Below are 255,421 nucleotides of genomic sequence, written 5' to 3'. Positions count from 1 at the left end.
TTAGTAGACGACTTATTATAAGTCGTCTGGAAGGTCTTCCAGCTGGACGACTTAGTAGACGACTTATTATAAGTCGTCTGAAGGTCTTCCAGCTGGACGACTTAGTAGACGACTTATTATAAGTCGTCTGGAAGGTCTTCCAGCTGGACGACTTAGTAGACGACTTATTATAAGTCGTCTGGAAGGTCGTCCAGCTGGACGACTTAGTAGAGCGACTTATAATAAGTCGTCTGGAAGGTCGTCCAGCTGGACGACTTATGTTGACGACTTATAATTAAGTCGTCTATTTAGTATTTGTTTCAAATATCTAACTCGATTCTTCTTCTATTTACTGCAGACCCGCGTGATCAACTTTGTTGAGAAGGACATTAGTGAAATGTGGCCAAAATGGGACTCTGAGGTTGATGACGTGCCCGCGGAGAACATCATTAAAGTGATGTATGATCGGAGACCGTGGAAGTGGACCATGGATTGCTGGGAAGTCACTGGTACAAAACCCAAGTTTGTGACTCCATCGAAAAGAGCCAAAGAGATGGTTGTGGAGGAGGTGGAGGAAGACAATCAGAGACCTCGGAAGAAAGCTCGTAAAGAGGCTCCTAAAGAGGCTCCTAAAGAGGCTAGAGAAGAGGCTCCTACAGAGGCTACAGAAGAGGCTACAGAAGAGGCTAGAGAAGAGGCTAGTTGGGTGACCAGAGAGGAGTTAGAAAACATGTTCAAGGACTTAGGTGACATGATGAAAGAGGGGTTTAAGAAGTGCATCAGGGAGATTAGGAAGATCTCCGATAGATTGGAAGCTGTGGAGAAGAAGGTTGGTGTCACCAATCAGGCTACCCCTCAAGCCCCAGAAACCGGGGTTAGTAAAAAACACCCTACCCCACAAGCCCCAGAAACCGGGGCTAGTAACAAACAGACTACTCCTCAAAAGGATCAGCCTCCACTTCAAACCAATCATCCTACTCCTCCCACCAGACAGCCTGCTCCTCAAAAGGCAAAGCCTACTCCTCAAACTAAACAGCCTGCTCCTCAAACTAAACAGCCTGCTCCTCAAACTAAACAGCCTGCTCCTCAAACGAAACAGCCTGCTCCTCAAACTAAACAGCCTGCTCCTCAGACGAAACAGCCTGCTCCTCAAACGAAAAAGCCTTCTCCACAAAAGAAACAGCCTTCTCCTCTGCCCAAAGAGGTTAATATCAAATCTTTAAGTCGTCTGGTCTTTGTATAGATTTGTAAATATATAAGTCGTCTGGAAGGTTTTCCAGCTGGACGACTTACAAATAAGTCGTCTGGAAGGTTTTCCAGCTGGAAACCTTCCAGACGACTTATTTGTAAGTCGTCCAGCTGGAAAACCTTCCAGAAGACTTACAAATAAGTCGTCTGAACTCCAGCTGGAACCAAATCCTCTCCCAACTTTTATTTAAGTCGTCCAGGGTTAACTTGTTCTCTTTTATTGCAGAGATTGTTGCCGGAGGATACAGCAGATGAGGCGATCTCGGTATATAAGATCTTGCCGGAGGATAAAGCAGATGGTGTCACCTCCAAAGAGATTGTTCCTCTCACTTCCACTGACCAACCGAGCTTCGCTTCCAACGATCAACAACCGAGCTTCGCTTCCACCGATCCAGCTTCAGCTTCAGAACCGAGCCTGGTTGTATTGGACCAAACAGCTCCCACTGCTTCTGTGCGTGCAAGGAGTGAACGAACGAAGAAACCTGCTCCCACGCAGATATCTCCTTATACGGCAGAGAGAAGGAAACTCCTTAGAGTGGGAAAGTATAATCCATTTCCCACACTAAACAGACCTAAGATGAAGGAGCTCGCTGATTGGTTGAAAACTGATCCGTAAGTGATTGCTTTACCCATAATAGCTTGATTTAGTCTACCAAAACTGATTGCTTTTTTGTTTGCAGTGATTATTTCACTAAGGAAGAGGACAAACCACGTACATCACCAACTTGGTGGTATCAAAAACTCCGGACATCCAAAGCATGGCTGGAAGACGTAGTAAGTCTTCTGCTTATCTTTAAGTCGTCTGGTAACTTGTCTTTGTATAGATTTGTAAATATATAAGTCGTCTGGAAGGTTTTCCAGCTGGACGACTTATTTGTAAGTCGTCCAGCTGGAAAACCTTCCAGAAGACTTACAAATAAGTCGTCTGGTAACTTGTCTTTGTATAGATTTGTAAATATATAAGTCGTCTGGAAGGTTTTCCAGCTGGACGACTTACAAATAAGTCGTCTGGAAGGTTTTCGAGCTGGAAAACCTTCCAGACGACTTATTTGTAAGTCGTCCAGCTGGAAAACCTTCCAGACGACTTATTTGTAAGTCGTCTGGAAGGTTCTAACTTGTATTATTTTATATGCAGCATATAGATGCTTGGATGAATGTGCTGAGGCAGAGGTATAAGGAGAACCCACAATGTTTCCGGAGCGAGCGAATGTGCTTCCTGGATCACAACTTTACCCAGTCTTGGAGAGAACAGTATCTGGTCTTCAAACATCGTCGTCTGATCACAATGGTTTAGGAAAAATGCTACCTAGTGGGGCGGCGAGTTTGTATGACGGATCAATGCCTTCATTTTGCCAATCAAACAAGAAGTGGGGGGAGGACATTGATGATATCTATGCGCCACTGAACTTGGACAACAAACATTGGGTGGCTATTTGGATATCGATCCCTAAGAGGCACATAGTCGTCTGGGACAGCATACCTTCAACTACCATACCAGAAAGATGGGATGAGATAATGGAGCCTTTTCTCGAGATGGTCCCTTATCTGATTGTGGAGTGCGGAGACCAGATGCATGGGTTGGAGCGATACACTTATGAGAGACTCCTCAAAGATGTACCCACGGCCAACAATGGTGATTGTGGCGTGTACGCTGCAAAGTACATTGAATGTCATGCTCTTGGGGTCCCCTTTAGCCCTAAAGACTTTGCTAGGTCCAATGCGAAGACTATGAGGGATACTATGGCTTTGGCTATATGGACGGAGCTTGTTGATCAGCATCTGAAAGATAATGAGGATGGTGGTATGTTTGTAGGCATGTATGATTAGATACACAAATCAATTTGTATAGATTTTTTAACTTGTATAGATTTTTTAACTTGTATAGATTTTTTAACTTGTATAGATACACAAATCAATTTGTATATTTGAACTATTTGTATACACAAATCTATTTGTATATTTGAACTATTTGTTTACACAAATCTATTTGTATGTTTGTGGGCATGTATGATTTATTTGATTTTCTAACTTGTATAGATTTTCTAACTTACAAATAAGTCGTCTGGAAGGTTTTCCAGCTGGACGACTTACAAATAAGTCGTCTGGAAGGTTTTCCAGCTGGACGACTTACAAATAAGTCGTCTGGAAGGTTTTCCAGCTGGACGACTTACAAATAAGTCGTCTGGAAGGTTTTCCAGCTGGACGACTTACAAATAAGTCGTCTGGAAGGTTTTCCAGCTGGACGACTTACAAATAAGTCGTCTGGAAGGTTTTCCAGCTGGACGACTTACAAAAATACACTTGAAGGGATAGTAGAAGGTAGTCTAAACACTGGACGACTTAAATACACTGGACGACTTAAATACACTGGACGACTTCGTAAAAGGTCGTCTAAAAAAATACACTTGAAGGGATAGTAGAAGGTAGTCTAATACACTGGACGACTTCGTAGAAGGTAGACGAAACACTGGACGACTTAGAAATTAGTCGTCTGGACGGGTAATCAAGACTGGACGACTTATATTTAGGTCGTCTGGACAACTAGTCAACTGGTTGTGTACATTGTGGTTTCGTATGGCCAGTTTCCTTGCAGTTTGAGCATCTCCGTGCCCTGTGTTTCTTCCTGGGTTTGTGTCCCCTCATCCTAGATAGCTCCAACCAAGATTGCCATCTTGATTTCTTCTGTCTCCCCGGACCACGCTTTACGTTTGGAGGAAAGCATTCTCGTTCCTCAATATGTTGTGACACGATAGGATATATATTCTCTGAGTATCCTGCATACAGATGATTCTTTGAGTAAAGTGGACATACAAGTGTGTCGATATGCACACCAGCATGTGTTCCAGCTGCTATAGCATGAGAGCAAGGTATTTTCTCCACTCCATAGACACCACAACCACACTTTACATGTTCCAAATCAACCGCACAGTCCATTTTGCCACCTTTGACAAAGAAACGCCATCCATCAATTGGTTCGACCGTCATCGTATCCGCTATCTCTGATCGAACAGCAAGCAAGTATTCAACACCCCGGCTATGTACAGTTGGGAGACTCAAAGCATCTTGTCTCCTTTTCCAATACCATTTTCCTAACTTCTGCCTTATGAACTCCAGCAGGAACGGAATCGGAAATCCTCTTGCTCGCTTCAGTGCGGAATTAATAGATTCAGCGATGTTGCTTGTTTTTATGTTGAACCTGTTCCCCTTACAATAAACCCTTGACCATAGCTTGGCGTCGGCCTTCTCCAAATACGTTGCAAGTTCCGGGTTTGCACTCCGTATCTCAGCCATGTACCGGTTAAAATCGTGAACCGTGTGCGCATAAGCAGCCCCTTTCACCAAGTACATGAGATGTTTCCCTTTAAACTTTTTGACAATGTTATCTTGAAGGTGATAATAACATATTCCTCGGGTTGCCCAAGGAAACACCTTCTCACACGCACTTTTAATGGCCGCGTGCCGGTCAGAGACTATCACCAGAGGCTTGTCATGAGATATACAACTAGCCAATTTTGTGAAAAACCATTCCCAAGAAGGTTCATCTTCAGCATCCACGATCCCAAAAGCCAATGGGAATATCTGAAAATTGCCATCTTGTGCGGCTGCAACTAACATAACACCTCCATACTTTCCACTTAGGTGAGTTCCATCCACCACAATGACCCTTCTCTGATACTTAAAACCTTTGATAGAAGCTCCAAAAGAGAGAAATAGATACTTAAATCTTTTCTCAGAATCAAGTTCTATAGCCGTGATAGAATCAGGATTTGCAATGGAGATTTGCTCGAGATATGAAGGCAGACGCGAATACCCTTCTTCTGCTGATCCTCTCACCAATTTCTGTGCATATAACAGTGCTCTGTATGAAGTGGTGTAATCAAGCGTCATGCCAAACATGTTCTTCATTGCATCAGTGATATGCTGTGGAGTTATCCCATCAATGATCCCAACACGATCAATGAAAAGACTACCAACATACTTTGGAGTACAGTGTCTCCGCTGAGCGATTCGGTCTCCAATTGAGCATAAATGTTTTTCCACATACTTTGTTACCCAAAACGTGTTTGACCCATGTTTCACACTCGCTCTGATCTTCCATCCACAACCGCTAACCCGACATATTGCCACAAGGAGAGTTTTTGTTGATTTGTATATTCTGAAAGAAAACCTACCCCTCACTGCTGTCAACCGCAGCTCTGAAAGCAGTGCATCCTTGCTAACAAAACTCTGGTTGACATAGATGCTGGTACAATCCGATTTTCCTCCTTCAATAGCATTTGTCTTAGCATATGTCTTTTCAATTTCTTCAAAACAAATATTATCATCATCTTCCTCGTCCTCATCTAGAACCTTTCCATAAAGACTGTAATCCCCACCATTCTGATCCGTTTCACCAACAATAGTGTTATCAGCATCCTCCTCCCCATTTTCCTCCTCCCCATTTTCCTCCTCCCCATCTTGATTTTCATCTTCAACAGACTCATTATCACCAACATCTTCAAAACATTCATCAGCCTCATCATTATCACCAACATCTTCTTCCCATTCACCAGCTTCATCATTATCACCAACATCTTCTTCCCATTCACCAGCTTCATCATTATCACCAGCTTCTTCTCTTTTCTCTGAAACCGTTTCCACCTTGCTGCGGCTTGATACACAAAGACATACTCTATGCGTTTTGAGTATCTCGAGCAAGTTTCGAACTTGTCTATCACTTGTAACATGAATGGGAGGACTGCTTGGAGTCATCATCATTTCTGCTGGTAATGAGTAGCTAATCTCCACAGTCACTGATCTCATGTCCAGGTTATAATCTTCTTGAGCCATTGCAACAAGTTCAGCATGTGTTGAATCTTCATTCAATAAAAACAATCTTGCTCCTTTGAGATCATCAACCACAAAATCCCAACGGAAATCTCTCAACAACCATTCTCCATACACTGCATGTAACTTAAAAATCATCTGCAAATATTCAAAATAAAACACATTAGTAAACATAGAGAAAATGAAGAAGTTCAACAAACATTATCGCAGACGACTTAGATTTAAGTCGTCCAGAAGACTTAAAGGTAAGTCGTCTAAAGAGGTCACTTTTGCAATTGAAAATTAAAAGGGACGACTTAATTCTAAGTCGTCCGGCTTTGTTTGTTAAAAAAAAAAATTCAGACGACTTATATATAAGTCGTCTACGAAAAACGGGCTAGTTTTGCATTTGACCGAATCGTGTCAGATCTTTGACTATTTCTGGACGACTTATAAATCAGTCGTCTCTGGAAAGTAAAAATTTCAATATTTTATTCAAACTAGACGACTTACACGTAAGTCGTCCCAGGTTAGTTTTGTAATTGAAAAATAAAACTTGAAATTTAACTTTCTCCAGACGACTTAACTAAAAGTCGTCCAGCTAGACGACTTAATTTAAGGTCGTCCGGGATAAGCAAGGTTTGGACGACTTAATTGGGAAAAATTCTGGACGACTTTGCTTTCCCCGGACGACTTTAAATTAAGTCTTCTGACGGGACGACTTTATATTATGTCGTCTGGTAAAAATTAAATTATGAAGTTTTATTTTTCAACTACAAAACTAACCTAAGACGACTTACACGTAAGTCGTCTAGTTTAATAAAATATTGAAATTTTAACTTTCCGAGAGACGACTGAATTATAAGTCGTCCAGAAATAGTCAAAGATCTGACACGATTCGGTCAAATGCAAAACTAGCCTGTTTCTCGTAGACGACTTATATATAAGTCGTCTGGACTGTTTTTTTTCACCAAACAAAGCTGGACGACTTAGTTTAAGTCGTCCGTTTGACCAGAAGACTCATCAGTAAGTCTTCTACATACAGATGACTTACTTGTAAGTCTTCTACGCGAACAGATTTTGAAAAAAATTCAAATTCGTACCTTCAACTAGGTGAGATGACTTTGTTTGCACACAGGGTCTTCTCCAACCACCCAGAACCTCAAACGAAAGCAACCGTAAGTCAAAACGAAAGAAATATGGCTCCAAACAATTTTGAATCAAAAGCTTCAGTTTTTTGGATGAATATGGAGAGAAAGTGAAAGAAATGTTGTTTTTAGTTCATAACAATTGAAACAGAGAGAGTGTAAAGAGATTTACGTGCATTAAAGGGCATTAAAAGCTCCAAACAGTTCGTACAAGGTTGTTCCCACTATTCATGGCAGTGGCAATATTGTAAATACTTGAAGAAAATGAGGTTGAGACAGTAAAGAAGCCATTTTCGAAAAAAAAAAAAAAAAGGGTTAATGGCATTTTCGTAGATAAAATGCAGATGTGGGGTTAAAAACTCAAAAAAAAAATGAGTCAAAAGAAAAGGTTAGTTTTCTGTTTGAATTCAAGTTTTGAGTCACTTTTGCAATAAGCCCTTTTTTTTTTCTTCTAAACTTTAATGAACATGGCCTCAAAATATGAAATGGAATAAGTATTGAACTCACCGTATCCTTCCATGGATATGATCTGCAAATCTCCACCAAAATAGCGAGCATATAAGCGACTAATAGGAAGACCATAACCATAACCAGCCATAGTTATGGGGACATCAGCTATTCCCAAGTCCACATCTTCTTCAAGCGGGTTTCTTGCTGTGCTGTAGAGGTAGGTGAATATTTTGGGGAGACCGCTTCTCGGTATACCTCCACCTTCATCTGAGACCTATAAGATCAACCCACAACAATGATTTGCTCAAGCAGGTGCCACAAAAAGCTGAAAGGCGTAGCAGAGAGGATAACAACAAACCTTAATTGTAACATCTTCGATTCCATCAGCAACTATGATACGGATTGGTGGTGCAACCCTATCGGAGTCAACAAACCTCTCTTGGACAGCACGTAGAGAGTTCTTGACTAGCTCATACACCATAAGATGCAAATGGGTCGGTACATACCTAAGAAAAGGAGTAGAGGAAAAAAAAAACATTGTTGGCTATGTGAGAGACAAAAGCTACAACAGAATGTATCAAAGAAGAGAACAAGAACTCACGGAAAGGTGAAACTTGGATCGCCATATATGTTTATCTCCGGAGCAGAACCATACTCTCTGAAACAAATTGACCTTGCATCTTCACTAGCATTCCTTGCCACCTCCATAGGAGACATCTTGGTGTGTATGTAACCCACGGTATGAAGCGGAGGGTTCGGATTATGCAACTCAACATGCTGCCCTGAAAATTTCATTTCATTACAACCTCAACAGTATCAACACAAAGATATATCAGTTGAATCATTTAAGAAAACAAAAAAACAAAGTCTTACCGATAAGCATACGGATCCCTATTCGAGACAAGTAGAAGCGATCAAGAAACTGATGAATCTCATCAAGATTCTCGTAGAGTCTCATCCCTTTCTTCAGCTGGTTAACACCCAGAGCCATCATGGGAACCACGTTGTTGTGCCTTACTTTAACAGCCTTAATCATCTGAGTGAACTCTTTCTCGTCAGCAGTATCCTTGATCTCAGGAAACGCTCTCATGTCCCTGAACGACTCCACATACCAATCCCTCACCTACCAAAACAAACTCATACAAAGCTGTTCTAAGGATCTCTTAGCTAGAATTACAATTCACAATAACTAAACCGGAATAAACCGGAACCTCGGAGCGTACCTTCAAAACGGCAGGTTTCTCAGAGAGACCATAAGGCAGCGTCTCGAGCTCGATCGCGCGCCTCGCGATCCGAATCGGGAGCTCCTTGTGGAGAAACTGCGCGGAGATCAGAAGGTTTCTCTCGGTGGGAGTGGAACCGAACTCCATCATGTACCTGAGGCTCACACCCGTCTGCTTCATGCATCCCCATCTGTGAACGTCCTCGATCAAGCTCTTCGAGAACATCTCGCTAGCCTTCTTCACCGCCATCAAACCCTAACGTCTTCGCTGTCGTTGTTGTCGCCGTCGTAGGACTCCACTGTTATCATCAAAGCATGGGAGATGATTGGATGGATATACAGAGAGAGAAGTGTGAGGATTGGGTTTGGGGGATGGGCATGTGCGAGAACAGATTAGATTTGTAATTTTAATTAATGATATTTACTCAAAAAAGGTTGTGTTGTTTTCCCGCTAATTCAATGGATTAGGATGTACTGTTTGCGAGGGATTGAGTAATCGTGTGGTTCTGGTTGTTCTGGAATATTATTTTAGATTATATAACTTTTTGAGGTCTTTGTTATATTATTATTTGGGTGAAAGATTAAAGTCTTTATTTATGTGCAAATGATGCTGTTAAGTTGAACTATTTTGGTTTTTTTTTTTGGCATCAAAAGGAGAAGACTATTTTGGTTAAATTGTCTGAATCATCATAATATATGATTAGTGAGATAAATTTCCTTGGAAAAAAAAGTTAAAAGCATAATACACATTTTTTTTATTGTATTATCTTATGTAGAGATTAGAAAAGAAGCACAGTCCAAAAGGCCTCTGGCCCGGTCTTCTCTTATATACCCAACACCTTATTCTTTTGTGCTCTCTTTTAATAGCATTGCACTATATATGGATTCAATCAAAGTAATCCATCGTTCGATGCAATTGACACAGTCACAATTCCATTGTCTGATTTTATTAAAATGGTAAAATGGTTTTGGTATCTATAAACAATTATCACCATATTACTGCTACAAAAAGAAAATGATAATTGTTGCCGTTAAAAAATAAAAAATAATAGTTAAAAATCTTTATCAAATTCACAATCTCATATTCAACCATGTTCATAACTTTATTTTAGTAACATGTAAAAGAAAGTGGTTTACTTAGAGAAGTCACTACTAACAATTAAAATTACGTTAAAAGTAAGCTTTGAGCAAAGTGTTCATCGAATTGTCAACAAAGACAAAGAGACTTCGAAACTCCCTAATGAGTTATGTGTAGACATAAGCCCCCGAAATTTTTTAAAAAAATTCTATAGACATAAGTTCTCAAAAAAAATTTTAGGCCTCCAATTTTTTTTTTTTCATAGACATGGCAATAGACTTTCAAATTCTCGAGGCTGACTCTGGTTATGTGACTGGCTCGAAAAGATCTTTCACTAATTTGATCGGTCTTTCACTACTTTGACCGGAGAACAATTCACTGATTGTTATTGTATAGTAATTCCAATAGAGTGTCACAAAAAAAAAGTAATTCCAATAGAAAAACAAGGCATTCATCTTCTTTTATTGATGTTTTCACACTTACTTTGCCATTGTTTCAAAAGTAATTTTACATTATTTTGTCAATAGCTATCAAATATAAGATGTCTTTTTAAAATAAAACTATATAATGAAAAATCTAAAAGAAGTAAAGCAATTTTAAGTGACATAAAATGGGTTAGCGAAAAATTGTCTTTGAAAAAACATTCAGAGATAAGATGAGAAAAATAATAAATACTATACAAAACATTATGAAGCTTCTTATAATCATATATAATACATTATGCAATTTGCCACCCTTGTATATATATTTACAGAATAATAAAACTGTCAAAAGTAGGCATTTGTCCTGGATGTTTCATTATATTATCAGATTCCTCAAACTTATTTTAATATTGTTTCACCATTGTGAGTTTTATCATCAAATCTGATCATTATTAGTTGTAAGTTTACGGTTTTTTCATATGTCATGGATACTGTTTAGTTTTGTGAATTCGCTGAACTCCTAATTATGTATTAATTGTGTCGCTAAACCAAAATGTTATTAGCAATAAAATGTAATGTAAAGCGACCGAATATGAAAGATATCTGATTTTTTTTTTAAAACAGCATATATTGTGTATTTCAAATAGCAACAATAAATGTAAAAAAAAGAAGACAAATAGTATTTGTTCAAAGTAAGTAATATAATTGTCAAAAGGAGTTGTTTATTTAGTCCACTTCAAATCAACTGATAATGGAATTCTACTTCCCTACATTTTCTTCAACACAATTATTTATTCCAAATCAAGGGTTAAAATTCTTATTTTTGGTCTTTATCCAACTGAGTCATATCCCGATTTTTATAAGCGTGAAGCTGAGAATTTTCATCTTTGTTCATCTAGGATTCTAGATTCATGGTCAATGTCTATTTTTTCTCTTAAGAGTCACTCTGAAAACTGTAGGATCAAACGTGTTTTCCATCTTAAAATATTTTCTTCTAATTTTTTTTTGTTAAATACATATTCTCATTCTTTTTTTCTCCATAATATGCAGTTTTATATGTTCTCATTAGTTTCGGTTTTGTTGAAATATTTGCGTCGTAGTTGTATAGAAAAAGCATTTTCCTTGCAATAATTCAACTTCTTGGACTTGTTTACGACATTCTTGACCATATAACTTGTTAAATTGCGGCGAAATTACAAAAAAAAGTATTTTTTTTAATAAGATTATTATACAAGATAATATGCATGAATACATGGATGTATGCGAGCGTCCTTGTGTGGTTCTAACTGGTTCCTTTGGATTTGTGCCTAGTAATGATGCCCACAGAAATTTGGCACGTTGTTTATTGTCTCACAATTTGGCCTAATCGCATTACTTACGAAAACCAAGTATACATTATTACCTCTTTATTTTAATTATTTTCATTAATCAGATAGTAATATCGACCAATCAATCATGATTAGACTTCAAGGCTTACAAGTCTTGCAAGAAAAGGATATATTTCCGTCTTTCAGGTGTACGTGGCCTCGTGCTGATATGCCCAATCGACCAATCCATTGGCTGCGATAATTGTCTTACAAAAAATATTATCTGGTATTTTTTTTTTTTGTCAAACATTATTATCTGGTATTTAAAAGGTTCTTTACAGTTTCCCGTTACTTACCCCGAATTGGAGACCGATGTAAAGACTATTGAGCTTTGCTGTACTTTTCCAAACCTATCTAGGAAATATTTTAGTTAATTTAGTTTTTTAATTAACTACAATATTTCCATAATTTTAGATACAACAATTAGAAAGAAAAGAGGAATATCATGTTCATGAGGTACCAGTGACTAACTTTTAAAGATGTGGTTTCCCTTAAAGAAAGACATGTGTGGAGCTAAGACAAATTATTTCTACATATATATATGTCTCAATTATGTTCTGTGTGTGTATCAAGTCATTTACACTTCACTCACTTTTGGGTAGTAACAACTAACAACACAGTGATGTACGTGCCACCTACAAAAGCTCTTTAGTTACCGTAAAGAATATCAGAATTTTCAAATACCATCAGCTAAGCGATCGTTATATATGTTCAATTTCGTATTAAATGGTTTCCACTTGGTCGAAGTTTACTGTAATGCAATCGTTTGAGAATTTTTTTTTTCCTAAACGATCGTGTGTATGAATAAACCGCTTGCTATATATATCTTAAACATTGGGGTTGATAAGCAAAACGATTTGATCAATTGCCAAGTTGACAAGCTGATGCATTAATAATTAGCTCGGCGTCGTACGCTGTATGAATGATATTTAATTAATCACAACTCACAACAATTAATATTTAATACAGTTGCTTTGAACGTGGCTGCGTAGGGTATCTTTAGAGAGTGGTCCCTTTTTAAAAAATAATTATCGTTAGTATTGTGCATTACGTCGTTATATACGTTTGTTGGAATAAGCCAGGCTACAGTAAAACTAATTTTGTTAAAGAATCATCAGCTCTGCAAAGCAAGCCAATAATCCGCCACTAAGTATATAAATTCTTATTACTTAACATGAGTTACAATCATTTCTATTACAAAATTAGAGGAATCAAAATTTATAAAATAAATTATAGGTATTCACTTTCATAATTTTCTCAAAATGTGAAATATCCCTCGTTAATATTTAGAATCGAACTTGAAACCTCACCTTGGCTAAGAGAATATTTTTTTTCAGCTAGTGGACTGTTCGTATTCGGTAGTTTCCCTTTATGCATCGTGAATATTAAAACGTAGAAAAGAATTTGAGTTTTATAAAGTTTATAAACAAAATAGGAAAGTATTTTAGATACTAATAACGAAACCGATAAATACAGAGTTCCTATATTACGGCTGTATAGTCTCTTCTTCGCACATGTTCCAAAAAATTATTTTTCAAAATTGAAAACTACCATCTTTTCTCTCTATAAAACCCACAACTCCTTATTTTCTTGTGCATTATCATAACTCATCCTTTTTCTATCTACACATAACTCCAAAAATATCAGTTTCTCTCTTCAAAAAACCACATAAAAAGGGTAGAAAATCTCAATCTTTTAGCTCAAAAATATCTTCTGTGAGTCTCTTCTGTTTGCATCAATGGATGAGAAAGGAAGAAGCTTCAAGAACAACAACAACATGGAAGACGAAATGGACCTGAAGAGAGGTCCGTGGACCGCTGAAGAAGATTTTAAGCTCGCAAATCACATTGCTACTCATGGAGAAGGTCGATGGAACTCTCTTTCTCGTTGTGCAGGCATGATTCCTTTTATGTATAATATTCATATGTTTATATGTATGTATGTTCTACTTCTATGTGCACCTTTTTGGCTAAAGTCTAAGGACAGCATAACATAATTGATGCGTTCACTTTATGTTCAATCCTTTCATGTTTCAGTCACGATGTGTGTTTTGTGTTTTTTTTTTTTAGATTTCCCATTTTCTATTTTTAAAGAGTTATGCATAGATGAAAAGACCATTCATAGGTAATCAGAAAGTGCATACCTCTCATGTTTTTTTTTTTGAAAAGTGCATACCTCTCATGTTTCTTTGTTTTTTTTTCTCTTCTTCTTATTTCTAAAATATAATTTCATTATAAATAAAGCTTTTGATGAATTTAGTGAGATCTTTTAGCGATGAATTCAATTATCAACCATTTTAATTTGAATAAAATATCCAAATTGGTTATTAAAAATGGTGAAAAGGAAAGAAACTAATGCAAATTAATGATACCATCTATACGGGAAAAGCACTAGCTCAATGGAAGAGAGCTTGCTGAAGAAAAAGACCCTTTAAGGACAATTTGCATTTTGCATCATAGTTATAGTACGGTCCATTTTTGTTTTGTTGGGAGTTTCTATATAACGTTACCAAATATGAGACGTTATTCCAAAGAGTTTCTTCCGTATGAAAATAATCATAATACGTATACATGACACGACGATAAGTTAATCATCATATATACTTTTGCCATTGAAACAGGACTCCAACGCACTGGTAAAAGCTGTAGACTACGGTGGTTAAACTATCTCCGCCCTGACGTCCGCCGTGGAAACATTACCCTAGAAGAGCAACTCTTGATCCTCGAACTTCATTCCCGTTGGGGCAATCGGTATGTCCTAAATTTTAATATTATTTTGTGTCGTTACATAAGCTATCTTTTCTTCTTTCTTTTTTTTGTGTGTGTGTCAAACTTCTCTTATATATCACAAAGATATCGTTTAAGTTCTTTCTTCCACACAAATAAAGTTGAAATTTCTTACATTTTTACCAAAAAATAAAATAAATAAAGTTGAAATATTTTACAAATTAACCATTTATTAATGTAACTTCGTTTTCCAAATAAAACTATATACTATTTTATACTTAAAAGAATAACAACATTATTTTCTTTAAACGGAGATATGACCAAACTTATGCGACGTTGTATACCTTGCTAGTCCGACATTTAAAAAAAATTATAATGTCATATATTCAAATAAAAGTTTAAACCATTATTTATGTGTATATATATATATATATATATGATATCACAACTAAAACTAAAAGTTCAGTTTAAAAAAAAAAATACAACTAAAAGTAAACGCATAAAATCTTGAACCTCTAACTTGTTGTTTTGTCTATACTTTAGACCGGATCTGGTTGTATATCAATGTTTATGGGTACAAAAGAACTACATATATGATATAACGTCATTGAGATTCCTAACGAATACTAACTAATAGCCATCACTAAGTAGTTTATTAATCAGTATATAATTTAATTTGTATGTGTGTGTTTTATAATGAATAGATGGTCAAAAATCGCACAATATCTACCGGGAAGAACAGACAATGAAATCAAGAACTACTGGAGAACGCGAGTGCAAAAACATGCAAAGCAGCTTAAATGCGACGTCAACAGCCAACAATTCAAAGACACAATGAAGTATATATGGATGCCTCGGCTTGTTGAGAGGATCCAATCCGCGTCGGTCTCAACCACCACGTCATCTTGCATCACAACCTCTAACAATCAATCCATGACATATGATCACAACAGCATGGGACAACAACTTGGTGTAGTGAACAGCAACGACTATATCACGCCGGAAAACTCCAGCTTGACAGTTTCTCCGGTGTCAGACTTGACGGAGTACCACAGCGCTCCAAAACCGAACCCGGAATACTATTCGGGTCAAGTGGGGGATAGTTATTATCCGGATCAGAATTTGGTGGGTCCAGAAATGTTGCCGGATAATTATTTCGATTATTCTGGACTACTAGGCGAAGATTTAACAGCTACGCATGAGAGTAACCTCGACTGGTTTGAAAATATTGATGGAGTTGGTTCTTCTTCTTCAGACAGTTTATGGAACATTGGAGAAAAAGATGAAGACTTCTGGTTTTTACAGCAGCAAGAACAGTTCAACAACTACGACAACTTCTGAATACAGATTAAAAACGAACTAGAGTCGTTAAGTGTGTGAAAGGCATTACAAGGGAGTAATTAATGATGAATTAATGATAAGGACTGCGTTTAAGGTATTTAATTATGATATATGATCACCTTTTTATTTGAAGCTTGATCATGTATCATGGTGTTTTAACAAATCGCTTAATTTGATTTGTTTTTTTTATTGGGATTGTAATGATATTTTGTGGATAACTCATAACTATGGGTGAAGATTATTTTATGATTTATTTTAAGATAACAAAGAACTCATCAGTGCTATATACTTTATACATTAAAAGTTGTTTTCACACAAAAAAATTGTTTCACACTATGGATTAAGTGATTTCCTCAATGGAAGCACACTATTTCTAAATCATTATTTATTTAATTATTAATATCTCAACTACGAAGCTCATAATTGGTTCCACCATGTTCTGTATTTAACCCCAAGATATATGACACAAACAAACAAAACATAATTTTTAAAAAAATATATAATAACGACTCTAGTACTATAAAATGGATAATCCAAAACTATTTTTGCTTTTCGGAAAAGTATGTCTATAGGGCATGTACATGGAAATAAAAAGAGTTAGTGTGTCGGAACGCATTTTTTTTTTCTTCTTTTTTTGAGCAAAGGAAAAGCCTTCTTTGGGTTCAAAAAAACATTTAAAACTGAATGTTTTATTCTCAACACCATGTGGTGAAAGTTCATTAGCTTTGATCTAGGCTGAGTTTAAGGTGGACACTATGAGGTATATTCATTGGAAATTTAATTGTTTGTTGAAATATATGCTAAAGTGATGATAACCCACCACTAAATAAGTCCAAAAGGCTTATTTAATTATTGGAAAATCGCATTATTGTACGGACCTTTACACCATTATCCAGACACAACCGTGTCCTTACTCTGCAACACATATTATTGCTTAAAGGATCAATGGTCTTGACCCACATGAATGTAGTTAATAGTTGTAAATAGTTACACCCCCTGCTGAATGTAGTTATTTACATTTTTGTGTTCAAAAATGAATCTGGTTAGACAACATCGATGAGCATCAAGATAACAGGATAATATACTTTGACAAGAAATCCAATTGACAATGTTTTATTGGATACGGTATCTACGTCTAGCTTTTTTTTTTTTTTTTTTTTTGAAACAAGCTACGTCTAGCTTAAATCTCCATTTTTTTCAGTCAAACATTAGTTGTGAGCCGTTAAAAAAAAAACTTTAGTTTAAGTCGTTTTCGTTCTATACACCAACTTGGTCCTTTAAGAAAATACTACACAGCTGTCCTCAATTTTTCTTATCGAGTATAATATTTTCTAAACTCCAATATTGATTTCACACACGTATTACATAAGATTTACATGCTGCACATCTTATGGAACTGGCACGTGATGGAATAGAAAAAAGGCATGTGATTAAAGTATAGCTAGTGAAGGTGAGGTAGACTTAAAAGGTGGTGGCGGCTGAGAGAATGAAATTTCGTAGGCGGTGTGGTATGGTCAGCAAACAAGCCGATGCCTAAAATCCAGGTCAAGAGCCAGAGTGGTCCCAAAATTAGAAGATCTCTATTCACCAGCAAAATCTTTATCAATCTTTATCCAAATGACTTATAGATTGGAAAATTGATGCTACTAAGACTTAGTTCTGATCGTTACATATCAATGAAAGTTGGACTAGTTGTTTGCACAACGTGCTTGGCTTCTCATAGCATAAGATTTTGGAATTCAAAATTTTCCATTCCTTTGTGTGGAGCATGATACATAAGTGGTTTCAGACTGAAAAAAGAAATTATTACTACTGTTGAGTGTTGACAAAGGCAAACTTTTCAACTTTCGTATGTGGCTGCGTTACGCCACACAATAAATATTCGATATTCCAATAATTGATGATTTAAGTTTTTTCCTACATATTATCTACATATACTTATAATTTCTTATTTTCACTTTTATTAATAAAGTTTTACTACTCATATTTTAACATGTTAATTTATGTTTTAGTTACAAAACAAATACATTAATTATACTGTAAAACATCAATTTCAAATACAAAACCCAAGTCTCAATCATTCAAATACGGAAAAGAGCTCACATGATAATAGCAGTTATTTAACCTAAAACTACCCAAGACAATTTTACCAAAAAAAGAGAGAAAAAAAACTACCCAAGACAATATAACTAACAAATAACATTCAAATTAAATTTGACAACTTAAAAAATAATTTTAGCAAAAAAAAAAAAACTTTAAAATAATCATGGGTTTCGAAAAGTCATCTCAAGTTCCCTAGCTTTCTATATTTCCAGCTACTTTTATATCTCGTTATAATTCTCGTGGATACTTTTCTTATGGTCGCTGTTGCAAACTTTATGGTAATTTGGTAAGTGTATTTTAAATGCTTGGCACTGAATAAAAGTAAAAACTAACATCTATATAAGCGCGCAAGAAATAGAGAACAAATAAACAAGGGTGTGAGATGGATCCTTCTTAACTCACACGTGGGTCGACAAAAAAAAAAAAAACTCACACGTGGAAACGTAATCTCCATCGTTGAAAAGATACATCATACATGGGATTGGCACTCGATGATTCGATAAGGTTGATAACATTCCACTGTTGGGGGGAAGGTGATGTGGGCATCAAATCAGTACCTGAACCGGAGGCCAATCAGTTGCACCATTCAGCAAACCAAAGGACCAACCAAGATATGTGTTCAGTTAAAACGGCGTATCTTACCGACTCGGAGGAATTTCACCATGAAACCAATTTTCATGGATTCTACACTCAAGTAGGGTCCAATCCCAATTGGAATCAGCCCAAAACCATTCCGGGCCAGAAAGATATGAATTTTATAAACCGGAGGTTTCTCAGCCCGTCCATCTGCGAGGGTCCGAGTTTAGAAGCAGTTTCAAGCCCAATGAAGAAGCATTCTGATCCAAACCAGTTCATGGACTTCAAGGTGGATCTCTTAGCTTTCCAACAACTCAAGAATGAGGAGAAAAGTCCATGGAATTATGGAGTTATGGCCCATTTCCCTAAACCGGTCAAACCAGTTCTGCACCTGCCTTATTTGGAGTCTCACCGGTTCAATCAATCCCAAACCAAGCTATGGCGACCAGGAGAGACATCTAACCATTCAGGAGACCAATACAAGCATCCAGGAGAGTCAGATACATTCTTACAATGCACCAGCATCCATCAGATTGTTCAGAATCAACCAAGACCATACTTGCCATTTTTGGAGTCAAAAGCCATCAATTCTCAACAGCTCTTTTCCCATCAAGAATGGCACGACTTCTACCAATATTTCTGCAGTAAAGATGTTCCTAAGAAGCTTACCTACAGCCTTAAACCGACCAGATACAAAGCCATCATCTCAGCCCTTGAATCAAGCCATTTAAACCAAGAAATCCTCCAACAGCTAGTTTTCTTTATGTTTGATTTTCTTTCCTTTGTTTTATTATTCTGAGCAATGGCCACGACCTATATAAGCTCATTCTATTGCTTTGTACAGATCACCTTTCAATCCTTAAGAAATAATATTCAGTTTGTCTTTTATCAAAGAGTTTCTTTGCATAAAAATCTGTTCTTTAGTTTCTAAGTGTGAGATACATTAGAAGGCTATTGAGCTCGTGGTTCTTAGGTTCTTTGTGAGATACAGGAGCCTTGAAACACAGATTGAGAGAGTCAATCAAGCACCCACGGATTGAGAGAGTCAATCACCATTTATCCACCATCTTCCATCTTCAAACATCTATCCATATTATCATTCCATCCCTTTATCTTTTAGTTTCTGTTCTTGTTTTCATTAATCATAAACTCATTGTTTTTCCTTTGTTTTCAGGATAGATTGGATCTAAAAGGCCAGCAAGTCGTGCATCTTCACCATCCTTTCATCCGGTCTTCATCTCCATCGATAAGATCGACCCATCGACCATCCCACCAACCGACCCAGCTTCCGTGCCCACAACATTTGGTATCAGAGCTCAAAGCTCCTATATCAGGTGATATCAATCCATCTCTATTCCTGTTCTTGTTTCATTCTTTGTTTGTTCTCATTTTATAAAACCAAAAAAAATCCATAAAATTGTTATTTGCTTCAAGTTTGCATTTTTTTCTGCATTTTGTGTTCTTAAAGAAAAAAAAAAAGGAGTTTAGGTGTTTTGATTCACGAAAATTCATTTGAAATATTTGTCTAGTTGGTTGCATTCATATTCATCAGCTCCCATTTCCATATTTAATTTTTTGCATTTAGTTTGATCATAGTTTCCTTTTTATGTTTATTGCACTTAAAAAAAAAATTGTCTTTGCATTTTCTCCTTAGTATTATTGTTCATATTTGATTGCATATTTTCATATCATTATAGTTTATTTCGTGCATTACATTGCTGCATAAAAAAAAAATCATCCTTGTTTGGATTTAATTGCATAGCTCCACTTTCCTTTCGGTTTTATTTGCATTAATCATAGAATCTGTTTTTAGTTCATGTTTTGTTTCTTTTAAATTGAAAACCAAAATAAAATTTTAATTTGCTTGTTTTAGTTTATAAATTTCGAGATTTAAAAAAAAAAAAAAGTTTAGTGAGTTTTTTCCAATTGTTTTCAAATTTTCAAAAAAAAAAAATACAAGTTCTCAATTTTTTTTCTCTTTATTCTTCTTTCCTTATTTTGTTAAGGCACGAATTGATTCTCTTTACTTTGTTTGTGAAAGGTACCAATAATAAAAATACAGAGGATAAGTTATGGGAGATTACTCTGAAGATGAAAGCTCCTATGATGCAAGCCAAGGCTCCGATCTTGATGAAACCGACCAAGCTTGGTCCAATGAAGAGGAGGGCTGTGATGGGTCCTGTTCTGATGATAACTACTCTATGTCAGAGTATGGAGACGACCCTGATGAAGCATATCCTGAACCAGAGCCCCCTGATTACTCATATGAAGATACCAGCCACCAAGGAGAGTATGAAGGAGAAACTGAACCAAATATCAGTTTCAATGAAGAAGATGAATTTCCTGGAGATAATACAGAACGTGATGATCAAGAAATTGAGCAGGAAGACTCATGGGAAGAGGAGTCTGGTACTGAAATCAGCTTAGAAGAAGCATGTGAGCATGAAGAAGAGTCTTATGCAGAAGAAAGACCATGGTGTGATTACTCTGATCGAGAAGATGAGCCAGATAGCTTTATTACTAACTCCGAAAATGAGGAGGACGCCATAAGTGAGGCTGGAAGAAATGTTAAAGAGTCTAAACTTGTCTTGGATGAAGAGGAAGAAGTTGAAAGTGAGGCCGGAAGAAATGTTGATGAATTTGAAGCACACTCCACATACTTCTCTGGTTTTGGCCAAAGAGACGAGACTTACCTCAAGTGGGAGGACGAAATGGAAACCTTGTTCCAGAGGCACCAGTTTCAAGAAGAAAAGAAGCTGCCATATGCCACTAAGACACTCACTGGACCTGCTCTTGCATGGTGGGAAAAAGAGCAATTTGCTCAATGGTACTACAAAGAACCGGATCTTACTTGGGAGAGTTTCAAATCAGTTTTTCTTGAAGATTTTGTAAAACAAGAACCAGATCCATCCCCTAAGTGTGCTACTCACGTGGTCTATGCTCCCAGCAACCCTAAGAACTTCAAGGCTGGAAGCAAGCAAGTTAATCATCATCACAGCCCACAAAAGATGAAACCGGCTGTAGAGAAGAAAACTTTCAAAAGACAAGTGGGTTTACAGCCAAGTTCACTCCAGTGTACAAAGGTGCCAGGCACATTCTCATATTCAAAAGGAAATTTAGGATCAGAGAGAAAGAAGGCCGGATTTGTTCTTGAGAGTAGGAAACCCCAAGATGAATCTAAGGCACAAAGTTTACAAAAGCCACCAGCTCCAACAAATCCAAGTAAGTCCTCTAATTCTAAAAATATCAAAATTCAGACATGTTATAGATGTCATAAGAGGGGACATTTTGCTGTAAATTGTCCATCTAGAAAATTATTAGGATGCACATTATTGGAGTTGAAACCAGGGCAAAGTAAAACAAGTGATAGTATTGTTCCTTTAGAACTTTCAAATTCTGGATTTATGCACTTGTCTTTGCCAAAGAGTTTTGATCCAGGTATAAGGCAAGAAGATGGACAGCCAAACAAGGCTGAAAGGTTGAAAGAAAGCCATGGGCAGCACCTGACTTGTCCACAAAACGTTGAAGAAGTTGCAAGAACCATCCAAAGCACACATGCTGCCAATGAGCAAATCATTCTTCAACTACCTGAAACTATTTGGGTAAATCTGAATTTAAATTCTCTTATTTATAATCTTTCAAACCCAGATATAATGCACTTGTTTCCTGGCAAAAGTTTTGAATTTATTTCAGGAATAGAAGTCACTGATCACATGGATGATCAACACAAGGAGATTACAAGGTGTTTAGATGCCAAAGTAAAACAAGAAGTTACCACCAACAACTTCTTGATTCCAGACGACCCTCAAGGTCTTGCACCACCCACCAAAAGGCCAGATCACAGCAGAGGAGTATTCTTGTCGTTCTTACTCAAAGGAGAGCCACAAGATGTGCCATCAAAGAGCAAACCGATCAGATACCAAGGTAAGGCCCTAGAATCTCAAAAGAGGATGAAACCTAACTTGCTCTATCTTGGTGACCTTGGTGCAGATTATCCAGTTTCGAGGTCGAAACTTTTTCAAGGGAGAGGGTATGATGTGGGCATCAAATCAGTACCTGAACCGGAGGCCAATCAGTTGCACCATTCAGCAAACCAAAGGACCAACCAAGATATGTGTTCAGTTAAAACGGCGTATCTTACCGACTCGGAGGAATTTCACCATGAAACCAATTTTCATGGATTCTACACTCAAGTAGGGTCCAATCCCAATTGGAATCAGCCCAAAACCATTACGGGCCAGAAAGATATGAATTTTATAAACCGGAGGTTTCTCAGCCCGTCCATCTGCGAGGGTCCGAGTTTAGAAGCAGTTTCAAGCCCAATGAAGAAGCATTCTGATCCAAACCAGTTCATGGACTTCAAGGTGGATCTCTTAGCTTTCCAACAACTCAAGAATGAGGAGAAAAGTCCATGGAATTATGGAGTTATGGCCCATTTCCCTAAACCGGTCAAACCAGTTCTGCACCTGCCTTATTTGGAGTCTCACCGGTTCAATCAATCCCAAACCAAGCTATGGCGACCAGGAGAGACATCTAACCATTCAGGAGACCAATACAAGCATCCAGGAGAGTCAGATACATTCTTACAATGCACCAGCATCCATCAGATTGTTCAGAATCAACCAAGACCATACTTGCCATTTTTGGAGTCAAAAGCCATCAATTCTCAACAGCTCTTTTCCCATCAAGAATGGCACGACTTCTACCAATATTTCTGCAGTAAAGATGTTCCTAAGAAGCTTACCTACAGCCTTAAACCGACCAGATACAAAGCCATCATCTCAGCCCTTGAATCAAGCCATTTAAACCAAGAAATCCTCCAACAGCTAGTTTTCTTTATGTTTGATTTTCTTTCCTTTGTTTTATTATTCTGAGCAATGGCCACGACCTATATAAGCTCATTCTATTGCTTTGTACAGATCACCTTTCAATCCTTAAGAAATAATATTCAGTTTGTCTTTTATCAAAGAGTTTCTTTGCATAAAAATCTGTTCTTTAGTTTCTAAGTGTGAGATACATTAGAAGGCTATTGAGCTCGTGGTTCTTAGGTTCTTTGTGAGATACAGGAGCCTTGAAACACAGATTGAGAGAGTCAATCAAGCACCCACGGATTGAGAGAGTCAATCACCATTTATCCACCATCTTCCATCTTCAAACATCTATCCATATTATCATTCCATCCCTTTATCTTTTAGTTTCTGTTCTTGTTTTCATTAATCATAAACTCATTGTTTTTCCTTTGTTTTCAGGATAGATTGGATCTAAAAGGCCAGCAAGTCGTGCATCTTCACCATCCTTTCATCCGGTCTTCATCTCCATCGATAAGATCGACCCATCGACCATCCCACCAACCGACCCAGCTTCCGTGCCCACAACAGAAGGCGAGCACAAAGAAGGACCGACTCAATAGTCTTTTGAATGGTCATGGTCAATGCGTTCAAAGACTTACACGTTGACGTCGACATGGCCTTTTCTAAGTCTCGCTTTTGCTTTACATACATTATAATCAATTACTATATCTAATCCGATACCAGTGAAATGCATTGTATTGGGTGAACTCACTTTTCATATTTTCCACACAGAGAAGATGCTTATGTAATATACGGTCTACACACTGAGACGTCAAAAAATCTGAAGCGTGTGGGAGAGTTTGAAGATGAGATGTATTGTTGTAGAGAACTTTATAACACAGCCATGCTTGAGAAAGCGTTTTTAGAATACGATACTAGTTTACTTCATGTAAATATCAGTTTATCTTATACGCATCAACATTCAATTGGAATTGTGACACAAATTTATTAGTAAAATTTCAAGTTCTTTTGTATTATTTTTCTCTTATAAAACTATTGATTAGGGCAACATTATCGATAAGTCCCCAAATGAAAGTCCCCAAATGAATAGTACAAGGATTTACAAGGACTCATCTTATTTGTCCCTTAATTAAGGGTTTTTCCTCTTCTTTTTACCTCGGTCCTGATGTTTTATGGCCCTCTTCCCTTCTTAGGGACCCTTAAGGGACTGACCGATAATGTTAACCTTACGGACTTGCGAGTTGCGATCAATATCACCCAAACTTGATAAAAGTAACACTCACCGTGTGGGCTTAATAGTTGAGTTATGGGCTTCATCAATGACTGTTCCATTGGTCATTGTTAATAAAACCCATAAAATTGACTTATGGGCTTCAGTTAGATACACTTTTTTTGGTATCTAGGGTTGTTTTTTACCCCTAAAAATAGATAATGGTTTTAAACGCGATTTCATTAAAACTCAGGGGTTCTCTATTAATTTTACCAACAAAATTTAAAAACAAATTACAAAAACTAGAAAAGAACAGTTAAACCCTAAACCCAGCCGCGCTCTTCTTCTTCTTCTTCAACCTTCCTCCAAAGAACACACAGTCTTCGCTCTATTAGCGAGAATGAGTTCCTCGTTATCCTCACAGTTACAAGCCATCAAGTCAATTGTACAAGCCGATACAGAGCCAACAAAGAGACCATACACACGCCCTTCGATCCTCTTCAGTCCCAAAGAAGCAGCAGATTTAGATATCGAGTCAATCCACGAACTCGGACTCAAAGGTCTGCTCCACCTTTTGATTATTATTATTATTTCTTTCTCTAATTGATGATTACAATCGTCATCCTTATCCTGCCATCTTCGTTAATTCTCAGGTCTCGAAGTGCTTGGAAACAAAGACGAGAGGTTTAAGAACTTCGCGAACGATCTGTTTAGTCATAAGAGTAGAGAGATCGATAGAGAGTTGCTTAGTAAAGAAGAAAATGCTAAGATTGATGCTTCGATTAGTTCGTATCTACGGTTGCTCTCTGGCTATCTTCAGTTTCGTGCTTCCTTGGAGACTCTTGAGTATCTCATACGAAGATACAAGTATGTGTTTCCTTGTTATTATATCTCCCTTGACTTGTGTTTGTATGTTTTTGTCTAACTACTGGATTGATTCTACAGGGTTCATATATACAATGTAGAAGATGTGGTGTTGTGTGCTTTTCCGTATCACGATACACATGCTTTTGTTCGTATTGTTCAGCTGATTACCACTGGGTGAGCAATGATTCTTTCATTCTTTCTTTTTTTTTTCTTTCTTTGAAGTGTAAAGCTTCTTGATTTATCAACCCTGCTCTCATTTGTGTTACAGAAACACCAAGTGGAAGTTTCTGGACGGTGTGAAGAATTCAGGTGCTCCACCTCCTAGATCTGTTATCGTTCAGCAGTGTATACGTGATATGAATGTCTTGGAGGCCTTGTGTGACTATGTAAGTAGCTGCTTTTTATTTTATTAAAGTGATTGTGTGAATCGTATTTTTTTTTAAATGAACATTCTTATCTTGTTGGTTGTTGTAGGGATCTCGGACTAAGAAGTATCAGCCTTCGAAACCGGTGGTCAGCTTCTCCACGGCTGTTGTCGTCGAGGTTTTAGGTTCCGTGGCCAAGGTTGATGGAGATGTTGTAAAGCAGATTTTACCATTTGTCGACTCTGGTGTTCAGTCCGCTGTGAAAGGATGTTTAGATCAGCAGGTTTGTAAAAGCGGAATCTGTCAATATTATTAATTTAAATTTGTTTCAGTCTGTGTGATTATTGTGACATGTTTATTTTTTTTTCTAGGCTGGTGCGTTAATGGTTGTTGGCATGTTGGCTACCAAAGCCACACTAAATGAGAACCTTATCAAACGCTTTATGAGGTCAATCATCGACATTGCTCGTGAACATGCCAAAGAATCCTCTGATCCTCATTGGCTTCGATTGTCATTTATGGCATTGATTAATTTGGTTCAGGTGCATGAACGTTCTGTTAATTCTCATGAACCTCTTAATTTTTATTTCACGAATTCTGCTCACAACTGGCCCGTGTTTGTCTTTTTGAACTCATTGATTTTTCTTGATTAACTACAGTTACAGTCTGTTGACTTGATCCCAAAGAAAGCTTTGGACCTTTTAAAGGAAATAAGGTAGTCACATATAGACTGTATTCCCTCTTGGCTATTTTAATTGTTACCACTTGTATTATTATTTTTTTCCAACGAGGGCTTCAATTTTGTATAGGGATATTTCTGGTGTTCTTCTAGGCTTGTCCAAAGAATTCAACATCAAGAGGTTCCTTGCAGTGTTACTGGATTCTCTTCTTCTTTACAGGTGCGTGTTTGACACTGTTTTGCAATTTTCCAGTGCATCTATATTGTTAGTGTTCAGTCTTGACTTACTGTCTTCTGTTTGCAGTTCGTCTGATGATCAATGTCTGGAAACGCTAGTTTCGATAATTGATAATGTTCCAGTAGACAACTTGGTTGATCATATGATCTCCAAGGTTTTCTCTACTTGTATGACACAATACCAGAAGAACAAAAGTGACCCTACATCTTCTACATCTGGTTAGTGAAATGTCAACTTCCGTGTTTTGAAGTTTACTCTTGTTCGCAGCCTCTTTTTATAACGGCCTTGGTTGCAACTTGCAATATAATTTTAGGGTGCTGGGCCAAGAAAATTCTTGCTGTTGTTAGTAAGAAGTATTCTGTTGAATTACGTGCGGCAGTACAGAAATTTATGGAGGTCTGTGGTCCAAAACTTAGTGACTTATTTTCTTCCTTTTGTTAGTTATGTACCTTCTGAATCATAAAATTATTGCTTCAGGATACTAAAGGTCAGTCGAAGAAAGATGATTTGAAGCTGGAGATGTTGTCTCGAATGCTGGACGGGAATTCAGACATGTCCCTGCCGTTCGTGGATTCAAAATTGTGGTTCCGGCTCCACCATCCCAAGGTACAAGTTACTAAAGACTCTGATCTCAGTTTTTGTGAATTTGTTTTCTATTTCCCTTTTGTTCATGACTGACGTCTTGATATGAATCGTAGGCTGCTGTACGTTGTGCTGCGCTTTCGAGTTTAAACGGTGATCTCAAGAGTGATAGATCTAAGGTAGAGGTATGTGTGTGGGAGTACTCATAGAAATATTACTGACTACGCACTTCTTGGCATCTGATTAATCTTTGAATTCTTTGCCACTCTCCGTCCAGAACCTCACCACTATTCAGGATGCTATAGTGCGCCAGCTTTGGGATGATGACCTGGCTGTTGTTCAAGCCGCCCTGTCTCTTGATCAGTTGCCCAGTATTGTAACCTCTTCTAGTCTCCTGGATGCTTTACTTCATGTGGTGAAACGGTGTGTTGGGATTCTCATAACAGGTGATTAAAGATGCTCTCTTCTTTTCTTAACTTGGCTCAGTGTTATCGTCTAGAGATTTATTCCGTAAAGTTTATCTTCAATCTGTTATCTGATAAATCATTTTCGCTAGCAGTAATACCTTGATCGAATTTTACTGTGCTAACATCAATCAGACATGTTTCTAGGCTGCACTGTCTTTCTGATTTTGACCCTGCTGGTCCACCGTTTCATTTATAGGAACTTATTATGCTCAGGCCATGTTCTTATTAGAGCCACATTTCTCTGTGTCGTGCATGTTTTTAACTTCTGAATGGGTTTTGGGAATACCTGAAAGAAAAAACCTGCCGTGTTGTCAATTTGTCATCCAATTTCTCTTAATATATTTTCTAGTGAAATATATATAATCACTTCAAGAGTGCAAATTTATGCGATGAGCAGTCAATTTATCTGGAATCAACCGTTTTTGTTGCAGGAGTTTCACAAAATGTTCAACTTGCAACAGATGTCGTTGCTCTGTCCTTTAAAATTGCTGTCTCAAGTTTCCGTAATCAAGCAGACTCTACCGAGAAAGTCGCCTCTGCAATGTTTCCATTTTTCTTAATTCATCCTAAGGTTCTTTCTCGTTCTCTTTATTTTCTACATGTATGGAAAATACTGTTTTGACTTATGCTAATTTTTGTAACCTTGTCTGTATATAGACTTGGAATTTAAACCTACATGTGCTGACATTGGTGAAGGATGTTAACTGGCCACTTTTCAAGAATCTTGTTGTTGATGACGAAATGGTAAATATTAGTTTACAATTTGCGTACTCTTCAGACACTAAAATCATAAATTATTTTGTGGTTGTTATCATGTCATCTAAGACTCTTTGTTTTTGGCAGAAGAAGCTCCCAGATATCATGTCTGGAAACATATCCTCTATAAGCATGGATATTATCAATAGTTTGGGGGAGGCACTTTCGGTGGAACCTGATGAGCGTAGGATTGAGCTAGTTGAGAGGGCTTGCAACTTCAAGCTCTCTGAAGTTTTGGAATCATGCAGCAATATCAAATTGACAGAACAGGAACGCAACAAGTTGCAGGTTCGTCGTTACTTTCTATTTTTCATTAAAAAACTTCCGGTCCTCATTGTTATTTTAACTATTACTCTTGTCTAGTGTTTGCGTATGTGAGGGGTACTTATATTTGAGATTCTATGGTTCTTTGTTTCTAAAATTTTATGAATGCTCTTAATAATTTGTGAAATTCTTATCTCATATCAGAAGGGACTGTTGATCCGCGAAAGTGTGTCCGCATTGAACATGAATATCGTTGACCAGCTGGCTGAAGCCTTTATGATGCACCCTGGTGAAGTTATTCAGTGGCTTACTGCCAGTTGCCAAGATGCACCGTTGTCAAAGACGCTGTTTTTTGTTTTGTTGATGCAGTCATTACACAAGATGAATTCTTCATCTGGTAAGGTTCTATCCATGGTTTATTAGCTATATATGTTGATGATAACGAGTTTTCTATTTCTACCTGACCGTAAAAGTTTTCTCATATGATAAGTTATCAAGAGTTCATACTGATGGTTGTGTTTTTTTTTTTAATAATTTAGATCCGAGTCAATTTTTGGATGTTTTCGACCTTTGCTTTCCTGTTTTGAAGACCGAGTGGGAAGAACTTGATTTTGCAGTTGATCTTTCTTTGAAAGAGGTATAGTTTTCTACTGGCTGATGCATACTGATTCTTTTATAATTTACAATTGTTGCTTATTTTACCTTTTTAGTTTTTGATGTACTTGTGTTTTACTTGCAGCTGTCCAAAAGCAGCTGCCGGGAAGTCTTATATCAACTTTGTGACACCTCTGATTTTACTGCACTGAATTCAAAGCTTCTGCTCTGCTTGTTTTGGAAGTTGGTCGAGTCATTCATTAAACTTGAACCGGCCCATGTCTCTTCGGTGGGTGATTCTCAACTATGTTTATTATTTGGTTATATTGAATATCTTGCTGGCCAACTACTATATGTGTCGGACTTCTCTTTGTTCAGGTTTTTAGCGGAAGGTTGTATAGCGGGCTTGAAGATTTGTTTTTCTTTTTTGCAACAACCCGATCACAGCATGTTTTCGAGAAACACCTCCACTACCGTGTGAGAGAAGCCCAAGTCTGTCCCGTTTTGTTTCTCACTAGACTCTTATCACGAGAAGGTTTGCATAGAAATCTATATCTCCTCTAGTTATAAACAACTTGAGCATCTCTGTTGTTTGTCGGATGAAATCGTTTTTGAACTCTTTTCTAGCATTCTTAGAGTTCTAGATTTTATTTTATCTGCCATCTTAATTGTCGTGGGTATTGTGGAATATAGATGATGATATCTCCTTGTGTTTGATTCCATCTTCTGTTTTCTTATGCTGTTATCTTCTTCTTGCAGATGCTCCTCCTATGGTCCAAATTGAAAGTCTAAAATGCTTCTCGTATCTTTGCTCCAGTGGGAATAGTGAATGGTTGATCCAGATATTCTCTAGTTTTCCAGTACTTTTGGTTGCCATGTCGAGTGATAATCAGGTGACACCTCAAGTTTTGTGTTTTCCTTATTGCGTTACTCTTTGCACTATCGTCTTTTTCTTAAACCCGTTTTGGTGCTTTAACTCTGTAGGATGTTAAAGTAGCTGCCATGAATTGCTTAGAGGCGCTCTTCAACCTATGGTGCCGTGTTGACTCTAGCAAGAAAAATGGTAAATCTTGGTTTCGCATTAGATTTTTATATCTTATCCTAACATTTGCTTAATCCTTCTTCTGTAATTTAAAACCAGGGAGTGCTGCAATCTATGGTAGTTCCTTTGATGAACTTTTGGAAATGATCATTCAACAAAGGAGGCTTATATTGTCGGACAAAAAGTTTCTCTCATCCTACTTAACATCGTTACTCAGTTCAACCCCTAAGGACTTGCTAGTGCCAGTTGACCTGCAAAAGAGGTACGTAGCTGATTTTAACAGCTGTCTAATGGCATATGGGTATGTTAATTAGATTACTCCATTCGCAAACTCCCTTAATGCAGTCTTCTCTTGATTTTCAACTTTAGGTTTGATCAATCTACAAAAGAAAGCATTCTTTCGTTCATCTTATTGTGTGCACAAGAACTTCCTGCTTATGGGAAGGTGTGTATGATCTATTTGTTTTCTGTTGCATTTCTTTCCTTTTAAAGTTTAAGTATCCCTATGATTGGTGACACTATTTTTAACAAGTATTAAGTCTTACCTTTTCCCTCTTGCAGCTAAGAGTTCTCTCACTGCTAAAAGGTCTGGGCATCTTGCTTATGCGTGATGAAAATGTTAAGTCATTATCTCAACTTCTAGATAAACGTAGTCAGTACTACGTTGAACTGGACAAAACTTCCCCACCAATATCAGACACTGAGGTTGACTTATTGTGCCTTCTCCTAGAGGTAAATTTACTAAATCTCCACTCCAATCGTAGGATAACTTACCTGTTACCTTGCACCGTAGTTTAATATTAACTTTACTTTTCTCACCCCGTGTCAGTGCTCCATGATGCGTTCATCGTCGTTTAAAGGGCAGTCTCTTGATGATCACATACTAAACGCATTGAAAGTAAGATTAGTTCATTGTTCCATATTTTCCTTGCTTGGCTGGGTACTTTCTTTTTGTTCCTGTCACTGATGTTTGCTTTTGCAGATGGATTGTGTGGATTCAGAACATCCTGCGATTATCTCTCCACTTATTACTATATTGGAGAAGTTAAACAATCAATATTATACTGAACTGAACACCGAGGTTCAGGTCAGTCTTAATGGCATAGTATAATATAAGTGCTCTATCCTTCTAAATTACTCTTCATGTGTACATGTACTTAATCAATACTTTTTCAATTCTTTTTTGATCAGATTCGTTTCGTCAACAAGCTAGTGTTTATGTTTCGAAGTACAAATGGCAGAATACAAAATGCTGCTAAAGAAGCTGTCTTACGCCTGAAGGTATGTTCAATTTACTTCTCGTATTCTTCATTTCTGTCCTTTTTTCACTGTCTTTTCTTATACAGTATGTAAACTATCTTCATCCCGTTTTACAAAACCTTGATAAGAAGAGTTTTGTTTTGCCAAACCGTTTCTGATGGTTGTATTTTACTTTAGTTACATGGTATCTTCAATATTTTACTTTAATTACATGGTATCTTCAATGCTGTTGCAGATTTCTTGTTCGACGGTGGTCCATACACTCGATCATATCACTAAGCAGGATAATCATGTTATTGATTCTTTGAGCAAGAAGAAGAAACAGAAGAAAAATTCACAGTCCTGCCTAGAAGAGGACGTAAATGGTGGGGAACTTCTAAGAGGAGAAAAGGCTCTCTTTTTCATTGCCTCGGTACTTGACATGCTGCTTCTAAAGAAAGATCTAGCCCACAGGTCTCTTGAATTTATATATGCTTATATTTGCCTGTCCAATGTAAATTTTGGCAATTGGAGACGATTCTGTTGCCCAACTAATTTTCTTATATCTTATTCTTGCTTAGGGAGTCCCTTGTAGGGCCTTTGTTCAAGCTCCTAGGACGATCTATGTCTAATGAATGGGTCAATATTGCTTCGTCAGCTGAAGAAACCTCAGTCCAACCTCTCCAGGATGTCCGTGAAATAACTCATGCATCTATTTCGTCCATCCAGCAGACAGTGCTCTTACTCCTGAAAGATATTTTTGATTCTCCGAATATGAATTCTTTGAAGGTATATATAGATTTTTTATGTGGTTGATTAACAACTTTTTTGCTTGTTTTCTCTCTCTAAATTTACTTCTTATAGCAGGCTGACACAACAATTGAAATCAATGTCAAAATGCTTGTTGAGTTTGCCCAGTCCTCAAATGATGGAGTCATACGGAATTATGTCTTCTCCCTATTCACTTCAATAGTTAATATTGTCCCAGATAGAGTTTTGGACCATATTATCAGCATACTTACGCTTGTTGGCGAATCAACAGTGACACAGGTTTGTTAGTCCATAAACTTCTTACTCTTGTATCAGTTTCATATTTCCCCTTAGACCCTTCAGATCACTTGATTTTTTTTGGTACTCCCCCGACGACTCTTCAGAACACCTGATTCTTTATTTTTATTTGTAGATTGATAGCCACTCGAAGTCGATCTTTGAGGAGTTTATTTCATCAGTTATTCCATTTTGGCTGTCTAAGACTAAGAGTGAGGAGAAGTTGCTGGAGGTAATCTTTTCGTGATGTTTCCTTTTTCCTTTAAAGTACATCGGTTGTGGATTAATATATCTTTACTAATTTGATTTTTCAGATTTTTGTTAAAGTGTTGCCTGATATTGTTGAGCATAGAAGGCGTTCCATTGTAGCTTACCTGCTGAGGTAATGTGTAGATAAATAAAATTGATCGAGGCTTCTGTGTGTTTTCTCTGAAAATACTGAATGACGATCCTGTATTTCTGCAGAGTTATTGGTGAACAAACTGGTTTGCCTTCTTTACTTGTCCTTTTGTTCCAGTCTCTGATTTCAAGGAAAGACCCAGCTTGGCTTAGTAATGTCCAGAACTCGGAAAGTTTTATATCCGATGTTAAGAGGGAGTGGGAGTATGCTTTTGCCGTGGAAATATGCGAACAATATACGTCTTCGACATGGCTCTCTTCCCTGGTCATGCTTCTTCAGACTATCAGCAAAGACAGTTCTAGTAAAGAATGTTTCTTTCAGATGCGGCTTGTCTTAGAATTTATATTCCAGAAATTGCAAGACCCAGAGTTTACGTTTGCAGTGTCACTTGAACCAAGAAATAATGTTTCAGTTGGCATTCAGGTAACACTCTTCCAATTTTGTTGTCATTCAAATTTTTATTTCTAAACTTCTGTTTATTACTTTGTTGCTCTGTTTGTGTGCTTTCTTAAATGTCCATTTTAGTTAACGCATTTGTGAAATTTTCAGCAAAAACTACAGGAGCTTATGGAGGGTTGTATACTTCTTCTGCAAGCTGTTGATTCCACAAAGGAGAAAGATGTGACTTCTGCGGTTAGAAAGGAAATAAGAATGCGTGTAAATGATGTCTTGATGACTGTCACGGGAGTTATGGACCTGTCTATATATTTCAGAGTTGTTACTAGCTTGCTTCAACAGCATTCAGATAGTAATGGAACTAGAAAGGTATACATTATAACCGCTTACAGTTTATTATTTCCGTACTAGAGCAATAAAATAGAAGTTCTTTTGTTTGCCCTGGTAAGTAGCATTGCTATCCGGATCCTTTGAGGCTTGATTACCTTAGTTTCGATCAGAGTTTTGGAGGCCTTGGCAAAATGGCGTTCTTTGATATGCTATTTTTTTTGGGGATGCAGGTACTTGGGCTTATAAGTACTAGAGCTAAGGACTCCTCTACATCTAAACTGAAACACAAGAGAAGGCTCCCCAATCAGAAAAGAGGAAATCCTTGGTTGAACCTGGATGAGGCTGCTGTTGAAGCTTTCGGGAAGATGTGTGAGGAAATCGTCAATGTAATTATTGAGACAGATGATGAGTCGGGTGTTCCAGCTAAACGAGCTGCCATTTCTACACTGGAAGTTTTGGCTAGCAGGCTTCCCTCTGGTCATCCGATCTTCAGCAAGTGTCTTGCATCTGTTGCAGAAGGCATCAGCTCAAAGAATCTGGGAGTTTCTTCAAGCTGCCTTCGTACAACTGGTGCATTGATCAATGTTCTTGGACCAAAGGCGCTCGTTGAACTTCCACGAATAATGAAAAATTTGGTACAACAATCTCGCGAAGTGTCATCTGCATCAACAACTGGAAACGCAGCAGCGGAGGAACAGTTGGTGATGCTGTCTGTTCTAGTCACTTTGGAAGCAGTGATTGATAAACTTGGAGGTTTCCTGAATCCTCATCTTGGGGATATCATTAGACTCATGGTTCTGCATCCTGAATATGTTTCTGACTTCGACAAGAATCTCAAGTCCAAAGCCAATGCCATTAGGAGACTCCTTACTGAAAAAATACCAGTGAGTTTTTCACATAGTTATATTAATCTGTTTTTTTCTTGCTTGTAGTAGCGATCTTAATAATAATTACCCTTCTTCCAGGTTCGCCTCACTCTGCAACCTCTTCTGCGAATATACGATGAGGCTGTTTCTTGTGGCGACGCAAGTTTGGTGATTGCTTTTGACATGCTAGAAAACCTGGTTGCAAAAATGGATAGAGCATCTATTGTTTGCAACCATGCAAAGATTTTCGACCAATGCTTAGTTGCCCTAGATATTAGACGCCAAAATCCAGCAACGATTCAGAATGTTGATGTTGCGGAGAAAAGTGTAATCAATGCGACGGTTACACTCACAAAGAAGCTAACTGAGTCTGAGTTTAAACCCCTCTTTATAAGAAGTATTGATTGGGCAGAGTCGGATATTGTAGATGGATCTGGGAATGAGAATAAGAGCGTCGACAGATCTATCTCTTTCTATGGTCTAGTGAATAGACTCTGTGAGAGTCACTTGTGAGTAAACAATCACGTCTAAGAGCTGTGATCCCATATTTGCATAACCTTCTTGAATATTGGGAAACTTACTTCAATTTTTCTTGTTGTGTAATGCAGGTCGATCTTTGTACCATATTTCAAGTTCATGCTTGACAGTATTGTATCGCATCTCACCAGTGCTGGAGCATCAGTATCAACAAGGAAGAAAAAGAAAGCCAAACTTCAAGAATCAGATGACGCTATACCACCAAAAAGCTGGCATCTTAGGGCGTTGGTGCTTTCTTCTTTGAAGAACTGCTTTTTGCATGATACTGGAAGTTTGAAGTTCCTCGACGCAAACAACTTCCAGGTCACTTTTCTTATGACTTTTCATGTCTGCTTGTATCTTTTTTTCTTGGAGGATTAGATTTTTGATACAAATTGTATTCTTCTCCACAGGTGCTACTGAAGCCTATAGTATCTCAGCTTGTTGTTGAACCGCCATCTGGTTTAAAGGAACATCCACATGTACCAACTGTAGAAGAGGTTGATGAGTTGTTGGTTTCATGCATTGGTCAATTGGCAGTAGCCTCTGGCTCTGATCTTCTCTGGAAACCGCTGAACCACGAGGTAAACCTTTGTCTCCGTTTACTTCATAATGGTTCACAACAATGAGTTTTTGGTTTAATCGTCTTAAAAATCTTACTTTTGGTTCAGGTGCTAATGCAAACAAGGAGTGAGAAGTTGCGTGCGAGGATGTTGAGTTTGAGGAGCGTGAAACAGATGATGGATAATCTGAAAGAAGAGTATCTAGTCTTGCTAGCTGAGACCATTCCATTCTTAGGTGAACTGCTGGAAGACGTTGATCTGTCTGTCAAGTCTCTGTCTCAAGATATCATCACTCAGTTGGAAAAGATGAGCGGTGAAGATCTGGCGCAACTCCTCTGAGTAACCTCTGTTTGCTACAAAACTTTAGATTCCCAATTTTGATGTCTCCTGTTTCTGTTAGTATTAAACTAATAACTGGTGTGAAATACGGTTTGATTCTGAGCAACAGTTTTGAGTTCTTTTGTTATGACTTGATAATAACTTGTTTCTGTGACTTGACTTTTATTTCGAGTATAATGAATTTGTTATTTGTGACTTGAAATGAATAATTGTAATATTCTCTTTTTGTGGAATATATAGGATATGTGAATCCATGAACTTTTGGTTTTGAATTTGAAAACTAGATCCTAAAATGTGATTTATTTTTAAGAGGATTAAGCTAAGATATTTAAATAAAGATGTATATATATATACAACCAAAAAGGGAAAAATATAAGGTTGATCGGTTGTTAAGCTATAAGATGTGTCAGATTTTGCAGTAGTTAGTTGAGATTATCGAAGATCTTGCACATGAACCAGTCTATATATATAATCCAACTCCCTGATACTTGATCGGAAACCCTACTTCCTCACATCCCTGTTAAGTCTCAAAAACCAAGAAATAGAATGATGGAGATAATGAGTAAAAGAGATGTGATGGTAAGCAGAGGAATATGGTACATGATGACTCTAGTCTCGCTCTTGGCCCTAGCCATATCAATCAATCTACTCTGGCCATTTGGAGACAATTGCGAATCATCAAAGTCTCGGTTCTTTAGAGACTGTGCCGTGAGTGCCATAACATTCTACGCAGTGATGCTACTCAGGTATTTCGTCTTCGCAGATCTTCTATCTCAGCCCTTCAGGGAGTTCATTGCAAGTGTAGACAGGGAGCTCCCTGCATCTATAAAGAGGATTCCTCAGTTTTTGATCTCGTTGTTGGCCTTTTATGTGGTAATCTGTTCGCCTTTAAAGTATAAAGAGTACATGCAAGAGTATGTTGTGTCTGTGTCGTTATTCACCGTCTCGTTGGTCACGGGAGGGATAGGACTCATACAGTTATCCGATAAGCTTAGGATGGAGACTAGACATACTTTGATCACACTCTTCTTCGTATGGTTGTTTTGTCTTTCTGGCATTTATTTGTGTTCTTCCTACGACCAAAAAGCATTGGGAATTGGTATGCTTTGTGAGTTGGCCGCAACTTTCCTCATCTTATTGTTTTTGGATGACTAAGTTAAGCGCTCTTTATCTGGTTTTGATGTTTACTTTTGTTTTTTGTTTTTGTTTTTAAGATATAATAAAATTACTCTGGATTTCTAAATCACAAAGCTTGATGATAACTATTTACTATTAGCTTTCAGAAAAAAACTATTTACTATTATTATCAACTTCTTTTTGGAAAAATGGCCATATTGATAAAAATAAATCCGTACTAGTTACTCATAAGCCAGCAGCCCCTTTAACCTCCATGCAGATCTCCTAGCTTCTCCATCAGTTCTTGGAATGTGGGTCTGAACTTTGAGCTTTGTATCTCTGCAGTGTTGGACAAAGAAACCAAAAAAAAGAAACACGGATTAATGTCAAGCATTAGCTGTCAGATACGTCGAACATCTAAATCAATGAGAACCGTAAATATAATTAAAAAGGTTATTTACTCTATATATTCTTATTATGAGGTAATCAATACGTTAAAAAGCTTACCTGTGCCAACAGCTCTGCATTAATGAGATCCAAAAAGGATCAATGTCCTTTGGAATTTCTAGCCTCTGGTTCATGAACCCCACAGCTCCGTCACCTGTAGATATTTCAAATTAAGCATCTTTGAGTATTTGATACGTGTGTGTATCTCTTCATGGAGACACTTTCTTTTCGTAGTTTGTATCTATAAAAACAATACCTGCATAGAGTTGAGAGTTTCCCATGGGATCTTCTCGGTGGCAAGCTCCCAGGGTACTACTCCCCTCTTGTCTAAAAGACTGAATAACTTCTTCAGGATAGCTAGTCTTCTTTGGAGAACAATTTTAGAGCTACAACCTGCAGTGATATTAACAACTCTCACAAGATCAGATAACTTGTGAATGAATCAACCCATGCATATCCAAAAAATGCGTACAGATCCAAACCAGAAACCGCGGTAAACAGTTCCACATGAACCTGTAAGAAAAACATTACTGGAGCATGTTAGCAGCACAGAGACAGGATAGTTAGTAAAATATATGCTGTTATAACGGATGTATTTGTACACAAACAAGTTACTATGTCTAAGAGAATAACTTACCTTGTCCTACTAGAAATGCTTCTGCTTTTCTGAAATTGGTGACCACAAACTACTTCCCTTATTACTGCTAGACTTCTTACTATCAGAGGAACATGGATTAATCTGGTGAGACATTTTTTTATTCTTCTCATCATATTTGAACACACCATAAGGAGAATATATAAAACCCCCTCTTTGTATGCTGGCACCACTTGCCGATGCATCGTCCCTTGGCTCAGAGAGAGCAGCACCAAAGACCCCCTCAGAGAGTGTTGCACCACCATTACTATCACCTGCTTGCATTTTTGGCATGACCTTGTTGCTCACCTTGAATGCATGTGAGTTTTAACACTAGTCATCAAAAATATACAAAATATCAAATAAAAAGGTGACAAGATTTCACAACCTAATTAAGAAAATTGTACTAACCATATCTGATATCTTTGATGCTATAACTGCTTGTACAGGCTGATGAGAGTCAGGGCCAGGTTTCGATAAAACAGCTCCTTTGGACGACTCCAAACCAAGTTTTGATACGAAACTACTTACAGGGCTAGAGTTTGTTTCACCTTGTTTTTTTGCCTTTAACTTAGCCAAAGAGATTATGGGGTGCAGATACGGCGCTGACTTACTCGTGAGAGAAATGATGCCAACAAGAGAACCAGCATCATCGTAAAAGGGTGAACACGTAGTGACAGCTGAAAATCTCTGCCCTGATTTGTTCCTGACAGGAAACTCACCGGTCCAGGTCTCTCCATTGAAACAACGTTGAGCAATGTTCATGGCAGAGGCAGCATCCCGATCATCTACCATAACATTAATTGGGTTCTGCCCAACTGCTTCTTCATGCTGCCTTTGCCATGAACATTGCTCAACGTTGTTTCAGTGGATGGCACCAGAAGTGCTTCGAAATGAGTCTGCTGATGAAAAGTATATTCTCGTGTTCTGTTTGGTTAAGTTCCCTTTGATTAATCGTTCTTCCAAGCCTTGTAAGCTAACTAGCTATTCTAAACCATTGATACAGGTCTGATATTTACAGCTTTGGAGTAGTACTCTGGGAGCTTGCCACGGAGAAGATCCCATGGGAAACTCTCAACTCTATGCAGGTGGTTGGAGCTGTGGGGTTCATGAACCAGAGGCTGGAAATTCCAAAGGACATTGGTCCTCTTTGGATCTCATTAATCCAGAGCTGTTGGCACAGGTAAGCTTTTTAACATATTGATTACACCACATAAACATAATCCTTGCTAGAATTATAATATAACCTTTAATTATTACGGTTCTATTTGATTTAGTTGTTCTACGTATTAGACGTCTAATGGTGAGACTTTATTCTATATATAAATGTTTGTTCTGCACGGCAGCGATGCAAAGCTGAGACCCACATTCCAAGAACTGACGGAGAGGCTAAGAGATCTGCAAAGGAAGTATACAATACAGTCGCAAGCTACTCGCGCCGACTTACTTGACAAACTCTCTTCTCAAAGGCTAAAAGATCTGCAAAAGAAGTATACAATTGTTCTTGAAGCAAACTGTTTCTCAAAATTAAGCTGTGACTAAATTATTGCAGGCACACATTCGAATAGAAGAGCGTTAAGTAATATAACTCACTGGAAGATGTCTTGTAAACCAAGTAATCAAGTCATTAATACACTTCTTGTCATCTTATTAAATCGTATCCCCCTCCTGCGGTTAGGCTTATACTTTTCTTTTTGGTATTTTATAGTTTTGTTTTCTTTGTAAACTCCCATACTCTGGTACATCTCATTATCTCAATTTTGTTGTATTTGACAACTTTCACAATTCCTCAGTAAAAAGTTACATTTCCATAAACGCATCTAACTTTGCATAATAAAATAATATAGAATCGTTGGAATGTGATGATGAGAATGTAGAAGAACCAGTGATGAGGCAGTGTGTAATCTTGCGTTTCTTTCCTTCCAAACCAAGTAGATAGAAGCTTGGGACACAAGTAATCCTTGCAAGAAGACTATAACCTTTAATTATTACGAATCTCCTTGATTTATTGTGCTTTCTTAACGCTACTTGTTTCTTGTCTTTGCCTATCCAGCTATCCTCTGTTTTTGATACAGAGTTGTTTGTTTCTTGTACTTGCCACTACTCCTCTGTTTTTGATGCAGAGTTTGTTTGATCAGGTGAGTCACTACCACTCAGTGGCGGAGATAGATGGGAAAGGGGTGGGGCAGTTGCCCACCATGGTTTTTCAAAATTTCAGTGTATTTTTTCAATTTTTATACAAATACCCCTGTTGATATATTGATAAATTATATGTAATGCCCCGGATCAAAGTAATTTCTAGATCCGCCACTGCTACCACTGCACCTAAAGTTATCTCTGTTTCTGCTTTATTAAATTCCATTTTGTCGAAACAGGCAGTCTCTATTATGGCTAAAACTGGATTTGCTAAGCTTACTGACTTCAACCCAGTAAGTGCAACTGATGTGAAACTCCCTGCTGGTGGGAGGTTTGTAGTTGCAAACTCTCTTGCAGAGTCTCAGAAGGCGGGTCATAGCTGCTAAGCATTTCAATAAAAGGGTCGTTGAATGTCGACTTGCTTCGGTTAAGTCATATATCATAAGTTATTATAACTTTGTTAACATGTGGAGTTCGTAGATCATACTTGGCATTAAGCTTGGAATGGAACCAAAAGAAGCTATATCAAAAGTTAAGACTCTTTCTGATGTGGAAGGATTATGTTTTGTCATTTGTTGGTGATCTTGGCTCCTCTGATCATGTTCTAGCTGTTAAGGTACACTCTTAACAATCATTCTCTTGCTAAAACTGACTACATTATGTTTATTTAGCTGTGACCTTTATGTATGTATATGATGCAAGAGTATCTGAAAGAAGAACCATATACGGCTGAGGAGATTGAGAAAATCGCCGAGGAGAAGTTACCATCAATCTTGAACAAATGATCCTACATCTTTTAGCTGTACTTAATGCTGCAACGCATTTCAAGTTGCATCAGGTGTATTAATGTACAAAACTTAACTTATTGATGATGTTGTGTTTTAACAAAGCTGCACATGTTTACTCTGAAGACCAGAGAGAGAGAGAGAGAGAGAGAGTTCATGGTTTCAAGGACATTGTCTATTCAAGTCAGTATCAAACTTCTGAATAAATCTTGTTGGAACCTACCTTAAGACCTTCTTAAGGCATCAACTGTGCAGTGAAAAGTTAAAAAAATTTGGGGATCTCATGAACGAAAGCAAGCCCTTAACAAAGATCCAACATCTTTAGGTCTAGTTAGTGTTGCAACGCATTTCAAGTTGCATCAGGAATATAAATGTACAAAACCTGTTGATGATGTTGTGTTTTCTTTCCCAAAGTCTTTAACACTGATCCAACCATCTAAAGTTATTATTATTATTATTATAATCACCAACACTGATCCCACCATCTAAAATTATTATAATTTATTACTACTAAATTTAACACAGGAACATTATCCTCTGGATTTATTACACGAAAGTTTTTAGTACAGATAAAAATAGACAGTGGAAAACAAACGAGAAACAACCATCTGGATAATAGCTTACTCGATCCCGTGAAACTCCTTTGCAGCAGCAGAAGTGCTGTTTTCGAGAAGCAGCATCTGCTCGGAGACCTCGAAGTGATACTCGTGGGACTCTTTACCTGGGATCTTCGGAACGTTGATATACATAACGCCTGGTTCGTACCAGACATGCGCACGCTTCACCATGTAAGAGTCTGAATCGAAAACGAGGGTGCCACCGTATCTTCTTCCCTCGAATGGCCCCAGGGGGGATTCGTCCGCAAAGAACAGGATGTTGTTGTCCTTCACCCACCAGCTGAGACCTGCTTCGGAGCATCCTGGAACGTCAACTTTCATGATGCACCCTGCGTTCGTCTCCTTCACTTCGTAAACAGCAAGGTTACCACTTTTTTGGAAACGATTGTTTGCTAGAACAAAAGACAAAAACGACAAAAGTATTAGTCGATGTATTAAAAAAAAAAACAATTTAGTCGACAAACGTAGGGAAAGAACAAAAAAAAAAGCAGATTTACGAATCGGTGGGAAGTTCTCGGGCCAGTCGCTGTCGGGAAATGCGAACCGAGGGAGTTTCTTTTCGAGAAGGCTGAATGCCCCACCCATTATTGCTGTCTTCTCGTTATGGGGTCGCTATGGAAAGTATAGAAAGAGAGAGAAATTAATGAGGGTGTTAGTGCCGTGTATTTATAGCGGCGCGGAGAACTAGGGTTATTTTGTGTTAATGGGTCTTAGGCCCATTTAATTATATGGCTCTAATAAATAAAAACTGAAGTCGTTTTGGATAACACAAAATTCAAAAATGATATGAAAAAACTAATTAACGTGTTGGCGGGGAAGTTGACGGTTAAACAGTATTTGAATAGTTTGCAGTCGATGACACAAGCTGTTCATGCCTTTGATCTCAATATGCGAATTATCTTTTGGTGAGTAATTCCATAGGTTTATACTAAGATTCACCTCTTAATTGCTGATGGATTTTTTGTTTTTTGTTTTTGTTTTTGTTTCGGATAGAGAATGTCTGTCTATACTAGATTCTGAATTTGATTCCTGTAAATTCCGGAACCCTCGTTTGTTGATTAGGGAGTAAGATGTGGTTTCATAGATATAACGTTTGCATTATAGTGTAAGAGATCAAGTATCTCTCGAGAATATATTCTATGATAGTACTTAAGGAATGTATAGTTATTGGTTACCCTAAGTACTTTGTATATATAATTCCTATTGTACATTGTAAAGAGATATGAGAAATACATTTCATAACATGGTATCAAGAGCCTAAGATTACCCTAAAATTTTTTTCTTTCTCTCGTACGCCGCCATCATCTTCTTCCCCCTACCTCTTCTTCTCACGTCTTCACCTCTCTTTTCCTAATCACCATGGCTGCTAATGCTAACTTCGATGAAGTTGATACCACCAAGCCTCTTCTCAACGTGAACATGGTTAACGTCAACAAACTCACATCCACCAACTACATGACTTGGAGTCTCCAAGTTCATGCCCTCCTTGACGGCTACGATCTCGCTGGATATGTTGACGGATCCAAACCAGCACCAGATCAAACACTCACAGTGGATGATCAAATCTCGGTGAACCCAGAATTCACCAAATGGAGGCGTCAGGATCGCTTAATCTATAGCGGTCTCATCGGCACCTTATCTCCAACGATTCAAGCGCTTGTCACCAACACAAAGACCTCTTATGAAGTCTGGAAGTCCCTCAGTTCCACCTATGCAACTCCGACCCGTGGTCACATCCAGCAGCTCCGTCTGCAACTCAAGAACTTCACCAAAGGAGACAAGAGCATTGATGAGTATATGAGAGGCTTAACTAGCCGTTTCGATCAACTTGCTCTCCTAGGCAAACCTCTGGATCACGAAGACATGATAGAGTATGTCATTGATGGCTTACCTGAGGAGTACAAGACTGTTGCAGAGCAGATTGAAGGCAGAGACACTACTCCATCCATCATTGAGATCCACGAGAAGCTGATCAACAAGGAAGCTAAGCTACTGGCGACCTCCACTCTGTCTGTCCCCTCTGTTCCAGTAACGGCGAACATGGCCACTACTCGCTCAAAGCCATATCAGCAACGTGGCAACCACGCCAACTGGAACAACACTAACAAACCGAGCCAGTCCTATCCTTCAAAGCCAGAGCACAAGCAATCAAAAGGCTACCAAGGTCGTTGCCAAATCTGCAGTGTATTTGGTCACAGTGCAAGGAGATGCCCCCAATTGCCTCAGATGCCTCAGCAACAATACTCTCAAGCCAGCTCCGGACCTTTTCGCCCATGGCAACCACGTGCAAACCTTGCTGTCTCGGCTCAACACCCATCTACCGCCTGGCTCATGGACTCCGGTGCAACACATCACCTTACAAGTGATCTCCACAATATGTCGATTCATCAACCATATCATGGAGATGACTCGGTGTTGATTGGTGATGGTACTGGTCTTGCAATAACACATACTGGTTCCATTTCTATGCCTTCAGCTACAAGAAATTTATCTCTGAATAATGTTCTTTGTGTGCCAAACATCAAAAAGAATCTCATTTCAGTTTATCGCCTTTGTAATGCTAACAAAGTTTCTGTTGAATTTTTCCCTGCTTCTTTTCAGGTGAAGGATCTCAACTCGGGGGTCCCGTTAATCCAAGGCAAGACCAAGGATGAGCTTTATGAGTGGCCAGCCAACCCTTCAACCCTTCAAGCATTTTTTACCTCTTCAGTACCCAAAAATAAACTGTCCGATTGGCATCACCGCCTAGGACACCCCTCTGCTTCTATTCTCAAAACCATTGTTTCAACTTTTTCTTTACCTTGCTCTCAATCTGTATCAGAATCTACTTTGTGCTCAGATTGTGCTATTAATAAAACTCACAAATTACCTTTCCATCAAAGTACTCTCCAATCCTCCCGACCCCTTCAAATTATTTTTACTGATTTATGGAGTTCTCCAGTTACTTCAGTTGATGGTTTCAAATACTATTTCCTCCTTGTCGACCACTACAACCGTTACACATGGCTATACCCTCTTAAGCTGAAGTCTCAAGTCCGGGAAACATATAGTTTCAGAAAAAAATATTCTCGAGAGATACTTGATCTCTTACATATAGTTTCGAGTACATTTGTAGAATGTTCGTGCTATGCTTTGTGACACAATTTGTTTCATGTGACTTGTGGAAGCTGATATTATCCATGACAGAAGCTGAAAGAGTAACCTCCATTGTTCCTGTTAGCGAGTTTTCTGAAGACCAGTATCTCCTGATGCTCTGCATCAAGAAAGTGCCTTCGAAGCTTTTCTCATGGATACGTTCAACTAGAATCATAGTGATTCAAGTGGTTTGTTCCCTTTTCCTTTCAAGGTACACTCTTCTTGACAACGGTTGTTCTAACATAATTGTTTATCTGCAGAATTCTGGTGATGAGCTGAAGTGGGTTCCTTTTTACTCAAGCGATGATCTTGTGGCCATGGCGTCCCAAAAACGGAATGGTTGTCCTGAGTTCATGTGATGGTGTAATCTGCTGTTCTTGATTCTTTTTCAGAGTAAACGTTGTATTACTTTAGCGAACTCTAATGGCCATTGTTTATTAGGTTCGAACACTGAGCATGGACATGATGACTGCCATGAGACTCAAGATGCCGAGCATGGACATCATACCTTCATCTCTGAGGAAAGATACGGAAGTGAAGTCAGAAGGAACTTCGGCCGAGTATGTGTTTATTTAGTTACATATTTGTTAACGTTTTGCTTTTTTTTTTTGCTGCTCTTTAAACTGTCTTTATCACCCTAGTTAATGTTTGCTGTCTTCTTAACTCTGTCCACTCACTCAATCCATTGTGCTCCATTATTACTATCTCATCTCTTGTTAGCTTTGTCTGTTCATTAATTGGTTTAATTAGACCTGCTACAAGTTATGATCTTGGATTATTACCTTCACTGGTCAGCTTTGTTTGCTCATTCTTCTTTGATCTCAATTTCTCAGTTCGCCGATGATGATCGTTTAGCTGGTAAAGAAGATCTCTTCTTCTGCAAATAAGGATTTAGGTGTTCTTTCTGTGATCTCACCAATGTTTTTGTCTCTTGGAGAGGATGGAGAAAGCGATGAACAAGTGGTTCTAGTGAGCCAAAGTGGAACAGTGAACCGGATCAAAGTCAGGGACATTTCGATTCAATCACGCCGTGCACGGTATATCTTTATCCCCTTCCCAAATTTGGCGGTCTTTCCTTCTGTTTATTTATATGTTCTCATTTGATTTTTGTTTTTCAGGGGAGTGATTCTCGTGCGGCTTGATCATGCTGGAAAGATTCAGTCTGCATCTCTAATCTCTGCAGCCGATGAAGAAGAAGGCGAAGGAAGTCAGAGCCTTGAAGAGTCTGCTGCTAGCATCCTCTTTGACTTTGCATTAGTCTTATTGTGATCTTTCTTTTCAACTCTATTATTTGACTCAGCAGACACCGTACATCTCATTCATCATAGTACATGATTGTTCACACAGGCTCCTCGTGGTATGAGTTATCTTCACTGTTGTAGTCCACCTACTGTCCATCGTTATCTTAAGTCGTCAAATCTGCTGGAAGACAGGAACTTGACCGTTAAGGTAACATGTTCATCTTAGTATTATTTTTATTTATATCTTCAAACTAATGATAGTACTAGAAACATCGTCAACTTACAGTTACATCTCTAACAGATCTTTGGTCTTTCACGTGGCAAGCATGAAACATACCTAACCACCAGGTCTGTGAAGGGGAACGGTATTTAAACCTATGCTCATTTCGGTTTGAGTCTTGATTTATAGGACAACCTCTCGCAGTGATTGTTGATCAGCCTCAATGGATGACACCAGAAGTTCTTAGAAATGCAGCCTCAATCCACTTCATCAGACTATATTTTGCCGTTTGACAACATCCCACAGGTATTAATCTCAAATTGTAAAATTTCGATGCTCACTGCTGGCACTATCTTTTCTACTGTTTAACTATACGATAAGCTATTATAAGGCACTATCTAACCTACCTTCTCTCATTCAAATAATGCTTCAACTAAAAATTTATGTCTTCATAATATAAAGCAGATTAAGATGGTGGTTGTACTTGGAGAGCTTGGTTGAAGAGATGAATATTCTCTAGTTGAAGCTTTGAAGCAGGGCAAGTCACCAAACCAGAGGTTACTGGGGCCAGCTGGACTTATGCACGTCTCTTCAAGTCCGAAGTACATTTTGGTCATGCAGTAAGTGCCACCCAAAACCTGATTTAAAGAAACTCGTGACACTAACCTTGCTCTGCTTGCTACGTAGATCATTCTTTCATATGATTTGAGTCAGGGTGGGAGGGGGGGGGGGGGGGGGGGGGTGGGGGGGGGGAGTGGTGGAGAGATGGAGAGATGGAATCCGTTACCAGGGCTCATTTCCATAATGGCTTAGAGAGGTTAATGAGATGTTTGAGTCATGTGTGCCATTTAACCTAAGACATTAGTATATAAGAAGAGGGGAGAAGGAGAGAGAACTTTTATCAAGATTGATCATTCATGTCATGCTCATGTGAGATAGAGTTCTTTGGTGGGATTTCTCTTTTGTAATCGGTCTCGTTGTGCACTTAACTTGCATTTCCTTTTGTTGTGATCTTATTCCTTTTTCATAGGTTGAAGAAGGAAAGGTGTCTCCTATTAAGGAAGCCACTCCTCCACAAATCCCCAAAGATGTCAGCTCTGCAACTAAGGGTGGGAAGGTCCGGGCTCCAACTCAATATCATCTCCACCAGCCCTGATGACATAGGATATGGCGTGGGAGATGTCATTTCTCTCCTATGGTTCAAACGCAGTCTTCCCCGTTACTGTACCAAATTCATTGAGGCTCCATATCTTTGCTCATATTTCTGTGTCTTTACACAAATATTGAGTACTATTAGCTAGTGACATTGACTCTACTTTCTGACACCTTGAGCATAGTATTGCGTGCTGACAATGGTCCATGCGTCTCCGGTGCTCACAACACCATAGTAACAGCAAGAGCAGGCAAAGACCTGATCTCAAGTCTTGTCTCAGGTAAGTTTAACATCTAGATTCACAATCTCTTTCCGCGTGAACTTTTGCTATACATTAATCAGGTCTTCTTACTGATAACCTTTCCAACAATCAGGTATATTAACAATTGGTCGTTGTCGTTGATTTGGTGGTGCCATTAATGACGCAGCACGACACTTCAAGGACGCTTGTGACAAGGTAAAAACCTGTTCCTCTCTCAACCATAAGTGCAGCATCAGTGCATTTGTTTGAATACAAAGTATAACTTGTTCCACATTGTGCGTTTTTTCCAGAGTCTCACGCCTTACGAATTTGTGGAAGGTATGAAAAAGAAGGGTATCCGTGTCCCTGGCATTGGTCACAGGTACCAACAAACCAATTCTAGCAACAGCAGAAACAGAACATTATCGTTTGGGGTTTATTTTCTTACGTGTTAAATGGGAATTTGTAGGATCAAAGAGTAGAGACAACAGAGACAAAATAGTAGAGCTGCTTCAGAAACTTGCACCGTCTAATTTTCCTGCAGTGAATTAAATATTATCCAGCTAGACTTGTTTTTTCTTCATTTATGTATGTATTTGTTCTCGAGATTACCTGATAACAACTCTCTAGTTACTAGTGCTACACCCCCAAGTTTCTTTGTTTAAAATTCACAAGAATCAATGGTACTTTGGTAATTTTTCTTGGAATCTCTTCGTTTTCCTCCCACGCTAAGTTTTTGAGTTCGTAGTATTCTAAGGAAACCAAAAACTTGAATTTGGTGTCATTCCAAAACTAAACGGAAAAATTTCCACCTTAACAAGTTTGCATTTATTAATGAAGAAAATTGATATCAGCCAGAAGAATGGTGATTTTTTCAAATTTTTTTAGAAAAGGTACGAGTTAGTTGCTGATATTTGTGGCCGAGATGACATGCATGAGTAGTAATGTCAAATGGGCAGGTTATTAATGGGTAGATCATGTCAAAATTGATATGGACCGTAATAAAGAAATCCATATTAGACCATAACTAAATTTTGTTCCGATGAATGAACCCAATTACATTATGAACAATGTTGGGCTTAACCACTTAGGCAATGATCGGTTCAATAAATTTAAATGTCTAGAGTTTAGAAAATTAAGGGAAAACACAAATCATTTTTTTTCTTCGTCGTCTGTGTGTCTCGTGTGTAATTTTCTTCAATTCTTTTAAGTTACTTTCATTTCCAAAATAAATAAGATACTCTTAAGTTGTCCAACATATTTAAAAATATATACAAATGGTCAAAAATAAATGTGCACTAAATTTAAGTATACTCAAAACACCAAAAATACTTACAATATCTATTTATTCGCTATCCAAATATTCAAACCAAACCAATATATATACTAAGTTTAGGTATTATGACATATGTTATTCATGAGTTTATATGTAATTTTATTTTTTTAATAGATTTTTAGAAATTTAATGTATAAAATAAATTTTAAATTTTTTAAAATAAGTTAAATAGGTTATCCGAACACGTATTGAATCTGCAAAGATCCGAACCAAATCTGAATCGAAATTTATAAATATTGAATGTGGATGAAATCTTTGATCCCGAAAATACGAAAACCGAATAGATCTGAATCAAAACCGTATGAAACCCGAAAACACGAAAACCGAACAACCATTCCTATATGTATGTAACATATTTTTATACTCCCTCTGTTCCATAATATAATTAGTTTAGACTAAAAGCACTAGTATTAAGAAAGTTGTTACTTTTTCTAAAATAATATTTAAATAATAAGTTCAACCAATTATAAAAAAGCTAACATTATTTGATTGGCTATACTATATACAATAAATGTAAAAGTTATCTAGATATGTGGAAACTACTTGTATTTTGAAACAGAAAAAAATTCCTTACACTACTTACAATAAGAAACGGAGGGAGTAAAATACTTCACCCCGCGCAAGGTGCGGATCGTCACCTAGTGGGCAGGTTATTAATGGGTGGATCGTGTCAAAATTTATATGGACGGTAATAAAGAGACCCACATTAGACCATAATTAAATTTTGTTCAGATGAGTGAACTCAATTACATCATGGGCAATGTTGGACTTAACCACTTAGAAAATGGTCGGTTAAATAAATTTAAATATCTAGAGTTTAAAAAATTAGGGAAAAACACAAATCATTTTTTTTCTTCGTCGTTTGTGTCTCGTGTGTGATTTTCTTCAATTCTTTTTTATAAAACAATTTTCTGCCAACACCGAAAAACGTAATTTCCGCTAAAACCGGAAAACATAATTTCTCGCCAAAATAGAAAAACATATTTTTCTTGTAGTTTTCGTGATCTCTATGTTTTTTTTTTTTTTTCATAATTGAATTTTGTTTAACTAATAGCTTATATGTGACACTTTTTGCTCTCTCTCTCTCAGGCCTCGCTCTACTCTTTTACTGCGTCGCTACTTTTCGCTCTCCATTTCATAATAAGACAAAGTGTTCCTCCAAGTCTCTGTGCGTACAAGGGTCAAAGCAAAAAAGCAAAACAGATTTTGATGCCTCTGATAGCTGTTTATCTAGTGAGTCAGCATTGACAGCTATTAGGAGCTAGATCCTTATCTCATCCTATAACAAACGTTGCAAATCATCAAAGAGAGTTCAAATTAAAGTAAAAAGTCATCATCTCTCCCTGAAACGCATACTTCTCTCTCTCTTCGCCGTCCTCATGGCTGATCAGGCCATAGCTGTTCCACGTATGGAGCCACTCTCACCAGGAGAAGCTTTCCTCCGGAATGTTGCAAGAGACCTTGCTGCTTTGTACAGAAGTGACGGTCTTCTCAAGGTTCAAGCGATCCTAAGCATCTTGGCTCTCATCGTTTTCTCTTTACTGACGCAAAACCCATCGTCGTTCTCTGTTTTGCCAATGACCGAGGGCACGATTACCTTAGGTCTTTACGCGGGTGTTCTTTTGGTGATCTTCTTCATGACTGAGCTGAACAAAGATCTGATCTGGGTTCTGCGCCGAGTCGTTCGTGTCCGATACCACATCATCCTCTTTTGTCTTCGCGCTGCAGGCATCATACTCGTTCTTCGTGCATTTGTCTATGTTGGAAACAACATCGAGAAGGTTTACGACATCAACGGGTTCGCCATCGCCGCCTTCTTATGTGGCTATCTGCACATCGTATCCATGTGCAAGCTGATGAATGTACCGGATGTGCTGTCTTTTGCCGACGCCCTATTAGCGGTCGCCGTTATGATATCTGCCAAGCTCGAGTTGGCGACAAAGTTCACGAACCCGGTTAGGATTTGCTCCACGTACCTGGCGATGGTTGTCCTGGTTATGTTCAGGAACGCGAAAGTCCCGTTTGAAAAGGTAAGTTTTGCAGAATCCAAAGGTCTCCCTCCTCCTACCTATAGGTTTGCGATGGTTAATGGTTGCACCCATGCGCTTGTTGTTGTTTCTACGAAAAGTCAGACTTTGCGCCTTCGTTAAATCTCGTTCATCAATTAGATAGTTTGTTTCGTTGTGGAATAATGTCTGGGTTTCTGTTAGCGTTATGGTTTGTATTAAAGCTTTGAGATAGTTTGTTTCGTTGTGGAATAATGTCTGGGTTTCTGTTAGTGTTATGGTTTGTATTAAAGCTTTAATCATGAGTATTTTGTTTCAAATAACGTTCTTTATTTCGTTTGTTTGAATAATGTGGTTTGGTTTGTTTACTAAGATCTGTGTTACCTTGGAACATCTTAAAACCAATTACTGGCGGCTAATCATCACAAGACGACTTAATAAATAATAATCATATAAAAGATTCCAAACAAGTAAAAGAGCCCATGAATAAAATACTAGATTCAGATACCCCTTCCGGTTTGATTTAAATTTGGTTATCCGGTTAAGCCGAATTGCAGTGGAGGCAAACTATAAAGATGGTTAAGTAGCTGAATTGGTTTCCGGTTCAGTTTTCGCATTGGTTTAGAGCCTTTAGGGGTTTCTCACGTTGGAGAATCAAATAAACACTCCTCACTCAAAGCCAGATAACGGTTTTATTAGATACCGTCCAAAAAGAAAATGGGTCCCAAACCGCCTTTGTCTTCCACATTATTGGGCTTTTACGTTGAGCCAAGCTTGTTTTCGAACTCCAATATCGGGCCCCATCTTGAGTGTTAACGCACGTTTGTTATTTTCTAAGACACATGGCGATTTCGGTGGCACCTACGGTTCATTCGGGTTTGGTGGTGGACATTGAAATGACTCAATGAGTCATCGTCTCAGCAGTCGAATGAAATTTCCGTATGAAGTGAATTTTTGCTGGATCGCCTTGTCGAATTGCGTGCACTTTAGTAGCTGGATTTTTGCTCAAAACCTTGAACTTTAATTTGAGCAATTTAAATCTTCAACTTTTTTAATATTGGCCAATTTAAACCCACATTTATGTTGGTTTACAACATGAGATCAAATGTGTTCTTCTCTTCTTAAATAAATCCAGTGTTTTTTACACACTGAAAATTCCAGTCTCTCAGAGAATCCAGGCATCTTGGGATGATGCATAGCTTCTGGAGTGCTGAGAGAGACTGCATCTCTGGCTTTTACGGAGCATAAGTTGTCCTGCATCTTTTAGTTGTTAATGTTTTTGGTTCTTTCTACAGTTTGGAGGATATCTGTCCTGCATCTTAATCTGCAGAAAACATGTACTAGAGTTGGTCTTGTCTTCTCTTCTACTACGTTGTATTGTCTGTGAGAAACTTCAAAAGTTGTTCATGTTTCTCGTTTCTCTTCTCTTTTGTCTTAGTTATGAAATAAAGATTGCTACTAAATACTCAAAGAATGCTAATCTCAGTATGTTTCATATTCATGTTCCACTTTCAAGAGCTAGACTGAGAATTGCAGATTTACTGGAGAAAAAAGTGTGAACAAGAGATGCAATGCAAGCATCAAGCGAAGTTAAATATATTGGGACGAAGACACTAATGAGAACTTTCAGATATGCTAATAAATATATACAGTGTATACTAATAATAATTCAGACGCTAATGACACATGCATATTGTCTAGTCAAATATATATACAATGTACTAATAATAATTCAGACAGAACAGGATAAAAAAAAAGGTTTCCGCCTTGAAGCAATAATAGACAATTTTATCATTAGCGTCTGAATTGTTATAAGCAATCTCAACCCGAACACGATAAATTTGATACCTCTGACTTTGCAGGAGAGCTCTTCAAAGCAGATCAAAGCCAGTCTAGGTCGAGGCGGAAAGTGAGTAAATCTTCTTCTTTTTTTACTCCTCCTCCTCCTCGCTACAAACACACACACAAACCAATATACCCAAATGCACAAAACGTAATCAGAGAAAGACAAAATGAAATAGGAACTTGCCTTCCGACAACGGAAGTTAAGGTTTTGAGATAAGCATTAATCATCTCACCTTCTGCAGGTGGAAAGTGATGATATGATAAGTTAACCAAAGCAGTAGATGCTAAATTTTAACTTCAACGAGTAGTAGTTATCTGACCTGGAGATGCCCAACTTCAGAAGAACGTACACGTTAGTCAATTTGATCATCTCGGTATCAAAAGCAACGAACATAGCCTCGTCGGTTTCTTCTGAAAAGAACAACTCCACACGGTACCTAACAAACATCACTGTGAGCATGGCAGAGCAAGAGTTAGAGTTTCCGTCTAGGCTGCTCTAAAGTATGGTCACATTTGGTTAAGCCATATGTTGGTTACCTGAGGACAACAACATTATTTGGGTCTCGTATATGATGATTCACCCCGCAGGAGCGTCTTGGAGCACTTCGAGCAAGCGATGTAACACCAGCCGTTGTCAGATTGAGTTCCAGTAACTTTGCCGTACAAAGTAAGTCGATTGCCTGGAACGCATGTGAAATAGTGGAATAGCATTAAGGGGCCAAATATGGTTTGTGATAAGTGAATTGATAGATTTGCATTCACCTGAGGTTGTGATGTGATGATGGCATATTAATTTATCGCCAATACGGTTAGATATTTGGTTCTGGTTGTTGACACAGCTGTGCCATCAGTGACCAATCCTACTTCGTGTACGAGTGTTTTTGTGAAATCAGTAATGAAAGCATTAACTATTTTATCACAGGTGAATTATTAATAATAGGGTGGAGATGACTAACCGCTCATGGTAACATTTCCCTACTGCTGTTTCTGAGTCAAAGTAATAATCCGAGTTCCAGGCATAGCGTTGACAAATTACCGGCCTGAAAAGGAAATCATCAAGGGCTGTAGGTGCTGTCCAAAGTACCATTTATTTCTAAAGCATCAAATTTACAGCAATCAAGTTTTAACGACTTTTTAAAGATCACAGCTCCGAAAATAATCTACAGCTTTCTAAAGCTAAATATTCAAATCAACTTTTTGAGCTTTCCTCAAAATCTACGGCAATAAAATCTAAAGCAAAAGTAAAAAGTTTACAGCTTTTTTTCTACAGCATAAATTTTAAAGCTACATCCATTATCATTCGGACCCCAAGACTATACTAAAAGGGTTTAATGCTCAAATTCATTCTAGCCATGCCACATCAGATAGAAAAATCAGCCAATTAGAAAATTTGTTTTTACCATGTCACTATTGTTGACTAAGAATGGGTATTTGGTGTGGGCTATGTAAAATTTATAATTCACCACATCCCCAGCCCAAAACCTTTTTCCGTTTAAAGCTTTGCATTATCTCGCCTTGACTTTTGCACTTCTTCTTCTCCTATCTCTGAGTTTTTGCATTATCTTAAACAATCAATGATGATCTTTAAAGTGTTCTTAAATTTTTCGTTTCACTTCCCCTTGATCCTCCCCCTCCTATATAAAAGCCTATGTCTAAACCTAAATCCACCAAAAAAGAAACCTATTATAAATAAGCTACATCCATGACCACAAAATCCACCGGAAAATCTTAGCTCTCCACCGTAAATTGCCGTTTATTTCAACGAAATCTCACCAGAACCAGCTAAGTCAGACCGATCATGTGAGTTTGGTCTTATCCACAGTCTCAATTTACTTTTGTTTATTCAGAGAAACTGATGTATTTTATTTCAGTTAATTTTCTCCGTTATATTGGTATGGTTTTAACTGGTTTTAATGTTGTAATTTTCTGTGAGCTCTGTTTTTCACGTTGTAATTTTCTGTATTCTGAGAAAGAAGAAGCAAAGTTTTTAAGCTGCTAGATTTTCAAGAACAGAGAATTAAGATGCTATCTTTGCTGCTATGGTTGGAAGACTTGCTAACCCCAAAGAGGAAAAAGCTGGTATTAGAGAGATTCACTTCTTCCAATTCAATCCCATCACCATATAACGATGGTAATGGAGACTGGCACCAAGCAAACAAAGGGAGCTCCAGAGCAGGTCTTTGTTTTACCCCACTTCAGATTTTAGAACTGTTTCTTCTATTCAATGGTTTAACCTTAAAAACCTTTTTGATGATATTCAGATTCTTAATCTTTGCAACACAAGAGCTTACCTGAGGAAGAGAGACCACTTGGCAATCGATAAGTACGCTCTGCCTGGACTGAGGTCATTAGCTGTTGTCGCAGCACAACGGATAGCTAAAAAAACAAAAAAATGCTCTGGTGGTCCATGGGAATTCGTTGGTGGGTTGCCTTTGTTTGATCCTCCACGACATGATAGTGCATACACCATTAGAAGAGCTTCATACCTCGGTGTCAACATCAGTGATCACTGGTTAATATCTATCTATATACTTTTATCTTTGACTTTAATCTTCCTTATGTTGTATTGGTTTTATTAAAGGTGGTCAATTTGCTATTACCAAAGAGACTCGACGTATGGGATCAAACATGTATCCATAGCATCAAAGCCATCCGAGGGAGTTTAGGCAACCAAGTGACATTTTATAATCTCTTGATTCCAAGTAAGTTGTAAGAACTTCTACAAATTCTCAAAATCAAAAACCATCTGAGAAAGTTATCCTAATCTTTTAGAATTGTTCACTGCAGACTCTGAGATATAACATTCATCAAGAATACAGAGAAGTTCTAGAGAGGCGTGTGTTTACAGGTTTTGAATAGGGAATCTGTCTAACTACTCAACTATTCCCAGTAATGATTTCTGATATATACTATTTGATATTTTTGGGTGTTGTTCTAGTTATTGACAATGGTAGTTACTGGTTAGCAAAGGTTATGGGAGGGGAGCATTGTATGTGTATCTCAAGTTAGGTTTTTTCTGCCTCTGTGCATGCAGATAATAAATATTGGACACACTAGCTGAAATTGAGGAATAGCATGGCACTGTCAGAGGCTTAGAGAAGAAACTCCTCCACATGTTAGGTTATAATAAAAATGACGAATCGGAAGGTGTCAAACAAGATACTGAACTAATGAATGCTTCTGAAATCGTTAAGAGGTTCCTCCCATTCCATATTTTCTCTCTGGCGCACAATTTTTTTTGGTAATTAACGCTTTTTAAGTGTGTTCAGTCCAGTTGCTACAAACCGGGAAGAGGTGGAAGAGTTTCAAAGCCAGACGAAATGTAACTCTGTCTATATATGTGTTCTTACAAACCTTGAACCGTTCGCATGGAGTGATATTGTTCAATGAACATTAGTATCTAAAGATTTCTTTTGGCACATTTATATATTAACCGTTTCCACGAACTAACATTTTATATCAAGCCAATTTCTTGCCAGAGTTTTTGCTACCAGCTTTACAGAATTAGCCATTCAAGTGACGATTTTTTGTTTCTGAAAGGAATGGTCTTTTACCTTTAGGAGCGACAAGGAAAATATCACAAGCGTGTTTCACCGAAATTCACAAGTACTGCATTGAGCCCTTTACCTTTTAATTTACAGGAAATTTTACCTGACTTCGCTTCACAAATTATGCTGCTACAGCCGAGCCAAACAGGCGCAGAAGATCAATTTGTGTGGTTGCCAACTGCTTCTGGTGTCTACTCAGCAAAATCAGGTTACCAGGCTCTGAAAAGGGCAGAAGATCAAGGTTCTCAGGCAACTACGAGTCTGGGATCGGACTTTGGCTGGATCAGGGATGTATGGGCAGCAGACTACTCTCCAAAACTGAAAGTGTTTATCTGGTCTATCCTACAAAACGCCCTGCCTATAGGAACCAACCTTAAGAACCGAGGCCTCCCTGCTGCAACAAACTGTATCCGCTGTGGCGAAGAAGAAACTGTGGCACACATATTCTTCAACTGCCCCTTCGCTCAAAATGTTTGGCAAGAGATTCCGCTTACTACTGCAGTTCACTTAGCTGCTCAAGTCGACTTCAAAGAAACACTTGTAGCCTCCAGATCAATGATTTGCCTCCCACCTACGGGAATAACCAGAAACATTCTCCAGTGGGTTTGTTGGGCTATTTGGAATGCAAGGAATCATCTCCTCTTCGAGAACAGGGTCTTCTCCAGTTCAGAAACTGCAATCAAAGGAATTCAATCAAGCAGGGAATGGATCACAGCACAGGATAATGCAAAGGCTAAACAAGCGCAACTACCTCACCTCCAGGCTGGAAACCGTCAACAACATCGAGTCCTACTGGCAAGCTACAGTCTCTGTAAGACAGACGCTTCCTGGGACAAATCATCGAAGAACGCGGGCCTTGCATGGATCTTCCCAGCCACAGAATCGACGCCTGAACGCAGAGGATCCCAACGAGTCGAATCGGTTAGCTCTCCGCTCATGGGTGAAGCACTGGCAGTGAAATTGGCTCTCCGATCGGCGGTTTCTCATGATCTCAGCACCATCAGAATCTGCTCCGACAACCAAACTCTTATCAGAGTATTGAATGGCAAACTCTTCGACAAAGAAATCTATGGAATTTCCCAGGATATTTCTTCGATTTCTTCTGCTCTGTTTGTCGATGTTTCTTTTTCGTATCTCCCAAGGGCTGAGAACTCAGAGGCCGATGCTCTAGCAAAGGCTTGTCTCAGATCCCCTGTAGTTGTAATGGGCCGCTAATGGACCCCCAAACTTTTTTTTTATTAATCAAGTAATGTTGTCCAAAAAAAAAAAAGGGTAAATATATCTGAAATAACCAGCCAAACAGACTAAAGCATAGTTGCAAGATTAATCACAATAGGAATATTTGTTAAAACATCCAGCTATAGCTGCCATGGTCCGTGCTACGTTTAGGACAAACATTAACACTGTGAATACAAGTTTCCTCAGTTAATTATTTGTTTACTTGGTAGAGCAGCAGTGCAACCACAACATATGGTGTGGCGCTGAAAAGATGTAGTATGACCCCAGAAGGAATAATGAGAACCATTTCGACATTAAAATTTACAAGTGACGAAATTGAGACCATTGAGCTCAGTATATAGTAAGCTTAATGTAAACCTACTGTACTTTTCTTGCAGTAGATTTAGAGGAATCTCACTTATATTGACGAGAGAGGACAAGGGGTAGCGAAAATAGAGGACATACTTTCTCACTTACACCACCAAGAAGTAAAGGTATCTTTCCAAGTCTGTAGAGATCTGGCTCCAAGCCCCCTTCAACTACGGATGATGTAGTATTATTGTTAAATTATCGTTTTTTGTTCGGAAAATACATATATGTTGCATTACTCATTTGTTAATTAATATTTTTATAAAATTTGATCAGTTTAAAGTATGCTCAATATACAGAAGAATACCCTATATCAAATTTTGAATAACAATTCGTCGATTTTTTTTTTTGAATAACAAAAAGAACCGTAAAAATACAACTATCAAACATCATCACATTCACCTTCACTTGAAGATACCCAAAACCACTTTCTAACCATTCCTTTAAGATAGTCAGTGAATCTTTATTAGCAAGTCTATATAAAGATTCAACATGTTTTCCTGATTGACCATAAGTTATATATTATGACATTTGACTTTATTATATGATTGTTTGTGTTACGTTTTCTTTGTTTATAGTTGCAGAAAGACTATTGGTAAAAGCTGAAACTATATGTATTCACGCCCAAATTTGTTGCCCTTAATGTCCCATAGTGGAAAAAAATAATGTTTACTCTTTTCGAATCATTTAATTAAAGTCTTCCAATGTCTTTAATTAAATTTTCGTGGTTTGTATGTCTAATGATTAATCCCACATCTGGGCTGCTTTTACACAAGTACATGCAAAACACAATATTTACATTATTGCAAAGCAATCTTCCTAGCTCATAAAATTATATTGTAGATCAGTGATAGTGAAGCTCACACTATAAGACAACCAAGCAACCATGTTCCGAGAGATGCAAAGCTTCAGTAATCGGATATATAAAATTATTGTGTTGACTAGCTTTACCCCTAAAAATGTATAAAGGTAAAAAAACAATCAACTTAAGTATGTAATACATACAAGTTAATTAGTCTTATTTATCGGGAAGTTATAACTTATTTTATCATCAGCTACACAGTTTTACTTTGACAAAAAAATAAGCATCATCAAACACTTTAAAAGAAGGATAAGAGTCAAGTTCAATACAATAATTAGATCGGAAAAACTCTCAACAACAAATAAAAAGATTATCATCAAGAAACACATAATTGAGGAGAACTTCCCATCCTCTTCCAACTTATATAATGTATTCTGAAGTCAATCTTGCTATTTTGCCAAACTAATAAAAAAAAATACAAAACAATATGAGCAGATTATACACTCTTAACAATTTTATAAAATATGTATATTCTATAACATTTTATATTCACACAACAAATTAATAGTAACATGTTAAACGTAATTTTCCGCCCGGAATAGTTCTAGTTTTAATAAGAACTAGATGATAACCCGCGCCATGCGCGGGGTGAGTTTTTTAAAATATGTTGTATTGAAATATTACAATTATAATGCATCTTGTTATTAAGATTTTTTTTACATTTGATTTGGGGTGGACATTCGGATACCATTTGGTTCAGTTTAGTTTGGTTCGGTTCAGTTATATTTCGATTTTTTGTGAGTTCGATCCGGTTCGGATCTGCGGATTCGGTTTGGATTTGGACTCAGATAACTCATTTTATTTTTAAAAAAATAAAATTCGTATATACTTTAAATTTCTCAAAATATAAAAATAAAAAAATTATTTATAACATATAAATGTGTATAATGCAAGCTAAAATACTTAAACTTAACATAAATTTGGTTAGCTTCAATATTCGGATAAGAAATCAATGGATATTTGAAGTATTAGTATTTTGAATATCATTTAACTATTTTAATCATGTATTTTTAACTATTTGTAAATATTTTCAAGTATTTTGGACAACTTAATAACATTTTATATATTTTTAATATTTTTTAGATATTAAATTCTAAAAAAATCAATATATTTAAGTATATAAATCTGGTTTCGATATATTCGATATCCGAAATATTTCGTTTCGGATCATGTTCTGTTCTAAAAAATATCATCTTAATAACATCTTACAATTTTTGGTAATTTATAGACGTTTTAAGAAATTCAAATATAACATATATGAAAAATCTATTTTTTAAAATATGTTTAAGTGATTTTTTTTTGATAATATTAATTAAAATAAAATGTAGAGGATACAAATTTTTTATCAAATATTTTTGATTTGTAATCATTAATTATCATATATACGTTAATCATATTAGGTAATTTCGTAGCTTTTATTTAAAGAAATAAACTTACGTAGCTTTTATTTAAGGAAATAATTTAAGACTATTAATTAATATGATAATTAGTTTAATAAAAAGTATAATATATATTTATATGGACCAACATATAAATATATAGGGGATTGTACCAACATATAAATATAAAGTAGAATCATCCTAGTGATGACACGTGACTACAAAACATGTTGTAATGTTTCAGGATTAATATATAGGGGATTGTACCAACTTAAACAATCCTAATGTTTAAACATAAAACACCCACCTCCTATGAAACTTAACTACCTTTGGTTCTGAACCAAAACCTGCCAGATTTTTTATACAACATGAATTAAGTTGTTTTCAAGGCCCAGAATAATAACGTGGCCCAAACAGACAACAAACAACAGTAAAGCGTTGAAAGAGATAGTCTACGTGTCAACCATAGAAACTGCCAATCTAATAAAACCGTTATCTGGCTTTGAGTGAGGAGTGTTTATTTGATTCTCCAACGTGAGAAACCCCTAAAGGCTCTAAACCAATGCGAAAACTGAACCGGAAACCAATTCAGCTACTTAACCATCTTTATAGTTTGCCTCCACTGCAATTCGGCTTAACCGGATAACCAAATTTAAATCAAACCGGAAGGGGTATCTGAATCTAGTATTTTATTCATGGGCTCTTTTACTTGTTTGGAATCTTTTATATGATTATTATTTATTAAGTCGTCTTGTGATGATTAGCCGCCAGTAATTGGTTTTAAGATGTTCCAAGGTAACACAGATCTTAGTAAACAAACCAAACCACATTATTCAAACAAACGAAATAAAGAACGTTATTTGAAACAAAATACTCATGATTAAAGCTTTAATACAAACCATAACACTAACAGAAACCCAGACATTATTCCACAACGAAACAAACTATCTCAAAGCTTTAATACAAACCATAACGCTAACAGAAACCCAGACATTATTCCACAACGAAACAAACTATCTAATTGATGAACGAGATTTAACGAAGGCGCAAAGTCTGACTTTTCGTAGAAACAACAACAAGCGCATGGGTGCAACCATTAACCATCGCAAACCTATAGGTAGGAGGAGGGAGACCTTTGGATTCTGCAAAACTTACCTTTTCAAACGGGACTTTCGCGTTCCTGAACATAACCAGGACAACCATCGCCAGGTACGTGGAGCAAATCCTAACCGGGTTCGTGAACTTTGTCGCCAACTCGAGCTTGGCAGATATCATAACGGCGACCGCTAATAGGGCGTCGGCAAAAGACAGCACATCCGGTACATTCATCAGCTTGCACATGGATACGATGTGCAGATAGCCACATAAGAAGGCGGCGATGGCGAACCCGTTGATGTCGTAAACCTTCTCGATGTTGTTTCCAACATAGACAAATGCACGAAGAACGAGTATGATGCCTGCAGCGCGAAGACAAAAGAGGATGATGTGGTATCGGACACGAACGACTCGGCGCAGAACCCAGATCAGATCTTTGTTCAGCTCAGTCATGAAGAAGATCACCAAAAGAACACCCGCGTAAAGACCTAAGGTAATCGTGCCCTCGGTCATTGGCAAAACAGAGAACGACGATGGGTTTTGCGTCAGTAAAGAGAAAACGATGAGAGCCAAGATGCTTAGGATCGCTTGAACCTTGAGAAGACCGTCACTTCTGTACAAAGCAGCAAGGTCTCTTGCAACATTCCGGAGGAAAGCTTCTCCTGGTGAGAGTGGCTCCATACGTGGAACAGCTATGGCCTGATCAGCCATGAGGACGGCGAAGAGAGAGAGAAGTATGCGTTTCAGGGAGAGATGATGACTTTTTACTTTAATTTGAACTCTCTTTGATGATTTGCAACGTTTGTTATAGGATGAGATAAGGATCTAGCTCCTAATAGCTGTCAATGCTGACTCACTAGATAAACAGCTATCAGAGGCATCAAAATCTGTTTTGCTTTTTTGCTTTGACCCTTGTACGCACAGAGACTTGGAGGAACACTTTGTCTTATTATGAAATGGAGAGCGAAAAGTAGCGACGCAGTAAAAGAGTAGAGCGAGGCCTGAGAGAGAGAGAGCAAAAAGTGTCACATATAAGCTATTAGTTAAACAAAATTCAATTATGAAAAAAAAAAAAAAACATAGAGATCACGAAAACTACAAGAAAAATATGTTTTTCTATTTTGGCGAGAAATTATGTTTTCCGGTTTTAGCGGAAATTACGTTTTTCGGTGTTGGCAGAAAATTGTTTTATAAAAAAGAATTGAAGAAAATCACACACGAGACACAAACGACGAAGAAAAAAAATGATTTGTGTTTTTCCCTAATTTTTTAAACTCTAGATATTTAAATTTATTTAACCGACCATTTTCTAAGTGGTTAAGTCCAACATTGCCCATGATGTAATTGAGTTCACTCATCTGAACAAAATTTAATTATGGTCTAATGTGGGTCTCTTTATTACCGTCCATATAAATTTTGACACGATCCACCCATTAATAACCTGCCCACTAGGTGACGATCCGCACCTTGCGCGGGGTGAAGTATTTTACTCCCTCCGTTTCTTATTGTAAGTAGTGTAAGGAATTTTTTTCTGTTTCAAAATACAAGTAGTTTCCACATATCTAGATAACTTTTACATTTATTGTATATAGTATAGCCAATCAAATAATGTTAGCTTTTTTATAATTGGTTGAACTTATTATTTAAATATTATTTTAGAAAAAGTAACAACTTTCTTAATACTAGTGCTTTTAGTCTAAACTAATTATATTATGGAACAGAGGGAGTATAAAAATATGTTACATACATATAGGAATGGTTGTTCGGTTTTCGTGTTTTCGGGTTTCATACGGTTTTGATTCAGATCTATTCGGTTTTCGTATTTTCGGGATCAAAGATTTCATCCACATTCAATATTTATAAATTTCGATTCAGATTTGGTTCGGATCTTTGCAGATTCAATACGTGTTCGGATAACCTATTTAACTTATTTTAAAAAATTTAAAATTTATTTTATACATTAAATTTCTAAAAATCTATTAAAAAAATAAAATTACATATAAACTCATGAATAACATATGTCATAATACCTAAACTTAGTATATATATTGGTTTGGTTTGAATATTTGGATAGCGAATAAATAGATATTGTAAGTATTTTTGGTGTTTTGAGTATACTTAAATTTAGTGCACATTTATTTTTGACCATTTGTATATATTTTTAAATATGTTGGACAACTTAAGAGTATCTTATTTATTTTGGAAATGAAAGTAACTTAAAAGAATTGAAGAAAATTACACACGAGACACAGACGACGAAGAAAAAAAATGATTTGTGTTTTCCCTTAATTTTCTAAACTCTAGACATTTAAATTTATTGAACCGATCATTGCCTAAGTGGTTAAGCCCAACATTGTTCATAATGTAATTGGGTTCATTCATCGGAACAAAATTTAGTTATGGTCTAATATGGATTTCTTTATTACGGTCCATATCAATTTTGACATGATCTACCCATTAATAACCTGCCCATTTGACATTACTACTCATGCATGTCATCTCGGCCACAAATATCAGCAACTAACTCGTACCTTTTCTAAAAAAATTTGAAAAAATCACCATTCTTCTGGCTGATATCAATTTTCTTCATTAATAAATGCAAACTTGTTAAGGTGGAAATTTTTCCGTTTAGTTTTGGAATGACACCAAATTCAAGTTTTTGGTTTCCTTAGAATACTACGAACTCAAAAACTTAGCGTGGGAGGAAAACGAAGAGATTCCAAGAAAAATTACCAAAGTACCATTGATTCTTGTGAATTTTAAACAAAGAAACTTGGGGATGTAGCACTAGTAACTAGAGAGTTGTTATCAGGTAATCTCGAGAACAAATACATACATAAATGAAGAAAAAACAAGTCTAGCTGGATAATATTTAATTCACTGCAGGAAAATTAGACGGTGCAAGTTTCTGAAGCAGCTCTACTATTTTGTCTCTGTTGTCTCTACTCTTTGATCCTACAAATTCCCATTTAACACGTAAGAAAATAAACCCCAAACGATAATGTTCTGTTTCTGCTGTTGCTAGAATTGGTTTGTTGGTACCTGTGACCAATGCCAGGGACACGGATACCCTTCTTTTTCATACCTTCCACAAATTCGTAAGGCGTGAGACTCTGGAAAAAACGCACAATGTGGAACAAGTTATACTTTGTATTCAAACAAATGCACTGATGCTGCACTTATGGTTGAGAGAGGAACAGGTTTTTACCTTGTCACAAGCGTCCTTGAAGTGTCGTGCTGCGTCATTAATGGCACCACCAAATCAACGACAACGACCAATTGTTAATATACCTGATTGTTGGAAAGGTTATCAGTAAGAAGACCTGATTAATGTATAGCAAAAGTTCACGCGGAAAGAGATTGTGAATCTAGATGTTAAACTTACCTGAGACAAGACTTGAGATCAGGTCTTTGCCTGCTCTTGCTGTTACTATGGTGTTGTGAGCACCGGAGACGCATGGACCATTGTCAGCACGCAATACTATGCTCAAGGTGTCAGAAAGTAGAGTCAATGTCACTAGCTAATAGTACTCAATATTTGTGTAAAGACACAGAAATATGAGCAAAGATATGGAGCCTCAATGAATTTGGTACAGTAACGGGGAAGACTGCGTTTGAACCATAGGAGAGAAATGACATCTCCCACGCCATATCCTATGTCATCAGGGCTGGTGGAGATGATATTGAGTTGGAGCCCGGACCTTCCCACCCTTAGTTGCAGAGCTGACATCTTTGGGGATTTGTGGAGGAGTGGCTTCCTTAATAGGAGACACCTTTCCTTCTTCAACCTATGAAAAAGGAATAAGATCACAACAAAAGGAAATGCAAGTTAAGTGCACAACGAGACCGATTACAAAAGAGAAATCCCACCAAAGAACTCTATCTCACATGAGCATGACATGAATGATCAATCTTGATAAAAGTTCTCTCTCCTTCTCCCCTCTTCTTATATACTAATGTCTTAGGTTAAATGGCACACATGACTCAAACATCTCATTAACCTCTCTAAGCCATTATGGAAATGAGCCCTGGTAACGGATTCCATCTCTCCATCTCTCCACCACTCCCCGCCCCCCACCCCACCCCCCCCCCCCCCTCCCACCCTGACTCAAATCATATGAAAGAATGATCTACGTAGCAAGCAGAGCAAGGTTAGTGTCACGAGTTTCTTTAAATCAGGTTTTGGGTGGCACTTACTGCATGACCAAAATGTACTTCGGACTTGAAGAGACGTGCATAAGTCCAGCTGGCCCCAGTAACCTCTGGTTTGGTGACTTGCCCTGCTTCAAAGCTTCAACTAGAGAATATTCATCTCTTCAACCAAGCTCTCCAAGTACAACCACCATCTTAATCTGCTTTATATTATGAAGACATAAATTTTTAGTTGAAGCATTATTTGAATGAGAGAAGGTAGGTTAGATAGTGCCTTATAATAGCTTATCGTATAGTTAAACAGTAGAAAAGATAGTGCCAGCAGTGAGCATCGAAATTTTACAATTTGAGATTAATACCTGTGGGATGTTGTCAAACGGCAAAATATAGTCTGATGAAGTGGATTGAGGCTGCATTTCTAAGAACTTCTGGTGTCATCCATTGAGGCTGATCAACAATCACTGCGAGAGGTTGTCCTATAAATCAAGACTCAAACCGAAATGAGCATAGGTTTAAATACCGTTCCCCTTCACAGACCTGGTGGTTAGGTATGTTTCATGCTTGCCACGTGAAAGACCAAAGATCTGTTAGAGATGTAACTGTAAGTTGACGATGTTTCTAGTACTATCATTAGTTTGAAGATATAAATAAAAATAATACTAAGATGAACATGTTACCTTAACGGTCAAGTTCCTGTCTTCCAGCAGATTTGACGACTTAAGATAACGATGGACAGTAGGTGGACTACAACAGTGAAGATAACTCATACCACGAGGAGCCTGTGTGAACAATCATGTACTATGATGAATGAGATGTACGGTGTCTGCTGAGTCAAATAATAGAGTTGAAAAGAAAGATCACAATAAGACTAATGCAAAGTCAAAGAGGATGCTAGCAGCAGACTCTTCAAGGCTCTGACTTCCTTCGCCTTCTTCTTCATCGGCTGCAGAGATTAGAGATGCAGACTGAATCTTTCCAGCATGATCAAGCCGCACGAGAATCACTCCCCTGAAAAACAAAAATCAAATGAGAACATATAAATAAACAGAAGGAAAGACCGCCAAATTTGGGAAGGGGATAAAGATATACCGTGCACGGCGTGATTGAATCGAAATGTCCCTGACTTTGATCCGGTTCACTGTTCCACTTTGGCTCACTAGAACCACTTGTTCATCGCTTTCTCCATCCTCTCCAAGAGACAAAAACATTGGTGAGATCACAGAAAGAACACCTAAATCCTTATTTGCAGAAGAAGAGATCTTCTTTACCAGCTAAACGATCATCATCGGCGAACTGAGAAATTGAGATCAAAGAAGAATGAGCAAACAAAGCTGACCAGTGAAGGTAATAATCCAAGATCATAACTTGTAGCAGGTCTAATTAAACCAATTAATGAACAGACAAAGCTAACAAGAGATGAGATAGTAATAATGGAGCACAATGGATTGAGTGAGTGTTTCGAGACGAGGCAATTCCAAGAAGGCCTGAACCTTTAAATATACTATCTAGCCTCCAAAACATAGGAAACTTTAGAGCAGATTCTTCACTGCCATAGGTTAAGATCATACCTCGGATCCTATTAGACCAACTCTGTTCAGAAGAGAAGGCTTGAAGCTATTCAGAGGAACACGCTTTACATAGCCATTCTCAGACACGAATAACAGCTAGAGTTTGTTTCACCTTGTTTTGCCTTTAACTTAGCCAAAGAGATACTAGGGTGCAGATACGGCGCTGACTTACTTGTGAGAGAAATAATGCCAACAAGAGAACCAGCATCATCGTAAAGGGTGAACACGTGGTGACAGCTGAAAATCTATGCCCTGATTTGTTCCTGACAGGAAACTCACCGGTCCAGGTCTCTCCATTGAAACAACGTTGAGCAATGTTCATGGCAAAGGCAGCATCCCGATCATCTACCATAACATTAATTGGGTTCTGCCCAACTGCTTCTGCAGCTGAGTATCCAAATTGCTTTTCCGCCATGCCATTCCTTTGAACAATCATGTCATGCAGCAATTATGAGACGTGAATAGCAAGCCATAAACCGCATTTCACAAGATAATACTATTACTCAAGCCATTAGACAAACACCCTATGATGCTTAACTACTATATCTCTATAATATTATTTGAGAAGTCAGTTTCCTATGTGTCGCGTTCACGTTAACTCTCGCGTAATTACAATCACACCCTTAATGAATTAAAAATATTAGATATAATTACTATATTAAAATCGATTTTCCTTTTTTTAAAATAATTCCTGTTAATTAGAAATTTCCTTTTTAGTTAACATATATAGTTAAAACATCTTAAAATTAAAAAACGAATTTAAAATAAGAGAATATATTTATATATAATGTGATTTCATAAAAAAAAAAGGAAAGTTAACAAAAATAATTTTGATATTTAGTAAAAATAGATATTTCATTTAAAACATAACCTTAACCAATATAAAATATTTCCAAAGTAATAAAAATATTTTCCTTATGTCTATATATTTTCTCAAATAATTACATAAGAAATTGATTAGATAAACCAATATACCTATAGTTAAATAATAATATTTTAATTAGTATTATTGAAATGGTTTATTCATTATTATAATATTTATTGAATATTAATATTTTATAATTAAAAACCTAAAAATGTCTATAAATTTTTTCTTACTTATGTAAAATAATTTCTCAATAAAAATTTATAAGAACTGATATTTATTTTTAAAACGTTAATTGATATTTTTATGACAACTAATTTTATCACAAGCATATTTTGAACAAGAAATTACAAAAAAAAAATTAAATAATATAATCCTAAAATTTTTAATAACCTAAAATATTATATTTTCCACAATTAAAAATTTATGTTTTACTTAATATATAGTTTGCTTTTTTTCCTTTTTCCCTTATATTTGTACAATCCGATATACCTATAATAAAAGTACATAAGAAAATCTGAATTATTATATTCAAGAATATATTTAAGATTATTGAAAATAATTTTCAGTTTACTTTTATAAATCTAAGTTATAATATTACGTAGAACTTACAAAATATTTTAATTATTATAAATACCAATATGCGTTTATGAGATTAAAATTTTTATCCGTTATTTTCTTTTATGGAACTTTCTACTGATTATTTCTTTATTTTTAAAATATTTTAAGAAAATAAAAAATAACAAATTTTTATAAATATTACAAAAATATATTTACACATTTAAGATGAAAAAATGAATTGATGCGATAAACAATCTAATTGGATGAATAAAAATAAAAATAGTTATACTTTAATATAAAAGAATATATGTCACCTTATCCACAAAATGAGTAATTAACATATTATTTTATAGTAATGTTTATTTATTTTATACATATATATTAATGGATGCTTCAAACGATACCAATAAATAAAAATAAATTACTAACTAATTTTTACACTTTTTTTTTTTTTAAACATATATATATGAGATTTCAAAATATTATTATTATATTTATTTATGTATTCTGAATAGACCAACACTTAAGTTTTTTATTTGATTTCAAAAATATATATAATATTATTACTAAAATATATACATATCTAAGGGAAAAATCAATCCAAATTAAATCACAAATTATTCATAATTTTAATATATTTTGAACAAAAAATACCATAGTTGAATTTGAAGAATTTGATGATATCTAATACACTAAAGTTATAATCAAACTAATAATATATTACATATCCAAAATCACACATCTAAGTAAAACAATATGATATGATTTATATAAATTATAGAAAAATCGAAACTAAAATTAAACTATTAATAAATTATTATAAATATATTTACTTTATAAATATTTATACACGTGCATGAGCACGGGAAAATCACCTAGTATATATAAATTATTTAACTTTTAATTAATTTTTTTTACTAGTCTAGAGCTTCCAAATTTCTTACTCACCAAAAGATAATTCGCATTTTGAGATCGAAGGCATGAACAGATTGTCCCATCGACTGCACAATGTTCAAATACTGTTTATGCGTGAACTTCCCAGCCGATGGTCCTGTTCCTCTTAGACTGATCGAGTCATGGATACGGTTCTTCTTCTTCCGCACTGAGTTGGCACCGCTCTTCCTCCACCCTAGAGCTTCCTTTCCCGAATGTGAACGCTGCCTAAGCCCCGTGGATACCTTGAGCTTAGACATCTCCTGCATTAAGCGCTTTTGGCTCTCTTCTAGCTCTTGCATCTTCATCAGAATCTCCTTCGTAGGTGGACTACTCTCCATTGCGAATTGAAGCGGCGGACCTGAGAGAGAGAGAGAGAGAGAGAGAGAGAGAGAGAGAGAGAGAGAGAGAGAGAGAGAGAGAGAGAGAGAGAGAGAGAGAGAGAGAGAGAGAGAGAGAGAGAGAGAGAGAGAGAGAGAGAGAGAGAGAGAGAGAGAGAGAGAGAGAGAGATGCTTGGCCGGTTCGAATTTTATTGGCACTCGACAATAAGCTGTCGCTGATATTTTAGTTGGTTAGGCAGACAAAAACAAAAACTACAATCACTACACGTAAGTCAGTGATCATACTGATGCTGACTTAACCCTGCATGCATGAAGGCAGCATACTAACTCAGGCGACTGCGCCGCTTCAACCCCAACGTGACATTAGCTTTTCAAAAATCATACATGTCCAGCCAAAATATCGGCAACTAACTCCCACATTTTGAAAATCGAAACATCATCATTATTCTTCTTGCTGATATCATGTTCTTCATTAATAAATGCAAACTCGTTAAGGTAGCAGATTTTCCGTTTGGTTTTTTTTATGACACCAAATAAAAGTTTTTAGTCTCCTTAATTAGAAGACTACAAATTTGAAAAAAAACTTATCGTGGGAGGAAAATGAAGTAATTCATTCAAAAGATCTAAAATGAGATTATATTTGAGATTCCAAGAGAAGATGATCAAAATATCATTGATTCTTGTAAATTTTAATAATCTTCAAATAAAAAATATTAAATCTTGAAAAATTGTAAAATTTATAAAGAAAGGAAGTGTGATTTTTGGATTTAATCATGGATATAAGTTAATTGAACCTAATTGTATTGGATAGTAACTATAACAGCAACAACAACAAAAAAAATGTAGATTTGAAAAAAAGCATACAGATCACTTCATATTATTAGAGATAATTAGTTATTTTACAATTTAAAATCTTTTTTTTTGGCCAAAACAATTTAAAATCATTTTGTTACTAATTTAGTAATTTGTAAGTTAGAGAAGAAGGAGAAGGTGTTTCAAAAAAAAGAGAAGAAGGAGAAGAAATAAACCGAGTATAAATGGGCCGAGTTAGGGTTTAAGGTGGGTTTTCATCTATTGGGGGTTTATGCAACTGCTCTCTCTCTCTCACTCGCTCGCGTGAATGATGAAATAGATTCACTGATTCTACTACCCTGCGAATGGATTCCACCGATGACGATTTTGGTGAGCTGTACGTCGACGACAAGGCTCACGCGACTGCTTCCTTCGCCGGCGATGTCGTCGGATGCGAAGAACCGGAGCGTGCTTCGATTTCCGGCGAGAACGAGGGTTTCGAAGTGCCAGTGAAACCTGAATCGCAAGGCGAAGAGAAGAAACTCGACGTGGTGGTGGTGGATAATAAGGATTCGAGTCCGTGCGTCGACGCTGTGAATCGGACCGAGGCGAAGGAAGAATCGGAGTACAGTGACAGTGACGATGGTTTGAATATAGTGCTGAAAGAAGACGATTCGAAAGCTTTTCCCGTTGCTTTTGGCTCCAACAGAAACAATCAGAAACGGGGGAGTGGAAACTGGGTAAGTGTTTAGGTTTTGGGTTTTGATTTGGTGGTGGTCAGTTGTATCTAATTGAATATTGTGTGTGTGTGTGTTTTGATTCATTATTATCCAGTGCACAATGCCAAGTAGTGGGATGGTTAATGGACGCATGACAATGGAAGCTTCTTCAGCTAATCAGTCTCTGGGAATACCTCAATGTGGATTTAATTTCTCACATACTTGGTCCAGGTTAGTGGCAGTGGTGGTCTAAGGCTATATCACATTTGATTCTATTTCTAGCTTTATTGGAAGTGAGTGATTAATATGATTGGTGAACAATGTTTTATCTTTTATTCTCAGGGCAACAATCGATGCAAATTTCAATGTGTTTGAGAAAAAGCCATGGAGGAATCCTGGTATGGATGTCAATGATTTCTTCAATTTTGGATTTAACGAGCAGAGCTGGAGAGATTATTGGAACCCGTTGGTAAGTAAACATGTTTTGATTCTTGATGGAATATTCTTTGTGGAAAGGACTTGTTTGTTTTGATCTTGATGAGTTTTTTTTTTGTTTCTGTTTTAGGTAAAAGGAAGGGCGATTGAGGTTGAAGGTGGAACTTTTGAACGCACACCATCTGTGGATTTGCGTTATCCACGTGATTTAGACCCTGACGTGGTGATACAGGTAAGATATCGAATGATTCTTGGTTTGTTAAGTGTTTTGTTGCCCTTAATATTCATTGATGACGGAATGTGTTAAAATCAGATCCCGGTGACTAATGATCTTGAGGAGCTATCAAGCATGGCACATGTGGAAACAAGGTCTCTCAGCAAAACATCAAATGGAGCATCTGTAAGTGAGAAGTTTCATTCAGATATTGGGGAGGATCTGCTTTCATCTGGTGATTCGATGAAAGAAGAGGTTTCAGTTGGGTGTGAAAACGAAAAGACTGGAAGTTTCAGAGGCGAGCAATCTCCTTCAAAAGAGAATTACCGCAGCAGGGAAGTAACACCTTGTGATAAGGAAATTATTGAGGAGGAGAAAGAAGAGACTTGTTGGAGTTCAGATAAGGCGGATTCATCCTCAGTGGAAAGGGAATCTTCTCTTAGAGATCACTTTCGTTGTAGCCCTACCTCTTCATATTCTGTTGGTAAAACTGAGGAATCCGAAGATTCCGCAACAGAGTCATCGAAAGGTGGTGCTACTGATAACCGACGTGAAGCCAGTAACCCACCACGACGAACTAGATTGGTGGAACACGAATCAAACACAACCACAAGTGTGGAAAGGAGTGATTCGGAGCATTATAGACGCAGAAGATCTCACGAAGACTCAAGCAAAAGGCATTATGGGAGAGTTGACTATGGTGTACATAGGAGAACAAACCATGCAATTTTCAAGGATGCATCGCGTACACGAGATCCAGATCTTGGCAAGAAAGTGTGTTCTGGACATGGAAGATCATATCGTGATTCAAGGAAAAGCTGGCAGGACAGGCCACATTTTACATTAGAAAAAGTTGAGACTGGAGGTAGAGGTTTTTCTCACTCATATAGAGAAAAACGTCATGGTCGTTCATATTCACCTGAGGATCTTGATCGAGATAGAGGACGAAGGTTTGGTTGGCGCAACAATAAAGAACCATCACATGGCCGAGGCTTTGATCCTTCTAATGGTTACAAGTATGAAGCGGGTCGTCAAGAGTATACCTCAGGCTCATCCTTCAATCTTAACCAGAGAAATTCTCGATCGAGTTTTAACAAAGAGGAGGATAGATACGGTAAGCAACATTGTGAAAGAAGATATGGCCGTGAAAGAAGTCCTGGACTAGCCTATGAAAGCAACAAAGAAAGAAATCGATATGATGGGGTAGGAGAGCCTTATTATCAGGATCGTATTCCAATAACTGATATGGAATATAGGTACCGGTTTGAGTACTCTTCTACATATGGAAGACATAACCCCAATCAGACTCGCGAGGATGAGCTTCACTATAGGTGTGACTACGATTATGATTTCCCTCGTGGTAGATATGAAGATGAAGTTCACAGGGCAGAAAGTGGAATTCCATTTGAGCTGGCTTACAGGGAGATGCATTCTTTTGCTGAAGTGGGAAGGAGAGAATTTGAAAGGTATGAAGAGGGATTCTCTGAAATAGATAGAAGAGACGACCATTACACACCTGGTTGGCATCATGATAGATTTGTCTCAGAGAACGATGGTCATAAGTACAGAATCCAAGATGATTGGCCATCGCGGTCTTCATTACCATTCAGAGATTCTTGGCAGACAAAAGGATCGAGAGGTGATTCTTGGAGAGATGATACCAGAGACTTCGCAACAAGGGAAGCATATGACAGGCAGAATAATCAGTTGTATAAGGATGCACCAAGAGATGGTTGGACACGAAATCTTGTTGGTAGCGATAAAGTGAGCATACAAGACAGACTAAGGTATGATGATGATGATTGGGTTCGTCGTGATAAAAGGAGATATCAGCTGGGAGATGACATTCAATGTTCTGAGCATCCATCATATACTGATGAAATGATAGTCCCCGACATGAGAGTGACAACACATGATCGAATTTCTATCAAACAAAGACCTGGCTATTTTAAGAGCCATGTTCATGAAACTGATGAAAGACATCAGAGGTCCAAAAAGCTGAGAAGAGATGGGAATGCTTTCACCAAGTGTCAGGATCCGGTTGACTTAACTGGTAGACAAGGGAAGGTAAAAAAAAAATGAAAACCAAGCCATACATACGTTTAGCAAGTATAAGTATCAAGTCATACATAGTTGACACTCCTGGTTTCTTTAATGTTTTGATTTATATGATTAAATATCAGTTTATGTAAAATGAAGAACATGACTTTTCTCATGTGATTTCTCTGCTGCTGTTGTTGTGTGTGGGTGTCACAGCTCTCTAACCAGTCAAGAAGAAGATTCCCCAATACAACAAGAGATCAGCAACAGAAACAAACAAATGCAGTCGGCGAAAGAAACACGAAAGCTGTTGTGCAGAGACAAGGATTGAATGAGAAAGAGGAAGGTGAGATCATACATGAAGAAGAAGAGAGGAACGTGACAGGGACTGTAATAGACGACGACAGGATACAAGAAAGCATCAAGAAGATGGCGAAACGAAGAGAGAGGTTCAAGGAAACAGAAGTGGTGGTAGCAGCCAAATTTCCTTGCCAAACCGAAGAGGGAGCCAAAACCGATGTTAGCAATCAAATGAGACCGGTTAGGAAGAGGCGATGGTGTGCAAGCTAACTAGTACAAATTTATCAAATTGGTTTTGGCTTATTCTAAGTTGGAAACAATCGACTATGACTTAGATTTCAAGGTCATTTTGCATTTTCAATTAGTACTTTCATGTTAATAATAAGAAGTGTGTCTGAATATCAATTTTGATAACCGGTTTTAACCTTTTGATGAGAATCCAGACCAATTATTGACCTTTCTTTCTGTCTGAATTAAATATGAAAATAAAAATATATATTGGAATTTGGAAGCATCTCTGTGCAAATAATTTTCGTCGAGTATAGGTGAGGTGGAATCGCAGCCGTCAGATAACACGCGGTTGATCAGAAGAATCTCTGCAGAGAGAATTCAAAACCAGCTTTCCATCGAGACGACGATACAAAACGACCAATTCTCCTCACGGTTCCTGTCGTAAAAAAACTCTTTCTTCTTATTATCTTTCCAAGGTACGTTTTTTTCAAAAAGAAAAAAAAAATCTGCAATTTCGAATTTTTTTGGAGAACCTAATGAATTAAGAGGTCCTTGGAATTTAATATGATATCACTTGTATATTTATCAAGAAGATCCGTGTTGTTTTTAATATGATTTTGATTTGATTGAGGAAGTAGAAGTGGATCTGCTGTATCACAAGTTAGTAGTGAAGCTGTTGACGAGATAGGAATCCTTTTGTGATGTCTTTTTTATTTTTCACATGCGTTGATTTGTATAAACATATGTTGGATTCTGAATTGAGTCAATATGTGTTATGGTTTGTTGAGCTAGTGACTATCCAACTTGGATATCGAATTATAGATCCTGGAAGGCTTCGGATTTTGAGCTTTTGTGTATTATTATTTAAGTTAACTTTAACGTTGATTTTTTTTTTGTGGTTTTGAGTAGAAAAGTTGTATCAGTCTTTTGCTGTGGGATAAAGGTTTGCAATGGCGAGGATAAAACCTCAGGCTCTTCTTAATCAAAGCAAGAAGAAGAAAGGTCCAAGTCGTATAAGTATCTCCACGATTGTCGTGTGTAATCTTGTAGTTGCTGTAGTCGTACTATCCTTGGTCACTACTTATCGTCATTGGTCCCAGAGGTTTTGTTTCTTTGTTTACATCTAATTTTGTAATCTACTCATATTTCTGTTACTTTTATGTTTGCTTATAGCCAGAGCTTGCTATATCTATAAAGGTTTAATAGGATCTTGGCTATCTCGCAGGTCAAGAAACACACTTGAAACCCAGAGCCAGAGTCATAGATTTGAGGTAACTGTTTTTAATGCTTGTGCTTTGTGTTTTGGATTGCAATGAACTTGTGAGAACTTAGTTTTTTTAGAATTTAGGATATGATTATAGGGATGATCTGTGGCTTTGTGTTTGTGTTTCAGGACACGAATGCTGCATCAGAACAAAAGAGTTACGATCTTCCTGGTTATGCCGTAAGTTAATCTATCTCCCTGTTTACTTTCTTAACTTTCTTATTTAGTCATTGTTCTTATTTCTCCTGGATGTATATATTTACATTGACATCTTGCTTCTTATCTTCTTATCTAATGTAGGATATAAACACATCAAAAGGTCTCATAACTGTGGAACTCTTTAAAGATGCTTCCCCTGAGGCCGTCGACCGGTTTCTAGATCTATGGTTAGTATCTTAATTCTGTAACTCTCTTTCAAGCTAGGAAGAATAAGAAAATCATATGAATTTGATTAAGCCAGGGTCATGACTTGTTGTTAAGTAGGACTGTTACATCTAGGTTTCAAGTAACTTCAGTTTCTTCGTTGAGTAACTCTGAACCTCAAGTCTTTATCATACTCTTAATTTAGAACATTAAACCTCAGAAAAGAGAAACTAGTTGAATTATTACTATGTGACCACTATTCTAGCTTAAAATTTGAGTACTTGTTGCAGTCAAAAGGATCACTTCAAGGGAATGCCGTTTCATCGGGTTATAAAAAACTACTTGGTGCAAGCTGGTCACTCCCAGAGCTCGATACCTGTTGAAGAATGGACATCTAAAGGAAAGCTCCGTGGTCGCCTTAACACAAGGTAATTTCCTTGCTCTAAGATTTTATCTTCAAGAGAGTAAAATCTTCATCAGCCCAAAACCAAACCTGTGTGCTGTTGTTTTCATTCAGCCCAAAACATGAAGCATTCATGTTGGGGACACCAAAAACAAAAGGGAACAACAACAAGGACTTCGAGCTTCTCATCACAACGGCGCCAATCCCTGATCTTAATGATCAGCTTATAGTGTTTGGAAGAGTCCTTAAGGGAGAGGATGTAGTACAGGTTTTTGATCATCCAACAAACACACACTCATCATTCTTAACTTTTATGGTTTTGTCTCATTTTTTTTAATGTGTTTACAGGAGATTGAGGAAGTGGATACAGATGAGCATTACCAGCCGAAATCACAAATAGGGATCATTAGCGTTATACTGAAACGAGAATTATGAAAAAAATGAAAATCTCTCTTCCTCTGTATATGAGGTCCATCTTCATACTCGCTGTTTTTCAAAATCCTCTTTTGAGGTTTTTTTTTAAAACTGATTATTTCCTTTTGTTTTGTAATTTTATTTGATCTTCTTGAGGAAATAGAATCTTTGTTTAAGTCCATGGTCTGGTTTTTGTTTTAGAATCAATAGTCTTCATATAATAATAATAAGATTGTATTAAACAAACCAAAAGTTACAACCAATAGATCATAACCATTACATGTATCTTAACATAAACGAAACGAAACAAAGACTTGAAAGATCAGCAACACAACGATATCATTCTAGTGAATGTAGAGCATTCTTGGACATAATCACGAGGGTAGACGAAGTCTCCATACGAGCAATGTTACTTTCAATCTGATCATGCATGTCCATCATCTTAGCTTCATATTCCTTGAGCTCCTCAAGAGAAAGCTCTTCAATGGGCTTGTCAAACTTCTCTTCTCCAGCAGTTTCAAGCTGATACACAAGATCTTCGCCTCGTTTCTTCTCAGCTTCAACTTGTCCCATGATCGAGTTGAGACGATTGCATATCCTCTTACCTTGTCTTTCTCTGGTAGCTCTACCATCGCCTGATGTTTCACCGCTGTCTGAGTCTCCGCTGTCTGGGTCTTCTGATTCGTTGTTGTAACGTTCTGCAACCAACTCAAAACTCGGACTCCCGTACGGGTAAGGTTTGTTTCCAGGAGAGAAGACCATGATACCTACCTCAGCGTTGCACAGAGTCGCGAGCTCACCAGCTTTCTTGAACAAACCAAGTCTACGTTTCGAAAACGTGACTTGCTTTGTGTTTGTGTCTTGCACTTTCTCCATCTTAATCTTTCTCCTACCCATTTTTGTTTTGTTTATGTTTTCAAGTTTTTGATTTAGTTTGTTTCAGTCATTTGTTTATGTATTTATAGTAGTGAATGTGTGAGGGTTTTCATTGAACCTCATCATCATATTCAAGAGTAGTTTAAGTAAGTCAATTTTGCATAGATACATACTTAGAATGGTCATTGGTAAAAATCTTTAATTACCTTGTTAGAGCATTGAGTTATCTCTATGTCTTCAATCATTATCCTTGGATATTTGACTATTGTTGGTATTTTCTTACTAGTGAACTTTGTAATTAAATGGTAGTTTGGACTACCTTAAAAGAAATTTACAAAGCTGACAACATACTTTCTTACCAAATTAGTTTCTTTACAACCAAAAAAAATAAAGCTAATTTGAACAAAAAAACAAAACTTCTATATATGATTCCACTTTCAGTACTAACTATATTTTGGAAAACAACTTTATCTATAATATAATCAAAACTGTATCATTCATTACTTTGTAAAATACAACTTGAGATTTTCTTTTAGTTTTAAAATTATCTTTTTATTGATTTCTGTCTATATATGTCTAGTTCCAATTATACAGTTGGAACTTTCTAATCATAAAATCTATAAATTGAGATTGTCGAGTCAACATTCTTTTTTTTCTCATATCGGAATTGGAAATAGGATTTTTTGTATGACCCAACAGATTTTTTATATAGGATTTGCATGACCCGGCATATTTTTTATATCGGAATTGGAAATAGGATTTTTTGTATGACCCGGCATATTTTTCATATCGGAATTAGAAATATGACTTTTTTCATGACCCGGCATCCAAAGATCTTCAACCAAAGAGAATTAAAAGACCATAAAATAAGAATTTTATAAATTAATGATAGAGACAATAACAATTTATGGCCAATATTAATTCAGAATTTTTATTTTCTTTTTATTTCAGTTACACAAATTGAAATGGAGTTTCATGGGATTAGATTCAGGACTGTGTATTCGGGTATTTGTTTAGTTTCACTTTGGTTCTATTCGGATATAAAATTTTTGAGACTAGAGATTTAGATCTCACTCAAATATTCATAGATAACTTATAAATATGACTAATGTACAACTAAATACCTAGAATTAAAATGAAAATCGGTTTGGTTTATTTAGATGGATAATCAGTAGGAATTTAACATATTTTGTGTTTTAAATTATTTTTTGTATAATTAATTTTGACTATTTAAATATATTTATCTAGGACAATTTTGAATTTTTCAATATTTTTATATTATAACTAAAATGATTAAAATATATAAATAAGTAATATATTAAAATAATTAGTATATCAAATATATATAGTTTTGATTAATGTATTTTTAAATATTCGAAATATTTTGATCTGGGTCAGATTTGGTTTTCCTTTTTACCAGTTCAAATATTTTTCTCACCTTTAAATCGCCATTTTGTTTAGTCCACTGGAACTGTGAGAATGGCACGAGCGGGCAATCTAATAGAGGGATGGATTAAATCAAACAAAAAAAATAAAGCGTTGGTTAATAATATTGGCGTTTGCTAAACCGATGTAAAACCAAAGTTTTGAACCGGCTGGTTCATATTATATGTAAATTTGGTTTGGTCTAGTTACTGTCAAAGTTAACCATTACTAAAGACAATAACATGTTTCTGATTATCAACAAAAGACTCATTGTTTTTCACACTCCAGTCCATGGATTATATACGCAGCTCTGTATCTTCTTCTTCAGCCAAATTGTCCAGTCTTTCACCCACCATGTACCGTTCATTGAAGACCAATTGGTGAACGTTGATAACGACTTCACGTGTTAGCTTGACCATGAACCAAACCGCTATCAAGGCTAATAACGCCGGCCATATAAGCCGCTCAACTGCTGAGTTGACGCTTTCTTGAAACCCAAGCAATGGAAACACTGACTTCACGAGCAGGTAAGGGATGGAGAGTGTGGTTATAAGTGTGATTATAAGTGAACCGATCACTTCTCGAAGCAGCCACATTGAAGGAAGTCTATCAATTCCAACAGTTCTGATTCTTTCAAACTTTCTTCTCCATGCCTCAGTTGCAAACCAGTTGATAGGCGTGAGCATTGTCTGTGAGAAGCAGAAGGCCACAGAAATACGTCAGTTGCTTGTTCCGCAAGAAAACTGAGAGTCATTGTTGAAATTTTCTTACCAGCAAGGCCCATATGTGAAGCACCACTACTCCTATCAGCCAATCTTGGATCAAGAAATAGACCGGTGACTCGTCTAACGGTACTCGTGTTGGGATAATGACCATAAGGTCGATAAGTACACCGAGCAGTCCCGGTATGACAGTGACCTGTTCACCAGATTTTTTGCAAGTCACAAGTCATGATTTTCAAGAGCGTTTTGTGAAAAAATGGAAGTTTGTTTCTTACCCAGATGGAGAAAAGCAATACATTTCGTATCCATTCAGAGACATCTCTGAGAAGCACATCGATTCTTCCCTTGTGAATTTCATCATATACAAAGCAAGTGCAGGTATAGATCCCTGTCCAGGTATTATATCCAATCCAAAAAGCACAAAGATCTACACACAAACACGAGATTAAAAGGTTAGAGGCATGTGGAAGAAAGATCTATGAATAAGAAAATTAACAACATACCGTCACGTTTGAGTCCATAATATCTTAGAATGAAAGACATAGACTCAAGGAAACCTCTCCCCAGAAAAATAGGTAAACCCATGAAGGCTGTACTAACGATGAACATACTCAAAGCAGCTAGCACCAACATCAATGCAACCCTCAGCAGAAACCTAGTAGTGCAACTTATCAGAACAATTTTTTTTTTTTTTTACTTAAAAGCTTGTTTGTATCAGTTGATTACCTGTTATCTCTTTGGTCTTTAACATCTTCTTCAGCATTCTGAGATCCGTGCAAAGTGACCATAGAGCCTTCAGCTAGGGAATAAAATAAAAGCGTACTTCTTGGTTGCATCATTGGTCCTCTGGGCCCAACCAGCAAGAAATCACTCAGCTCAAGCCAAGAACTAACAGTGACAATCCAGTTCTGAACTATGAGTTCCACAGCTGGTTTGGTAAGTCCTAGTAACCATTTGGGGGATGCCATTAGTAGTCTGACATAAACAAAGCGTGCACCAAAAGAAACCTTTTCGTCCATGACCCTGCGTTTTGTTCAAGTTACATGAAATTAGATCTTATACAAGGTAAGGATCAAAAGGGAAGCAAATGAAGAAAAGCTTACCATAACTGAAGAGGGAAAAATGATGGGCTGATAAGTGTAATTGCCCTAATTGGTAAGTGAAACATAATCACCAACAATACCCCATGAGAAGCAAGCGCAAAGAAAGTGTGACCAAAGTTCATTTTGGTGATCTTGTAGTCTGGATCTGTGACATCTAGGAGATACCAAAAGGCTCTTTTATGAATGATCTGCCAAAAGAAGGAAGAAAAATGAGGGGAGGAAAAAAAACAGATAAAAAAAAACAAAAATTAAACAAATTTAAACATGTTACCTCTTGGATACGTTTCATGAAAGACTCAGCAACCAACAAGCAAAGGATACCAGAAAGCCAACGTAGGGTCGTCATGGAGGGCAAGTCTGAAAGAGTCTCAAATATCTGGAAAAATCCGGTTCCAAACAGAGGGGAGGTGCAGATTTCGAGCCAACAGCCAATTATCCAAGGCAAAACACCAATTTTGATACACAAGACGAAAGAATCCTTAATGAGAATCCACAAGGGAGGTGGCAAGATCACTGCAACGAAGTGAAATCCCAAAGAAACCCACTGGACTATGGCTTGAAATGAGGTTTGACTTTGAAGGGTTTTGCAGGTTTTTACAGAGAAAGCCCACAAAAGAGATGGCAGTTTCAGTGCTGTGAAGTGAACTCCCAGAGAAACCCACCGGACTATGGCTGGAAATGGGATTAGAGGGAGAGTGAAGTAAGCAAAGCAAGCTGACAGCAGCGTCATGTATCCGAGAATAACAGGCGAGTTTACAGACAGAAAGCTGCCTCCAGAAGTTGCTAATACAACCCATCCAATCCAAACGGGAAGGAGAACAAAGAGGGTAGACACGTATACGCTGATGGCAAGAAGCTGTTAAAGAAAAGAAAACACAATTTGTTAGCATCCACAGATTAAGACAATAGATGTGATGAAACACACAACTTACAGCAAAGGCATCATCATCCAGAAAGAAGAGCAGCTGACGGATAACCCCAAACTCATGAATCTGCGCGTTTTGAGGAAGCACGATTGGTCTCTGAGGTTGGCCCAAGACGCCTACCATCTTATGATGATGCCAAACAGAAAGGATCGTCAGATACTTCCACAAAACCTGGACGACTCGGCCGAATCTCCTGACATCGACATCTCCTGTATCTATCATCACCGAAGTGGCCATATTCATGAAAGACGAGACAAGACTGTTGTATAACAGGCCAGGGAGCAAGTAAGGGAGCTTCCGAGACATCCAAGAATCTCTACTCCGGGAGTCAGCAGCGAATTGTTGAGCCCAAGGATGGAAAGAAACGAAGTAGGTGTTCAAGAGAATCACGGCAATCCAAGGACCAATCAACTTAATGTAACGTGATGCTCTCGATGAGACACCAATCAGAAACTCGTTACATGGAAGCCTCTCGGGAGCATTCTCGGAGTAAACTGGAACAAAAGAGTAGCTACGCCCACATACCTGTGAATGGGAAACAGAGAGAGTTTTAGACACATAGATAAAACTAAACCCTCCCCTAAAGGCTAAAAGCTTGAACCTTTTTCACATAAAACTAGCCAAAGCTAAAACCTTTATCATCTGAAGTCTCTTCCTAAACCCTAAACTCTCCCCTAAAGTCTAAAGCTTGAACCTTTTTCACATAAAACTAGCCAAAGCTAAAACCTTTGAAGATTCTTCCTAAACCCTAAACCCTAAACCACCCACACAAACCACATAGCGCTAAAACCCCAAGAAATCACCTCGCATTTCTTGTATCCGCGACGATCGAGCCAGATGAGAAGACAATCTTGGTGGACGTACTTGATTGAGCCTCGACACGAGCACGGAAACATCAACGGGTTCCCTGGTTTCTCCGGCGATCGACAAATCCGGCACGAGTCTTCTTCTTCTTCTTCTCCTGACGAAAAGCTCTTCTGGTCGTAGCCATCGACTTCCGGCGAATCGTCCATTTTAGGAAATGCGAAACTCTCACCTCAGTGCACTCCTCTCTGAAGCGGCAAACGCAATAGGACCTTTATAAGGAAAAGAAAATAATAATTATAAAATTGGTGTCCTTCCCTGATGCTTTTTTGTTTGACAGCTACAGTCAACAGAGTCTCAAGAGTGGTGACTTTCTACGTTGCTTCCTATCAGTTTTACTAAAGTTCAATTACCACAGTTCTTTTAACAAAGGTGAATGCTGTGGTCAAGTAAATTTGTTATGAAGAGTATATATATATATATACAAGAAGATAGTTACTAAACCTAAGAGGATTTAGTATAGATAAATACAGATATGATAGTCCTAATCCTATTACGATATGTCCTTATCTCTCAATAAAATTGTAGAATACAAATGTTTTTAATTTAAACTTTAGTTTAAGTTAACGTGGTGCTAACCTATCTTCTCGCAAATATTATGAAAAAAGGTTAGAATCGCCAATATTTGCGTTCCGCCGATCCTCTGTTTTTGTTTTCTCTTCATTTTCTTCATTTTCGCGATCCAGGCTTCGATCGCCGCCACCAAGGCGGTTATGCCCACCGTCAGCAGAGTGGCGGGAGCTGATTGCCAGGAGCTGTACGATACGGCCGTCTCGGATTTGGAGGACGCGGTGAACGCCGTCAAGGAAGGCCACCGTTAACGTTAACTTGAGCGCGGCGATGACGGATTACGAAACGTGCAACGACGGTTTCGAGGAGGCGGGGGAGGTTAATCCGTTGGATGACGTGGCGGATAGGCTTACGAAGATGGTTAGTAACTGTCTCGCTATCTCCACGTTGATCAAGTGATTTGATTAATACGCGCGCGTTACGTTTTCGAATCCTGAAAAAAAAAAAATATTAAAACGAAGACGAAGTGTGGGTTATTTTCTTAAACTTGGGCCTTGGAAGGGTTTGAACATGTGTTACTGTGTTGCTATCTCTCAACTAGGGGTGGGCACGGAGCGGATATCCGGAATTTTAAGGATATCCGTGATCCGATCCGTGTCTTACAAATATTCGATTTTTCGATCCGATCCGATCCGTAACTTTTCGGATATCCGGAACATCGGATATCCGCGAATATCCGAATTTTTTCCGGATATCCGATTCGATCCGTAAAAAATAATAAAAAATTAAAAAAATAAAGAAAAATAAAAGAAAAAGAAGAAAATCTGAAATAAAATAATAATATTTCATTATTTTTTTTATAAAAAATTACATACTTTCAAATTTTTTAATAACTAAATAATTAATTTAGTAAATAAAAACATTATAAAACTTATATAAAGATATAAAAGTATGTATATTATATAATTTTATAAACATGTATACATATATATGTATATAACGGATCGGATCGGATATCCGTTTCTAAAAATATTAGTATTTGTGATTTGCTTCGTCTTTGACGGATATTAGATTTTAGTATTTGCTTCGATTCGTTAAGTTACGGATATTCGGATTTTTCGGATCGAATCGGAACGAATAACGGATCGAATCAAAATTTACGGATATTTTGCCCACCCCTACTCTCAACGTTGTTTCAAATATATTTAAAAGAGAGGTGATGAAGCTTTAGGGTTTATGTTGTAACTTGTAACAAAGCTCGGAGATATTTTCATGCATTTTGCATCGTCAGGTGTGTGTGTTTGGATACCAATTATCGGGAAACAAAGTGACATAAAATGTAAAAAATGTGGTGCTGAATGAACTAACAAATGCACCAACTAGGTTGGAGAGTGGAGAGTCTCTAGAGGAAATTAGTGAACCTGGTATTGTTTTTGTTTATAGTGTTGTAGTATATAGCATGGGATCATCTTTGACGAAAATTTACCACACATTGATCTACTCTACATTCTTTTTCTTTTAACGTTGTTATAGTGAACAACGAAAAGACGTATATCAATGGCCAATCTGAGATTTTGGGACTTGATACATTTTAAAAAAAAACTTTAGTTAAAAACTTTTTTTATAGAGGTATGTCTATGTAAAAAATTTCTAAAATTTTAGAGTGTTAATACCAACTAGATTTTGACCCGCCCTTAGAAGGGCGGGTATATTTTTTTTTTACATTTTTTTATAAATTTAATTTTTATATTTATGTTTTTATTTACGTTTTTTCATTATATAATATCAATATACTAAAACAGGAATATGACCTATTGATATATGTGTGGTCAAATTATTTTACGATAATTATTAAAACCTCTTATTAATTATTTAAAAGAAATATTATACAAAGAAAAATATAAATATGATTAAAAACATAAATATAAAAATTAAATTTCTAAAATATGTAAAACAAAAAAATATACCAGCTCTTTTAAAGGCGAATCCGAATCTAGTCAATACTATTAAAATAAAAACATAACATATTGATATATGTATGGTAAAACTATTTTAATACAATGATTAAAACCTCCTATTAATTATTTAAGAGAAATGTTATACAATGAAAAACACAAATATGACTAAAACATATAAATATAAAAATTAAATTTCTAAAAGAATATAAAACTAAAAAATATAAAAAGGCGGGTCCAAATGTAGAAATCTATTTAAAACCCGTTAAACTAAAATCTGTAGAATATCGGATCATGATAATAATTTTAATTTTAATTTTAGTTGTTTAGTTTTAGTTTTAATTTTATTTTTTAAAGAAACATAATTTTATGTTTGTGTGTTTGTATAATCATATTCTGTATGATATGAATTTAATAGAATAGATAAGTTTTGTAAATATGTACATGTATCATATGGTAAGGCTTCGTCTTTTTTGTCAATATTGAGTCCAAATTATTTGTTTTTTTTTATTTGAACATAAAAACAGGAATATAGGGAAGTTACGAACGGTTAACAATATTCGAAGCCCAAATTATCGTTTCATATGCGGAGGGAAGTTACGAACGGTTAACAATGCTCTAAAGGACCTTTTATTAATTGGTCATACAGGATAATTAATAGAATAGATTTTGATCCGCCCTTAAAAGGGCGGGTAAATTTTTTGTTTTTACATCTTTTAAAATTTTATATTTGTGTTTTTAATTATTTTTGTTTTTAATTTGTATAATATCTTTTTAAAATGATTTATAAGAGGCTTTAATAATTATAATCTTTGTATAATATCTTTTTAGCCAGTTACGTGATTAATGACCATAATTAAAAAATTAAGAAATATAATTATGCAGTAATGAGCGTTCACAAAAAATACGATATCAAATCATATTGAATCATGCGCCCTTTTGGACCGTTACGTGATTAATAGCCAGTTACGTGATTTGGCAGATATATTAATACAAAAAAATATATTAAAAATGTATTTAGTGGCAGTTATAAAAATTAAAAAATGAACATAACCCTATATCAATTGGACATGTTGTAGAATTAATAGAATAGATATTTTATTGGAATGTGTCTGGATCTGGCCCTGCGTATAACAGAGATAAGATCATTTCGTAACAAATATTCATATTTGGTTGGTGAAATCGGATAATTTTTGTACATAATCATAATGTTTTTTTTTTTGTTTTTAAATCGAAACAATTAAACTAAAAAGTTATCCCGGCTGCAAACACTATGGACGGCGACCCTGTTACACCTCTCAAACAGCCGCTCACTATACATTTGTTCGTCTCCTTTTGTTGCCACAAAGCTTTCTTTAACTTTCTCACGTCTCCTTCTCAGTCTTAAAACTCTCAAGCGTTTTTTATTTGCACCCATGAGAGTGCCTTCCGTCCACAGCAACAACTTAATACAGATGTCCAGAGGTGTTGAAATCTCATGATCCATTTACAGCCATCTCAGGTGATGATTTGGGAGTTACTACCATGGATTCTTCCCCATTTAGCTTTCTATAGTCTGATGATGCTCCGTGTCCGGAACTGGAAACTCCATCATCCTTATGATTTTCGTCATCTGAATGATTCTCTTCACTACTTCTCGAGTCCTCTGGTTCCTTAGCTACAATCCACCGGGCTGGAGATCCAGCGGTGCCTTGACTTTTCTTACCGGCTAGCACTGCATGGCTCAGCGTCGAACACAGCACAGCAAATACTTTTGAATTTTTACCCAGCCGCGGTTTCTTGGACGCCTCTTGTTCCCTTTCTACTAAAGGGGATTTGCGTTTCAGACAAAGGAGCTCGCCTTCGTCCTCTTCAGAGGCTTCTGGCTGCTTCCGAGGAGGCGGCTTATAGTCTTCATCATCTTCATCGTCCTCATAGTCAACCAAGCCTCCAGACCTCGGGCTGTATAATTGATAGAAGCGCAAACAAACACATCAGACAAAAAATCTTTCATATAATTTCCATTGTGGAACTAAACTACTATACCTGGAACAAGTAGAGCTTGCAGCCACTCCATTTGAAAGATGAGGCTTTGGTTGTTCTTTCTGTGTATTGGAAGCAGGTTTTTCCTTTTTTGTATTAGAAGCAGATGCAGAATCTTCTTCATCGCTGTCAGTACTAAAATGTGTGAGACACGCTGAAGCAGAAAAAAAAATACACATTGTTTTAACGCACAGAGATAAACCTGTCTTCCTTGAAATAATCTTCCTCCTCTTTATCCAATGCACGCTCCTCAACTCTTCTTCTCGGATCAACCTCATCAGCAGTGCTTCTCGGTACGGCACTTTCTAAGCACTAAAGACACATTGTTTAAATAATGATACATCCAAATTTTAAGTGAAAAAATCAAGATCCAGAAGCAACACCTGTTCATACTTGATCTTAAAAGCCTGGATGGAGGTCAAGCACTGAAACGGAGCCAACTGGTCCCAGAACGTATCAACTATGTATTTGAGCAACAGAGTCGCATTTCCCTACACATAAAAAATGATCACTAAATATGCTACCATCTATAACTAGATACAAAAAAGGGGGAAAAGATGAAAAAAGAACCTTGCGTATGTGCTCAAGTAGATCCAACACTGCAGAGTTCAACAAATTGTACCGGTTCCCATTGGCAATGAAGACATCCATAACCGGTTTCAGCGTGTTGTTCTTAACAACGTAATTTTGGACAAAGTCATCCTGCAGTAGAAATATATATTCAGAAAGTAAGTCATCTGATGAGATTTTATGTAGTCATGATGGAATATCAAAGGTGGTGTCAGTGGAAAAGAAAAGGTCAGTTGCCACAAGCATATGATAAGTTTATCTAACTATTTCGCAGAAAGTATGATTGGCTATACTAACATGATTAAACTCTTCCGTTACTGGGAGCATTCAGGAACTATTTTCGGATGACCAATTGCATATCGTTTCAGGCTCAAACAAATCTACTCACATGCACGGATAGGAGAGTGCGGACAAATCTTATAGCAGCAACCACTAGGTGTTTTTCCTTTCTTCGTGTGAGATGCAAGATCTTTTCAGTGACGTTGTTTTGGAAAAAACTGCATCTGTAGAGAAGATGAAATTGCACAACAAATATTATCGAATGGGTTCGAGCATGAGAATCAAACAGAAAATTGAAAAAACAAGCATCAACATGATTACTTTGTTCTGGACGAATCTTGCATGATGCAAAAGCACAACAGTTCACATATGTTCAGTAGGACTTCAGGCTTTGTGCGAATCCTTCTCGCTTGATCTTCAGATGTGTTGCCTGACTTCTCAGAACATGAGGAAGTAATAACATCCACTATCTCAGGTAGATGTTTCTCGTAGAAAATATCCAAGATAGATGATCTCTGCCAAAATGGGAGAGGTTAATTAATAACAGAAATCAGGATGTCGATCTACCAGATTAGAAGATAAACATGGGTAGGGTAACACCAAGATTCAGGGCTTTAAAAATTCTAGCAGATAGCTTTGAAAACACTGAATACAGCGTAAATAGTAAAAACAAAAATTTAAGAAAGAACTTCATTGTATATTCAGCTGATTCAAGGACATGCAAGATACTGACGAACTCGAAGCTTTTCTAAGCAAGCTTAACTATAAATGGATTCCAAAGCAGTATAAAAACAAGGCCACCGTTTCTAATTATCAGAGTTTGAAAGGAAAGAAGGATACACCTGAGCTCCACCAGACAATGCATTTGTATCCAGTAATGTTCGAATAATTTCTAGAAATTGGCAATGCATCTTATCACCAAAGTCTTCCATCATTCCCTTCACCTGTTACATAAACAAGAGAGACAACTATAACATAAATCTATAACATACAAAAAAAAGAAAGCAAAAAAAAAAAAACTTTCAGCTGACGAAACAAGGCAAAGGCTTACAGAAAATTACCAGGAGACCGAGAAGGGGGGTTCCTTCTGTGCGAACAACATAAGAACGTAAAAGGCTGGGGTCTTGATTCAAGAAAAGAATCAGGATATCTGTCCTGCGTCCACAACAATATTACCTTGAGTATGCAGCTTGTAAATACTGAAAGTTCAGTATGCAGCTTGTAAATGACCACTGAAAGTTCTTACATGCACTAGAAAAAAAGAAACAAAGTAACCAGAATGAGAAATCAGGCTTAATTAATCGTATACCCAGTTAGTACGAGTTTTTTGTCTGGAATCTGCAATACTTCCTCTATGACATGAAAAATTCCTTCATTAATAAGGTCCCTGAAAAATCATTGACACGGCAACTGAGAAACAGATCCCTTTTTTTTTGTTCAACAGAAACAGATCCCTAAAAGATTCTTAAAGAAGAACTTAATACAGAGAAGGAATTTGGTTTCTGGGTGAGTACATACCTAAAAAACCGCAGCTGCTGCACCACTTGGAGGCTCTTGCTTAAACTACAAAATTCGTGCAAGAAATATACCTATTTTAAGGAGAATGAAGCATATCAGTAGGACTAACTCAACTAAAAAGCAATTTTTTTAACGGTGATGTATTCCCGAATCCAAAGCAATTAGGGCATAAAAGAAAAGAACAAATGCCTCTTGAAGGCAGGAAATACCAAATTTTTCTTGGATTCCATAGATGTAGAAGGTGACCTAAACCTTGCAAATAATTCTTGAATAAAAGTGCTATCATCCTTCAGCAATGAAACAACCTGGAGAAGATGCACTCAGTTAAACAAAAATCTGGAATGCATTATTTCAATGCCATATATTTGATAGCATTTCCATGGATAACTTACGATGGCATTGTTGGCATGGATAACTGAATTCAAGTTTGCAACAATAGCATCATCTAATACCCTGGCCAAGACAACATCCTGCAAAAAAGTGACAATAGGTAAGAAACCTAATACCGTAGAGAAGAAGCATAAAAGCTGGACAAAAATGATGGGATCCAACCTTCAAGTAGCCAATTCTGTACGTTCGGTGAATTTTTGACAGGACTAATGGATCTTTGATTGGTATAGCCTGCAAAAATATAGAGCTATGCTAAAGACTCCATATTGCTCTAAATGTCAACGAAAGCAAAGTATCTATAGTGCGCAAACTCTTTTCTTACAAAAACAGAAACTATAGCCTTGTTCGTTTCGTCATCGCTGTTTTCAGCGGCAGCGTTCAAAAAAGTAGGGCAACGGAGACAAAAAATAAACAAAATCGAAAGTTAATTGCCGCAGATTGATTGCTGGAGACATAAAAAAGGAGACGCTAGTGCCGCTGAAATTTTCCGCGTCGGTTTCGTTGTTGTTAATTGCCGCAGCGACTGGGAAACAAACCGATGATCCTTCACCAGCGTCCGTTTCGTTTGTGTGTTGCCGTGATAAAAGGCGTAATTATCTGACGCTGGACGCTGGACGCAGCGGTGATGAAACGAACAGAGTATATCTAATATTTTTGGTAGGCATATTCTGTTCTTGTAAAAAGAAAGCGTTTCTAATATTCCTCTAACTCCAGTCTACGTTTGTGGTCCTGAACTACATGAAATCAGTAACTGAGGGAACATTGTATTACCTCCTTGAAAACGACATGCTCCTTCAGAAAATTCCGGTGATGCTGAGAGTGAGGAACACCGGGATCATCTATCAGGAAATCAACATGCAGCGTCAAACATTGCTAAATATGAGGCAACGGCCAAGAAAAGAGAAAGCAGCACATTGGCTATAATACTTGTTGTCGCATACTATCCAACCTAATAATCAAGTCTATTCGATTCAGGAAGAAACTATCCACCTAATGATCAAGAGACATAAGCTATCGGTGTCCATGTATGACTAAAGATATGAACCACAATAAGATTCCTCAAAAGTGTAAATATCTATAAATCCTATCCTACATATCCAACAGCTAGAGAACTAAGGGATCCTTTAGTTTTAGCTAGTGACATCAAAGTAAAACTTACACTCAAGGCATCCGATTATTTCCATGATCAGCTCATCTCCAAATATTTTCTCCAAGATCTGAGAATTATTGAGCAAAACTGCATATAAAGACATAAGATGCTGGACATCAAGAGAAAAGGTTATAAAATGTGGATGGAAGACACGACAATGATATGATGTGAATACTAACTGATTCCCTTGACAATATTGAATATCATGTGAAGGCCATCAACATTTTCCAATTCCTCGCATATTTTAAACACACCCATCAGATTCCGGAAGAAATCATTCTGCACCACGGGAAAAGGTAGCTTTAGGAGATAAACTATTACAATTAGTACAAATTGAAGAGCTGGCAGTGAAATGACAAACTTTGAGTAACTTAAAGACGAAAATAAAACAATTTAGGGCTCAGCTATATCAACGGACATGTTATTGGCTTATTGCTAGCGGTTGTAACTTGTAAACATAAAAAATATAATACCACAGACAGAATAAAAGAAAAACTTAAGCGTGCAATAAGATTTCCCCGAGGGAGTGCAAGCTCAGAATTCAGACTAAACTGAACAGGCAAGGACAAGATAACTTAGTAACTTACATCCTTTAATACAAGTTCAGTTAGACGCATCTGATCTGTCATGCCACACTCTGTAACAATCTGCAAGCTAGGTGGAAAGATATTTAGGAAAACCCAGGAATCACCAAACACGAGACATCAATAAAACATAGGGCCAGAAGAATCTTATAACCTTCAGTATTAGGGGAAGTGTAGTAAGCTCTACAGCAGGAAGCTCCCTCAACTCACTATTCAGGCTGTGAAATGTTTCACCTGCTCAATCACAGAAGATTACATAATCAAAAGTAAAATCTATACAACTTGCAAGATGAAGACTGTACCCTTGGAAAACGATCAAACAATCCAATCATCATGAAAGTACATCAAAAACTGTCTGCTATCAGTTAATCTGAAATACAAATGCCAAAGAGGCTCTGATATGACTTACAATATCTGATAACTTGGGTACCTAGTAAAACCCTCAAGTTACTTTAACAGACTTCAAATCAAATCAACATAGAGTCGAGTAGAATAAGCATATACTACATATAAGAAGATATCAAGATTAGTAAGAAGAGAAGTTCCGATCAAATATTCTGATGTTAAAAGGTGGCTCAAGAAAACTAGCTACGAACCATGCATTGCTACTTCAAAAGTTTGAAACACTATTTAAATTCATTTCCATGACACAGAACCTAATGAATTGAATAAGCATATGCTTAAAAAAAAAAACAAGTCACGATTAACAACGATCAATTAATATAAATACTCCAGAAGAAAATTCTTACTGTTCAGAGAGCTGAAATGCAAATTTCGTTGCGTAGCGCAGATTTGATCCCTGAGTATTACAAACACCATAATTGCAGTCAAGAGTACTGACACATATAAGAATGAAGGGGATAATAGGAGGAATTTATTCACTAACCATACATAAGAGCACCCAGCAGTCTCTTGAAAACTCAAAGCCATTTCTGTTGAACGCTCTGGGTCTCTCCATGAGATTATTGTGTCTGTACATTGAGAAAAAAAAAACACCACTTATCCACACATACACACCAAAGATATCTATCAAAGCTAATAAAAACCGAGACGGACAAAAGCCTACCTTCTTGCTTCCTGTAAATATCCTCAGGGTTAATGGGATGCACAAGTAACATTTCCTTATCTTCTTCATCGATTACACAGAGACTGAGCTCTTCGGAACGCTGCATCATATAGCATTTCCATTTACCAACAAGTTGTGAAAGTTTAAGTTATATAGAACCACAAAACAGACCTCCACATGGTCGATGCTTACATGCCCAGTCCCTCGATCATCCCATTTACCATCTTCATTCAAATGATAAACCTTCACTCTCTATAACAATTGATACAAAAAAAAAAGTAAGAAAAGCTGTTCCTTCCTCCCTCTCAATTCAACAAAAATCACATCAGACAACACAACACACAACCTCCCAATCAATTGACTTTCAAGTAACCAAAGCGAGAACGAGAACGAGACACACACACACACACACCTGAATAGAATTGGAATTAGATTGCGACTTTTCAGGGGCGCCCATGACTGACTTCTCCACCTCCAAATACCAAATCGAGCTGAGAAAAGTGAAGATACCGAAGCAAAAATTAGGGCTTTGGAGCAGCAGAACTAGACGCTAGCGATAAAAGGCGGGAGATTCAGCTCTCTAAGGGAACGAAATCGAATTGGAATTTACCATACGGAGAATCAAAATAAAATAGACATCTCTCTCCTCTCTCTCTCTCTCTCTAGCTTTTTTCTTCTTCTTCTTCTTCTTCTGCTAAAGCTTTCTCTAATCTTCGAAACGCTATAAAGGAGAGAAGAAGAAAGAAAAAGAAATTAAAAAGCAGTGGAAAATACTACAATGCTTCATAAGTTATAGTCAATATTCCATTAATACCCTCAAGAACCTTGGTTATTCACACAAAATCCACTACGCGCTCGACTCAGCTCGCTCTCATGACAGCCTGTGACGTAGAAGAAATAACAAGCGGAAATGTTTTGTCTGTACTAAAACGCGTTAAGTCCAATCAAAAATCGGCAGGTGGGATATTTGGTAGTTCAGTCTGTGAGATTAATGGCTCTCTCAGGTGTGTTGACTATGTGGTCAAGTAAATACACACGTGGCTTTAGGTTGTTGGGTAGATGAGTAGATCTAGGGCTGGGCAAAAAATCCGAACCCGAAAAACCAAACCGAACCCGATCCGAAAAAGTAGCACTGAACCCGAACCGAAATTGATTAAATATCTGAACGGGTTCAAAATTTCGGTATTTAAAGAACCGAAACCGAACCCAATCCGAACCGAAATATTTTGGGTACCCGAGTGTATCCGAAATAAATTTATATACTTAAATATGTACATTATTTTTATATATAATGTATATTAAAAATATTAAAAATATATAAGATACCTTTAAGTTTTCCAAAATACTCGGAAAATATATGCAAATAGTCAAAAGTAAATGTTTAAAATAGCTAAAGTATACTGAAAACACCAAAATAGTTAAATATCTATTGATTCTTTATCCAAATATTCAAAGAAAACTAATTTATATGTTAACTTAAGGTATTTTGACATAATATATGTTATGAAAATTTATATGTAATATATTATCTTTCTTATAGATTTTGAAAATTTAAAGTATATAATGAATTTTGAAAATTTAAAAACATTTTAAATGAGTTATCCGAACCCGAACCGAACCCGCAAATATCCGAACCGAAATTTAGAAATATCCGAATGGGGCTGAAATCTTTGACCCTGAAAACCCGAAACCCGAATGGACTGAACCGAAACCCGAATGGGTATCCGAACGCCCAACCCTATATCCATCCAACGTTCAACAAAAAGGGGGAGACAAGGTATCGAAACCGCGACACGAAGGGGTGCTTTTGTCATAATCATTACAAATCATAACTTTGTTTTCTATTACAACAGTTACAAATTTTAATCATTACATAATCCCTAATTAACTAATGAGGTTTTCAACAAATTCTGACGTTTTGAGAAAATGGTTAACCCAAACAAATTATTCAGATCATTTTCACTAATTAAGCAAACCGAGACATTAGACGATGTCTAACTTCTACAGCATTCAGAATATTTTCAATTCACTGAAACGTAAATTAAGGTTTAAACTTTGGTATTCACACAGTTCCATTCACAAAACAAACAATAGAGGATTTCAAACTGTTCCAATGATCGATTAACTACGGCCACGTTAAGCCCCTAGGAGATATACATCAACAACTAAAAGAACAAGATGGAGTTTCAGAGTTAAAGACCCATTACTATCATGCAAGCAAAACGTAGAAACTAAACAGGCATTAGTTGAATAAGAACTAGATCGAATCAATATGAGCTACTAAACAAGCTGAACCAAATCAAGAAATGCAATTTTCTTTAAGGAGAATACGATAGTAAATCAAACCCTGGATAAAACGAGTACGTAAACATAGTCAAAACGAACTGAAACAGTCTCAACTTCATTATAAAAAAAAACAAAATGTGTTCTCATACAAAATCAAAAAAGCTTATTCTTCAGCGCTAGCATTCTCGCCGCTCTTAACGTTGTGCTTCCTCGCGTACCTCTGGTTCCTCAAGAACTTAGGGTCCATCTGTAACGACATTTGATCAAACCAAAAATCAAATTCTGAAACTTAAAAGTTGAAATCAGGACAGTTAGTTAGGTTTAGACTGTAATATAGACTTACTCCTCTGGTGGGAGTGTGACGGTGTCTCCTAGGCTTCTTGATTCCGTTCTTGTGTGCCTTGGCAGACTGGTTATGCGCTGTGTGATTCTTCGACTTGGCCATCTCTGTGAAAAAAAAACACTATTCAATCCAACCACGAAGGGAAACAAGAAGATATAAAGAGAGAGGTATCGTCGGAGAGAGAAGTGGCTAGCTAACCTGCGTCGGATAGATCTACTCGGCTAGAGTTGCTTGCGGCGATGCAAATATAACAAAACCCTAGTTCCTTGTTGAATTTATACTGAAGTTTAAATGACTAAAATGACCTTAATAGATCGTATGGGCCTTAATAAACATTCGGCCCCTACAAAATGAACCCAAAGAAACTGGAAAAAAACTCAAGTTTACTATTAACTGTAACTTGTAATGCAAACTGAATTGAATTAACTGATACACGAAAGATATACTACAGATCATTAAAGCGTTACGATTAGTACAGATGAAATATAAAATTGTTAACATCAAACGCAATGGACAACTAAAGAAACTGACGATAGACAACTAAAGAAACCACTTAGCAACCTTCTGCTTCTTTACTTCTCTTCTTAACTAATGTCTCTTTCTTTATAAACCTTTAGCAGTAGTCCCTTAACTCTTCTGTTATCAGACGGGTTCCTCTATTTTAATGCAGTGACAATATTCTCTTGTAGCTTTTGTTTGGCCTTAATGTAGACAGTTTACTATAAAAATCCCTTATAATATATCCCAAGGGGAGGTCGGGGCACAATGGAGAGGAAGCTGTTGTTGTATCCCAGCGATGAATCTGTATCTGAAAGATCTTCAGAGTCTTTATCATTCTCCTTAAAGGGAACTGGATTCAATTTCTTCTTTCTCTTTCTTTTTTTCTTTTTCTCAAAAGGATTTTCTTTCTTCACTTCTCTAGTTTTTTCTTCCACTTGATAGCTTGAACCAACCATATCTCCAAGAACGTCCAAGAATCTCACACCGCATCTCATTATCCTCAACTTCTGAGAATCAGATTCCACGCTTTCCCATTCCCAAGACCCCTTCATTCTCTGCTCATTTACAATTTTAAAAACCAACCAAAGCTCCCCAGCTACTCCATGATCCTTGTCTTTTTCCAAAGAGAAAGAACCTTCAAATGTAAACAAATGATCTGTTCCAAGTTTCTCCTTAGAAAAAAGACACAAACCATGACCTACTGGATCAGTCTTGCGTTTGTCAAAAATGCACCAAGATACAACAAACGTCCTTGGTGTGCCAGAGAAAGAGCTCAGCATAACACAAGCCTTGAACCGCAAGTAATCAGGAATGTCCCTTTCTTTGATGAAAGGGATTGTTAGAGAACTTCCAGTACCTTGATGTTGGAAGTATGAAGGCAGTTCTCCACCGGGTAAGACAGCAAGACTTGAAGCTGAAGTCTGTATAAGTTCTCTCGCTTCTTCATTCAGTTTCAAGCAGTTGTCAAAATGTAGATTGACTTGTGGATTGTAAAAGAAACCATCTACTGTCTCCAGCAACTCACAGTTACATGCATCTAGGCATATGAGGGAACCTGGAAGTTGGTGGAGTGAGACAAGATTCTTGCACCCATTAAGATCAAGACGCAGAGACCGGTCTTCTTCATCACCTTCACACAAGTCCAACACTTCAATGCTATCAGTAACGTTTGAGAACACCTTCAGGCTTTTGCAACCTCGCATGCTCAAATCAACAAGATAGAGCCAAGAAGTTATTGATAAAGGAACTTTTTCTATACCAGTGTTTTCCAGATTGAGACGCTCAAGTCTTGTAGAAATCTCTGGAAACGTTTTCAGTCTTGTGCAGTGACTGAGATCAAGAGAAGACAGAGATCTCATGTTGATGTTTGTCGGAATGATCTTTAGCTTCTTGCATCCCACCATACGTAGACTTGTAAGACGTGAGAGATTCTTGATCCACGTAGGAACTTCTTGTATTCCTGTCTCGCTTAAGTCCAGCTCTTGAATGCTATTAGGAACTCTAGGGAACACCTTGAGGCTATAACACTTCGCCAATGCTATTGTATGAAGATGTGACAGAAGCTTGATCCATGAAGGCATTTTATTTATCACCGCATCACTTAGAGATAATGTTAGACCTGTTGTGTCCACATCACGAAGGACTCTCAACCCTGAGCACTCAAAGACCTGGATTTGAGATGGAGACTTCCACAAGCTGATTTTGGCAGAAAGATCCTTTGGCGTTGGGCACCACTCCAGTCTCAACTCCACTAAACTCTCGAGGTTCTTAACAGAGGAGGGAAGCTCCTCTAGATTTCTGCAACCAGTGAGTATCAATGCCTCAAGATTAGTGGCACTTGACAGATCAGGGACCTTTCTCAAGTTATAGGAGAAAGACAGATCCATCCGCTTCAGGCACCTGAGTGGCTGCACATAATATGTTTAAGCACAGATTAGCACACAAAATATTAGAGACAAAATATCTCAAAGTTAGAAGTAATATATAACAGGTATGGACTAATCTACTTATAGCTAACTGTTTTATAGTTGGAAAACCATGTAACTTAACACGATATCAAAGCCCGATCAATTCAGTCTAACCTGATCCACATCAATCCGCTCTAAAGTTGGCATATCAGATACTTATCAAAACATTCGGAGATTGATGCATGCATCAGTCCACTTAAAACAATTGGTTTTGTTTTAAGTTGGAAGTCAGCTAACTTTGACAAAAATACGATTATTATGGAAACTAATAGTACTTACTGATGGAGTTCCTTCCCATAGCTCCTCAAGGTGGCTGTTCTTCATCTTAAGGTTGACAAGAAACTCGGCACGAAACTCGCAAGGCAAAAACCTCATGGGAAAGTTGTGCCAATGTAATAACCTAAGCTTACGAGGCAGATTGTTCAGACCCCTTGGTAAGATCAGTTTGTTGTGATTGTAGACTCTTAAGAACTTAAGACGAGATATTCCTTCAAAGGCTTTCTCGTCAATGCTTAGCTCGTGCTTGACTGCAGTTATGTCAAGATCTATGCCTAGAACAGTTCCAGAGACCTGTTGAAAAAGGATACATATGGTTTAGTATCAAATGATTCACTGAAAAAAATGCCAAGAAAGACTGTTAAAAACTTACTGTTATGTCTGAGAGCACGTCACAAATATCATTAGCATCCATCAAGAATCTACGTCTCTTAGGCTCATTTATGTCTTCTTTGCGGATGATTTCTTTACCCATTTGTTGTACCAAATTATGCATCATCAAGTAACCCACTCTGTTGATAGATACGAGAGATCTCTCAGTTAAGACCTGAAGCCCATGCTTGACGTCCAAGTCACTTTCCTCAAGACACTCTAACATGTCTTTAGCTTTCTCATGTTTGAAAAAACATGCTATATGAAGAAACAGAGTTTTATCTTTATCGCATAAAGCATCATAACTGAGCCTTAATACTTTCTCAATGTTTCCGTCCAAGCTTGTTCTTAGTCTAGGAAGTGCATCTATCCACTCATCTTTAGACATTCCTCGCATATATGAACCAAACACACGTAGCCCTAAAGGAAGCTTACCTGCAAGTCTTACAACTTCCATGGTGAGCTCCTCAAAACCAACATAGGGACGCTTCTGACTAAAAGCAGATAGACAGAGGATTTCAAGAGCTTCAGACCAACTTGGATAATCAACATGGTAAACATGGTTGATCCCATGTGCCTTTAGAACTTTGATATCCTTTGTTGTAATGATAATCCTGCTTCCACAGCCAAACCACTGACTTTTACAAGCCATGGCTTGTAGCTGCACTGCTTCTTCAACATCATCAAGCACTACAAGTACTTTCTTGTCTTTAAGCCTTGCTTCAGCCACACCCAAGTGATCTATCTTCAGATCCTTCTGATCCAACGTTTTAGACAAAAGTTGTTCTTGTAAATGCAACTTGAACGCAGTATCATCACTGTACCTTCTCTTTGTACTCTCCACAAAAGCAGTGTGTGTAAAGTCATTAGAGATTATGCTGAACAAAGTTCTGGCGATGGTGGTTTTTCCAATTCCCGCAGGACCCCATATTCCAACCATCCTCACTTCATCTGAGGCTAAGGACAAAACTGAACTCATCTCCGTGATGTGAGACTCAATCCCAACTAATCCATCGAAACCACTTGAGGGTGTAGCAGTATTTAACATGTTTGAAACATCGCTTGCAACTTTCTCGATCATGTCTGCTTCATTGTTCCTAACAAACAAGTGACCAATCACATCTGATTCATTAACTACCTCTAGCTAGAGAAATTACTTATAGTAATATGCAGTACTAGTGTTAATTGATTCTAAACTATATAGCACACAGTAGAAACTCCATAAATTAATAAACATAAATTCAAAATTTTCATTAGTTCCGAACAAAATATGACACAAATTCATACAATAATATTTTTAAGTATATATTCCATTAGTCATAAACTAAATTATATATATATATACATTTTATGTTGTGACAAAAAAAAATATATATATATACATTTTATGTAAGTTGTATTGTTTGTTGTATATTCACAAAGGAAATTTTTCTATTCAGTAAATTATCTCTAAAAGTACATTTAAACTATATGGAACATATATATTTTATATACACAAAATAATACAATAAAAATAATATGAAAGTCTGATTTCTAAAATTAAATAAATATTTATACGGTAAGATCAAATGTTTGTCTTATTTTATAAAAAGTTATTTTAAAAATAAAGAATTTTGAAAAAAAAAGTTTGTAGATTTATAATTCTATATTAGTAAATATTATAGTTGTAACATTATTAATTTAGAAAAGGTATTAAGATGACTAACCAGCTCCTAGAGTCGTAGCCAGCGATCTTGGCGACTTCTTCTAAAGCTTCTGTCCATCTGGCAACGTCCTCCCCTGCTTTCCCCACACAAGTTTTTTCAAAGACATTTCCAAATTCTCCAGCCTGCTTCTTTACATCAGATGGATCAACTTCATAGAAAACGATCATCACTATTTGATCCAACTCTTTCCTGCACTTGATGATCTCCACTAACTCGTTCAGGCACCAAGTTGAAGAAGCGTAGTTCTTGGAGATAAGAACAACTGATATCTTCGATCTTCTTATAGCTTCTATGAGCTCAGGACCAATGGACTTGCTCCTGTCGATATCGTTATCAATGAATAGGGTGATTCCCTTTCTTTCAAATTCCTTATGAATGTGGCTGAGAAAGCCTCTACGGACATCTTCACCGCGGAAGCTAGGGAAGACTTGGTGTCTCCAGTTGCGAGACAGAGAAGATGGAAGAGATGAAGGAGACAAAGAATAAGCTATCAAATCTTTAGTTTGAAGGAATATGTACCTTCTATAAGCCATTAGAAACATTGTACCCAAAAGCGTCAAGAAGAAGCCTATTGCCACAGAAACTAACACATATAAACTAGAAGAATCCATTAGTATGGCAGAGAGAGAGGATCAAGATTTGAAGGAAGGGTTTTAATTAATGTGAAATGATTTAACTAAGAAGTTATGTTTATACTGTGTGACACAGAACGTTGACTCCATTGACTTGACTTTATTAACATCAGCAAAGCAAGGAAGCTTCGTGCAGTGTTCCTATCCCCAAAATTTAGCTTATCTTTCCATGGAAACTTTGTGACCTAAGACCGTTGTTGTTAGCTTCCCCATTCTTAGTAAGTTCAAGGTAAGTACGTTGGCACCATCTAAGTTTTGTTTTTTTGCCAATGGGACATGTTCCAGGAAGTTTCAATATGTTTCCGTAGACTAAAAAACAATATATATGTTTCCAGGTCAGAGTAAGTCAAGAGTCCGGTTTCATTACTGGGTTAATCAGCCATGATCTGGTCTCAAAGGGCTAACCGGGTGATCCATTTTAAAGGTACAGAGTCAACTGTTTTGGTTCCATTGTCCAGCTATTTGGTGTCTTTATTTTTCGAACGAATGGTTTTATTATTGGATTTTAAATCTCAAATCTTGCATTATACAAGTTGCTGATGATATCAAAAGCATAAGTGTTATATTGGATTGTTTCTACGGTTTTACCTAAGCAGTAAATTGTAAACTAACAAGGATTATAGTCTGAATGAAGTAACAGTATATATAGAGTATCTAAAACCCCTCAAGAGTAAAACAAAATGGCTCTTGTTCAGTCCAGATGATAAGTACTAGTTTGCACGTGGCATGCAGGTAACTCTAACTCTCACCTTCTATTTTTCGTCACTCTGCTCTCACCGTATCAAATGTAACTCGTTTCAATAACCTGATCTTGATATGCAGGTTCGGGGCTTACCTACATTGTTCTTCATCAGTCATGACCCAAGCAAAGACGAAATAAGGATGGAAGGGCTAATTCCATTACAGATGCGTGTTATCATTGACAAGGAGATGTGAAGTCTTGTAGTGAGGATGAATATTTCTCAAAAATTAAAGGAAACTTTTTACGAACAGGTTTGGTACTTACCGGATTTGTCAGATACTCAAAAAGATGGAAATGGTGAGAGATTTTGTTGTAACATGGGTTGACACGTCTGAGAAGTTAGTTAAGGTTGTTGAAGCGATGGAAACGGCTGCAGAGACGGTGCAGATAAGAGTTAAAGTCACTGCGATGACTTCGAAACTAGTAGAGGCGATTGGTTATGGAAGTGTGATATTACCAACAGTGAAACGGCTTCAGATGGTAAAACTGTGGCTTCCTTTGTAAGAGAAACAAAGCGTCTTGTTGACTCGGTTGTAACCAATAAGAATGATGATGGAGAAGAAGATAAGGATGAAGGGGTGAGATGTAAGATCGATGGAGAGATATAGCAAAGCTTTAGAATCATCCTTTATGTCCATAATTCTAGCGTTGCCATCTTTAGATCAAGCTGAGATATTGACTGAGTGGTTAAGCAAGAACGGGGTGTATCCGGATTTTGACAAAGGCTTTTGAGGTTTGGTGTTACAGATCAAAAGTTTCCAAGAGAAGATTGGGTTTGCTAGGGGGGAGTGGATGATGGGAAGGGCATGTCTTAAAACTCTTTTGTTGAGGTCTGAAAGGAATATTCTGTTTCTCTGTTTCATTGTTTAGGTCTCTTTTAACTCTTTCTTGTGTGTGTTTCTCTGCAAAATCTGTAAATAGTGTTGACAGATATGTTAAGTCCTTATCACTGCTGTTTTCTCTGCAACGAGTGTACAAAAACTAGGTTGCCGTTTTGATCTCCGAGACAACAATCACAAAGTATCAACAGCTTCCCACAGAGTAGCTTCTTGTAATGCAACGTATGCATTTTCTCAGATTGATTGATAACCGGGATAAACCGGAGTTTACCATATAATCAGATTTTAGCTCCTTCTGTGCACTGTGTAGAAATAGTTTTATATTGTAAAAAGTGCATCTCGACTGATCCTCTCTACTTAAAAAGAAGTCAAGACCTAGCTGTGTATACGCCTTTACCTTTTTCTTCTTCAGATCTAAAACCTCCCTTTGATATCATCTTCTTCTTGCTGTTAACGATGATGATGGCTTCTTCTTCTTCAACGTCATCATCTCTGGCTCTCGTTTGGTTGTATCACGTCTTCCTGAGCTTCCGTGGAGAAGACGTGCGAGAAGGCTTTCTTAGCCACGTTCTGAAAGAGTTCAAAAGCAAGGGTATCATCGTTTTCATTGACAATGAGATCAAGCGAGGCGAATCTGTCGGTCCAGAGCTTGTTAAAGCGATCAGACACTCAAGGGTTGCCATTGTCTTGATCTCCCGTAACTACGCTTCTTCGAGCTGGTGTCTGGATGAGTTAGTGGAAATCATGAAGTGCAGGGAAGAGGTTGGTCAAACAGTGATGACTATCTTCTACCAAGTAGATCCGTCTGATGTTAGGAAGCAAACCGGAGATTTCGGAAAGGCCTTTGATGAAACCTGTGTGGGAAAAACAGAAGAGGTGAAGCAGTCATGGAGGCAAGCTTTGAAAGATGTCGCTGGTATAGCTGGCTACCACTCTAGCAACTGGTTCGTTCACTTTTTTTTTTACTTCCACTTGGATATTATGTTGTACTGCTACGTAATGATGACTGTTTTTAATGAATATCCTCTGTTTTTTTTGTTAGTGGCAATGAAGCTGACTTGATCAACAAAGTTGCCTCAGATGTCATGGCTGTGTTGGGTTTTACACCATCAAAAGATTTTGATGACTTTGTTGGCATAGAAGCTCGTATGATGGAGATAAAATCGAAGTTCATACTACAATCAGAACAAGTAAAGGTGATCGGGATTTTTGGTCCTGCCGGGATTGGGAAGACGACCACTGCCAGAGTTTTATACAACCAACTCTCTCCTAATTTCCCTTTCAGCACGTTTTTGGAGAATATCAGAGGGAGTTATGAGAAGCCTTGTGGTAATGACTATCAGTTGAAGTTGCGTTTGCAGAAAAACTTGTTGTCTCAAATATTCAACAAAGGGGACATTGAGGTTCATCACTTAAGAGGGGCTCAAGAAATGCTTAGTGACAAAAAGGTGTTGGTTGTTTTCGATGAAGTTGATAACTGGTGGCAACTAGAGGAAATGGCAAATCAGCCTGGATGGGTTGGTCCCGGAAGTATTATTATCATTACCACCGAAGATAGAAAACTTCTCAAGGCACTCAAACTCGGGATCGATCATATCTACGAGATCAAATATCCAACTAGAGATGAGTCTCTGCAGATCTTCTGCCAATATGCTTTCGGTCAAAATTCTCCAGATCATGGTTTTGAAAATCTTGCTAGGGAAGTTACTTGGCTTGCTGGTGATCTTCCTCTAGGCCTGAGAGTTATGGGATCATATCTACGAGGAATGTCCAGGAACGAGTGGATACAGGCACTACCATCGCTCAGGTCAACCCTTGACAGAGAAATTGAATCAACTCTAAGATTTAGCTACGAGGCCTTGAGAGATAATGAAAGAACTCTGTTTCTGCATTTAGCATTTTTGTTTGGTGTTCTCACGGTTCATCAATTCAAAACGTATTTTGAAAACAGTAGTTTGGAAGTCAACCATGGGCTTGAAGTCTTAGCTCAAAAATCTCTTATATCTATAGAAGGCGGAGTAATACAAATGCATAGATTACTGCGACAAATGAGTAGAGAAATTGTCAAGAAAAAGTCTCGGGAGAATCCTGGAGAGCGACAATTCTTGACAGACACCAATGAGATTTCTTATGTACTTGAGGAAGATATCGTAAGTTTTATTCATCTATCTTATTAAAGCATCTATCTTATTAAAGCTGAAGTACAATTTCGTATGTTTGGATACTTGAATAAGAGTATTAAAAAAATTTGGTGTGTTTGGAAACATGGATTGTAGTCTTTTTTTTAAAAAATTAATTTTGTTTGGAAACAAAGATAATAGCATTAAACAGAAAAATCTATCTATCTTATTAAAGCTGAAGTACAATTTCGGTGTGTTTGGATACTTGGATAAGAGTATTAAAAAAATTTGGTGTGTTTGGAAACATGGATTGTAGGTTTTTTTTTTAAAAAATAATTTTGTTTGGAAACAAAGATAATAGCATTAAACAGAAAAAATAATGGGCTTAAGTTATTAAGTCCATTATAAAAGAATGTTGTCAATATATATAAGAAAATATAATACAAAGCCCAATTTGAAATACCAACTCAAATTATAGTTTTTATATTTCATATTAAGTTTTTAAAATATAATATATGTAATTATTTATATGATGATACGTATTAAATACTATTAATTATATGATTACTTATATGATGGTACATATAAAATATGATTAATTATATGATGAAATTATACGATATATAATAATGACTAAGGATGGGTTTTCAGACATCCATACGGGTTTGGTTATGATCGGTTTGCGTTGCGGGTTTTCGAAGGTCAAAGATTTCAGTCCTATTAGGATGTTTCTAAATTTTTGTTTGAGTTTGATTCGGATCTTTGCGGGTTTGGTTTGCGTTTGGATAACATATTTAAATTATTTTTAAAGTTTTAAATCACTATATATTTTAAATTTCTCAAAATCTATAAATAAAGTAATATATTACCTATAAATTTAAATAACATATGTCAGAATACCTAAGCTTAACATATCAATTGGTTCGATTTAAAATTTTGGATATGAAATCAATAACTATTTTAAGTATTTTTGGTGATTTGAGTATATTTTAACTATTTCAGATATTTGTTTTTGACTATCTTTATATATTTTCAAGTATTTTAAACCAATTTAAAAGTATCATTTTGATGTTTTATATACGTTAAATATAAAAATAATTAATATATAAGTATATAAATCTATTTTTAGATAAATTCAGGTACATGAATACTTCGGTTCGGATCTGATTCGGTTCTCTAACTAACAAAATTTTGAATAATTCGAATATTTAATCAATTTATGTTCAGGTTTGATACTATATTTACGGATTGGTATCAGTTCTTTTCCTCAGATTCATTTTGCCAAACCCTAATAATTATATGAAAAACAAATATCATCATATTTTTCAAAATATACATCCGCGGAGGTGCAGAGATCAAAGTCTATAATCATTTATTTTAACAACAAGCCAAATAAATATGTTGATTGAAGAGCGAATAAAACAAAACTAGAGAAATACTTAGTTTACCAGAGACACTCTATCTGTCAAATTTATTATAAAGAAAATTTTATTAAAATAAATAAATTCAATAATTACAAACAAATAATATATTTCATAAAAGTGAAAAATAATATCCGCGCTTCGAAAGCGCGGATCAAAATCTAGTTATATGTTACATCTGCAGTCATCTTTTTAAAGCTGAGATTTTTTTTTATTTATTTCTGAATAATATATTCTAGGGTACTAGAAGTGTTCTAGGCTTAAAGTTGAGAAGGAGCGAGGAAATCCAAATAAGTAAAAGCGCTTTCAAAAGCGAGGAAATCCAAATAAGTAAAAGCGCTTTCAAAGGAATGAATAATCTCCAGTTTCTATTAATCTACTCTACAGCCTTATTCACACCCGAGGGCCTCGACTGTCTTCCCGACAGACTCATATTGCTACATTGGGGAGGGTGTCCATTGAGAGTTTGGCCTTCCAAGTTCTCTGGCAAGTTTCTTGTTGAGCTATTCCTGTCAAATAGCAAATTCGAGATGCTTTGGAAGGGAATCAAAGTAAAAAAAGTACTTAGCTTTTTTTTTGTATTGTATTGGTAATTAGTCATTTCCCTAAAGCTAATATATTCTTCTTCGTTTTTTGTATAGCCTCTCCCACGCCTCAAGATGTTGAACTTGAATAACTCATTGAATCTGAAAAGGATTCCAGATCTATCAAAAGCAACGAGTCTCGAGGGATTGTATCTCCATAACTGCAAAGGTTTGTTAAAGCTCACAAGCTCTATTGTCAATGCCACTAAGCTTTCTCACTTGGATATATCCGGGTGTACAAAAATCAAAGACTTCCCAAATGTTCCTGACAGCATCATAGAGTTGAATTTGAGCGATACAGGGATAAAGGAGGTTCCTCCACGGATTGAGAACCTATCTCGCCTGCGTAGACTACTTATGTATCGATGCAAGAAGCTGAAAACCATATCGCCAAACATTTCTAAGTTGGAGAATCTTGAGTTTCTTGTTCTGCGTAAGCATGGTTACTGTTATTCTGTTAGTTTTTATGCAAGTGAAAATGATGCACTATTACATGACGATGAATACTTATTTGAAGCAATAATCGAGTGGGGGCCTGACTTTAAGCGCAGTTGGAGATTACGGTCAGACTTAGACATTTGCTACATTTTGCCAATATGTCTACCCAAGAAGGTTCTTACATCTCCTATATCATTACGTCTCCGCTGCACTAGTGTTATCAAGACTATTCCAAATTGCATCAGACGTCTCTCGGGACTAATTAAGCTTGACGTCACAGAATGCAGAGAGCTGGTAGCACTTCCACCGCTTCCACATTCCCTTGTATCTTTAAATGCACAAGGTTGTAAATCTTTGAAGACAATAGACTGCTCCTCTTTTCAAAATCCAAACATTTGTCTAAACTTTGCTGACTGCTTCGGCCTGGAACAAGAAGCGAGAAAGCTCATCCATACATCATCTTGCAAATATGCGGTGTTACCGGGTGAAGAAGTGCCTGCACACTTCACTCACAGAGCCGGTTCAGGTTCCTTAACGATCAGCTCGACTCCAAGACCTCTTCCTTCATCCTTCAGATTCAAAGCTTGTATCTTGCTGTCAAGGGTATATGAGGTCAGCAGTAATGATGACGATGAAGAGGGTGAGATTTCATTGAACGGCATGTCTTATTCCGTAAGGGGTAAACAGAATGGCCTCACAGTCGGAGGTGGACCAATCCAGCTCCATATGCCAAATCTAAATAGGCCACCTACACATCCGGCAGATCTATGTGGAAATGTAGAGCATTTGTATATATTTGAAGATTCTTTCTCTCTAAACCAGGATTGTCTTGAAGCTGAAAAAAACAATTTCAGCGAGATTACTTTTGTGTTCAGAGTCCATGTTCAATACTGGAAGGTCAAAGGCTGTGGTGTACGACTTTTAGAGGTCCCTCATTGTATTCTTGACGGAAAAGAAACTGAAGACCAAGAATGTTTGGGCATAAACATAGAGGCACCTCCATCAGGCTCACATGTGATGCCACATTCTTCTAATGGGAAGAAGGTGAAGAGGAAGAGCTGGTTACACCGATGATTGGACCAGAAGTAAAGCTGGTACTTGCATGTACTGTACTAGCTAGTACTATACCTTATCTTGATCACATTTATGTCTAACTGCTTCCTTTTGTTAATCATATCAACTTTGTACAGGTTATCTAGTTTGAGTGCAAAAGATTGTGCATCAATTTTCCCATTAGTGCTGTAAGTTCTGTCAGGTATAGTAAAAGCGCGGGCTCAATCAGATTATGTATCGATGGTAAAAGGTGTTTCCCAGTCTCTTCGTAATCTACTAATTTTCCTGCTCACCCATTTTAACAGGAATTTGAAAAGATCTTTTTACTCTGATAGGCTACGTATCCTTGTCAAAAGAAAAAAAAAAATCAATCTTCATGTGTTTCATGTTAGAATCGTTAGTTGATGTGTATGTTGGATACATGAAACATAATGTCCACCGATGCCACTTTTGTAGTTAAGTTTAGTTAATCTGGACGTGAGCATTGTAAATGTTTTCTTTTCTTATGGAAACATTGTATAGAAAATGTATTGACGTGAAACAAATTGACTTGTATAGTTTGTATGTACTTTATTTACAGAGTAACTAAAACTCGATCCAAAGGCTTCAAGCCACACAAGAAGGTTTTATACTAGTGAAAAAAAAAGTTTTGTATAGTAAATAATTTTCTTAGATATAGATTCTTAACAACTAGTAGTTACGATGTTAATTGAAAGCAAATAGTAAATACAAAAAAAAAAATACAGATTGTCGACGGAAAGTAAAACATAGTAGCATGGTTAAAAAGTAAAAGAGAAGGTTTCACAGGATAATTCTCTTTCTCAGTCACCCAAAACAAAGCAAGAGGGAGAAGATAACAAAGAGAAGAGAACCCAACAAACGATCCGATCCAGAATCTCCCGGAGGAGGAATGTGATAGTAAAACGGAAAATAAGGAACGATGGGATTTGGTGGAGGCGGCGTCGGGTAGTTGCCATAAGAAGCAGGCGGATAATAGTAACTTTGTCCACCGTCTCCATATCCTCCGTACGGAGGAGGGTATTTACCACCACCGGAGCTTGGAGGAGGAGGAGGAGGAGGAGGAGAATAGTAATAAGAGCCGCTGCCGCTTCCGCCGGAGGAGCTTGGAGGAGGAGAAGACGTCGGGACAGGGTTACATGGATTGTCGCAAGAGGAACACATAGTGCAAGAAACAGTTTGGTCCTTTGACGTCACGCAGAGAGACAGTGATAGTAGCAGAAGTGTAAGAAGAAGAGCTGACAAGTTTGAGAATCTGATTGCTTCCATTGTCAGAAGTTTTGCTGTCTACAAATGATAGACTGAGAGGATTAAAGATCAAGTGATAAGAGAGAGAGAGAGAGGAAGAAGCATATTCAGAGGCTCAGAGTAGAAGTGTACTTCTTTTTATCAAGGAAATTCATATTTTTAATTTTTAATTTTTAATTTTTTTTAATATATTTTATTTGTTGGAAAGAAATATATGTATTTTATATGTCATTTTCTTTTAACCTCTACAATTTGTAGGCATACGACTATATTCGAATATTTAGTCTTAGACAGTACATATTTAGTTTTTATTAGACTCTATTTTACATCTATTGCGACGGATTGGAGTTTAAATCGCGAGGGTTCTAGGAAATGGTTTTTTTTTTTGTAAAAAAAGTTCTAGGAAATGGTTACATTTAGAACAACTTCATTGTTAAGATATCTCAAACAAAAAGTATTTTTTTATTACTAAAATATAATTACTTGATTACATTTTAATCTAAAAAGAATACAAACCACTTAATAATAAAACACATGTCTAGAATAGTTTTGAATTATTTAAAAGTTTTTAGATGAAATCTCACATTTCTTTTTATATTTCATTTCATTGGTGAAATATCCATTGAAGTTTTACCAATGGACATGCTCTTATAACTTATAAGCATTAGGTCAACGCCACCATAAGATTAACAGTGTGAAGAGGAAACAAATTTAATCACATAGCTTTAGTACTTCTCTTAATTCTTGACTCTATTGTTCTTTTTAAAGTTTGATTGCATGCATTTATTCATAATTTATCAACGATGACAATGTGAAAGAGTAATAATATTGTATCACCACGAGCACCTAGGATCAATAGTATTCCTATTCCATCATTTGAAGTAAACTCTACCACTTTGAATCAAGACTTAGCTGGTCGAGTTAAGGAATTAAGCGAAAGGTAGTTGCGATAGCCAACCAATAGGGGCAATGAAAGTCGTACCCTATATTGATGTAAAAGGTCTTTTAGTTTACACTAGGGTTGGCCCGCCCTACGGGCCGGTTTGTGTGAGAAATAATTACGTAAATTTATTATCAGTTCTACTAAATATTTCAAAATATTAAATTTACTTTAATTTAAGTTGAACTTAAATTAAAGTTTTGTTATTTTTAGTGTATATTTTGTTATTTTTAGTGTGGTATTTTATCTTATTATTAAAAGGAATGAAATACAATTTAGTTCATATATATTTTTTCCTCTAATTCAATGAAACTATTTTCAGTAAGCAAATAGTATATATACAACTACCGCAGTTACTAAAAATACAATTATATATGTTGCTAATAATTTTTTTTAATTGAATACTTTTAAGGTAGATAAATGACTACTTCTGATTCTACTTTTTGGTTTTAGAAGTTTTTTATGTGTATTTCACTAATAATGAATTTTTTCTTTTCAATATATATTTTAATAAATATTTGATATGTTTTTATTTAAAATAGAAGAAATTTCTAGGTAAACATGTGTTGATATTGCATAAATTTAGTAAAGCATAGCATTTTTTATTTATAATTTGTGTGTTCATATTTATGGAAATTTTCTTTTAAAGTATTTTCAAATTTAAAAAATTCCAAAAAGATAGTATTATGTTCTTAAATCTGAGTGGTCTGAGTATTGGTCGAATTGTAGCATTCAGATATAAGAAAGTTCTTATCTATACTTCTTGACTAAATTCTTATATATACTTGCTCGACACTTTCTTGTTTGTGAAAGTGATATGGAGTCAATGATGATGGAGTGAGTTAGTGACCTTTTCCACTGGTTCTGAAGATTCCCATGGCTCATACGCAGCTTCTAGTATTTGGTTTCTCTCAGCTCCAGATTCTTCATAGAATGTTGATTTAAGCTTCACAAAACTTCTTTTGATTCTCAATGAAATCCAACTACCAATCATCAACGGCCAGCTTCCTATGATGGTTTCTTTCTAAAAAAAATCTCATTCCTGTCACTGAATTACTATAACGTAAGGTGCTTTCTGCATTGAATGGACTCGAAACCATGGTCAGATTCACTGGAGTTCTGGAGTTTCTCGTAAGACCATTCTCAAATCTTCTAAAGCTTTTACTTGTTTGTGTTAAATGAAGCTATCGTTGATTTGTGCTTCCGTAAATATTATGAGGTGAGTATTAAAGACGTTGCTGACTAAAATTCATATATGATAGTAGTAATTGTCAATTAAAATAGAGTTCTTGAAGTATATGATCGCCACTCTCATGACATTACACGCAGGGATGTAGTTATCGAAACTTTTGAATTCTGATTATATCATGCATGCCTCACTCTAGTGTAGTTATGAGAAGATACGGCATGGGTTTGTAAGGTTTTAGATTTCAAAATGGTAAAAACATATTATTTGTTAAAGTTGGGAATAAAATTATTGATATTATTAGAAGTATAAATTTAATCTCACTATATTTTTTAATATAGAGTTAAAATCTCACTGTATGAATTTGACTTTGTTTAAATCAAGAAGAAAAAAGGCAAAAAACGATTTACCTAATGAACAACTATACTTTATGCACAATCCAAAAACGATTTTGTAGTGAGCAACCATACTTTATACGCAATGAGCAACTATATTTATACACGCACTATGTCTAAAGAGACCATCATATCAGTTTCACGATAGGACTTGCAGATTGCACCAGAAGTTTCAATATTTGCTACTTCTGCATCCTTTTCCACAATATAAAATGCTTCTTCTTTAACCGGAACATATATGCAACATGTTTTGGTATAAACAGCACTCCAAACCATTAACCTGCTTACACCATTGCGAGTTGATCTTAAAACCTACCCACACACAATATGAGACAATATTCAGGAATGAAGGACTAATACCCTTTCTGGTTAGAAAGCATGTAAAGAAGGTTAGTCTGTTTAGTTGCTATGCAGGTGAATTCATTACCTCAAACTGCTCATGGAGACGTTTGTGAACTTTTATTTGTAAGCTTTGAACGTGGGTGATCCAAATGCTCCTGGTAAAGAAAAAGTACCAAAATTAAACATATGAGTAAGTAACCGAATAACCATTTAGTCATTGACAGCTCCAAAGGCCTTTGCCTTGTAATTTTCAAAGCAAAAAACATGAAGATAAAAACTTACCACTGCAACAACAAATCCGATACCATTATCTTTGCGCTCTGCTTTCAACATGTGATGTGTTGCGCTGAGCCTCCTCAAAAAACCTGTAGCATATAACCACCAAGACCGTTGATGCATGATTCTCACTGCAAGACGGACGTTTACGAAGGTGACCTGTTGTTATTGTAGTTTTCAAGCAATTGTTTCATTCAACTACATTATTCATTTCCCAGTAATAATGTTTCTTAGCTGTAGATACATCAGAAGACTGTCGTGGAGTACCTGGTTCTGTAAACTACTTGGGAACGAATTCTCATGTGATTAAGAGGATTGAATTGATGTTCTTTAGGAAGCAAACTTACATATTTATAGAAGTGGAGTCACACCATGGAATGAATGAATGGATTCACTGAATGAGAGATATTGCGACGAAAAAAAAAAAAGATATTGCGACGATTGAGAAAATGGTGTTAATGTGATTGCGTTAATGACGATGCATGAATCCAGAAGACTATCGTAACGGTGCGGAATTCATTACCGAGTAGAAGAAGTTTGATCGACTAAACAACGACGGCGGTTTCCAACCACTCTCGAGATTAATTGTCCCGATGAAAAAGTCTGCTCTTCATCGACGACGGAGGAACACTTGCCTGACTTCAGATCGGAGAGAAAAACCCTAGGAGTAGCCATAAGAACTTTTGTCTGTATGATGTAAGAGAAACGAAGAGAAGATGCATTGAAGAGGATGAATACTCACAACTATATATACTCATCACACACCGCCTATGAGATCCAAAAAACGCATTGAATATCTCGTAGTGGACGTCTGAATAAATGTGATTAATCACCTAAAAACCATAACTCATTCTGTTTCAGAAGTCGCTAAGAAGACAGAGGGTCACCGTCGCCGTGGGACAGCGTTCCGAATAACACAGACACTCGCAAACAAAAAAAAAAGGGTTTCAGAGTTCGACTTTTGGGCCGAACGGCCAATACTGAATAAAGCCCAATATTATTAAGAGTTTATATGCGCGCTACGTAAATAAATCAGACGGTACAGAGACGATTGAAACATGCGATTTGCAGAGTGACACGTGTCACATCGACAGGAAGAGACTTTGTGCGCTGGCGGCTGACGTGGCTTCACCAGGAGAGATTAAACAGTTCTTTATATATAAAGATATAAAGTTACTTTCATGCAAAAGGAACGGTGTCATCATCATGTAACAAAAAACCAATAGGATTAAAATTGCATTTAAGAAAAAGGTCTTCCACATTTTGCTAAAGTGACAGAGACAAAACTGAATTTTGCTTTCGAACGTTTCCCATTTATTGAGGTAATATTGTGAATGTAGTGGAATGGAGTGAAGTGATTTGAACTTTGGAAAAGAAAGACAGAGAGAATCGAACAAAGCAACAAAGGCAAAGGGAGACAAAGATCTGTATCTGTTGGCTGTCAGAATGTTTATCGGATTCTTCCTTGTTTGTTGATGGAAAAGTCACCACTTTATTCCCTTCCTTCACATGCAGCTTCTTTTTTTCTTACAAATTGGAGATGACTCATGTCGCCATCGAATTTTAATCGTAACTAGATTTTGACCCGCAAGGGCGGGTATATTTTTTGTTTTAAATTTAATTTTTGATATTTGTTTTTTCTTTCTGATTATATTTGTATGTTTTTGTAATCATATTTATGTATAAATTTTAATCAAAATTTATTTTTATTAAATAATAGCAGTTTAAAATTTGATCTGGTACACGTACGGTTAAGGATTGCGGGTCAAACTCACCCCGCTGACCCACCCGCCAACCCGCAGATTTTTAATTTTGTTTTGGTTAAAAAATATGACCCGTCCTCGTATATTTTTAAATTGCTATTTAAATATAACCTGCCCTCTATATTTTTTGTTCAATATATGTATAAATCTTAATTAAAATATATTTTATTAAATAATAACAATTTAAAATTGATCCGGTATATTACCGGTCGAACCCGCCAACCCGCGGATTTTAATTTTATTTTGGTCAAAAATACGATCCAACAACCCGCAAACAAATAATTTATACCGACACCCGCCCTATTTAATTTAGCGGATATCCATGGGTTATAAATTTTTTAAATAATTATTTAATTTAATTATTATAAAAATATAAAAATATAAGACTATATTTATAATAAAAATTATACATTTTAAAAAATTTAAATTGTTTTTTTTAAATTACCATGTTTTTAAAAAGTGTTTACTTTTATTTTTATTTTTATTTTTATTTTTAAATATTTTTCGGATCGGCGGGTACCCGCAATCCAAAATCTACCAACCCGCACCTACTCCGAATAAAATATTCATAACCTGCATCCGCAAATCGATTTTTTCAAATAGTTGAACCAAATTTATGATCTATTTTTTGTTTTATATTTTTTAAGAAATATATTTTTTATAAAATCCAGGTTGTAACCAATTATATCTCTGAATATCTAATTTTTCTCTCACATCTCTAAACCTATAAATATAGCTGTAAAAATATACTTATTTCACTAATTATTAAATGATTAGATGTTCTGAATGGAACTGAAATTTGATAGTTGGGTGAAATTTTTTTTTGTTCATAGTGCTAATTATTATATTGTAGCACGAATAATGAATAAGAAAATGAATAATGAATAATATGATTATAGTGCGGGTATATATTTTTTTATTATTTCAGAAATTTAACTTTTCATATTTATTTTAATATTAATTCAATTTATTTTAACTTTTGCTAAATATATTGAATATGTCAAATTACATAACTATATACTTGTGTCAAAGACATTTCACTAAATTAGTTATAAATTTTATTCCTAAAATTTACAAAATATTATTTTTTCTTAGTAGTTAAATAATTATAAAAGTTACAATTGCTCACACTATATTACTAATTTTACGTTGTTTTTTATAAAAATAAATAACAAATTATATAAACTATTTTGTTTGGAAAAATATAGATTGATGTTATATTATTAAAGATCAATTAGGCAATAATTCTTAATAAAAAAATACTTTTGAAAACAACAATTAACCCAACAAACTTCTAAGTTAACACATTTATATATCATGTTATGGGAAAATGTTTCCCTACGTAACATTAGAGGTTAATTGTTGTTTTCAAAAGTACCTTTTTATTAAGATTTATGCATGTGACCCTGGTTTAATTCCATCCCACAACCTATATTACATTTTTCAGAATTATTTAACTAAGTAGAAATTCACGATTTTGCCCCCATCACTTTAATCAGTCTCTCTGCAACCCTAGCCGCCGTATAACACCATTTTCACTGTTTTTTTTTTGTTTTACAGGTTTTATGGCAATAGCAGATTTGAAACTACGGGGGACTAAGTTATTGTTTTTTTTTTGTTTTTTCAATCTCGCAATTGACTCGGAGTCTCGGACATAACTCGCTCAACCGCTTGACCATGCCGATCTGCTCCATCTCGCCACGGTGCACAACAATTGGCGAATAACAGGCATAACGTAGGCAATCCGGTCATTTTTCAACAATTTCTGTAAGAAGATATGTTGGAAATTGAACGTGTTCAGAGATGAACAACGATCAAATACAGTTATTAAAAAGTTAGTTTACTTTTAAATAAGGGCAAATAATATGAGTGATTTGTATCAGTAATATTAATATTGATTCAGTTATATTTTAATTTGGACATAACCCCATATCAATTGGACATGTTGAAGAATTAATAGTATTGATAAAGGAACATCACGTACATGAATCCGCAGATGATCTGTTACAATAATGCAATTTTCCTAAGCCTATTATCTTCCTTCCCTTCGACCTTCCATCAAACAGTTAGGCATAAAGCTGATTATGAAATTGATAAAACATCTGACTCTAAACTATACCAACTTAGATTAATAAGTAAATTTGTTTATTCTATATACATCACTTCAAATTGTATTTTACTATCAAATTAATTTGTCACACACTCTTTTCAAAATAATTATTTTGTATAGTCATTTTAATACTATAATTCAATTCTATTTTTCTTTATGAAAGTCACCAAACATCCGTTAATTTTGTTATTTATCACACTGACATAATTCATCAAAGCAGAATCCTTGTAACCTTTATGGGGTAAAATAAAAATTAATTACTAATCATTGTAGCAGTTAAACTTTGAGAAATTGCCAAAAATACCATTTTCATAGTACCACTTTTCATGTTTACACTAACCACTTTTACCACTACTTTTAATGAAGAGTTTAGATCTGAAGGTTTAGGATTTAGGGTTTAGATTTGATATTTTAGGGTTTAAGGTGTATAGTTTAGGGTTTAGAGTTGAGGATTTAGGGTTTAGAGTTGAGGATTTTGGGATTTATAGTTTAGACTTTAGGGTTTAGGGTTTAGGATATTGAATTTAGGGTATATAGTTTAGGGTTTAGGGTTTAGAGTTGAAATTTTGGGTTTAGGGTTTAGAATTGGAGGTTTAGGATTTAGAATTTGAGATTAGAATTTTGAAAAGCATATAAAAACAAAGATATAAGAGTCTTTAACATTTTAATAAATAAGGTATTTTTGAAAATATATCTTTAGTGGTGGTAAAGATGAATAATGGTACCTTGAAAGTGGTATTTTTGAAAATTCCCCTTAAACTTTTTAAACCTTGATAAAAGTTATAAATGTGATAGTTAAAAAAATGTAGTCAAAAAAAAAAATTATAAATGTGGCAGTCTCTTTAGTGGTTGACCGTCGCCACACGGGAAAAAGTGCCTATTTCAATATGAACTTTACGCGTCGTGCCTATTCCTTCACGAACTTTGTAGTAGTGCGTATTCCACACTGAACTAAACAAATTTTTTTAAATACTATATGAACTTTATGCGTCGTGTCTATTCCTTCACGAACTTTATAGTAGTGCGTATTTCACATTGAACAAAACCAAAATCAAAAAATACTACATAGACTCTCAAAATCGTGCTTATTTCAATATTGAGTGTTAAATGTGTTAGTCATCCGTTAATGTATCAAAACAACGTCATTTTGTATCAATTTGTGAAATTAAAAATTAAAAATTAAAAATAAATACACTCTAAAAATTGTGCTTATATATATTGACTGTCAAAAGTAATAGTCATCATTGATTTTATCAAAAGACTATTTTGGATAAATTCTATGAAATTGTCCATCGTTTTTTAATTTTTTAATTTTACAAAAAAATTATCCAAAATGACGTTGTTTTAATAAATTAATGTATGACTTGACTAACACCTTTCACTTACTGACAAAGAAAGACTAACATCTTTGACGGTGTATATATATAATCACGATTTTGAGCGTCAAAGGTGTTCGTCTTTTTTTTGTCAGCAAATCAAAGGTGTAGTCATATATATATGTACATTAACCGTCAAAAGTGTTAGTATTTTTCTGTTTAAGAAATCAAAAGTGTTAGTCATACGTTAATTTATCAAAATAACGTCATTTTTGATAGATTTTATAAAAAAATAAAAAATTACAAATTGATGGATAATTTCATAGAATTTATCCAAAATAAAATCTTTTGATAAATTAAAACATGACTAACACCTTTGACAGTCAATATATAAGTACAATTTTGAGAGATTTTTGGTAAATTAAAGGATGACTATTACATTTGACAGTCAATATATATAAGCACAATTTTAAGAGTCTATATTTTATTTTGATTTTTAATTTCACAAAATTTATTCAAAATGACGTTTTGATAAATTAACGGATGACTAACACATTTAACGTTCAATATTGAAATAAGCAATATTTTGAGAGTCTATACAGTATTTTTTTTATTTTTGTTTAGTTCAATGTGAAATACACACTACTATAAAGTTCGTGAAAGAATAGACACGACGCATAAAGTTCATATAGTATTTAAAAAATTTTGTTTAGTTCAGTGTGGAATACGCACTGCTACAAAGTTCGTGAAGGAATAAGCACGACGCGTAAAGTTCATGTTGAAATAGGCGCTTTTTCCTCGCCACACGTGTGAAGCAGCGAAACACCTTTCTTATGTTCGGTCCAATCCATTCGAAACCAAAAACAGGATTAACAGTATTATCTTGACTTTTTTTTTTTGTAAACTCGTGTCCTTGCGAACTTGAAGTTCGGTGATAAGTCTCGCTTCCACTCTCTCTCTCTCTCTCTCTCTCTCTCTCTCCCCCATCTCCTTCCATTGTTCTTCCCCTTCTCTCTCTCTCTCTCTCTCTCTCTCTCTCTCGCTCTTCCGTTCTTCTAGGGTTTCGTTGATCACGTTCAAAGTTTTCTCCTTTTTCATCTCAATTCTTCTCCGTTACAATCAGAGGAAATGGATTCCAATTCATGGATTAATTGTCCTTCCGTTTTCCCATCTTCTTCTTCATCTTCGCGACGGTGTCAATCGCGATCAGGTTCAGGTTCGCGCTTCTTCTTTATTCTCAGGCTTCATCATGAGATTGGTCCGTTAAAATTCTGGGGGACAGATTTGTATATAGGTGGAGGGTACGAGGATCTTGAAGGAGAAGACGATTTGAAGTCGGAGTTTATATGCCCTTTTTGCGCAGAAGTTTTTGACATTGTTGGGCTCTGTTGTCACAATGATGAAGAGCATCCTGTTGAGGTCAAGAACGGGGTAATTAAGGATCATCGCACCCCTTTTTTGAAAAACATTACGATCTTTTGAGACAGGACTTGTCTGAATCTTCTTTGGTTCGTTCTGGTCTTAGGTTTAGCTTTGTTCAGATTGTTACAAAACATGGTTTCCTCTTTTAGAAAGTTCGAAGCTTTGCTTGAAATTGAAATTATTGGTTCCATGTTCTGCTTCTTGTGATGAACTGCTCTGCCTACCCTTCTTTAAATGTTGTGTCTTTTGAGATAGGATTTGTCTGATTCTTTGGTTTGGTCGTGTCTTAGCTTTAGCTTTTGGTCAGATTGTTACAAAAATATGGTTTCCTTTTTTAGAAAGTTCGAATCTTAATGCTTGAAATTGAAAATGTTATTAAGCTTTATGTTCTGTTCTTAGTGATGATGAAATGCTCTGTATACCTCTTGTTTCTTCTTATCAGAGCCCATTTAGCATCCTTATGAACCCAATCTTGCAACATTAGCTGGTAATAAGTTATCAGTGATCTTTCATGATCCTTATCTGTTTTCTCTTAGACGTGGCGTTGAAACAATATGATCTTTTGTCATCTCTCAGGTATGTCCTGTATGCACAAAGAGGGTGGGATTGGATATCGTTGGCCATATCACTACGCAACATGCAAACTTTTTCAAGATATCCTTTCTCAACTTTTCATGTCTTGATCTTTTCTTATTACAAGTATCTAATGCTTTGTTCTGTCTATAGCTTAGTTCTGTGGTTGAATATGTGTTATTCCTTGATGTGAGATTCTACGTGCAGAGAAGGAGAAGGCTGAGAAAAGGAGGATACAGCTCAGCTTATCTCGCCTTGAAGAAAGAACTCCGAGAAGCAAACTTACAGTCACTTCTTGGTGGATCTTCTTCAAGTTTCACTTCTTCAACCAATATAGATTCTGATCCGCTGCTGTCATCCTTTATGTTTAACTCACCTCCAAGCAAATCTGCTGCACCTGTTGTAGAAGGAACCTCAGCTACAAAACTCTCCCATAAGGAAACTCTCAAAAGGTATAATAATACGGTTCCAAGAAAAACAAACAATAGAGAGCTTCTTCCTCACTTGGTCTCTTGGCTTTTGTTTTGTTGTAGAGACATTCAAGAAGCTCCACTTTCAAGCGAAGATCAAGAGAAGGCGAAGAAAAGCGGGTTTGTGCGAGGTTTACTCTTGTCAACCATGCTTGGAGATGATTACTAGAGCGGTCGAAATTGTTAAAGAGTGGTCTCAACTCTCAATGTAAGATGGAGAAAAGCTTGCAAGATAAGGTGAAGCAGAGTTTAATCCATATCTTACTAGTCATTGTACCTTGGAACCTTGGTTGTGTGCATAAACGGAAACAAAGTACACTACTTTCTTTTCGTTGACACGTTCATAAATTCTAATTAAAAAAATCGTTTTGAGAAAAAGACGAGAAAACATTGAAATTGAAAAAAAAACAAAATTTCTTTGATTACACATTGTATGAAAAGAAAAAATGAAACTGTACAGACTTCGTCATCTCACAATATGCAAAACAACTTCAAAAAAAAAAAACCGAACTGATGAAAGGAACATGCATGGTCTGAGGTCAGACCAATGTGATGTGGTTTATTTGGGGGTGAAAAAGAATCTGACCTTTTTTCTAACTTCACCAATATGAATTGAGTCCTAGAAAGAATCCCCCTTGCAGAGTTTTAGAATGTAGCTCTACCATAACCATTATCAGCTCTCATAAGCTCAGGACACGGTTCAGGTGTCACGAGCTTAGAAGATCCGCAAACATAGGAGCAACTCCAAAAAACACCAGAAGAAGAACCAGAGCTCATCGACAAAGAAACATTGTATAAGACCACTGCACTAAACGGAGCCTCTTTAATACCAAACAACTCCCCCGCAACACCGATATTCACTCCAGAGACGTTGCTTAATCTAATGCTATTCACTGAGGGAAGAGCATTCGCGTCAAACTTATCATCCGGATGAGAACCGAAGCTGCCGTTAGCCACAATAGCAGTACCGATCCTCGACATATCGATATTCGAAACATCGATCTCTCTGATGTAACCGCCTCTTCCTTTTGTGGTTCTAAAGGCAATGCCGGTTAATGAGTTATGCATAAAGGCGTTATCGACCATAATGTGAGATATTCCACCTGACATTTCACTGCCAAAGGAGATAGATGAACCGGAAGCTGCTTGAAGGTTAACGTTTCTTATATGAACGTTTTTAGTGGGACGAGCGTAGGAGATTCCATATTCATCCCAACCGCTTTTGAGTGAGATCGCGTCGTACCCCATGTTGATTGTAGAGTCTTGGATGCATACATTATCAGAAGAATCTGCATAAAATTAACAACAAGGAGTCCATTATTAATTCACATACATAAATTTTAAACGCCAACACTAATACATATGAAACTTAACATAGCAGAGTGTTTATTATGGATCCTAAAACTTTTTAAGGTCCAAGATAGAACGATAAAAAATGTCATCATCTCGAGTGGACGTGTTGAGACTTCAGATCGAATTTCTTTTGTTGAGATCCCACATAAATTGTAAAGGCCAACACTAACATAGTATAGAGAGTTTATTAATCCTAAAATAAAGATAATATAAAGTTGTTAACAGCAAAAAAAAACTACCATCATCTCGAAGGGATATGTTGAGATTTATATCGAAAATTTAAGGATTGATACTAATATGTAAGAGACTTGGTTCAATCTCTTCTTCTTTTGTTTGATAGACTAAAAGCAGAGACAACGAACCTGGTACAATGCCGATTGTATAAGGAGATCCAGGAGAAGAATGAGCCAATATCTTATGAATATATACATGGCTGCATAAACGACAATGGTTAGAGTCAAGAGCGTTACAAAGTGGTTTAGGCTTGAACTAACTCTTACCTAGAGTATATTGCATGGACTGTATAACACGGTGCGTTCAGAAACGTGACATTCGAGATAGTTACATCTTGGGACGAAATAAACTCGACAAGGTGAGGACGGTTGTACTTTAAGGAATGAGAATTAAACCGATCCCACCAAACCAAGCCTTGGCCATCGATAGTACCATTATCACCTAAAAAGGAGTAACCATAAAGTGAGTAAACTAACATTAATGAGATCAAAAGGACGTATACACAAAGCATTGTTGTTAATTAACCTGTTATAATAACATCATGTAGCATATGACCGCTTATCAAACTCTTGTATCGCTTCCCAGGCAAATCAATCCCTCGTCCATATGATGGTAACGGTTCAACAACTTCCCAATGCGATGGATCCTTTTTGTGGTTACAAACACACACCAAAAATAAAGTAAAATTTTAAAAAATCATCAAAATGAGAAGGATTATAATGCGGAGGAGTTACCTGAGAGGCAACTATAACGGCGCCGTTTTCGAGAAAGAGAGTGAGATGGCTGGTGAGGCTGAAACTTCCGGTGAGCCATTTACCGGGAGGGACGTAGAGCTGGGCCCCACCTTTGTCTGCGAACGACATTAGATAGAAAACTGCGTTTTGAAACGCGAGAGTGTTGAGCGTTTTGCCGTCTCCAACAGCTCCAAACTCTGCGATTGAGACGCTGTGCGGTCTCGTACTCAATGATCGCCGGCCAAGTTCGTCGCATATTCTCCCGGCGCCGTGAGTCTTCGCGTAAACCGTAATCAGGCTGGTTAACGCCAACACCAAGATTAATGCACCCTGCGACAAAAGCAAGAAACCAAAGAAACTGTATTGAAACAGAGGAAAACAGAGAGTTTCGAGTTTTGGTTGAAATGAGCTCTAATATCGAGGAGAAAGGGACACATATGTAACTAAGAGAGAACGCACTTACTGACATCTTTATTTGTAATGAAGCTGTCGGATGACGAAAAGCTATAAAGGCAAGAACCTTACGTGCCAAGTGTAACCAAACACAGAGAAAGAGAGAAGGAGAAGAAGAAGCTTTTTAATACACACAGAGAAGTTTTTTAATACAGAGAAATTTAATTTATTATAAATGGAAAAAATATAAGGTAAGGAAGAAGATTGACGCCGAAATGACAGCCTTATATGAGCATAATAGATTGAATTTTAAAAGGAAAATATGAGAATAATATTGGAAGAAAATTGACAGTGGGGGAATAAAAATATTATGTTAGGAAAGACAGAGTAAGAGAAAAACAAAATGTAATCATTGAACGTATAATAATAATAAATGTTAAAACACTATTTTTAGCAAATAATATCGGTTTGGAATCAAGTTGATTAAGGGATCTGGTAGCGTATTATCGCCGACAAATCTTCCCACCAATGGCTGTTTTTAAGCTGTGTCTATTCAACAGAATTGTATTTTTGTTTTAGACAATGCATGTGTCCCTTATTTTTTGTTTTGTTTTCTTGTGTTCCTCTCAATTATTATTATTTGTTTTCTTGAATTCTAGCATTTTAAGATATTTATGATTCACAAGATTTTTCTAAATAATTTTTATATACAGTCAGCATCACTGTTTTATCTCTTTTAAGTTTCAAGAATTACCACCGTGCATACATTACAGTTAATACTACTCAAAAGATATGTACGTGAATCAATCTGTTTTAGATATGTTTACAAATGTTGACAAAAAAGAAGATTTGTTTACAAATAAATATGCTTGCCCATTTACCAAGATGACACACTACTAAGCGAATCTATACTTTTAATCTATACTAGATTCTGATTCGGGTATATCTTTTGTTCTATTTATTTTTGAAAATTTTAATTTTTTTTTTTTGGCATCAGTTTTTTTTTATTTGAGTTTTTTTTAATTATATTTGTGTTCAGCCTTAGTTTAATATGATAAAATAATTCTTTAAATAAATAAAATAAATAGTTAGATATAATAATGTTCCTATTTTAATAGAGTATATTCGTAAATCTGTAATCTTAAAACCTAATTATTTTGAAACAAAAAGAAGTATTATATAATTTTTACCCAACAATTTAACATAAACTTATTTTTATAAACTCATTTGTAGGATATTATAATTATAAATAATTTTATATAGACAATTATACAATTCATAATGTTATCAACCTTACAAAATTCATGTCTAATTACACTACTTTGAATCGCTTTATAAAATTTATCCACACTATATTTTATTTGGACCATATTGAAGGTTTTATGTAAATGTCTTCCATTAATCTGCAAAAATATTTAATAAAAAATTAAAGCTTGGAACTCGAATATTTTAGTATAAAAATATTAACAAACTTTCAATAAAAGTACTAAATTAAACAAACTGCTATAATTTAACGTAAACTAGTTAATAAATAAAAACCGATCATGTTGTACAAAATCTTATAAAATGAAACATTCTGACTCGAAAAAATAACTTTCAAGAAATGGTTTTTGACATTGAAAGAAAGCACTAAATGTGGGAATGAGAAGGAGACGGTGGAAGCATGTGGAGTGACAGGGCGGAGGCAAATGGAACGGGCCCTACCCCCAATCATACGTTAATTAGCCAGCCTGGCACTTTGTGTTTTCGGTTATGTTTGCAAACCTGAATTTATGTTTGTTTAAATCAAAGTCATTGTTTAAATTTTTTAATATCATTCTAATTTTCATTGTAAAATTTAGTATAAACAAGATATAACCACCTAGATTCGTGAACTATGCTTGGTTTACGTAGATGTCAGCATTGGTATCCAATTCCTAAAGATTATAAAATTTGCTAATAGCAGTGTAGACTTAGCTAGCTAATGTAAGAAACGGCTCACATGCACTCATGTAACATTCTTCTTTTGGGTCAATTTTAAACATAAGAAAATCATTTCTGCATTCATCAACCAAAAAAAAAAATTCTACAATCATTTAGCCCAACAAGACAAACAAAAAAAAAACTAAGAAAACATCACATTTAGGTCTATAATGAACCTCAACATTACAAGCCTTAATTTTAGGCTAAATAGGCTTCATTTAAGCCCATCACGTTACCTCTATTTTCGTGAGGTATATTGAACTAGATTCATAAAGGCCGAGTGCATGCTGAATAGTTTGGAATCCGAAGATGCCACAGAATCCTCTCGGTTTTAGATCATGCTGAGATGGACAAAGTAGTTTGGACTATGAAATGTTCGAAAGAAATGTAATTTTATTCGATCTGACAAACTGTTCATTTTTACTTGACACTAGATCATGACCCGCGCGCCTGCGCGGATTTATCTTTTGATTGACATATTTTATATACATGTGGTATATTATTTAAGATTTATAATATAAAAAAGTTAGAATGATCCGGAACCAAAAAAAATCGACCCGAACAAAAAAATCAAATACCTACTTAAATCCAAATGTTTAGAACTCGAAGAACTCATATTTGAAATGAACAGATTTATACCCGACCCAGTGAACTAAATTTCAAACATAATATCTTTTGTTATATTTTTAATTCATTTTTTTGGGTTGGTGAAAATTACTATTTATTCGGAAGATTTTTGGCTAACTTAATGGTATATACTCGTAGGTTTCTTTTTTTCTGAAGAGGAAAAAAAAGATTTAGATCTTGATTAAATTTATATTATATAACAAATTGCTGTTATAAATAATTTTTATAAAAACTAATTTGTAACAGTAATATCATTTTTGTTATAAATTAGTATATCATGGTTTATAGGTTCAAAGTATAGATTTAGTCGTCTTCATAGTATTGTTAATATTGATAGATGCAAGTTAATGAATACAGATAATATATTGTATTATTAGTAATCTGTCGTATAGTATTATATGTTAGTAGATGTATTATTAATAATCTATCTTATAGTATAATATGCCAGTGGATGTATCTAGCTTATAGTAATATGCAATATAAGGAAACATGCTAGTGGATATAATAATAAGGTAAGAAGTGAAAAACTATGGTAATGGTCAATATTAATTATTTATAAAAAGGTCTGTTTAATAATAAGTAGATTAATATTCCCTCCGTTCCTGAAAGTAAGATTTTCTAGAGTTTTCACGTTTATTAAGACTACAATAAATATTTGCCAACTTTAGTTTACTATTTATGTTTTATACAATTTCCAATAACTATCAACCAATAAAATTTAATCAATTCAAATATTCATAATTAATGATCCTCAAAAGTATATAAAAGTACCTCAAAAGTATACAAAAGTACCTTAAAAATATAGAAAATCTTTCTTTGTGGAACAAAAATAAAATCCAGAAAATCCTATTTTTAGGAACGGAGGGAGTATAGCATTAATTATATAAGGTCCAACTTTAAAATCCACCTAGAAAAAATTGTAATGTTTCTGTTTTAATAATATAGATGACTACAAACATAAACAATTGGTCAACTTTTACTTCAGAGCTAATTCTCTCCACCTCTTCTCTAACTATTTACAGAATTAGAGCTTAATAGGAGTTGCAATGTTCATGCCGATTGCAAAACATGTAAACTAGAGATAGTATGATAAATGATACAATATGATAGTATTAAGAACATGGATAGTTGAAAAAAAAAATCGAACTTAAGGCTAAAGTAAACCGGATTTTCCAATAAAAACATTCTACACTTCATTTTATGTCCAGAAATGTATACCCATAGATTTTATTAATTGGGATGTATGACTTATGGGATTGAACGTCCTTTCTCACTTACCATCATCAGCTCATATAAGTTTGTAATCAAAATGTGGCAACAGTCTCATAGCTGTAAAAGATTGAACCTAATGAGACTACACTAAATCAAGATCATCTAGTATCAGGAGACCTAATACACAGTGAAGAGTGAACACATGTGGATCTGCTTCTCATGAACACCTTACAATCCGACAAGTTATTGTCCAACACCCGATTTCTTACATGTGGATAACCACAGAACTTGTAATCCGACGGATTAAAAACCGGTAACTCCATATTAAACCGGTTTGGGTTAGGTATACCAAAAACCGGGGTTTCCTCTGTTAGGCTCCCCATGAATCTTGCACTGTTGGTCTTTAGACATCTCTTTATCACCTTGTTCTCTTCTCTGAATGTGTCCCTTATGTCCCTAAGGGTTTGACAAAACCGGTTCTGTTTAGTCTCGGTGCGGTTCTCTTTCGTTTTGTGTGAGAGTCGGCTGCATTTCAGACATACGTTCTTTCTCCTCTCTGTGTTGAAGCATCTTCTCTCTGTTTCGTCTGTAAGACATAAATAAGCCTACATTCATCGAAGGCAACAACATAAGTAAGTTCTAGAGAAAAAAAAGTAAGTTCTAAAGTTGAATCTTCAAACCGGAAATAACAAGAGATCTCAAAGAAACTTAATGGAACATACCAAACCGGGTTATAGAAAAATGAATGAGTTCATCGATACATAATGCGCGGATGCTATTACTAACGCATGATTCATGTCCATACACATTTTATAGCTTATCATAATAATAGTCCAGTGACAAAAAAAAAAATCATAATAATAGTCTAGATAGATTGTTGTCTCTCCTAAGAGATAAATAGATATATTCATGTTTAAATCGCTGGAAATGTTTTTATAAATAAGATAAAAATAGCTGACCTCGTGGATGAGCTTAAAAGCAATATCTGCTTTTGGATGATTGTTTTTATCAGGATGAACCTTCATAGCTGACACATAAATAACGATTTATCTTATGGATATGCCATACAAATATTTTTTTTTTTTAATATCTAATCTTGACGACTAATCATATTGAAATCTAAAACGAAGCTGAAATAAAACCGGACCTAGTTTGTGATATCGTTTACGTATGAGCTTGACCTCTGCATCTTCATGGATCTGTGTAATCATATAATCAATCCAAAGTTCTCTTTGTCTTTTTTTTTCTTTTTTTGTTGCTCATTTGAATATAGAACACAATTAAAAACTTCTTCCAATATATAGAACATATATAAAAGGTGGCAACAAAGCAGAAATGAAAAAGAACATACACCGAGAATGAGATACCAGTCGATGAAACATGAACCGGAGTTGCCATTGATGTGAATGCAAGAGATTGGTGATCTCGACAGGGAACAAATCTCTGAGACCAATGCCGCTTTTGGATCCGGTCCGGGTCGGATCTTACACATTGCAACTACAGTTTCAAGAGTTTTTTCCAGGGATATAGAGTTGAATGATAATAGTTTTCTGTGGGAAAGAAATACAAGGAGTAAGAAGAGAGAGAAAGAGGAGACGTTAAGAAAATGCAGGCAGGCTTTGCGGGAGTGACATTTTAAATTGGAAGAGAGAGAGAAGATAAATAAATTTATACATTTATGATACAAAAAATCAGTAATTATCGAAAATTAATAAAGTTTATCAAAGATTACTGAAAAATTCAAATAGAAGAACGGGTAAAGGTAACCGTAGGTCCAACCACATTGTAACTGGCTCGTGCCATGCAAACTTTTAGACGCTCATTCATGTTTTCTTTTGTAAAAAATGCTCATTCATGTTGCATGCTGAGTTTTAATTTATAGGATACACATATGATCATAATCGAATTTATAATGTAAAAAGTACTTTATTCATCAACGTTAATAGCTGTTAAATGTAGAAAATTCAATAGTGGGACATGAGACTTGTGACATATAAAACAGAGATGAACAGCCATATACAAAAGGGTGTCTTTTATTTGAAATCAAATGAAATTGGTGAAAGAAACAAGGTAGTTAGGGGTAAAAACAACAAGAAAATGAAGCTACTATCCAACTTCTATTTTCTTTTCACTAAATACATGAAATATCAAAGTTGCTATGATTTATACTCCTGAACTCTGTTTCATAAATAGTGTCACTTAAATATTTTTCACACATATTAAAAATGGTTGAAATGCATCTATGTTTTAATTTATTTCATTTGTTTAACCACTAATATTTTAGATAAATAAATTTACTTACAAGATCAATGCATTTTGTAATTAATATAGAATTATAAGTAATTATAAATTATATTGAAATTAAAGAATGACATTTTTTGTGAAACAACAAAAAATGCTAAAGTGATATTTATTTAGAAATAGAGGGAATATTGTTTTTCATAGATTTGAATAATTTGATTGGTTTAAATCAAAAACCTTGGAAGTGTAATATGTATACGTATATACGTATACGTCTGGTCTTACAAAAATAACTAATATTATATATCATAGTAATTATTTATGGCTTTGCTTTGAAATTTGGATTTAGATTGGATTTCGTGATTTCTCTTCTGGTGTTTGATGTTTTGGTTATAAGGTGAGATAGCGCCAATAGTATATGGCAATGACTTAGGACATAAGCTAAGTATGTACCTAATGTTACATGCACGTTGATCTATACGCCCAACATTGAAAGAAAACCTATAGCTGTAAAACGGGCGAGTCCACGTCCATTAGCCCGTATTCATTTGTCCATTTATTGTTTGTGGATAAAGAGTGATCATGTCCATTAGAACATCTAAACTATTAAAACTGAAGTACAAATAAAATTTAACCCTTAAATTTCCTAAATAATTACAATGGCATGCCACTGATCTAACCATTAATTTATTTGACCAAAAAAATCTCTTAAGACCATTCCTTTGGGTAGACAATTCAATTAATTAAATTTGATCACCACATAAGTAAAGAACGACTAAATGAGAATGTTGTAAATCAATAGAATATTCTTAAAATAGTTCCTCCAATTAATAGCAAATAATTAATAGAGTGAGCAGTTATGGAATATTACCAATATTTTCATTTTGGTAACAAAGACCAAGCCAAAAATCACGGAGATCAGTAATTTATAATTGTATTTCTAAATATGAATTTTTTTTTATATTCAAATTTTGTTTCTTTGAATATACTAATTTAATCTTCTATAAGGTAAACAATATATATATATATATATATATACTTCTAGCATTCCGGTTTCCCTCTAAATATTACCTAATATCACGCTTCTGTATTATTAAAATTGAAGTATACAATTGAATTGTTTGGAAACAAAAATAATAGAATAAATGAGATATGTTTGGAAACATGGATAGTAGAGATGTATACTTTCTTTTATTTACACATTTAGTCATTATATTTTCAATAAATTAATAACAAATAAATTAATAACAAATTAGATTGTTTAGAAACATGAATAAAATATTTAATACTTCTTTTTATTTAAACATTTAGCCATTGTTTTTACAATAAATTAAACAACTTTCTTTCTATATTTTTTTTATTTACAATTCTGTCACTATATTTACAATTATTTATGGTAAAAATAAAAACACAAACTGAAATATAAATAGTATATTATACAGAATAATTTTTAAAAACAATATTATTACCTTATTTAGTTTATTCAAATATAAAAAATCAAGAGTTCAATTTTCAAAAAAGAATATATCATAAAATTAATAATAATTCATAGAAAACTAATACAAAAAATTAAAATTTGAAACATGGATAAAAGTAAGAAGAAAAAAGTAATGACTTATGTTATTAATAAACTTTGGAAATCCATTATAATCAGTTTTAAAATATACAAAATAGACTAATCTAATTACCTAAAAATTGTTTTAGCTAAAATAATCATAAAATAAAATTTAAATTTTATACCAATATTTCAAATCAAAATGATAATTTAAAGTTGATTTATATCAAAAAATTGATTCAAAATATGCATATATTCAAAAAAAATATTTTTACTAAAATATTTTCCAATAACCATTATTAAAAATGTTTTCAATATATATAAGAAAAATACAACAAAAAATTAATTTCATATACCAACTTAAATTATAGTTTTTATATTTCACATTAAACTTTAAGAATATAATATATGTGATTATTTATAACATGATACATATAAAATACTATTAATTATATGATGGACCAATACAATTAATTATATGATGACATATATATGATACATAATAGTGACTAGGGCTGGACGTTTAGGTATCCACGTTTAGGATCTGTTTGGATTTCGGATTTCCGGGGTCAAATTTTTCAGTCCCATTCATATATTTCTAAATTTTAGTTCGAATTATGACTAGGGCTGGGCGTTCAGGTATCCATTCGGGTTCGTTTCAGATCTGTTTGGATTTTGGATTTCCGGGGTTAAAAATTCAGCTCCATTCAGATATTTCTAAATTTCAGTTCGAATTATATTCAGATCTTTGCGGGTTCAGTTCGGATTCGAATAACTCATTTAAATTATTTTTTAAATTCATTATATATTTTGAATTTCTTAAAATCTATAAATAAAATAATATATTGTATATAAATCTGAATAACATATGTCAAAATACCTAAATTTAGCATATAAATTGGTTTGGCTTAAATTTTAGATCAAAAATCAAAAATTATTTTAAATATTTTTGGTGTTTTGAGTGTACTTCCACTATGTTATATATTTATATTTGACTATTTTTATATATTTTCAAGTATTTAAACCAACCTAAATGTATCATATATATTTTGGATATTTTTATATACATTAAAACTAAAATTAATTAATATGTATACGTATAAAAATCTTTTTCGGATACATTTTGATATCCAAAATACTTCGATTCGAATTGGTTATGGCTTCGGTTGTCTAAATATCAAAATTTTGAATAATTTGAATATTTAATCAATTTTGGTTCGGATTTTGTATTACTCTTTAGGATCGTGATCGGTCTAATTCTTCATATTTGAACTTTTATTCAGCTTTGATATTGTATTTTTGAAATATATTCCCGCACGGGCGTGCGGGTCAAAATCTAGTGTCCATTAAAAACCATATCCACTAAAACCCATATTTTTATGGGCTGCCATAGAGTCCATAATAGACCGTATAAGAAAACTTTAGATTTTAATTTATAAGCCTATAATTTATAAGCCTATAATTATATATACAAGTTCATAAAATTAAAATTAATCCATAAATACAACAATTTTGGTTTTGGCAAAAAAAACTTGATTTTGCGGTTTTAACGGAAAAAATTCGATTTTACGATTTTGGCGGGAAAACCTGATTTTCTGGTTATGGCGGGAAATCCCGATTTTGCGGTTTTGGTAGGAAAACTCGATTTTGCAGTTTTGACGGGAAAATCGATTTTGCGGTTTTGGCCGGAAAACCCGATTTTATGGTTTGGCGGGAAAACCTGATTTTACAGTTTTGGCGGGAAAACCCGATTTTACGGTTTTAGCGGGAAACCCCGATTTTATGGTTTTGGCGGGATAACCCGATTTTACGGTTTTGGCGGGATAACCCGATTTTACGGTTTTGGCGGGATAACCCAATTTTACGGCTTTGGCGGAAAAACCCGATTTTCCGGTTTTGGCGGGAAAACCCGATTTTCCGGTTTTGGCGGGAAAATCCGATTTCTCAGTTTTGGCAAGAAAACTTGATTTTACGGTTTTGGCGATTTTACGGTTTTAGCGGAAAACTCGATTTCCGATTTTGGCGGGAAAACTAGATTTCCCGGTTTTGGCGGAAAAATCCGATTTCTCTGTTTTGGCGGGAAAACTCGATTTCTCGGTTTCGGCGGGAAAACCCGATTTTACGGTTTTAGCGGAAAACTCAATTTCTCGATTTTGGCAGGAAAACTCGATTTTTTCCGGTTTTGGCGGAAAAATTCGATTTCTCGGTTTTGGAGGAAAAATCCAATTTCTCAATTTTCGTGGAAAACCCCGATTTTACAGTTTGTGCGATTTTACGATTTTGACAGAGAAAATTCAATTTCCCGATTTTGGCGAGAAAACCCGATTTCTCGGTTTTGATAGAAAAACTCAATTTTTTTTAAACCCTAGATTTTTTTTTCCATTGGACAACCTATGTCCATGAAACCCAAAACCCATAAAGACCATTTTTTAAATGGTCATCCATATTTTGTCCATTAATAACCCATGAAAAAAAAAGGGTGTGTCCATATTAAGTCTATTTAAATATGGACGTGGACGACCAATGGACGACCCGCCCATTTGACACCTATAAGAAAACCTATAAGCACAGTTTAGAAATTAATAGTTAAAGAAAAGGTTTTACTTGAAACAAAAAATGGGGTTTGCGCGTGGTTGACTTATTGTAGTGAAGCCAAACAAATTTCAGTAATCTAGAATTTGGAATCTAACTGATCACTGATCGAAACCAGTATTAAGTCAAACATAGCGGTTGTAATTGGCCACCCTAAAGTAAAAATCACATGGGAATGCTAACTTCTTGGTTATCAATAAGTTTTCTGCCAATTAGTCCTAATTTCTAATATAAATTATGTATCTAGGGGTTTTTTTATATGTATATTCAAAGTTAACCATTACTTCTCATAGTAGAAAAGCAAGATGTCCGTTTCGACTAACACTGACATGTGTTATTCGAATACAATTAAACATTAAAAACTCAAATCCGAACGTTTTACTAGCTTTTCCTTTGTGTTAAAGAGCATTATAATTGTATAATAACGGTTACAAGGCATTTAACTTGTTTGACGTCACCCAATTCGAAAACTGCCAAAAGTGTTCACAAGACCACCTTTGTCAGTCATACGTGGCCTCGGGGAGCCCTTGTTCGGATGTTTTTTCCCAAAGCCTACTTTGATTTATTCAATTCAAAAGGACCAATAACGCCTTGTGTTGGGCTTTATCCTTTTACGTTCTACAAATAGAATATGGGCTAAACTTGAGTGATAGAGCCAACATTTCGTGGATTCCAAACTAGAATACGGGGCCCATCCTGAGTGTCGCGCACGTTTTTTTTCTTCTTTTCAACACGGAAACCAGTTACGTGTCCAATTCATTCGCCTCCGAGTCAGGTTCTCGATATTTATTACCGAACTTAACCGGCAAGGCTTACAAAATCTCTAATCAAAACCATTTTCGTCTGGAAAAAATAAAAATCGAACAAGGTCGTCGTCGTCGGATTTCTAAGATCATGGAGTTATGTCTGATCGTCGACACAGTCGCGGTTTTCACGGCGAAGCAAGGCACAGCGTTTGGGAAATCTCTTCTCAATCGGTGCGAATACATTTCATTCGCTGATTCCCCCGTTGATCAAACATCCGCGGTTAATATCTTTCCCGTTGATTCAATCGCTCCTTCACCGGTTAGATCGAGCTCTAATAAAACAATCCGCCGGATCCGTAAAAAGCGGCGCGCGAAGCGCGTTTCGTTTTGCGGCGATTCTGAAGACGGTGGAGATTTTGGTCGGTTTCTCTTAGAAGGCGGTGGCAACGACGGTCCGTTCAGATTCGGTGGTGGAGGCGGTGGGAACGATGGAGGCGGAAAGGGATGGAACTACGGCAGCGGCGGTGGAAATTGGGAGGAGCCATTGTCTTGGTCGGATCCGGCGATGGAGTTCGTGTACGAAGTGATTTGCTGGATCGTGTTGTCGAATTGCGTGCACTTTGCGTTCAAGAGGGTAGTTAGGATCGTAACTGACGGTGAAAGAGAGAAGTTGAACCTGACATTAACTCCAGTGTGCTGACAAAACCGTTGTTAGGTTGCAGTCGTGTCGGAAAATTGTTAATCTCAGCTTCAATTCTATCAAATGATCTCTCGTGTGTAAATATATATTATATATTTATAGGCATTGTACATGTATGTATAATGAATCAATGATTATAATGTGATAATTGATCATTCTCTTGACATCATGAGAGTTTAAGGTGGACATGGAATAACTAACAAACTCCATTACAGATGCATGTAAAATATAAAGGGTGTTTATATATTATTTAAGCACTGCGCTTAGACTAATTCTCCGGAGCTTGATGACCCACGGAGGATGGTTGGTTCCAGTTCTGTTGCGTTGGCTCTCTCCTCTCAACCTGCATAGTCTCACGGCGCCTATCGTACCGAGGCCTAGACCGGTTTCTGGTCTGGCGCTGTTCAGTGAACCTGTACTGTGGTCTGGGTATCACCTTCCCTTCAATGTACAAGTCACCTGAACAAAATTTGTTTAGATGATAAGTGTAAATCTCTAAGATCCTCTAGCATTATCCCAATAATCCAAATGAAAATTAAATTCAAAAAAACAATACAAACCTCCATAGTCTTTGTTGGGTACATCAAGATAGGAATCTGGTAGGACCCAGAGAACACCAGGCAATCCTGAAGAATCACACAACTCTGGATTAGGTATCTTATATACAAAAGCAAGGTCAATAAGTTCCAAACCTAGACACTGAATATGTTCTTTGTCCTATTCCTACAGACAACAATAATAATTCAAACAGAACAAGAACAAGACATAAGTTTCCTCCTTTAGGCAATTCAAACGATAAAGTATGAACCTTTGACTTTGCAAGAGAGCTCTTCAGAGATCAAAGCACCAAAGCCAGTGTAAGTCGAAGTGGAAACAGAGTAGATCTTCTTCTTTGCCTCCTCCTCGCTACAAACACACACACAAATCCATGACAAATGCACCAAGCGAAATGAGAGAAAGGACCAAAAAAAAAATGAAATGGGGGAACTTGCCTTCCGACAACGGAAGTTAAGGTTTTGACATAAGCATTGATCATCTCATCTTCTGTAGGTTTGGGATCATCGAACTCCATGACGATGAGCCAGTGCTCGTAATCGCACCCATCGAGAAGAATCGTCTCCTTCGGCGGGCGGTTGCTCCAGTTCGGCGAAGGATCGTTCAGCGGAGAGTATCCTGACCCGGATGTCTTGGGTCGGGTCGTTACGTAACACGGGCCCAGTCCCGTTCTGGTCGAGGAAACCTTGTCGATTAGATGCACAGCGAATCGAGAACGAGAAGAGAGCGTAGAAAACGACGACGACGACGACGACGAAGAAGAGAGTGTTCTGGTTATGACTGTCGCTAATTTGCGCCGCGTGGTGAAAAGAGCCATCGCCAGTGAGGGTTTTGGTCTTGTGCTCTTCTATCTCTCCCTCTTTACTTCACTCTTTTTTTTTTTTCGCAGACGCTTCGAGAATCTATATGGGCTTTAAGTGGGCCTTAGTGTTTATGTATTCTTCGGAATTTTATTTCTATTTGTATAACTGAGAAAGAGATTTATATCATACAATTTTGTACATAATCTACTAAATTTAATGGTTTGATTTGCAATATTCGGTTAATGAAAGATTAAATTGCAACTAAACTATATTCCAAAGGTTTGTGACTTTCCATATATAGTATTGTCTTCTTTTTGTTTACATTACAGTAAAGCTGTTGTTGGGTCTTTTTACTGCAAAGCAGTAGTACTACTAACCATGAATAAGTTTATAGATGATCATTTCATCGGTTTCATACTTGTTAATGATAATTCATTGTGAGATTTCTTGCATGCCTCTCGCAGCTGCTTATTCACTATCTCTTATTATTAATCAATTTCTCATTCAGCAATAAAACTATCAATATCACATTTAACATGTAATTTCACTTTATCCCACACACATCCATGCCTCAAAACCATACTTCTATTCATAGGTTTATCATAAAAGCTGGGCAACCGAACGTTTTGAAAGGAGAGAATACACAAACTTGTGGAAACAACAGAAAATGTGACATAGCCTCTCATATTCTTTGCTTAAACCCTAAAAATAGCAATGCAACTCATGTCTATATGAACCCTCTCATCAAGGTCTTTCTAGGCATTTGTTCAAACCTTTGTAAAATTTAAACATCAAAACCTAAAAAAAACCATAGCTAGAAGGGGCCTTATAGCCACAGTTGCAGGCCCCGTCTGCTCCATTTCTAACATGTACAAAACGCATTAGGAAAGTTAGAAGAAAAAGTTATCTCTTTCGGTCTTTTGAGTTTTGCGTATAAAGGAAACCACAAAGAAATGTCTTTGGATGAGGACAAGAAACGGAAATGCCTCGTCGCTGGTAGTGTCTCGGCTGTGCTATTGATCATGGTTGTCTCGGTAGCTGTCATAACATCTAAAAACTCACCCAATGAAAATCAGATCAGGCAAACCACCAAAGCCGTTAAAGCAATTTGTGCACCTACTGACTACAAAGAGATATGCCTCAAAAAAATAATGGACGCTTCTCCCAACTCCACAGAGCCTCTCGAACTAATAAAGCTTGCCATCAACGTCACAATCGAATCCATCAACCAGGGCCTCAAGAAAGCCTCTATAGATGTTAAACCCAAGACTGATGAAGACCCAGAAGCAAAAGATGCTTTTGAGCTCTGTGAGAAGCTAATGTTTGACGCTATTGATGATCTTAAAAAATGTGTTAACCGTGGGTTCTCAGCTACTCAAATTGTAGGCTTTGTTGAGGATCTTCGGGTTTGGCTAAGTGGCTCCATTGCTTTCCAGCAAACCTGTATAGATTCCTTCAAGGAGATTAAGTCTAATACTCTTATGGTTGACATGCGCAAGATCTTCAAACCATCAAAAAAGCTTACCAGCAATAGCCTCGCCATGGTTACTGAACTTTCCACCATTCTCCCAAATTCCAACACCACAGGTATCTACCAAATACAATCTCTAGTCAGGGCCGACACAGCTTTGAAATTTTTTTTAGAAACAATTTATTTCAAGACACATGCCTCTAAATTATTTATTTAAAAATATTAAAAATCTTATTAAATATCTTTGTTCTCCAATGTATACATATGAATCAATCAATATGTGATGCAAGTCTTAATGATAAACAGGACTAACAAAAGCTCTTTCGAAATACGCCAGAAAGCTTTTGTCTACAGAAGATGGTATCCCAACATGGGTTAGACCAGAGGTACGGAAGCTCATGGAAGAAGAAGCACCAACAATAATAGAATTACAACCACAACCACCACCACCACCACCACCATCGAGAACTGATGCGGTGGTGGCTCAAGACGGAAGTGGACAGTACAAGACCATCGCCGAGGCTCTAAACTTTGTTCCCAAAGACAACAGTCCATTCATCATCTACATCAAAACGGGTATATACAAGGAGCAAGTAAAGATCACTAAGAAAATGCCTTACGTCACTTTGATAGGTGATGGACAAAACTTGACCGTAATCACCAGCAGCCTCAACTTCGGCATCGGAAGAGTCAAGACTTTCCTAACAGCCACAGTCAGTGAGTCTCAATCTTTTCACATAGCCCTGCGCATTTTAACCTTATATTAAAACGAGCGAAACCAAACATATGTACATAAATATCCGAATTATTTCTAATCTCTAGAATCCAAAATACAAAATCCAAAATGCGTAATAGAATATCTAAAATATAGTTTAGATACCTAAAATATGATTTTTTAAAAAGAGATGCTTAACGTTAGAGAACCTTTCTAAACTCCGTGTGTCTTGTGGCAGCAATCGAGGGGGAGCACTTTACAGCAAAGGCCATCGGGATTGAGAACACGGCAGGACCAGACGGACGACAGGCGGTGGCGTTGAGAGTTTCAGCGGACTACGCCGTGTTCTACGAGTGCAAATTTGATGGTTACCAAGACACTCTATTCGTCCACTCCCAACGCCAGTTCTACCGCGACTGCACCGTCACGGGGACCATAGATTTCGTCTTCGGCGACGCCAAGTGCATCCTCCAGAACTCCGTGATCGTCTTCAGGAAACCCAAGAAAGGCCAGACGTGCGTCGTGGCCGCTCAGGGACGCAGCGACAGACACGAGTCCACGGGACTGGTGTTCCAGAACTGCCACTTCACGGGAGACGAGGAGTACATGGCGATGAGACCCGCGAAGAAGTCGTTCCTAGGGAGGCCGTGGAAACGGTTCTCGAGGACGATCATGCTGATGTCGGCGCTGGATGACGTGATCGATCCGGACGGGTGGCTTCGGTGGAAGGGCGACTTTGCGTTGAAGACGCTGTACTTCGCTGAGTATATGAGTGCTGGGTTTGGAGCGAATGATAGCCTTAGAGTTAAATGGCCTGGCGTCAAGAATATAACGGATCAAGAGGCTCAGTTGTACACTGGGGGTAGGTTCTTAGGTGGTGATTCGTGGATCCCTCAGACCCAAGTTCCGTACATTGCCAACTTGTAGGAGATTATTACAGTTTGTACGTAGTTTCATTTTTAAATGTGTTTTTCTTCTGAATGTGTGTTATAGATAGTGATGTAACCGTTGGTCAAAAAAAAAAAGATAGTGATGTAACTAAGTTGAACTGGTTAGTGAATAGAAATAATTAAATAGTATATGATGATACTTAGGTAGGTCAGTTCTGTTTTGTCTAGATTAAACTTTTTATGATTCATATTTGTTATACCATTATTGGAATACATGGTGTCTATATATCTTGCAAACTTTAATTGCGTTTTTTTTATAAATTACAAATTTTTAAACAAAAATAGTGAAGCAGTAATATTTTACTGTGTTAATAAAACGTTATTTATCTTAAAATTTTAATAACAATACAATTAGTTTAGTGGCTAAAAATATTATGAAATTTAAAATGTTTATCATATTTATATAGTTTATATATAATTTGATATATATGTCTGATCACAGTGGATGTATTTTTTTTAACAACAGATCACAGTGGATGCATATCTTTAAAATTTTTGACATCTATAATTTGTTTCATTTTAATGAATATTCACTATTTATATTTTATTTTGATCAATAAAATTTTGGATAGAGACCAGTATGCAGTTCAGACATTAAACGTTATCTTATTCGAACATTTTAGGATGATTCATACAATTCAGGTTCTCTCTTTTACAGGATTAACTAAAAAGAGACTTTTACAGAGAAACATGAATCTTCTTTGTTCTGTTCTTTATCTCATCTGAAGCATTAGCAACTCCGGTTTCTCAATATACTCTTTCCACTGGCAACAAAACCGAGCCACCGTTGCTCCATCCAGAACTCTATGATCCGCAGCGATGTTAACCTAATACCAAAAAAAACATAGTTCTTGATCAAGCTTTGGTAGTACTAACAAGAATCTCTGAACTTAAGAAATGATCCAAGTTCTTACCATCATTGTCGACGCAGGATAAACGGACCCGTCTTCTTTAAACTTTGGAACTTTCTCGATTCTTCCAAGAGCGATGATGGCAACTTCAGGTAAGTTCAGAAGAGGGGAACCAAACTTCCCACCGATTGCTCCAATGTTACTCAGAGTTATGGTCCCACCGGTTACATCCTCAGGGCTAAGCTTGTTGTTTGTCGCCAAATGTTGTAACCGTAACAGCTCTTTGGTTATCTCTAGTAAAGAGAGTGACTGAACGTTCTTTATGTTCGGAACTACAAGACCATGTTCAGTAGCCATTGCAACTCCAATGTTGTGTGAACCTGAGATAAACCAAAGAATCAATATATAAATCTACAAGCTAAAAGATAATAAACCAAAGGATGAGATACCTTTAAGGATGATCTCTAACGATTCCTCGTTGAAGCAACCATTCACGAAGGGGTATTTGGTTAGAGCCATTGAGAGTGACTTGATTAAAGTGGGAAGGAACGTGTGTTTGACGGTGGAATCTGTGTTGTTCTCTTTGAAGAAGTGTTTGAGCTTCACAAGGGCGTCGCAGTTTATCTCTTCAACGAAATGAAAATGTGGTACTTTTGTAGCCATAGTCATTGTCTTGACCATAGCTCTGTTGAATCCCCTGAGAGGAACTATTTGATCTTCAAAGTTACTCGCTATAGTAGTGGAAACCGAGTCTCCTGCTGTTACATTTTCTTTCTGGCCACTGAATTGAAGAACATCTTCTTTCAAAACCCTCCCGTCTTTACCACTTCCAATCACGAGGTTGATGTCTATGCCAAGGTCTTTTGCAAGGTTACGAACAGCAGGCGTTGACAGAGCTCCAACAAGACTGTCTAGTTTTGGCTTTGAACCGCTCGGTTCTACATTTCCTGGAGTGTCAGATGATACTTGAAGAGGAGCATCGTTGGCGTCTTCTACGGCCAGCTTAACCAGAGTCTCTCCAACCTTGCATCAAATAGGTTTCAGGACATATATATATATAACACAAAAGACTTAAAATTTCTGAATGATATGCTTAAGCATATAGACTTGTAGACTCCTCATCTAACCTTGATAATGTCACCAGGAGAATGTGAAATGAGAGCTACTTTCCCTTTAAAACGACTAGTTATCTCAATGGTAGCTTTATCGCTCTGAACTTCACAGAGCGGCTGAAACTCTTCCACAGGATCTCCCTAAACCAAACAGCAAAAATGGGGGCTTATTTAAAAACTAAAAAACCAAAAAGGATTTGAATCTTTTAGCATAATAAAATAAAATAAAACAGACCTCTTTGACAAACCACTTGAGAAGCTCACATTCAGCAATACCTTCCCCAGTTTGTGCAAGTGGCACATCAAGGAACCCTCCTCTCGCATTTGAATCTATGGACATGGCTTCGTTCGAATACCAGCTTCTACTTCCTCCACACCATTTCATCAACTGCCACAGATTACGAAAAAAAAATATATAACAAACTTGGTAACGGTTCCCACTTTGCAAGTCTTAGACCACCTGCAATGGGGTATGATAACGAGTCCTTAGCGTTCAATCATATGTCAAAATGAATTGAATAATATTAAAAGAGTTACTGTAGGTAAGGATTGGTCCGTAAATAAGGCATTTAAGGACTCAATCCTTATAGACGTGGCATGTTGTCATTGGCTCTCTATCTCTCTCTCGTCTTCTCCGCTATCTCTCTCTTGTCTTCTCCGCTCTGTTAATTTTCTCAGGAAAGTGTAGATTGAAGTTCTGGTATCTGAATCATGAAGTTCGGTGAGTCTTCTTCTCCATCATCCTGATTTGCAATCTGATAGATATCAATCCGTCGTAACAATGTTTCTTTCCTAGAGCTGGCGTCACCGTTGAAGAAGTCCGTTCCGCTTCCCCTGTTTCTGATCCTCCTCCTCTCTATCCTCCCGTGTTAACCACCCCCGTCTCGTTACCCACTCGTAAGTCTCGTCTCCGTTCTATATATCCTGATTCTTAAAGTGATCGACTACACACGCTACTTCCTCTAGCCGTTGACTTTGATCCTTTAAAATGTGAAAGTTTCATCCTTTTTGATGATCCTTTGCTCTGTTTATCGTTCTATATATTCCAAGACTCTGACTTTCTTGTTTGGCGTTTCACAGCGGAAGCTATTGGCTACCCGAGTGCACAGCAGGTCATGAGCTTCAAAGGTAAGCCCACTGACAAAAGGTTCGTACTTTCAATATCATTGCTCTTGTTAGGATGCAAAGATTTCTACTTTCGATCATATATATGTTGAAATTATCTGCACTTCTTTCAGGCAGGTGCTTGATGAGATTGAGATAAGAGAGCTGCGCATTGATCACATCGACCACCGTTGCTGTTGGGGAAGCCGTCCTGCTCGCACATGGAAGATCCGTGCTGTCGTCTGCTCGTAACAACGTTTCTTTCCCCGGATAATATGGTTGCTACGAAGCTCTTTGCGGAGAAGTCATGGCTGGATCAAGGAGTTGAATGAGAGCAATGATGATTGCATCACAAAATGTTTGGTAGACTTGAATGGTGTTTTGGTTGTCGTGTTGAGGCTTTTGTTGATGATTTAGATTGTTGTAGTATGGTAGTTGAAAGCATGAATACGTCAGTGGTCCATATGTAAGTAGACTTACTCTTGTGCTCTGTATATTACGTTGGAGTTGTTTAGATATCCTTGTTCATGTATCTTTTTAATCCTTGAGCTTCATCATTTCCTCTATTAACATTTACAGTACTTGTGTTGAACAGGAAGGTAATTTGAAGTACACTCTATATGGTGTGTTAGTTCATTATGGTGGAGTATTGATTCTGGTCACTACTACTGCTTTGTTCGCACTTCAAGTGGCATATGGTATTCCCTTGATGATAACAAGGTAAGCAGCAGTGTTCTACGGATTTTGCGTTGCTTAATTTTGTTTGATAACTGTTCTTAGTTTATTTTTATACATAGTCCCTTCTTTGTTTAACTTGGCTAGTAGTAAATTTCTCTTTGGCTTTGTTACTGTAGGTTATCCAAGTTAGTGAGAAGACTGTGTTCAACCAGAAAGCGTATAAGTTGATTCGAGAGTAATGCATTGTTTTTTCTCAGATCAATGTAATGTATTTGAGATGTGAATTTTAACCCAAAAAAAAAAATTCTCCTAAGGACTCCTAAAATGAATCCACCATTGGACTGCTTATTTTGCTAAGAATTCTTACCTATTCAAAAAAAAAAAAAAACTAAATTAGCCCCTAAGGACTCCACAATGGAATCCACCATTGTGGATGCTCTTAGCAAACGAGTTAATGATTAATTTTTCCTCGAAGATCTTTGTCGGAAACTGATCTCAGAGTGGATCCAAAACAATTACACGTTTCAAATCTTCTTACACGAAAAAAACAAAAAAAAAAACATTAAACAAAGTTTGAAGAAGCTTACGGAGAGGGAAGGAGCAAGGAATGGGCGCGACGTCGGAGAGGAGAACGACTGAGAACGATACTCCGGAACCCGAATAGGCGGAGCGCAAACAGAAGAAGACGAGCTGAATGGGCGGAGAAACTGATGGTTCCGCCAGATCCGCCGCGCGATCATCGTGGATCACGGTTTGTCTTCTGGTCAAAAGAGTATAGAGAGGAGAATCAGATGAAGAAACAAGCAAGATGAATAAGATTCCCCTTTTTTAGGTTCTAATTTTAAGTAGTGTGTTAGTTATAGTGTTTCAGACTTTAAGTCCTAATCTGATTAAAGAAGGTAAGTGGTGCTGATTAGATTTTTTTCTTTTTCCCAACGTGCTGATTAGATATAAACTAATGGATTAGTGCCGATAACAGACAAACAAAAAAAAGAGAAGAAGATAATGTCTGATTAGTTTATATATGCCACGTCAGAAATACTTGAGAGCTTTTTAAAGGAGGATCAACGGTACACATGTGTCCTGAGTCATGACACCCATCACCAAGTGACTGTTCGCTTGTCGGGCTTTATCTGATTAGTTCGTCTAATGCCACGTCAGTAAAAAATCAGCGCACGGAACTTTTAAAGGAGGATCAAAGGTACACGCATGTCTTCTTGAGTCTCTCACCTAATTTGAACTCAATTACCAGATGATCATCTACTCTATTTTTTTTTTTGATCAAAGATCATCTACTCTATTAAAAGGCCGATCTGGTGGTTGTAGATGACAGGTGAAGTGGTGCAATCAGTATAGTTTAGTTGTTGGCTATGACTTACAATTACAACGAGTGTAGGCCCACCAATCTGAATCCAACAGCATCAGTGATTCAAAGCATCTTGTAAACCTCTAGTTTATTGGGCTCTTAGGTCCGGGCTTAGTTATGACATTTGTCTTTCTTTTTTTTTGAACACAGTTATGACATTTGTCTCATTTCCAGAAATAGACAGTAGGAACATGAAAGTTGTAAAAAAGATTAACGAAAGATACATGTAAATAACTAAATATCCAGAAGAAAATAAAAAGGTAGGGTGGGCATTTTAGTTCAATTATTGGTTTGGTTTGTTTTTTTGGATCTATGAAAACCTTGGTTAATCCAAATTAGTTTGATTTGATTTGTATTTGGTTCAGTTTTATTTTGGTTTAGTGTATGTTTTGTTCGGTATGGTTTGATTCAGTTTAGTTTGGTTTTGTTTGTATTTGTTCGGTTCAATCGAGTTTATTTTTTTTAGTTTTTTCTAATTTTTTTACAAAAATATAATTTATAAAAAACATAAACAAATCATCATTAAACACTGAATCATTACTTTCTTCATATTTAATTATTTTCCGTTTTAATGTTAATGTATAAGATTCATATTCTTTTATTTTATTTTTAGTTATATTTATTTTATTTTCTTTAGAAATAAATAGTATAAATTTTTGTTTAGTTGTTTAGGTTAAATGGTTGAATTAATTAAATTATAATATTATTAATATATTTAATTAATTAAATTCAAAATATTTTGATTTTTGGTTTGGTTCGGTTTAAAACTAAACTAAATCGAACTATTTGGATTGATAAAATCTCGAACCAAATGGTTTTATCATAGAATTTGATTTGGTTTGGATAGATTTGAGTTCGGTAAATCGATTTTGTTTGTTTTGATTTGATTGGTTTTTTTGCCTATCCCTGTAAAAAGAACTATGGTAGGGTAGTATAAGAAGAAGAAACAAATCAATTTATCGAAAACATTATCAAATCACCACCGTTACGTTGAGGAGTGTGCCAATTATCTCACACGTTATCGTCTTTCTATTTATATCATTTTACTTTTCACGTCTCTCCTTAAATTCTGAGCTCCGAGTCGCAATCTCACCAAAAGAAGAGATCGATCGTGTAGAGAAGAAACAAACAAAACAAATGGCTTCGGGAACGAAAGGGAAGACGACGATGGAAGTTGGAGCCGATGGCGTTGCCGTCATAACACTCATCAATCCTCCCGTCAACTCGCTATCATTCGACGGTACACAGCTTTTTACCTTCTCGGATTTGTTCTCAATCTCACCGTTTGATTCTGAATCATGTGAAAATTGGGGTTACGATTGGTTTGATCTCAGACTCTCTTAGTTTTAGCGGAATAGCTTATGATCTCGTATTGGATACTCTGTTTTTGTGTACAGTGCTATACAGCCTCAAGAGTAATTACGAGGAGGCCTTGAGCAGGAACGATGTTAAAGCTATTGTTGTTACTGGTACGTCTGGATAATCATCATCCTCTCTCACAAGTCGGCGAGAAACAGAACGTTTATGCAAAGCTTTTGTGTTTTTTTTTTTGTAACTGTAGGTGCTAAGGGGAAGTTCTCTGGTGGATTTGATATATCTGGATTTGGTGAAATTCAGAAAGGGACTAGTATGTTTTCACACTGTCTTGGTTTCTTTGTTGAGTGTATTGATGTTTTTAGTAATGTATGTTTGATTTATCTCAGTGAAAGAGCCAAAGGTTGGATACATATCGATTGATATCCTAACCGATTTGCTTGAAGGTTACTTTTCTAACTTACCGGCTTAATTGGTTTATGTTATGGTTCTGTTGATGTGTTTCTGAGGGATTTGATTTCTTTCTTTTGATTTCAGCTGCAAGGAAACCGTCTGTCGCTGCTATTGATGGGCTTGCCTTGGGAGGAGGGTTAGAGCTTTCCATGGTAGAGTTTCTATGCTTTAAACTGACGAGCATTTTTTATTGGATGGATGTTGATACAGTTGTATTGTTTTTTTCTTTTCAGGCTTGCCATGCTAGGATATCAGCTCCTGGTGCACAACTAGGTCTGCCCGAGCTGCAACTAGGTGTTATTCCTGGGTTTGGAGGTACATAATCAGCTTTGTTGAATGTCAAATCTATAATGCTTGCCAGTCAAAGGCATACGAGTTTTGATTATATATGAGCTAGAATCTTGGTTCCTATGGACAATCGTATGTTTTAAAACTCGTGGCATAACAAGTCAAAGCATTTTTTATGCAAAGTGGACTATGGGACGGGGATATGTGATTGATGTTTGTGTTGAATGAATCAAGTCACTTTTCGTTTTTTTTTTACTTTCCTAATTGTGCTTCTTTGTATTGATACAGGAACACAGCGTCTTCCACGTCTTGTTGGTCTCACAAAAGCCCTTGAGATGATCTTGGTACGTCAGTACCTTATTCTTATGGTACGGTTAGTCTGCCTTGGTTGAAATCTAACGGCATTTCATTTGTTGAAACATGTAGACATCTAAGCCGGTTAAAGCTGAAGAAGGTCATTCATTGGGTCTTATTGATGCTGTCGTGCCACCTGCGGAGTTGCTAAACGCTGCTCGTCGCTGGGCCCTTGACATTGCCGAGAGGAGAAAACCATGGGTTTCTAGTGTTCTAAAGACTGACAAGTTACCTCCTCTTGGAGAGGCAAGGGAGATACTGAAATTTGCCAAGGATCAGACTCGCAAGCAAGCCCCCAACATGAAACACCCCTTAATGTGCCTTGAGGCTGTTGAAGTTGGTATTGTTTCTGGTCCGAGGGCTGGTTTAGAAAAGGTTATATTATTATCTTGCTGTTACTGCGTTATATGTTCTTTATCGTTTCCCCTGAGAGTAGTGACCCTTAACAAAATTACATTACATTGTCACTCATAGGAGGCTCAAGTCGGCTCAGAAGTGATAAACCTGGATACCACCAAAGGCTTGATACATGTCTTCTTTTCTCAGCGAGGAACTACAAAGGTATTCTAGTCTTTATTTAGTCATGTCATTTAGACTTGTGTACCACCACTATTCTTTTTTCTTACAAAATCTTAACTATTAGCATGAAAGCTTACCCTCTATTATTGAGCCCTTCCAATCTATATTATGGATAGGTTCCTGGAGTTACTGATCGTGGGTTGGTTCCAAGGAAGATTAATAAGGTAGCCATAATTGGAGGCGGGTTAATGGGATCTGGAATAGCCACTGCATTGATCCTCAGTAACTATCCAGTGATTCTCAAGGAGGTTAATGAGAAGTTCTTGGAGGCTGGAATTGGCAGGGTCAAAGGTAGGGATGGGTTTGAATTTCTATGAATTGCTTACTATCGAATTGTAAAAGCTTGAACTGACTAATTTCAGTGGTTTAATCAGCTAATCTTCAGAGTCGTGTAAAGAAAGGAAAGATGTCTAAGGAGAAGTTTGAGAAAACCATGTCTCTCCTTAAGGGTTCTCTTGATTATGAAAGCTTTAGGGACGTGGACATGGTCATCGAGGTAATAATTAGCATAATGAGGCTGAGTTTTTTTTTCATCTATAGCTGCTAAGTAAGTTTACTTTGGTTGATGTCATTTTGGTGGCTTGAACAGGCTGTCATTGAGAATATATCTCTGAAGCAGCAAATTTTTGCTGATCTCGAGAAGTACTGTCCTCAACATTGTATTCTTGCTAGCAACACATCTACCATTGATCTGAACAAAATTGGGGAGCGGACCAAGTCCCAGGATCGGATTATCGGAGCACATTTTTTCAGGTGATTACTTATCCTTTGCGGGTTGGATTACGTATCCTTTGCTCGCTCTACATGTATCATGTTTATTCATTTTCCTGATGCAGTCCAGCACATGTCATGCCACTACTTGAAATAGTTCGGACCAATCATACCTCTGCCCAAGTAATTGTTGACCTGTTAGATGTTGGGAAGAAGATTAGGAAAACACCAGTTGTGGTTGGAAACTGCACAGGGTTTGCAGTTAACAGGATGTTCTTCCCATACACACAGGCAGCTATGTTCCTTGTTGAGCATGGAGCAGATCCATATCTCATCGACAAAGCAGTCAGCAAGTTTGGAATGCCAATGGGTCCCTTCAGGTATATCGCATTGTAAAGATCTATGTCAATCGCGTACATGTTTTTTTAACTGTACCTTTGTTACTGGACGAATAGATTGTGCGACCTGGTTGGATTCGGTGTTGCGATCGCAACCGCAACACAATTCATCGAGAACTTCACAGAGCGGACATACAAATCAATGATTATCCCACTCATGCAAGAGGACAAGAGAGCTGGTATATATCAGAGAGGACAGCTAGACAGTGTTGTATTGATTTAACATTCTTCTAAATCTTGTGAACTTGCTGTTGATTTCAGGTGAAGCCACTCGTAAAGGATTCTATCTTTATGATGATAAGCGCAAGGCTAAACCTGACCCTGAATTAAAGAAATATATCGAGAAGGCAAGGAGCGTATCAGGAGCAGAGCTTGATCCGAAGGTATCTCACTGTCCAAAAATCAAGCAAAGATTTTTCATTTTGCATTTGAAAGGAACTCACTGTTTTTACTGTGGCGGTGCAGTTGGAGAAACTGTCGGAGAAGGAAATTATTGAAATGACGTTTTTCCCGGTAGTGAACGAGGCGTGTAGAGTTTTTGCGGAAGGTATTGCTGTCAAGGCAGCAGACCTTGACATTGCTGGCATATTTGGAATGGGTTTCCCACCTTACAGGTCAGTTTCTGTCATCAAACAAAATCTTTGTAAAATTCTCTTTTGTTCATTGTTGATTTAATCATATCTTTTGTGAACAGAGGTGGAATCATGTTCTGGGCTGATTCCATTGGATCGAAATACATTTACTCAAAGCTAGAGGAGTGGTCCAAGACTTATGGTGAATTCTTCAAGCCTTGTGCTTTCTTGGCTGAAAGGGGATCTAAAGGAGCTCCTCTGGTGAGTATTTCTTTCTCCTCTGGCTTGTACCTTTCAGTTTTGTTACTTGAGCTTGGCTTATATTTCATGACTATTAGTTAGTCAAATCAACATACTACATGACTGTTCTCTAATAATGTCTAGTTTAGCTCAGTTGTAACTCAGATTATTGATTATTCCTCCATCTGTGTTGCAGAGCGCTCCCTTGGAACAAGGCAGGTCGCGGTTATAAGGTCAACGTTTCAACGAGGAACTTTTCTTTGTTGCTGCATCCACTGTTTTTTCTTTATGTCCACATTTACTTGCCAGGAAGTTGGGATCTTTGGCCTCAGGAACTTTTTTAAAATAAAGTCTCATCTCAGGCAGATGAATAAAGTAGAAAGTAAGTTCGAATAGCAATAAGATTTGTTTTTTTTTTTTGTGATGTTACTCATATATAATGCTTTGTCATACAAAGCCTGTCGGATACATTTGTTATAAAGCTTTATGGAGTAATAAGTTCTGTGATTTGTTGATGATTTTCATGGCTCTTCAATACTCTTTTTTTTTTTAAAATTCTGTTATAGGAAGGTTAAATTTTTTCTAAAAAAATTGCTTGGATCTGATGATCAGTGAGTGTGGTTACAGTTTGTAACTCGGTTTCTTATACCTCAGATTTTGGATAGTATTACATATGATAATCTGATGATAATTTGAATCGTACTACCACCCTATGGATGATACTCTAACATATAGCTAGGTGGGTACGATTTAACATTTCATTGTTTTATACAATTTTATAAGTGTAATAAAATGGAGATGTCATGAATAAATAAACGATTTTGTTTTGCTTGGTTGGCTCCTATCAAACAGAGGAAGAAGCCGGTGAATTTCCTAATTAACAAAACTACAAGATGAGTGATATTTAATACAGTAACATGGGGTCTGGACTTATAAAAAGAACTAACATGGGAAACAACTAGGGTATATGCATAGTAAATGTATTTTTGCCTTCTTGTCAACCATCAGTTTTATTGATGGCTTGAAATTAATTAAGTAACCAGTTGATCTTAAGTCTCAATGATGAGGCATGTCGACGTCCATCCAACATGATAACAGAGCTCTCACGTGCACCAAGGAACTCCACGCTTTTCTATTTCTCTACAAACTCTGCTTCATTACAGAGGAGCTGAGAGAGAGAGAGAGAGAGAGAGAGGACTCAACGGTTTTGGTTTTGCTTGTTTCTGCTTTCTTGTGTTAATCTTTTTGTAATAATGAACCTCAAAGATCAAGATATGGGCGAAGGTATGCAATGCATAACACATCCTTATACAAAGAACCCTGGTGGGATATGTGCATTGTGTCTCCAAGACAAACTCGGTAAGCTCGTCACTTCCTCTTTCCCTCTCTCTAAACCTAACCACGTCCCTTCTTCTTCCTCCTCTTCGTCTTCTTCGGCTAATCTTGTCTACAAGAGAAGCAAATCAATGGCTGCTTCTTACGGAGAGAGTTTCAGCCAGCGGAAACGAAGTGGGTTCTGGTCTTTTCTTCATCTCTACTCTTCCAAACAACACCAAGTTGCCTCCACCACCAAAAAGGCCAACAACGTTAGCCATTCTTCGAGACCAAGAAACAAGATCGATAACGGGAAGCACCAGACAACAGAGACATCAAACCAGGTCGTTGGTGGAGGCATTGATGTGATAGTTAAGGAAGAGGATGAGAGGAGCTCTAGTGACAAAGTGGTTGCAGCAACGCCAACAAACAGTGTTGGTAGTGGTGGTGGATCTTCTTTTGGGAGGAAAGTGTTGAGATCAAGATCTGTTGGGTGTGGAAACAGAAGCTTCTCTAGCGATAGGATCTCTAATGGGTTTGGAGATTGTGCCTTGAGAAGGATTGAGTCACAGAGAGAATATTCCACAAAGGTCAGTTGTAATAGTGGTGATGAAGCAGGTGATGCGATGAGTGAAACGGTGAAATGTGGTGGTATCTTTGGCGGGTTTATGATTATGACACCATCAGCATCAACTTCAACATCAGCATCATCAACAGTTGTTCATCATCATCATAAGATGGGGAATAGAAGCGCATGGGGATGGGCAAGTCCAATGAGAGCCAAGACTACTCATAGAGGACGTACTAGTACATAGCCTTCAACTGACAAGAAAACATCTCCAAACTCGGATTCTTTTCCTTCATTGGTTACTATGAAAAGCTAAAACAGATGCATTATTAGTACTTTCAATATCTATATCATGTTTCATTCATGTGTTTATTAGTTAGGCTGTTCTTTTGTTCTTTGGACATCGGTTTGATATTTTGTCTACAATTAGTAATGTAATGTCACATTATTTATCTTTTCCATTTCTATGTTTGGCCTATTATCTAGATGTTGTTCATCATCATAAAAGCTTGGAACCTTTAGGAGAATGAGCTTAGGATCACTTGCTGCTTTGTCTTGTTCTTATGATAATCTTCTTATCAATGGATTGTTATCATTTATCAAAATAGTTGTCACTTAAACCAGAGGTGTTGTTACTATAGTAGTAGTGCTATTATAATACTAACAATCTCCACTTGAAAAAAGCAGTCAACAGAACTTAGGGTTTTAAGTATAAAATGAGTGGGAATCCGAAGGCACATGCCTTTCCACATGCATTATGATTCCAACATTCAATAAGTCAATAGTTTTATCTTCTTTCTTTTATTGGAGCCCCAAAAATTTAAGTAAGACATGCAACTACAAGAAGTCAACAACATCTTCAAAACTATTATCATCATTATCCTCAAGATCAATTTGGTTTTAGATCACCAACCAGCTAATCTATACGTAACATCACAATAAATGCAAAGCCAACATATTGAGTTTGCTGTCCGACCAAAAACCACAAATTTGTAACAGGGAGGAAGACATTGAAATGTCTGTTCGATCAAGACATCACATAACTGTTAGGAATGTCAACAAAAAAAAGAAAACTGTTATGAGAGGCCCTCTTTATAATTTAATAGATTCACATTTGATAATAAGATGATATAATTAATGTGTTGAAAATTTTCAGACATAACAGCAGTGTTATGATAAGATTAATAAATTCAGATTGATATAATATGTGGAAGAGAAGGTCGAGACAAGGACATCAAGAGGGGTCCCTGAGATGAAAATAAAGACGAACAATTCTGCAAAGAGACAGAAGGGAGAAAAGGCTGCCTTCTGACTTAACCCTGTTCATATAATTATTACGTGATCATCTGAATACGATCAATTTTCCGTTGTGATATATTTACAGAGCATCTTTTTTACATCAAAATGTAGTAGGGACCCATGTCATTTCACAATATAACTTTTAGCTCAGAGTTGTTTTCTCTTTTGTTACTAAAGTAAAAATGTTATTGCACTGATCTGATGACAGTGTTGAGGCAATGTTTCTTTCCTATTGCTTTTCCGCCATTTTAATGTGTGTAGAAGGGGGTTCTTATCAAAAGTTTCTTAATATACATGTACATACACATATATGTATATTATGAAACTTTTGATAAGAACCCCCAATGGGTGCTCTAAGTTCTGAACATTGACTAACAGCTTCGGTTCTATAGGTTAGAATAGAGCAAGCATGCTTGATGCACATATCTATGAGTAAACCTGACTTCAGGGTCATCGATTTTATCTTCAGTATATCTTCTTCAATCCATACATATATGTAATACATGTACATGTACAAATATCACAATATATAAGCTTATTCATTTCACACTATTTTATAGCTGTGTACCTATTTACTCATAACTTTGAGCTGATTGTTGAAAATGTAACGTTTGTCTCATATCTTTGTCTTTTGTGCTATAACGGAACCCACCCCTGTTTTTTGTCGTCAAGAGTTAGTATTGGTTCTATAAGATTAACCATCTGAAAACTATTATGCCAGAGCTTGTCTGTATTGTTTACCTTGATTACTCCAGCTTCTGTACCGCAAAAAACAATGTCATTACCAGTAAGGAGGCTTGTTATCTTGCTTCCTGCTGATAACCTTCCCACTTTCTGTTGTGTCCTTCTCAACCAAACCTTGTTTTCCAAGAACCATATGCACTTACTTTAATATTACTATAAATTGTGATGATCCCACATGTATAATTAAGCTAAAAACAGTTTCATTTTATTTGGTTTTGGTCTAGGAAGCATTTCAACTTTACAGAACAAAGATTACCTGAATAGTGTTTGTGGAGGAACTTCGATTTAAGTAGATGAAGTCTTCAACAACAGCCATGGCTACTATATTGGACCCCTTTTCAGCTGATATTGACATTTGTGGCTCATAGCTCCTTCTCAAGTCCTGTAAGCCATATCGTTTAAGTCACTTTTCTTTAGTTTATCACATTGTAACAACTTCTAATATTGTAGATTTTACCTTTATATTGGACATCTCAACATGGGTGCTTGAGCTATATAACATGTCTTTGTACACAACCACTGAGCTGATGGGCTTGTTTTGGATTCTCCAGCTTCTCGTTGGTGCTCTTATCTCTTTCTCCCGTTTATTTGCGAGTATTAATTCCTGAACAGCTATGTTATAACTTTGTGTCTTATGAATACAGTATCATTTGAATGAAAGGCAAGAGATATATGGCCATATATACCTGTATGCTTGAATCTACGCATCCTATATACATCTTTCCTTGGGATGCTACCATACTCTTCACACCTTTACCTTTGAAGATACTTTGTGATGTTCTTGATGAATCAATCATCTGCAGAAAGTTATTATAGCTGCCTATAAGTATTTAAGTTGGAGCTGGTGATTATTATCTGATATTCTCATGTAATAATGAGAGATTTATCAACCTTCATTTTGTGCCCCTTGGTTATGACAAATATCATATTTCCTAATGCTTCTAGTCTCCTAATTGATTCTTTTGTTTTGATGACTTCAACACATTCCAGCTTTCCTTTAACTATCTGCCATATCTATATAAGAGAAGGCTATAAACACACACATTTCACATGAAAATAATAATAATCAGTGTTCAACAGTGAGCTGAATCAGTATATCATACCCTGATAGTTTTATCTGCAGATCCACTTAAGACACTCTCTCCTGTTTCAGAAACTGAAAAGCATGTCACAGCGCTTTTGTGCTCCTTGATGTTCCACAGAAGCGTTGATGATAATTTCTCATCCACATTCCACACCTGATAATCTTGCATGCTTTAGGTAACCTTTCTTTAAACAATTCACTTTCTGTATACACTTTTTATTAAAGTATGTGACACATACCTTGACTGAACCATCTGAGTATCCACTAAAGAGCAAGCCTTTGTGATAGATGAGGGCTGTTACAGCTCCACTTCCAGATTGATGCATCTCTATGGTTTGTGTATGAACACAAGATATCCTCTGGTCCTATAAAAATTGGTCTCAAAATATGAGTCCAGCTCTAAAACCTGACATCTAACACTTGAGTATATATGATCATTCTATTATATTTATAGCTTTAACTTGTGATTTTAATGATGGCTAGAGATTGTAATAACTTGAAGAAGACTTACTGATTTGCTGAATAGATAATATGTTGCTTTATGCAATTCATCAGCCATCCAAGTCATATTTGAAAGACGTCTTAAAGACTCCCTAACTCCTTCCGAGAAATTGATTAGTTTGTGAATCCCTGAATGCACAAAAAACTTCAGTATAAAAACTTATAAATTGTCACATACAAACTTTTCAAGTTCACCTTTGCCAGAGCTAAAATTGTAGATGCATATACAAGCAAGAAGTCTCTCTTCAAGCTCCAAACCAGGGTGTAGAAGTTGTGATATCTCTTCAAGCAAGACTTCACATGCTGAATATTTTAAACTATTTGGACCTTTTGAAATCTCTATACTGAGCCATGCAATGGCTATAAGACATGCCTTTGCTACACTCTTGTTTTTGCTCTTCAGACCTTCTTGTAAACCGCAAAATGTGGATTTTCCCGTCTCAATAATTCTTCTTGCTATCTTACAACACCATCCATCTATTCCTGTATCCTGCAAAAACTTATGAATTTAGTCTTTTTTGGCTTGGCTTGTTAGTTACTATTAAGATGTTTTAACTTTTTTTTTTTAAAGTACCTGTAAGCATTCATCTGACCAGTTGATGTTTCTTATCATATTCATGTGTGAAATAGAAGTTAGACCACCTCTTTTCATCAGCCAAGCAGCAGTGTATGGTTCTCCTTTCCATGAATAGGTTCCACCAATATTCGAAAGAATCAATGTTGATAAAAGCTGCATATTTTTGCATTCACTATATGTAACTGCTTCAAGGAGAGCTCTTATGGCCTCGTTTCTGAACTTTTTGCTCTCAGGAGGGGAATCCTGTTGAGAATTCCCATACTAAGTTATTACTTTAGGTATGTAATAAACAAGACATGGATTTGGAATGTTTAGAACTAACCAGCACATTCAGCTGAAGCAATATATCTGCTGCAAAGAGTCTGTGATCTCCCTGCAACTGTTTAATACACTGCAGCAACGTATCCTGAATGTCAAAACTTCCTTCTTTCTTTATCTGCTGCAGAATCTTAATAGCTGATGACCTGAAAAGTACAAGTATGTTATATATGAAAAGTGTGACTAGCATAGTCTGAAATAAAAGTTTGCTGGTTGAGAATATGTTATACCTTGGTATCTTCAGGACCTCATGAAGAAACTGAAGAGCAATGAAGATTTCTTCTCTGTCTTTGCTCTGTAGGAGATGCGCAAAAGGAGCCACTCGAGTATGCTGATAGATATACTTCCTGTTGATTCCATCAAACTTCATGCACTTGACTAAAACTCTGGCCAAGGAGATGAATTCCCCTGAGTTTCCACTTTTTGCAACATCAAGAAGTCCACCAAGGACAGAAGGAGAGCTGATCTCAGCCAAGTGCATGGTGTTTGTAGCATGATCAAAAGCAGTAACAAGCACTTCAATTATCATCAGTGATGCTGCAGGAGGTGTCAAGAGAGGAGGTGAAGGTCTAAATGTGTACGAAGAGGAAGAAGAAGTGGATGCAACGACATCCACAAGAGCTGGTAACAGCTCAAGACTTTTTATTTCTGTTGGAGATGGTTTTATCAGGTAGATGAGAATAGCTGCTTCTTGCACATTCTGTTTCAGGGCGTTTGCTAAATGGCTTAGATTCAAACCCTTCTTCTTGACCTCATCTATAGCTGTTCGATTAACTGATATGATCTTGGTAAGTGCGGTCATTGACGCTTTAATCACAGTTTTCTCCTCAGAACTTGAAATAGCTGTAAGCAACTGATCTAGAATGACATCCTTGAGCATGCTATATTTGACTCCTTGTTTCCCGTTGAGAATTTGATAGATCATTGTAACCTCTGAGAGATACTTCTCATCATCGTTCCCTAGAACTTCCTTTATAAAGCTCTGTAGGTTCTCCCATAAACTCATTCTCCGGGCTCTTCTTGAATGTGTCTGAACTCCATCTCCTAGTTGTATGGTTTGCAGATTTCTCCTCATTCCTTCAAAAGTTATGGAACCATAGGATGAATCTTCTTCTAACTCCAGTTGCCTCAAAGAAGAGACATCTTCTATGTGGGCACTCCTAGCTTTATATGCTTGCTGAGCCTGAATGTCAAAGATGGAACGGTTAAAATGACCGATTAAACTTTGAGATCTGTTGGCTAATGTCTCTTCATTATATGCTTTGGTTGGCTGAGAGTCATTCAAGAAGTCATTGAGGCTCATGACTCTTGTATCTTTTCCAACCTCTGGATTGTAATCTTCATGCAGGTTCCAATCCAAACATGAGGAACCTTTGAAGTTGTTTGCAGATTTTTCAATCTTCCTTGATGTTTTGGATTTGTTAAAGATGTCATTAAGCTCATTCTCTTGCATATCAACACTCTGGGGGTTCTGGTACTGCAATGACTTCAACATGGAGACCATGAAGTTAAAGAATATATAATGTTAAACTTTACGCCCAAGAAAATGTATGGTCATTAATGAACCTACCTCACAGGTAACTGAATGTTCATTAGCTGTATATATCGCTGGCCTGTTCATGTGTAGATGTTAGCAACACTGCATATACTTATTGACTTTTACAATTAGGTTTTCTCTGTTTCAGGAACCAAATACCAAAAGAGAATTACAGAACAGACTTATGTGTGTTTGATTATAAGCTTGGAACCCATACCTATATTTCATTGGCCTTTGAAGCAGCTTCTCTGTACATTCACTGGACCGTTGATGACTCTTTCCATATGATATAACCTGGTAATAAGTTGCTCTATATTTATACTTCCTTGCAATATCTCTGACCTCTTCATCTGACTTAGACACACCAGGAGTGAAGAAAATACACTGGCAGAGCTCAGGGGCAATGTCATTTCTTAGGACATCAGGTGAGACCAAAACTGACTGGAGAAAATGCAATGTGGTCTGCAGGGAATCACCTTGGAGACAGCTTACGATGGAGAGGTAATAGTAAGAGAAAGCAACCAAGGTTGAGTTGGGAACACCTGAAGTGGTGGTTCCTTGTTCTTCAAGCAACGCAGGCATTTGAAGCATCCTCTCTGAGTTTCTGAGGCGAGACATCTTCTCTTCTGAGGTTTCGGGTTGAATAGAAGCTTCGATGCTTTGGATTCCCCAATAGAGATTCGAGAGAGCAGAGTGTTCGGAGGAGAATTCAAAGAGTGTATTCTCCTCTTCAATGCTTAACATGCTAATGCATTGCTGCTTAAGTGAAAACCATACTTCAGGGTTTGATATAACGCTGAGAATGTAGTCGTTGATGGAAACTACAATCTCCTGAATGGATTCAAGATCAGAACTCTCATTACAGGAGATAAGATTTGGAGGAGAAGGTGGAAGGTAAGCCATTTGCTGATACACTGTTGTCTGTTGCACACAAGTTTAAGATGGTTTTATGGGATAAGATGAGAGAGAGAGACTAGAGAGAGAGAACAGAGGTGTAAGAACAATGTAATCTCGTGAAGGAACAAGCCAAACTCCAAAAAAGAATGAAAACGATTGGTCCTAGTTTGTATTCTTTTGCTGTCAAAAGGATACATAGTAAAAAAAGTCAAAAGTCTTGCGTGTGTCGGAGGAAACCTAAGAGAAAGAGCTTTATTATGAAAATAATGTTAGCTTCAAAAGTATTGTTATGGATGCTATGATTTGTATAAGTAGTGGAAGAGGACGGTTGGTGAGATTATTAAGTTTAGAGATCTTTATTTCAACCACATTATGAATATTAATATCCATCAAAAAGGGTTTAAAATTATTGTTTACAATATCTTTGACCTTTTGTTTAAGCTTACATAGGACCGTAAGGTTTGTGGAGAAAATGACAAAACAATGTGTTATACTTTTTTCTTACTTTATGTTCAAACTCGAGTATATCTATAAATTATACCTACACTATATTTGATGATCGTGTCAAAAACCCATTTTGTATCTTAGTTGGTTTTGGCCTTTGAGGTTATAAAACAAATGATAAAATGGTTGAAAAAAAAGTTGGGCCCCATGAAAAGGAAGTAAGCTTGAGGATTGTCTGTCACGGGGAACGAGGAGCTATGATGGAAATAGAAGAAGCTGAGGTACAAAAAATAAAATAAAGAATGTTCAAGAGTTCATCTCTCGTTGCCCTCTCATCATGCAATGCAAAACATTCGTTCTTGATTTTCTATGTCTTTTGTGTGGTTGTGTAAATGGTGATCAATGATGGTATATGGATTGGGTTTTACTATTAGACACAAATTTTTCCATATCGATAGTTGGAAAAGATCTTTAGTAATATATAAGGTGGATGGACTACTCCACTAATCACCAATTGGTTTTAAGTGTGAAACACATCTTGCTTAATATGGTATCAGAACCCGATCCACGCAATCCAACCCGATCCACATCGATCTAGCATAAAGTTAGCCCATTGATCTTTATCCAAACATTCCGAGATTAACGTTCAGAGAACCATCATCTCGAGGGGGCGTATTAGACACAAAGTGTTTCACATCTAGTTGAAAGAGATCTTTAGTAATATATAAGATAAATGAACCTCTCAAATAATCACCAATTGTGATTTTAAGTGTAGAGCTCATCTAGTTTAACATATTATAATGAAGAGGAGAAGACTACGCTAGATTAAACGAAGAAGATGAAAACAATTGTTTTGTTTATTTTATTTTGAAATACCATTTCCTTAGATGGTATTTGTTTCTAATGAATTTTATCTATAAAACCAATTATCTGATAATTCTAAATAATTCTTGATAAATATTATGAGTGAAATTCTTATTTTCCATAAGGAGAGATTTGAAAGAATTTGAGCAAATGACTAATTTAATAAGTATGGATTTGGTAGGACTTCTATAAATACTAGATAAGATAAGAAGAGATTTGAACAAAAACTAAAATTCTCTCAAATCATCAATACAATAAACCCCTCTAGATCTTTGATTATTGAGCTAAAGTATTTGAATAATGAATAACCTATTATTTTTTTATATGTAGTGAGGTCAAAACACTAGTGATTATACTGGCCATCACACACGATTGAACTACGGACCGAACCGAGCAAACTGACATAAAACCCATTAGCCATGGGCCAGGCTTACAAATTTTATGAAATTCTAAAGTTTACTTATGGTGCTTTTTGGGCGTCGGTAAATGTAGATGAATCCCCCTCTAAAACATTGAAGATCCTGACATCTTTTAATTTTCTGTTAAAGTGGTTCTGTTAATTATCGTAAACAACGTTTGAAAGGAAACGTCCCACGAGTTTCGAAGTAATTTAAAAGAAAAAAAAAACAAAAAAGAGGAAAATAATTTGAACTTTACAAAAAGACAAACGCGTCCCTCGCTCGCTTCCCATTACATATTCCAACTGTAATGAAAAGAAAAAAAAGAGAAAAATAGAAAAAAGACACACTCTCTCACACACTCATCATCGACAAAATGTATCAAGATCGTCAAGGCGTTATAGGCGGCGGTGGCGGATCCACGCCACACGGCATCATACTCGCCGTCGTTGTGGCATTGGTAGTGTTCGTTCCCTTCTTCCTCGGAGACGGCGGAGAAGCCATCACAGAAGGGATCGCAGAGCTTCTAAGTCCGGTGGGACTTCTCTTGCTCCCCATCCTGCTTCTCCTCACCATTCAGTTCCTCTCGTCCGAGCGCGGTTCCTTCGTGTCCGCCATTTTCTCCACCGGAGAGCCAGAGTCCATTCACAGGGTTAGCGGATCTCCTGTCGGCGTCGCGCTGTTCCTAGTTCTGATCTTGTTCTTGCTCTACAACCGCTTCTCCATCTTTGGTGGAGGGGATGATTCCGACGACTGAAACGACGTCGTATCTTCAGATCTGTAGTTTTTTTTTTTTAATTTTATTTCGAAAACAGTTAATGGATTATTAATATATTTATTCGATTTTGTGTCTTTTTATTTATTTTTTATTTTCTTTTGATTTATTTAACGGTTGAAGTCAACTATACAGCGGTTTGATTGATGTATGTTGTTGGTACGCACGCGAGTCATGTGACTGATGCCGCAATTTCCAAGTTTTTTTATTTAAATTTGATCTTAATGAAATAGTTATAATTCGTATGAAAATTTTAATTTCAAATTGTGGGGATATTACACTATAGTTTTGTATGAGGATTTTTGAGTAATATATTTTCTTGGGAGACGGACACATTGGAGTTTCGGAATCGTCCTCGTCGTGTCCCCACCACATGACCACGTGAGAAGACTATTATCAGAGATTCAGAGACATTATTCTGCTACCTCATTTGCAATCCTTATTTAATAATATGATTTCGTACACCATGTTACTACTTTTTACTGGCGAAATTCTCTATGACAAATTTCGTCGAATTAATAAATTTTCTTCTTAAAAGTAGTTTTAAATACATAACTAACTTTTTTTTTTAGATTTTTTTTCTTTTTTCAACTACCGACGCTCTCTACGATGACCGGGTAACCCGACCAGACTGGTACGACCCAGGCCATAAAGGTTTGGTTCATGGATCAAATATGTTAAAGCCCAAATCCGTTAAGACTTCTTACCCTCTGGAATTTGTATGGGCCTTTTTCTCTTTCGGCCCAAACCTATGTCTTCCTTCTCGTTAAACCCCTCTCCCTCTCTACACTTCCTTGCAAAAATAAAGCTTTGATTGTTGTCTTCTTACGGAACATACTTTCAGTCTATCGTACTGAACTCGAGATTACTCAGCTCTTCGGAACATAAAAGCAAGAAAATATGCAGATTCTATTAAGACCAGGTAAATCAAGTTTTCTGTAAAAGTTTCAATCTTTTGATGAAAATGGTTATGAATCTATTTGAATCTGGTGCAGGAACTATCTTTCGAAAGTATACAAAAAAACCATATCGTGTTTTCTCCCTTTGTAAGAAGAATCTATCATCTTCATCTGATAACGGCGAAAAGCCTAAACCTTTAGAGGGTAATAACAACAGACAAGTCGTCAACGAGATTTGCAAAGTTCTCTCGAGTGGTCCGTGGGGACCTTCCTCCGAAACTGCGCTCTCCTCTCTAAACTTGACTCCTCAACCAGAGTTGGTCATTAGTGTATTACGTCGTCTGAAAGATGTTAACCTCGCAATTGATTACTTCCGTTGGTTCGAGAGAAGAACCGAGCTTCCTCACTGTCCTGAATCCTACAACTCGTTGCTCTCTTTAATGTCTCGTTGCGGAAAGTTTGAATCTTTGGAGCCTATCCTCGGAGAAATGAGCGTTGCAGGGTTTGGCCCGTCTGTCAACACATGTATAGAGATGGTTGCTAGCTGCGTTAGGGCCAACAAGCTCAAGGAAGGTTTTGATGTGTTGCAGATGATGAGGAAGTTCAAGTTTCGACCTGCCTTCTCAGCTTACACCACTCTCATCGGCGCTCTCTCAGCCGTTAATCATTCCGATACGATGCTGACTCTCTTCCAGCAGATGCAGGAGTTAGGATACGAGCCGACGGTTCATCTCTTCACGACGTTGATCCGTGGTTTCGCTAGAGAAGGGAGAGTTGACTCCGCTTTGTCCTTGCTTGATGAGATGAAGAGCAGCTCTCTTGACGCCGACATTGTTCTTTACAACGTCTGTATAGATTGTTTCGGTAAAGTGGGGAAAGTTGATATGGCTTGGAAGTTTTTTCATGAGATGGAAGCGAGTGGTTTGAAGCCTGATGAAGTCACTTACACCAGCATGATTGGAGTTCTCTGCAAGGCCAATAGATTGGGCGAAGCTGTGGAGATGTTTGAGCATTTGGAGAAGAGCAGACGCGTACCTTGCACTTACGCTTACAACACAATGATTATGGGTTACGGCTCGGCTGGAAAGTTTGAGGAAGCGTACAGTCTGTTAGAGAGACAAAGAGCCAAAGGGTCTATACCGAGTGTGATCGCTTATAATTGCATTCTCACATCCCTGAGGAGAATGGGGAGAGTGGACGAGGCGTTGAGATTGTTTGAAGAGATGAAGAAAGATGCTGCACCGAACCTTTCAACCTATAACATTCTCATTGACATGCTGTGTAGAGCTGGTAAGCTTGACTGTGCTTTTGAGCTGCGTGATTCAATGGAGAAGGCTGGTTTGTTTCCTAATGTCAGGACTGTGAACATAATGGTTGATCGGCTATGTAAAGCGCAGAAGCTTGATGAAGCTTGTGCTGTATTTGAGGAGATGGATTATAAAGTTTGTACACCAGATGAGATTACGTTTTGCTCGCTTATAGATGGTTTAGGGAAGGTAGGGAGAGTTGATGACGCTTACAAAATCTACGAGAAGATGTTGGATGCTGAGTGTAGGCCTAACTCTGTTGTCTACACATCTCTCATAAGGAGCTTCTTCAACCATGGTAGAAAAGAAGATGGACACAAGATATACAAGGAGATGATTCATCAGAAGTGTTCTCCTGATTTGCAGTTTCTTAACACATACATGGACTGCATGTTCAAAGCTGGTGAGCCTGAAAAGGGAAGAGCTATGTTTGAGGAAATAAAAGCTCGTGGTTTCGTCCCTGATGCTCGAAGCTACTCGATATTAATCCATGGACTGATCAAAGCAGGGTTTGCTAATGAGACTCACGAGTTGTTTTACTCCATGAAGGAGCAAGGCTGTGTGCTGGACACGCGTGCTTACAACATCGTCATTGATGGTTTCTGCAAGTGTGGGAAAGTTAACAAAGCTTATCAGCTCCTGGAGGAAATGAAGACGAAAGGTTTAGAACCGACTGTTGTTACGTATGGTTCAGTCATTGATGGACTTGCCAAAATAGATAGGCTAGATGAAGCTTATATGCTCTTTGAGGAAGCGAAGTCAAAGAGAATAGAGCTAAACGTGGTGATCTACAGTAGTCTTATTGATGGGTTTGGGAAAGTAGGCAGGATTGATGAAGCTTACCTTATCTTGGAGGAGCTTATGCAGAAAGGATTAACACCTAATGTTTACACGTGGAACTCGTTGCTTGATGCGTTGGTGAAAGCTGAGGAAATCAACGAAGCTCTCGCTTGTTTTCAGTCTTTGAAAGAGATGAAATGCACGCCGAACCAAGTTACTTACGGTATCTTGATCAACGGTCTCTGTAAAGTCAGGAAGTTCAATAAAGCCTTTGTCTTCTGGCAAGAGATGCAGAAGCAAGGGATGAAACCAAGCACTGTTTCATACACCACCATGATCTCAGGACTTGCAAAGGCTGGGAACATTGCAGAGGCTGGTTCGCTGTTTGATCGGTTCAAGGCCAACGGTGGCGTACCGGACTCGGCTTGCTACAATGCTATGATTGAAGGTCTGAGTAATGGAAACAGGGCGATGGATGCTTATTCGTTATTTGAGGAAACGCGTAGGAAAGGATTGAATATTCATAACAAAACCTGCGTTGTGCTTTTGGATACTTTGCATAAGAATGATTGTCTTGAGCAAGCAGCTATAGTGGGAGCTGTTTTGAGGGAAACGGGAAAGGCAAAGCACGCTGCACGATCTTGGTAGGGAGTAGTTACTTGTTTTCTTGTATAGGACAAGAAGAAAAACGTTCCTGATTGTGTCTGATACCAATCAAGGGGTCGCTCTGAACGTTTTTGATCTACAAGGATCACAAGTTTTGGAGATGACAAGCTACTTCTGCACCTGAAGAAGAAGAAGCAGAAAGTTGAAGAAGAATGTCACCGGAAATGAATTTCATATCACTGCAATGTAACACATAGCACGAGTTTGATCTTTTATGATCCTATCCTGATTCCTGAGCTTGAAAGCCTACTCTTTTTTTTTTTGGGTCAAAAGCTTGAAAGTCTACTTATTGTATTACTTCGGACGAATGATTTGCAGGTTTTGTTAGACGAGAAAGATGCATTGAAATCTAAAGCAAAACTGTTTACGTAGCTTGTCGATGTAATTAAGATAATACAAAATCATGTGGTTACTATCATAGATAACTTCATTAATTGATAGGTTTGGTGTGTGAAAAAAACACACAAAGGTGCAGAGACTGTTACATGGAAGCATTGAGAATGATAAAATCTTGCGGTGCTACCATTTTACATAGAAGTAGAACCATACCAAAACTCACAAGGAACCAAAGACAATTTTAACGTTACAATCATGAATCCAAGTTCAAATATGACTGAGATTCAAAGATCTTTGCTTTCTAGAGCTGGGTACTAGCTTTCTGTGGCGGTTCTTGTAGTAACTCTTCTTCTAATTCATCATAGTATATTGGTACAAGTATATTGAAAAAAAGCAATCTCAACTATTATAGTTGCTGAATGCATTTTTAGCTGTGTACATCATCATCTTGCTAGTTCACCCAATGTGGCAATGTTGAATCAAAGATAAAAAAGGAAGAAGATAAAAAACCCCTTCAGCTGTCATGTGAAGAAGTCTATATAGTTCAAATGTGAGTGTCATAGATCAACAAGTTATGAGAAACAAAATATAAAAAGCTCGCTTTGGTCTGAAAACAAACGAGATCTTTATTTTTTCACTCACTCACGCAAGGGAAGATCCAAAATCGTCTACTTTTAACTAATCAACACATACAAACCCCACTAAACAGCTTTGCAGGTCTTCTTGTTATGTCCTAGTCCCTTGCACTTGCTACACTGTAGCTGACGTTTTATCATATCCAACGGCTCAACGCGCTTCATCTTCGGTCTCCCCGGTGTCCTCCTCGTGGGAGGAGGTGTCACCGCAACCAAACCCTCCACCGGCTCCTCCAGCATCATCCTATCCATGTTAGGCACAGGCTGGATCGACTCTGCATACATCAACCTGTGGCTCTCGACCGTTAAGTATCTAGAGCAATACTCATAAGGGCTTTTCTCTATGCACATGATCACAGCAACTGCATGGCTGCATGGCAAACCCGTCAGCCTCCAGATCTTGCAGTCACAATCACACTGGTCGATATCAACTATGTTGACGGAAGAGTCTCCTCCGTTAACCTGGAACAAGCTGCCTTCTGGTGGTGAGACCTGAAGCGTCTGTGCAAGTCCTATCTCTTTCTGAAGCTTCTCTTCGTTGGTCGGTGTCAGCGTTGTGACCCAGTCACGGGACTGCACCTGACGTGTGTAGATAGACTGCATCATCTTGGCTCGAAACTCATCGATCATTTGAGTGATGGGAAACTCATGTGCTTCAGACACCCAGCTATAGAACTCTTGCCCGAAGGTCGAGTACATCAGGTTATATCTCTCCCCTTGGAACAACGCATTTGCCCAATGGTGCGGTTCGCTCTCTGTAACCCAAGCACAAGCATCAGGAGATATGTTTCTCATACTCTCCGTGGCGCTGCAGTATCCTTCCGGTGTTGCTGCGTACGCCACAGAGTAGAAGTCGTTGAGCATGTACCGTCTCGCTTCGTGAGAAAACTGACCCTTCAAGTCAGTATTCATCTTCTCAGCTAGCTGGCGTAGACAGTAGGCGTGGTGCGCGTCTTCAAATACCTGAGGTATAGCTTCCTTCAGACCGTTCTGAAAATCCGCAACGAATGTGATCCTTCTGGATTCAGACAAGGCGGATTTAAGCTGTTCTAGAAACCAAAGCCAGTTCTCTTCCGTCTCTGCATCAACGATGGCAAATGCTACTGGGAATACACCGTCCTCGGCGTCAGCAGCTGTTGCTATAAGCATAACACCTTGGTACTTTGAGTTAAGGACAGCGTTGTCAAGGAAAAGAAGAGGGCGTGAGCCTTGTTTAAACCCGGATATCGAAGCGTAGAACGATACGAAGAGACGGTGGAAGCTTGAATCTTCTTTAGTCACGAAAGTGGCGATGCTTCCAGGGTTCGTCTCCTTGATCTTCTCGCATAGAAGAGGAAGCTGACTATAGGCCTCTTTGTAAGAGCCTTGGAGCTGCTCTCTAGCAACCTCTTTAGCCCTCCACGCCTGCGAGTAGTTCAACTGAATACCATACTCTCTCTTTATATCCTCAGCGATGTCTTTAGGCTTGTAGTCAGGGAAGGCTTTCAGCTTCTCTTTCAAGATGGTTCTCACCCACCCTCTAGTCGCGCGGTAGCCAGGTTTGATGACGGCTCTCTCGCACGTGTGCCTCGGGTTCATTTTCTTGATGCATATCAGCTGAGTCGTCGACAGCCTCGCCGCTGTGATGCGCCACGGACAGCCCTGAGCTTTGCACTTGACGGAGACGCGGTGGCTGTCGTTTTTCTTGTACTTGTAAGCGAAGCCGTGAGCCACGGAGTACTTGTGCAGCGCGTCTCGGAACTCGATGAAGCTGTTGAACCGTTGATCAACGCCTGTGATGACGTTCTCCCACTGCTGTATCGCCGTGTGGTGTTTCTGATCGAGTAAAACAAAGTTGCACGGTAAAGGGCTTTCGTCAGGCATGGCTAAGTCAATTTGAAAATCATTTGTCATATCCTCATCGACAACATCGTCTTCTCCTGTAGCAGTGATTACAGGTACAACACCTTCTGATGCAGTAGTCCTACTTGACCTGTAAAATTTAATCCACACATCACACGTTTAGCTAGAGTAAAAGCTGCAAATAACTTGAAGATAACCGAGCAATTCTAACTATGATTAGTTCAATGGACTAAAGACAAGTTCTACACTAATCTAAAATTTAATCAACTCACTGGGGGTGTCAAAATGACTTAGCTCTCGCTCAACTCAGTTTAACTCATGATGAGCTAGATCTTCCATGAGATCTCTCTCAGCTCACTTATTATATGAGTTTCAATAAGTAAACTCGAACTTAGATCATCTTGATACAACTTAGTTAGATCATCTTCGATCACGAGTCAAACTGAGTTAGATCATCTTTAACACCAATGTTCACATATTAGAGTTACACCAGCTTCTTCTATAAACTTGTAACAAAATGTAACAAGGGGACTATAATAACAACATGTACCTACTGGCAGGCATGTTGGAGAGATTGACGACACCAGCTTCTTGAGGCATGACGAAAACCTCAACAGTCCCAGCATCAGCAGAGAACTTAACCATGCGCATGAAGTCCTTATCCTTGGAGATGGTGATAAGAGTCTTCTTGTTTCCAGGGAGAAAGTACTTGAGCGTGGTCATCGTCTCCACACCGAAACCGAAATACTCAGCCAGCTCTGTCTTGAAATCAGTCATTGAAGTGTTGTGATCAATGTCTATAGCAAAGGCGTCGCCACTACCGGAATAGGACAACAATCCGTCGTCTTTGTTGGTTACGAACTCTCCTCCTGACCGACATATAGCTATCACTTTGTTGTTGTTGGTAGCCATTACCAAACAAATACACCTGTAAAATTGCAAAGTTACGATTTTTATTTTCGAATTCAGTGCGAAACTTGAACATGTCGAAATTATAAACCCTAATTTCACAAAACGACGAATCCGAAATTGAGCAATAAATAGATCATAGTTCAGACAGAAGAAGGTTAAATCTTAGGGTTCGGAGATATGACATCAGTGTACCGTTGATTACGTCAGCGTAAGACGACAGGACGATCGCGAATTGGGTTCTCGTTTCAGGGGAAAAAGAATCGAAATTTGCAGAGCCCTTTTCTCCGGCAGACGAGAGAGAGAGAGAGGGAAAAGATCACGTGCGGCTGTAAGAGAGAAGGGAGACGTAAACCGCAGCGTTTTTAGGACGTTATAGAAGAACCTAGGGAACACAAATCAGCGTTTAGCGTCTTGTATTTATACGATTTATGAAGTTGTTTTACTTTTTTCAACTGTCGAAAGTTTCTTCGGTTCTGTAATAAAAATAGAGAGATCTGTTACTATAAATGTTAAACCAGATCAATCAAAAGGTCCATACTAAGGCCCAAGAGTACTAATTAAAACGCAGCGTTTCATGGGACTTTCAATTCCGTAGTCCGAATCTTTTAGATTACACACACAGAGACAGAAGAAGAAGAAGAAGAAGAAGAAGAAGATGAGTAGCGCTACACCAGCGCTTCCTACTTCACTCTTTAGTAACGGGTCCCTCTCGTCTCCTCAGAATATCTCCGTAAGTGCCACAAAACAATCTCTTTCTCTGAACTCCGACTTCTCTGCTGGCTTGTAAATGCTCTGTTTGGTGACATAATCTGAACTTGTGTTTCGCAGAAGACTGAATTGAACAGCTTTGTGAAGGTTAGTGATCCTGCTATCTATAAATGGCGCCTCGTGATCGCATACGATGGCACCAAATTTGCAGGTTCGTCTTTCAGAACTGCAACAATATCTCTAAGCCTTCTTTATAGGACCATACAATGTATTCTGCATATATATATACAATTGTTCTTAATTATAAGAAATGCATAGTCATAATCCATGAGAGTGCGTTGATTATTGTATCTATAGAATTACATCACAGAATCTTAATCCATTATATTTGTTGTGTAGTTAAAAGCATCAACCAACTTGTGTGTCATAGTTTTAGAGCTTTCACTTTGGACCAATCTTATTTCTTTACTTTAAACTGAAACCAAGAGTTTGGTTTCAGGTTGGCAATATCAGGAATCACCTCCAACGATCCAATCAATGTTAGAGAAAGCCTTAACTCAGATAACAAAGCTCCAAAGAAAACAGCTTCATCTTGTTGGTGCTGGTAGGACTGATGCAGGAGTTCACGCTTGGGGTCAGGTTCAGACTTTAAACTCCCAAATCTCTCTTTCTCAGTGTAGTATTAGTTTTGTCCCAACGGTCATGGAGACCTCTAACACAATAGCCAAGAGTCAGAGTCATTTCCAGTTGAGTTAACGAACTCTGGTATCATATATTTTTAAGATTCATCTATTCCTTTTGTTGTTGCAGGTAGCTCATTTTGTCACTCCTTTTAATTACACTAGCTTGGACAGCATTCACGCTGCTTTGAACGGTCTTCTTCCTCAAGATATCCGTGTCAGAGAGATCGGTGCAGCGGTTCATGAGTTCCACGCTCGGTTCTCTTGCCGTAGCAAGGTTTATCGCTACCAGATATACAGCGACACTTTCATGGACCCGTTCCAGCGTCATTTCACTTACCACACTGCTTATAAACTGAATGCTTCTAAAATCAGGGAAGCTGCTCAATACTTTGTTGGCAAGCATGATTTCTCAGCGTTTGCTAACGCTACAAAGGAAGATGGAGTGCCTGATCCTCTCAAAACTATATCTCGTTTTGACGTCATTGAAATGGTAAAGAAAGATTCAATCACTTCTTGAGAAAGTTAGGGTTTAGGCTTTGACATTTATGTTTTTTTGGTGTTTAGGGATCTCTTCTACAGCTTGAAGTTGAAGGCTCAGGGTTTATGTACAGACAAGTCAGAAACATGGTTAAGTCTATTGGTCTCTCTTAACGGTGTTTAATACAATCAAAATACTTTTTTCTTTTAAAAGTCTGCTGAGCCATTCCATGTTTTGCAGGTAGCTTTGCTGGTTCAGGTTGGAAAAGAAGCGTTGGATTCAGACATTGTCCCAATGATTCTAGAAACCAAAGATAGGAGAGAGCTTGCAAAGTATACATTGCCTGCACCACCTCATGGTCTCTGTCTTGTCTCTGTTAAGTATGAGGAAGATCATCTACAGCTTCCACCAGATTCTCCTTTGACTAGTTTTGGTAGACATCACACTATAACAAAGTGTAAACTTCCCTTCTATTGAATACTCTTCTGTTTAACATAGAAATTGAAAGAGTTAAGTTTTTTTGTTTCTTTTTTGAACATTATTAGTTAAGTTATTGAAAACTAGATAGCTCAACGCTTCAACAAACAGATCACATGATATAGAATTCGTTATCTCCAACAAACAGATTGTTATAAGTTTTCACAACGCTGTAAATGTAAAGACAAGTGTTTAGTCCTAAATAAGTAAATATATAGCTTAGATAAGTTTGATCATAATTCTAAATCTGATCGAGCAGACTTAAATTATTTATATTATCGCTTCTCTTACTAGCTCCTTATTGTATTCTTGTTTTTCTCCTTCTTCTACCTGATCGCTGTTTTCTTCATGACCATTCCCGTTTTCTTGTGGTGCGTTTTCAGCTTCTTCTTCACAGACAACTTCTTGCTTGGTGTCATCCTCTTCTCCAATCATGATCTCTAACTCTTGATCATTTACATCTTGCTTGATGTCACTGCCTTCTCCACTGATCTCTCCTTCTTGATCACAGTCTGTTTCCGTATCTGCCTCTTCTTCATTGATGTATTCATTCATTTCTTCAGTGATTTCTTCATTAGCTTCAATGGCTTCTTCAATAGCTTCAATGATCTCTTCATTAGCTACATTGACTTCTTCAATAGCTTCAATGATTTCTTCATTAGCTACATTGACTTCTTCATTAGCTTCAATGACTTCTTCATTAGCTACATTGACTTCTTCATTAGCTTCAATGACTTCTTCATTAGCTACATTAACTTCTTCATTAGCTACATTGACTTCTTCATTAGCTTCATTGATTTCTTCATTAGCTTCATTGATTTCTTCATTAGGAGGGTTAGAAACAATGACCCTTGGTACATTGTTCATCCGTTCCCAATTCCGTTGCATCCTATATGCTAGAACATGCTGCTGCATCTGCATAGATACCTATAAAATGTTCAAAACGTGTTAATTAGAAAAAAAGCCAATAAAACAAAAAAAAGCACAACATTATGGAACATAATTAAGTACTGACCACGGCGGTGGGGTAAGTATAGCATGGAACGTTGTACATGTAAGGATGTTGTCCGTAATATGGAGCCCTAGACATTAACAAAAGAAAATCCAATAAAAACTAGATTAGTTATATATTCATTATAGTCAAGAGAGCATACAATACAATGATTTAGATTTATTTTAAGAAAATAAAGAGTTTACCAGTAGGACTGAGGAAAATGTGGGTTATGATACTGAGGAATTAGCTGATGTTGATGCGATGCGGCCTGATTGAACAAACCTGCAATTTTAGGGTTTATGAAGATTAATAAGCTGTTCATGGAAAAGTTTTGTTGCATAACAAAATAGAAATATGTAAATAAGAGATCATCAAACCGTTTTGATATTGATGCGATGGTCCAGCCTGATTTAGTAAACCTGCATAATTTTAAGAAGAAGATTAATGAAGCTGGAAATTAGCAGCAAAAAGGTAACTATAAAACAAAATTGATGAAGATTAGAGATTAAACCGTTTTGGTTAGGCTGGTTAGAGTTGTTATTCTTTGCACCCAAATAAGCCATATTGACATTGGTTTGTCTTCCATCAATAACCAGCCACGGGAGTTCACAAGCTCTATTGGCAGATTCAGCATTCCTAAAAACAACCTGCACGTAACAAAAATTTAGAAAATATACTAAATAGTAATTAAATCAATTTGTAAAATAAAGCCCATAAATAAGAATGATCGTTTGGTTAACCTAATCATAAATTAAACAGAAGGGTTGTTTCGTATTACCAAACGCAATTCAAACAAGCGTAACATGTAAACTAAAAAGCTCAGTTTCACAAGTTTTATGATTATCACGATTCACAAGATGATCGTTTATTTTACATATCAACTAGTTTCAAACTCTACCATTCACAAGAATCAAAGATTATTATATGCTGGAATTGAAATAATGAAGAAGTACTTACAAAGCCATAGCCTTTTGATCTTAAGTTTCCTCCCTGGAGACCCTCACTGACAACATTAGCATCAATAACCTCTCCAAATTGTTGGAAAGATCTTCTCAATTCATCTGTTGTTGTTCTCCAGGCTAAACCTCCAACAAAGATCTTAGTATCTTTAAAATTAGGGTTATTCTGGTTTGGCTGAGACATGATAAGTTATCTCTTTCAAACCAAAGCTTTGCTTGTTGAAATTGAAGAGGTAGAGAGACAATAGAACGCAGGGTTTTAGAAGAGTAAACGTTCTTAGGAGTTTTTTTTGGTAAGAATGGTGGGATACATATAAGTCTATAGAATTTAATCCCTTTGTGGAAAAGGAAAAAGAAAAAAATGTTAACTCTCTTGCCTTTATTTTTATTTTTATTTTGATATATATCTATATATATATATTTTGTTCAACTGATATATATCTATACTATTATTTATGAAGTGATTTTGCTTACTTGTCATGTTCTCCATGATTTTAGCTAATTTTGCTTATTTGTCATATTTTTATTAAGTTTAAGCTAAATTATCATTGATGTATTATTTGTTTTGAGCTGAGTCACTAAATCATTAATTTAAAATAATAGCCTTGATAAATATTCATATAAATAAAAACGAATTTTATTTTATTAATATTAAATTTATATGTTATATTAGCTTTTCTTATTTTTCATAGTTTTATTAGGTTTTAAACTTTTAGATAGGTTATTAATTTATTATTAGTTTCTAACTATTCACTAATTTATTTTAATGATATAAAGTTTATATGTTATATGCTATATTAAATAATTGATTACAAAATAATATTTTAGAATTATCAAAAAAAAAGATAATTCTTCTATATATATTTTTTTGTGCCTATCTGAAAACAATATTTTTATTATTAAAGTTAAAAAAAATTAAGATACAAAAAAATTTATTATTAAATATTAGTCAACCAAAAAATAAAATATATTTTCTAAACTATCTCTAAGATATGAGTATTTTAAAAAAACTTAACACAATAATAATTATATATTTTGATTAAAAGTATTTGACATATATAAATATTTTGATGTTTGATTTAACTATTTAAAAACATAAATAATAATTTATTATGCTGATTTTAGATTAATAAGATATAAACTAATACTCCTGCATGTGCAGGCATGTGCGAGTAAGTATTTATAAGAAATTTATGCCCGCATGTGCGGGCAAAACACCTATAGTATATATATATATATATATATCTTTTAAGAATTAATTTAAAATTTAAAATTTTGTAAAATAGAAAAGTCATCTCTTATCTTCTTTTTTCAACTGATATATATCTCTAAGTGCTTTTATTTCAATTTTTTGTACAATAAATCTAAACCATGATCATGTGCAGTGCTTTTAGATTTTTCATGTGATCCGATCGTGGATACACTGGACTTGTTGAAAGAACGACAAGAGGGGCAAGATATTCTTTGTGGTAAGGAAACAAGTAGCAATATTATCACAGAAGATCATTGAGCGAAACCAGAAGGATCATCCGGTTCATATGTCCCAAACGCATACGAATTGACAAGCGCAAACGCATACTTAATTCTTCATCTTACTTTCCCCCCGTGTTGAAAATGCTGAGAAAAACAAGGGTCACAATTATTTACAAACGATAACAACTGGCCTCTACTATTGTTTTGGTCAAATTGTTTGTAAGCAAATAATCACACAATGAAAAACAATTTTCTTTAAAATAAGATACACATTTATAAATCACAATTAAAAGTTCCAACTGTTTTAATTACCAGTGATAGTAAAAAAATATGTTATCTAAATAAATTTAATAAAATACGAACAAATTTCAAAAACCAACTTAAGACTAATTAAGATAACTTATATGCCAAAAGTAATAAATTAAATAGTTTATAATTAAGTTAGATAAAAAAACAATTAGTATGAACTTGTATGTATGGTCATGAATTTAATATGCATATATATAGAGAGCTAAAATACAAGATAATTAGAGAAATTAACTATTATGACTTGTCCTTCACATTATCTCATTTTTATTAGGGTATTGGCAGTTAACTAGCATTACATTTATTTACATCTCATAAACTATATTTGCGAAATGATTTTGCCAAATGTCATCTCTACAATCAATTTTACAAAACAAATATGACATGACTACTAAAATTGATGACATGACTTCCGAAAAATATGACATGGATAATTTCATTTAATGGTGATATATATTTTTGGCAAAATTATTATAATATGGTAATAATTCATATATTACATTTAATATTGATATTTTTTTTGGTAAATTTTTTTAAAATATGGTAATAGCTCATACATCATCTATAAAATAAAAATATTCATATATAACATTTCAAATTTCAAAATATTATTTTTTGTATAATTATACAATTTGTATTACTAAAACTTCTAAAAATTTCTACAATTTTAAAAAAAATTAAATATATAATCGTAAGGTTATTAGTTTCTTATATATCAACAAATTTTATAAATATATGTTTAGGCTAAATGTTTTATAATTATACAATTTTATATCATTTTATTAGTTTTATACAAATTTATTTAATATATATTAAATATTAATAAGAAAATAGTAAAATCTATAATATTTAATAAAAAATATCTTTAAATATAAGTTAGATTTAAAAAATTCATTACCGCACATGGTGTAGGAAAACACCTAGTTTAATTTATTTGATTAATAGGAACACAAACTCATCGTCTTATATGGTTGATCATATTAACCTACATAGAAGTTGATACAAGATTAATGTGTATTTTGTTTAAGCATTTTTTCATTTGATTTTGTATCCTTATTCTTTCTCTTCATGTGGTTTATATTGTGTTCGCTTTTATAGATGTTAGTATTATTATACGAGCTTTGATTTAATGTGCAATATATATTTATTTATTTAATATAGAAACTGAGTATGTTTCAGATATTTAATTGGATACAGTATCGTCTGATTTGCATTTTAAATCTTTGTGGGTGATTGGTTCAGTTTTATCTTTCTACTTTAGCTTTATTTATTTTTAAAACATTAAACTTTACCAATCATGTTGTAGTTTTATTTTTGTTAGTCAAAGCCTACAACAAATTACTATTAACTTTTACCAATCATGTTTTAGATTTATTTTTAAAACTACAGCAAAAAAATCTAAAGCAAAATTTTTCTTATGATTTTTAGGTAAAAAACCTACATCCTTGTTTTATAGGCTGTAGAAACTTTAAAATGAAAAAAACTATTTATGATATCAAATAAATTAGATAATCATAATAAAACATTTATAAATATTTTACTTTAATTCTAGGTGTTTTCAAAACTTTTGAAATATTTTAAATTACATAAAATATTATTTCTATATTATATTTTAAATAACAGTAAACTTTATAATTTATAAAAATCAGTAATATAAATTATTTTAGTTGATAAAAATAATTATTTTATATATACATCACATATTTTATTTTGAAATATCTACAACATATAACTTACAACTACAACAAATTTAACTACAACAAAAGTCTCTGCAAAAAAAATCTACAGCAACAACTTTACACCTACAACAAACTTATCTACAACTAAACTATTACAGTTAAATTTTCATAGCCACAGTCGAACCAATCACCCCCATTATTTTGTGGCTGTTCTAGAGTTGTGCAGCTTTTTTTTTTCGAATGGATTTCATTAGAACATTAAAAGATTAAACAGACAGAGATTTAATCAAACCCGATCAAACTGAAGTCGGCGGAAAACATGCATGTCCTCAAAAGATAAGCCCACACATAGGAAACAAACTAATTAAGACACAACAAAACAATACAAAACAAAGGACTTGACATAAACCACAAAAGACAGGTTAATAAGAGCTGAACAGAACTTTTCATTTCACCTTCGCCCCAGCATATCAATAAGCTGTCGAAGACGTGAGCGCCCTTCGGTTCTAGAGTTGTACAGCTAATCGAGCAACTTTTTTTTTTTGCTTTGTCAAGCAATTTTTTTGTTGCTTTTCCAATTTTTTTTTTTTGAAATCTAGTTCTAATTATTTACTAATTTTTGGTTATGAATTTTCAAGAATTTCTTATTAATTTCTGTTATATTGAGTTTCTGACCATAAAAAGAACAAAAAAATCTATGAGATATACTACTTTTCTTTTCAATTTTCATTCACTTTGGTTTGATGCAAGCAATATCATAAATAGATTCTCCTATTATTCTTTCTTATGAATTTTCCTATTTATTTTTGAAATCTATGCATTTTATATTATATATTTCACTAATTTTATTCTTTATTTATTATATTTTGTTACTTTTTGTTTTGTAACTTTTAAAAATTAATTATATATAATAATTTATTTCATTCTCAAAACTTGAGTTTAGTGACCAAAACTGGATTTTTAATGGCATATTCATTCTTTATTTATTTCAGTCTTGGATTTGAAGAAACATGGAAAAATATTGTAACTGAATTTTCTTTTTGTATGTTCTTGTATTCTCAAAATTGACATATTGGATTATATTATGTATTTCTACTAAACTATTAATTGTCGACCAAAAGTTTTCACCAAAATTTAATTATATCTATGTTTATTTTTGAGTAGTTTTTCATTTGTTATATCTTATTATATTTGTTTTCCAAAAAAAAAAATTAATTCTGTTTTGATTATATATTAGTCAATGGTTGTGGTTTTCTACTATTTTCTTGTTATTTCTCCAAACTTAAGCTTAGTGAAAGAAAAAAAGAATTTGTCTATAAAAAAAAGAATTTTTGAGATTTACTCTTTTCATTCTATCAAAAATATCTTAAATGAATTTTTATTTTATTATTACTAAATTTATCAATTTGTTTCATGAAAATTTAAGCAACTTTGAATTATATATATTATGTATTTATTATATTATATTATTATTTTTGACAGAAATATTTAATATTAAAATTTTGGTTGGGTAGAATATAAATTATTGTTTAGAAATGGTTATAGGCTATTAGATATGTTGTTAAAAGATTTGGTTTAAATAATAAAACTAGACTACCTAATAATTCTAAAAATTTATGTTTAGGTGTCAAATTTTAAGATAACTTATTTGATGATATGGAAGCTTGAGACAAGAGTATTGAATGATTTTATTTTTGTAGATTATTACTTTAATTGTATGAATTTAATTTAATTTTAATAAGTTACATGAATAAAAATTACATTATATTACTCAAACATATATAAATATCATATACTTAATAAGAAAATAATATCAAAGTATTCATTATTTTTAAAATAAAATTTATTTACTTAAATGATTAATTTATGTAAATAAATTTAAACAACACATTTAATTGGTATGAGATAAATAATACATGATAATTATATATATTATAGATATAGCAAAATAAAGTGTGTCCTCACACATTTCATTGGGAAATTACATAACTATTTTGCAATTATACCAAATATAATTCATCCTATATAATAAGAACCATGCATACAACTAAATTCAACAAGAACACATAATTTTATATAAGAGAAATGAAAACCCAGAGATCTTCGTACGTTTGTGAAACATCTCTCATGATGATGTTAACCATACTTTTGCTCTTTATTTTAGGTGAGTCATTAAATTTATAATATAAAAATTGATTTATGATGACAATTTTTTAATATGTGATTAAATTTTTTATTTTGGGTTATTACAGGTCAAGCAAGTGGAACAAGTATCCTCAACAACATGATATGTCTTAATGGAGTATTATGTCCTGATAAGTGTGATGTAACATGTAAAGAGAAAAGTTTTAGTAGAGGGATATGTGTAACTGGAGATCTCAATATTGCGAAATGTTGTTGCGATAAAAAGCCGATGTTGTCACCTAAAATAATATTGAGAAATTTATAATATTGAGAAAAGTTTTATCGCAACAATATCGATATTATCCAAACCTGTTATACCTCCCGATCATAAAAGGTATGCACCATCAATATTATCTGAATCTGTTGTACTTCCCGACCATAAAAGATATGTGCCATCGATATTGTATGAACCTGTTATACCTTCAGATCATAAAAGGTATACGCTGTCGATATTGTCTGAACCTGTTATACCTCCGGATCATAAAAGATATGCGCCATCAATATTGTCTGAACCCGTTGTACCTCCGGATCATAAAGGTATGTGCCATCGATATTGTCTGAACCTATTATACCTCCCGATCATAAACGATATGCACCATCGATATTGTGAGAACCGGTTATACCTCCCGATCATAAAAGGTATGCGCCATCGATATTGTCAGAACCGGTTATATCTCCCGATAATAAAAGATACGCGCTATCAATATTGTCTGAACCTGTTATACCTCCTGATCATAAAAAGTATGTATCATCGATATTGTTCGAACCTGTTATACCTCCCGATCACAAAAGGTATGCGCCATCGATATTGTCCAAACCTGTTATACCTCTTGATCATAAAAGATATACGTCTTCGATATTGTCTGAACCTGTTATACTTCCTGATCATAAAAGGTCAATTCTATAAATATTGAATCATAAAATATAACGAATAAGAAATTATTAATAATAATATATGATTGGAACTTGTGTAGATGAAACATTTTATTGACGTCATTATATAAGTCTGAAATAAAACTCTAAATTTATGAACATATAGAATATGCAACACTTAATGAAACACTTTATGAAACACTTTTGAATCCTATGCAGATTAATGGAAAAAGTATTTACAATTTGTTTCGTAAAACATATATAGTGTCACATATATAAATCGTCTATGTAATATTTTCTTGTAGTTTATGACATTATAATCTTCAAAAAAAAAATTACAATATAATCAACCATTGTTGACCAAAAAAATATATTATTAAAAATCGAAACCCACAAAACTTAAGAACTTTGTTATCATTTTATTGCTGCTTACGATAAATCAAAGCTTATATGCATCACCTATACATTACATTCCAAAGTACTTCACAAATGTTAAACTTTTTCTAAGTGAATTGTAAAAACAAAATCAAGGGAACAAGAAGTGAAAACAGACATAACAAGAAGAGGTAACAATGCACAAGAGAAAATAGGAGACTCTGGAGGAGGGAGAGGAAGAAAGTTAAGAACAGCCAAAGCATTGTCTCAAAGAGAGAAATCCAGATGGTTCGGGGATCGATTCCTGAAGATCCTGTTTGTTACTCGGAAGATGTTTGAAGAAGGCCTTCACAGCTCCAGCCACACCATCCTCGTCCTTCATCGCCTTTGCTAGAGTCTCTGCACTGCTCTTCACCTGCTCCCAGTTTCACTTGTCAACCCAATGACATCGCACATGATCATAGTTGGTTTCTGAAAACACAATTACCTTCTCGTCGAGCATGAAATTTATGGCATCTTCAAGCTTATGGAGTGAGAATTCATCCACTGGGATTGGTGGAGGACCTACTCCTCTATCATGCACTCGTTCTCCCCAGAATTGTTGGTCTCCAAAGAAAGGTACTATTGTAGTCGGGCACTGCATGGTCAACCAAAAAAAAAGCAAAACACTTAGCAACTACTGAAGTCCCATCTCAAGAGGTAAGACTTTTCACTAGCTTACACTCAAAACTAAACTTACCGCTGCTTTAAGACCTGCAGCCGTTGTTCCAGCACCACCATGATGAACCTGAGAGCAGAAGAGCCACAATTTGTGAGAACACACAATGCTAAAAAAACATCAGAAAACGACAGAGGAGTTCCAGACTATTATAGACATTACCACTGCCTTGCATCTTGGGAACAACCAGTCATGTGGGACATTATCCAACAAGTAAACGAAGTCCTTGGGTTCTTTCACTGTTTAAAAGCCACATCAAGCATATATATTATTACAACAATATACCAAGGAGGCAAGCATTTAGTAAAGTAAAGGTCTTACAGTTTCCAAGGCCACCCCAGCCTTTGTTAATGATTCCTCTCTGTTTGGTTCTTTCAAGTGCTTCCACAATGATGTCAGTCATCACCTCTGGTTCTTGCACAGGCTTTACCACAAATAAACACATTATTTTAACGTTTTGAGTGATAAGAGGATCCAAACAAGTGAAAAAGAAAACTCACGAGACTACCAAAGCCGATATAAATAGGTTTATCACCAGCTTCTAGCCATTCCACAAGTTCTGCAGGAGGCTCATAGTTTGATGCAAGATCAAGGAAGCAAAACCCCACTACATCAATCTGTGGTCCCCAGTCTGAAAATAAATGAAAGGTAGCGATCTAAATAGGAAAAGAAAAAAAACATATATCATTGCATCAGTAAGTTCATTAGTCATACTACCTTTAGGCTTTGGGACTAGATGAGGACTCCACATATACCCATGTGGAATATTAGAGCCAGAGCTTTGTGTTCCACTTAGATATGTAACAGGCCGTAGCTTCAGTTTCTTTTTCCTTAGGTCATTTACCATGTCCCTTATTCCAAGCCAGATCAATGAATCGACGATTTGATACGAGAGCTGAAAAATTGCATTAAGTCGATGTCAGAAGAAGAAGTCAAGCTTTATAACAAACCAATCAGATCATATTTGAGTAAACTAAGTCTCACTCTGTATCCTGCTGGTTGCTTGACACGTGACAAAGGGTGTGGAAACTCAGTGGTTGGCCTGGATCATCATATAATAGCAGAAGGATAGTGTGAATGATTATGAACAAAAAATAATTTTGAATGATTCGGATACAAGACTTACGTCCAAGGCATGGTGAAAAATACGTGAATAGGTATCTTCAGTGCTTCTGCCACATGTGTATGTCCTGAAATGGCACACCCCAAGCTGTGAATGACATTGCAGACATATAAAAGTAGACAGTAATATTCAAAAAGTTATCTGAAACTAACCATATGCTGGAGGATTGGCGATAATAGCATCAGCATTAAAGGAAATGCCAGAATCTGGATCAGGTTCTTTACACGCTGGAAGTAGAGAATATATTATGTCTTTCATTTGGTTTCGTTGGATTGGAATCTCTGAAGGGCCTGATGGCAAAAACCCCTTGTTCTTAACCATATCTGCACACCAATGTAGCAAGGAAACCAATGAATGAATGAATTATAGATAACTTTTAAAGCAACATGTAAGTAACAAGGAAGGAGAGAAGAATGGGGGAATGTTTTGGTAGATACATACATTCAGCTAGTACTTTTGGATCTCCACCTAAAGGATAAAACTCCAATCCAGCAGTCAAAACAAACTCTTTGAAATTTGCATGAGTAGCAAGCCTAACTCTATGTCCATAGTCCTGAAGGCGTTTGGCTATTGCAACAAAAGGCTGAACGTCTCCGCGTGTTCCAACGATTAGCATCACAATCTGCATAGGAGGAGGAATGTACTGAAAGTCTACCCCATCAATAGACTCATCACCGTTTTTGGACTCTGCACGGTCCACAGGAATAGGCTGTGGGAGAGAATCCACTGGAACTTCAAACTCAACTGTCCCATCATGTTTCACATTAGCTATACGGTTCAGCAACTTTAGCTGCAAGAAAGTACTTTTTTGTAAAATTGAGAGTAACATTGCCAGAAAATCATAACAAGGTAATGACTAAAAAGAGAAGCTTTGTATACCTTCTTCCCTGCAGAGATTTTGTCGTCGAATATCTTAGCGGCGTCCTCGGCAAGAATGTGGGTAACTCTGTGGTGCCTCTCAGTCTTTGATTTATGTAACCTAGGCTTTGATGGTGATGACGATGATGATGATTCAGCCCTATCGTTGCTTGAAGATCTATCCATCGGCATCGACCATTGTCGAGATAAGCTTTTATTGCCACCACCACCTGAAAACCACACAAAAGCCAAACCGATAAAAGAAAGGATTGAACTTTAAGCCTAAACTGTTTCCATCCAATTCTGCCTGAGGAGAAGGTAAAAGATAAGAAGATACCTGAAGAAGATTCAGGAAAGGCGTTAACGGCAATGGAGGAGGCTGCAGCAGTTTCCGGTTTGCTCTCCACTTCTTGACCAACACCACCGGCTTCAATCTCTTCGGTTTTCACAGAAGCACGGTCGGAGCTTGAAGACGAAGAAGAAGAAGAAGAAGCAAGATTAGCTGGCGTTGTTTCCGGCATCGTATTCTCTCTCTCCTCCTCGGCGGTGTTACGATTCTTTTCTTTTCTTTTCTTTTCTTTTCTTGTGATCTTAAAAATCGAAACTTTTTAAAAAGAAGAAAAGAAAAGGTTCGATCTTTGTCCCTTCTCTCGAGAGAGAAGCGGCGCGTTCGGACAGAATGGGTCGATGTCTGCGTGATGGTCGGGCTCCTCCGGTTCAGGTGACGATTTCGCGAATTAACTGTCGGAACGATGGATAGTTCCGTCAATTTAAATAAATCGAAGCCATCTGGCTCTCACAACAAATATTCCTTAAAAACGCTGTCGTATGCTGTGCTGTGACAGCGAATCTACTCTTTTTGTCATTTTCGTATTTTACGTCCTTGTCGTCTTTTTCCCTCCTGGATATTTATTAGTTTCGTAACTGTTAGAGGAAACATCTCATAATTTAAGATATTTCTCAATTTGTGCCCAAGAAAGAAACACCTGACCTGTATAAAGTAAACTCTAATTTATTTCAGAATTTGAAAATACAGTAAGAGAAAACCAGAAATTTGTTTTTTTGGTTTTGGAGAACCATATAATAAACAGAAGGTGCTGTGGTGTAGTGGTTATCACGTTTGCCTTACACGCAAAAGGTCTCCAGTTCGATCCTGGGCAGCACCAATTTTGGATTTTAGATGCAACGACGAGAAGACTCTTTGATCTTCTAGCTCCACTTAAACCAAAATGTCAGTGTTTTTTTTTTAAACATTTGCAGGGCATTTCAAATTTGATTAAAAAAATATACGACATTATAGAAAGATATAGACAAACACAATAAGAAACGGAAGCCGTAGTTAATTACAAGAAACAAAAACAGGGAACACAGTAGCTGATTTTAAACTTGGCTAATAATGGCTACAGTAGTGCAGAAGAAGGTAAAAGAAAGAAGAAAATAATAAGGAACCTCTTACTTAAGACTCCTAATGGAGATTTACAGAACTGTCTTCCTAAAAAGCCAACATGATTGTGATAAGAGTTTTAGGGGGAAAAAAGCAGAGAAGCAACTTAGAACTTAGGCATGGTTTTGGTTATTAGCACCACCCCTTGAACGACCACCATAACCCATTCTTCCACGTCCACGGCCATAGCCTCTCCCTCCATCATATCCGCCTCCACCTCCCTCATACCTGTTTCCTAGTCCTGCTCCATGTCCATCTCCTCGGCCTCTGTCTCTACCATATCCACCTTTGCTTACACCATATCCATCATACCTGTCACCTCTACCACCTCGAAACCCGCCTCTTCTTCCTCCAAATCCGTCTTCTCTGCCTCCACCGTATCCCTGGTCTCTGCCACTACCGTAATCCTGGTTTCTGCCTCCACCGTATCCCTGGTCTTTGACTACTCCTCCATACCCGCCACCTCTTCCACCACCATAACCACCATCCCTACCACCACCGTAACTGTCTCTGTTACTACCATATCCACCATCTCCGCCACCACCATAACTGCCTCTACCACCCTGATATCCAGCACCTAACATAAAATGCAACAATTGTGTTTCAAACAAAACGTACCAAAAGAGGATATCACTTGATGCAGAAGGGTTTAAAGCTGTGTGACAAGCATATGAACTAAATCAATGTTGATCAAGAGTAACTTATATATCTTCCACACACCCTGCCATTTTGCTTGTTCTTTTTTCTAGTTGACAATGTTCTGACTTACCATGATAGCCATAGCTCCGGCCACGACCACGGCCTCTGCCATAGTTTGAATACCCGCCATCATTTTCTAATCATATCACACAATAAATATCAAGTCAGTTACATACTAGACAAATATGAACCCATCAGTATCTTTCTTCTATGGCATATCAATACCTTGATAATCTTCTTGATAGTTCCCTTGGTACTTTCCTTGATAACTCCCATTGTAGTTTCCATACCCACCTCTTCCTCTGCCACGTCCCCTCCCTCTGCCATACGAATCTACAACCAACCAAAATTTTGAAAGATGTTACACTCTTACATAACATTAACAGGTGTGGTTCACAACAAAAAGTCAAAAGACATTACCTAATTTACCTTCACGGTAAGCATTGTAAGGAAGACGGGCTTGAGTTGCTAGATTTGGCTGATACTGAGGCTTAGACTGATCTATCTTTGCTGGAGCTTGATACCTGAACACACTCATAAGCATTTCTTTTAGCTTAATAAAACGCCATAATAATGCGAATTCACCAAATATAGCAACTGAGATCTCTCTTTTATCTTCGCACTTTGTTTCGATAGCTTTCAGATTTGTTAAACGCTCCTCTCTCTGTTTTGAGGATAATCTGGCAAAACAGGCCCTAAGAAGCCTTGTAAGAACCCAAACCCAAGTTTAATTAATCAAGTATGGTCGTGAACAAAAAAAAAAAAAAAAAAAAAAATGCCTCTCTAAAGAAAAAATATATATATGTAAAACTCAAAACCTATTGGGGAGATGAAAAAAAAAAAAGAGAAACTTAACTCACCCAGGAGAATCAAGATTAAGCTCACTCAAAGACAATGTGATTGAAATCATGGAAACATGTCGTATCACCTCCACCCTACATCATAGTCATACGGTTAATTAACTTCAATCCACCCAAAAAAAAAGAAGGAAAACAAAGTATCAGAGCATAATGCAATGGATGCTCACGGTACAAGACCCTCCTCCATAGGCTCAAACACATCAGTAATGCTCATAGAACTGATATTAACATCTTGATGCAAGCCTGGAACTTTACTCTGCAATATATAAATGACAAAGATCAGATGATATTCATACAAGTTTTTTTTATCGAGTGAGAGAGCACTGACTTTGAGTATCTCAGAGATTGTGACGGTCTTGCTGATTGCTTGTCCCATTGCCTTCAACACAATCTCCTTCGCACCTTTCTCCTAAAAAGAAAAAAAAAACAGAATATTTAGTGAAAATCAATCGAATTAGAACACAGAGAGAATGCGAGAAAGAGAGGAGTGTACCTGAAGAAGAGTGATGGCATAGGTGATGTAGTTTCGGATAAGGCCAACGCTGGTGACACGGATCTCATTCTCGTTGATCGGAGAAACTTGTTTTGGTTTCTCGACTCTACTGTATCTCTCCATTACACTACTCAGTGAACAGTCTTTAGAGGATGAGTTTGTTTATAGAGAGACTGAGAAACCCTTAGTAAACCCTAGGAAGATGAATCGCGAGTTTCCAAGTGAACCGCATTGGGAAAGGAAAGGTCGATGATGAGACGATAATACGAAGCGACGACACCAAAGAGCCAGCCTTGCGCTGTTGACTGGTCCAAAACGGTATTAATAACTCGCGGCAAAAGAAAGAAAAAAAGAGACAACCGCTTCAAAACGGGTCAGCTTTTTTCGGATCCGGATCCGATTTTCATGGGATCTTTTATTAATCGCGCGTGATTAGCACGAACGGCCAGATTATTTAATAGTATATCCATCTTAACCGCCGCCACGGTCGTTGATAACAAGATTTTTCTATTAACCAAACCAAACAAAACCGAGTATGCACTGTACCGTTCCGGTTCGGTTTACTTAATAGTTTTTTCGGTGATCGATTCAATTGACTCGACTCCTCGGATTCAATCCACAATCCGGCGACCAAGGAGAATCTTTGCGCGTGCGGGAGAAGAAGAACGCCGAGAAATCGAATCTCGCGACTTTTCGAAGCTTATCCCTCATTAAGCACTTGACTTTACTAGTAAGTTACTACTAGTCTCCTCTTCTGAGTCAGTAACTGAGAAACCTCTGTTTTGAGAAACCTCTGTTTTTCAATTGTTGATTTTGTTTCTCTCGCATCCAAAGATCATAGCTTTTGCACAAATTTCGTGGCTGACAAGTTTAGGCTTCTATATCAGATTCTGAAGTGTTTGGTTACTTTGACAGCTGCTTGTGTGTGGTGTGGGGCTTAGGATGGATCTGGAAACTGAAAACCGAATAGCTTCGGTTCTGTTAAGAGAAGCAGCAGAGTTGAGGAGACAAGCTGAAAAAGATGGTGTCCGAGCTTATCTTGAGAAGCCTAACGTAAGGCATCGACCTAACTCAAGGTTTCTAACCGCAACTGTCCTCGGTGTTCAGCAATGTAATGCTTTCACTTTTGTTTCTATTACATATGTTCCTTCAGCCAAGCTAGTTTCAAGTTAATACTGAAAAGGAAAAGCCTTCGCATCGCTACATAGCTTAACATGTTAATTTTTTACTCTAATCTCTTTACATGTTCTGTTTATTGACCGTACAGCAAACAGAGCGGTAGAGACCAATGAGATGTGGAAGGCTCGGGAGAAAGAGATTGAGCTAGAAAACGAGAGACTCGGAAGAAAATCAAGAGAGGAAAGCAGCAGCAGTAGCCGAATGAAGAAGGGGAGTGGTAGTTTCTCGAGAAGGAGTTTGGATAAGAGATGTAGTAGTTCAGGTGATGAGAAAAAGGTCACTCATCATCCATCATCGTCAGACAAGAAGAGATTGTACTTGGATGATGATGATGACGAAGGTTTAGGAGATGATGAGATTGAGTCTTTTCTCCAATCACGGTATATGTCTATTTTCTATAAGCTTTTCTGATTACCTTTGAGTTTGCTATATAGCTTTCCTTCATCTTCTGAGTCTCTTTTGTAAATGACAGGAACAAACGTGGCAGAGGCTCTATCGGTCCTAGGATGGATGAAACTGGACCTTATCTTCCCGCCGAGAAGGTTGATAAGTTGCAAAGTTGTGATACAGGGGAAAGGAAGGTAGTCTTGGGTCCAGAGAGACCACCTTCACTGAGACAACATTCAGATGACAAGGCGTGTGGTCGGAGAAAGAGTAAGAAGCTTAGTAAGAAAGACAAGAAAACAGAGAAGAAGAGAACACGTGACAAACACTAGACGTTTCACTGAGACAACAACATTCAGATGACAAGGCGTGTGGTCGGAGACGATTCTGTTGACACTTCTTTCTCCAGCTTTACTTCCGAACATGTTGTGGATTATATACGATTTGCAACTCCTTAATCTCGCTGTGAACTACTGACAGTAACAATAGTCCAATCTGTAGCTTGACTCAAACTCTCTGCCAAGATAAAGTATTGATTAATGATCCTTCAATGCCATTAACAAAGTCAACGTCTTTGCTGCTCATACTCTGTAGATGTTCTTAAGAAAGTGTAACGGTAGAAATCAAAATCAAAATCGCTTCATGAAGCAAAACACATGTGTATATCAAAAGTTTACTACACCAAACAAGAAAGAACAACAAGATTGTTTGTTTGTTTAAATCGACTCATTCTTCAGGCAAATCAACTAGTTCAGCCATTGGTACTTCAGCCTCGATTTGGAACCCGTCTCCTTCATCCATGTCTGTAGCTTTGTTCTTGGCATAATCTACTTTGAAATCATAATCACCGTCCATGGAATCCTCACCACCTGCTGCTTTCTTCGCCATCTTCCTCATATTCTTCTCTGCTTTCTGCTTCTTTGTACTCAGCATGCTTTCAGCTGCGTACAGCTTCTTGTTCTGTTTGCTCGTCTCTGATTTGGACTTTCCTGTTTCTTCCTCCTCTTCAGCTTCCATAGACTCATCATCACCACTCTCAGGACCAGCCTCTTCTTCTTCCGTCTTAGACTCATCCTATGATAAATAACCAAGGTTAAAGTAAACCATACCAAGCAGGTTACAAAGTAAATGGAATCACGAGAGAATTTACAAACCAACCTCAATCATAGTTTCATCGAAATTTAGAGGACCATTGGAAGGAATCTCGACAGGGTTGAAGTCGTTAACAGTCTTCAAACTCCCGATGAAAGAGGACTCACCGCTGTAAACCTCATCGATGTTGAACTCCTTAGCCAGCTCAGTCACAATCTTTGACTCTGCGTGTTCACCTTGGTCCCTCTTTGGCGGCATTGTATAGAATGGAATCTTACCTGCAAAACAACATTGAGAGTTAGTTAAAAAAAAACTGGTTTTCAAGATTCCAATTCTATGACTGAACTTAAACAGTGATAACTCGCACCTTCATTCCAGTCATGCAAAACGATTCTCGCAGCAGCTTCAGTATCCACAAGACCGCCCTTCTTAAGCTTGCCCCTAACAGTGGCAACCTTATAAAGAAAATCATCAACTGCCTCGAAGCTAGGGATTTTGTACAGAGTCACCAGCATTTGTGGCGTACAAAGCTTGAGAATCTCCTTCACTAAATTCCCCCACAAAGCAGAAGATTCCACAGTTAGGTCACTGAGGTTTATAAACAAAAGCACAAAACGATACTAGGTTCTATTTACCTGGACTAACTGGATCTTCCAACTTCTCGATTCTTTTACAGTTCCTGAGAGCTATAGAAGCATCATTAGCCGAAGATTTGAGCATCACAACTCCAGGACAATCCAACAGCTTCACGTTCTTGTCCAAGTGAACCTCTTGGAGAGACCTAGTCAGTCCAGGAGTGGCGCCGACATTGACAACATGAGCTCTCTTCAAACTGTTTATAAGACTACTCTTCCCTACATTAGGCAGTCCTATAATACCAACTGTAATAGATTTTTTCAACTGCCAAAAACAAAACAACAGAAGAAGATTAATTCCAAAACTGAATGATTCATAATGTACATTATTTTTGAAAATAAAAACCAACCTCATGACTTCTAGAGTAGTTTTTCAGTAACTTGATAAGTGTGTCTGCTCCAAGACAATCACTCGTCTGCAAAATATTGCTTGGTTTTGATGCCTTTGACGATTTCCAACCCAAGTTTGATCTCTGTTCCTGGGTGCTACATTTGAAGGCAACAGCTGGAAACTCCTCCCTAAGGTACTTAAGCCATTTCTCAGCAGCCTCTCTTGGAACAAGATCTGGACAAAGAGATTTGTGTTACAAAATGTAATGACTATGTCTACAGCACGAGCAGAGACTTGTATGGAAAGCTTACCAATCTTGTTCAGAAGCAACACGAGGTGCTTATTGGGACCAGCTTGCATCACCATCCTCTCCATGTCGGTACAACGAGTACCAAGAGGATCACGAGCATCAAGAACCTCGAGAATGACATCAGACAGTTCAATGACTTTAACAAGCTCCTTGTAGAAAGCCCTCTCCGAGTTATCTGCGAAACAATAGACATCAGTGAATGTATAGGCAAATAAGAAATCAAATGCACAATAACACTCACCTCGAACATTAACAACTCTAGCAGAGTCATCTCCCTTCTTTCCCTCACCATATCCTTCTTCTGTCTTGGTATCCTCATCCTCAACCAAACCAAGTTTCCTCTTTTTCGCCTGAAAATGCACTTAGAAAGTGAGACTACAACACAAACAGCAAACCTAGAACACAAAGGACATGTCTTTAACAATAGTAACCTACAAAGGCTCAAACTTTTGCAAATATACCAAATGAAACCACAGATATGAGCACAAAGGACATGTCTTTAACAACTGTGACCTAAAAAGACAGAAGCTTTGACTACAGAGATCGAAGATAGATGGATTACTCTTTCTTTGCGGGCGGCTTTCTTCTGCTCAATCTCCTCTAGAGCACGGGCACGTCGAGCTTCCAAGGCCTTGAGCTCCTGTTCCTTGAAAGGCCAGTCATTGGGGATACCTGGGTCTTTCTCTACTCTGGGCTTGCGGTTATGGTTGAGCTTCTTGGCATCCTTTGCCTTCTTCTTGTGGTGCTCCTTCACCTTTCTGATGACCTTGTGCTTCTGCTTCAAGGTCACCCTCTTACTCTTACTCTCTGCAAAATTCAAAACAAATCAATAAAAAGGACCTTTTTAACGCCATGAAAACTGAGATTGGACTGAGGGGTTAGCTTACTTTTACTCCGTTTCGGCATTTTTTTTTTTTGTCCGCCGCTGAGAGCAAAGCAAAGAGAAGAAGAAACTGAGTAGGTTTGGGTTTATGGAGAAGGGAATCTGAGGTGAAGATAACGGCGGGAGTTAGGGTTTTGCTTAGGGCTCGGCATTGTGTTTATACGTTTTTTTGGGGGTTTGGTTTATTCAGTTATCGGTTATTTTGGTTTTAAAATTTGTCGAATTGAACCGAACCATATTCTGGTTTGGTTCGATCAGGTTCCCTTGGATTTAAAATGTGGTTTCTTCAGTTTGATTTTGATTGATTATTTATTCTTTATTAACAATATATTATGTCAAATTTGATACAAAACGGTTTATTTCAATTTTTTTGGTACAAAACGGTTTATTTCAATTTATTTGGTACAAACGGTTTGTTTCAGTTTATTAGATTGCTAACCAATTGGTCCATACTTGAGCCAAAAACGATTAAATTTTAAATTGGCCGATTTATTTATAGGTTAAACCGTATATGTTAAACCAAAAACAATTATGTGTGGTTTTGCTGGATTTGGATCACGACCTGGCCAGTCATCATAAAAAAAAAGAGAAAAAAAAAGAGAAAAAAAAAAAGATTGGTGTGAGAGAGGCTCGAACTCTCGACCTCAGGATTACTCAGATAGCTATGAGACCTACGCGCTAGCCAACTGCGCCACCACCCCAATGTGCTAACTTTCTGCATCAAACGAAATAACGTTGAAACTGTGCACACAAGTGGGGGTTATTAAGAAGAGTGGTGGCTTATGGTCTTGGATGATGGAGAAATTAGGTCTTGAAAAAGATGATGATACAACAGTTGATTGATGATGCTAAATCAGAACTATCTGATGATGTTTCCATGGCATATACTGAAACATGAAGATGATAGTCTTGTAGTCATTAACAAAAGGTAAATACAGTTAATGTGGTTGCTTGATCACATCAGAGAACGTAATAGGTTTTTATCATTTTTCAGCTTTTCAAAGTTGTGGATAGTTAATTTAGCTTCAGGAGAGATTGAAGAAGTTGTTTTCGGTTTACATGTAAGTATCATCATCTTCTTTCTCCGTGTTATGGTGTTTTGCTTTGTTCACCTATTGTATCTAATCTGAAGGGTTCGGATTATGGAGATCTGTGGAGGGGAACTGATCACGGAGAAGCTATCAGACTTGGAATATTTGCCTTCTACTTGGTTGCAACAGCAAACTAAGGCTAATACCTCATGCAAGGGGCAGCCAAGTGCTGCTCTTTTGTCGTCTTTCTCTAAGTCTGGAGACGACATTATCATGACAGATGTAGGTATGGAGCATGCTCTAGCATACAGCTATCAAACATTGGGGTTTTCTTATTGGTTATCGATTCCATTGGAGAGAGTTTTCAATCTGTTAGTGATAGTTTTCTTCATTTATTAAGAACACTATTTTTGTTATGAAACTTACTAACTGGTGTTGTGCTCATTTGAGTTAAAACAAAACAGAGCTAATTAATGGTGTACAGGAAGCACACCTCAGCCATACTCATCAACTCCGGTTATAACTTTTGGGCTTTGTGCAGCTTATTGTTTATGAAGCTTTATATTTAAGACTGGCCAAGAACGAAGAGACACAAGGTGCGAGCCAGGAAGAGCCGGCGAGAAAATAGCATATGTATTGAAGCCAGCAAGGAACATGACGACGATGAATGAAGATATGTTTGTGAAACTGTTGTTGAGATCAAAGAGAAAAAAGTGAGAGACAGTGTCTTCTTGAAGCCGATGCATGTGCGTGTAAGGTTTGACACGATGGATCACCCAAAAGGTGATAACTCAAGAGACGTTATCTTGACCGATTCTTCTGCTCAGGTCAATGTGTCTCTTTGAGGAACGATAGAGCCACACGTGCAAACAATGCTGATGCATTGCTTCATTATCTCACAACTACTCTTATTAGGTGACATTACTAGATACATCACTACACATAATAATTTATGTACAATAATTCACATTTTTACTTTGTAAATATGTACTTCGCGCACCATCAACGTTACATCCAACCTTTTTCTTGCATCTATCTTATTAAAACAGAAACATTACAACTTCTTCTAGGTGGATTTTAAAGTTGGACCTTATGTAATTAATGTTATATCAACTATTACCATAGTTTTTCACTTCTTACCTTATTATTATATCCACTACACATGTTTCCTTATATTGCGTATATTTTACTATAAGCTAGATACATCCGCTAGCATATTATAATATAAGATAGATTATTAATAATACATCTACTAACATATAATACTATACGACAGATTACTAATAATACAATATATTATATGTATTCGTTAACTTGCATCTATCAATATTAGCAATACTATGAAGACGACTAACTCTATACTTTGAACCTATAAACCATGATATACTAATTTATAACAAAAATGATATTACTGTTACAAATTAGTTTTTATAAAAAAATATTTATAGCAGCAATTTGTTATATAAGATAAATTTAATCAAAACCCAAATCTTTTTTTTTCTGTTCATAAAAAAAGAAACCTACGAATATATACCATTAAGTTAGCCAAAAATTTTCCGAATAAATAGTAAATCTCACCAACCCAAAAAAAAGAATTAAAAATATAACAAAAGATATTATGTTTGAAAGTTAGCTCACTGAGTCGGGTATAAATCTGTTCATTTCAGGTATGAGTTCTTCGAGTTCTCAACATTTGAATCTAAGTAGGTATTTGATTTTTTTTTATCCGGGTCGATTTTTTTTGGTTCCGGATCATTCTAACTTTTTTTATATTATAAATCTTAAATAATATACAACATGTATATAAAGTATGTAAATCAAAAGATAAATCCGCGCAGGTGCGCGGGTCATGATCTAGTTTTTCTTTTATTTTAGAAAATCTCTCCTTTTTTATGTCTTTTGCATTTATATGATTTACCTCATCGTCTCCATGTCATTCTTCCTTTTTCAAACCATATGATGCTAATAACTTCTTTATCCGTTTATAATCTCCAAAAGATTTTTGTGTATTTTTAAATACAAATTGCACATGAAATGTGAGGCACACAAACATGAGAGTAGCTAGATATGGAAACCATTTTCATATCGATTACATAAATTAAAAAATAGTTTAATTGTCTATATTTAGAGAAATCTAGAAACCAACACCTGAAAAATCTAGTTTTCTCCTTCCAATTTTCTCGACGGTTTTGGTGTTGATTTGTTTTTCTTGATCTGGGGTTTGTTAGATCTTGAGGTTGAAAACATATTAAGGTGAAGATAAAGAGAAAACCCTAAGGGTTTCTTGGGAAAGAAACAACCATTGTTTAGGAAGGATCGTAAGGTCTGCTTTCCTTTCTCTCAACATATCCACCTTTATCTTCCGGGTAACTCTTTATTTATCTGAAAATGTTGTTTTTGTTTCATGTCACCGCAGACATTTATTGATCTTTGATCACAAGAGAAGAAGAACAATTAAAGAGAGATCGATGTTTTTTTGAGAAAGGGTTCTTCATAAGAGAATTAGAGAAGAAGATGAATTGCTTTTCATGTTTTTGCCATGAAAAGAAAAAAACTCCCAAAGATTCAGATAGCAGCGGCCGGAGAAATGGTGAGTTGACCGGTAGAGATATCAACAAAACACACCCTGGTAAGCTCAGAAAAATCTATATAAATATTTCGGTTATTATATGTTAGGGTTTTATAATTTTTGGTTCTTGCAGAGAATCCAAACAAGACCGAGAATGAGCAGAACAAAGACAATGATGTAGACAAAGAAGTGACCAGCAACGTTGATGCTCAAACATTCACCTTCAGGGAGCTAGCTACTGCCACCAAGAATTTCAGAAAAGAATGTCTGATCGGTGAAGGCGGCTTTGGTAGGGTTTACAAGGGAAAACTTGAAAAATGCGACAAGGTTAGTAGTAACTAGTTTCAAGATCTTTCTCTAAGATTAGTTTGACTAGTTGGTCAGATGAAAAAAAAAGATATCAGTTGTTTGATAATGGAAAAGTTTTATGATCTATGTTTCAACATTTCTATATACAACAAATCTCTCAAGATGATTATAATGGTTGTTTTGGATTCAGGTTGTGGCAGTGAAGCAACTAGATAGAAACGGGCTGCAAGGGAATAGAGAGTTCATCGTAGAAGTGATGATGTTAAGTCTCTTACATCACAAGCATCTCGTGAATCTCATTGGTTATTGTGCTGATGGAGAGCAGAGACTTCTTGTCTATGAGTACATGTCTCGTGGCTCACTCGAAGATCATCTTCTCGGTAAAAATTACAAAACTAAGGATCGGTATTTGACTTTTTTATTGGATTAGTTCCAGTATTTGATTGTTGATTGAAATGTCCACAGATCTAACACCAGACCAAATACCGTTGGATTGGGACACACGAATGAGAATTGCCCTAGGAGCCGCATTGGGTCTTGAGTACTTGCATGACAAGGCAAATCCTCCGGTGATCTACAGAGATCTCAAAGCAGCAAATATCCTTTTGGACAGTGACTTCAACGCCAAGTTATCTGATTTTGGGCTAGCAAAGGTAGGTCCTACCGGGGATAAACAACATGTGTCCTCCAGAGTTATGGGAACTTACGGGTACTGTGCTCCAGAGTATCAGAGAACCGGTCAGTTAACTATTAAATCTGATGTTTATAGCTTCGGAGTTGTGTTGTTGGAACTGATAACTGGAAGAAGAGTTATTGATACAACCAGACCCAAAGATGAACATAATCTAGTGACTTGGGTAAGTTATATATCTTCTTTCTTAACATCCTTTGGCTTCAACGGATTTAAAGACATAACTAATGCGGTCTCAAACTATTTCTAAACCCATTCAAAAAAATATTGATTGTAATATTTAAAAAAGTACTATAAAAGTTGATAATTCTGTTCATATTCAGTATTTGTTTTTGAAATTATAAGTAGAAATTTAGAAATCTAAGTAGAATTTTAAAATTTTAGATTCTAATTTATATTATTTACTAAAAAAATAAAATATTAGAATCGGAAAATATGTTTGACTGCCACAATATTTGTATTGTGTGTTTTAGGCACAACCTGTGTTCAAAGAAACGAGTAGGTTCCGGGAGTTGGCTGATCCAAGTTTGGAAGGAGAGTTCCCCGAGAAAGCACTTAACCAAGCCGTGGCAGTGGCCGCCATGTGTTTACAGGAAGAGGGAACCGTACGGCCACTCATCAGCGACGTCGTTACCGCTCTAGGTTTCTTGGGAACGGCCCCTGATGGCTCTATCTCTGTTCCACGATACGACGACATTCCTTCTCCTCCTCAGCCATCTGGCGAAACGTCCGGTGATGATTCTGCAGCGGCAGAGGAACGGGAAAGAGCCGTGGCAGAGGCAATGGAGTGGGGAGTTGCTTCGAGAGCACATTCGAGGAACCCAAGTGCAGCACCTTCCTTAAACCCAAGTGCAGCACACTCCAGGAACCCAAGTGCTTCTTGATTTTTTACATTTACATTTTTTGTCTTCTTGAATTTAATTTTTGGTTTTTTTTTGTTTGAACATGCTTCATTAAGTTTCAGAGAATAGTGATAGAAGTTGTTGTAATGTTCTCTGTGTTGTAATGTTCTGTTTTGTTTAAATGTGTATATATTCCGGCTGGGTTTTCATAGTGAGAAATGCAAATGTTCATGGATTCTAATTCTTGGTTTTAAGATTTGCACATTGATCTCTCCTTTGTTTGATAGTTAACGACTTGTCTTTTCTTGTCAAAATGATTCATAAGTTGCTTTGGTTTGGTGTTTATAGAAGTCACATATAGTATATTGGTGAATTGCCATAGTTCATAGATATAGATATTTAAAACATATTAACATAAGAAATACTATGATAGACACTCATGTCTCTATCATACTACTCTCCAACTGCTTTTGGATTTATCTCTAGTATTTGATAACTCGCTAGACTCTTGCATAACGCAATCCCTACCACATACATTTTCTATAAAACTAACATCAACCTTAACTGAAGTTGATGAAATTCATTGAATAAAAAAGGATTAGTTTCCAGTTAGATACATTTTTATTCCTTTTCCATCAAAGTAAAGCCCAAATAAGAAAATGGAAACAAAGATAATAAAAAAACAATAATATGACTTCAGTTGTTGTTGCCTTGGAGTAGGTAGCTAAAAATAAGCTGCTCTGTAAAATCAGAAAAGAAATGGTATAAGTTCTATGATGTCATTAACATTATTGGGCTAAAAGGAAAGCCATTGTTGGGCCGATAGGAAAGCCCATGTTTAAGCTCAAGACATCCTTCAAAGTGTCTCTCGTCTCTCTCTCGTTCGTGCTGGTTCTCTGATTCCGCTTTTTGAATCGCCATTGATTAAACTAACTTGAAGCCGATCTCAATACCTGTCCATAGCGAAGGTATTCATCATCTTCGCATCGTGCCCTGATATTTTTTCACCCAATTGGTTTTGGATAGATCCTTAATCGACTCGTTAAACGCTGGAAGAGATCTTCAGTTCACCGCTAATCCTGATCGTTGAGCTCAAAGTTTTGATATTTTTTTTCCCATTTATTTCCCTAACTGGGACTTCGAGGAGATAATGTCAAGTAAGGTATGGAGATGGGTGTTAGGTCTGATCTACATACTCGCTGTTGCCATGATTTGGATTGCTGCCAGCTTCGTAGTCCAGTCTGTGGTTGACGCCGGCGTTTCTCCCTTCTTGATCACTTTCATTTGCAACTCACTGTTCGTCGTTTACCTTCCCCTCTTTGAGATCGGTAGATACCTCGAAGATGCGTATGGGAGTATACTGTTCTGGAGAAGCAAAAGGTCTCACTTGCTTGAATTGGTTGAGTCGGAGAAGGATGTTTTGCTTGGAGGAGGTGGTGTGGTATTATCATCAGATGTGTCTGAAGGATCAGGGGGGGTTGTTGTTGCTGCGAGAGAAGAGGGGGATGGTAGTGGGATTGAATCTGGCATGGAAAGTGTAGAGCTTGAGGTTAATGTTAGTGGTGAAAACAAAGGGTTAGATGAGAAGGGACGTTGGACACGGATGCGTGTTGCTAAAGTAAGCCTTTTGATATGTCCGTTTTGGTTCTTGGCGCAGCTTACTTTCAATCTCTCTCTCAAGTACACAACAGTTACGGTAAGAACATTGCAAAACTCTCATTCTGAGACTTTAGTTTTATTGCTTGAACTAAGACCTTTTTCATCTTGTGAACTGCAGTCAAATACAATCTTAAGCAGCTCGTCAAGCCTGTTCACTTTTCTTGTATCACTAATATTCTTGGGAGAGAAGTTCACGTGGGTGAAACTCTTCAGCGTTCTTCTTTGCATGTCTGGGACTATAATTGTGAGTTTGGGTGACTCAGAATCCAACTCAACTGCAACAGCTAAAAACCCGCTTCTTGGAGATGTTCTTTCTCTGCTCTCAGCTGCTTTCTACGCTGTTTACATAACTCTTATACGTAAAAAGCTTCCAGATGATGATGAAAGAAACGGCCGTTTCAGTATGGCTCAGCTCCTTGGGTTTCTAGGTCTCTTCAACTTCTTTATCTTCCTACCTGTTGCTCTGATACTCAACTTTACAAAGCGAGAGCGCTTCAACTCACTAACCTTGAAACAGTTGGGTCTAGTTGTCGGCAAAGGTATGCTAACCACATGCCTCATGTTCCGCCACTTTTCTCATTTTTGGTCAGGATTGGATGTTGATGATGTGTGGTTTGCGTTTTCAGGTTTGTTAGATAATGTGCTCAGTGACTATCTATGGGCAAAAGCAGTACTTTTGACCACAACTACAGTGGCCACGGCTGGGCTAACCATCCAGGTTCCATTGGCAGCTATTGTAGACAGCTTAGCAGGGAACAAACCAAGCTTCACCGACTACATTGGTGCTGCAGCTGTAATGGTTGGCTTTGCAGGTATCAATATTCCTGCAGAAATGTTTTGCAGATCCAAAGAAACATCTATTGAGTTAGAACCTGGGACATCGTTCACAGATCCTCCTCAGGTTGTGTCGGATAGCATAGGAGTAGATTCTTCAGAGACCCTAGTGTCCTAATTGTTCGATATACAATACACATGATGCTTATATCATTTTGCTCTCTTGTTTTCTGATGATTTTTCTCTCTTTTGTTGTGATTGATATGTAAATCGTTGAACATTGATATACGAAAGTAACTGGTAAAAAAATAGTGTAATAAAATCTCTCAAGGTTGTGGACTCCGTTTCAGTACGATAGCGAAATAAAACGGTTTCATCTGAAAGTACATCTATTCTCTGTATACTTATGTTTAATATGTAGTCGCCTTTTTGATGGTATCAAGATATGATCACAGAATATACTATCAACAGAAGCCATCTTGTTAATATCCCTGAGTAAGATAGATTGTTAACAGACCACAAGAAAAAAAAATAGAAAGAAAAACAAAACATCTAATCTTTAGGACAAAACACATTCTGGTTAAGCCAAATAAAAGCCTGCACTTGAGAGAAGTTGTACATGAAACAAATGAAGAAAAATCAAGGGTATGTATTGATATGACATGGAACTGAAGGTTTCTTACCATTGTGAGCTATCACGCATTTTGTTGGACGTGGCGGTGAATTTGCAGAATCCAATCAACGTAACTAGTGGAACCACCCATCTGGTCCTCAATGAGATATCGGAGGAAAAGGAAGCCTTCTCGGGGTTGTTCTCCTTGCCTCACTAGGAAACACATGGGATGATATGACTGATCATTCTCCCTCACTTTCTTTATCAGCCTCATCAGCTTCTTCGACATCCCATTCTCTTGCTCTTGCAGTGTTACCTACGTTCCACCAAGAAGAAAGACACATATTGTGATTTTACAGAAACTTTAAATACAAGAAACCAGTATATGCCCGTTCATAAATTCACATGTAAGGATGCATGTAGATAAAAAGAGAATACCCTCGAGAGCTCTGCTGCAAAGTCAGCCCCAAGAAGATTTTTAGCAATATCAGGTGAAAGCATTCGGCCAAACCACAAAACCAATCGAAAACCATCATCATAAATGTAAAGGCCTCTAGAATCCAAATTTTCTGCAGCCAGAGGCAATCTCTTTAGTACGTCCTTAAGGTCATCAAGATCTGCTGATGGCTGCAAACATGTGAATTCATAATAGATTTTAAAAAATTTCTTGAGAAAAAATGTTTGATAATGTACATTGAGAATAGAGATGCACAAACCTTTAAGAGCCACTCGTCAACACGGAATACATTGGGATATAACAGTTTCAATAGCTTTTTGACAGGCAGAGACATCATGGTGAAGCCTGCCGCACAGCGCTCGTCAAGTGAAGCATCAGCAGGTCCACCTTGAAGAGGAGTGGACTTACAAATTGCCAATCCGTACAATGGCAAGAACTTCAGAGACTCCGGGTATATTAATCTAGACCCCAACCGGTGCTGCACCGAGTGCAGATTCCGATACTCTCTGAGAGCTTTCACAATCTTTTGTTGTATAACATTTCTTGCATCATCCAATTTTCCGGACAAAGTTTTCTCAATTGCTGCAGAATTAAAACGGCTATGAAACAGTTTCCAAAGTAATATATGATGCTACTGGGAAAAAAGAATTGAATGAATCCTACCTAATCTAGTATATACAGAGACAATGGAACCGGTGTCTGCTTGTCTATACATCTCTCCGAGATCCGTAACCACTGGCGCAACTGCTGTGTGTACCCTTATACGCCTCTCTCCGCAAGAAGCAGTATATCTTAGTTCTGTTACGGATTACTAAAACCACATGATGTGTTGCACCAGATGAAAATCAAACTTAAAACTCAAGTATGTTTTAAGTATCAACTAGTCAAGGATACAGTAAGGCGACTTGGAAATACACCGTCGGGGTTGTTAGCAATGTCTCTTCCAGAGTCAGCTGCATTGCATATGCTTTGTCACAGTCAACAGCAGGAAGAGCAAGCAGGTCAGTAGACCTTAGCATGAAGTTTCCATGGTAGGAAGAGAAACGAATTCCTGTATGTAAAAATATGTAAGATCGCATGTAGCATACCAATGAATTTAGCAAATCTTGAGTGACATAACATGTAACACAAATACATATCGTATAATCCACTGTTAAACCTTTTCCACATCTTATTCTCATAACGGATTCCCAGGCAGTTTCCCTTGTAAGGTCTCTAGCTAGTTCGTGTCTCAACTTGTCTCCATGAATAGATGATTGGAAGCCTGGATAATAGTACACCTGTCCTCCAGTGTATTTTGACAGAGTCCCTACACAAAGCAATGCATTTTACTACACAAAACTAATAAAGCCTCCATATTTGTAACAGCAATATTTGAGGCAGGGGAGAAGGCACCAATAACTAGCCATTGACTCCAAACCCCTGAAAACAAACATTAGTGATAACAGTAATGTTCAACGTACCTAAGGAGGCAATATCAGTGTACTTATCACTGAATGCATACACGTTAATTCCTATCTGGAACTTGGTACAATCGGCAGCCATTTGCTTATAGAAGTTGTCTTCCGCTACCCTTAACGTATATTCTTTGTCAGTTCCATAGACACGAGGATCCTCTCCGCGCAACTTTAGCCGCCCAGCACCCAGAGAAGGTAACGAGTTCTGGAAAATTAACAACTTGCCACCAAGTTGGTTCTGAAATAGAGAGAGAAAACAGAGTCAACTACAAACTGATATTCCAGATGAGGTTCCATATTGGACACTGACATCAAATGAATTATGTGATTCTCATTTGACATGGCAGCATAATAACTAACCATAACCATGTACGCCGCTTTGAGGGCTGGACCAAAAGCCGATTCCACATTGACATTATTTTGAAACATCAGAGGCAGACTGTCTAAAAAGGCTTCCACCACATTTCTAGATTCAGATAGATTGACAAGGAGATCATCCGGCAATGGTACAAATATATCATCTAGATCTGAAACCACCATCATTTGCGGTTGGCTCAAAGACGACTGCATTTCCAATGTCCAAAATAATATATGAAAAAGGCTTATGTATCTCAGAACCAAAATTCCTGCGTATTTAGAGTTCTATTACCTTCATGTTGTAAAAATGTAACGTGCTGTCATAAGTAATAAATCCAATTTGAGTTCTGGGATAACCAGGCAGGTTATCCAAACAAGACTTAATCGTCTGAGCAGCAACCTGCCAAAGGAGAAAAACGGCCAGTTTAAGATCTAAATTTGAGGACAGCTTGCCTCTAAAAGAGTGTGTGTCTAATGTAGTCTAAATCCAATGGCACGAAGTGTATTCAGATTTCAGATAAAAGGTATAAAGCAAACATGGATTCGTTCTTACTAATTAAGGAAGAATTAGTTAATGCAGAGAAACTTTACAAGGTGGCATTCTTACCTGAAGCATCCCACTTTTAGCAGCCGAAAATGAAACATCAATGAGGAAGAAGTAGATGGGTGGCATCGGAGGCCGAACCATGTATTCTGTTGGAGCAATGATTTCAACACTGCCCTTTGTCAGCTCAGGCCGTTGATCCATGTCCATTCTTCGGCCAGTAGCATCCAAATGTGAGAAATATTCACCCGGCACTGAACAAGAAATTTGACCCATAACTATGAAAATTCATGTTATAAACGTATGCCTAAATGTACTGAATACAGAGCCATTCAACCATTAGACAAGGCATTTTCAACCAACATCGACGTTCTATAGCACTTTTGTTAACAAACAAATCCTGAATATTTGGAAAATTACCATCATTAAGCATAGAACAAATATTACACCGCCACTTTCTTCCAGAATCTGTAAACGTCACATAAGGATTCACATAGGTACGGCATCTTCTGCAGCGGATGATGCCACTTGAACCAAAATCAATAAGTGGTACTTCCTCCTGAAACAGACATATACGACAATTTTCGAAATAAGGAAAAGTTATAAGTGGCTCATTTGCAGCACGTGAAGAGTTCTAGATTATCAAAACATGAACGTAAATGACTCGACTGTAACTTGTAAGCTTGACGAATACTAACCCCTTCAGGAGCCTCAGCAAGTGGACAAACCACAGCTCCTAGAGGCAAATGCCACCTCGACGCCAGAGACTGGGAACTTGGTATAGCGCTAGTTGTCAGACGTAGGTATCTAGAATGGCAATTCATAGGGTACATTTCAGCAAACGAATTTGGCTCCACGTCACCATCCAACGGCCTTGGAAACGAGGCTCGATCAAGTCCTGGCTCAAGCGAACCCGGAATATTGGTAAGGGACAGCGAATTGAAATCTTCGGCCAAGGCTTGTACGGTGCTGGTCGGAGGTGCATAGCTCGGATGCATGTTCTGCTGTCCTGGATGCTGAGCAAAACCTCCTGTCTGAGGAGGATATGATGACGGGGGACCCTGTAAGACCTGGTTGCTGGGATAACCAGGAAAAGATGGCTGCGGCGGACCACCAACACCAGGATAAGACGGATTAACTGGAGGCATGGACTGTTGAAAACCAGGTGCAGGGGGAGGAGAAGCATATCCTCCAGGCACCCCAGAAGTCATACTTTGTGGCGGAGGCCCCATTGGTTGCTGTGGGCGAAGAGACATTGGAGGCGATAAGTGACCTGCGAGAGTTTGAGGTGGTGGTGGACCACTAGGAGGAGGAGGAGTTGGAAAACGCTGAAAAGAGCCACCACCAGGAGGACCATAAGTTGTAGATGGAAACGAATTTGAAGATGGCGGTGGAGGTGGAGGTCTAATCCCTTGACCTGGAATCTGAGAAACCAAAGGAGACTGGAAAGGCCTCATTGCACCCACTGGTGGAGCCACAGGAGGAGCAGAAGGTGTGAAAGGCCTTGTAGGTGGTCTAAAGCCAACCGTCTCTGGCCCACCGGATTGAGGTCGAACACCTGGCGGCGGAGCAGATGCAAATGGAGAGGAGGAGGACGGAGGAGGCCTAGCTTGAAAATTCGGATAACCTTGATTCTCCATATTCACTATTGCTTACAACAACTTAGCACCTGAATCTGTTATAGGCAAACTCGAAGCAATGGACCAGATCAATTACAATCCTAGATTCTACCTAATACTCATCTACTTCCCGTTCACAGTAGTACAGATCCGCCTCTGAGAATCGGTAGTTTTACTTCAAAATTCAAAAACTGGCAAACTTCTGCAATGAGCTTTCCGGCTCTTCTCAAGACGATCTTCTACTACGACTTAGATCGAGAAACGTATAACAGAAACTCCGCTAAAGCTCGGGAAGATCTGGATCAATTACCGTTGAATATGAGCTGGAGAATTCTAAACTGACATCAATTTGATTATATGGTTAGAGCGGGAACACTACCTCGAAGTGAGTGAGAGAGAGGGAAAGGTCGAGAGCTTGCGCAGCAGGAAACTGATTCTACAGCAGCGATCGGCTTCAGATCGTGACCCGAAGAAGATTTGACACGTAGTTGGAGAATCATGCGCGGTGAAGGAGACGATGTGATATATGGGCCGAGAATTGGGTCACTAGTCTCTCTGTTTGTATGGGCTCCAGAACTCACATAACTTGCATGTTGTCATCTCTTCTACTGTTCTACTTGTACACTTGCCCCTTCAATTTTAGAGTATACAAAATTTCCTGAATCTTTTCCTTTTCTATTTTTTTAAAAAATAGTTTCTATAGATATGAACTTAGTCCGAAACTAATGAGATTTTTACACAAATTTAATCAAATTTTATTCAGCAACTATTTCGAATTATGGTTTCGTGGTGACGTTTTTTATGCAGTCTTACTGGGCCGAGATAAATTGGGCTTTGGGTTCTCTAATCCAAGTACTGAGGCTTGTCTTTCTTAGTTGCAAAAAGAAAAGATCAATGGTAATGGGTAGTTTGTAATTTCTTCATTGCAAAAAAAAAGAAAAAAAAAAACTAATTTCTTCATTGCAAAATCTCGTCAACAGCAGGGTTCGAACCTGCGCGGGCGAAGCCCAACAGATTTCAAGTCTGTCTCCTTAACCACTCGGACATATTGACTCTTTTGATTCCATAATCTCTACAATTTAATGTATTGATCCTTTTTCATGGAAACAGTATGTAACTATTCATTCACCTTATACGATCCGAACTTCAAGATCTGCTTCCTACAAAGCAGCTGGTCAGGGTTGCATAATGTAATGAGACATTGGGTTAACATTTAAGTCCATAGCTAAGACATCGTCAAAATGATGGTGACATAGCGTGGATATTTTCTTGCTCACTCATAAAACTCTTTTGACATTTTTTCAATATAGCATGGCCAAGACTCCTTTACAAGAAACTATATCAGTTAAAATTTAGTGAATGTTAGAGATCTCATAATAAAAAAGTTCAAAATCCATATATGCATATTGTATTGAGTGCCGGCTCTAGGCATGTGCATAAAAATTCAGTTTAAATAAGATTACTGCACTCCATACACACAAAATCTACCTTATTTATACTTCATAGCTTATTTCCCCCCAATCTTCTTCTCCCCATCTTTATCATTTTTTTTCTATTCTACGGTATCCCACTTATTTTAGTATATTGAGCTAATTTGTTCTTTAAATAAATTGTTAGTAATACTTTTATATTTAAAATGAAAATGTACATTAAGACGATAATTTGTTAGTAGATTGACAATTCACATTTATCATCAGTAAATAACTTTCTCTTTAACAAAAGAAAAAAAAACAATAGGAACATCCTTAATTTAGATCTTTTTCTCACCAGAGGACTCGTTCCTCCTTAATCCTTGTTCTCCATTTTAAAACGCTTACACCCCACAAAAATTCGTAGACAAGAACAAAAAATTCTAAGTCTGAATGATAAAAAGTTAATAAACATTCCAAAAAAAACAATAAACAAATTACCCAAAAATTAGAATTTTCAATCTACGTAAAAGACAATGTTCAACACTCTCTAAACTCAATGAAAGAGGTAACTTTAAATTAAGACATTTTCATTATAGTCTGTTTGGAAAAAATAATTCATTTTAATTTACTTTATTAATGGCTGCTATTGATTGGCCTCCGACAATGAGAAAGGTTGTGAAGTTTAATGTCGGCGTTAAAGAGCCGTAGTAACTCGTTAGCCGGACTAACACTAGACGCTGTTCTTGGCGGTGAGATCGTTATTCAACCATCATCTCCACCATCACCACCGCAAAACGCAATCGTACCGCAACGCACAACAACAACACCAAGCCAAACGCTATTCGATATCATACGCTACGAATACGAGAAGGAAGAGCACAAAGACCGAACCACGTGGCAGATATTCCGCGAAAAACTCCGCCTCAAACGAACCGGTTCCGCTTGGACCTCGTCTTTTCACATCCCCGCCTCGGATATCCTTATCCCCAATCCCAAACACATCGCAGCAGAGTTTCGATCGCAGTCCAACGAGCTAGTCCACGCGATCCCGATGTCGGATCCACCTGGCTCATCAGGACGCGGGATGTTCACTCGCGGATCTTCAATGCGGGTCGGGTCGGGTAAAAACCCGGAGAGTAATTTCGCCGACGTGAGCATCCCGGGAGACGGACCGCCGTCGAGCAGCTTCAAACCGCAGCTATCGCGGCACGATTCCGTCAGAGATCACGGAGACGGGGACGACGATAAGATACGCCGTCATCCAGTGGTGAAGTTCGTCGACGAGAGGCAGATGTCGGCGAGGGAAGCCGTCGCGGCGCAGGAAGCGGCGGAGGCGGAGGCCGCGGCGGATGCAAGCGACGACGACGATGAGGAGGAGGATGAGGAGGGATATGGTTCAGGAGAAGCGGAGGAGGAGGAAGCTTCTGCGCCGAAGCAGACGATGTCGCTGATGGATCTTTTGGAGGAGACGGATAGGCAGATGGGGTTGACGGGAGCAAGATACGCCATGGATGATGAAGAAGATTACGAAGACGACGAAGAGGAGGAAGAAGAAGATGATGATGGAGCAGAAGGAGAGGTGAGTTGCTGTGTTTGTCAGGTGAAGATCAAAAGTGCGACCTTTACGCTGTGTGGTCATACGTTTTGTAAGCTCTGTTCTAAAGAGCTTATGGCTCAAAAAGGCCATTGTCCTGTTTGCACCACCTTCGTCCTCGAATTCCTCGAGATCTTTTAGAAAGTTTGGAACTTTTTAATTTTTTTTCTTACATCAAAAAAATCCACAACTTTTATTGGATGAGACTGACTGTTAAGTGAAAACTTTTATTTAGACAATATCTGTTTTAAACTGATATGTGATCAGGTTGTCCACGAATGTGAGATTGCCAGGTTATCTCACAAATGTAAATTTGGTCTCTGACCTTCTGCTCGAATCTTGATTCTTATACCGTATGTTAATTGCTCATGTTTCGGATTTATCTGCGCCTGTAATTAATCTTATTTTATTAGCGTCTAATCCTAACGTGATTCTTGGCACGATTAGGAGTTAGTCTAACCTTATTATTAGAGTCTAAGCCTAACGTGGCTTAAACTTCTTACTCTCAAGTCTCAAGGCACTATAATCAGGTTTCCAACAAAGCTTACCAGACGGTTAAGTTCCAAGTGCAAAAAATTCCTACACAATATATGCTAGATCCGGTCTGGACCGTCTGGTTGGCTCAGGGCATTTACCAGTTCATCGGCGTGCTCAGTCACCAGCTTTTCACGGTTATCATTACCACCAATCACTATTTAAACTGGACCACATGAGTCTGGTTCGTGAATGTTAACTTTGTTATATAAAAGCACCTTTATTGCATGGTTTTTATGGGAGGGAGAGCCCGCCAAAAAAAAAGGTTACGAACAGAAAAACTTGTTCTCTGCATTTTTTTGACTATTTCGCGGACCCCACCAAAAAGGAAGAAAACAAAACAGATTATATCCTTTTACGAAGTATCTTCATTATGAAAAGAAGATTATTAAAAGTCAACGGTTAACAAATCTACAAATAAATTAAATATTTTTTGTAAAAAAAAAGTTGACACTACGAACTTGTAATAATTTTCATATATTTTAGTCTCTGTGCAACAAAAAAAAATGAAAAGAACTTTATAATATAAATTCAAAGTGGCTCTTCTAGACTCATCATCAGGCCTATATTTGTCAAGTTACCTTGGTCATCTACAGCTCCCAGATGAAACAAATCCTCCAAGGCCCGTAAGAGCATTTTAGGGGAAGGAGGATCTATATATTCAAACGATTTCAAGTCGTTCACACCCAGCTGTTTCAAAGTCAAAACTGTGTTAACAGGGTTTGATCTAACTATCTCAGGAGTCTCCCGAACCGGGAAGTCATTGAAAGTCTGCTCAGTGTAGAGCCTGAAACATTTTCCAGGCCGTGTTCTACCGGCACGTCCTGCTCTCTGGTAAGCACTTGCTTGGGATATTGGGGACACCAACCAGAACTCGACAGCAGTGTGAAAGTCGTAGTCTTTTTGCTTGGAGAAACCAGAATCAACCACATAAACAATCCCGTCCATGGACAAAGAAGTCTCAGCAACGTTGGTGGAGACGATGATCTTTCTCAATGACTTTGGTGTAGGATCGAAGATCTTGTGTTGCACGGCTGATGGAAGAGAGGAATACAAGGGCACAACTGTGACTTGATCTCCAAGACTACGGATAATTCTACTGCAAGCTTGTTCAATCTCTTCTTCCCCGGTCAAGAAAACAAGAATGTCACCTGTTGGTTCACACATGTGAATCTGGATAACTTTGCTTATAGCAGACTCGAGATAGTCCATCACGGGTTCTCGAGTGTACCAGATCTCCACTGGATGGAGGCTAGAAGGGACTTTGATGAGAGGCGCACCACTAAAGTACTCCTTGATGAGAGGCGCACCACTAAAATACTCCTCTAGGGTTGCACTCATCACAACAAGTTTAAAATCAGGTCGGCTAGTCAAGGTGCGTTTAAGAATACCAACAAGTAAATCCGTGGCTAAACTTCTATCATGCACTTCGTCCAGGATAATCACTTTGTATCTAGCTAAGAGCGGATCCGCCCTGGCTTCCCTCAGAAGCACATCATTAGTCAGATATTTGAGCACTGTTCGGGAGCTACTGCAATCCTCAAAACGGACTGTGTAACCGACTTCTTCCCCTATCTTTACATCCATCTCTTCGGCGACACGACGTGCGGCAGATATGGCTGCAACTCGATGAGGCTGCGTGCACCCAACCAACCACTGATCATCAGAGCTAGGGTAATTTTCATCCATCACTGTTTCTAAAACAAACTGTGGGATCTGCGTTGTTTTACCACTACCGGTCTCACCGGTCACCATCACCATCTGATTCTCCATGAAAGTTCGGAGAAACTCTTCTTTTTGCACCCATACTGGTAGATTCCTCCGTTCTTCGTAATACCTAGCAGCTGACTTCTTCTTCATCATCATATCCACGACTCTCTTCAACAAACAAATTACAAATCAAACAAAAAACCCGCACCAGCTTCTCGTACTTGTATGCTTTTTTAGTTGTTTGCTTCCCTTACTTTAGATTGAATGAAGTCGTAAACACTTGCTGTATTTATAGTCACCAAACCCTATTTTCCTTTTCATTGTGTATTTTGGAAATTTTGAGAAAAATCATTTAGAAAATTTCCTTTCAACAAAACTTTAATTGATGCCAAAAAAAAAAAACTTTAATTTCCTTTTCTCTTCAGTGGACCTCAAGTTTATTTTACGCCGTGTGTTCACACATTTTGTAAGCTCAGAAAGGTCATGGTAATAAAGTTATCTCTTTTTGGTAAAATAAGAAATGTGTTAACGTCAGTAACGTGATGCAGTTATCATGGTCACTGCGAGAACTAAGAGATATATCATAAGAGATTAAGATGAATATTTTTTTTTGACTAAATTTGATGCATTAAAATAAAAGTAACCAAAGTTTACAATTGTTCGATAATAAAATCTTACAACTGAAGAAATATATGAGATTTTTAAGAGAAATATTTTAGTACAGAGAACTGTGATTTTAATATTTTAAGAATATTGTTTAGTTTAAACATAAAACTGCACTTGTTTCAGCATAAGGTGCAGGCGCGTTTCGATTATAGTTTTGAAATTCGAAAAAATACAATACATATTTGCTCGTTAAGTGAAAGAAAAAGAGAATGGACCATTGGAAAAAGAAGAGAAAGGACCGTTGGAAAAAGAAACGAGCCGTTATTAACGTTACAACAAAATAAAGGAGAAGCTTTCCCTAAACATAGGAGTAAAAGCAAAAAGAGTTTGAGTTTAAAAAGGAAGCTTTTTTATTCTTCTTTCTCCGCCGTCTTTGACTAGTAGTCTATGTCATCATTATCTTTTTCTCTCTCTGTCTCTCTCTGTCTTTATAATTCTTTTTTACTAAACGAAAGATGGTTGTGGACGTAGAGAAGGAAAGAGAAGAAAAGTCAACAAAGTTCAGGAATCACCTGAACTTAGTGGAAACGCCTTGTTGAGATACTGCTGCGATTCACCGTGGAGGATTTGCAGAGTTTCTACAGGATTGGAGCTGGCCCCTTAACGATCGTGAGGGATCCGTATTTTGTTGCAAGGTATGTAGGTTTTTTTTTGTATAAATGGATGATTGATTTTGGAGATTATAATACATTGGTTGTAACAAAATTGTATTTTTATTTTTATTTCCGTTACTATAGTCTGCATGGAAGAAATAATTCATGTAGTTACTTTATTAATCGTTTTATTGATTGGATTCCGGTGATGGAGAAAGGTTGTGGAGTTTAATGTCGGCGTTAAAGAGCCGTAGTAACTCGTTAGCTCTGTTCTAAAAAGCTTCCTCGAGATCTTTTAGAAAGTATGGAACTTTAAATTTCTTTCTTACATCAAAAAGATTCACAACTTTTATGGGATGAGACTGTAAGTGAAAACTTTTATTTAGACCATATCTGACTTTTACAACGAAGAAAATAATAGAAAGATTTCAACCATAATGACGATCAAATGCTAAGAATCTTGAATCTAGAACTACATTGGTCAAAACTCTACAGATTTGTGTAATCGAGTCATCAAACTTTTATATTTAATTTCTAATACTAACTGAATTGATTTACTAAGATTTAAGAGTTTATGCACAATCTTTGTATTTTCCAACTGAATGCTAAATTTTCTTATAAAAATATTAGTAATAACAAAATTTAGAAACCAAATTTTTTCATTACAGAAAAATATAAATAAAATTTGAAAGAAATTGATGAAAATTATGAAACCACAAAACTTATCGACACATGAAAACTTATAAGCTAAGTCGCAATAGACATTGAATATGTTAAAATTTAGAATATTATAAAATATGACATGAAATAAACTAACATAATTTTTTTCTAGAAGATTAGTAGAAAGAATCAAAACTCAGTTAATCTGTATTGTTTATACAGTTGAACTTGACAAATATGGCCAGATGATATCGAGTTTGGAAGAGCCATTATAAAGTTCTTTTCATAACTTTTTGGTTCATATAGATACTTAAATATATGAAAATTATTATAAATGAGTAGCTTTAATTTTTTTATAATAAATTATTAAATTTATTAGTAGATTTGGTAACTTTGAGTTTTTTTCATAATCTTCTTTTCATTATGAACATAGCTTCTTAAATGGAAATAATAAATGGTCTATTTTGTTTTTTCTACTTACACTCTTATGTTCACTTTCTATTTCAGGCTTGGACATGGTTCTGCGACCAGATGAATCTTTGCATCTATTTTCTACTAGGCCCGTTAAACTCATAAAACCACGGAAAGGAAAACACAAAAAAGGGAAAATTGTTTTTTTAAGCCAAAAATTGATAAATATGTCTTACTACTAATCTCATATACATTATGTTTTATTAGGCTAATTTTTTTAAAATGACAATACTGCCCCTAATTTCAATTAAAAATCAAAATTACAATTAAAAAAACATTGTTAAATATTAAAATATAATTTTTAACTAAAGTAATTAAAAATCCATAAAATCTTAAACTTTGATTTTTTAATTTAAAAATTGATATTTATAATTTTATTTTTTTAATTTAAAAATTGATTTAATAAATCACCATTTCTATTTTTAAAAGAAAATCGATTTTCTTTTATTTTTTATAAATCAATTTTTTCTATTTTTTATAAATCAATTTTTTATAAAATCAATGTATTGTTTTTTATTTCTTTTTGTTTATAAAACTATTTAATTTGATTTATTTTAGAAAATACTAAAAGGTATTAGAGAAAAAAAAATAGTACGATAAGATATTAGCATAATAGGACATAGTTATCATTTTTTGGGTCTAAAAACAATTTTTCCAAAAAGAAATGAATGAGAAATAGATATAGCATAACACTCAACAAAAGGCAAAAGCTATTAAAGGATCTCAAAAATCTGAACTAGGATTGTTTCCAGCGAGGATGAGAGAGATCTCTAGACCACGACTAAACGCTTGGTTAAACATCATACGCGTTTGGAAGGTGGAGAAAAATGGGAACCACGAGAAGAACGCAACGGGTAGAAATATGAGCATTCCCATTCCTGCATCATAGAGCCTTGCTAGTGAACGGATCGACTTCCACATCCCAATTCGCTTTATGTATGGCTTCCAAGCACACGCAATCTAACAATAAAGAGAGGATTACATATGTTAAAAACGTAGACCTCACGCAAGAGACTAGATACAACAGGTAGCGAAACTTACAGAGAGGATTCCCCATCCTGTCGGTATAATGGCCAATAAACTAGCGAATATGTCTGTTACTGACAAGTCTGTGAGCCTAACCGCTACGATTGTGCCAGCTAGAGCCAACAAGAAGGCAATGCCTTGTACAAGTCTCAGCACAAGCTGGAAATTAACAGAACTCTTCTGACTGATGGAAAAGACCTATATCAATGGAGATATACATCAGAATCATGTTAATGCAATACACTCAGCATGAAATGGACGTGGAATGAACCGACCTTGAAAAGAACAATAATCGTCGCTAATGCAGCCCATGACCAACCATAAACCTGCAAAATGTTACAAGTACAATATTACTAGATGGTATTAAAAAGAACCATGAACTAGCAAACCATGATAAGTTGAAGTGTAGACAAAGAGAAACGCTGTACCGTAAATGATGTATCTGATCCGTCTAGTTTCAGTTTGTAGACAATACCATACTGGAAGATAAAGAATCGTAGACTTAATATAGTCTCCACTATCCTCCCGCTCAAGGTCCGAATGTGAGACTGTTGTATGTACAAAAGATAAATTATTAAGTAGATAAATTAACAGACAGGCTAACAAGCAAGAAAAATCATAAAACACCTCCAAAAGTGTAATGTGACAGCATGAAGAGCGTACTAGTTAGCAAGGATCCAGCAAAAATAACAAAAACTAAGGAAAAATGGGGGTTCTTACCAGTTCTTCTTCCCACCAAGCTTCCCAGCTTTCAGCTCCTTTCACACCGATTCCACCTCTGTAAAAGAGCCAATTTGTCCACTCTCTAAAGTCCACCACGACTCTGAAAGGAGAATAACGTCAATCGTTGCTCAATGAGAGAAAATGTTGCTCAACAGGACATAAAAAAGACAGCACCACTTACTTTTGCCACTCAAGTCCAGCAGGATTGAACAGGTAAGGAGCAAAAAGCCAAGAGCCAGCCAAAAACCAGCTGCTAACAGACAGAAGGATGTAGGAAACAGCACCAGCCTTATGATCGTTTCCATACGCAAGGTAGACAACTAGTAACAGAATAACTTCCATCCTGGAGAAGAAAAAGAGCATACATAAGTAATGTATTGCACATAAGAAACAAAGGTATACGAGGACAGATACCCTTTGACAAAATGACTTCTGGAGTAAAGACGGTAGTTTTCAGAAAATGTGATATGCTTGACGACAAACCCTCTTCCAGTGGCTTGGTACTGTTGACAAACAATGTCTAATCACAATCCAGACAATATAGAGAGATTAAAGAACCAAAGACAAGAATATATACCCTAGCACCACCATGGAGAAGTGTCCGTCCAAAATAATGGGCTCTTGTGCCAAGAGAAAATGTGAAGAAGACACTACACAGCTGAAACTGCATCGTTGTGAAACTGACAATGGCCTATACAGTGAAAGATGGTTAAAATAAGAATAAAAAATTCTACTAACAAAACAAAAACACAAAAGCATATAGTTTTCATTTCGTGACTTTATGCACATATTCAGTAAGGATACGTAGAACAAAACATAAGAACAGAGAGCCTGTGAGAATCTGTTACCATAAGGCAACTTCTAAGTCAGAACACATGTCAGTCTCCAAAGAAGTCATATCAGAAAATATGGCATAATAGCAATAATGACATGACTAAGAAAAACAGTACCTTGAGAAAACCTTGTTCCAGAATAAAGCCCAAAATCATTGGCACAGCAGCGAAGACACCAATCTGAAACAGAAACTGAGCATTGAGGGCAGCGGTAAGTGCAGTATCATTCAGAATAATAGCTCTTTCGCGAAGAATAGCACCAACTCCAGAAAGTGCCTATTAAAAATCAAAACACAAGCAGTTGTTAGAGACCTTCACCCAGCATTCATAGGTAATGCACTTCATTAAGATTAGCACATGCGTCACAACAGCATTAGGGAACTATACTTACCAGGTATGCCCTCCCGTATAAGAATATATACACAGTTAACACCGTCAACTGCAAGAGGCCATGTAAATGTCACTGTTAGAAACTTGGAACTTACTAGTAACAGCTCCATATACAAGTTACAAAAATAAAAGTGATCCACAGAAATTTATGATGCAAGACTTATTTTATACGATTTGGCAGCTAATTAATTATGCTATAATACATTGGTGAGTCCATACCATTGTACAGAAATAGAAGCCAACAGTTGTGAAGTAGAATGACATCATTCGGAAGAAATCAAGGAGCTGGCCAAGCCTGTATACATCCCGACTAAGAACCTGTTCACCATTCCCACCAGCAACCTTCCCTTCAAACAGAGCTATTTGATTGAGCCCCACATCTCTTCCTTTCCCCACCTGTAAAATAAAAGTTAATACACATATAAATATATATATATATATATTGTTTATTCTTTTATTTGCAAATAGTTATGAAAAAAAAATACGGACCTGGATATACTCATGGTGAGTAATATTCCCTTGACGTAGAGTTGAGTTAAAACCTGATAATCATAAGCATCAACATTAATCAAATGTGAAAAAATTGATTAAAATGGCTTAATCATTTTTGAGGTAACAGTGAGTTAACGAATCGGCTTTACCAGCAAAAATATCTTCACTAATATTGATGACCCGAGAGGCTTTGCTAATACCACCACGAGTAATATGGAAAACTCTGTCAAAGACATCTGGATGACCATAATGCATGCGGATCCTAGAGAATATTCAAAATGTCAGAATAAGGATTCCATATGAGCTCTCAAGTTGTTCAAGGAAGATATATAAACTTATTGGTAGTAAGCTTTACTTCAGGGGTTTCGCCAATACTCGTTGACCAAGAGTTACAAAGCTAGTTTCTTGATTGGACATGAAAGAGGCCAAGGAGGAGACACTGCACATATTAACACAAACAATTATTTTTAAGATGAAACAAAATATGAAATTAAGAAAATAGATATAGGAATGTTTGGTTCAGACCTTCCAGTAAATACATGTTCCCTAACTCCAAGAATGGTGGGTGGTCGAATTCCATGGTCCCGGCTCGGACCGAATTCCTCCAAAAGATTTCTCATCTTCAAAGCTTCTTCAAAGTAATTATCCTAACAAATTTAAACAAATAACATGATGCAACACGTTGGAGTTGTATTTAAGCTCTCACGTAAAGGATGTAAAGCATGCATGTAACCATGCCCAACCCCAAACTGTTGCTCAAAATACTCTTTACAAAGCTTATTTATCTAATTTAATGAATTTAAACTTAAACTACAACAAACCCCACAGAAGAGATCTAAAAGAAAGCTTTAAAAACAAAAAAGATGCCGCCAAAAGAATTGCATAAAATAACCTGATTCATATCAATAGTTTGAATTGCATTTCCACGAGTAAACACAATGGCATGATTTTGATTCTCAGGTTTGCCTTCTCCAAGTTTCGGGTCCCCAGGCAACCTTATGGAGTAAATTTCCTGCATAACCAGAAAAAAAAACTCAGATGGCAATTCCATATAACAAATAATGTAGTCACAGTTTACCTTATCCTTTCCATTGACGTCGGCCTTCACAAGCTTTGAATAATACTCTGTATGAGATTTACCCTCTTTCGGAGTATCAACAACATCGATATAAGCGATTCGAAGGGCTTCATTTCTGACAGTAGAATGAAAGAGATTAGCAGAAGCTCTCCCTATACCTGAGATAGAGAAATTCATAAAAGTGTCTTCTTACCTTTGCATCAGCAATGAAATGTCAGCAGCTTCAGGTTTTTGATCTTCTTTCTGTCTCCCATATATTTGGCATGTGACAACATATGTAAACTTCAAATCTGCTTGGGCCCTTGCTTCAGGAGATAACTCAAATCCTTCAGCATCCGTCATGTCATTACCAAAAAGAGTGGACTCCCCATCTGCAATAAGTGAGATAGCCCTAAGAAAAAGCTTGACTAAAACTGATATATCTTTAGAAAGCTCTTATAGCCTCCTACCTCTTCCAGCTTTTCTTTCCAAATAAGACTGAAGCATGAGAGCTTTCCTATAATACATCATCCCGCGAACTGCAGATATAACGCATATAAACAAAAAAAAACACTGAAAAATATATGGAAAAAGGTGTAGTGATTTGTTTATTTACCTGTTCTAGCTAACGTTTGTCCACGGTAAGAAGCCCATAATCGAAGTTCAAGTATGTCTCTCTCATTACGTAGATCGCCTTCCAACGCATTTTCATCTTGTCCTATTCGTGTAAGAAAATTTTTCCACTCATCTGCAACATAACAAATAGCAATGAAGTAATATCAACTAAAGAAGTAACTTATTAGTTAGAAACATAAAAGAAAAAAGCTAGGCAAATGTCACACCTGGATATATTTTCTGAAGGTAAAACAAGATTGATATCCCATCCTCATTTCTCTTAGTAAGTTCAGCCATGCTGTATAGCACAACCTCAGAATAATACGGAGTGAAGACACTGAAAAAAAAAACAAAATTCAAAAGAAGATAGTAAACTTGTGAAGAGCTTGTAACGGTAAAAAGATGAAAGTATTGAAAGAAATACCTGAAGGATAACATCTTTTCAACAGACTTTGGTGGTGGCACATCCATGAAAAGGGAATTGGTGAAAAATTGAAGTCTGCGTCTGGCTTCTAGATTTCTAGGAACATGCGTTGCAGAATCTTTGATAGTAAACAGAGAGTACAATCTTTTGACGAGAGCTTTCTGCAAGACCATAGAGAATTATCAGACTGAAAGAATATAAATGAGTGTAATTATAGCCTTAGACAACAAATATCATATCATAATACCATCTCGGGATCTTTAGGCCATTTCAACTTTGTAAAAAGCCGACCTTCATTCCAGGCTAGAGTTAAGATGTTCCATGCTTCATACTGAACCCTACACAGCAAAGAAAACTATTAAACAAAGTTAAAGAAAGGCACATTGAGTTTTTGCACAAAACGCAGCTTGTATGTACGTACCTCATATTAATTTGTAATATGTCAAGCCGCATAACATCGTAGAGATCCTGAAGTGCTTTGATAGCCCCTTTTGCATGCTCCGGTGTTTCATTTTCTTTCTGTTCGAGAAAAAAATTAAAAAAAAAAAACTCCATCTCAGTCATACTATTAGAATAAAAAACTAAAAACAGGTTTAATAAAGAGATTTCTGATAATGTGAATACCAGAATTCCCAAGAGTGCAGTCAGTCTCGTGATAACAAGGGAGAGATTGCTCAACTGAAAATCATTATGTATATTTCTATTCCTTATGCTGGCCTGGATGTCTTCACAGATTGTTTCCACCCTACAAATTTCACAAGAAATATCATTCTTTTATCCAGCAAAACTCTGTGCAAGTCATTTTAGAACTTATCAAAAAGTAAAAATAAAAATTATTACCACATCCTCCCCTCGGCTTCCAGAGTTTCTGTTAGTACAAGTTTAAGAGTGTGATAGACTTCCTCAACAGCATGCTTCATATAGTCATATCTTTCAATCCTCTCCACAATCTCCTCTTGCGAATTACTCCCAGCAGCAATCTCTTTGGCCAACAATATCTACAGAAGATTATAGGAAAACTATATTCACTAAGAAAATGATCTCAAATGCGATTGTTATGGAAATCAACAAGGGTAACGTTGAATCTTAATACACAAGCAGGTAAAGTAACAAACTCACCTTGCTGGAAAGAAGAAAAAGTGGCCACTGAACCAATTTGAGCCTACCAGAATTCTTGGGCATCAGGAGCAACTCCATCTCACTAAAAATCGTTCCATATGAGAAAAATCGATAAAACAAAACAATAAAAAGTCGAAATTATCACTGATCTGAGATTTCGAAGACTGTAAACATTTTTTAAAAAAGAACTTAACAAAAAAAAATTCTATCTAATTTTGGAGGCCAAACCCAATGTTTCTGAAGGTTGTGCCCAGATCCGGCCATGAAACTAAGAACACTAGGCACACAGAAAAATGAAAAAGCACTTACAAATCAGTGATGTAGTCTTCCTCTCGTAGACATTTTATTATTTGGTTCCAAAATGGAGCAAAGTGTGCTGCATCTACTCTACTCTTATCCACAGCCTTCAAATTGATAATCACATGCAGATATGAGCAACAAACGTGGTAAAAAAGCTAACATGACACACCATACGTTCATTAGTGCTTCATAAATGTAAAACAGGCTAACAGGTACCTGATAAGAAGCATCAGACGTCCTGCACATGGTTTTGAATTATAGGCAAAAGGTAATGAAGAGGAGAAAGTGTTAACATTAAACAAAGAGAAAGGGAGATAGACAGATGGAAAGGAACCTAACCGATTGGTTACAGGGACATGAAGAGATTTCATAAAAGCCCCTGGAAACTCCTCGAATTGTTTGTGAATTGCTTTCAAAGATCTTATCTGTGAAAATTGCAAAGGAAACGTAAGTACATGCCCTCTTACAGACAGTGTAGTAACATCAGAGCAAGAAACGATATCTCCTACCGAGCAAAGTGTAAACACACTTACCTCTCCCAAACGATCTCTCCCACCGAGCAAGAAACCGGAAAAAGCAGAGGCAATGGTGTAGAATATATGGATGTCTAACAGGTATATCTGCATTATTATGGAATAAAAATTTACAGTACAATAAAGGAAACTCTAATGTAAATCCCCCAGCGAAAACATTCACTCCTAGTCAGAACAAACAATTCACCAAAATTGCTAAAATAGTTTTTAACAAAATTCTCCCAAAAGCGGAGTGATTCTTTAAAGAAACAACCATTTCTTGACTAAACCAACCCTCATGTAAAGACCATTGAACTTACAGCGACCACAGGAGCCCATAAACTGGCAACAGTCAGAGCATTATAGTTTTCTGCATCCAGATACGAAATATTAGAGTATGAGAGAACCTTACAGAAGAATGATCTATTAGAGCCATGTCTATGGTCCACTCAACTCCCTAAAAAAATCCACAAATCCCATACTTACTTATTGACATAAAAACATGCCATGAGTATTGGATATTATCCTGTTTGATTATCATCCTTGTTGGACCAACGAGCGGCTCAATCTGCAAATTTATCAGCAAGAGAGATATAACTTGAAGCCACTCTTTAACTGCCAAACGAATCTATATTGAACACAATGGGAAAATCTTAAAAAAGAAAGAAAGAAAAGAAAAGCACTTTTTGGTACATAAAGTAGTATTTTATGATGTACATTAATCTTCAGTACAACTATCAACACATCAAAATTAGGCTTCCTGCGAAAAGAACTAACCTGAAGAAAGTACGCAAAGGAGAACTTTGCAGACAGAACGACAAGCCAAAACAGAAAGTACCTGCATCATACACGAATATGTTAGTACAACCTTTACCGACTGAAACACACAAAAGACAAATACGAGCTGAAGTTCGTTGGCGTCAATCAAACAAGAATATCCCCTGCTTCTCCCGAAGAAGTCAGAAACGCAGTTTAAATCATTACAATTTTATCAGAAGTAACCAGCGCATGTATTTTTTTTTTTCAGCGCATGTATTCAGTAACGCATATACATATACCAAAATAAGTAACTATGAACTGTAACAAAATAAGGTGCAGACACCTACTTTATAAAATCAGATGTCCTTTCATACATGCCACGGCCAACATAGTATCTCTCCTGAAACAACACAATCAAGCAAGCATCAGAGATTATGATTAATATCCAAATATTTAAGCATAATAAAAATGAGGTTCAGAACCTGGCGCATCCACTTAAAGAATCGAATCAAACCCCACCGGTCACATTTATTAGAAATGTTGTGACAAGTTGGAATTTGCATCAGGATGCTTAAAAAGAACTGAATACCACCATAGACGGCTATAACAAGCCCATAAAATCTGAACATGACTGAATAATGAATTGGATCGGTATCTTCTTGAAGTACTTTCCTGCACACAAAAAAAAAACTATAAGGGAATGCAAAAACTACTCCATAAAAGGGAAAAAAAATGGAAAAGAATGGTGTACAATAAAAGAAGTTGAACATACACATAGAGGAAGCATATGAAGACGGAAGCAACGCCAAACCAAATGAAACGGAGGAAAATGCGAGAAACAGCCAGCTTTCTTGTCGTAGAATAAGCACCATACATCATGATGACATCCAGAACACCTATAACATTTTGAGCATATGCTTTTTCTTCACCAATTCATAATATTGATTTTTTTTTAAAAGTGTAAAGAGTATGAGGTTTAAGACCGACTCTCAGAAAACTGCATCACAAGGTAAGTCGGACCCAGACTGAGAATTTCACGCAAAGTCTTCGTAGAGATAATACTATCGTTGAAAGCAATTATGACTAGTGCCTGTAAAGAAGTCATTAGAGCGTATGGGTAGCAGGAGAACCATTTAACGACACAATAAAATTCACACCAACGATGATAGTGAAAAAAATTCACAGCTAAATTTCCTAAACGGAATACAAACCTGAAACATCATAACGAGGAATATCCATAGCCGATGGAAGCTGTGGTAAAGACGCAAAAATGTTCGATGCTCAACGAAGGATGTCTTTCCTAGATGTTTATCCCTACCGGTTCTAACCTCGTACTGCAATGATTAGACCAGTATATTAACATTAGATATATGTATCTAGATCTATACGAAACACACAAGCGGACTGAAACTCAACTTCCTTAGATAATTTTTTAAAAAAAATTATGAACCTAAATAGCCACGAGGAAAGTAAATTAGAACAACAGCAAGACTAAAATGCAAACATAACTTCAAGATCAGCCTGTAACACATGGTCTAGGAGCTGAATTATAGACGTTTGCAAATTGCCATCAAGAGTGTAACAAACCGCTTAGTATATTATATATGGCATCTCAAAAAAGAAGCGACAAACCAGTATGAATATAAAATTTATATTAAAATCAATTATGAAGGGGGGGGGGACTGCAGACCTGTCGTTTCGGTATAGGTTTCTGAAAAAAAGATGAACTCATTCGCCACGGCCAACCAAGTTCGAATGAGCGAAGCGACCTTGAAAATCAAAAAAAGTTAGCCAACATAGATGATGAAATTAACTCAAGAGAAAGAGATATTAAAATTTATTACCAAAAATACTCATTAAAGTCATCATAATTTCTCCAAGATGAATGAGGTGCTCGGCCATTTTCATTGTTAAAAGCTTCCTGCACAGGGCAACAATTCTTAGCATTACTACCAAGTCCACGGATGAAAGAATACTTTAGAGAACATACCGCTGATACAACTTCATACAGTGGAGTAATGACATGATCAAGGAATGATACACCCTCTTCAGAGCCACCACTATCGACTGGCATACAACTCACAGCAGGGCGAGCAACTCGCTGGCGTAAGATCTCATCCATTTCTATTACCATCTACAGAAAAAATTCAGCATTAGCAAATAATATCAGATGACCAAAATATTATACTAAAATTACCAAAGTAATTCAGAATGGATAAGAAATGGATAAGAACAGAATCATGGAAGAGAAAATGGGAACACTAGAGAATCCTGGTGAAAATAAGCCTTCAGCATAAAACTTACGTGGTGGAATATGTAGCACAAACATTCTGGAAGAAACCGTATGTTAGCAGCTTCGCCCCAAATCAGGAAATATAAAGAGAGGAATAGTAATTTCTTTTCTCCACTTATGGTCCTTAAGCTGCATCTTACAAAACAAAAATGAGCATGCGAGTGGTAGCTAAAAGAAAGACAAGGAAGAGAGGATAATTTACTTGGTCCATGCCGGTTTAATGCATAGGTAATCACACCACTTAATGTAGTTGTCTAGGGACTTCAGAAACACCTTATGCACTGCAGCGTCGTCCAGTTTCTGAGAGAGCATAAAATAAAAGGTTATTCATGATATCTTAAAATGCAATTTCACTGCTTTCTAGAATGAACATAACAGTACTTCAATTCTAAGCTTTGTCAACTACAAGTCCAAACAAAGAATAACCACTGAAATTTTTTTTCTATAATAAGATGAACAAAGCCAAAATCATGAATAGTCAGATAAGTGTTGGTACTTACAGGCTCCGTTTCTTCAGGAATATTAAGACGGGATTGCGCATTAGCAAGAAGAAGAACTATATGTTCACGCTGATTGGAAACATTGTCTTTCTGCAGCCATAAGAATTGTTATGTTAAGCTGGATATTAACAGTAGTAATCCCACAGGGAAGTTAACAAAATGAAACATGAAAGATCATTTTCTATTACCAAAAATAAAAATAAAAAGCTTCTCAGATAGACAAACCTGAAACCCAAATATATAGTGGAGAAAATCAAGCATATCAGCATTCCTTGTCGCAGGAATGGGAAAATTAGCCGGCAATTTTGGCAGGCCTCGAAAATACTTCAACGCTGCAACTGCCGCTTGCACCTGCTCACATTTTTATTGTCATAAATCAAGACGTACGAGCCACATAGCATAGATGCAATGTGTGGAGAATATCTGACCTCAGGGAAAGCCGTAATGGCATTTGTGGTGACATGAGCACCAAGAGGAATAATGTTGTAAGCAATTGTGTCCTCACTAATTGCAGCATCAGAGTCCATAACTTGCTTCAGCTGTTGACGTACAAAACAGATGACAATTAGCTGCATTCTACAAGCCTAATTTGACTTGAGTAATATAGAAGATTGAATGCATAGAGGAAATGTACACAACCTCATCAGGGATCTCTTTTGCAACCTGCTCCAACACATTTCCAAGAATTTTAAGGGTGGCAAACAATCTTTTCCTTTTTACTGTTTTCTGCTCCAGCCTGGAAGCCAATATCAAAGCGTTTTGGCTTTCAAAAATTACATAAAATTTACAGATTTTGTGTTCGGTAGTTGATATACGTACTCGCCAGTGAGAAGCCCTGACTCACGGAGCTGCGTCTCCTCCTCCTTTAAAGTGTCAACGTTGTTCTTTTCTCTGTACAGCATGTAGAAATCTTGTAGTCGTTTACTATCTTGACTTCGGTCTATGGTCCCAACCTCTCTTTTTGCTAATTTTTGCTGAAATGAACCAAGCCAGAATAATGTATTAATATGCAAAACCATGGGGAAAAAAAATTAAATAAAAATTAAACTTAGACTCTAGTTTCCAAATTATCTGCCACACATGGGTCATCATCACAGGAGAGAAACATACCTTAACAACAGACATCAATCCGGTTTTAAATTGTAAAACACCTCTGCCTTCACTATTAGGGTCAAGATTTTGTGCTAGCGAGTAAGCATGCTCACATACTGCAGCAGAAAAGAATGTTCAATAAAAGCTAAAACTGCCCATAAAAAACAAGAATAAACAGCTTACAGATCCTAGCAATGCTGGGGTCTTCATCTTGAAGTTCATCAGCAGCTCTCAAAATAGCATCTATGTCCCTGTTGTTGGACAGAGACGAAGGAACATAATCCATAAGGCTTCCCTGACCAGGACCACCACCACCAGCTCCTTCTCTTGCTCTATCCCTTTGTAACGCAGCATTTACTAGCCGCTCCCATGACGACTTCGCTCGAGACATTCTCTACCTAACAAAACATAACAAACAAAAAAAACTCAACAGCTTAAAACCAAAAGAAAAACCCCCATGAAAAAGACAAAACAGCTAGTGCACACACAGATTCGGACAAGTGACCTGCCGTAACGGAAAATGTAAATTTACCGACCAAACGAGACGACGTTCCTGTCCTGGGACTAGTTGTAATCAACAAACGAAATAATAGATATGTGATCATGAATCTGACCTTAGTCGAGGATCAAAACAAGTAAAACCAACAAATGTACCAAAACAACTCAAAAAAATCAGACGAGGGGGTTACCGTATCAGAAACGTAAGAAACCCTAGATATGGAGATTAAGCAGAATTGGACCACTCATGTAAGAATCAGCGAAAGAAGGTAGAAGGCTAAGCTAAGCTCTGAGTTTCAAAAGTTCAAAACTTTTACACAAAACCATCACAAGTTCACAACTAAGGAGTCGATGTATTTTTAAAAAGGAAACGTCTTTGACAGAAAAAAAAAGAAACAAAAAGTAAAAAAGGACAGCAATCGTACCGAATTGGCAAGTAAAAAAGCGAATCTTGGACTAAACCAGATAAACCGCGGATAGAATTGTCTAATTATCTATCAATTAAACTTAGGCACGGGCACTGTTACCTGCCTTGGACTCGGTTTGAAAAAGTAAACTACTTGCCATAGTCAAGTCGAAGTCGAGTAACAAGTAACTGGATTTTATTATTCGCAAGTACAAATCAAGTATCAATTCTTTTTTTTTATATTTAACTACTTATTTTGGTACTTTTTTTGAAAAAGATTTATCTTTGTACTTATTACCCATTAGTTTGTTTCTGTTATTAGCTATCCATTGTTTGGTTTACTAAATACTTGATATTCATTATATTAGTTAAAATAATTAAACGACTTATGTTTGGAAGTTTATATGTCTATTGTGAAATTGTATTTCTGAATTTCGAGTATTTTATGTTTAATTTCAAATAATCAAAAAATAGATTCAAGTAATCGAAAAGATTTAAGTATCAAACAAGCTTAGGTAATAGATAAAAATAAACCAAATCAGGTAATAGATAAAATAAAATAATAAACTAAAGTTAAGTGATTGTAAGTATTTTAATTTTTTAACAAGAATTTGATATAACAAGTACTTGTCTAGGACAGGTCAAGTACAAATAACAAGGGTAACAAATATCTCAAAAAAAATTTGGGTATTCTTTTTGTAGCTAAGCTGACACGGTGCTTGATCGGATGAAACCGGGTAAACCGCATATAGATCATAGTTTTGGTATCAGTCAAACCGGTTTAATCGTTTCTTAACCGCATTAGACCCGACTCGATTGAGCGAAGTTGACCCGGTACCTGATTGGATCTCTCCTCTTAAACGCAGATCCTCTTTCATGAGCTCTTTCTTTTTGTTTTCTTCTTCCTCTGCGTGATTTCTCGATAGATTCTAGGGTTTCTATCTGGGAACACTTTCGCTTCCTGGGTTCTCTTGATCTAGGAGGGTTAAGCATATAAAAAGTCTGTATCTTTCGTCGAATAAAAGATGTATGCTGATAGATTGGAGTCAGAGTCTGGAACCAGGAAACTCGTAAAGGATCGAATCAATGGCGGTTCTAGCGACAACTCTACTCCCTCCCGAAAAGTGACTGGGAAAAGGTTCTAATTTTGTTTCAAAAATTCAATCTTTGATTGTAGGAGGATTCTACATTTGTTGTTAGCTGGTAGGATCTTTACCTCTTGTGTATAGATAGATAATTACATTATTCTTGCTTAGCTTTAGTTAGCTTAGGAGGAGTTTCTAGATATGTAGATGCTCTTGGACTTTGATGATGTTTGGCCTTTTAACTGAATCTGATGTTTGTTTTTTTTTGTGTTAGAGATTGGTTTATATTCGTAACAACTTCCTTATGATTCCAGGCAAAGGCAGGAAGATGACAAATGGGAGCATGATCTTTTCAGTAGTGACAAGCCTCAACTCTCAAGTATGTCTTCTTTTTTTCTCTCTCTCTCACTAATTCTCTTTAGCAGAGAACTAAGTGTGACAAAAGGTATACATGTTTGGTTGTTGATTATTCTCTGTTTGTGGTGAGTTGCTTAGATCGCAGAGTTGATTCTAGAGACCTTCGCGTGAAGCTCCAGAAGAGACATCATGTGTCTCAAGGCGGGCGAGAAGGTGGCTCAGGCGTGCGGGATTTAAGGGAAACGCTCTCTGGGACAATGAATACGCAACACCCGCCAAAATCGAAAGTGGAGACTGCTAGACCAAGCTTGAAGAGTGTAGTGACTGAAACTGCAACAGAGACTACTAGAAAAACTCCCAGTCAAGCTACCAGGAAGAAATCGCAGCAGGCAATATGATTTTCACTTTTCTTCAACTAAATCTGACCGTTGGGAGCTTGTGGATACTGTTTCTTAGCGTGTCATCTTTTTTTGGTTCAGATGGGCGCATCTGTTGATAACTTTCTGGAATCATTGGGTCTTGAGAAATATTCAACAGCTTTTCAAGTAGAAGAAGTAAGTTATATTTGCTCGTAAGGTTGCTGTCATCTTGTCATATGCTCATGTTCTCTTCTTTTCTTTTTGGTCTTTATCAGGTTGATATGGATGCTCTCATGCATATGACAGATGATGACCTCAAGGCTATGCTTATACCAATGGTAAGCTCCTAGTTGATCTGTGACAAGAAAGTCTATTTATAAGACTACACTTTGTTCAAGCATCTTTATGATCTTTATTGTGTTTTTTTTTTGTTTCAGGGCCCGAGGAAGAAGATACTTCTTGCTTTGGGATCCAAACGCTAATAGTTTAGTGTCTTTCGCTTGATGGCTTTCAAGCTTAGCTGAACGGTCTCAGTCTACATTAAGATATTGTCGAAATTATTCCGGATTTGGCTTTATTTTTTTCTCGTATTCTTTCAAGAAGGTCAGAATTTTGGTGGTTGACATGTGTAATGTTAAATATAGTGTGACAAACACTACCAGTTTGCACCACTTTTGATGTGAGATAAGTTTCTAAGTTCAAGACACGATGCAAAATTTATACTGTTGACACTAAATATCTCAGAAACACCTTCACGAATATCCAACCCACTCCTCACAATCCACGCATGCCTTCGCTTTCCCACCACAGCTTTCACCACATCTTCACCATCACCACCACAACGAGCCTGTACATTCTCCTACTGCACCCAGAACAGTCACTCAACGCATATCATAGAGCGACTCATCCAACCCAGAATCAAAAACATCTCTTTCGATCAGTCCACAGCGATAAGGAAGGGTCTCAGAGCAACGCTCATCTATGTTTTGAACGGTGACAGAGAGGAAGAAACTAGATATTTATAAGTATCGTTGTCAATGTTCAGTAGCCGTCTTAGCTCAGTGGTAGAGCGCGTGACTTTCTTTTTTACTGATGTTAAAAACTGTAGTTTTTCATATTTACACATTTTAGAGACATCATCAATGGGTAAAGAACCAATAAATGCTACAAGAATCTCTTCACAAACTGAAATAATATGAACGTGTTGTGTTTATTGACGTACAAAGAGAAGCATATATACAAGTAGGATACCGACATAATGTATCTGTAGATAACTTCTAACTCAAGGTTTATGTTTATCTATAATATATCATCCTTATCTCTATACCCCCCCTCAAGCTGGAGGAGAGATGTCTTGGATTCCCAGCTTGACCAGTAGATAATTGAACGTAGTAGACGGTAAAGACTTCGTGAGAAGGTCAGCCGGTTGTTCTTTGGTTCTGATGTGCTCTGTAGTGATTAGTTTTTCTTCAACGACATCCCGAACTTGATGACAGTCGTTTTCTATATGCTTGGTGCGTTCGTGGAAGACCGGGTTTTGAGCAATATAGATGGCAGACTGACTGTCACAGAACATGCGCATCGGTGTAGGAGACGAAATGCCAAACGAAGTGAGCATGCGTTTTAACCACTTGAGTTCGCGTAATGTATAGGCCATACACCTATACTCTGCTTCAGCAGAGGAAGCAGACACGGTGTTCTGTTTCTTTGTCTTCCACGACACCGGAGACGGGCCAAGAAGAACAATGTACGAGCTAAGCGAACGACGAGTGAGAGGACATGCGCTCCAGTCTGAATCACAGTAAGAAGTGACCTGAAGTTTCGGCGCTGAGCTGAGTAGAATTCCTTGAGATGGACAGCCTTTTAAATACCGAACAACACGGAGAGCAGCATTCCAATGATCATGACGGGGTTGCTTCATGAACTGAGATAGTATGTGGACAGAGTAACATAACTCTGGCCGAGTAAAAGTCAGATATATCAAGCGCCCAATGAGTCGTCTATAGAGAGCAGGATCAGCAAGAGGTGGACTTTTGGAGAGAGCTAGTTTGTGGTTAAGTTCCATTGGCGTAGAAGATGGCTTACATCCAAGTAACCCTGTATCAGCAATGATATCAAGGGCGTATTTCCGTTGTGACAAGAAGAAGCCTTCACTATTTCGTGCCACCTCTATTCCTAAGAAGTACTTGAGCTTGCCCAGGTCCTTCATATGGAAACACTTACACAGGTAGTTTTTAAACTTCTGTAGTGTTGAAATGTCATTGCAAGCGATAAGAAAGTCGTCGACATAGACTAGGATGTGGAGATCGATCTTGCCGCGTGTGTAGAAGAAGTGAGAATAGTCGGGTTTACTCTGAGTGAACCCATAGTCTTTCAGGGCAGTGCTGAGTTTGGAGAACCAGCAGCGAGGTGACTGTTTAAGACCATAGATAGACTTTCTAAGACGAGCCACTTTGTTAGGATCAGAACCTTGAAAACCTTTAGGAAGCTTCATATAAACTTCTTCCTTGAGATCGCCATGTAGAAAAGCATTGTGAACATCCATCTGATGGACTTCCCATTGTTTAGCTGCAGCCACTTTCAATAGAACACGAACTGTAGTAGGTTTTGCTACGGGAGCAAACGTATCGGTGTAGTCAATTCCCTTGCGTTGACGATTCCCACACGCAACGAGTCTAGATTTATTGCGTTCAGGTTTACCGTTGGCGTGATACTTGATCTTGTAAAGCCACATGCTATTAATAATTTTCTTGCCAGGAGGTAGATCAGTAACATCCCATGTGCCATTCTCTACATGAGCCGAGTGTTCGTCAACCATTGAATCTCGCCATATTTTATGTTTTACTGCCTCTTCGTAACTCTTTGGTTCCACAGCTGAAGTAATTGCTGCAACATATGCCTTATGGCTCGAGGAAAATTTGGCGTCAGAGATATAATCGGTAATGGGATAGATACAGTTACCTGAGACCGTAGAGGAGCCCGTCGTAGAGTCAGGAGGAACAAGAGTGTGTGTATTATTCGCGACGGCATTAACATTATAATTCTTGAGTAGAACAGAGGATTTACGCTGTCGATGCCCACGTCCAAGTAGCTCAGGAAGACCAGGAGATACAGGTTCTTGCGTAGTGGTGGAAGGTTGAGGTAACACTGGTGATGACGGAGGTGATGAAGATGAGGACGGAAGTGTAGCAGGTTCTATAGTTTCAGGTAATACTAGTGGTGGAGGAGTAGGGACGATTGTAGAAGAGGAAGGAGTCGTAGAGGCAGAGGTGGGATCAGTAGTAGGAAGGGAAGGTTCATTAGAGATAGTGGTGGAATCTGAGGGCGTAGGGATGGATTCTAAGGGCGTAGGAATGGGTTCTATGTTAGGTGATGGTGGTAAGATAGGCGTAGTAGTGACAGGAGAGGGAGACGTGGATGGCAATGAACTCGAAGCAGGAGAGGTTGCTGGGAGCCAATCGCTAGAGTCAATAATAGGTGGAGACAATGTAACAGGATCATCAAGAGGCGGTAGTCCAGGGAATTTGTCTTCATAAAAGATGACATCCCGACTAGTAAAGAAGGTTTTGTCCTCAAGATCGTATACATTCCACGCCTTCTTTCCGTAAGGGTATCCAACAAAGAGGCATCTACGACTTCGAGGAGCAAATTTGTCTGAGTTGCGAGGTCTGCGCTGAGCAAAACATAAACAACCGAAGACGCGCAGGTTATCATGCTTAGGAGGGGTTCCATGAAGTAGTTCGTATGGGGTGAGACCATTTAATAGCTTAGTGGGGGTGTGATTAATGACGTGAGCAGCAGTGAGGATGGCTTGACCCCAAAACGTGGTTGGCAACTGAGCTTGAAAAAGAAAGGCTCGAGCAACGTTTAATATGTGACGGTGTTTGCGTTCTACCCTGCCATTTTGTTGCGGTGTATCAACTGAAGAGGTTTGATGTAGAATTCCTTGCTGACGAAAGTATTGTTTTAACACCATGAACTCAGTTCCATTATCGGTTCTGAAAGTTTTGACAGGAAGACCAAATTGTCGAACACTCATCGCACAAAAATTCTTGAGTAAGGAAGCAACTTCCGATTTCTCAAGCATGAGGTGGAGCCACACTGCTCGTGAGTAATCATCGACGATGGTTAGAAAATAAACAGCACCGCAAGTTGCCGGAGTGCGATAGGGACCCCAAACATCGCAATGAACAAGATCAAAAGGAGCAAAAGCTTTATTAGAACTTTGATTAAAAACCTCACGAGTTTGTTTCGAAAGCAAACAAATGTCACAAGAATCTGAAGTAGAAAAATCAACTGCTAATCTATCTAAAACTGGTAGGGAGGCTAGGGTATTATACGACGGGTGACCAAGACGCCGATGCCACAGAACTGACGAAGAAGCTTTATCCTTTCCAGTCCGATTTGCTCGTGCAACCGTGACGCCCGTGAAGTAATACACACCCTCTCGTTCTTCACCGGCTCCAATCAGGGTCCTCGAGAAACGGTCCTGCAAAAAGCATAAGGTATCAGTAAAGATAGCGATGCAACCTGTCTGTTTAAGTAATTTGGAAACAGATATCAAGGTGCAATCAAAGTCTGGAACATAAAGAACATCAAGTAGAGAGCACTGAGAGTTAAGTGCTAGAGTGCCCGCTTTAGTAGACTGAGATGTTCTGCCATCGGGAAATTTCACCATTGCAGTGGAGGTATCATGAACATCACGAAGAAGAGAAAGGTCTCCCGTCATATGATGGGAAGCACTTGTGTCTATGATGACATCAGTAATAGAGGGTTTACCCGAAGTACGTTCAGTAGAGAGCTGAGATTGTTGGTTCTGCAGCAGACTGATCAACGCGGAGATTTGATCCGAAGACGCCACTGTGTTGGCGGAGAGAGTGAGAGGAGCTGTCCGAGTGGCAGGAGAACGACCACGACCGCGTCCTGCAGGCGAATTGTTGCGACCACCGCGACCTCTCTGAGAAGAAGGAGATCCACGACTCTGTTCTTTAAACCAGTCAGGGTATCCATGTAGTAAGAAACACTCAGATGCCTCGTGACCAGTTCGATTGCAGTGAGTGCAGGATCTGTTGGGATCTCGGTTTCGGTTAGTAGAGTTGGTAGAATCCACCTTAGTAGAGAAGCCGATGACTTCTTGCTTATGTTCAGTAGCACGCATAGTAAGGAGGTGTTGTTCCACCCTAATCACACGAGAATAGACAGTGTTGATATCTGGTAGAGGATCTTCATCGATAATTTGTGATCAGATGAAGTTGAAGCGAGAATCATCGAGCCCAAAGAGGAACTTATGAACTTTAGAATCTTCTCTTTCTTTATCAATGTGAGAAGATGCGTCACAAGTACAGATGTGAGATGATTTAAAACTTTGAATCTCCTCCCATAACTTGGACAAGCGACCATAATAGGAGAGAACAGAGTCACCATTCTGTTTGCAGTTGGTGATATCATTCTCTAGTAGGTGTTTTCTAACACTGTTCTTGACGGAGAAGCGTCGTTTGAGGGATTCCCAAAGCAGGAAAGCATCAGGTACATAGCTGACTGTAGAACGAACCGGTGGATCGATGGAGGTGCGGATCCAGCCGACTATCATAGAGTTAGAAGCAATCCAACGAGCAAGGTCAGGGTTCGAGGATGGTTTGGGAACATAGCCATCTAAGAACCCTATTTTTCTCTTAGCTTGAATAGAATTCCAAAATTCCGTAGCCCATTCTGCATAGTTGTCTCCTTTTAAAATCACAGGGGTGATCAAGGATCCAGGATTGTCGGATGGATGGAGGTAGAATAGAGAATCAGAGGTTAAAACCTCGGGGGTAGTGGATGAAGTAATCGCAGAGGTAGTAGAAGTAATCGCAGATGTAGTAGAGGATGCAGAAGGAGAAGTAGTAGCCATGATGATTAACTATCAATGGAGTTTTGAGAAGAAGAAATAGAAAGCGGAAGCTTTAAAAAATTAGGTCAGAGAACGTTATTTGCTCTGATACCATGAAATAATATGAACGTGTTGTGTTTATTGACGTACAAAGAGAAGCATATATACAAGTAGGATACCGACATAATGTATTTGTAGATAACTTCTAACTCAAGTTTATGTTTATCTATAATATATCATCCTTATCTCTATACAAACATTCTCAAAACGTTATATATCAGTTCAGGTTTTCATTTTCCAACCATTTGGTTTTGGAGAGTTTGGTTGTCTTCTAGCAATCTAACATACTCCACCAAGAGCTCTGGAGCCTGTTTTTGCAGAGATGTAACATGTGACTGTTTCCAGTTTAGTTTCTTTCTCTTTCGCTTCCTTCTCTACTCTCTTCAGATTCAGATCGAACTCACAGTGTAGATCGGTCAATAGTTGTGTTTACTGACATAAACTACTGTGACCAGTCGTCAACAAGTGGAATAGAACTTTGGTTTGACTAGAAAACAAATAGCATGAAAATTGTGTGACCACATTTAAAATGGAATGGCTACAAAATAATATATTTAATGACATAACAGTTTTCTAAAAAATCAATGTAGATAGTGCTTATAACGATTTCTTGAATATTGCTCGTAACTATTATAGTCAATGTTTTATACGTGTAACAAGAGCTCTACTTCTACCATAAACATATCCACTATTTCAATATACAAAAAACACTAGTGGACTTAATGTGATGGACCGATTGATAAAGTCAAAATATATTAAATTTGGTGTTGTATACAAGTTGGATTGATAGACTGTAGACAGTCGTTGAAGTCGTCGTCGTCCTTGGAGAGACAATTTCTCTTACTATACACACCCACGATTGAGTATATTATATGTCTTTATAACCAAATAATGCAGCTGTAACCATGTTGCCATTCAACAGCTAATTAACCAAGAGACGCCAAGGTTAACTTAATACGATACAAATTGTTTAAAATCTTCTACAGGCTAAGTGCTAACATAGTAGTTTATTTAACAGTTGATGACGCCGGCAATAGATTAATTAACAAAAGTATTTAGCAACAAATTCATTAATTAAGCTTCCACGTACAAACAACATAATGGCGAGTTGCAGTTGCACTTGCACGACCCTCATTCAAATATTTTGGGTTCTTTCTCATCCATCATATAATTTGCTTTTCCCGAGTTAATTATAATTGGATGTTTGAAATTGGATATAATATTCGGAAACTAATTGTTTCAAATGATTGTATACTTTTCGATATACAGGAGAATTACGACTGTTAATAAGAGTCGTAATAAATAATAATAGACGGGCCAAGAAGCATTTTCTCAGTTTTTTTTTTAACACCAACGTTTTCTCAGCATTTTCTCAGTATGGTATCAAATTGTGACATTGTTGTAAGTGTTTTACAAGACAAATAAACCTGAGGGAGAAAAGACCATATGTGGACGCTCTGGCAAAAGAAACTGTGAAAAGCGTGTGCAGCTTTTAGAGAAGACGCGGTTAATGCCAAGTCGTGTCGTAAGGTTTTGATCAAGTCGTTGTTGACCGTGAGAGACGCAACGGAGACATTCAAACATTACAGAGTAACAAGACAATATATATATACATTATATATATATATATATATATATATATATATATATATACGTATAGTCAACGCCTTCATATATATAAATATAGACATTTACGTATCTTTATTATCTCTCTCTCAACACGCCTCCTTGTTTCCTTCTCGGTTTCAGACACAGCCATTGTTGAAAGCTTTTCTTCATTTCTAGCGGTAGATCAAGCAACATGGCAGTAAGTTTCAAAACTCTTTTTGTATCAACACTTCAAATGTTTTATATATCTCCTTTGTTCTCACCTCAAATCTGCACATGTTTAACAATACCTTCAAGTTTGTCGGAATCTTCAGCTTCAAAAACTTTTAAATGATTTGTCTGAACGCCAGAACAGAGATCTGGGTTTATGTTTAATCAGTTGACTTTCGTAATAGTGATTCTTCTTCAGTATTCTACCTGTTCTTTAGTCTATAACAAGAAGCTAGCTCTCAGAGTTCTGGTTAGGGATCACGAAGCAGATTAGTTTCTTGCACATCAAGTTAAATCTTTTAAGTCAATTTAAAAACACAAAACCTTTTCCACCGGATTCTCAGAAACAGTTATTGATTGCAGAACCGTCCACACGTTCCAAAGTTTGGGGACTGGAACAACCAAGATCAACCATTCACGGCCGTGTTCGATAACGCGAGGATTAACAAACGAGCAGACTTATACGAATCTTTAGAGAACTCAGATATCAAAACCCCTCCTCAGCCTGCTCCTAGAATTCCACGACCTGAACCACCAAAACCGGCTAGGGAAGGCACACCAAGAGCACCTCCTCCAACAACCCAGAGAAACAAAGTCAGAGCTCCTCCTCCTGATCAGCTCTACGGAGGGGGCAGAGACGGAAGCGGATTATACGGAGGTTATGTAGGTGGAGGTGGATCAGGAAACCGGCAGCCACAAGCTCCTCCTCGTCCCGCACAGGCACAGCCTAAACCCAATCTTAGAGGCGGCAGCAACGGAAGGGTATGACATACATTTACACATTTTACATTAGGGTTTACGTTTTGAGGAGAAAATGTTTAATCATATTCCTAATGTAGCATGTTTTTTTTTAGTCATTTGCGTTTGAAGAGTCATATTGTATAGTTTAATATAAGGGATGCTATTAGTAATTAGTTGGCTTATTACAGTTGTATGATCTGCGAATAATTTATATATGTTAGGGAGGGACGACGATTCCACCATTTCCAGGGTCAGTAGGTTCAGGGGAGAACATGAGTTACACACACATATTCGACCAAGTCAAGGAAGAGAGACGAGAAGGTGCTAGATCCTATGGTAGCACTGCCGGCAACACTCCATCTCGCCCCTTCAACGGTCAACGTGAATCTCCCTCCCCAAACTCCTCCAAGGTACTACACATAACCGTCTAGATAAACTTTTTTTTGTAAAAGAACCATCTAGATAATATATATATATAAGTGTGTATTACTTCAAATTACAATTACTTTGGTATCCATCGTGTGTATTAACGTGAAGGAGTATTTGCAGGTCTGCTGCTTTTCATGGTGCAGAAAGGGAAAGTAAATACACTGAAGACAATGTACACATTCTTGGACATGTCTCTTTTTGTCTTTTGTGTGTGTTATTTTTCTTTCTTTTCTTTTTTGTAACAAAGGAGTGATTTTTGTTGTGAACAACGTTTGGAATAATCACTTTGTCTTCGTGTATTGATTCTCAAATGTGCATACCGTATGTTTAATATTGGTTGCTTTCTCTTCAGTATGTCTGCACAAGAGTTGAAATCACATTAGTTATACAAGAATATGTCTCTCTTTCTATGAAGGTGTTCGCCCCAATATGGGCTTATTTGGGCCAATAGAAAGAGAAAAAGCCCAACAAGAAAATGATCAGAACTGTTTCTAGTAGGTGTCCAAGACAATATAAAAGGGATTGAACTTGGTAGCTCTCTAGGGTTATCGTTATTTCATTTGCAGCCATCTGAGGTCGAAGTTACGAGAGAATTGATCGACGATGATTTACGATGTAAACTCCGTTCTCTTCAAATCCTTTCTCAGCTCTAAGTTCTCTGCGGACAAAAGGTACAAACACCTTTTCATCCTTTTCTTTTGTCTGATATTGTTTCAATATTATCTTGTGAATCATTTTATTGTTTATTTCACTAATCGTCTGTGTTATGATAATTAGGAGAGTCGAGGACAGGCCAAGAGAACAGAAGCCCAAAGCCAGCGACAACAAACCTGTCATGAATGAATAAAACAATCATTTGTTAACGTCTTGTTCATGTAATATTTTTGTTCTGAGGATGTTTTTAATTTTAATGGTTATTTAGTTTATCCTTTTGCAATTGCTATGTATCTGTAGATACATTCTTATATGTCAAATTGTAGAAATCCAATACACCAAACACATAAACTACCACTTGATTAAAACATCCCCAGTTTATTGCTTCCAAATGTTTCTTAGAGTGGATGGACATAGTTGGTTAGAAAATTGGCTATGCTTAACCGTCTTTTGCTATTGGTCTAGTCTACCTTTTAGTTTTTACGCGGAACAGTTGTATAAACAATTCGATTTGATATGGTGATAGTCTGAGCTTCTAGTGGTTTGAGAGTACAAGGGCTGATGCAATAATGTTAACATGATACGGATATATCAATTGATATATTATGTAGACAAGTTCCAGAACTTCAGGTTATTGTATTATTCGCAGTAAATCGACTTCTCCATTAGGGGTGGACGTAAGGCGAGTACTTGCATTTTTACATATATTTGATACTCGCGTTGCCTTGAACGAGTAATGAATTTTTAGACTTGGTACTTGTCTTGTCGGAAACGAGTACTTGTTATATCGAGTACTTGTCGCAAAACATGTAACTTGCAAATTACTTGCCTTGCTCGATTACTTACTAGTAGGGTTGAGCACATGACAAGTATCCGGGATTTTTGCCATACTTATAAGCTGACTTTCTTTCTTCGGATAGTAAAAGAATTGCCTTATATTTGTATTTGCTAATACCAAGTCCTTAATTAAGCGAGCCTTTAAAATATAAATTATGTTTCAATGATTTTATGGTTAGGTGATTGTCTATATTTATACTAAATTTTTTTTCTGATTCTTATGCTACACCAATGTAAGATAATATAGCGTAAAATTTGAAAAAAAAGAAAAAAATATTTAATCCCACATGTTTGATATTAAATAAATATTAAAGTAAATGAAATAATAATGTAAATGTTACAATATATTTTGAAAATCAAGTAGCGGGTCGAAACGAGTCAAATACCTAAAATAATTTTAAGCCTTGTTACTTGATTTGCACTTGCAAGTATTTAAAATTCTTAACTTGTTACTTGCCTTGATTAAAACGAGTACTTGTATTTAAAGGGCAAGTAAAGCGGGTAATGGGTATTTGTGCCCAGCCCCTATTCTCCATGACAAGAATTGAACTGAAAACGGTGCCATACACTAAGATTACCAATAAAGAATCCCTTTGAACTCAAAAAGTCCCATCAGCTAAACATATACACAAACCGTGAGGTAAGAAGAACAAGAGAAAAATAAAAGTTCTAGAACGTTGAAGGAACAACAGTTATATGTCTTAACGGATGTGAGACATTGGTCCCACCGGCGTGGATGATGAACTCAGCTGGCGAGAATGAAGTTCCGTGACAGACGCAGATTATACTAATCTCTGATTTTGAGTACCGATACAGAAACCCATTTACAGTTTTCCCATCGGGTCCGTTACCGGTGCTAGTCACGCACGGCATTTTAGCAAACGGAAGTAAACTGCCGTTAACCCCGTTGCTGTTGGGACGTGGTTTTGGAGGCTTTCCAGCTTCTTTGGTTATAGAATTGGAACATTGTTGCGTCTCCTCTACCACCGCATCATTTGGACCGTCCATGCTCCACGCTCTTTCCTCTTTATAGGTTAGAATGTTATTATTAACCGGAGAATTAACCGGTTTTCTTCGGTTAGAACTTACCCCGAGTTCGCAACTTCCACCTGAACATGAGAGGACACAACCGTAGCTCCAAATTATTTTCATGCAAGTACCATAACTTTCATGTTTCTTCAATACATATAACCAATATTATAATACTTCAATATACTACTACAAAAGAAAGTTTGTAGATTAACAATTAATCAAATTCAACCTCATCAAGTACATTAGTTTTTTCATAATCTTTCTAGTTTATAGACTAAAAATTCTGGAAATTAACATTTTCAGCTAGCTATAATAATCCGTAAAAAATATAAAAATATTAAATTGTTAGATACCTTCTTGGCAGGGATCGTAAACGTCCGACGTGCTGCCAATGGGTGACCCGATTGTAACGTCTTTGCTGTTTTCCTTATATTGACCCGACCCGTACCCGTTACCCAAATTACTGAAGCTCAAACCCAAATCCACGCCGTTAGTAACTTCTGTTTTGATCCTCTTGCACTCTCCTCCTCCTCCGCTTCTCTGCTGCTTCGCTTCCCGCTTCTTCCTCGTCTCGACATTAAGATCAACGTCAATATCCTTGGCCCATCTGATGACGGCGTTAGAATTACCGTCCGGACAACATTCTATCGGTTGAGCTTTGGTTGCTTTCTTTAAAGGACCTCCCAGAGAAAGACATAGCTCAAGCTCGACCTCAGCATCCTCGTCTTTTCCAAACTTTGTCGCCATTGATGAAGATTCAACAACTATGTAACGTCGAAATAAAGAAAAGATATGGTTTCTTACTTTCTTTATCGATATTTATGCCGTGGGATATTTGTTTTTTACGATTTATGAACCATGTAACGTATAGCTTGACACGTGTTTAACGAGGATAGTGGACATGGGCGGTTTTCTTTTACACGTATGACTAATTATCAGTCTGCAAACGTTATTAGCGCTATAATCTCGGATTATCGATAACGCTTTTCATTTTGTTTCTAATTTATCTATTGGTGAAAATCAGCGGAAAGCAGCGAGGCCGACACGTGTAACACGTGCCACATGCATCAGACACGTGTTTTACCAGATATCTGCTGGCGTTGACGAGGACACGTTCGTTTCTCAGTTTTCTTGCGTCTCCGCGAATCTCGAATATTAGCTCGACTCCAAAACTTACACGTGGAGAGCATCTGTTAAAGACGGTCCCACAATCTTGAACTGAAAGATAAGGACAGTGTACTAATAGGTTAGATGATCCAGCTCAGCGGAGGCGCCGTTGCTTTTGCGGCTATTCTCATCTGATGTGCTGGATGTGTGTCCACGTGTTTGTGTTCGGCGGGATTAATGAGCATGTTTTCAAAGGTAATTGGTTTGTAAATAGTGATGTGACACATGGCTTTCTTCAAATCGTGGGTACAGTTTTAAAGAAGTTTCTTTTATGGAAGAAAGTTCATGCCTTCCTCCTGCATGAGTTGCACCTGGAAAGTGGAAAAGGAAGATTCTTTGGTTTATCATTGAAAAGTAACATGTTTATGTCAAGTTGTTAATACCATGGTACTTTGTTTGCCCAACAAAATATATATTTTATGGTTTTTCTGTCAAAAAGGTTCGTTGATATATTCCGATTGGGCTTGGTTTCCTAAATGCTTAAATGGGCTAGTTTAGCTGTTGAGCCTAAAAACAATAGTCTAACTGTCTAAGTAAGGAGTTCATGTTGATTTTCTTGTCCTTCTGCTCATCTCAGTAGAAAAATCAAGGGAAATAAAAACGATCGCAACTTAATAGATATATTAAAACACTAATAAATAAAAATAACATCGAAACTATAAATTCAAATAATTTTATCAAGAGAATGAACCAGAAAATTAGATTAAATTATCCAAGTTATACTGGATTTTGAAGTATTGGGATTTATTGACATAAGGTATAGAGTCGTTTTGATCATCTGCTTTATTACTACAAGTGGGTAGTATGGGTGCGAGAAGCACATACATGCTAATGCTCAAGTGTACAATGAAGATGAAGATTTGTTTGGATTCGAAGAATGACTTTTGATTCTCCCAGAAGATTGGGGAGACAAAAGTGTAAAAGTGTAATGTTATTAGTGGGTAAATTGTAACATCTCTCCCCTCCCCCCATTTTCTATATCCTCTCTCTAATATACAACTTAATGCTAATCCCATCAACATATGATGATGACACAGTAGAATCAAAACTGAATCAAAAGTCTGAAAATCCGGTTTCCAACAATCACACTCTCGAAAAAAGACCTTTTCACTCTAAAACCCACAAAGACTTTAACCTGTTCTAGTAGCAAGCCTCTCTTTCTCATGTAGTCCAAGCCAATAATACCTCTCAACATTTCCCATGACTGCTACACCGAGCAAATGCCACTGCAATGCTATGTGAGGGAGGATCTTTCTCCTCGGTTGAAGTGAAATAACATAAGAATGGCATCAAACTAGAAGGGAACCACATATGGAAGAGCTACAAGATCAGTAACAGATTCTAATCTAAGAGCCTGGTTCCAGACTTGCAAAGACTCATCCAATGAAGTAGAGGAATCTGTCCTTGGCTTCTTTAGTAATTTCACACCAGACTGACCGAACAGCCACTCTTGTTCCTCACTCTCACCAACCTCATGCAACTCCTCCCTTTGCGGTACGTTCAGTATCTGATCCAAATACTTCAAGTCCGAATGAGGTCGCTTCTTTTTTGATGATGCTTCACCGTTTTCTTTCACTTTCACAGACGAAGAAGTCGATGGACGTTTTCTTGATTCTTGAGAATCAATGAAACCGTTAACTCTATGCTCCTCCTTGACCTCTGGATTACTACACACTGGTCCTTGCAACTCAGAAACAGGTTTAGGAAGAGTTTGGCATCCTCCCAACTTTCGTCCGTTTTCCACGGATGATGTTATAGGAGAAGCAACTGGCCTCTGTATCTTATTTGGCCTAGCTCCATTCTCTGCATAACAATTTAAAAGAAAAAAACACATGCTAAGAGACAAACAAGCATAACAAGTAAACATATTCAATCACATTGCTGGGAAACAAAACCAGGAAAAATCAGTTTCCCAATAACTATACAAAGTGTACTAACATCTAATAGAAGTCAAACAAGTTACCAAGACTAAAGAAACATAACATGACTGAATATAAATAGAAGGTAAACACACACACACACCAATATAAAAATAAAGAGTTGGATCAAGGAAGGACTCACCATACAAGAAACCATTCGTCTCATGATCTTTCCGTTTGCCAAGTACTCCTCCATCTGCGGTAAGATCTTTGACGCTCGCCTTTGACAGGTCATGCACTCTAAAGTTCCTAGCATCTACTACGTCTCTCTCTTTTAGCCTCGGCCCTCCCTCTACATACTTTGGTTTGTCATGACCAATTTGTTTCTTCTCCTCTTGACTACTTCTATGTGTTGTGTACTTTGGTTCATTTTTCTTTATCCCTTCGCTGTCCGATGGCAAGTCACTCTTTGTAACACTTTCTCTGCGGTGATTCTTCTCATGTAGTTCTGTTTTCTTCGCCTGATCCTTTTTCTCCGATGGTTTAACCATAAACTCAGATCCTTTCTGATCACTACTGGATGATGCTCGAGGAACCGCATTTTCAGGTCTTTTCTCCATGGCGTAGCTCCTCTTTTCATCAACTTTCCTAAGGTTGTTCTCTGTGACTCCATTGGGAAAACTAATCTTCCCCACGCTTTGACTGCCTGTAGCTTCTTCATCTCTGATCCTTCTAGCCAGATCCTGTATAAACTTAGACTCTCCGTTACCATTACTCAGCACGGTATTTGTAACAAGCGGCTCCCTGTCCTTTGTGTTGGGCAGAACACAAGCACCTTTTTTGTCCTCCGAAGCTGAGCTCTTTTCTTTATCCCGATCTCTGTCTTTCTTATCTTTATGTTTCTCCTTTTTCTCCTTCCGTTCCTTGTGTTTGTCTTTGCTTGTTTCTTTATCCTTCTTCTCTTTCTTTTCCTTATCCTTTTTGTGCTTCTTTTCTTTCTTTTGTTTTTCCTGCAGTTTCAATCCCAGGAGAAAAAGAAAAGACCACACATATATATAAGTGATGATGATTAAAAAATAGCCTAGGCATAGAGATAATGAGTTACTTCCAGTACGTACCTAATCTGATTCATTGTTAGCCTTACACTAATGCTTAATAAGCTTCTTACTATATCTTGTTACAGTTCCAGAAGTTTCTCAAGATGCTTACACTAGGAGCACTATTAAACTATTCTCATATTCTCTCTCTCAAACTGGTCAGCCAAAAAAAGTAAGATCCATGATTACCACTAGAGAGATATTACTAATTCTAGATTTGACATTAAACTTCATACCAATTATCTAACATCCAAAAATGATCAACTACATATTCATTTCAGTAATGATAATACTAAAATTCTAAGCTAGTCAAAGATTGTACAATGTACTAGAAATTCTGAATCAGTCTATATGTCCCTTACTCCAACAAACTCGTTCATTCACCATTCTCCTCCATTAGCTAAAAATATTCGTAAGAGTCAGTTTCGTGACATTCTAAGTTTTCTTCATTGGTTTCTAAGAGCCTAGAGGCAAAGGATGTGTTATATACATAAGTAGTAAATTCACACTCTCAACATAATCACGATTATGATGATTTCAAAAGGAAAGTATGAGTTAACCTTTATCAAAGAGTCTGCTTCATCATCAGTTATAATCTTCTTCTCATATCCTGGAGGTGGAAACGGGAAGCAACGAGACATGGCACTTTTAACCCCCCTCCCCTCCCTCAAGCCGCCCTAAAGTGGTGTACTTTCAACCACTCTTGTTACTTTCTCGACTTCCCCTTTTACCTCAGCTCATCATGTTCAATAAGAAAACCATTTAGAAGCTCCAAACTTGGTTCACCAGCAAACCAAAAGGCACTTCAACCCTCCTGTCTTGACAGGTGCACTAAATTAAGCAACTTATTCCGTGGAACCGCAAAACTGCCAGCAGAAGTCGATATCAATTGCATCGTAAGCTGAAATTGAATTTAGTTTACATACGAACAGCTCAAAGCAAGCACCTTTTTAAGGACAGAGCCGCCCTCGTGAAGAAACCCAATTCGATCCTAAAGTGTTTAATCTCCGAGGGACGATCCCTGATAGTATCAAAAACCGCAAATTAGGGTGCGATCCAATCAAACCCTAAAAATATCAAAATCCAATCGTACCAAAAATCAGCAGCCCACAACGATTGCTTATTGCAATTGGCCTAGGTTTAAGTTAGAAAGACGAGATTTTGAAGAAAACCCAGATTAGCAAACAACCTCAATTAGCTCTCTCAATTAGATCAAAACTTTGTGGGAGAAGATTTAAAACACAAACGAAATTTCACTTTGAATTAAAGGTTTTTTTCAGCTCATAATGAAGAAATAGAAAATCAATGGTGTTCTTTGAAAACAGTTTTTTTTTTTTAAATATGAAAATCATATACAATACAGAGAGCGATTGGAAGATCTCAGAGGGGAGAGAGAGAAGATGAAACAATGAAGAAAGTGAGAAATATCTCTCTCTCCTCCCTCTCTCTCTCTCTCTAAATCTCCATGTGTTGGCATATTTATATACCTTTTTTCTTTCTGTATATATCTGTAATGTTCTCTCTTCTCTCTTATTTTTCGAATTAGGGGGTATTATTTTGTATATGACTATATGGGTTTGTTCCTGAAGACAAAGAAGACTCTCTCTCTCTTTCTCTCTCTAGAAAACCCCGACCAAGAAAGAAACTTTGGTCCGAACATGGCAAAATGGTTTTTATAACGAGTAAAAACAAGGAAAGGGCTTTTCTGGCTTTTAAGTAATAAATGGGCCAAGCCCATTATTTATTAGCTGAACTTTGACTTTGACAAGTCTTCTTCAAACTGTTTTCCACCTTTATCTTCTCAACCCATGGGAGAGTCAACGTAAGGCAACACTTTAGTTTCTGTACAACTCCATTTGACCTCAGCTTGCTCTTAATCTCCTCCCTTCCTGGAAACTTGAATCATCAAGTAACGATCAACCCCCTAAACACGGCCAAAAAAAAGACTTGGCCCTGATCAAATTTTCACAAACGCAAAAAGATGTTTCTCTTTCTAATTCACAACCCTTGAGCAGCGCAATGCACATAAATCCTCATAACTATGAATGGCCGACCAAGTGAGTGTCGTGTGGTCAAGCGACCCAAAAACTAGTCCTTTATCGCTACATGAACAAATCATCACTTGCTTGGAGATCGTGGAGTGATAGACATGGGTGTTAACAGGAATGCAACAGTGGAAGAAGCAGTTTTGAGTCTTAGGAGGAGAAGAAGACATCGTATGAGAGTTCTGAATGAAATTGAAGCAGAAATTACATCTATTGTGAATTCTCTTAATCCAGAGAAAAATGATATTAATCTATGGAAAAGAGAGTCGGGTTATAAAGATAGCTTCTCAACTCAAGAAACTTGGGAGATGCTTAGAGTTAAGAAGCCGACTTGTGAATGGGTAAAAGGTATTTGGTTTGCTCATGGTACGCTAAAATTTTCTTTTATTGCTTGGCTTTCAGTTCGCAATAGATTATCTACGATGGATAGAGTAGCTATATGGTGTTTGGGGGTTGATTCTACTTGTGTTCTCTGTAAAGCAAGTCAGGAAACTAGAGCTCATCTATTCTTCGAATGCTCGTATACTACTAGACTTTGGGAGTACATTGCCAAAGGGATTATGGGGAATTCTTATACAAACATTTGGTCGAGGTCATTCATCTTTTGAGAGACTCGACATGGGAGAAGAAGAGATTATTCTGCTTTCGCTATGCTTTCCAGGCAGTGATTTACGGGATTTGGGGAGTTAGAAATAGGATCAGGCATGGTGAAAAGATTCTTCCAATGCAAGTGCTTCAAAGAATGATAGATAAGGGGATAAGAAATAGAATCAGTTTGATGCGGTTGAAGAAGGTTAAAGGAATGGAGGAGTTAATGGTTTACTGGTTCAGCGTTAGACATTAAGCCCCTATATGCGCATAGAGGTTTATTGGTTGGGTAGTAGAGTGTGGCTCAATTGCTGGAGCTGCTGGTTTGCTGTTTAGATAGCTATTCCCTAGCTATTCCCTAGCTATGAGTTTTCTTACTCTTTTCCCATCATTAGAGTTTTGTCTCATTTGGGTTTTCTCTAGTGATGGTTTTAATGAGGAGAAACTCATAGCACTTCCAAACTTAACTTGTGTCTCATGGTTAGTTTGAGGGGATAAAGGAGTTTGGAGTTGATGATTTTTAGAAGTTGTGTTCTTTGGAGTAGAGTTTGTGCTTGATTTCTTTTGATTTGTTGTTTAGCTTTATTGCTTGTTGCCCAAGTTAACAGTAAGCACTAGTTGTAGTAAGGTTTTTTTGATGAATAAATTTAACATTCATTCAAAAAAAAAAAGAACAAATCATCAGCTGAGTAAATAGTTGGCGACAAGACGGTACATGTAAAACGGGTTGTGTCCTCCCCTGTACCCAAAACAGAAACTACTATCATTAGCTTCTTAACCTTAATCCAACAGTTCAGATGGAGAGCTCAGCTCGTTTAGTAATACCTCTGGATTGTGCGGATAGACTGCGCAGAGCTGTTTATTATATGTGCAGGCCATAAGTCAAGTTCTCAGGTTTATGAGAGCAATCACTGGTTTAAACAAATTAAACAACTGTGTTTTGAAAAAAAAGAACAAAATAAACAACTTAAGAACAAACCTTGTGACTACCGGCTAGAACCACAAAAATGGGACTGCATTCTTTTTTGCTGCCAGGCAGCAATGTTGACTCCAACTGGTCCTATATATAATATAACCCCACCACTAGCAATCACTACATGAGCTCCAATTATAACCTGTGCATTATCACATCATTTGAGATATGTTTTCAGGATTGAACATGTAGCAAATTCACTAGAGATATCATAGAAAACACTGTACATGTTGTATTATATTTTCAAATTTACATTTAGTCTGGTTTTTTATCTCGTTTTGTTTATGTTGTGAATTTATAAGCCACGTACAATTACAAATACAATACTTTTATCTTTTTGTAAAAGTTAAAGCAAAGATACAAAGTTCACGGGTTGACTTGTTGTTGCAAAGTGAATCATTATGGCATCCGATTCTCTGTGATTACATTCTAGAAAATGTATATTGTCATCAACACTACTTTATACTACTAACTTCTAATCTTATTAACACAAATACTACTATTAATTAGACGTAAGGAATCGGTCACGTTACCAGAAGAAACGAATTTATTACTACTAAACTCATGAGTTTTTATTATTCGCAGGGGAACAAATTAAATAAACAACACATTAAAAACACCCGACCGTAATCACGTGCTGTTTCTAGTAATCAAGCCGTAACGTCGTGCGGTCTTTCCTCCTAGTGGATATACTATGTCTTCTCTGTTCTCGACACTGTCGTAACTCGTAAGTCGTCACAATGTCACACTTGGAAATTCGCAACGTCCAAAGCCTGATCAAACACAATAGATAATTTCAGCAAACCACATCCGGTTTAATTAAACATCCAGAATTATTGAACCGGAACATGACTTACTCGGATCTCTGATGGTCTGAGTGGCGAGGCCATTAAACGAGCAAGTCCCACCGGTCTTACGAAAGCTAGCCCAATAAGAGCTAAAGGCGTAGCTAGCATGCAACACGGTCAAATCCGGTTTATGACACGGGCCTCCGGATTTAATCGGTTCACAAGTATTATTCCCCTGCGAGCAAGCGTACGATAGAGCTTCACCGAGCCGAGTCCAATTCGCTCCTTTAGCCACCACGCACCATATCTTCCCTGTGTAAGCCTCATTGTTCTCCGGCGCCGGCAACTTCTCCTTGTACTCCGTCGTCTCCCCGGACAACTCGATCTCGTAGACCCGAGACCCGTTCGGATGCAAAAGTCCGAAATGCCGCTCCGTACCCCGACCCGTCTTCTGATTCTCGTTGAACAAGGCGAAGATGAACGACGGGAGAACCTTCCCTGGCCGCGCCGGAGTTCCTACCGGAGGTTCGGCGGAGAGTTTTTTCACGACGTTGCGGTTGTAAGTCGCGGCGTTGTGGATGTTTGCTCCGATTTGGTCGTAGTCTCCGCTGTTGGGCCAGCCCGTTTCCGCGACCCAGATCCGAAGATCCGGATACCCGAGGCGTGACGTGGCGAAGACGAAAGCGTCGATCATCTGGTCGAAGAGGTTGTGGTAGGTGAGATTCGTGGCGGGATCCGTTACGGTGACGTTGGTAGATTCGAAAAGAGCGTAACCGAGATCTACATGGGCCGGATCTTGGGCCCAGGGGAAATACGGGTACACATCGACGAAGAGGAAAGATTTGGTCCGGTTTAAGAACTGGAGCATCGGTTTCATAACTGAACCGGAAATATCAGAACGGAACTCGCCGCTGGAAGGAGGAAACGAAGTCTTGAGAACGTCGACGGCGAGTGTGGTCCCTACTTTGACTTTCTTGACGGAGAGTTTCTTCAGTGAACGTTGGATCCTCCGCATTGCCGGAACGAGAGAGGATTTGAGCTCGGAGTCCGTGGAGGAGAGGATCTCGTTGCCGACGAGGAGGTAGCGGATCTTGGTGGAGGGATGAAACGGGAGGATGTTGGATTTGATCCACTCGTCGGAGAGGGGTGCGGATTTGGAGATGTTGACGATGAGCTCGTTCGGGACCATGACGGAGACGGTGATGTCGGTGGCGTTTAATGCGGCGAGGATGGTTGGGTTAGCGTCGTAGAGCTTGACGCGTTTCGCGTTTAGGGATTGGATGAGTTTGACTGAGTCGGAAGGAGATGGGAGGTTGTCTCCTAGCTGGCCGTAGTTGACACCTGGTCTGCCTGAGAACTTTGCTCCTGCGGACAAGACAGAGTTAGAGAGACAGAGAAGTCTGTAAAAGAGATGTGTTAAGCCGGCATTAATGGAGTGGTTCTAGAGAGGTTTTACCTGAGACAGATACGAGCAGGGAGAGAGCAAGAAGATGTAGAATACTCATGACGTTAGCTGATAACTCTTCTTCTTCTTGTCTGAAGCAATATAGAGATGTATAAGACGTACGAGAGAAGAGTGGAGATATTTAATGGGGTACATACATGTTCCCTAGACACAAAAACAAAAGAATCTTATTGTGTATTTTTCATTGCAATGACTATTAGTACAATGTACTGTATTAATAAAGTTTGTATACGGATGCATTAATACAATGTACGGTATCCCTACTGTATTCTACATGATGCATGAGCAGATTATTCAACAGTGCCCTATAAATACTTCTTTTCTAGTCATAACGGTTGATGTTAATTAAGTGTAACTTAGAAGTTTTACGTTAATTAAAAAGACTGTTCCTCCGTTAGAATCATGTTTTAATTCCTGTTTTCAGTCTAGTTGATATAGTAACTAGCAAGATGAGCAAATGATGCTTTAATAAATGACTTAACTCAACTCTCAAATGCTAGTGAATGTGGGAAAATTTTCAACAAATTTTCACTTTAATGTTCACTGAAAATACTTGTTTTATAATGTTGATTCATGCTAACGAGGTGATGTGATGAAAAAGCTATGCATATAAATACTCATACAAGACAGTGTTGATTTTTGTTATCTTAAAAAAAAAAAAAGACAGTGTTGATTTGTGTCTTAATTCTAGACAAATCTCAACGGTCGTCTTGTAATAAAGAAGTAAATGTTCAATGAGAGTTGAGGGAGAAAAAGAGAGAGTAACGTTCTGATGCTTTAACGATGTGACGTGACATTATGCTTTTTAGATCTCATGCGTCACTACAGTAATACATAGAACTCAATAAAGACGTAAATAATAACAAAGTACAAAGCCATTTTTATATTTACTTCAAATAGAAAAACTATATTATAGAGATAGTTTTGCGTGTTACAAAAAAATAAAATAAATAGAGATAGTTTTGCTGTAATTTTCAAAAAAAGTTTTTCTGCCAAACGTATGCATTTATAAGAAAATCTGTTTAGCTACAAAATAATAGTATTGTTTTAGATTTTTTTATAAATAGAAAAGTTTATTATAACAACAAACATTAGAGCAAAACTTCTGCAAGTAGATTAGAGATGTTCTAAATATTGGAGCGCTGATTTGATTTGGCACTTAATACTTCACAAATTATTACAAAAAAAATTGATTTAAAAAAGAACTACACATGAAAATTCCACAAATTGGCAAAAGAATAAAAAAATCATGAAAATAGTTCAATTCAAAAAGTATAGATGAATCCTGGAGAAAGAAAACAACAACAAATTACTCAAAAGAATTGAGTGTGGCATTACAACAAAACTCTAAATCGGTAGTCAAGTCTTTTTGGCTTAAGACCACAAACAAAGAGAGGTCATCAATCAAGCCTTTCTTTCTGCCACTTCCCTAATACTATCCGTAAAACAAAAGAAATAAGAATCTAAACCATCACAGGTAAAGAGTATCAAAGACAAAAAAGAAAAGTTTTTAAATGAATTGTTCTTTTTTTTTTAATGTAGAGAGGACCAGCAAGAATCCATATCTGAGTTGGTTCATCCTCCTGACTTGGTCTTGAGCATCTCTCTTCTTTTCTGTTCTTCAACTTGTATGGTGCAGTGTAGTTTAAAACGAGGAAAGGTGTCTTTTATATAAACTAACTGACCTGTTCTCCGATCAAATCCAGACCAACAATCACGAAAGTGAGTCCTTGGAACAAGAGGAAGTAGAAGTGGATCCCTTGTGCAGACAACAAGCTTCTCACCGAGGCTGCCAAGAGGATAAAAGCCAGAGCAATCTCTGTTCTGTACAGACGGTTTCTTTTGGTCTTCCCTGCTTTCTTAGCTGCTCCTAGTTTGCTAAGCTCGGTTAGACCCGAATCAGAGGATGATCTTTGGATGCTCGTGGAGTCAACCAAAGAGCCTGACTCTGCGTACGCAATCAGATCAGCCTCAGAGGACCTCCCTAGCTTTTTGGTGACCACCCACTCGTAAGAGCTTCCAAACTTGAACAAACCAGAGATCATGGCTCCGAACTTGGTGACCGACATTGTGTTTTCAAACAGGAGGTAAGGGACTATGAAAGGGAACGATCTCGGGGCTGGGATGATGTTTAAGATGGACATGATCCCGGGGATGTAGCAAACAACCCATGATGGTAAGTTAGCTTCTGGGAAGAACATTGTCAATGGGAGAATGACGCAGAAGAGAGTGAATGAGTAGAATGGTAAGATAAGCTTCCTTAGCAAGAAGAAGAGAAATATCATATTTGCTTTCTTGCCTACACTCACCTGCAAGAGACAAAATACACAAACAAACATCAGACCAAACCTCTACAAACTAATATATCAATATTTAATCAATCATCAACCTCACCTTTGAGCGAAGAATGTCCATGAAACACAAACGGAACAGTTGCATTGGACCTGAATGCCAACGGTATTGCTGCTTTTTGTATGCCTCATAGGACTCCGGAAGCTCACAGAGACACTGTGTACATGGTATGAGAGATTAAAAGAGTATTCTGGAGAAAATGAAATGAAAAGGAAACTTCTAAGCAAACACAAGTACTACCTTTACGTCATTAAGGTAGATGAACTTCCATCCACAAAGATGAGCACGAACGGCTATATCCATGTCTTCAACAGTTGTTCGCTCCAACCAACCACCACAATCCTCAAGGGCTTTGATTCTCCAGACACCAGCGGTTCCATTAAAGCCAAAGAAGTTGATAAAGACACCATTAACCTGCTGTTCGACTTCAAAGTGGAAAGACAAGTTTATGTTCTGTAGCCTCGTAAGCAAGTTCTCGTCTTTGTTCACAAAGGCCCACCGTGTTTGAACCAAGGCTAAATCTTCTCTCCCCTGGAAGAACACACATACCATGTCAGAAAACTTATACGAGCCAAAAAAATTTTTAAAAAGTGAATGATAAACCTTGAAATGAGGAACAGTTTTCTTCAGAAACTCAGCTGGCGGCTGGAAGTCTGCATCAAAAATAGCGACAAACTCGTAATCTTTGACGTATTCGCAGTTCATCGCAGCTTTGAGGTTCCCAGCCTTGTAACCAGTACGTATGAGACGGTGTCTATACACAATCCGAACCCCCCTCTGTTGCCATTTCTGTACTTCAGCCTTTATAAGCACCTGAACGTCTAGCTCACTCGAGTCATCAAGAATCTGGATCAGCATTCTCTCTTTCGGCCAGTCAAGCATACACACCGCTCCAATCGACTGTTGGTAAACCTGCAAGGTCACACACCAACCAAGATAAAGGTAACAAAACAGATAATCCTTAGCTAAGTTAAGATTCAAAATGTTTACCTCTTTCTCATTGCACATAGGAATCTGCACAAGCACCATAGGATAATCTTCCAATCTAATCCCTTCTCCAACCGGTTTAGCCGGGTACTCGGTAGCGGCAACAGGCTTAATCCTACGGAGCTTGATCCAGAAGCAACCAAGCACAAGCACCAGACGGTCCACGGACTGAATCAAGAAGAGGACAATGCAGACATTAGTCAAGCTCTGGAGCGGGGGAGCCAAGTAAGACGCCCTGATCTCGAGCCACCGAGCGTACGCCACCTCCACGGCCGCCTCGGCGGAGGCCACGGAGGGAGGCGTGAAGTGCCAGCCTTTGAAATAAGCGGCGAGCTCGAAGCAGAGGAGGAGGACGACGAGGACCAAGAAGGCCTTGATCAAGCGGTAGAGCCTGGTGGCGGAGGGAGGGTGGTTGTCCTTGTCGTTGGCGATGCGGCGGTTGGCGGTGCGGAGGAGGTTGAGGGAGGAGTGAGCGATCCAGACGAAGGAGGAGGCGAGCTGCTTGAGCTTGAGGAGGTAGAGACGGGAGAGCTGGCGGAGGGTCCGAGTCCGGATCCGATCTTTGTCTCGGTCAACGGCTGGAGTTCGGATTTCGACGGTGAGGAATGATGATTCTTCATCGCCGCCGTTTTGATCTCTATCTCGCTGCTTATTCCACCATTGCTGAAACTCCTCGTTCTGGGAGCGAGACATCGAAAAACACCAATGGATCCAATCTTTGGGGGCTGCTGAGAGATCAAATAAGAACACACGAGAGAGAGATGTTGGCTAAACTTAGTAACAAACAAAAAGGTTACATCTTTTTTCGTATACAATATGATTAATTAATGTAATGAGATCTCGTTAGAAAAAAACTCAATTAATGAACAATGATTGCATCTAAAACGAGGGTTAAAAGCCATTTTTTTACAGATCCGGAGAGGCGGGGGGAATAGAGATTACCGGAAGAAGTCTAACGAGTCTCTGTAGTCGACGGAGACTGAGGTTAGTGGTGGTGGTGGGGAAGGTGTGGATCGATCTACAATGGCTTTTTTGTAACGAGAGGAAGAAGAAGAAGAAGAAGATGATGGAGGAGGAGGGGGGAGGCTAAAAAAAAAATGAGTGTGGAAGATTGATGTTTGTAATTGATAAGACAGGTTTACCCTTGCGTTTAGACATAAGTTACACTCTTGTCTGATTTGTAGTTAAAACAACGGTTTGGTAAGGTTAAAAAACAATAGAGGGAAGAGTTTACGGCCCATTTCTTGGTGGGAAGGCTTTCTAATGGGCTTGATACTTTTTTTTTCACCTAAGGTTAATATTGTAGCGTTTTTTCATTTTTGGTTGAAAGATTGATGATATTCAATATCATAATCATGAAACTTACACTCTTAATGCTGATTTGATACTAATTAGTAAAGTTTCTAAGTAATTAAGTAAACATATAAGTATCAAACTAAAACTTATGAAAACATTCGATGTCTAAAGAAAATGTTAGAACATTCTTTGACTTACAATACAAATATACCACATGAAACCAAGCAAAAATTGTTTTCTTTACATCTCCAAAATGTACACTTTTATTAGCTTTTGTAGTTTTAAAAATTTAGCAAGAAGTCAAAATCTACGTATGATTAAAATAATGGTTCAAAGATTTGTTTATAGTTATTCTAAAGTTCTAAACCATAAAAACTACTAACAGGAAGTATTTTATTTTGACCTGTGTAAGTAAAGTATTTGGCTAAAGTACGAAAGAAAATTTATTAAGTTTCTTTAAAAAAATTACTAAGTTTAAAAAGAATATCTAAAACTTAGTAAATTTCGCCTAGTCCTGTTGGGTGAAAAGCATGTCTAAACATTAATAACTACTATTTGACAAAAAAAAATATCTATAAATTTATTAATTTTAAATGTTTTATCTATAAATTCTTTGTTCTTACAACATGTCCTGCGACTCATGCCACGAAATACGAGTATACAACCACTAACTCACTCACGATGAGATCTATCGTCACTATTTAATTAATTATTTGTCGGCTATTAATTATTTAATTTAATTTGATAAGAATGATTGGTTTAAATTCTTTAATTGTAGACGGGATGAGGTAGCACAAGTGGTAAGGGTCTTGGGGGCCAATGGTCATGCTTCTGAGTTCGAACCACCTGGATGAGAACTACCTCTTTCATGTCACCAAATGCGGTACTGAGTATTGGGCCTTGTCTTCAGCCCAGGTATCGTCTTCCCGGGTGAAGTGAACCGCTGCCTGACCGGGCCCGGAAGAATGATCTGCGTAAGTGGAGAATCCCGGATTATCAAAAAAAAAAAAAAAAATCTTTAATTGTATCATACAAAAACTTAAGTACTATATATCCAGCCTTGGTGTGTTTATTTGTGTCGAAAGATGATAGAACCCCGGAAATAACCCAGTAAAAATCTACGTCCTATAAGTTTGGCCTTCTCAAATATTAATTGTAGCTCATTCTGTTGAATATTTGTAACGGTTCTGGAATGAGCCGAACGTTCGGTTTGCGTTTGGTATTGTGCCTGAATATGAATACAAGTCCATCAAATATGTGTTTCAAAGTTAGTATGATTAAATATATAAAATTATTTCTTGGTTTCGTTGCCTTTTAGACTAGTTGTTCGTTCAAATTGTTGAGAGATTCGATTCTTTCTACATACCAATTTTACCAAATGTTATATAAAGGCCTCTAGGTCCAAAAAGTCAGGTATACGTGTAGTCACCAAATTTCGTAGACTCGGGTTATTGTTAAGACATTTTTGTTTGAATACTTTGTTGTTGAGGGTTCTGGTTTCAACAGTAGTTGAATAAAACCTGACATTCAGTGTTGTTGATACTTTTAATTTTTCATTAACTTGAATGAGTCGTGTCGGTTCAGTAAACAAAGTTTGAACTCCTCTTGTTCTAGGCCATATGGTTTGCTTCAGCTAGCAAGTGGGCCTCATTGTCATGTTTATAATCACCCAAAATATATGGTTGTCGTTTTGGGATCAGTAGGATATATTGGGGGTCAACACCTTTTTTCTTTCCACAAAGGCCTATATGACTTTTAATCAGGGCCCGTTAGTTTTCTTTCATAAATGGATTTATAGCGGAGAATCGATACTCCACTCCGTTAACGGATACATACAATTCTTGTCAAATTTTGGATCGTAGACATTCGAATGTATACTGAACAATGAACACAATTTGCTAACGAATGTGTTTAGCCAAATATGAACCATGTTAGTGTTCTTTTTGGTACATTTAATTCATAAGAAACTGAGACATATTAACGAAGTGATAACATATAGGTTGTTTGAGAACGAAAGAAACAAAGAAAACATAGTGGGTTGTTGACAACACCTACAAAAGAAGGGTTTTCGATAAAGAAAAACATGTGTCAAATGGGCTACCTTTATATATGTTCCGCATAACATAATAATACGATAACTATATTTACTTTCCCCTCAATTATTGGCCTTGTCTTTTATCTTGCAGCACTTTTAATTGGTTTCCATGTACGTCCAAATCCCATTAATGATCTTCTATCGTGAAGGATGCTTTTGTAACATCCCGAGTTGTGATATGTGAAAAGGCTTAAGAGAATTGATTTGGCTACCTATATTACCAAAGTTGACTTACCTTTTCCGTCACACATCCGTTTAGAACTCCAGAGTTAAGCGTGCTTGGGCTGGAGTAGTGAAAGGATGGGTGACCTATCGGGAAGTGATTTGCGATACCGTGTAAGTGAGGCCAAAGCACGGGGAAGGTCGGGTGGTGATTGCAGGGTCAGTAAACGATGATTTCGAGCCTTGAAAAATTAACGACCGACCGTCGGATGGGATGGGGCCCACGGGCCGAGAGAGCGGACGTGGGTGGCCCATTAGCCGTGGGCGGTCGGGGTGTTACAAGTGGTATCAGAGCTGGTTAGCCGTCTCAGTTCTGACCTGAGAGGCGTCTTGAGACCTGTCGTGGGGCGCAACGAGGACGTTGCGTTCTTTGAGAGGGGATGAATTGTAACATCCCGAGTTGTGATATGTGAAAAGGCTTAAGAGAATTGATTTGGCTACCTATATTACCAAAGTTGACTTACCTTTTCCGTCACACATCCGTTTAGAACTCCAGAGTTAAGCGTGCTTGGGCTGGAGTAGTGAAAGGATGGGTGACCTATCGGGAAGTGATTTGCGATACCGTGTAAGTGAGGCCAAAGCACGGGGGAAGGTCGGGTGGTGATTGCAGGGTCAGTAAACGATGATTTCGAGCCTTGAAAAATTAACGACCGACCGTCGGATGGGATGGGGCCCACGGGCCGAGAGAGCGGACGTGGGTGGCCCATTAGCCGTGGGCGGTCGGGGCGTTACAGCTTTCTTCTTCTTTTCTGATGTAAGAAACAAAATAGACAAATGCAAATCTGACGCCTAGAAATAACAGTCTAAAAGATCTTCAGCTTTTGAAGTATACCAGTAAAAGTGAACTTTGTTACAATAATTTGAATGGTTGAGAGTTAAGACCCTCTAATGACATGTGAATATTAGATAACCCATCAATTTTTCGACGTTGGATTCCATATTTAACATCTAATCAAACTTCAAATCTTGCTTTTAAGTAAACAACTTCGACACGGTCTTTCCCAATAAATCCTTCAATGAACCCTTTTTTGTTTGGATCAAATCATTGTGAACTCTTTTTTTTTTGAATTTCATTCTGAATATATATCAACACTTCGTTGATACTGGAGGAAGTCGATAATATAAGAACTTCAATACAATGTCAAAAAAGAAAAAAAATACAGATATTTTCCAAATAAAACAAACATAACATATCTCAGTGTAAATATATGTACATATGTACAATACGTGTCTTTTTACACCATTAGTATAAACATTATCCGTTTACTTATTTTTGTGAATTTATGAAGATTGTCCAGAATTTATACTGTATAAAATGATTAAATCCTATTCTGTAGTCTTACCGTATACGCATGACACAAAGTCGCGTTAGTAGAAATCAGAATCGATAATTCGACTAGTATACACAAAGATTCATAAACTTCTTTTCTGATCGGTTTACAAAAATATTCCATTACTTTGTTATTAAACATTTGGAAATTATTCTAGATAAGACTTAAGAACGTAAATAAAAACAAAGATAATAATGTCAGAAAGCAAAGGTGTCTCGTCTGCCAAGCATGAAAAAAAAAG

At 37.1% G+C, this 255,421-nt stretch overlaps 49 protein-coding genes, 3 long non-coding RNA genes, 3 other non-coding genes and 1 pseudogene across 86 annotated transcripts in view; 25 read left to right on the top strand and 31 right to left on the bottom strand.

Moving 5' to 3' along the window:
* Positions 1-9,249, bottom strand: part of LOC108856223 (pyruvate dehydrogenase (acetyl-transferring) kinase, mitochondrial) — a 19,780-nt gene extending 10,531 nt beyond the window's left edge. The window contains exons 1-5 of the mRNA XM_018629989.2: positions 8,855-9,249; positions 8,505-8,754; positions 8,233-8,413; positions 7,990-8,137; positions 7,689-7,905 (exon numbers count right to left, since the gene is read on the bottom strand). Coding sequence (XP_018485491.2) covers positions 7,689-7,905; positions 7,990-8,137; positions 8,233-8,413; positions 8,505-8,754; positions 8,855-9,103 — 1,045 coding nt within the window. The 5' untranslated portion in view covers positions 9,104-9,249. The remainder of the gene's footprint in view (positions 1-7,688; positions 7,906-7,989; positions 8,138-8,232; positions 8,414-8,504; positions 8,755-8,854) is intronic.
* Positions 2,335-7,624, bottom strand: LOC130495128 (uncharacterized). The gene is made up of 2 exons (XM_056986262.1): positions 7,137-7,624; positions 2,335-6,192 (listed from the first exon to the last, which is right to left on the bottom strand). The coding sequence occupies exon 2, from the start codon at positions 6,190-6,192 to the stop codon at positions 3,769-3,771; it is 2,424 nt and encodes an 807-aa protein (XP_056842242.1). The 5' UTR covers positions 7,137-7,624; the 3' UTR covers positions 2,335-3,768.
* Positions 9,250-13,332: 4,083 nt separating the features above from the next.
* Positions 13,333-15,974, top strand: LOC108861434 (transcription factor MYB108). The gene is made up of 3 exons (XM_018635298.2): positions 13,333-13,615; positions 14,341-14,470; positions 15,151-15,974. Exons 1-3 carry the CDS (start codon positions 13,459-13,461, stop codon positions 15,785-15,787), a joined length of 924 nt encoding a protein of 307 aa, XP_018490800.2. The 5' UTR covers positions 13,333-13,458; the 3' UTR covers positions 15,788-15,974.
* An 8,841-nt stretch (positions 15,975-24,815) lies between these two features.
* Positions 24,816-36,232, top strand: LOC108862678 (uncharacterized protein At3g06530). Of its 4 annotated transcripts, none has more exons than XM_018636887.2 (40): positions 24,816-25,047; positions 25,141-25,354; positions 25,433-25,528; positions 25,623-25,740; positions 25,829-26,002; positions 26,091-26,261; positions 26,379-26,434; positions 26,529-26,618; positions 26,703-26,854; positions 26,950-27,032; positions 27,114-27,242; positions 27,335-27,397; positions 27,496-27,664; positions 28,117-28,256; positions 28,343-28,429; positions 28,529-28,729; positions 28,910-29,102; positions 29,245-29,342; positions 29,445-29,588; positions 29,678-29,834; positions 30,059-30,192; positions 30,284-30,362; positions 30,441-30,603; positions 30,711-30,786; positions 30,903-31,073; positions 31,171-31,239; positions 31,324-31,428; positions 31,533-31,622; positions 31,837-32,054; positions 32,162-32,369; positions 32,445-32,630; positions 32,764-32,859; positions 32,942-33,009; positions 33,093-33,450; positions 33,577-33,792; positions 33,984-34,637; positions 34,719-35,128; positions 35,228-35,459; positions 35,549-35,719; positions 35,807-36,232. In XM_018636887.2, exons 1-40 carry the CDS (start codon positions 24,888-24,890, stop codon positions 36,035-36,037), a joined length of 6,630 nt encoding a protein of 2,209 aa, XP_018492389.2. In that variant the 5' UTR covers positions 24,816-24,887; the 3' UTR covers positions 36,038-36,232. The 4 variants fall into 4 exon arrangements, with proteins under 4 accessions (XP_018492389.2, XP_056866577.1, XP_018492388.1 ...); XM_057010597.1 differs by having other exon boundaries at positions 27,335-27,403; positions 28,532-28,729; XM_018636886.2 differs by having other exon boundaries at positions 27,335-27,403; positions 32,448-32,630.
* Positions 36,233-36,465: 233 nt separating this feature from the next.
* Positions 36,466-37,280, top strand: LOC108858972 (uncharacterized). Its single transcript, XM_018632814.2, has one exon. The coding sequence runs from the start codon at positions 36,584-36,586 to the stop codon at positions 37,190-37,192; it is 609 nt and encodes a 202-aa protein (XP_018488316.2). The 5' UTR covers positions 36,466-36,583; the 3' UTR covers positions 37,193-37,280.
* A 115-nt stretch (positions 37,281-37,395) lies between these two features.
* On the bottom strand, positions 37,396-69,840 carry LOC130495018 (uncharacterized; annotated as a pseudogene).
* On the bottom strand, positions 41,642-42,403 carry LOC108862509 (14.7 kDa heat shock protein-like). The gene is made up of 2 exons (XM_018636667.2): positions 42,270-42,403; positions 41,642-42,164 (listed from the first exon to the last, which is right to left on the bottom strand). Exons 1-2 carry the CDS (start codon positions 42,355-42,357, stop codon positions 41,776-41,778), a joined length of 477 nt encoding a protein of 158 aa, XP_018492169.1. The 5' UTR covers positions 42,358-42,403; the 3' UTR covers positions 41,642-41,775.
* Positions 45,619-48,488, top strand: LOC108835087 (uncharacterized). Of its 2 annotated transcripts, XR_001946902.2 has the most exons (11): positions 45,619-45,765; positions 45,845-45,944; positions 46,026-46,172; positions 46,255-46,356; positions 46,450-46,496; positions 46,573-46,674; positions 46,834-46,988; positions 47,399-47,801; positions 47,896-47,978; positions 48,074-48,144; positions 48,232-48,488. It is a non-coding gene; the product is annotated as an uncharacterized LOC108835087 (long non-coding RNA). The 2 variants fall into 2 exon arrangements; XR_001946901.2 differs by having other exon boundaries at positions 46,026-46,356.
* LOC130495090 (uncharacterized) lies at positions 54,438-57,761 on the top strand. 3 transcript variants are annotated; one of them, XM_056986141.1, is made up of 9 exons: positions 54,438-54,749; positions 55,000-55,125; positions 55,211-55,461; positions 55,531-55,651; positions 55,737-55,838; positions 55,984-56,145; positions 56,219-56,271; positions 56,490-56,555; positions 56,633-57,761. In XM_056986141.1, exons 6-9 carry the CDS (start codon positions 56,124-56,126, stop codon positions 57,710-57,712), a joined length of 1,221 nt encoding a protein of 406 aa, XP_056842121.1. In that variant the 5' UTR covers positions 54,438-54,749; positions 55,000-55,125; positions 55,211-55,461; positions 55,531-55,651; positions 55,737-55,838; positions 55,984-56,123; the 3' UTR covers positions 57,713-57,761. The 3 variants fall into 3 exon arrangements, with proteins under 3 accessions (XP_056842121.1, XP_056842122.1, XP_056842123.1); XM_056986142.1 differs by having other exon boundaries at positions 54,963-55,125; XM_056986143.1 differs by having other exon boundaries at positions 54,438-55,125; positions 55,737-55,797.
* On the bottom strand, positions 64,210-67,186 carry LOC130495091 (uncharacterized). 2 transcript variants are annotated; one of them, XR_008934368.1, is made up of 11 exons: positions 66,841-67,186; positions 66,662-66,761; positions 66,434-66,580; positions 66,250-66,351; positions 66,110-66,156; positions 65,932-66,033; positions 65,618-65,772; positions 64,806-65,208; positions 64,629-64,711; positions 64,463-64,533; positions 64,210-64,375 (listed from the first exon to the last, which is right to left on the bottom strand). It is a non-coding gene; the product is annotated as an uncharacterized LOC130495091 (long non-coding RNA). The 2 variants fall into 2 exon arrangements; XR_008934367.1 differs by having other exon boundaries at positions 66,250-66,580.
* A 1,089-nt stretch (positions 69,841-70,929) lies between the features above and the next one.
* On the top strand, positions 70,930-74,702 carry LOC108860825 (FIP1[III]-like protein). The gene is made up of 6 exons (XM_018634673.2): positions 70,930-71,373; positions 71,468-71,583; positions 71,695-71,821; positions 71,918-72,019; positions 72,101-74,068; positions 74,258-74,702. The coding sequence occupies exons 1-6, from the start codon at positions 70,999-71,001 to the stop codon at positions 74,609-74,611; spliced, it is 3,042 nt and encodes a 1,013-aa protein (XP_018490175.1). The 5' UTR covers positions 70,930-70,998; the 3' UTR covers positions 74,612-74,702.
* A 172-nt stretch (positions 74,703-74,874) lies between these two features.
* Positions 74,875-77,197, top strand: LOC108860830 (peptidyl-prolyl cis-trans isomerase CYP21-4). Its single transcript, XM_018634679.2, has 8 exons — positions 74,875-75,048; positions 75,482-75,674; positions 75,798-75,843; positions 75,966-76,016; positions 76,137-76,222; positions 76,490-76,627; positions 76,717-76,870; positions 76,951-77,197. The coding sequence occupies exons 2-8, from the start codon at positions 75,523-75,525 to the stop codon at positions 77,035-77,037; spliced, it is 714 nt and encodes a 237-aa protein (XP_018490181.1). The 5' UTR covers positions 74,875-75,048; positions 75,482-75,522; the 3' UTR covers positions 77,038-77,197.
* On the bottom strand, positions 77,117-77,954 carry LOC108858969 (agamous-like MADS-box protein AGL29). Its single transcript, XM_018632811.2, has one exon. The coding sequence runs from the start codon at positions 77,911-77,913 to the stop codon at positions 77,356-77,358; it is 558 nt and encodes a 185-aa protein (XP_018488313.1). The 5' UTR covers positions 77,914-77,954; the 3' UTR covers positions 77,117-77,355.
* Positions 77,955-79,465: 1,511 nt separating this feature from the next.
* LOC108860828 (probable E3 ubiquitin ligase SUD1) lies at positions 79,466-83,168 on the bottom strand. The gene is made up of 9 exons (XM_057010639.1): positions 82,872-83,168; positions 82,075-82,593; positions 81,414-81,998; positions 81,143-81,330; positions 80,766-81,062; positions 80,543-80,694; positions 80,315-80,466; positions 80,089-80,235; positions 79,466-80,006 (listed from the first exon to the last, which is right to left on the bottom strand). The coding sequence occupies exons 1-9, from the start codon at positions 83,079-83,081 to the stop codon at positions 79,614-79,616; spliced, it is 2,643 nt and encodes an 880-aa protein (XP_056866619.1). The 5' UTR covers positions 83,082-83,168; the 3' UTR covers positions 79,466-79,613.
* Positions 83,169-86,537: 3,369 nt separating this feature from the next.
* LOC108860835 (uncharacterized) lies at positions 86,538-93,724 on the bottom strand. Of its 6 annotated transcripts, XM_057010456.1 has the most exons (25): positions 93,587-93,724; positions 93,389-93,467; positions 93,148-93,228; positions 92,977-93,076; positions 92,797-92,881; positions 92,660-92,709; positions 92,065-92,144; positions 91,914-91,973; positions 91,506-91,605; positions 91,336-91,413; positions 90,948-91,015; positions 90,339-90,407; positions 90,179-90,256; positions 89,996-90,091; positions 89,787-89,857; positions 89,578-89,655; positions 89,330-89,423; positions 89,111-89,212; positions 88,590-88,783; positions 88,378-88,492; positions 87,990-88,121; positions 87,803-87,910; positions 87,622-87,731; positions 87,423-87,545; positions 86,538-87,338 (listed from the first exon to the last, which is right to left on the bottom strand). In XM_057010456.1, the coding sequence occupies exons 2-25, from the start codon at positions 93,431-93,433 to the stop codon at positions 86,873-86,875; spliced, it is 2,583 nt and encodes an 860-aa protein (XP_056866436.1). In that variant the 5' UTR covers positions 93,434-93,467; positions 93,587-93,724; the 3' UTR covers positions 86,538-86,872. The 6 variants fall into 6 exon arrangements, 1 of the variants encoding a protein (XP_056866436.1); XR_008945968.1 differs by lacking the exon at positions 86,538-87,338 and having other exon boundaries at positions 87,528-87,545; positions 87,813-87,910; positions 93,389-93,715; XR_008945969.1 differs by lacking the exons at positions 86,538-87,338; positions 87,423-87,545; positions 87,622-87,731; positions 87,803-87,910 and having other exon boundaries at positions 88,287-88,492; positions 93,389-93,718.
* A 1,551-nt stretch (positions 93,725-95,275) lies between these two features.
* On the bottom strand, positions 95,276-95,950 carry LOC108860833 (60S ribosomal protein L29-1). Its single transcript, XM_018634684.2, has 3 exons — positions 95,804-95,950; positions 95,606-95,709; positions 95,276-95,509 (listed from the first exon to the last, which is right to left on the bottom strand). Exons 2-3 carry the CDS (start codon positions 95,705-95,707, stop codon positions 95,426-95,428), a joined length of 186 nt encoding a protein of 61 aa, XP_018490186.1. The 5' UTR covers positions 95,708-95,709; positions 95,804-95,950; the 3' UTR covers positions 95,276-95,425.
* Positions 95,951-96,068: 118 nt separating this feature from the next.
* Positions 96,069-101,193, bottom strand: LOC108857501 (disease resistance protein TAO1). Its single transcript, XM_018631491.2, has 4 exons — positions 100,428-101,193; positions 98,723-99,818; positions 98,353-98,643; positions 96,069-98,013 (listed from the first exon to the last, which is right to left on the bottom strand). The coding sequence occupies exons 1-4, from the start codon at positions 101,036-101,038 to the stop codon at positions 96,325-96,327; spliced, it is 3,687 nt and encodes a 1,228-aa protein (XP_018486993.1). The 5' UTR covers positions 101,039-101,193; the 3' UTR covers positions 96,069-96,324.
* Positions 101,194-101,420: 227 nt separating this feature from the next.
* LOC108863582 (disease resistance-like protein DSC2) lies at positions 101,421-108,862 on the top strand. Of its 3 annotated transcripts, none has more exons than XM_018638048.2 (5): positions 101,421-103,584; positions 103,683-104,790; positions 106,421-106,741; positions 106,823-108,297; positions 108,394-108,862. In XM_018638048.2, exons 1-4 carry the CDS (start codon positions 103,097-103,099, stop codon positions 108,275-108,277), a joined length of 3,372 nt encoding a protein of 1,123 aa, XP_018493550.1. In that variant the 5' UTR covers positions 101,421-103,096; the 3' UTR covers positions 108,278-108,297; positions 108,394-108,862. The 3 variants fall into 3 exon arrangements, with proteins under 3 accessions (XP_018493550.1, XP_018493551.1, XP_018493552.1); XM_018638049.2 differs by having other exon boundaries at positions 106,823-108,307; XM_018638050.2 differs by having other exon boundaries at positions 101,422-103,584; positions 106,421-106,732.
* A 99-nt stretch (positions 108,863-108,961) lies between these two features.
* Positions 108,962-109,645, bottom strand: LOC108863584 (protein CYSTEINE-RICH TRANSMEMBRANE MODULE 10). Its single transcript, XM_018638052.2, has one exon. The coding sequence runs from the start codon at positions 109,541-109,543 to the stop codon at positions 109,082-109,084; it is 462 nt and encodes a 153-aa protein (XP_018493554.1). The 5' UTR covers positions 109,544-109,645; the 3' UTR covers positions 108,962-109,081.
* Positions 109,646-111,939: 2,294 nt separating this feature from the next.
* LOC130512638 (uncharacterized) lies at positions 111,940-113,772 on the bottom strand. Of its 6 annotated transcripts, XR_008946210.1 has the most exons (5): positions 113,185-113,772; positions 113,009-113,055; positions 112,668-112,750; positions 112,471-112,540; positions 111,940-112,355 (listed from the first exon to the last, which is right to left on the bottom strand). XR_008946210.1 is itself a non-coding variant. In XM_057010825.1 (4 exons), the coding sequence occupies exons 2-4, from the start codon at positions 112,691-112,693 to the stop codon at positions 112,143-112,145; spliced, it is 309 nt and encodes a 102-aa protein (XP_056866805.1). In that variant the 5' UTR covers positions 112,694-112,750; positions 113,185-113,772; the 3' UTR covers positions 111,944-112,142. The 6 variants fall into 6 exon arrangements, 1 of the variants encoding a protein (XP_056866805.1); XR_008946208.1 differs by having other exon boundaries at positions 111,941-112,355; positions 112,821-113,772; XR_008946209.1 differs by having other exon boundaries at positions 111,941-112,355; positions 113,009-113,772.
* Positions 113,773-118,773: 5,001 nt separating this feature from the next.
* On the top strand, positions 118,774-120,645 carry LOC108863121 (protein DEHYDRATION-INDUCED 19 homolog 4). 2 transcript variants are annotated; one of them, XM_018637439.2, is made up of 5 exons: positions 118,774-119,060; positions 119,133-119,281; positions 119,849-119,926; positions 120,047-120,297; positions 120,379-120,645. In XM_018637439.2, exons 1-5 carry the CDS (start codon positions 118,979-118,981, stop codon positions 120,482-120,484), a joined length of 666 nt encoding a protein of 221 aa, XP_018492941.1. In that variant the 5' UTR covers positions 118,774-118,978; the 3' UTR covers positions 120,485-120,645. The 2 variants fall into 2 exon arrangements, with proteins under 2 accessions (XP_018492941.1, XP_018492940.1); XM_018637438.2 differs by having other exon boundaries at positions 118,777-119,066.
* A 311-nt stretch (positions 120,646-120,956) lies between these two features.
* On the bottom strand, positions 120,957-123,290 carry LOC108863119 (probable polygalacturonase). 2 transcript variants are annotated; one of them, XM_018637434.2, is made up of 6 exons: positions 123,100-123,290; positions 122,637-122,966; positions 122,428-122,548; positions 122,169-122,343; positions 122,031-122,101; positions 120,957-121,604 (listed from the first exon to the last, which is right to left on the bottom strand). In XM_018637434.2, exons 1-6 carry the CDS (start codon positions 123,103-123,105, stop codon positions 120,961-120,963), a joined length of 1,347 nt encoding a protein of 448 aa, XP_018492936.1. In that variant the 5' UTR covers positions 123,106-123,290; the 3' UTR covers positions 120,957-120,960. The 2 variants fall into 2 exon arrangements, with proteins under 2 accessions (XP_018492936.1, XP_056842113.1); XM_056986133.1 differs by having other exon boundaries at positions 123,104-123,290.
* Positions 123,291-126,657: 3,367 nt separating this feature from the next.
* Positions 126,658-128,676, bottom strand: LOC108863120 (J protein JJJ2-like). Of its 3 annotated transcripts, none has more exons than XM_018637435.2 (5): positions 128,563-128,676; positions 128,182-128,380; positions 127,978-128,029; positions 127,790-127,857; positions 126,658-127,435 (listed from the first exon to the last, which is right to left on the bottom strand). In XM_018637435.2, the coding sequence occupies exons 2-5, from the start codon at positions 128,320-128,322 to the stop codon at positions 126,989-126,991; spliced, it is 708 nt and encodes a 235-aa protein (XP_018492937.1). In that variant the 5' UTR covers positions 128,323-128,380; positions 128,563-128,676; the 3' UTR covers positions 126,658-126,988. The 3 variants fall into 3 exon arrangements, with proteins under 3 accessions (XP_018492937.1, XP_018492938.1, XP_018492939.1); XM_018637436.2 differs by having other exon boundaries at positions 128,610-128,666; XM_018637437.2 differs by lacking the exons at positions 127,790-127,857; positions 127,978-128,029; positions 128,563-128,676 and having other exon boundaries at positions 128,182-128,554.
* A 5,340-nt stretch (positions 128,677-134,016) lies between these two features.
* On the top strand, positions 134,017-134,828 carry LOC108856719 (uncharacterized). Its single transcript, XM_018630587.2, has one exon. The coding sequence runs from the start codon at positions 134,113-134,115 to the stop codon at positions 134,662-134,664; it is 552 nt and encodes a 183-aa protein (XP_018486089.1). The 5' UTR covers positions 134,017-134,112; the 3' UTR covers positions 134,665-134,828.
* On the bottom strand, positions 134,796-136,103 carry LOC108856718 (multiple organellar RNA editing factor 3, mitochondrial). Its single transcript, XM_018630586.2, has 4 exons — positions 135,657-136,103; positions 135,473-135,570; positions 135,225-135,290; positions 134,796-135,123 (listed from the first exon to the last, which is right to left on the bottom strand). Exons 1-4 carry the CDS (start codon positions 136,034-136,036, stop codon positions 134,933-134,935), a joined length of 735 nt encoding a protein of 244 aa, XP_018486088.1. The 5' UTR covers positions 136,037-136,103; the 3' UTR covers positions 134,796-134,932.
* Positions 136,104-136,805: 702 nt separating this feature from the next.
* On the top strand, positions 136,806-139,136 carry LOC108860813 (probable pectinesterase/pectinesterase inhibitor 23). Its single transcript, XM_018634662.2, has 3 exons — positions 136,806-137,609; positions 137,800-138,210; positions 138,447-139,136. Exons 1-3 carry the CDS (start codon positions 136,976-136,978, stop codon positions 139,133-139,135), a joined length of 1,734 nt encoding a protein of 577 aa, XP_018490164.2. The 5' UTR covers positions 136,806-136,975; the 3' UTR covers position 139,136.
* A 607-nt stretch (positions 139,137-139,743) lies between these two features.
* On the bottom strand, positions 139,744-144,140 carry LOC108862022 (lipoamide acyltransferase component of branched-chain alpha-keto acid dehydrogenase complex, mitochondrial). Its single transcript, XM_018636032.2, has 6 exons — positions 143,491-144,140; positions 141,357-141,509; positions 141,137-141,262; positions 140,459-141,032; positions 140,073-140,389; positions 139,744-139,985 (listed from the first exon to the last, which is right to left on the bottom strand). Exons 1-6 carry the CDS (start codon positions 143,641-143,643, stop codon positions 139,872-139,874), a joined length of 1,437 nt encoding a protein of 478 aa, XP_018491534.1. The 5' UTR covers positions 143,644-144,140; the 3' UTR covers positions 139,744-139,871.
* On the top strand, positions 141,585-143,216 carry LOC130512317 (uncharacterized). Its single transcript, XR_008945828.1, has 5 exons — positions 141,585-142,018; positions 142,202-142,268; positions 142,360-142,691; positions 142,821-142,945; positions 143,080-143,216. It is a non-coding gene; the product is annotated as an uncharacterized LOC130512317 (long non-coding RNA).
* A 508-nt stretch (positions 144,141-144,648) lies between the features above and the next one.
* LOC108862021 (glyoxysomal fatty acid beta-oxidation multifunctional protein MFP-a) lies at positions 144,649-149,696 on the top strand. Its single transcript, XM_018636030.2, has 18 exons — positions 144,649-145,509; positions 145,667-145,738; positions 145,831-145,896; positions 145,973-146,029; positions 146,121-146,188; positions 146,270-146,351; positions 146,613-146,668; positions 146,751-147,053; positions 147,153-147,239; positions 147,374-147,548; positions 147,632-147,753; positions 147,847-148,010; positions 148,094-148,348; positions 148,424-148,545; positions 148,628-148,749; positions 148,832-148,980; positions 149,061-149,199; positions 149,375-149,696. The coding sequence occupies exons 1-18, from the start codon at positions 145,407-145,409 to the stop codon at positions 149,408-149,410; spliced, it is 2,178 nt and encodes a 725-aa protein (XP_018491532.2). The 5' UTR covers positions 144,649-145,406; the 3' UTR covers positions 149,411-149,696.
* Positions 149,697-149,830: 134 nt separating this feature from the next.
* Positions 149,831-151,500, top strand: LOC108860279 (uncharacterized). Its single transcript, XM_018634174.2, has one exon. It carries the CDS (start codon positions 150,432-150,434, stop codon positions 151,305-151,307), a length of 876 nt encoding a protein of 291 aa, XP_018489676.1. The 5' UTR covers positions 149,831-150,431; the 3' UTR covers positions 151,308-151,500.
* Positions 151,501-152,788: 1,288 nt separating this feature from the next.
* On the bottom strand, positions 152,789-158,057 carry LOC108857238 (putative E3 ubiquitin-protein ligase LIN-1). Its single transcript, XM_018631197.2, has 15 exons — positions 157,338-158,057; positions 157,154-157,196; positions 155,814-157,069; positions 155,588-155,729; positions 155,263-155,508; positions 154,884-155,178; positions 154,699-154,817; positions 154,427-154,552; positions 154,207-154,341; positions 153,995-154,117; positions 153,790-153,900; positions 153,561-153,707; positions 153,360-153,485; positions 153,101-153,217; positions 152,789-153,013 (listed from the first exon to the last, which is right to left on the bottom strand). The coding sequence occupies exons 1-15, from the start codon at positions 158,021-158,023 to the stop codon at positions 152,996-152,998; spliced, it is 3,690 nt and encodes a 1,229-aa protein (XP_018486699.1). The 5' UTR covers positions 158,024-158,057; the 3' UTR covers positions 152,789-152,995.
* A 1,965-nt stretch (positions 158,058-160,022) lies between these two features.
* On the top strand, positions 160,023-160,643 carry LOC108860243 (uncharacterized). The gene has a single exon (XM_018634145.2). The coding sequence runs from the start codon at positions 160,100-160,102 to the stop codon at positions 160,478-160,480; it is 381 nt and encodes a 126-aa protein (XP_018489647.1). The 5' UTR covers positions 160,023-160,099; the 3' UTR covers positions 160,481-160,643.
* A 663-nt stretch (positions 160,644-161,306) lies between these two features.
* On the top strand, positions 161,307-164,624 carry LOC108862167 (pentatricopeptide repeat-containing protein At3g06920). The gene is made up of 2 exons (XM_018636214.2): positions 161,307-161,420; positions 161,494-164,624. Exons 1-2 carry the CDS (start codon positions 161,399-161,401, stop codon positions 164,130-164,132), a joined length of 2,661 nt encoding a protein of 886 aa, XP_018491716.2. The 5' UTR covers positions 161,307-161,398; the 3' UTR covers positions 164,133-164,624.
* A 359-nt stretch (positions 164,625-164,983) lies between these two features.
* On the bottom strand, positions 164,984-168,264 carry LOC108862168 (uncharacterized). 2 transcript variants are annotated; one of them, XM_018636215.2, is made up of 3 exons: positions 168,068-168,264; positions 167,514-167,891; positions 164,984-167,093 (listed from the first exon to the last, which is right to left on the bottom strand). In XM_018636215.2, exons 2-3 carry the CDS (start codon positions 167,873-167,875, stop codon positions 165,188-165,190), a joined length of 2,268 nt encoding a protein of 755 aa, XP_018491717.1. In that variant the 5' UTR covers positions 167,876-167,891; positions 168,068-168,264; the 3' UTR covers positions 164,984-165,187. The 2 variants fall into 2 exon arrangements, with proteins under 2 accessions (XP_018491717.1, XP_056842701.1); XM_056986721.1 differs by lacking the exon at positions 168,068-168,264 and having other exon boundaries at positions 167,518-167,657.
* A 190-nt stretch (positions 168,265-168,454) lies between these two features.
* Positions 168,455-170,266, top strand: LOC108859565 (uncharacterized). The gene is made up of 6 exons (XM_018633475.2): positions 168,455-168,605; positions 168,704-168,794; positions 169,083-169,222; positions 169,394-169,756; positions 169,831-169,893; positions 169,985-170,266. The coding sequence occupies exons 1-6, from the start codon at positions 168,531-168,533 to the stop codon at positions 170,219-170,221; spliced, it is 969 nt and encodes a 322-aa protein (XP_018488977.1). The 5' UTR covers positions 168,455-168,530; the 3' UTR covers positions 170,222-170,266.
* An 87-nt stretch (positions 170,267-170,353) lies between these two features.
* On the bottom strand, positions 170,354-172,476 carry LOC108858968 (nuclear polyadenylated RNA-binding protein 4). The gene is made up of 6 exons (XM_018632810.2): positions 172,173-172,476; positions 171,727-171,862; positions 171,593-171,634; positions 171,419-171,497; positions 171,237-171,303; positions 170,354-171,148 (listed from the first exon to the last, which is right to left on the bottom strand). The coding sequence occupies exons 1-6, from the start codon at positions 172,356-172,358 to the stop codon at positions 170,492-170,494; spliced, it is 1,167 nt and encodes a 388-aa protein (XP_018488312.1). The 5' UTR covers positions 172,359-172,476; the 3' UTR covers positions 170,354-170,491.
* Positions 172,477-179,088: 6,612 nt separating this feature from the next.
* LOC108857444 (sterol 3-beta-glucosyltransferase UGT80A2) lies at positions 179,089-182,536 on the bottom strand. Its single transcript, XM_018631432.2, has 13 exons — positions 182,101-182,536; positions 181,785-181,993; positions 181,347-181,695; positions 181,058-181,228; positions 180,909-180,972; positions 180,767-180,824; positions 180,500-180,677; positions 180,283-180,413; positions 180,104-180,206; positions 179,945-180,021; positions 179,804-179,851; positions 179,552-179,701; positions 179,089-179,479 (listed from the first exon to the last, which is right to left on the bottom strand). The coding sequence occupies exons 1-13, from the start codon at positions 182,282-182,284 to the stop codon at positions 179,309-179,311; spliced, it is 1,893 nt and encodes a 630-aa protein (XP_018486934.1). The 5' UTR covers positions 182,285-182,536; the 3' UTR covers positions 179,089-179,308.
* A 320-nt stretch (positions 182,537-182,856) lies between these two features.
* On the top strand, positions 182,857-182,929 carry TRNAV-UAC (transfer RNA valine (anticodon UAC)). The gene has a single exon. It is a non-coding gene; the product is annotated as a tRNA-Val (tRNA).
* Positions 182,930-183,085: 156 nt separating this feature from the next.
* LOC108859234 (uncharacterized) lies at positions 183,086-185,654 on the bottom strand. Of its 3 annotated transcripts, none has more exons than XM_018633120.2 (8): positions 185,260-185,654; positions 185,095-185,175; positions 184,934-185,022; positions 184,767-184,841; positions 184,336-184,430; positions 184,132-184,226; positions 183,977-184,042; positions 183,086-183,770 (listed from the first exon to the last, which is right to left on the bottom strand). In XM_018633120.2, the coding sequence occupies exons 1-8, from the start codon at positions 185,380-185,382 to the stop codon at positions 183,321-183,323; spliced, it is 1,074 nt and encodes a 357-aa protein (XP_018488622.1). In that variant the 5' UTR covers positions 185,383-185,654; the 3' UTR covers positions 183,086-183,320. The 3 variants fall into 3 exon arrangements, with proteins under 3 accessions (XP_018488622.1, XP_018488620.1, XP_018488619.1); XM_018633118.2 differs by having other exon boundaries at positions 183,086-183,784; positions 184,132-184,239; positions 185,260-185,645; XM_018633117.2 differs by having other exon boundaries at positions 183,198-183,784; positions 184,132-184,239; positions 184,327-184,430; positions 185,260-185,643.
* A 175-nt stretch (positions 185,655-185,829) lies between these two features.
* On the top strand, positions 185,830-187,386 carry LOC108863170 (uncharacterized). The gene is made up of 4 exons (XM_018637501.2): positions 185,830-185,989; positions 186,175-186,370; positions 186,527-186,818; positions 186,911-187,386. Exons 2-4 carry the CDS (start codon positions 186,202-186,204, stop codon positions 187,152-187,154), a joined length of 705 nt encoding a protein of 234 aa, XP_018493003.2. The 5' UTR covers positions 185,830-185,989; positions 186,175-186,201; the 3' UTR covers positions 187,155-187,386.
* Positions 187,387-187,439: 53 nt separating this feature from the next.
* Positions 187,440-190,235, bottom strand: LOC108863169 (guanine nucleotide-binding protein-like NSN1). The gene is made up of 9 exons (XM_018637499.2): positions 190,078-190,235; positions 189,753-189,997; positions 189,432-189,540; positions 189,192-189,365; positions 188,900-189,114; positions 188,550-188,814; positions 188,282-188,461; positions 187,981-188,192; positions 187,440-187,896 (listed from the first exon to the last, which is right to left on the bottom strand). The coding sequence occupies exons 1-9, from the start codon at positions 190,094-190,096 to the stop codon at positions 187,549-187,551; spliced, it is 1,767 nt and encodes a 588-aa protein (XP_018493001.2). The 5' UTR covers positions 190,097-190,235; the 3' UTR covers positions 187,440-187,548.
* A 453-nt stretch (positions 190,236-190,688) lies between these two features.
* Positions 190,689-190,774, bottom strand: TRNAM-CAU (transfer RNA methionine (anticodon CAU)). Its single transcript is given in 2 exon segments — positions 190,689-190,724; positions 190,737-190,774. It is a non-coding gene; the product is annotated as a tRNA-Met (tRNA).
* Positions 190,775-193,141: 2,367 nt separating this feature from the next.
* On the top strand, positions 193,142-195,720 carry LOC108862160 (probable serine/threonine-protein kinase PBL26). Its single transcript, XM_018636203.2, has 6 exons — positions 193,142-193,427; positions 193,521-193,733; positions 193,807-194,000; positions 194,173-194,362; positions 194,448-194,839; positions 195,147-195,720. Exons 2-6 carry the CDS (start codon positions 193,619-193,621, stop codon positions 195,555-195,557), a joined length of 1,302 nt encoding a protein of 433 aa, XP_018491705.1. The 5' UTR covers positions 193,142-193,427; positions 193,521-193,618; the 3' UTR covers positions 195,558-195,720.
* A 595-nt stretch (positions 195,721-196,315) lies between these two features.
* On the top strand, positions 196,316-198,290 carry LOC108862161 (thiamine-repressible mitochondrial transport protein THI74). Its single transcript, XM_018636206.2, has 3 exons — positions 196,316-197,211; positions 197,293-197,713; positions 197,801-198,290. The coding sequence occupies exons 1-3, from the start codon at positions 196,666-196,668 to the stop codon at positions 198,124-198,126; spliced, it is 1,293 nt and encodes a 430-aa protein (XP_018491708.1). The 5' UTR covers positions 196,316-196,665; the 3' UTR covers positions 198,127-198,290.
* Positions 198,291-198,407: 117 nt separating this feature from the next.
* Positions 198,408-203,495, bottom strand: LOC108862159 (protein transport protein SEC24 A). The gene is made up of 13 exons (XM_056985910.1): positions 203,375-203,495; positions 202,075-203,027; positions 201,797-201,935; positions 201,440-201,630; positions 201,125-201,232; positions 200,836-201,039; positions 200,482-200,713; positions 200,178-200,327; positions 199,913-200,069; positions 199,682-199,809; positions 199,278-199,600; positions 199,000-199,188; positions 198,408-198,877 (listed from the first exon to the last, which is right to left on the bottom strand). Exons 1-13 carry the CDS (start codon positions 203,493-203,495, stop codon positions 198,644-198,646), a joined length of 3,129 nt encoding a protein of 1,042 aa, XP_056841890.1. The 3' UTR covers positions 198,408-198,643.
* Positions 203,496-203,966: 471 nt separating this feature from the next.
* TRNAS-UGA (transfer RNA serine (anticodon UGA)) lies at positions 203,967-204,048 on the bottom strand. The gene has a single exon. It is a non-coding gene; the product is annotated as a tRNA-Ser (tRNA).
* Positions 204,049-205,061: 1,013 nt separating this feature from the next.
* On the top strand, positions 205,062-206,218 carry LOC108862162 (uncharacterized). The gene has a single exon (XM_018636207.2). It carries the CDS (start codon positions 205,093-205,095, stop codon positions 206,140-206,142), a length of 1,050 nt encoding a protein of 349 aa, XP_018491709.1. The 5' UTR covers positions 205,062-205,092; the 3' UTR covers positions 206,143-206,218.
* A 778-nt stretch (positions 206,219-206,996) lies between these two features.
* LOC108860820 (probable pre-mRNA-splicing factor ATP-dependent RNA helicase DEAH2) lies at positions 206,997-208,490 on the bottom strand. Its single transcript, XM_018634668.2, has one exon. It carries the CDS (start codon positions 208,399-208,401, stop codon positions 207,067-207,069), a length of 1,335 nt encoding a protein of 444 aa, XP_018490170.1. The 5' UTR covers positions 208,402-208,490; the 3' UTR covers positions 206,997-207,066.
* Positions 208,491-211,257: 2,767 nt separating this feature from the next.
* On the bottom strand, positions 211,258-223,637 carry LOC108858967 (callose synthase 9-like). The gene is made up of 52 exons (XM_018632809.2): positions 223,460-223,637; positions 222,954-223,168; positions 222,789-222,886; positions 222,498-222,652; positions 222,318-222,414; positions 222,107-222,217; positions 221,904-222,029; positions 221,679-221,768; positions 221,381-221,478; positions 221,190-221,307; positions 220,876-221,019; positions 220,730-220,806; positions 220,576-220,654; positions 220,097-220,219; positions 219,873-219,975; positions 219,658-219,781; positions 219,368-219,557; positions 219,233-219,285; positions 218,904-218,964; positions 218,613-218,694; positions 218,447-218,496; positions 218,148-218,234; positions 217,954-218,039; positions 217,831-217,852; positions 217,624-217,718; positions 217,315-217,396; positions 217,036-217,193; positions 216,820-216,940; positions 216,617-216,714; positions 216,443-216,533; positions 216,196-216,356; positions 215,999-216,108; positions 215,773-215,904; positions 215,627-215,695; positions 215,371-215,548; positions 215,178-215,292; positions 214,992-215,111; positions 214,625-214,746; positions 214,455-214,538; positions 214,249-214,361; positions 214,097-214,149; positions 213,827-214,003; positions 213,609-213,656; positions 213,335-213,493; positions 212,962-213,075; positions 212,799-212,887; positions 212,566-212,727; positions 212,382-212,484; positions 212,090-212,209; positions 211,937-211,987; positions 211,677-211,859; positions 211,258-211,595 (listed from the first exon to the last, which is right to left on the bottom strand). The coding sequence occupies exons 2-52, from the start codon at positions 223,159-223,161 to the stop codon at positions 211,359-211,361; spliced, it is 5,727 nt and encodes a 1,908-aa protein (XP_018488311.1). The 5' UTR covers positions 223,162-223,168; positions 223,460-223,637; the 3' UTR covers positions 211,258-211,358.
* Positions 223,638-224,561: 924 nt separating this feature from the next.
* Positions 224,562-226,177, top strand: LOC108857381 (uncharacterized). Its single transcript, XM_018631367.2, has 6 exons — positions 224,562-224,812; positions 225,074-225,138; positions 225,255-225,505; positions 225,596-225,670; positions 225,751-225,813; positions 225,913-226,177. Exons 1-6 carry the CDS (start codon positions 224,700-224,702, stop codon positions 225,955-225,957), a joined length of 612 nt encoding a protein of 203 aa, XP_018486869.1. The 5' UTR covers positions 224,562-224,699; the 3' UTR covers positions 225,958-226,177.
* A 6,893-nt stretch (positions 226,178-233,070) lies between these two features.
* LOC108861582 (RPM1-interacting protein 4) lies at positions 233,071-235,318 on the top strand. Its single transcript, XM_018635484.2, has 5 exons — positions 233,071-233,211; positions 233,586-233,984; positions 234,185-234,373; positions 234,513-235,063; positions 235,170-235,318. Exons 1-4 carry the CDS (start codon positions 233,206-233,208, stop codon positions 234,546-234,548), a joined length of 630 nt encoding a protein of 209 aa, XP_018490986.1. The 5' UTR covers positions 233,071-233,205; the 3' UTR covers positions 234,549-235,063; positions 235,170-235,318.
* On the top strand, positions 234,996-235,318 carry LOC108861583 (wound-induced basic protein-like). Its single transcript, XM_018635485.2, has 2 exons — positions 234,996-235,063; positions 235,170-235,318. The coding sequence occupies exons 1-2, from the start codon at positions 234,996-234,998 to the stop codon at positions 235,237-235,239; spliced, it is 138 nt and encodes a 45-aa protein (XP_018490987.1). The 3' UTR covers positions 235,240-235,318.
* Positions 235,319-236,028: 710 nt separating this feature from the next.
* Positions 236,029-237,727, bottom strand: LOC108860638 (ninja-family protein AFP2-like). The gene is made up of 2 exons (XM_018634501.2): positions 237,269-237,727; positions 236,029-236,992 (listed from the first exon to the last, which is right to left on the bottom strand). Exons 1-2 carry the CDS (start codon positions 237,660-237,662, stop codon positions 236,553-236,555), a joined length of 834 nt encoding a protein of 277 aa, XP_018490003.1. The 5' UTR covers positions 237,663-237,727; the 3' UTR covers positions 236,029-236,552.
* Positions 237,728-238,996: 1,269 nt separating this feature from the next.
* On the bottom strand, positions 238,997-242,674 carry LOC108805100 (uncharacterized). 5 transcript variants are annotated; one of them, XM_018577065.2, is made up of 5 exons: positions 242,526-242,674; positions 241,985-242,059; positions 241,599-241,904; positions 240,144-240,951; positions 238,997-239,885 (listed from the first exon to the last, which is right to left on the bottom strand). In XM_018577065.2, exons 3-5 carry the CDS (start codon positions 241,677-241,679, stop codon positions 239,377-239,379), a joined length of 1,398 nt encoding a protein of 465 aa, XP_018432567.1. In that variant the 5' UTR covers positions 241,680-241,904; positions 241,985-242,059; positions 242,526-242,674; the 3' UTR covers positions 238,997-239,376. The 5 variants fall into 5 exon arrangements, with proteins under 5 accessions (XP_018432567.1, XP_056842165.1, XP_018432566.1 ...); XM_056986185.1 differs by having other exon boundaries at positions 241,599-241,852; XM_018577064.2 differs by lacking the exon at positions 242,526-242,674 and adding an exon at positions 242,132-242,511.
* Positions 242,675-245,173: 2,499 nt separating this feature from the next.
* Positions 245,174-247,057, bottom strand: LOC108805286 (probable glucan endo-1,3-beta-glucosidase A6). The gene is made up of 3 exons (XM_018577294.2): positions 246,889-247,057; positions 245,502-246,797; positions 245,174-245,417 (listed from the first exon to the last, which is right to left on the bottom strand). Exons 1-3 carry the CDS (start codon positions 246,935-246,937, stop codon positions 245,380-245,382), a joined length of 1,383 nt encoding a protein of 460 aa, XP_018432796.2. The 5' UTR covers positions 246,938-247,057; the 3' UTR covers positions 245,174-245,379.
* Positions 247,058-248,142: 1,085 nt separating this feature from the next.
* Positions 248,143-251,350, bottom strand: LOC108863150 (probable xyloglucan glycosyltransferase 6). Of its 2 annotated transcripts, none has more exons than XM_056985968.1 (6): positions 251,179-251,350; positions 250,240-250,964; positions 249,853-250,161; positions 249,490-249,780; positions 249,292-249,405; positions 248,143-249,206 (listed from the first exon to the last, which is right to left on the bottom strand). In XM_056985968.1, the coding sequence occupies exons 2-6, from the start codon at positions 250,927-250,929 to the stop codon at positions 248,574-248,576; spliced, it is 2,037 nt and encodes a 678-aa protein (XP_056841948.1). In that variant the 5' UTR covers positions 250,930-250,964; positions 251,179-251,350; the 3' UTR covers positions 248,143-248,573. The 2 variants fall into 2 exon arrangements, with proteins under 2 accessions (XP_056841948.1, XP_056841949.1); XM_056985969.1 differs by having other exon boundaries at positions 250,240-250,961.
* Positions 251,351-255,421: the final 4,071 nt, after the last annotated feature.

The sequence above is a fragment of the Raphanus sativus genome, chromosome 5 (genome assembly GCF_000801105.2).
Source record: "Raphanus sativus cultivar WK10039 chromosome 5, ASM80110v3, whole genome shotgun sequence".
NCBI lineage: Eukaryota > Viridiplantae > Streptophyta > Magnoliopsida > Brassicales > Brassicaceae > Raphanus > Raphanus sativus.
The sequence above is the reverse complement of the archived record's forward strand: the minus strand, read 5'-3'. Positions and strand labels throughout refer to the sequence as shown.

What these genes read in the sequence shown, in the direction of transcription:
- LOC130495128 (XM_056986262.1), bottom strand. Translation starts at nt 6,192, where the DNA reads ATGATTTTTAAGTTACATGCAGTGTATGGAGAATGGTTGTTGAGAGAT.
- LOC108861434 (XM_018635298.2), top strand. Translation starts at nt 13,459, where the DNA reads ATGGATGAGAAAGGAAGAAGCTTCAAGAACAACAACAACATGGAAGAC. An exon ending in CTCTCTTTCTCGTTGTGCAG is followed by an intron (nt 13,616 to 14,340) that starts GCATGATTCCTT and finishes CCATTGAAACAG; the next exon opens with GACTCCAACGCACTGGTAAA. An exon ending in CATTCCCGTTGGGGCAATCG is followed by an intron (nt 14,471 to 15,150) that starts GTATGTCCTAAA and finishes TATAATGAATAG; the next exon opens with ATGGTCAAAAATCGCACAAT.
- LOC108862678 (XM_057010596.1), top strand. Translation starts at nt 24,888, where the DNA reads ATGAGTTCCTCGTTATCCTCACAGTTACAAGCCATCAAGTCAATTGTA. An exon ending in TGTTGGGATTCTCATAACAG is followed by an intron (nt 27,665 to 28,116) that starts GTGATTAAAGAT and finishes TTTTTGTTGCAG; the next exon opens with GAGTTTCACAAAATGTTCAA. An exon ending in CCAGTTGACCTGCAAAAGAG is followed by an intron (nt 30,604 to 30,710) that starts GTACGTAGCTGA and finishes TTTCAACTTTAG; the next exon opens with GTTTGATCAATCTACAAAAG.
- LOC108858972 (XM_018632814.2), top strand. Translation starts at nt 36,584, where the DNA reads ATGATGGAGATAATGAGTAAAAGAGATGTGATGGTAAGCAGAGGAATA.
- LOC108862509 (XM_018636667.2), bottom strand. Translation starts at nt 42,357, where the DNA reads ATGGGTGGGGCATTCAGCCTTCTCGAAAAGAAACTCCCTCGGTTCGCA. An exon ending in CGAGAACTTCCCACCGATTC is followed by an intron (nt 42,165 to 42,269) that starts GTAAATCTGCTT and finishes CTTTTGTTCTAG; the next exon opens with CAAACAATCGTTTCCAAAAA.
- LOC130495090 (XM_056986141.1), top strand. Translation starts at nt 56,124, where the DNA reads ATGCTTCTGAAATCGTTAAGAG. An exon ending in GTTTCAAAGCCAGACGAAAT is followed by an intron (nt 56,272 to 56,489) that starts GTAACTCTGTCT and finishes TGTTTCTGAAAG; the next exon opens with GAATGGTCTTTTACCTTTAG. An exon ending in TGTTTCACCGAAATTCACAA is followed by an intron (nt 56,556 to 56,632) that starts GTACTGCATTGA and finishes ATGCTGCTACAG; the next exon opens with CCGAGCCAAACAGGCGCAGA.
- LOC108860825 (XM_018634673.2), top strand. Translation starts at nt 70,999, where the DNA reads ATGGATTCCACCGATGACGATTTTGGTGAGCTGTACGTCGACGACAAG. An exon ending in GAGATTATTGGAACCCGTTG is followed by an intron (nt 71,822 to 71,917) that starts GTAAGTAAACAT and finishes TTTCTGTTTTAG; the next exon opens with GTAAAAGGAAGGGCGATTGA. An exon ending in ACCCTGACGTGGTGATACAG is followed by an intron (nt 72,020 to 72,100) that starts GTAAGATATCGA and finishes TGTTAAAATCAG; the next exon opens with ATCCCGGTGACTAATGATCT.
- LOC108860830 (XM_018634679.2), top strand. Translation starts at nt 75,523, where the DNA reads ATGGCGAGGATAAAACCTCAGGCTCTTCTTAATCAAAGCAAGAAGAAG. An exon ending in TATCGTCATTGGTCCCAGAG is followed by an intron (nt 75,675 to 75,797) that starts GTTTTGTTTCTT and finishes GCTATCTCGCAG; the next exon opens with GTCAAGAAACACACTTGAAA. An exon ending in ACGATCTTCCTGGTTATGCC is followed by an intron (nt 76,017 to 76,136) that starts GTAAGTTAATCT and finishes TATCTAATGTAG; the next exon opens with GATATAAACACATCAAAAGG.
- LOC108858969 (XM_018632811.2), bottom strand. Translation starts at nt 77,913, where the DNA reads ATGGGTAGGAGAAAGATTAAGATGGAGAAAGTGCAAGACACAAACACA.
- LOC108860828 (XM_057010639.1), bottom strand. Translation starts at nt 83,081, where the DNA reads ATGGACGATTCGCCGGAAGTCGATGGCTACGACCAGAAGAGCTTTTCG. An exon ending in TGGATGATGATGCCTTTGCT is followed by an intron (nt 81,999 to 82,074) that starts GTAAGTTGTGTG and finishes TTTCTTTAACAG; the next exon opens with CTTCTTGCCATCAGCGTATA. An exon ending in TTATGGACTCAAACGTGACG is followed by an intron (nt 80,467 to 80,542) that starts GTATGTTGTTAA and finishes GTTTGTGTGTAG; the next exon opens with ATCTTTGTGCTTTTTGGATT.
- LOC108860835 (XM_057010456.1), bottom strand. Translation starts at nt 93,433, where the DNA reads ATGGGCGCCCCTGAAAAGTCGCAATCTAATTCCAATTCTATTCAG. An exon ending in TAAGCATCGACCATGTGGAG is followed by an intron (nt 93,077 to 93,147) that starts GTCTGTTTTGTG and finishes TATATGATGCAG; the next exon opens with CGTTCCGAAGAGCTCAGTCT. An exon ending in TCCATGCCAACAATGCCATC is followed by an intron (nt 90,092 to 90,178) that starts GTAAGTTATCCA and finishes CATCTTCTCCAG; the next exon opens with GTTGTTTCATTGCTGAAGGA.
- LOC108860833 (XM_018634684.2), bottom strand. Translation starts at nt 95,707, where the DNA reads ATGGCCAAGTCGAAGAATCACACAGCGCATAACCAGTCTGCCAAGGCA. An exon ending in GTCACACTCCCACCAGAGGA is followed by an intron (nt 95,510 to 95,605) that starts GTAAGTCTATAT and finishes ATGTCGTTACAG; the next exon opens with ATGGACCCTAAGTTCTTGAG.
- LOC108857501 (XM_018631491.2), bottom strand. Translation starts at nt 101,038, where the DNA reads ATGGATTCTTCTAGTTTATATGTGTTAGTTTCTGTGGCAATAGGCTTC. An exon ending in GGCTACGACTCTAGGAGCTG is followed by an intron (nt 99,819 to 100,427) that starts GTTAGTCATCTT and finishes CTTGTTTGTTAG; the next exon opens with GAACAATGAAGCAGACATGA. An exon ending in TATGGGAAGGAACTCCATCA is followed by an intron (nt 98,014 to 98,352) that starts GTAAGTACTATT and finishes TATTATGTGCAG; the next exon opens with CCACTCAGGTGCCTGAAGCG.
- LOC108863582 (XM_018638048.2), top strand. Translation starts at nt 103,097, where the DNA reads ATGATGATGGCTTCTTCTTCTTCAACGTCATCATCTCTGGCTCTCGTT. An exon ending in GGCTACCACTCTAGCAACTG is followed by an intron (nt 103,585 to 103,682) that starts GTTCGTTCACTT and finishes TTTTTTTGTTAG; the next exon opens with TGGCAATGAAGCTGACTTGA. An exon ending in ATGTACTTGAGGAAGATATC is followed by an intron (nt 104,791 to 106,420) that starts GTAAGTTTTATT and finishes AATATATTCTAG; the next exon opens with GGTACTAGAAGTGTTCTAGG.
- LOC108863584 (XM_018638052.2), bottom strand. Translation starts at nt 109,543, where the DNA reads ATGGAAGCAATCAGATTCTCAAACTTGTCAGCTCTTCTTCTTACACTT.
- LOC130512638 (XM_057010825.1), bottom strand. Translation starts at nt 112,693, where the DNA reads ATGGTATCGGATTTGTTGTTGCAGTG. An exon ending in TCGGATTTGTTGTTGCAGTG is followed by an intron (nt 112,541 to 112,667) that starts GTAAGTTTTTAT and finishes TTTCTTTACCAG; the next exon opens with GAGCATTTGGATCACCCACG. An exon ending in GTCTCCATGAGCAGTTTGAG is followed by an intron (nt 112,356 to 112,470) that starts GTAATGAATTCA and finishes GTGTGTGGGTAG; the next exon opens with GTTTTAAGATCAACTCGCAA.
- LOC108863121 (XM_018637438.2), top strand. Translation starts at nt 118,979, where the DNA reads ATGGATTCCAATTCATGGATTAATTGTCCTTCCGTTTTCCCATCTTCT. An exon ending in TCAATCGCGATCAGGTTCAG is followed by an intron (nt 119,067 to 119,132) that starts GTTCGCGCTTCT and finishes TCTGGGGGACAG; the next exon opens with ATTTGTATATAGGTGGAGGG. An exon ending in AACATGCAAACTTTTTCAAG is followed by an intron (nt 119,927 to 120,046) that starts ATATCCTTTCTC and finishes GTGAGATTCTAC; the next exon opens with GTGCAGAGAAGGAGAAGGCT.
- LOC108863119 (XM_018637434.2), bottom strand. An exon ending in ACATGATGTTATTATAACAG is followed by an intron (nt 122,344 to 122,427) that starts GTTAATTAACAA and finishes ACTCCTTTTTAG; the next exon opens with GTGATAATGGTACTATCGAT. An exon ending in TACAATCGGCATTGTACCAG is followed by an intron (nt 121,605 to 122,030) that starts GTTCGTTGTCTC and finishes AATTTTATGCAG; the next exon opens with ATTCTTCTGATAATGTATGC.
- LOC108863120 (XM_018637435.2), bottom strand. Translation starts at nt 128,322, where the DNA reads ATGTGTAAGATCCGACCCGGACCGGATCCAAAAGCGGCATTGGTCTCA. An exon ending in TAAACGATATCACAAACTAG is followed by an intron (nt 127,858 to 127,977) that starts GTCCGGTTTTAT and finishes TTTATGTGTCAG; the next exon opens with CTATGAAGGTTCATCCTGAT. An exon ending in CTTTTAAGCTCATCCACGAG is followed by an intron (nt 127,436 to 127,789) that starts GTCAGCTATTTT and finishes CGATGAATGTAG; the next exon opens with GCTTATTTATGTCTTACAGA.
- LOC108856719 (XM_018630587.2), top strand. Translation starts at nt 134,113, where the DNA reads ATGGAGTTATGTCTGATCGTCGACACAGTCGCGGTTTTCACGGCGAAG.
- LOC108856718 (XM_018630586.2), bottom strand. Translation starts at nt 136,036, where the DNA reads ATGGCTCTTTTCACCACGCGGCGCAAATTAGCGACAGTCATAACCAGA. An exon ending in GCTCTCTTGCAAAGTCAAAG is followed by an intron (nt 135,291 to 135,472) that starts GTTCATACTTTA and finishes GTGATTCTTCAG; the next exon opens with GATTGCCTGGTGTTCTCTGG. An exon ending in ACCCAACAAAGACTATGGAG is followed by an intron (nt 135,124 to 135,224) that starts GTTTGTATTGTT and finishes AATTTTGTTCAG; the next exon opens with GTGACTTGTACATTGAAGGG.
- LOC108860813 (XM_018634662.2), top strand. Translation starts at nt 136,976, where the DNA reads ATGTCTTTGGATGAGGACAAGAAACGGAAATGCCTCGTCGCTGGTAGT. An exon ending in CCCAAATTCCAACACCACAG is followed by an intron (nt 137,610 to 137,799) that starts GTATCTACCAAA and finishes AATGATAAACAG; the next exon opens with GACTAACAAAAGCTCTTTCG. An exon ending in TTTCCTAACAGCCACAGTCA is followed by an intron (nt 138,211 to 138,446) that starts GTGAGTCTCAAT and finishes GTCTTGTGGCAG; the next exon opens with CAATCGAGGGGGAGCACTTT.
- LOC108862022 (XM_018636032.2), bottom strand. Translation starts at nt 143,643, where the DNA reads ATGATCGCGCGGCGGATCTGGCGGAACCATCAGTTTCTCCGCCCATTC. An exon ending in GTTAGAGATCATCCTTAAAG is followed by an intron (nt 140,390 to 140,458) that starts GTATCTCATCCT and finishes GGTTTATCTCAG; the next exon opens with GTTCACACAACATTGGAGTT. An exon ending in ATCCTGCGTCGACAATGATG is followed by an intron (nt 139,986 to 140,072) that starts GTAAGAACTTGG and finishes TTTTGGTATTAG; the next exon opens with GTTAACATCGCTGCGGATCA.
- LOC108862021 (XM_018636030.2), top strand. Translation starts at nt 145,407, where the DNA reads ATGGCTTCGGGAACGAAAGGGAAGACGACGATGGAAGTTGGAGCCGAT. An exon ending in CCTAACCGATTTGCTTGAAG is followed by an intron (nt 146,030 to 146,120) that starts GTTACTTTTCTA and finishes TTTTGATTTCAG; the next exon opens with CTGCAAGGAAACCGTCTGTC. An exon ending in TGGAATTGGCAGGGTCAAAG is followed by an intron (nt 147,549 to 147,631) that starts GTAGGGATGGGT and finishes TGGTTTAATCAG; the next exon opens with CTAATCTTCAGAGTCGTGTA.
- LOC108860279 (XM_018634174.2), top strand. Translation starts at nt 150,432, where the DNA reads ATGAACCTCAAAGATCAAGATATGGGCGAAGGTATGCAATGCATAACA.
- LOC108857238 (XM_018631197.2), bottom strand. Translation starts at nt 158,023, where the DNA reads ATGGCTTACCTTCCACCTTCTCCTCCAAATCTTATCTCCTGTAATGAG. An exon ending in CAATTTTAGCTCTGGCAAAG is followed by an intron (nt 154,818 to 154,883) that starts GTGAACTTGAAA and finishes TTGTGCATTCAG; the next exon opens with GGATTCACAAACTAATCAAT. An exon ending in ACTCAGATGGTTCAGTCAAG is followed by an intron (nt 154,342 to 154,426) that starts GTATGTGTCACA and finishes CAAGATTATCAG; the next exon opens with GTGTGGAATGTGGATGAGAA.
- LOC108860243 (XM_018634145.2), top strand. Translation starts at nt 160,100, where the DNA reads ATGTATCAAGATCGTCAAGGCGTTATAGGCGGCGGTGGCGGATCCACG.
- LOC108862167 (XM_018636214.2), top strand. Translation starts at nt 161,399, where the DNA reads ATGCAGATTCTATTAAGACCAG. An exon ending in GCAGATTCTATTAAGACCAG is followed by an intron (nt 161,421 to 161,493) that starts GTAAATCAAGTT and finishes AATCTGGTGCAG; the next exon opens with GAACTATCTTTCGAAAGTAT.
- LOC108862168 (XM_018636215.2), bottom strand. Translation starts at nt 167,875, where the DNA reads ATGGCTACCAACAACAACAAAGTGATAGCTATATGTCGGTCAGGAGGA. An exon ending in TCCAACATGCCTGCCAGTAG is followed by an intron (nt 167,094 to 167,513) that starts GTACATGTTGTT and finishes TAAATTTTACAG; the next exon opens with GTCAAGTAGGACTACTGCAT.
- LOC108859565 (XM_018633475.2), top strand. Translation starts at nt 168,531, where the DNA reads ATGAGTAGCGCTACACCAGCGCTTCCTACTTCACTCTTTAGTAACGGG. An exon ending in CGATGGCACCAAATTTGCAG is followed by an intron (nt 168,795 to 169,082) that starts GTTCGTCTTTCA and finishes GTTTGGTTTCAG; the next exon opens with GTTGGCAATATCAGGAATCA. An exon ending in GTTTTGACGTCATTGAAATG is followed by an intron (nt 169,757 to 169,830) that starts GTAAAGAAAGAT and finishes TTTGGTGTTTAG; the next exon opens with GGATCTCTTCTACAGCTTGA.
- LOC108858968 (XM_018632810.2), bottom strand. Translation starts at nt 172,358, where the DNA reads ATGTCTCAGCCAAACCAGAATAACCCTAATTTTAAAGATACTAAGATC. An exon ending in TAACCAGCCTAACCAAAACG is followed by an intron (nt 171,635 to 171,726) that starts GTTTAATCTCTA and finishes AAAATTATGCAG; the next exon opens with GTTTACTAAATCAGGCTGGA. An exon ending in CATTTTCCTCAGTCCTACTG is followed by an intron (nt 171,304 to 171,418) that starts GTAAACTCTTTA and finishes GTTAATGTCTAG; the next exon opens with GGCTCCATATTACGGACAAC.
- LOC108857444 (XM_018631432.2), bottom strand. Translation starts at nt 182,284, where the DNA reads ATGCCGGAAACAACGCCAGCTAATCTTGCTTCTTCTTCTTCTTCTTCG. An exon ending in AGCAACCAGCAGGATACAGA is followed by an intron (nt 180,678 to 180,766) that starts GTGAGACTTAGT and finishes GCAATTTTTCAG; the next exon opens with CTCTCGTATCAAATCGTCGA. An exon ending in ATATCGGCTTTGGTAGTCTC is followed by an intron (nt 180,207 to 180,282) that starts GTGAGTTTTCTT and finishes TTTGTGGTAAAG; the next exon opens with CCTGTGCAAGAACCAGAGGT.
- LOC108859234 (XM_018633117.2), bottom strand. Translation starts at nt 185,382, where the DNA reads ATGGAGAGATACAGTAGAGTCGAGAAACCAAAACAAGTTTCTCCGATC. An exon ending in ATGGAGGAGGGTCTTGTACC is followed by an intron (nt 184,842 to 184,933) that starts GTGAGCATCCAT and finishes ACTATGATGTAG; the next exon opens with GGTGGAGGTGATACGACATG. An exon ending in CCGGAGCTATGGCTATCATG is followed by an intron (nt 183,785 to 183,976) that starts GTAAGTCAGAAC and finishes ATTTTATGTTAG; the next exon opens with GTGCTGGATATCAGGGTGGT.
- LOC108863170 (XM_018637501.2), top strand. Translation starts at nt 186,202, where the DNA reads ATGGATCTGGAAACTGAAAACCGAATAGCTTCGGTTCTGTTAAGAGAA. An exon ending in TGTCCTCGGTGTTCAGCAAT is followed by an intron (nt 186,371 to 186,526) that starts GTAATGCTTTCA and finishes TTGACCGTACAG; the next exon opens with CAAACAGAGCGGTAGAGACC. An exon ending in GAGTCTTTTCTCCAATCACG is followed by an intron (nt 186,819 to 186,910) that starts GTATATGTCTAT and finishes TGTAAATGACAG; the next exon opens with GAACAAACGTGGCAGAGGCT.
- LOC108863169 (XM_018637499.2), bottom strand. An exon ending in AAGCCGCCCGCAAAGAAAGA is followed by an intron (nt 189,541 to 189,752) that starts GTAATCCATCTA and finishes GTGCATTTTCAG; the next exon opens with GCGAAAAAGAGGAAACTTGG. An exon ending in GGAAGATCCAGTTAGTCCAG is followed by an intron (nt 188,462 to 188,549) that starts GTAAATAGAACC and finishes GGGGGAATTTAG; the next exon opens with TGAAGGAGATTCTCAAGCTT.
- LOC108862160 (XM_018636203.2), top strand. Translation starts at nt 193,619, where the DNA reads ATGAATTGCTTTTCATGTTTTTGCCATGAAAAGAAAAAAACTCCCAAA. An exon ending in TATCAACAAAACACACCCTG is followed by an intron (nt 193,734 to 193,806) that starts GTAAGCTCAGAA and finishes TGGTTCTTGCAG; the next exon opens with AGAATCCAAACAAGACCGAG. An exon ending in AACTTGAAAAATGCGACAAG is followed by an intron (nt 194,001 to 194,172) that starts GTTAGTAGTAAC and finishes TTTTGGATTCAG; the next exon opens with GTTGTGGCAGTGAAGCAACT.
- LOC108862161 (XM_018636206.2), top strand. Translation starts at nt 196,666, where the DNA reads ATGTCAAGTAAGGTATGGAGATGGGTGTTAGGTCTGATCTACATACTC. An exon ending in TCAAGTACACAACAGTTACG is followed by an intron (nt 197,212 to 197,292) that starts GTAAGAACATTG and finishes TGTGAACTGCAG; the next exon opens with TCAAATACAATCTTAAGCAG. An exon ending in GGGTCTAGTTGTCGGCAAAG is followed by an intron (nt 197,714 to 197,800) that starts GTATGCTAACCA and finishes TTGCGTTTTCAG; the next exon opens with GTTTGTTAGATAATGTGCTC.
- LOC108862159 (XM_056985910.1), bottom strand. Translation starts at nt 203,495, where the DNA reads ATGATTCTCCAACTACGTGTCAAATCTTCTTCGGGTCACGATCTGAAG. An exon ending in CTAAAAGTGGGATGCTTCAG is followed by an intron (nt 201,233 to 201,439) that starts GTAAGAATGCCA and finishes CTCCTTTGGCAG; the next exon opens with GTTGCTGCTCAGACGATTAA. An exon ending in TTGACGAGTGGCTCTTAAAG is followed by an intron (nt 199,189 to 199,277) that starts GTTTGTGCATCT and finishes ACATGTTTGCAG; the next exon opens with CCATCAGCAGATCTTGATGA.
- LOC108862162 (XM_018636207.2), top strand. Translation starts at nt 205,093, where the DNA reads ATGTCGGCGTTAAAGAGCCGTAGTAACTCGTTAGCCGGACTAACACTA.
- LOC108860820 (XM_018634668.2), bottom strand. Translation starts at nt 208,401, where the DNA reads ATGATGATGAAGAAGAAGTCAGCTGCTAGGTATTACGAAGAACGGAGG.
- LOC108858967 (XM_018632809.2), bottom strand. Translation starts at nt 223,161, where the DNA reads ATGTCTCGAGCGAAGTCGTCATGGGAGCGGCTAGTAAATGCTGCGTTA. An exon ending in GAAGCCGAGGGGAGGATGTG is followed by an intron (nt 216,941 to 217,035) that starts GTAATAATTTTT and finishes TGAAATTTGTAG; the next exon opens with GGTGGAAACAATCTGTGAAG. An exon ending in CGATTATTGTTCTTTTCAAG is followed by an intron (nt 211,860 to 211,936) that starts GTCGGTTCATTC and finishes CCATTGATATAG; the next exon opens with GTCTTTTCCATCAGTCAGAA.
- LOC108857381 (XM_018631367.2), top strand. Translation starts at nt 224,700, where the DNA reads ATGTATGCTGATAGATTGGAGTCAGAGTCTGGAACCAGGAAACTCGTA. An exon ending in CCAGGAAGAAATCGCAGCAG is followed by an intron (nt 225,506 to 225,595) that starts GCAATATGATTT and finishes TTTTTGGTTCAG; the next exon opens with ATGGGCGCATCTGTTGATAA. An exon ending in CAGCTTTTCAAGTAGAAGAA is followed by an intron (nt 225,671 to 225,750) that starts GTAAGTTATATT and finishes GGTCTTTATCAG; the next exon opens with GTTGATATGGATGCTCTCAT.
- LOC108861582 (XM_018635484.2), top strand. An exon ending in GAGGCGGCAGCAACGGAAGG is followed by an intron (nt 233,985 to 234,184) that starts GTATGACATACA and finishes TATATATGTTAG; the next exon opens with GGAGGGACGACGATTCCACC. An exon ending in CCTCCCCAAACTCCTCCAAG is followed by an intron (nt 234,374 to 234,512) that starts GTACTACACATA and finishes GAGTATTTGCAG; the next exon opens with GTCTGCTGCTTTTCATGGTG.
- LOC108861583 (XM_018635485.2), top strand. Translation starts at nt 234,996, where the DNA reads ATGATTTACGATGTAAACTCCGTTCTCTTCAAATCCTTTCTCAGCTCT. An exon ending in AAGTTCTCTGCGGACAAAAG is followed by an intron (nt 235,064 to 235,169) that starts GTACAAACACCT and finishes TATGATAATTAG; the next exon opens with GAGAGTCGAGGACAGGCCAA.
- LOC108860638 (XM_018634501.2), bottom strand. Translation starts at nt 237,662, where the DNA reads ATGGCGACAAAGTTTGGAAAAGACGAGGATGCTGAGGTCGAGCTTGAG. An exon ending in TTACGATCCCTGCCAAGAAG is followed by an intron (nt 236,993 to 237,268) that starts GTATCTAACAAT and finishes TCTCATGTTCAG; the next exon opens with GTGGAAGTTGCGAACTCGGG.
- LOC108805100 (XM_018577065.2), bottom strand. Translation starts at nt 241,679, where the DNA reads ATGTCTCGTTGCTTCCCGTTTCCACCTCCAGGATATGAGAAGAAGATT. An exon ending in AAGCAGACTCTTTGATAAAG is followed by an intron (nt 240,952 to 241,598) that starts GTTAACTCATAC and finishes TTGAAACTGCAG; the next exon opens with GAAAAACAAAAGAAAGAAAA. An exon ending in GACGAATGGTTTCTTGTATG is followed by an intron (nt 239,886 to 240,143) that starts GTGAGTCCTTCC and finishes ATTGTTATGCAG; the next exon opens with AGAATGGAGCTAGGCCAAAT.
- LOC108805286 (XM_018577294.2), bottom strand. Translation starts at nt 246,937, where the DNA reads ATGAGTATTCTACATCTTCTTGCTCTCTCCCTGCTCGTATCTGTCTCA. An exon ending in CCTGCTCGTATCTGTCTCAG is followed by an intron (nt 246,798 to 246,888) that starts GTAAAACCTCTC and finishes TCTTGTCCGCAG; the next exon opens with GAGCAAAGTTCTCAGGCAGA. An exon ending in TCAGACCATCAGAGATCCGA is followed by an intron (nt 245,418 to 245,501) that starts GTAAGTCATGTT and finishes GTGTTTGATCAG; the next exon opens with GCTTTGGACGTTGCGAATTT.
- LOC108863150 (XM_056985968.1), bottom strand. Translation starts at nt 250,929, where the DNA reads ATGTCTCGCTCCCAGAACGAGGAGTTTCAGCAATGGTGGAATAAGCAG. An exon ending in TCTACCTTAATGACGTAAAG is followed by an intron (nt 249,406 to 249,489) that starts GTAGTACTTGTG and finishes CCATGTACACAG; the next exon opens with TGTCTCTGTGAGCTTCCGGA. An exon ending in TGGACATTCTTCGCTCAAAG is followed by an intron (nt 249,207 to 249,291) that starts GTGAGGTTGATG and finishes TGTCTCTTGCAG; the next exon opens with GTGAGTGTAGGCAAGAAAGC.